At 40.0% G+C, this 223,392-nt stretch overlaps 6 protein-coding genes and 1 long non-coding RNA gene across 14 annotated transcripts; 4 read left to right on the top strand and 3 right to left on the bottom strand.

Annotated features, from left to right (window-relative positions):
* Positions 1 to 17,769: 17,769 nt before the first annotated feature.
* Positions 17,770 to 23,478, top strand: AGR2 (anterior gradient 2, protein disulphide isomerase family member). Its single transcript, XM_032991602.2, has 8 exons — positions 17,770 to 17,849; positions 19,513 to 19,650; positions 19,906 to 19,969; positions 20,054 to 20,106; positions 21,042 to 21,115; positions 21,491 to 21,554; positions 22,460 to 22,543; positions 23,153 to 23,478. Exons 2-8 carry the CDS (start codon positions 19,521 to 19,523, stop codon positions 23,200 to 23,202), a joined length of 519 nt encoding a protein of 172 aa, XP_032847493.1. The 5' UTR covers positions 17,770 to 17,849; positions 19,513 to 19,520; the 3' UTR covers positions 23,203 to 23,478.
* A 5,033-nt stretch (positions 23,479 to 28,511) lies between these two features.
* TSPAN13 (tetraspanin 13) lies at positions 28,512 to 45,597 on the bottom strand. Its single transcript, XM_042801805.1, has 6 exons — positions 45,191 to 45,597; positions 32,968 to 33,135; positions 31,595 to 31,675; positions 30,591 to 30,704; positions 30,149 to 30,259; positions 28,512 to 28,974 (listed from the first exon to the last, which is right to left on the bottom strand). The coding sequence occupies exons 1-6, from the start codon at positions 45,251 to 45,253 to the stop codon at positions 28,900 to 28,902; spliced, it is 612 nt and encodes a 203-aa protein (XP_042657739.1). The 5' UTR covers positions 45,254 to 45,597; the 3' UTR covers positions 28,512 to 28,899.
* On the top strand, positions 45,309 to 66,242 carry LOC116961272. 3 transcript variants are annotated; one of them, XR_004406922.2, is made up of 4 exons: positions 45,309 to 45,405; positions 55,041 to 55,078; positions 56,444 to 56,777; positions 64,038 to 66,242. It is a non-coding gene; the product is annotated as an uncharacterized LOC116961272 (long non-coding RNA). The 3 variants fall into 3 exon arrangements; XR_004406921.2 differs by having other exon boundaries at positions 55,041 to 55,074; XR_006166206.1 differs by lacking the exon at positions 64,038 to 66,242 and adding an exon at positions 58,053 to 60,557 and having other exon boundaries at positions 55,041 to 55,074.
* BZW2 (basic leucine zipper and W2 domains 2) lies at positions 65,932 to 126,036 on the bottom strand. 5 transcript variants are annotated; one of them, XM_042801800.1, is made up of 13 exons: positions 125,453 to 125,576; positions 115,772 to 115,827; positions 104,978 to 105,042; positions 98,196 to 98,372; positions 96,898 to 97,001; positions 94,092 to 94,157; positions 86,152 to 86,287; positions 82,544 to 82,653; positions 80,512 to 80,682; positions 79,878 to 80,024; positions 75,487 to 75,625; positions 68,069 to 68,191; positions 65,932 to 66,388 (listed from the first exon to the last, which is right to left on the bottom strand). In XM_042801800.1, the coding sequence occupies exons 1-13, from the start codon at positions 125,546 to 125,548 to the stop codon at positions 66,360 to 66,362; spliced, it is 1,419 nt and encodes a 472-aa protein (XP_042657734.1). In that variant the 5' UTR covers positions 125,549 to 125,576; the 3' UTR covers positions 65,932 to 66,359. The 5 variants fall into 5 exon arrangements, with proteins under 5 accessions (XP_042657734.1, XP_032847697.1, XP_032847694.2 ...); XM_032991806.2 differs by lacking the exons at positions 115,772 to 115,827; positions 125,453 to 125,576 and adding an exon at positions 125,948 to 126,036; XM_032991803.2 differs by lacking the exon at positions 115,772 to 115,827 and having other exon boundaries at positions 125,453 to 125,582.
* ANKMY2 (ankyrin repeat and MYND domain containing 2) lies at positions 125,932 to 150,109 on the top strand. 2 transcript variants are annotated; one of them, XM_042801803.1, is made up of 11 exons: positions 126,021 to 126,039; positions 129,458 to 129,522; positions 133,469 to 133,715; positions 137,655 to 137,793; positions 139,662 to 139,760; positions 141,850 to 142,010; positions 143,158 to 143,372; positions 144,473 to 144,608; positions 146,406 to 146,534; positions 146,966 to 147,107; positions 149,264 to 150,109. In XM_042801803.1, exons 4-11 carry the CDS (start codon positions 137,661 to 137,663, stop codon positions 149,485 to 149,487), a joined length of 1,239 nt encoding a protein of 412 aa, XP_042657737.1. In that variant the 5' UTR covers positions 126,021 to 126,039; positions 129,458 to 129,522; positions 133,469 to 133,715; positions 137,655 to 137,660; the 3' UTR covers positions 149,488 to 150,109. The 2 variants fall into 2 exon arrangements, with proteins under 2 accessions (XP_042657736.1, XP_042657737.1); XM_042801802.1 differs by lacking the exon at positions 133,469 to 133,715 and having other exon boundaries at positions 125,932 to 126,039.
* Positions 150,110 to 154,774: 4,665 nt separating this feature from the next.
* Positions 154,775 to 174,058, bottom strand: LRRC72 (leucine rich repeat containing 72). Its single transcript, XM_042801804.1, is given in 11 exon segments — positions 154,775 to 154,940; positions 156,514 to 156,541; positions 157,811 to 157,975; positions 159,984 to 160,073; positions 164,236 to 164,293; positions 164,295 to 164,326; positions 164,329 to 164,346; positions 165,821 to 165,902; positions 168,748 to 168,817; positions 172,268 to 172,341; positions 173,979 to 174,058. Coding segments are annotated over 11 exon segments (813 nt in total). The 5' UTR covers positions 174,009 to 174,058.
* A 32,510-nt stretch (positions 174,059 to 206,568) lies between these two features.
* SOSTDC1 (sclerostin domain containing 1) lies at positions 206,569 to 210,636 on the top strand. The gene is made up of 2 exons (XM_032991618.2): positions 206,569 to 207,032; positions 209,293 to 210,636. The coding sequence occupies exons 1-2, from the start codon at positions 206,828 to 206,830 to the stop codon at positions 209,706 to 209,708; spliced, it is 621 nt and encodes a 206-aa protein (XP_032847509.1). The 5' UTR covers positions 206,569 to 206,827; the 3' UTR covers positions 209,709 to 210,636.
* The last annotated feature ends 12,756 nt before the right edge of the window (positions 210,637 to 223,392 follow it).

Below are 223,392 nucleotides of genomic sequence, written 5' to 3' on the forward strand. Positions count from 1 at the left end.
CATAAAGTGCTTGGATTAGGACAGATGTATTGAATTCCCTATTTGTACCTGAAGGTTAGTATATACAAGTATATGAGGACCTATTCATGTGATTTGCCCAGACATCAAGTGCTTAAATGCAATTTAAGTACATACTTGTAATATGTTGTCTGTAATGGGTGGTAGTATTTTTAATTACTAATTTTATGGCCTATAAGAAGGATATAAATTTATTACATGAAAGATTAAACACATTGTAAGTGTGTTTCTTCTTAAATTGTGAGGGTGGTTATAATCTCTTATAAAAATCTTGATATAGAAAGGCTGCATCCCTCCTAGTATATGTTAGATTTAATCACTACTTTATGCACCTCCTAGGCAAAAAAAAAAAAAAAAACATATCTCTAATTATCCACCTAGTTACCAAGGCAATTACTATGCAATGATTACAGAAAATTTTCAAACTCATCTCCTATATAAGCTAGGCTTTGTGCAACCAGCATAGAACAGCAGATATAAATTAGCTTCATAGTAAAAGGACAGTTTACACAGTTAAAGTCATAATGTTCAACAAGAGTAGATGCTGAATTAAAGTACAGATTTCTTTTGTCATCTTAGGTACAAATTGATATAAATACGTGGTTATTTATGTGAGTAACTTATATAAGCGTAGCCACACCACACATTAAGCTTGAAAAATGTATTCTTTCTACAGCTGCTTTTTTTACTTTTTTAATTTTGACAAAACCAGGTGGACCTAAAATTCATCTTTATATTTCAACGCTTTCTTTGGGTAAGACATCAAAAGAGACTATAGGTGGACATGATAATTTAGCAACACATGCTACTAAATCATTATTTAATGGACTGCAAAACACTGTATACTAAGGAACATGAGAGTGTTATATCTGTTCATTTGTTTTTTAAAAAGAGCAAATTGATCTCAATTCCCCTGGTCATTGTTATCTTGCCTGCACAAAATTTGTATCCTCCCTTGATTTAAGAGCAGAAACAAGAAATAGAGCAATGTCAAATGTAAGACTGAATCTGGAAGACAATAGAGGAAAGAAAGCATAAGGTATTCACTAGAAAATTCCTCTGTATAGCTTAAATTATGTTTTCCTCACGTTGAGCCAGAATCAAGACAAGAACTAAAACCCTGAGCCTGTCATTCTCTAGGAAAGAAGAAAGAGTCAGCTGTTAGTGACTGCCAGGGGGAGAAAGGGTCATCACACTGGCAGATACTAAAAAAAAAAAAAAAAAAAAAAAAAAAAAAATATTGTAACATATAGTCTTGTCCTATTCAACAAAAGATGGAATGACAGGGGAAAAAAAATATCACAGGTTGTAAAGGACAATAGAGCAAAACATGTCTTTACAAGCTGTTTTTCTCCATGTAGTCTATACCCATGAAGTGAAATAAAATAAATTCTTTGCACCAAAGATGTTGGTCTGAGTTATTTTAAGCAGCCATTTTCCAGCACAGATTTGCCAGGGAAGGAGCTCAGGAATCTGGCCACCCCATTAACAGCAAATACACATTGCACACTCTCTCATATCACCAGACCAAGCAGCTTCCTCACACAGGCAGGTTGTGTCTACGTCTTCGTCTTTCCCAGGACAAAGAAGAAAAAGGATTATAGGCATGACCAAAGAAAGGCCACTTAGGTTAGCTGAGCTTGTGAATGAGTCAAAGAATGTAAGAGTGGCAGCTTAGATGGCAAGGGTTATAAGGAAATACTTCTCCAGCTGATTTCTTTCCAAAGTGACTAGAATATTATTTTATCATTGGGGCAGATAATCTAAGTATTATTCATAAATCAAAGGAATATTCATGGTCAGAGGAAAAATACTACAACTAACATTTATTTTTAGGTAAAATGGTAAGCATCATAGAGGGGCTTTTTTCTACTAAAGCATCACTTGGTCTTATTCTATATTAAAAGTTAGCTGCAGAAATAAAATAACCCAGAAGTGAGCAGGTATCTGCAACAGTAAAATTTTGGTCCTTGCATAGAGTTTTGATTGTTGCTCAACGCTTCCTTGTCATTGTCTGGTTTATTATACCACTGATGCTGTTTATCTTCATTTACCTCGAGTTCCTTCTTTCTGAAACACCAGTGAAAACAGAAGGGAGCCAAACCCTTCACAATGCAGCTATTCACTGTAGATTCCGCTAAACAGCCGCTCAAGGTTACTCATGTGAAGGGTGGTTGCAATTGTTCCTAAAGGGTTTGTGGGAGGCTTAGCAGGAGATAACAGCATCCTTTCCTACGCTGCAGGAAGTTCGCATAATAAACATAGGTATCACCGCCCTGATTCTTTGCTCCCTCCCCCAGTGCGGAGCTGCATCCAGCGAGGAAACCGCCAGGAAGGCCTCTCCGTGACCATCACGCCCTCCCTTTTCGGCGCAGAAAGCACCGGGCAGCTTTCTTCCCTTTGCGCTGCATGACGACTCCTGCGTTTCGCCAAGGATCCCACGCACGACAAGCAAACGAGTCCGAGCTCCTACCGGCCTTCCCCTTGTCTCCTGCCATCCGCCCAGCGAGGCAACGGCAGCGCGGCAGGGCCGGGAGCTCCGCGGCCCCCGCCAGCCTGCGCAGCCACGCCGCTCCCCCTGCGGAGGCACGGACACACGCAGAAGCGTGATTTCCAGAACACATCCACCCTCCCAGGCTGGTTTGCACAAAGCAGCCCGTGTCCCTAAATTCTCTTCCACAGATACAATAACCCCACTGAATGCGCCGCAGGGCCTCACCCTGAGCAATGAACTTACTGTGACCAGCCTAGGGATCAAAGGTCTCATCGAGCATTTACAATGCCAAAAAAAAAAAAAAAAAAAGTAGGCGAACAATATCACAAGAATGATCGAGCATTAAAGAACCATTCCCTACCATTTTATTTGTTAGGATGTGCCGTTTCCTGTGCTCCCTCAAACCCAGAATATTACAGGGAGAAAAAAAAGGCAGCATATTAATCTGCAATAATCAGGCAAGAAAGAAACAAATAGGGTCAGGATGTCAGCTATTCCCCCCCACAGGTATATTTAGGGACTTTGTTAAACAGGCTACCGTGTGAAAAACCTCCCTTGTATTTCCCCCCAGCACAGCAGCTTAGTGCAGTTGTTTGTTCTCTCATTTTTGGGCTCCTCAAGCAACACCGAAGCACTCCTCAGCCTGGGCTGGCAGAGCTGATCCCTGCCCTCTCCCCCTTCAGAGAGGCAGTGATCTCACTTAGCACCAACCACGCCACGGACATCCCACCAGGCACAGCAACAGAAGGCCTGACCATCCACCGAAGACAGCACGGCCTTTGTCAATGGGCAGATTCATTCAGCTTGACAGTCCCCCTTCCCAGGCATGATTTACTGGTTTGGAAGATTCACCACAGGGGACCAGGCACTGGCTCTGCTTTGGCATTTCTCCTCCAAGGTAGTGCCACTGCCGGCAGTGTTGTTAGTGCTAAATGTTTGCTGTTGATCATGAGGAAGAGACCCCCAGGTGGATAGTCCTGATGTCACTCTTCACAAAACAAGCAAAGTCCATGAGGCTTTTCAGTTTTGCAACATCAAGCAATGGTCTTAATGGATATCAAAGGTTTGAAATGGCTGTGAAAGAAGCTTGTTTCCTGTTCCCAAATACCAACTGAAAAAAGAGGCCTACTGTGTCACTGCTTCAGCAAGACCCCTTGTCCTTTCTGGAGTCTGCATGTGTATACTCTTACACAGACAGACATTAAAAAAAAAAAATGTAGGTTTGACAGACACATAAATTTGAAATTGGTAGATCAGATTTAAATGCAAATATCCATATATCATTAATTAGAAACAAGATAGATAACAGGAATGAAAGCAAACAAGATTTCAGATATGTCTGAGATTTAGGACAGATTATTTAAGTCTGATGAACCTATAAAAAATTGCTTAATACCAGAGGAATTTCTTTGAAACTTAAATCAGCAGCAGCTTGAAAAGTAGAAACCTTCATAGAAAATATAGCATGGGTATATTGTATCCCTGAAACTGTTCTTGAAAACTTCAAGGCAATAAGGAATAAGGAGGCGGTCATTCACAATCCAACACATTCTCTCCTTCAGTAAAAGAGTTTTGAAAGGGACTTGCACAGTAGGAATTCTCAACAGATTTGCTATTGCTTAGTGAAACATGCTGCAAGTAGAACATTTACAGCAGACATATCTGACCAATGTCATATCCTGATTAAACATATATAGATTGGAAGGAGATCAGTCATTAAAGCAAGTATAAATACAAGCCAAAATACAGCTTACATGGAGAAACTATATCCAACTAGCTCTGCAAGTGAGCTAAAAGCAGGAATTAAGAGGAAGGTAGTTCCAGGACACTTCTCTGCCAGCACATCCGGTTCAGGATGCCTGAACACACACATGCTCCATCACATCCGTGATTTATACTTCCACATTCTGTGCCACAGGGAGAGTGTTTCAAAGGTTATTAAATCTTGACATCTCCATAATTGGGAAAGATGAAAAATGAAGGAATTAATCAAAAAGTTGATTTGGGTAACAAAAAAGTTGCCTTGCCACATTATTTCAAATTCAAGAGTTATAATCACACATACTTGCATCACCAAGGTCATTCAGGGAGTGGGCTGAGATCTCACTCTAGGCTGGTGCCTCAGTTCAAAGCCAGTCCCCAGAAACTGGACAGGAAGCAGAACATAAATAAGCATTTACACATGACACACTGGCATACATCAGATAGCTTAACCTTAAGACCATGTCTGACAGAAGTGAAACTCTTCATATAGTCCTGGTGAAGAAAGGGGTATTCAGCAATACAGCAAAGCTCACCCAAAAAGAAAGGGGGGGTTCTCCAGTCACAGAGAAAGGGACAGTATAGGAATGAAGGCATCTAAGCAGTTAACTGATCACCCATAAATATGAACCCCATGCACTCCATCTGTCAAAGAGATAGTACTATCACTGATATCTCCTAAATAACTGTAGTGTTGCAGAGGTCAATTTTATTCCTCTGGTGATTAAAATATCTCACAGTAACATATCACATAAGCTAAAATTTTTCACTCAAAAGCAGAAGCTTTTCCAAACTTTTGTGTAGCTGTGCTGCGTCCTGCTGATTCCTTCACTGCTCTGTGCATTTACATTGCTCTGCTCTGGTAGCTCTGGCATAGGTGACACCACCAACCTTGCAAGCACTCAGTGCTCTCACGTCTCCATTTAGATTACTTTCTGTTATTATAATAGTACAAGTTTCATAACTGAATTGATGTATACGAATCATTTTATATGTTAACAATTGTTGGTTATTTGCTTTCCTTATTGGAGGCATAAAGGGTAGAGGTCCTTTAAAGAAAAAAACGGACCCGAGTTGCAGATGTCACATTGAGATGACCTGCAAGAACTCTAGAATGACCCAGGTTCATATCCAAAACAAACTCCTCCAGAAGGGTAAAAGCTGTTATCATTATGCAGTGCTAAATATCTAACCCATGTTTAACAAAGTGTTTCTTATCAATGAGAACACTTTGTGTGTTCTTGAGTAACGAGTCCCAAGTAAATTCAGTAATAGTAGGCACCAGACACAAAATTGGCCTGCAGACCAGTGTTGAATCCAAAATTGCTCAAACTTCAGTGACATTTTGTCCTGGAGTTGCAGGTTGAACAAATCACAATCTCAACATTTTGAATCTTTTGCTCTAATATTTTCAGCAGCTTCACTGCACTTGAAGGAATACTTCAATTCTCTGTATTACTCGGCAAGGCAAAAATTCCACTATCCCATTTTCTACCAAGAGTGAAAGACTTCTGTGAAGAACTACTTGTTTTATCTGTCATGCCACGTTTTTCCCCACCACCTTCTTATGACATAACTTATTTCATCTACCCAATCTCCCACCAGACTGTCAACCTGGTTGAATAATTTCTAAATCATCAACTTTGTAACTAATTCATGTTTTCACTTCTTCACATTGCCAGTTCTTACTGGATCTGCAGGAGTTAGAGGCAGCACAGGCAATTCTCTGCAACACAATTTCATTTGGTGAAGTGAAACTAAAATAATTACTTTTCTAAGCAATTTTTATTTCTTTTGTGTGAAAAATTTTGAAAAAACCTTGTTATTAATTCCCAAACTTTCGGGGGGGGGTGGGGGGGGTGGGGAATGTTGCTGTGGTTTTTTTGTTTGTCTGTTTTTCCTAAATGACAATTTAACACAGCAAAAAATCACTTTCTTTGATCAAGCACTCAAATACTAGGCACAAAACCATTAACATTTCCCAAAACACTTCAGTGATACCAATGTACAGCTGTTAGGCTTCAGACTGGAGATCTACAGTGGGAAGTAGTGGAAAGCTTCACTAGTATTTTTTTCACAAGTGGTTTTTTCAAAGGTGTTTGGTTGTCAGAAAATAACTCCCTAGATCTCCATTCTGCCCTTTCAAAAATGTTGCCTAAGTCATAGTTCTGACTCCTCTGCAAAAGTTTGAATGAAATTAAAAACAAATGAATGAAAGTGCCCCCAGTCAGACTCCAGTGTTATTGTGAAGTTGTACATGGTGCATAAGTTATGAATAGGCCATGGGGCTGAGAGTATCTTCACTGAAACAGAGAACCAGTGCTATTATTACAGCCTCCAAACATGCATTTATGTTCCTAGATATCAACACTGGCACCTGCAGCTAATGGGGAAAGAAATGGTGCTGGGTCTCTCATCAATATCTTTAACATTGACTTAACATGAACTAGAAAGTAATGCAACCTTAAAAATGAAGAATCATATAACAAAAAAAAAATGTAGGGTGGAGCATTTATTTGCATTTAGTTTTACATCCAATTCACTTCCTGCTAGTAAAATTGCAGTAACATTCTTTGTACATCTTAGCTGCAAGCTATTGTTTGACCAGCACAATAAATCCAGCATTAACTTTTAGCCATCTCAGATTTGCTGATTGAGAACTGCATTCTTGTATTAGGATGCCCTCTCCAGTATGTTCAGAATGCAATACCATCCTGCATAAAACACACAAAGAGAAAGGAAAAGGATATCCTCCTTCATGGACAGAAAAAAGTCTTTGACATTTATGTGCCACAACATTTAAGTCTCATTACAGTGATAAGCCACAGGTACGCTCCGTCTCCCCCTTTCAAACCGCCCCCCCCCCCCCCCCCCCCCCCCCACTTCCCTAATAAAACTAAAGGCAGCAAGTGGAATATTTTGATTATTAATTAAACAAAGCCACTCCCAAATTGCTATGGTGCCACAGAGCTGAGAGCCAACACCCAGGGCTGCTGCTATTAGAGATTCCTGTTCACCAGCTCTGCGACTCAGCCTGGGTGAGACTTGTTCACCAGGCAGAGTTCAGTGAAACAAAGAAAAGAAAATTGGAGAGCAGGATTGTCATGCAACTGGCTAGAACACTTCACATAATTCAGCTCCTGCCACGGTGTATCTTCTACTTGAACCAAAGCATTTTGTCATGCAAGATTTCTATATAAACTAGTTTGCAAGGAGAGCTGATAATTTATTACACCAGCTGATTCAGTCAGAAAAAGCAAGGGGCATTCAGTTTGAGATTCACTTGACAAGGGCTGATCTGTAAAACTTGAGATGTTTTCAGGCTCAAGTCCCCTAACAGACCACCACAATAGCATTCCTTTACAAAAAATTATCTTTTGACAAGTGGTCAAGAACAGTTTGGTTTTAACCTAAAAATTTTTAGAAGTTGCATTAAGATAGATTTAAGAGGGAGTTGTATAGAGAAGTTGGAAGCTTAAGTCTCACTGCTTAGTATGTATCAGATCACTGAATTTGTTTGCTCACCAAACAGGCAACAGGAAAGAAACATGGCAACGTGGTGTGCTCTTATGAGGACAAGGCTCTCACTTTCCTGGAGGGGTCCTTGCTAATAGAATTAAGTGCTGCAGAGCAAAATGAGTCATTCTCCTTTACACGAGTAACATTAGTGACAGGAAGAAAACCTCATGATCATGCAGTAAAAAATAATACCTCTGAAATAATTTTTCTTTTCAATTTAAATTATCTGTAAACACAAAGCACCAGTTTCATTTTCCCCACACTTTCGTGAATTTGACACTTCTTCCCTTAAATGAACATCTTTAATATTTTAACATTAACATTTTTAAGTATCTTTCGTCTTCCAAGGCACATGTAGTTATCTGGCAAAGATTTGTTAAATTAAGCTCTTTTTTTCCTCATTTCCCAAATCAGAAGGAAATAAAAAGCCTGTAATTCAAACCTGAGCTCTGCTAGACAAATGCACATGTAGCAAAAGGTCCATTGATTTCACTGGAGCACGTCACAATGTGCATAGTACAGCACATTGTCACAGCACTGGCTCTAGCAGTCCAAGCTCACACAGAGATTCAAACACTATGGTGGCTCCCAGAAATTCTTACTGCCCGCATTTAAATAGTTAAAAGGTAGAGCTACTTGCATTAGGAGTTTTATATTCCTATATTTCCTGTATTTAACAGAACAAATGGGGTGGTTTTATTTCAAAACCAATCTGACTGCCTCAGAAAGATAGTTGGAAAATTCCTATTATTATGGTGCGCTGATGCTTAAGTTTCAATGACATAGCAGTGTCAATCACTAAAAGGATGGTCCCATAGTTCAAGATGCAGCTTGCTACTGCTTACATCAATTCTTAGGCTTGAATGATGACTCTACTTTAACCAGCTATAAGAATGTTATTTATTTTTGGGGCTGAACCAGGACAGCAAGAGTAGAAAGTGGGACTGGTTCTATATGATCCTTACACAAGAGACAAAGTCAAGCAAACTAGATGGTGATATATTGCACACAACAACCAGGAAGTTTGAAAGGAAATACAGGTGTGATAATCTTATTGGTCACTAGAAAGAAGAAACCTGAGTATAACCAACACCCCTCATAAAACAACCAAGGCATCCTTAGTTGGACCCACTGTCTGATAGACAGTCATTTTCTTCTAAAATAGGAGAGAAGAGAAAGATTTTATAGAAGACCGTGCCAAAAGTCCTCATTCCTAACCACAGAGAACGGCTTCACAGCTACACAAGACTGACACTTGCAACTTCCAAGCATCCACATGAAGCTCATCTAAAACTGAAAATAATTTTTAGCTTTTAAATAACATCCCTGCCTATTTATCTCAGGACTTTAAAATAGAAAGTGTAGGGAGCTAGAACAGATGGTAGAGCCTGCCAGCTGTTTGCAGATTATTATTTGATCATCATAAGAGACAAGTGAAAGTAATCTCTATTATATAAATTTTTAATGAAAATAATAATAATACTTATGGGTTTCTATGCCTATGGCCTGTTGTCACAGGGCACCCACATAATTGTGCAATACTGAAGAGTATAATGTAGACTATTTGCTTCTCTCCAGGTAACTGACATAATTTACCTGGCTCTGCTATTCATTCCCTTCAGTTTGTTTAGCTTTTTTGCTTGTTAGGAAAGTATTTGACATTTAAAACTTACAGTCAGTGGAAGAAGCAGCACTGTGCATCAAGTTAGCAGCCTGGATCTCAGCACTGACAACCAATACACCAAAGTAGCAGACACCAGCACTCCATGCTGACCAAACATGGATGGACATTCCCCTCCTTCCCCCTTTGCAGCTGATTTATATCTGCCCCCATGCCAGAAAGCAGATGGGTGCTACTAATTGGCCTCAGGTTATTTCTGCCCAGCATCACCTGCAGAACGCAGCAGGCTGCTGGAAGTCAGCGCCTCTCTGCCAGCTGCCTGTTTGCTCGGCAGCTCCAGCAGCTGCACAGTGGGAAATAGGAGCATGGGAACTGAAGCCCCAGCCTGCTGGCATTTGTAGTGGCTCAATGCATTCAGCTCTGAAAACTTGGCTAATCAAAGTAGGATAGCGACAGGTCTTTCAACAGAAAACAAGAAATGACACCTTATTTCATGTTTTCTTCTCAGATATGTTAAAAGCGTAAGTGGCTCCCAACAGACCATTCACAATTGCAACTCTAGTATGTGCAATTTTACATATATATAACACATCATGAAGTTTTAGGTTTTCTGCTTTGAGATCACACTCCCATATCCATCTTTCTCACTCAATTTTATTGGCACATGGATCACCTGTGACTTGTCTATGTAGGAATTCCCTGCCTCCCAGGGAATCTCCAAGTGATACAGCTGGATACCAGGAACAGCTGGATGTGAAAAGACCACATTGCCTAAACTCACTTCTATTTCAGCCATTCTCAGCTGCTGGAATGACCTTGTGGGGAGGGAGGGGAAATGAGAGCTGGCTGCTCCGACCCAGCTTCTGAGTCTGTGCTTAGCACAGCTGAAACATCTCTCAGCCCTTGGACCATTATAAATGAAGTATTTCACAAGATTTGGGACAGCGTTGATTATGCCAGCTACAAAAAAAAAAAAAAAAAAAAAGTAGTTTTAAAGGAGCATTGTGCATTTGAATGCCAAGATAGAGCCACGTTATCATTATGCCACCAGCTGGAACTGGCCCAGCAGGAGAGGGAACACCCATCCTCCTATCAGCTCCTTGTGACTGATACTGCTTGTTTAGTGTCACCACCTGCGGGAGTGTGCTTACCATTTCCAGGCCATAACGTTTAAACAAGACTTTAAGTACACGTTGCCTTAAGTCACTCTAATTGACTCAAACAGCCAGCTAGCTATTCTGAAAGGGATATTACAACTATATTTGTACAGTGTCGGAGTTATATACACCACCCACAAGATGGTGAAACATGAGTACCTCATGGGTAAAAGTTAATAACCATTCATTACTGTTTCAGCAAAAAATATCCTAATTTGTGATGACAGTATGGCATGTTTCCATTAATTTAGCTTTTATGTGGCAACAGGTCAGCTATAGTTGAGAGTGGGATATGTCTAAGTTCAATTATAAGTTCATCTTTGTACTATTTAAACTTTCTTTCATCTATGCTACATATGTAGAATCACAAAACAACAGTATTGTTGGATTTGGAAGGCATCTCTGGATATTGTCTAGTCCAAAACTACTGCTCAAAGCAGGGTCACCAACAGCAGGCCATATCAAACGGAGTTTCGAATATGTCCAAGGATGCAGACTCTACAACTTCTCTGGGCAGTCTGTTACAGTCTTCAATCATCCTCACATTGCAAAAAAAAAAAAAAAAAAATCTTACAGTTGAATGGAATTTCCTGAATTTCAATTTGGGCCTATTGCCTTTCATCCTGTCACTTGATGTCACAGAGAAGATTCAGGCTCTGTCTTCTTTACTTCCCTCTCACTGGCTATTTGTACACATTGATGAGTTCCCTCTGAGCCATCTCTTCTCTAGGTTGCACCGTTCCCACTCTCTCAGTCTCCCCTTGAATGGCAGATGTTCCATCCCTTCACCATCTTTAAAGCCCTTTGCTGGACTTGCTCCAGTATGTCCATGTCTCTCCTGTACTGGGGATCTCAAAACTCGACCCAGCACTCCAGATGTGGCCTCACCTTCTTTGCCCGGCCAGAGACACTTTGCCTACTGCAGCCCTAGGGGGCTAGTGGTCGCCTTTGCCAGGGCATGCTATGGGTTGATGTCCGACTTGCTATCCACCAGAAACCCTAGGTCATTTTCTGCAAACCTGCTTTCCAGCTGGTTGAAGCCCAGCATGTACTGGTCCTTCTGCAGGTGCAGAACTTTGCATCGCCCTTTGTTGAAGTTCATGAAGTTCCTGTCGGCTCTCTCCTCCAACCTATCAAGGTCCCCCTGCATGGTATCATAACCATCTGGTCTACCAACCACTCCTCCCAGCTTTTTATCACCTGCAGATTTGCTGAGGGTGCACTCTTTCCATCCATTATTGAACATGTTAAACAATATTGGTCCCTGTATTGACCCCTGGGGTACATCACTAGTAACTGGCCTCCAGCTTGTAGGTCACCAACCACAACCCTTTGAGCCTGGAAGTTGAGTCAGTTTTCAGTCCCTCTTACTCTCCTCTTACTTTGTCCATACTTCATCAGTTTTTTCTGTGGGGATGCTATTGTAGATCCATCTTCTCTCATCCAAGTTCATTGCATTGTGATATGTTCCCCACCGAGAAAATAGCTCAGTTTGAGCAGCCACCATCCTTGATCCTGCTCCTCTGCCAGACTTCTGCACAAACACACTCTTTAGCAAGAAACTCAGGGTAGTGTACTGGTAAAGTGTGGCGAGAGATTATTAGCAGTAAAATCTTTTTTTTCAAATAAATATAGGGAAAGACTCTCACTCTTGTGAGATGGGCTATTTTTGCAGTAATTAGGGTTTAGGCAGAGGGGCATTGAAAATTCAGCAAAACTTTATACTCACACAAACAAAGAATGCAAAAAGAGGAAGAATTCAGTCCTAGAACTATTTCAGGATTTGCAGCTCTACAGAGATTTTTAAAGGTGACCTTGGTTAAGTCCTTTTAAAGGTATACATCCCTAATGTTTCTGTTATATCTGCAAATAAGAGATTGTTTTAGGAGCCAGAATATCAGCATAGCATAGAATATAGGCAACATAAGAGTAAAAAGACTGAGGAAAATGTGAAGTTTGAGGCATTCTACAATAGAATATCTTTATTCAATGGGAAGACAAACCAGTGGTCTATAAGTCACTAAGCCACTGTGTCAGAAAAGGAACTGTATTATGTCAATCTTTGCAGACAAGAATTGTAGTGAGAAGCCTTCAGAAGCACCTTCAGAGATCTGCATTAGGAACTACCTCATAACATGAACTAGCCGGAGCAGGCTGTTGTGTTACTTCAAAATTCATTTTATAAACTGTTAAACAGCTGAAGGTCAGGAACCGGGTGAAGGTACTCTTTCCAACCCCATCCCTCAGCATGATCACTGAATAATGACATTGATTCAAACTTTGTTGCATCAACTCTTAGAAACCTGACAGCAGAGTTGTCTTTCCACCTCTCTGGATAACTTGTGACAGTGCTTCACTATCCTCCTCATGAGAAAGATTTTCCTGATGTTCCCTATGAACAACCCAAGCTCATGGTCCTCAAACTGATTGAATAGTTTGGATCCTTCATCTTTGTAGCACCATTCAAGTAGTTGCAGGCTGCTATTAGTCCCTTATCCTCCTCTTCGACACATTAGAAAAGCCCCGCCAATTTACTGAATTTCAGTAGAAGAGATCAGTTGTGACATTACACAGAAATTTAGAGTACTGCACTCAGGGTGGGGGGAGACACACACACACACACACGTACACAAAAGAAAGGAACAGGTAAGAAGGTAAAAGCAGAGGAGCTTATCACTGATCTAAAACTGGAGAGTCAGTTTTACAATTTTGTGACTGAGGCCCACATAAAAAAGAGATTATATTCAGGATCTGGGTAAATCCGACTTATAAAATGAGACTGCTAAATCCCAGATTATCCTTGATGAGGCAACTGGAATTGTCCGAGCAAAGACCCTCATCCAGTTCAGACTGAAGTAGAAGAAACAAAAATGGTACTGTGATGTGGACATGGTGGAAACATGGTAGAATATATAAGACATGGCAACTGTGAGACCTTCTGAAGGCAGCTGAACCTCAAAGCTGGAGTCCCTTAAAACTGGAATATCAGTTGCTCAGACGGGGTAGGAGTCACTGGTTTTAATCTTGGAGTGCAGCATCTTTTCTGGGTTTAAACACGGCTAATTATTTCAACTAATTAAAATGCATTTACTTAAACTTAAGTACAAGAATTTCAGGCACGAAGCCTTGCTAATCATAACCATCTTCCCCAGTTGAGAAGACTAGTTAAACAGTATTCTCTGCAGGCTGTGGTACACCCCAGCTTCCGCATCCCTCTCATCAAAAAATCCCTTTTCACTCATTCACTGCTTCCCTGAACAAAACATTCCAAAGTTAAATCTAAATGTTGTCAGGATCAGGCTTTCACTTATCAAATACAAGTTGAGCAATTAAGTCCTACATAAGCTGAAAACCTTGAGACTCCTTGGTGTAACAGATCATGATAGTTTTCTTACTATTGTGGAAAAGGGCATTAAACAACACAAGAGCAAGTATATTTACTATGGGTGTTCAAATAGCATACTGATTTTAAAACACATCATTCAGCAATATCTTCCAGACATCCCGGTACTTCACAGCTCAAAACAGAGCTTTGCCATATAGGAACTGGTCAGAACAGAGTCGCTGGTTACATGATAAATCCCCACCTTTATCTGAAGCTACGTAAAGGATGTTCCATGCTTGCACTCCAGCTTGCCAATTTATTTCAAGTGGGGGTGATTTGTATTATAAACATGCACATGAAAGTGGGAAAGAATGTCTTCAGAGATTTCAAAATCCTGATGGATTGGTCTTTCGTTCTGAAAGCAGTGTTTGAAGAGTCAGAATGTCATATTTTAAATCCTAACCATCTATTCTGCTATCCATTTTGAAAAATATTACCAAAAAGCTGTAGGTACTGCAGGTTCATTGAGTAATTCATTCAACAAGAGAGGAAAGTGTCAGGCTGACATATTTTGGAAAATCATCATCCTTCAAGACAAATCACCAGATTCTTAGCAGATATTTACCTGAACTCCAGTTACCAGCTTTAAGTGTTCAGCAGTAGAAGAAGTCTACTGAATTTTTGACTTTTCAGCTCTGTGTTGAAATGCAGCTTTGTACCAAATATAAAGTAGACAGGGGAACAGTTGAGCCATGGTCTTCCAACTCTCAGGAGAATGTCTCCACCACTCATAAGACACCAAGTCCTTCCTAGTCTCTCCTTTAGTAGTGCTCTCCATTTGCATGTATTAGCAAAAGTTTCCTGAGCCAGTGTGAGAAAAATCACTTTCTTGCCTAACAGACCAACAACTCGTCTAGGAAGCGGGTATCTTGGTCTGGTACCTGCTCCAGCACAAATCATTATTACACAGACAGAAATGGTCTTGACATGAGTGACTGGGAAAATCTATCATTCTGATATGTCCCCATCCAGAGAGCACCTACCTATACTCTTCAAGATAAGGATTTGAATTATTTCAGGGGAGGAGGGCAATAGGATGGGACCTGTATCTGCCATAGGTGTCAGAGGTGTCTCAGCTCCTAAATTTTAGGGTGAAAGGCTTTCCAGAAAAATTATCTGGCAAATTTCATCCAAGCAGCTTTCAGGTGATTAAAAATTACTATTCAGTTCATGTGGTTAAAGCATTGACAAAAGAAGCTTGACCAGTTCTCAAATGATTTTTTTCTACTTTCAATCACTTTGTCTCACAATACTCTACTGCTTTAACAGCCCCAGAACCTCACTGAGTCCCAGATACAGCTCTGTCTGCCTTTGACTCAGAGCATTTCTAGTGTGGTACTTCATCCATTACTTTTATTCCTCCAATGTAAAGTTTTGTTATTTATTCTGAGCAGCAGATCACAAGACTTTGAAGCATGTGTTTGTTATGAAATTAGGAGAAATGACTGAATTTCCCATGCTTCAGGAAATTCTAAAACTTATGTATTACAAAATACAAGCAAAAACAAAGTGCTTCAGAAAATGTCTTTAAAGCAGCCTTAACATCAGTCACAAAAAAACTGTGCTGATTTCTGTGTAACATAATAAACAAGGGTACCTTCAGACCACAGAAATTGAAAACAAAGGAATAGTCCAATGACTAGTTTTGTAAAGATGTTAAATATTAGCAGAGATGGGGTCTACCGGACCTTTATAGTAAAAGAAGAAAAATCTTCTGGGATAGTCCTATTTTGTTTCAAGATCTCTTGAGGCAATTCCTGCAGGATTCAGTCACTGAGGCAGAAAAATTAGCCCCTGATAATTGGCCAGATGCTAACTCAGTGGCTGGGTAGAGTCTCAGGACCTAAGCAGAGAGCTCTGGGAGCGGCTGAGCTCTCCACTCTCTTCCTTAACAAGGCAAAAGGATGGTTTAGAGACATGTTCGACTAGCTCCATCGAGATCACTGGCTTTGAGCTGACAGGCAAGTCCCTGTGAGTAACTGTATTTTAATTATTGAGTTTCTTACAGAGCAGCACAAAGCTATGTGAAAACAGGTTAAAATAAGCGTATCTCCTGAAAACAGGAGAAATCAAAGGTGCAGATTAAATAGAAACAGATCTAAGGCAGGAGAAAATGAGTGGATGAGGGGTTAGTTTTGAAAATGTGATTTTAGGCAAAACCCAATTTATAAAAATGTGTGTGAATGGGAGCCTACCTGCTCATTACCTCTTCGTATAACCAGAAAGCAAATATAATTTCTGCTACAGGCTTTAAAACTACCAAATGCTATTAGTGTGATCTGAGAAGATAGTCAACAGGAGTGTTTAGAATTAAAATTATTAATTTCCTGAGATGAGATCAAGATTTCAGAAACAGGTACCTGATTTTTGACCCGTACATCTGCATTGAAGCAGATTAAGGATGTAACCTAGTTGTCCAAAGTGAGCACTCACATGTCCAAATACAGATTTTGGAAACTTATTTTTGTATATGTTTTAAAAGAAAATTGGAGTGGATGTGATTTGAAGCTAACAAAATACATCTCTGAATCTTCCAGGAGAAGCACTGAAGGAGGAGCAGACACTGATAGGCAATCTCTTTCTCTCATTTATTTATCAGGCCATAGATGACATGAAACATACGGAAAGGGGAGATAAAATGACTGGCCTCCCTGGGAGGTTTGGTTTCATCCTTCTGATAATCAAGCATCTATGCAAAGCATGGTACTACTGTACATTTGTAAGGAACAGCAATATATTTTTTTTGCTTGAGTTCACCATCTTGTTCCCGCACCTCGTTTTCCCAATTACTATTTACAAAAGATTTAAAAAACCCCAAAACCCAAACAAAAAACAAACCGTGATCCAAAGCACTACATTCTCCAAATGAAGAATATAGCAGAGTATGTTCAGAAAAATTGGGTGCTGTTAGCAACCATCAGAGAGCACTGTGAATTTCAGAGAGGAGAATCCATATCTGATGCATTTCATCTACCCAACTGAGTCGTTAAGCGTTCACTGACCTTGAACGTGTGATTTTAATCTAACTGAACTATATGAGGCATGCACCAGGGGGAACATACTGTAGTTTCAACATATATTGTCGAGGACAGAATCACACTGACCTCTGAGGAAGAACCCTGGGCAGTCAGGTCAACACTAGGGCCGGCCTTCCAGCCACCTGAAAAGGTTTCATTTTCCCAAGTGTTATATTGTATTACAAATGTATCTGAAATCTAAAATGGTTGATTTTCATGTTGTAGTTAAAAATAATGGAAGTTGAATTAAATGTTTATTTAGACTTCCTCTTACCAACACATTTTATTGCTTTAGCTTCCAAGTACATTTTTGTGGAGATCTTTACAAACTTTGATTTAGGTTTTATTACAGTTTTCCTATGTGGTGTTATACATGCACATGTACACAGATATCTGTATCATGTGCATAGTCAATTATCTAATTAACATCTAAAATTCTGGGTCATCAATTTAATTTTTTCAGAGGACTAAAAGAACAGCAAGTCACATTGATTATCCGACCAATCAAAAAAAGACAAATCACCCTTCAGGCAAATCAGGAGTCTTGAGTTAAGCTTACCTGGACTTGGATCTTTGCCAACATTTTAAAATCACCTTTCAGAACATGCCCCAAAAGTCTGTAGAGGCATCTCTGAACTTCAGATACAGTGTCTGACAGGAAACTGTAACATTTTTTAATTATAAACTTAACCCTGAATGTTTTGGTGGAGGAAAAAAACTGGAAAGTTTAGCTCTTTGAAAATAGTATTCAAATACAAAGCTTGTGGGTGGAGTCGGGGTGTGTGAAGGTGCATAAATAGGCAGTAGGAACAGCAGCGTTCACACTGTAACCGGAATCACCTTCGCACCCTGGCAGGCATCTGGGAGAGGAAACAAGGTAAGGCACAGCACGCTTACTGCTTTAGAAGGTACCCCGGGGGAGCTGTAAGCCCGGGTTACCTGGGGCTGGGGCAGCTGATCAGTGGAAAGAAAAGACTGAAGCAAAGAAAACACAATTCAGCACAGCTTGCTATGAAGAAAAATTGTGTAGAAAAATGCTGGCTTTGCAGGTTAAAAGATGCAGGAGAGAAGGGAATTTCTGGAGGTGGAAAACTTAGCGAAAGTGCCCATAGCCTTCCAGAGGCAAATTTTTTAAAGGGCAGATGTAATGTTCCTCTGTCTTTGCTTTCTGCATTCTGCATCGGCAACAGCATAAAATTTGACTGCTCTTTGATTTCCTGGTTGTCCCACACCTTTTTTTCTTTCTTTTTTTTTTTTTTTTTTTTTTAAATAAGCATTACTTCCACTATACAGGTCTAGCCAAAACAACTCTTGAGGCAACCCTGAAAATCTACTGGGTTTAATTTAACATTATGCAATTTTCTTCCTTGACAAAGAGACTTTTCTTAGGTCAGAAATGTAGTCTGCTGCAAAAGTCATATTTCATACCCTTTGAAAGAGTATCTTTTTGGATGTTTGAGGTCTACTGGACATCCCAGTAGCAAAGTAGCACTGACGCAAATTCAGCTAATGCCTCCTCCTGCAATTCCTACCCAGAAAAATGCTTCTGTTTCCCTGGAGTCTCATTCTCATTGTCAGAATTTTAAAAGCTGTCAGCCTGTTGTATTATTTGCATTAAACTTTCGAATTTTCTGTGTTGCTTTTAGAATATCTTAGATTTTCTTACTGTACCCATTATGTTGGTGGTGTAGTTTCTAGGAGGAAATTTTATGACAAAACATAGGGTCATGTTGCTAAAGTGTTTTACCGCTTCAAAGCAGCATCCTAGCTGAAACACTGAGGAGCTTTCCCATCCAACATGTCTCAACCCCATCTCCATGCACCCAGAGTCTGGCTCAGGAAAAGCCTCTGCTTTGTGTTGCTTAAACCAACAAACTGCATTTCAGTTCTCACTGTTCCACACAGCAACTCCTCCCCACTCTTTTTATTATAGATTCTACTGGTTTTAAGGATTAGATGATACTTTTAAGGGGGAGGACAGGATTGGAAGTTTCAACAACAGCATTAAGCTGTGCCTATGTCAGTGGCTCACTGTAAAGACCAGCTTAACCTTCTGACTTCTCATCTGAGTTGCTCCTGCTGCAAAATGGAGGGAAATAAGTTAATTTTTCAGCACCCACTGCTGGGTTACTGTAACACTCAGGGATGGAAGTAGAACCATGGACTTATTAGGACTTGCAAGTACCTCTGGAATTGCCAAAACTCAGTTGTTTTACTAAGCAAATTCAATGTATGTAAAAAGAAGAGAAACTAACAAACACATGAGTGTCCATCTTAAAAGGACCACAGCCCAACAGCACAAACAGGGCAGTAGAAAGCAGCTGGGTCACCTGTGGCAGTTTTCTAAGCAATCCTCAGCCTTCCTTGACATTCCCCCAAGCCCAGCCCCCTGCCCGGAGCTGCTGGTTTCAGCCCGGACTCACCCTGCTGCATACTTGTGACTTGACCCGCTGCTCTACCCCTCCTTATCTGCTGTGTGCCTCCAAGCAAGCACCAGCCCAGGAGGCACGACAGCCTGAAGTTTCTTTCATCTCTTCCAGGAGCAGCCATGGAGAAGAGCTACTTGTCCATGTTCCTGCTGCTCGTTGCCATCTCCTGTGCTCTGGCAAAGGATGTGGGCAAGAAGGAGCCAAAGGAGACTACCGCTAAACCAAAACTACCTCAGACACTCTCCAGAGGTAAAAAACAAAAGACCCACCCCAAATCAAAGGAAAAAAGTGCAATCTGCTAAAGTTTTGACTCCTCTGCTGTGCTAATAAATTGATTTCCTTGCAACTCATGCTGCAAATACATTTTATAGCATTCCCTAGCACACCGCCCCCCTCTTTTATTCCTGATTGAAAGCCCTTCCCAGCAGCCGCGGGCGGGGGGCACGACGCGAGGCCCCCGGCCGCCAGCCCCACTTATAACGGGCCGCCTGTCCTTCCCCACAGGCTGGGGGGACCAGCTCATCTGGACACAGACGTACGAGGAAGCCCTGTTCCGCGCCAAGCACAGGTACGGCGCCCCGCTCCGCACCCCGTGCCCTGCTCCGTGCCCCCCAGCGCCTCCCCGGCCCTAACGAGGACTCTTCTTTTCCAGCAACAAACCCCTGATGATTATCCACCACTTGGATGACTGCCCACACAGCCAAGGTAATCCGTTCGCACTGGGGGGGGTGGAGGAGGGGGATGAAAAAAAAAAAAAAAATCATCTGGTTTTCAGTTTCTGGTTAAAAGCTGCTTAAAAAAAATCAGCCACCATTCTGCTTGCTAAGCCTTAGTGAAATGCTAACTTGTGCAAGCACGTGGTGCGTTCTTCAAGTCGCTGTCACATATAGGCATTTTCTGATGTGCAGAAATAAAATAAAAATAGTAATTCAGTATTACGTGGTATAGAACAGATGGAGAAGAGAGCACCAGGGAGCAGGTTTTGACCTGTGGCAAATCTGGTTTTGGTTCACATCACAGTAAGCCAAAACCAATAGCAAGACCAGGAGTAGTGAAAAACAGTAATTGATTGGAAAGGACATATTCAGCTCTCATTATCAGTGATGATTGAGACTGAATCTAGCCAGGGACTAAACCAAACTAGGCTGAAACTGAGCTCTTGTGGGATTTCTGCTAACTGGGATTGCTCTTTTCCAAGTGTTTCTGAATTTACCTGAGGGCCCTTCTTCCTGCAAGCCAGTCCACATGGCAAGTCCTTTGCACCCACCCATAGATCCAGCAACTTCAGAAGGATCTTTGTACACTCATTAAAATCCTTTCAGACATTTCAGGCTGAAGTCCTACACCTCCATACTGAATTTTCTGTGCCTTAAGAACTGAAGCCAGAAACTGCAATAGCAGGCCAGGAGGTTTAAAGAGTCAAATGCTCAAATTCAAGCTTGAGCAGATAAATTTGAGACCTGCACTATCTGAAAGAAGAAGGGACATTTTTTTACCATTATACTTACTCTTCACCACACTGCATATAAATGAGTTGATCATCTTCCAGAGGAATGAACTTAAAATATTAATTCGCTGCAATTGTGAACAGATAATTCTCAATTTGATTCTATTTTCATTCCCATTTATTTCCACCCTAGCACTCAAGAAGGTCTTTGCTGAACATAAAGATATACAGAAATTGGCTGAAAAATTCATTCTCCTGAACCTTGTGGTAAGTTTCCCGGTTACACTTCATTAAGTGGAAGTAGTAATGTTCTATTTTTAATTATGGCTTCTCTAGCTATTGGTCAGTTTAATAGCTAGGGTTGGCTAGGAAAATGGCCAGTGCTGAAGTATAATAGATTTAGTAGTAAGTATCTTTCATCTGTAGCTATCATAGTAGGAGGGAATTTAAAGTTTAATAGTAACATTAACTGTTATTAGCAATTTTCAATTTCAGCTGTTAAAAGATGCATCCTCGACAGTCAATTTCTTAAACTGCAAAATGTATTACTTAAGCTTTATTTCATAACGCAAAGTGCAATGAAGAAAAAAAATATATGTTGCATGCCCTCCTTGACTGGAAACCTTCTCTCTTTTCTTTAAGTATGAAACCACAGACAAGAATCTTTCACCTGACGGCCAGTACGTCCCTCGGATTTTGTTCATAGGTGAGTACCTCAAGCATCAAAGCTGATCTCAGATGAAAGCGCCTGCTGTGACATGAATCTCACATCCTTGGGCTTACTAAGAGGAATTTATTCCATGTGAAATATAAAATTTCTAGTTGGCTTTGTTGGATGCAATTTCAAAGCAACCCCAGCTGGGTCATTAGCACAGGTCCAGCATTTCTCCCTCACAGAATCCACGAATGATGTAGCTCCTTTCATCGCAAGGGCATGATGCCGCAGTCACTGCAATGGCTGGGGACTGGCTGAGCCTTGCTCATCCTCCTATCCCTAGAAACTCTGTAAAACTGCCCGGTTTCTGTCTGTAACACAATCTCAGACATCGCAGGACCAGCAGTGACCCCAGATGCTTCAGGGGCTGATTGTCAAAGCTCAGTACTCAGTTCTGTGCTCCCCCCTAGCCTGCACAAACCCCTCCACAGCATCTGTGCTTGGGACACATATTAGTGGCCATGTATCCAGGTTCTCCCTCTCCCAGAAGAGCTATGCCACCTCACATATTGCACACACATATCATTAATGTATACCTTGATAAAGCAACTGCTGTATTATCTCTTCCTTTATAATTTCTTTTTTTTTATAACATTTGTAGCCTGAAAGCAGCCCCAGCCCATAGAGTTAATTTAGGCACTATGCAGTGCCACAGGGTGGAAGGCTGATCAATGTTGATCAGAATTAAACTTATCCTCTTCTTAATAGACCTGCAAACACACCACTTAAAGTTGAAATGTCAGTGAGTGTGTAGAAGAACGATCTCTTGGTTGTTAGTGGAAGCAGACCTTTCTAGCAGAAACATTTAGGAAGCAAGGAGGAGTGCAGAAAAGAATCTTTCCTTCTGCTTGAAGATTAATCCTGTCCTCTGCAACTTCTCTCATCCTTTTTTCCAGATCCTTCTCTGACTGTGAGAGCAGATATTACTGGGAGATACTCAAACCGTCTCTATGCATACGAGCCCTCTGACATTTCACTGTGTAAGTAGTGTACTCTGAAATATTCTGCAAAATATTCTGAAAGCAGTCACGTTTTTCACATGACAAGGAGTAACACCAGGCATTACAGACTCTCACAGCCAGTACTTGCTGAAAGACAGTTAACTCGGATTAAAATTAAACAGAATGCTAGCCTTAAACTCAGTGAGGCGAAGAGAATGGTGGCAGAGCCCTGGAGCCTTAAGCATCCATCTGTTTTAAAAGAAATCATACGTCTGTAGGAACTTGCATAATTCCACAGCGTTCACTGTGAGCAAGGGTGGGAAGCCTTGCACACAAGCCCTGCCGGGCCGGGCCAGCCAACCTTCTGGGAGCAGGGAAGAGTCGTTTGCCACAGCTCTGCACAGCTCCCGTCGCTGCCCTGCCCATCTCTGCCGCTGCGTTTGCATCAACTGATGTGTGCTCTCACCCGCCAAAATCAAACAGGTGACGGTCACAAAATGCTCGGAAGAGCACAGTGCATCAGAACCCACATAGCAATAAGCACGTGAGCCAAAGCTTTAATAATGATGACATTTTCTCTGCAGTATTTTTAGCCCCCAAAAGAGGAAGTCACAACAAAAATAACATGTATGAATATTTAATTTCTAGTGTATTCAAATATGCAGAAGGCCATGAAGCTCCTGAAGACTGAACTGTAAAGGGATGAAGGAAGCCCTCTAATACTATGAAGTCTGATCTTCCATCTCTTCTCCACTCATTGAAACTGGTGAAGAGACTATTTAGTGATATTTAGTGATGTGTAGTGCTGGTTTATATACATAAACACTACAGTTTTACATTAGCACTTTTGTACTGGGCGGCATTTTTAAAAGCTGGAGGCTTTTAATTTAAGGCGTACAGAAGAATACTGTATGATCCAACTGTAAAAATGATTTTTTTAAAAGTAAATCCATTTCAAGTGTTTACATACAAAATGTTGATGTGTTTTGTATTTTTTTTTCCTTATTATCATCTACCGTTATTAGAAAGAATAAAATCACTGTGCTACTTGGGGTCACAGCTTTGCAATTTTACATCTCAGCACGGTGGAAGGAAAAGGGCTGTTGCGGGTTGACCCCAGCCAGCAGCTGAGCCCCGCACAGCCACTCGCTCACTCCCCCCAGGTGGGGTGGGGGAAGAGAATCAGGTTGAAAGTGAGAAAACCCATGGGTTGAGATAAAGACAGTTTAACAGGTAAAGCCAAAGCCAGGCACACAAGCAAAGCAATCCAAGGGATTCATTCCCCACTGCCCCCGGGCAGGCGGGGGCTCAGCCCTCCCCAGGGCAGCCGGGCTCCACCACACGTAACGGTGACTTGGGGAGACAAACGCCATCGCTCCGAACGTGCCCCCCTCCCTTCCTCTTCCCCAGCTTTATATGCTGAGCAGGACGACACCTGGTGTGGGGTATCCCTGGGGTCACTCGGGGTCAGCTGTCCCGGCTGTGTCCCCTCCCAACTCCTTGTGCCCCCCCAGCCTCCTCGCGGGTGGGGGGGGGGTGAGGAGCAGAAGAGGCCCTGACTCGGTGTGAGCACTGCTCAGCCACAGCTAAAACATCCCTGGGTTGCCAATGCTGTTTCCAGCACAAATCCAAAACAGAGCCCCATATTAGCTACTACGAAGAAAATTAACCCTACCCAGACAAACCCAGTACTGGAAAGCAGCTTTTTGTCTCCAGTTTCAGCAGCTAGCCAAGCTCTGCCTTGCTCAGCCTGCTTTATCTTCCATGTATTTTCCTGTAGTACCAACCTCTGTCAAGCTCTTATTATCAGCCCTTTCTTTACAGTTAGATAATGAGTGCAAACCCTTTACAGAAGGGTACTTGAGACAAGAGGATGGGATTGTTTATATGTATGGGAGTTTTTTGTTTCTTTTTTTTTAAACCCGCTGCATTCTGAAGCTATCTGAGGATCACCTTGTCTACGGAAAGATTATTTTTTTTAAAAGACAAAAACTGTTTCCCTTAAGAGATTGCTGCTTACATCAGAATTCAGTAAAGCCTTGAGATGATTAACAGAAGTGATATTGTATAGAGTATATGGTTAGTTTAATGATTGTGTTACAGCTTGTGATTGCTTATTTACAAGCTGAAAGGGAAAAGAGAAGTCAGCACTGAAAGAAACCCTGCAGCTGAACACCATGGGAGTAAACACCACCTTAAGACATAGACCAAAAGACTTTCCAACCTCAAATATGTAAGCGCTCAGCAGCAGCACCAGTGAGCACCACTGTGCCCAGGACTCTACTGCCATTACCTTCTCAGGTTTTGGGAAATGTCAGCTATTATTACCACCAGTATTACCATTACCACCACTGCCAGTCATGATGACAACCATGAGAGAGAAATACACCTCAGAAGGTAGGCCAAGCAAGAGAAGCAAGGGTTTCAACACAAGATTTCTCAACAAAATGAGAAACAAGGCACCTGCTAATCTGTCTTGGGCAAGCTATGTGAACCCAATCAACCATAAAATCTCAAGCGGTACCTGGAAACAGCTCGACATGCAGTTTAGTACTCCTTCAGTTCAGTCAAGATGTTCCTTTCCATTGCAGCATCCTCTAACTGTGATGAAGCAATTCTTTGCTGCAGAAAGGTCTTTCCCTCCTTCCTTCCCAAGCAGAAGGGGAAGGATGTGATGGAGGCACAAATATTCTCTAGAAGCAGCTATCACCCACAAAAAGCAAAGAAGGTGCTTACATCACGGAGCAGAAGGAGGGTGGAGCAACTGGTTATCAGAATCAACTTTATCTACTCGACCAAAAGTACGCTTGCTAGAGCTGTGTATCTGACATAAAACAAAAGCTGCCCCTGCCACCCCATTTTAAAAGTCTGGTTTTATAATTCTTAAGCAGATGTACTGATGCTATGGATAATACCTAGCAAATGGATATAAGGCATATTCTGCAAGAGTCTAGTAGTCTATGTGCTGTAAATGCAAATACACAAGTTAGTTTCTCGATACTTACAGGCTGAATTAATTTTTAAAATAAATTAATTTATTGCACTCAAGGCTATGCTTTTGACCTTATACAAATTTTCAAGAATCTGAATACGTAAATGATCAACTCAATTCTGCTCTTTTCATCCCATCCTCTAAATACAGATTATCTAGGTTTACAGAGGCATCAAGCCAAGCTGAGGTACCTAAAAAAAAAAAAAAAAAATCTTTTTCCGTGTCTTTGGAAACCTCAGAAATAATTTCTGAAGTATACATGCTCAGCAACTTGAAGCGCACAGGATGAATTCCAGAACCACATTAGCATTCAGGCAATCTTTAAATAATTAGGGCAAAAAATAATAAGGCAAGCTAATAACACCAGCAGAGTCCTACTTCCTCATAAGCTATAGGTTTTAAGGCACATTTTTACAGGTATCAATTCAAGTTGTGCTTTTTCTTTTTGTAAAACGTATTTTTATGTGAAAGGAATCAGATGCTGTCCAGTGGTATCAGTGTTAGTTAAAATCTGGATACACTTTTTTTACACAGATGGAGAATAATTATATTCTATTATTTTATAGTCTGTTATATTTATGTGATAAAAATGTGTAGGTGTCTCAAAGTCAAGACAGGTTTCTACATTTTCCAGAATAATAAACTTCAAGAAAACACTTCAACATAACTAAGGTCAAAAGACATCTAATCTAAGCATTAAGAATGCTCCAAGTTAAACAGCATTATTTTGATACTCTGCTGCTGTAAATATCTTCTAGAAAATTCTAGTTACAGTTAAGTCTAATTCTCAAGCAGTCAGATAAAAAATAAAATGCCTCTCTAGAAACCAAATAAAAATCCCCAATCTTTATATGGTCAAAACTGCTTTCTCAAGAGGAAAGACAAAGCAATGAACAAAGACAACTTCAAAGACAAAGCTCACCAAATATAGGTACACTTTTAAAAAAATGCTCTATTTCAACACATCAGAACAGTACATTACTTATACAGACACTCTCCTGAGGGAGGCTACTCTCTTCCCCCAAGACCAAAGTCAGATTCAATGTGTTTTATTGTCCCCCCTTAAGAATTAGGTTCTGAAAGAACATCCACACCTCTGATGTGAATTTCAAGGTTTGTGTTGGGTTCTTTTTTTTTTTTTTAAATCACAATCTTAAAGAGACAAAGTATTATTATGATAGGAAAAACTTTAATCAAACTATATGATCTACTGATCTGTCTTTGACTACTAAAAAAAATTCACATTATGAAACATAAAAGTTTCTGAAGTCGTAACATTTTCAGTATTTTCTCAGTGATGCATATTTACACTCCAATATCACCTACCATATTTATGAAGCCAGAGCCACCCAAAACTAAGCACTAAAAGCAATTAGGGAAAAAAGTCAAAATTGAAGCAGTAATGTGGTAACATTTCAAGCTTCTTACACCCTCTCCATCAGACTGTTCCTTTAATTTATGACAGTGATGTACAAAATATGGAGCCTGCCTAGACTAGGAAAATTAACTATTGCTAAAAACAGCCACGAGATGATCACCATCCTCTTGACACATATTGAGAATGGCTAGTTAGTTGCTTAAGACAGCGTATGGGGAGAAAAAAGCTGCGTACATTTACATTATACTTAAGTGGTAGTCTGCAGGCCCTTTAGGTCCTCCAGTACACGAGTGGGCTCCTACACTGAATGTACAAGCACGGGCTTGAAACCGACACACCGCTACTGCTCATCACAGAACGCAGAAACTCCCAGGCCAAACGCCAGGAGATGGCGCTGACAGCAGATGCTGAAGAACCAGCTACACCTGAAGAGAAGCTGACCTTGGCAAGTTCTTGACATGCCTCCGCATTCAGGTTCAACTCTTCCCATTTAAAACCTCAAGACAATTCAATTCCTTCCTGAGGAGCACTGGGTACAAGAAAGTCTGCCAGTGTTCTGATGGGCATGTATTTCAACTTCTTCTTGTCTCCTCTGCGGGAGTAAGGAGGCATCTCCCCAGTAAAGGGAGACTGCACGAGAACCCACTTCTGTCTGCACTCACCGTCCTCCTTTCCACCTCGCTCAGCTGCTGTATTCCTTGGCAGACAGCCTTAATACTCCTCCCCTCTTCTTCCTGCAGAGCCATCTTTCAGGCTACAGCAGCTGCCTACAACACGAGAAGCAGCAACTGAATGAAGAAAAGGTGCAGCGCAAGTCTGCAATTCAGTGTCATCAGACACAAATGGAACATTATGCACCTCAGGTGTTCAGATGTCCGATGTTCCAGCTCATGCATCACTTCTGTTCCCAGCTGGAAGAGGGGCCATGCTCTCCTTCAGCCTTCCTTCATGGGTAAGGTACTGTTCTAACTTTTAATTATTTTATATAGGAAAAAAAAACAACCAAAAAAACCCCATAAATCAAACTACTGGAAGCCATCACTTCTTTTTTTTTTTTACTTTTTTCTCTTTTTTTTTTTTTTTTTACACATCATTCAATCTCTCATGAAATCAAGACCATTAGCTCTATGGCAGAGGAATATACACTGCTGAGTTATTACAACAATAATTTTACGCCATCTGAAAAATTAGCTGTACGACAACTTTCCAGACATCACATTTCTTACATTAAAGATGACAGACCACTGTTGAGTCTGATGTTGTGCAAATACCAAACTTCATTCACTTGTCAAAGAAAAAGAAGTTTCAAGTTAATCAGCTGCAGATTACATTCTCCTGGTTTTCTTCATTCATTGTTCCCATAGTGAAGATATCCATCAAAAAAGCAAAGAATTATTTTTATTCTCAACAAAATTCTAAAGCTACCAGAAAGCCAAAACAAACAGGGAAGGGGAGGGGTGAAGACTACAGTAGTCATTAACATACACTTATGTGCACTACAGAAAATAACATCTTTAGCTTCTACTTTTACCTTAACAGGAAAGTGGGAGACCATCATTAAGACAAAAACATTGACTAGAGTTCATCCTAAAGTCTAATCAAACCATACAGTCCAACCATCCACCATTTATTTTTAACATTTTAATGAGAAATCATGTGATTTTTGTAATCAATTAATACAGCAGAAAATACTTTCGTATTTTTTTGAAGAAGTCAGTAGTGCTGTAAAACTCACTGTAGAGAGTTCACCACATCAATTACCAAAGTCTTAACAGAGTTATTTAACCAGCTCAGAGCATTGGTCTGACTCTGTCCAGCTACCAAATGCACCAGTCTACTTCAAGATAGAGATTCTTAGAATAAAAATAGTGGGAAATTAAATATGAAAACGACAAATTTCTTATGGACATTAAAGTTTTCTTTTGGTACATGTAGAATCCCTATTACGGAGAAATACCGAACTATGGAGAATCGGTATTTTGAAGTAGAGGGTATAGAGAGAAGATTCAGTCATTTATGAACTTATCAAAGAAATGCACTAGGATTTGCACGGGGATCCTTTTGGTTCCTATATCTATATGTCAGCCAGACTCCCAGAATCTGAAAAGAAAAACCAAAGACATTATTAAGCAGAGGGTCTCCACCCCATCTTCCATCAGTTTTACAAAATTTGTTTTAAACAAAATCACGACAATGAATTTCCAGTACACAAGTTCAGCATACTTTACTACTGCTAAAATTGCACGGCCACACACCATCTTTCTCAATTAGAAAAAAGCAAGGCACCTTCTCAAAAAGAATTCATACCTAGCAACAGAGAGAAGAACAAACAAGAAAAGCCAAAATTGTGTCCCCAGTGCAATGCAATATATTTCTCACAGGCATGTCTATCTTTAAATTATTCTTCCACCTTTCCAAATGACAAATATTCATAAGCCTATTTTTAGTGTAACGATAAACAAATCCTCCCAACTGTTTCCATTTACAGTTACTACTTAACTATAAGATTATTTTTCCCTTACATTTTCAAATCCTGTCATTCCCCCCCCTCAGCAGCTTCACAATTTTAGTAGAGAAATTGATGGAAAATGTCAGAGTGATTCTGTTTAAGTTGCTGTATCTCTCTTGCTGCTGTAATATCTACAAGCCTTTTGAAAACTGCACTAATTAGCCCAACAAGCGTTTTCACATGCTCTACTGTAGGGTTATGAAAAACCTGCTCTGAGGATTTTTATTCAATGATCAATAAAGCAAGTATCTGTGCCATCTGGATACTAAAGCAGAGAGTTAAAGACCTTTTTAACCTGATGTATAAAATACAGTTCACTCATCACAAAACTACACCTTTGCATTACAGGAGGCACCAAAACCAAAACAGCCCAAAGACTGTGTGTGTGCACAGGTGGGGGGAGACGGGAAGAACAGGGGAACAAGGTAAAGCAATGGCAGTCTTTTTATTACTGCTGGAGAATGGTAAACCTGAAGAGCTAGCTTTCCACAAAACTGAAACTTTACAGCACCACATTTTCATGTGGTATCTAGTTGTGGTTTGTAGTCTAAACAGCATAAAGTTGCAAGAACTCCCAGTGTTGAATAAAGACAAGCCCTCCTTTTGGCAGACTTAAGCTAGCTGATAGCCTGGAAAAAAATGACGTAATTAATTATTTGATTCCTGATATAGTACTGAGAGTTCCTGTAAAATTAATTGTTTCATAAAACAAAGCCTTACAAGTGGGGAAAAAGCACTCTATTTTCTAACCTCCTCCTTACTTACCTCTGTGAAACTGAAGAAGAGTCCTATGCCTCCAACAAATCTCAGCACCATTCCAGAATATTCTTCTATTATTGGTGCACATGGTTGACACTGGCGGCTTCTAAAACAATCCTGTAGAAGATACAGAGAATTGCACTCCATTTTCTGATGACACTTAATTGATTGAAAGCATCGAGTTAGGTCTAGAAAAGACTGACACCCATGGACAAAACTAGCAGTTTTACGACTCCAAAAAAGCAAGTATATAAATGACAATGGAGCACAACCTTTGCAGGGTGCTGTATGATTATGTTTCCAATAAGTTAACTAAAGAGCTTAGTACCATTGTAATGACTATCTTACGCATTTCTTAAACCTCTGCTTTCTGCAACTGTGAAAACAATTGTACACATTTGAACATATGCAATGAAGTTCTAAAGTTTTTCATGCTTCAAGAACTTACAGAGGAGCAGGTTTCATTTGGGTCAAAAACTCTGAATCCACAACAATTCAGATTTCTCTCAATATCTGTTCTCGCGCTGTTAGTGTTATTCCATCCCACCTCTAGAAGTTGACTCTAGAAGGCATAAGCAAATACATATTATATTAATTGAACTGGTTTGCATTTCATTGGAAACCAATATACTAGGCCAAGTTGATAACTCTCTAAAACCTTCAGATCCTGAAGTCTAACAGGATGATAAAAAATTATTTGAATTTTCAGTGTGTGTAGCAGCACCTACCAGCAACACAGTAATGGTTATAACTCATTTGCTTCCTTTCTTTTTCCTAAACCCAGTAAGAGCACTGGTAGTGGGACATGCAACTAATCTAACCGGGACTGATCAGACTTTAAACAAACAGCATGCTTACATGTAGGATGTTGATTAGTTACTCTACCCTTGCCTGCTTCTTATGCGGTAAGAATTAGTCTCCAACCCCATGAAGTTGGGTTTACTTTCACACTTAATGGTCACCTCTGTTCCTAATGTAGTCAAAACCTTTTCAGTTACACAAGAACAATTCAGTGGCTTTATCATCTTTACATTATGATTACTGTAGATTTCATCAGCTTATCTGGAATTGCTGAACCCATGATATAATAAAGGTATCATGCAGCTACACTTGTGACCATAAACCTACACAGGAAGCTTAAAATACAAAACAATTTTTAAAATAAAATTAAAAAAAAAAAAGACAGCTGAAAGTAATTTTAGAACCTAGATGTATTTTTATTGCTACCACAGTCAAACGGTGCCTAAGGTCTAGTCCTCATTTAAAAGCATAATGCTGATTTTCTTAAAATATGCGCTCCTCATTTCGTGGAAGACTATATATATATATAGCTCTCTGTGTGCATGTATATATATATATATGTTTATAAAATATATATGCATGTGTGTATGTACATATATATTTATAGTATTATGCTACAGATTAACTGAAAAGTCACAAAACTTTTCTTACCTGCTGTTCCTTGTTTAGTGCCAAACAGGCACAGGAGACAGAAAACTGGACAATAAAGACTAGCAAAAGAATAATCATGTACTGGAAATAGTAGTTAAGGATACATTCTAAATCAATTTTGCTTTTCTAACACATATGCTTAATGGTATTCCTGACTTCATTGGATAACAATATAACTATAGAAGTAAATTCTTACTGAATGTGGAAAAGATGACCCAAATAATGTTCCCTGAACTCAATCACCATAAATTATCTCTTTTTGGCTACTACCATATGTATCTGAGTTTTCTGAGTCGGGTATTTCTTGCCTAGCAAGACAACATGAACAGAGGTTAATAAAAGGAGCTGAGAGAGAAAAATCTACAGCCAATTCTTCCAGCTTTAGGATCTCATGTTGTCATTCCAAGATACTTAAATAAAGCAGTACAGAAAATACTTTTCTGGGTATTGCACATTCAATTTTTTTTTCTTCAATGGCATAGTATCATAATCAATTACAAAATATAACTTTAGCCTAGATTTTTAAAAAAGTGAGGGCTACTTTTGGAACACAGCCTCTCACACTTTTGGCCTAATGCATCGGAAAACAGTATGAAACAAAAAGAACAAACTTTGATACTAAAGATCACATTTTGAAAGTTGGCCACTGTCTTCACAATTTGGCTCCTGTGTTCAGAGCCAGGTACTTATCTCATGCAATTAAACACTTTGTAAAGTGGAGGTCACTACTTATTCATAGACCACAAGCAAAAAAACCCCAAAATTTTATCTGATCAATCTCTTTTCTCACCCAAACAGATTGACTTTGATATGCAAGGCGGCACTGCACACCGCTTACACAGCATCAGTAAGCATAAAGACCTACCCACTTAGAAGACCTACGCTCACTTCTAGTCTGGGTTTGCTATTAAAAACTAGGTATGAAAAGAAAATGCTTCTTAACAGCCTGTGTTGCCCACAGTGCAGTCCCCTGCCAGCTACAACCAGCCCACTATCTGGAAGCACCACCTTTCTCTACTGTTAAACATTAATAGTTCACGTACTCTAGCTCAGTGTAGGGTTGAGCACACAGTAAAGAGGCACCTGTGACACAGGGATCCATCATAAAAAGCTCTCAAAGAATTAAAATATTTTAATTTTTAAAAAGAGGAGACATAAATACTTCTGTGTTCAGATCACAAGGGGAAAAAAAAAGGAAGCTGGGATAAAGTTAAAGGGGAAAGAAGTTTAATTTAGACTGCACTTGACCAAAATAAGCCTGTGAATTTCTGTTCTGTTTCTGAAGCACCTTCCACACCAGTCTCAGCTGACAGAGCAGGTTGTTTACATGTCTTGAACCAAGCTGCAATCCATGTAATGCATCAGAAGGATACAAAGAATAACAATACTTGATGATGCTTCACCGCACCGATCAATCCGACTAAGGCAATAAGGAAGAGGAAGATTCCTACTGCAATTGCCACTCCAACAACTCTGAAACTAGAGATGAGGCCGAAGCCGATTCCCCATGCCGCAATTCCAATCAGCAGCAGGCTTACCAGCTGGAGGGATGAGAAAACAAAAAGTTAGTCTGCATATTAAAAGAGGTTCAACCTCTACACAGCTACATTCTTTACATAAAAGTTGTTATTAGAATGGTACAATTTTTCTTTCCAGTGAAAAGAGAAGCAGCACAACCCTGAACAAACCAGTCCTCCACTGCATTGTAGAGGTAGCTTCAGTTCCAGATGCTTTAAGGCACACACATTCTTCAACACTGTTAATGTGGAGCTGCTACAATTTAATCTACCTACAAGGCAAGCTACCTTGCATTGTCTGTGACTGGCTAGAGACACTACACTGAAGTGTGTATTATAACAGAACTGATCAATAAACTAAAAATCATAGGCTTTAATTCACAGAATGGAAGAACATGTGAAACGTTCTCTGAACATGTAAAACACTGCACTCTGCCAAAACCCACTGTAATCAGGAATACAGTTGTATTAATTCAGAAAGCTTCTACACAGTTGATGATATAATGCAACAGTTAATAAGGCCACAAAAAAATATTTTTCAGATCTATATCTCAAGGACTTCATGTAGTAAAACAATAAAGGTGCCCTGTCTCCGCTACGTATTTCTTCAAGAAAATAGCTCTACTATGAAGTCAATCCTATTTCTATACCCAAAACACTCTTACGCTGTTTCCTTCCTTTTAAAGACGGTATTCAGGGAAGGCAGGCAGAATCTGTCCCAGTTAGTTTACTGGGATTCATTGTTTATATGGACAGGAAGCTCCAGCCTTTCCTGTTTCCACATCAAAAACACAGAACAAAAACCAAAAAAGAATTCCAACAAGAAAAGCTGTAGAGAAATCTGTAATGAGGTACAGCAGGAGGGAAGCAGCAGAGAAAGCCAACCCAGATGTCCAATACCCAGATGCCTAACCCCCTCATTTGTTAGACCTAAGTGTAACATATCAGCCATTACATTCCCTGTTAAATAACACCAACGTGCAAGTTCTAACTTTCCAAACCCCTGACCTCACCAAAAAATACCCGGAAGTTGTATCATCATTAAAACAAACATACAAACAACAAAATGAATCCATAAACCCTTGGTCTGGTCCAACTACTTGGCTATATTTGATAATACTGAGCCAGCACTTAACACTTGCTCACCAGTATCCATTCAAGCAAGACATATCTCATGACTTTTTACTGCTTATTCAGAGGGGTGGAAAAAAGAAGAGGAAATTTCCACCTTACCATTTCAGTATACTTACCCTGAAGAAGGGCATTTTTGTTGGTTTTAATACCAAATATGGCTGTATATTTTTTCAACTTAAGTACCTTTTAGAAGACTGACCTATGTAATGCTGCTTTTGAAACATGGAAATCTAAGAAATCATCAAGAAAGCCAGTAAAACAAGTAGTGATGTTCATCAAGATCAAAACACACTGGATGTTTTTTTTCATGCGTTCACACAGGAGCACATCTCAAAAAACATTTTTACCAAAAAGCCAGTAATCCACACGAGAAATTTAAAAGAGTCTGCAAGAAGAAAAGGAGGATATTTGTCATACCTACACCTCTCTCTTACCACATGAAGAGACAAAAGAATGATATAAAATTCAAAAGAATTGTTCAATACCAGTAAAGTTTTAGGATTAATTCACATTTGTCTTTGTTTCTCCTAAACAAAAAACCTTAATCACATGTTTGTCTAAAACCAAAACACAGGGCCAATATGTCCAGATTCTAAATTACAGAGAGGGGGGAAGAAAAAAAAAATAATAAAAATAAAAATAAAATTCCTTGGCTCTGCCACAGACAGATTTCCTGAAGTCAAGCTGCACAAGGCTATAAACTTCCTGATGTTATTACATTAAAAATTAGCCTTGCTAGTCAGACTGATAAGTGCCAAGACCAACCTGTTCTGATCTATGCCCGTTCACTTTAATTCATTGTCTCATACCACTGGTAAGATTTATTTTTCCACAAAAGTGTCAGAAGTGAACAACAAAAGAAATCCCATTACCCAATTTCCAATCAGAAAGCGCTGGCTGACATCCGATGCTCTGCATCAACTTCTAAGCACCAAACTCACACTGTCACTAGATAGCTCTTCAAAGTGTTATGTTATTAAAAAAAAAAAAAATTCAAAGGCAATGTCAAATTTCAATTTATTTCACAAATAAAAGCAGAAGAAACTTTGCTCCTAATAATTTTCACCAATGCTTCTTTATTCTGCCTAAGCTATGACCGCAAATCTTTATTTTCACCAATCTGCCTCCAGATTAATAAAATGTGTACTTGTTCAGTTCTTTGCTCATTTCATAAGAAGTCTAAAACAATTAGGTTAAATGAGTTTTATTTTTAAAGTATCAAAATCAGAAGAAGAGACCTAAACAAAATCTGTGCCTAAACCAGCTACTGGATCACCACAGTGCATGAGCTGCAGAGTGTTGGTTACTTCTTGCTGCGGTTACTCATCTCAGCTTCCATTATTCTGACATGTCCATGAAATTACTGTGTATGACACTAAAAGTTATTACCATGACCCCCTGGCCCAAAAAGCTTTTCTGGAAGAACAGCCACATACTGAATCTAGAACTGCTACGGTTTTCAAGTGGAAAAAAAAAGCCTCCCTGGCTTTTAAACCCATTATTGAACTCCAGATGTTCTGGAATTAGGTGACCGGTTTTGAAAAATAAAATAACATAAAATAGTTTAGATTCTTTTGATCACATTCTAGTTTTAGAGACATCAGTCTCATTTTCAAGCTTTACCTCCATAATACCAAGGCTATATTTTCTCTTTTTCCACATGACAAAGCTGTCCATTGTCTAATTCCTTAAAACATCTGGAAATTCAGTATGATCACAGATTCACGCTACTGGGCTCTGGTTGGAAAGCTACGTGAAAACACTGTATCCAGTCAGGCAGACACATGATTTGCACCAAAATACCTATCGGCTACTCCAATAGTGGCCTCTTAAAATCATGGAAAACTGACTTCGTGCTTCAAAACCCAAATGGAGACTCTAGGTTTACAAGCCATTCCAAAGCCAGATTTAGCATTAAGTTCCTGACTTCTCTGCATGTTGACTGAAAGATGAAATTATGGTTATTCCGTCATTTCCACGTTTGGATTGGACTATCTGAATGTTGAATAATAAAACTATAGATATAGTTTTATAGTGCCATAATGTGAAACACTAAAGTAAATGCACACTATCACAAACAGGAAAAACAGCCTAAGCTGTTTTGGGAAGAGGTTTTACAAGTCTGTAAAAACAACACAAGGCTCATATCGTTAGGCACTGTTTAGCTGCTAGAAATGACTGCTCAACAGTGCTTATTCCAGTGTTTTGAAACAAAAGATTTAGATGTAATTTTCTAAATGTGAAGTTGCTAAAACTTTGTAGTAAAATGGACTTGAAACACAATTACTTAGTGACCCTAACTACTTTTAAATCAGTAACATATACATTCTAAACATACAAGCTTTATTTACTTATAAAAGGTCACCTATTTCTGTTAAATAAAGGAAAAGGGACTCTCTACAGAGCTTCTGAATGTCACATTTTATTTTACTGAAACCACATTTCACAGCACCAGAACTCCCCCAAAGAAAACAGCATCATCCTTGGAAGACTGAAGTACATGTGAAACTCCATTTTACCTGTATGAGCCTACTTACATAAAGCTAGCCTTGATTACTAACACTTGAAGTATTTGCTTGATAAATCTACCAGAAATACAGTATGTCCAGCATGTCGTGATTAGGACTGATCCTGTTTCCTGCAATATTCTCATCAGTAAGCTAAAAAACGTGGGTTGGAGAAATGGCCTGTTAGATTGAATGACAACAGGTTGGACTGCTGAGCTTAAAGGGTAGTAAGCGATGGCTCAGCAGGCAGCTGGTAGCAGGTAAGGAGCAGCACAAAGGCTGATACTGGGGCCAGTATTGTATGGTATCTTCACCAGTAACCTGGGTGATAAGACAGAATAAATTCTCAGAAAATTTGTGGACGATACTAAACAAGAGTGATTGACTCTCTAAACTTGAGGAATAAGCCAACAGGAACCTCATGAAGTGCAAAATTCTGCTCCTGGGGTACTTCAGTGAAGCCTGAGAACAGACTGGTTGAACAACAGCCTTACTGAGCTAGATCTGGAGATCAAACTGGTTGCCAAGTTGAATATGAGCCAAGAGTCTGCTCTCACTGCAAACAGGGAAAACCAAGAATAATGCAACCAAAGGCAACTCAGTGCTAATGAGACTGCAGCTCAAACACTGCACCCTATTTCAAGCCCTGCAGGTCAAAAGGAGTTTGAGAACCTGGATAGGGTCACCAAAATGTCCTGGAGCCTTAAGGATGATGTTTGAGAAGCAGGTGATGGAACTGGCTTTGTTTAGTCTGACAACGGGACACCTTAGGGATAATCCAATAGCAACTGAAGATGAAGGCACATTACAAAAACAATGGAGGCAAGCTTCTCAGCATCACAAGCAATGGCTTGGGAGGTTCAGACAGGACATTAGAAAAAACATCTGCAAGGTGGTTTGATACCATACTCAGAGCGGTGATAACCTTTGTTCTCAGAGGTTTTCAAGACTCAGTAGACAACGCCACAGCTGGCAAACAAATGTTATTTATAATCCTGGTCTCAGCAGGTGCCTGGGCAGATGAGCCCCAGAAGTCCCTTGCAACCAACACTCCCACACACCACAGCCAGCTCTTCCACCATGGAAACTATGCCACTCTCCACACCAAAAATCAAAGTTTTAACAGGCAGGTAAGAGACAGATTTAGCACTGACCGAGGACTCTTCTGTACCACCTAGCTCATTAAACAACTCCTAAACCCCATGTCAACAGAACACCTCCTTGCAAGCAGTAGGAAGCTCTCTGAATAAAAGAACAACGAGTGATTCTTCAGAAGTACCTACACAGCTTCAAAAATGCAAGTATGACTCTTGTTCTCAGAAGTGATTTAAAAGGTCCCGTTCACTTAAGGCATGTTTACATAGAAAGACAACAGGCATTAAGAGCAAAAGAATTTATTACAATCTCAAGCTGGAACAATTTGTATCACAGAAAGATGCTACAATCACAGACTGTGCACAAACCAGAAAAGCAACACATAACCATGGGGGGGGGGGGGGGGGGGGGGGGGAGGAGGCTGACAGCTAGTATTTTAAATTTAATATCCTCATTTACTATATACCATCTTCTCCATCGATACAAACCCTAACAACTGTTTTTTTTTAAAAGCACACGGGCTTAGCATAATCCAATATATAAACTCATCAATTTAAAATCAAGTAAATAATTTACTGGAACAAACCTACACATAGCACAAATCCCGAGTGAAGGTCGCTAGTTTTTAGTATGAGAGCAAGTACTTTTCCTAAGTTGTCAAAAAAAAAACAAAAAAACAAAAAAACACACACACACACACACACACAAAAACCCCAGGCATATTTCCAATAGACAAAATGTTATTCCAGTGTCAGTGTCTATACAGGAAATATTTTAGGGGGTGTAAGTTCTAAGATCAGTGGAATGGATCAGACTCCACTTTCAGTGACTTCCATTATGTTTTTTTATACATATATGTATACACACATACACTTGAACTTCAGAGATGATTCCAAAATAACAATTTCTAGAAAAAGAAGAATTTCTTTGTCACAGAGGTAAAGTCATCGCAAATTCGATTGTCTTGTTCTCCAGTTAAGTTATTAACATGATTAAAGCATTAGCCTTCACAGTACTTGTGAGGGTTCTCTTTCCCCTTACTGCTGCATAAATTACTACTACTCCAGAAGACAAAACAAAACAAAAAATTCCTAATTTGCTCTATTCTTTAAATCCAAGCTCTCCTGTACACATAGTTGCTAATTTACCTCACTCCCGTACTGGAAAAAATGTATTTCTCCTTACACTTACCCCTTGTGTACTTAACAACCTTGCAGTCTATATTACAAAAAGAAACCAAGATACCAACAAGTTATTTCTCTAGAAAACGCCACTGAGAAACAATTCAAATGCCAAAACCAGTTCCTCCTTCCTTCAACTGCAAACTACAAGCAAATCTTCTGTTTTGACTAACTACCAACTTTTCAGTATTTCAACTAGCTCAAACTGCTCACTAGGAAGGAAGTCATATGCAGAAGTTTGTGTTCCCACTGCTTTCTTGTAGCCTCAGCTCAAAAACAAGTTAGTAAAAACCGCATTTCAGAACTTAAATTTCAAGAAATACAGCCGCACCATTCCCAGGTGAAGAGATTATATAGCATTTACACTGATATCAGCAAAAGAAATATTTACACAATAGCTGTCAGGCTGGATATGGAACAGGAACTAAAACCAGAGAGATTACACACATGATGAAACACATCCTCCTTAACCTCTCTCTCCACACGTAAATTCATATTCCACTTCTTTTAAGGGAGCTTCAAAGTTTAAAGCTCAAATGTTATATATTTTGAAGGTAGAGATTTGCACCACCCTGCCCTTCAACTTGGCCAACCATTTTCACACAGCCACAGAGAATCTAGAAGACAATTCTTCTGGTTCACTGCACTTCATCCAAAATCACCATGTTAAAACAACGGGCAGTATAGTGGTGCATCTTTAGCAAGTGAAAGGTAAGCTAAACTGATTTCTATCGCAGCTGTAAGGCAGCTATCCTGCAAGCAACCTTATCGCCTTACAGTAATTTTTCAGCTTTGCTGAAAGCAAAGTAAAGATTGAGCAGTAAGAAAAGCTCTGGGTACCTCCAAAGGATTTCTAACAGAAAGCAAAACCTTCCACCTTTAGGTGACTTATTTAAATGAAAAGTGACCAGTAGTCTGGTTACTGAACAGCCTTGAGACATATGATGTGGAACAAGCAATTTATGTGAAAGGCAGCATTCCTGTCTCTGATCATGTAAGCCAGCTCTTTCAGTTTCAGCCCTAGTTCTGACTTCTTCATGTTATTGGCCAATAATTAGGATTTAATTGTTTTCCACCATGTAACAAGCTTCTTTCATGTTAAAATGGCAGTCAGATTTAACTCTTGTTTTATACTCCCTGCTCTTTGGAAATGCAGCTTTTCTGCTGTGTAGCAAGAACAAATAAACTTCTGAAATATTAGCTTCCTTGTCTATTATTTTTTAAGAAGCTGCGAAACATTTTCAGGAAGCCCAGTGATCCCACAAATCCTTCTTCCACACATGTATCTCCCTCTACACAAAAACAACAGTCGAAAGAACAGAACTAATGATTTAAGCCGCAAGGCTACTACAAGGCATTCAATAGTCTTCTTGGCAATTGTGCTGGTTTTAAAGTGTCCATCCGCACCACTAGTATGGCTGAAAACATGAGTGGTATTAAAACATACCATGGTCCATCTAGCCTCCTTCTTCTGTGACCTGTTCTTCTCCAGTTCCTCCACTAAACACAGCCTGCCTTCCTAGCTCTAAATGTCACTATGCGCTCTGTGCAAAACCAGTGAAAACCAAAACCCGCTCATATCTGGTCTACAGACTCAGCATATGTCTCAATTCTGACCTGTTACCACAAACCGCTGTCACTTTGGCTATAAACTGACACACGGTATAGCTGAGGGCATTCCCAAGCACTGATGAAAGTCTTAAAATATGTATCTATATTTTTGCTGTAGTCGCTCTTCTGTGTTCTACCAGTGTGAGCACTGAAACCTTCCCAAAAAGCCAAAGAAAACAAACAAACAAAACAAAAAAAAACAAAAACAAAAACAAAGAAAAAAAAAAAACAACAAAAAAACCCAAAACAAAACAGCAAGACTAAATTGACATGACCAACATCAACCTTCCCTACCACATACCTGGGAGCTTCTGTACCACTGTTTTATTTACACATCAAGACTAGGTAGCACAGCTTACACTGCCACCTTCAAAATGTCCTTGAGAACGACACAAATAGCTCCAAGGCTACCCGTCCCATCTGCTGAGCATCCAGTTAGGATGAAGAGCTAGCCCAGCCCAGCACAGGCTGGTGCTGGGGCAAACTCTTGACACTGCATTCCTTAATGGTGACCATAGACCATCAGACACAGGAAACAGCAGGCTATTTACCAGTCTCTTCTTGAAGATGAAAATAAGCTTATACAAACCAAAATGGAATTGAAGTCAGAGATCACAGTGGTAACAGGTCAGAATACAGGAAAAGCAATTTTGATAAAGAGGTCAGAAATGCAGTAATTAAACTTTCAATAAATACTGCACTCAGAGAGCAACAGGCAGTGATAGAAAAAAAAAAAAAAAAACAAAAACCAAAAACCAAAACACTCTCTCAAATGCAATGCTTTGGAAAGTGATGCAAAAACCAGGACGGTCTAGAAAGCAAGTTCAAAGAGAAAAGTATTATAAAAAGTAAATGATTTTGACATAAGTACTTTCTAGTGTTAAGAGGAAACATGAATGCTCTTGTGGAATGAACCCTGTCCTACTAAAAAATGCACACTTCTAATGGTAAAGGTACCACATGTTTTACTTTAAATCAAATGGCTGCTCTAGGTGTAAGAAAAACTGAAAGTCTGCTTATCAAAACAAAGGCGAGATGTTTACATACTGACAACAAACAGTTCTTGTTTGCTGCTGCTGCAATCATTAAGTAGCTTTTCGCATCACAAATCAACACACACGATCCAAATGAATTGACTGTAATTTTTTTTTTTTTTTTCAATTTAATTATTTAATCTTACTGCCCAGGTACCACTTCAATCTTTCATCACTAGATAGGATTTAGGAACTTCCCTTTCCTTTCTGAGAATCTGATTTGAAACAAAGTATCAACTGTTCACACTTTAACACAATTACTCAAGACTTCCTTGGAATGAACACTGTCCACCTAAGGAAATCCTGTCTGGTTAAAGTGAGCAATTATTGGTGGAGCCAGCATGTAGAGTTCTCATACATGGAAAATTAGAAGTCTTGAGTTACATACACGTCCCTGATTTTGGCTGAAGTCTGCGGACAGGCATTTTAAACCATTTGTGTGTGTTTACCATTGGATGGGAAATGTAAATATGACTGAATAAAACCAAAATTGGTCAGATACCCAAAAACAGTATTTAAAGGTCCTTGTATGCAGACAGTTCTTCCACGTAAAACTTTATCCCAGCAATATACATCATTATATACACAGAGACAACAAATCAATTATTTTTCTCTTCCAGTACCCATAAGGAACCATACTGAAGTCAGCAAGACTCAGCACAGACGCCAGAATTACTCATATAAAATAAATTTAAAAATAGAATCAGGGCCTAAGGACACCAACTTCAGCCAGAGAAGAACCAAAAGTGATCAGCAAAGTATCATCTGAAAATGATGTGAAGCGAGCAATCAGGTTAGTGGGTTTCTGGTTTCTTGCCTTAAGCTAGTAACTGATTTATTACTGCCAGGACATGTATTTTTCTCGGTGTACTACCGAAAAAAGTGAAACAAGACAGCATTCAAAACAAAACAAAACCAAACAAAACAAAACCAAAACAAACAAGCAACCACCCCCCCAAAATCAAGCTTCAATATCCTATTCTAGCAGCGTTTTAAAGAAAATCGGAACGTAAAGTGTAACCACCAATATAGAGTTCTGAGAGTTAATCCATTCCAAGCAGGTGATAGACACATCAATGCTAGCTAGAAAACATTCAAGTGTTACCCATTTGACCTGCTATCCCTTCTTACCCCCACTACTCCCTTCCAAACAATTATTATTGTGAATTAATGTTGTTTAATACAATGATGACAAGTTATTGCTCTGGTTGTCTTCTGTATTTTTTTCCATCTGGGAAAAATGTAAGCCCATCATTTATTGTGCTGTTGCAAACCAAGTCTTGTAGTGTCAGGCTTTTGTCTAACCAAGGAACAGAGATGCCCACACATTTTGCTAGATCAACTCCACCAGGCCAACTAAACAATTTAAATGTTATTTCTGCAACTCAGAATTTAAAAGCATTAGTCTTGTAACTTGTCTATAATTAATAAGCAACACAAGCAATAACAGTCAGATATTCCAGTTACTGTAATTCAAAGTTGTCATTCCTTCCCTTCAGCATATGTTCTGAACAGAACATATGTCCTGCACAGGTCAGATGAAAGAATATCAAGTGACACCCACAAAGTAAATTCTACTCAAGGAGACATCAGAGCAAGATTAAGGTCACAGGTGCATTGTACAGGTAACAGGAACAGAACTACAGAGGTCCCAAATATCAACCTTTCCTTGCTGAGGACAGAGACGTGTAAAAGACCTACCAGACCCCTTACACCTGGTTAATATATGGCTGTAGGAACCAGTGACAGTGTCTTCAGAAAAAACACCTGCTGTTCACATGACACCAAAATAAGATGTGTGCATGCATTATGTTAGAAAGATCCAGAGTTCTCTCACTCTTCTGTCACTCAAGAAACAGTAACAAGAACAACTAATAACAAAAATAAATCCTGCATCAACCTCCGGTTTACTGAAAAGAGAAATCAGGATGGGACAAATTACCTGTAACCCATCCACTGGTATGGGGCAACCCCACAAAAAGTTGACCAAGATGATCTTTTGAGGTCACTTCCAACCTGGGCTATTCTATGATTCTAACTTACCTGCATCATGACAGTTTACATACACTAAACTTACCTCCAACTACAGATGCCAAAAGAGGGGATGCCTACCTGCTCCCCTCTACTCTGGCTGGGGGTAGCATGGGCAACCCATAACATCACAGGGACTGCGGGTGACTTTCACAGAGGGTAGGCTGGGCTCCCTAAACATACTCCAGAGACTTTTTCAAGGACATACTGCACTCCACAAGCTCCTCCAAAGATGCATGTGCCTCTCCTTTATTAAGATTTTTGTTCCACTCTATTCTGAGGGAATGAGGGTCACCTCATACACCAAATAACGTAATAACAAAAAACTCTGGCTTCAGCACAGACACTTCTACATCCATTCATGCTCCCTCCTGGTGATTACCATCAGGTCCAGTAACCACCAGCTACGAGAACTGTTTGTTCTGATGAACAACATTAGACCTGTCTGTTCTCCTATCTTTGCCCTCAGTCGAGATCAGGCAGTGCTGTCAGAAAAGCACCGATACAACTGCCTGCAAGCACTGGCTGACCCCAATTTCAGTCCGCCAAAAGCCATCCCCAAGCATGGCTGTTAACATGAAACATTAGGAGACATATTACCTCTCCAGAAGTGCTGTGAGAGGAAGCCATTACACGTAGTCCTGTTTCTTGCTATTTCTGTGTCACTTAAAAATAGATATTGAGGAGAAAAACCCACAGCTATACCACAGTTGGAGATTTGATTGCTCTCTGTTGGAAACAGGTCCTCCAACTTGCCCAAACAAAAGCAGGCACCTGCCTGGAGCTCCCCAGCAAGTCAGCTATTTTACTTGAGCACACTACTTTTTTTTTTCCCCCCTCACACACGTTCCCTACTACCCCGAAGTTGCCAGACTCGAGTCGCTGGTCCATCCCGAGGGAGAGCTGGGAAGCCGGGTCACCGGGGGGCTGGGGGCCTCTCCAGCACCACACACACACACACACACACACACACACCCGATGTGCTGTAGTCTGTAGGGGTCTCACAGGGCCCAACACACCGAGATGACACTTGTAAAGAACATAAACCCTCGTTCACGCCTGGCTTGGTGCAGCGACCTTTCCGGACTGGGAAATAACGCACCGGCGGGCCGGGCTTCTCCTAGCCGCCCCCCCCGCCCGCCGAGGGGCTGCAGGCGACGAGCCACCCCCCCCCCCCCCCCCCCCCCCCGCCCGCTCCCGCACCGCCCTGGATTTTGATCCCGAGGAGGCCACGTCCCTGCGGTGACAAAGCCCGGCCTGAGCGGTGCCACCTTCCCCACCCACCCGGAGGCCGCGACTGAGCGGCGGCTCGGAGCCCCCCTCAGCCCCCGGCGAGCGGAGCGAAAGCCGCCTCAGGCCGGTGCGAGCCCCCCCACCACCCACCCACCCACCCACCCACCCACACACACACACACACCCCCGCCCCCCCCACCGGGGCAGCCCGCCGCCCCGCCCTCCGCCTCGCCTCAGCGCGGCGGCCACGCACCGTATAGAGCAGGTTGAGGGCGCAGAGGCAGTTCCTGGAGCAGGCGAAGCCCCCGCACACCATCGTGCCGCCGCGGAGCCGCCGCGCAGCACAAGCCGCGCAGCACAAGCCCGCCCAGCCAGCGAGAGAGCGAGCGGGCGGGCGGGCGGGCGGGCGCGGCCGCAGCAGGTGAGCGGCGCCCGGCGCCCGCTGATTGGCCGCTCCCGGGCGCAAAGGTAAAAATATGCAAATGAGAAGGCGCGCGGGGGGCTGGGAGGTCACCCCGTTATCCGCGGGCACCGCCGGCCCGGCCTCCCGGGCAGTTTTGGGTCGGCGGTGGCCCCGGTTCCCTCCCGCGTTCTCTCCCTCTGTTGTTACGAAGGCGCCGGGGTCTCCTTCCTCCCCGCCGCGGGGCTGAGGCGCTGGGGGGAGGGGACCTCGCTGGGGCCCGAGCTGAGGGTGGCCGGAGGCGGTTTGGCGTTTCCTCGGCCATTTTGTTGATTAGGGACCGGGGGGCTCCTCGCGGCGGTTTCTACGGAGGGTGCAGGACTGTAATTGAGGGCCCTGTGTAATCGAAAGGAGGCATCTACGGATTTACTCTTCCAGGGCATTGAAGTGTTTGGACTATTGTGAGAGCTCTACCAGATATTCATCCGCATAGTTATCTCTTTAATTTTTATTAACAGTTATGTTTCCACTGTGCCTCTTGCCAGATATTTACATCTGTATATTTTCCTTAGTTTGAGGGTTAAATATTTTTAGTTGCAGGTAGTCAAAATCCTCCATCTCTTACCAATTTCCTACTAGTCAGTACCAAGTTTTTGTTACTGGTTTAAATGGTTTGAACAGTGTCTCAGTTCACTAATACCTTCCAAACTCCTGTCTCCACGGTTGCCATGGGCTGGACTCTGCTATATGATACTTTATAATAAATACAACAAATGTAACACTTGCTAGCCACTTCATCGTGTATATGTGTTGCAGGATTAGCATTCATTTTTTTTTTTTTTTTTTTTTTTTTTTTGCTGGTCTTCACAGACAAGAAGACATATGTTACTCCCTTGGGATGTCTGTGAGGGTACACAGCGCAGCAGTTTTAATCAGGGTTTGGTGCCAGAGAAGAAGTTGTGGTGGTCAGTTCTGAGTAAGCAGAGGAAGCTGCATCTACTTTCTGATGAATTCACAACAATTCTTAATAGGAACTTGTCATCAAAACAATTTAAGAAGGGAAATTCCAAAAGCATTTTGTTTTATGTAATTTGGCTGGCCTCTGTCTGCTAAGGGAAGCCACAGCCGGCTAATAATCCTTGCCAGCAGTGAGACAGAAAGAGGCTGAACAGCAGCAGGCTTTGTCTTTCCTGGTCTGTCACTCAGATCTTATTTTCCATGCTTTTTGATATTTTGCCAGACTTATGCAATTAAATATAATGCACACTTTTTTTCTCATGCAAGGACAAAGGCTCATTGCTTTTTTACTGATTTATATCTACCTCTCAGCTGCTAGCCAGGCAACAAATTAAAGTTCTCCAATATGTGTGACCACAAATTAAATCTGAACGCTCAACAGCTGCTGAAGCTTTCTGTTTGTTTCTAAACTTGACAGACAGACTATCCCTGCCGCTGGAGTTTTGTGAAGTGACAGGATGAGTGAAAAATCTGTTGTGTTTTTTTTTTCCCCTTGCTAATTAAACTGATGCTGCTGTGGCTAACTTGGCCTTCTGGGAATGCAGATTTACAGACTGGAGCCTTTACTGGGCCATGCTTCTGATCTTTTGGGCCCAAGTCTGTCAGAGCGTAAGCCCGATATAAAGTCGCTTGCTTCAGTGCAATTTTATCAACTGCTCTTAATTTTGTTGTAAAGAGTTGTTTCAGAAATTGTTTGATGCCCGCTTGGTAGGAAAGAGTATCTTGAATGTCTGCCCTTTCCGGAACACAAGAAGTCATCAGCATATCAAATGTTTTTTCTTGGATTTTGTTTCAAGTGCTCACATCTAAAGTTACTGGGACATTGTTCCTTTGGTTATAGTGCTGAATTATTCAATGTTATCATCCACTGCCCTTCTTCTTAGAAGATCTCTTTCACTATTAATTATTAAAAGTTGTACCTCCGCTTTCTTAATTGATGCTGGTGTTTCTAATTTGGGGACCCACCTCCTACAGCCCTTTGTGGGTGGAAAGTACCTATTACATGTTCACTTCTTCAGGTGCAGGTAGGCATCTAGCCACATCTAATGCAACTTGGTTTGTATTCACCTCTGACCATAAACTCTGGGACACAGTTCAGCTGATACAAATAATCAAAGGCTTCAATTAAATAAATGGAGCTATGATGAACGTAGCTGGGGTCTAGCTCTTCCCTCCCCTCTCCCCCTTCAGTTCTGTTCACAAGTTATAGTACAAACTTGGAATAATGTGGTTTGGATTTAGAATAATACTTTTGCTGTTACAGCATTTGGCTGTGCTGACTGCTATAATTTCTGGTAGTGGTCAGGTCTGTGCTCCTATTCCACATCAGGCTGCCCAACATAGATTGTATTCTGGCTAGAACTAAATTGGCTTAATTCTTTAAAATGGATAATTATAAACTTAGTTACAAAAAGGCTCTCTTGCAGTTGGAGGGAAATCTTTCCTTCTCTGTAGAGAGAGAATAGATACTGTTTATTTGATTTTTTTTTTTTTTTTTTTTTTTTTTAAGATTATTTAAATAGCTGTTCCAAGTAAGGATCCTAAGTATTTGTCTCCTCACCCTTTGTCTCTATAGGGACAAATTCTGCACTCCCATCTGTTACACGAATCTAGAGCTGCCAGACATAACCAAGAGCTGAATATGCCTTTTCCTTTTCTTCCCGCACTTTGATGCTTTTTCTCTGCTTCCTTGCACCGTCGTTGTTTTCCTGCCCTTCTTTGGTGTCTTTCAGTGGCACTGCTGGCAACAGGAGGACCTGTGAACAGTGTGAATTAGTCATTCTTTCCTGGGAAACTGTGATGGGGGGAGAGAACACTGGGCACTTGTAATGCTGCTGACCTGCACTTACAGACGGTACAAAAGTATGCAAGGAAATGTTCCTGCAAGGAGAGAGGGGCATGAAAACTCAGAGTTACCAGGGCTTGATGCCGGCACGCTTCTTACTAGTCCAAAGAGCTTCAAATGGAGCTGCTTGGGTAGTTTTCATTTCAATGTGAAGCTGAGATCACCTGTGTCATTTTCACGTTTCTTGCATGGGGCCTTCTGCTGAAACACTCTGACTCCAAACTCAGCTTGTCAGCAAATCTCTTCTGTTTCTGTAGGCTGCGATCCCACCTTGTTGATGCTGGTTTATAGTAGTTATTATGTGGCTGATGTGCCACAAATTTGAAATGTGAAGGCTCAAGTATATACAAAGTTCTATTAAAGTATATGCTATTGTCTAAAAATTAAGACAGTGTGACCTTCTTTCTTTCTACTATTATAGGGTGTCTAAAACATTGTAAGTGAAACATTGTTTGCAGAAATTGATTTTTATCGCTTTGTTTTTCCCAGGTTTACAATGAGCTGTCGACAGCACTTGGAGCAGTTCATTTCACTCTTTGTCGTGTGAAGTTATTTTTCTTTCCTTGCTGTTTGTCTAAAGTCTCTCATGCACATCAGAATTGGGAAGGGGAAGAACAGGGTTAAAAAGAGCCAGGTATTTCCAGGAGTGGGAATGCCACTTGCAATCTCTGTACTTTGTAATTCTTAAAGTTAGACTTTGGTTTGACTTACTCTTCTTAAATGTATAAGCAAAATATTTGTGATAGTAGGAAAAATAAACATAATGATCTGCGTTATGGTCAACAAAGTCTGTGAAGTAAAATGCTGTTCATGATCAACTGTGTCTCTCCATGGAAAGCGGAGGTTCCAGTGTCCAGCCATTTCTTGTGTCACTGAAAAGAGAAACCTGAGTCATCTTGGTCACCTGAACTGCCTCAGATATTGAGTCATGTCAGTTATTCACCTTTGTTATCAGCAACGCAACAGGTAGAATATATGGAGTCAATAAAACATATATTTCAAATGTTATCTGCAGTAACAATCAAGATTTTTTAAGAGCCAATTCAGTGGAAATGTCCTGTGGACATACTGCAGTTATTTACTGACTCATTGCGTCATGAACTGGCTGTGCTGTGGTGTTTGCATGCAGTCATGAATTTCTCTCTCACTTCCTGGAACAAAAATCAGTTCCCGGGCAGTGCTACCGTGCTCCTGCCATTCCACCCCCAACCTTACAGATGGCCTTTCGGGCACCAGGCACTGAGGAGCAGCCTGGGTAGGCAGAGCTGGTGCAAGGGTCTTCGCTGGCTTACAGCTAGACACACAAGGTGTTGTGGTGGTGGTGGTGGTTCATGTTGATGATCATCATGAGCCACACACAACGGAGGGACAATTTTGGCATACAGAATAAACTTGCCTGGGTTGTTCGGGCTGGAGGTTCTTCTCTGCAGGGGAGAAAAAAATGTACAAAACTGTTTGGCATTTTTATTTATTTTTGAGTGAAGTGGAGCATTGTAGACTGTGAAAGGGAAATTAGGACAGGAAAATAGGCCATTTAGATACAGTGGCTAGAGCAACCCACAACTAGGTCAGAAATTAGCTCTTCCAGCAGCAGAAAGAGATAGCAAATACTCAGTTTAGTAAATCTGACAAGTGGTTACAAAGGAGGACTGATGAAATAACAGTTCGTTCATCTTTGCTCTTGGAAAGACAGATGCCGAATGTATTTCTTAGAGAAACTTTCTGACCAAAATCAAAATGGCATACAGTTCTGGGAAAGCTAAATTGCTGTTAGAAAACTACCTACAAGAGAAACTCTGTTCAAGCAAAAGCAGCTACAGGCAAGCGTGAAGCCATTGTTCTGAATGGAGCTGCTGGATGTCCAGACTCGCTTTTAAGCCGTTCTTTATAATTCCCGCCGGATCCACCATGCAGTGGGTGAAAATAACATTGGAGTGCAACAATAGCATGTCTACTTGTTAATTCAGTTGATGCCCGTGTCTTTTGAATTGTTCCATGAGTAGAGCTTGCCAGACAAAAGCTAGACTTGGTGAAGTTTGTCCCTCTAATGTTTATAGACAGGTGGGGGAGGGGGGAAACAAACAGCAAAGAATTAAAATAGCACCAGGACACTGACTTTAAAAGGAAAGTATATTTTACTGTTCAGCCTTGTAAAAATAGTAAAAGAGGCAAATACTCATTTTATAGGTTCAGAAGCTAGTTCTTGGGATTTTCTAAAAATCTTATCTTGGTTGTAAGAATTGCCTTTCAGAACATTTAAAATCCATTTTGATTTAAGCTGATAGAGTGTTAGGATAAGGAGAGCTTGTTGCATCTAGTGTATTAAAGGAACAACCGGAGGCTGAAAATAGCAGGAAAATTATATTTTGAATAGTAGCACATGAAGGGCTTGTCCCAAAGCCCAGTCCTTCTGTTCAAGACTAGGATTTGGGGATGTCCTGGAATTGGGCTGCATTTAGTTAAGTCTGGAACAGAAAAAGGCAGAATCCTAGATACAGGCAACAAAGTGCTCTCATGCTTCCTGCAGCCAAATCCAAACTCATTTGTGCTGTTAAGTGTAAGCCATGCACATGTCTCTCTGGAGAGGTGGGTAACTGCTGGGAAGGTAGCCCCTCGGAGACAGTGTTTATCATACCCTGTTCTCATGGGAAGTGTATCAGTGCAGTGCGATGGCACCAGATCCACGGTCACATCTGTTCTTCAGGTCTGAAATATACCCAGAAAACTTCAACAGTAAATATAAGTTAAGACAGTAACTGTAATTAACAGGACATGTTAATGCCTGTGGACTAACAGTGGGAGAATAAATAGTTTTCAGATCAACTGCAGTTTTATTGGTCTTATGTCTGCTGCAGGTTCTCATTACTACTGTATCCCAAAGATTTAATCTTTATGAAGTTCAGTTGGAAACCGTCACCACTTGGTTTTGGTTTGAAGGGAAAATGGATACCATCTGCTGAACACCCTACCAGGTGATTCCCTGGGAGAGTTCCAAGAAATCCTGAAGTAATCAGGCATCATATGCTAAAAAGCAGAAATCCGAAGTGTTTACAAGTACATAGCAGAACAGTAGAGGATGGTCTGAGCAAGACCTTGTACTGTGAGAGCGGAAGGGTGGGGAGAAAAGCTGTGCATCACAGAGGAAGTTCCAGCACCAAGGTTCTGATGTAAGCTGCTTAGCTAACCGCTCATCACCAGGTCTGTCTGCTGACTGTGTCACTGGGCATATGAGGTGTGTGACAAGCTGTGTCGTGCCTGTCACAGAGCCGTGGAGAGCAGAGGTTGGAAGGGACCCCAGGAGGTCATCTGATCCAACCTTCTGATCCAACCAAGCTCAAAGTAGGGCTAACTCCTGAGCCAAAGCAGTTTGCTCGGGGAGACGTTCGGTCAAGTTTTGGACATCTCTGAGGATGGAGAGCCACAAGCTGTCAAGCAGCTCATTCCAGCGCTTGAGTACTCTCCCTATGAAAACTTTTCTGTTACCAGAGCTAACCTCCTTGCAACTCGTGGCCGTTGCCTTGTTCTTTTGCTGTGTCCCTCTGAGAAGAGTTTGGCTCTGTCTTCGCTCTGACTCCTTTTAGAGAGTGGAAGATTGCAGTCAGATCTGCCCCCAGCCTTCTTTTATCTAGGTTAAACAAACACAGTTCCATTGTTATTCCTACGTCATGTGTTTAGGAGCCAGAGCAGTCCTTTTTTCCCTGTGATGTCATGAGCTTCTATTTTTCCTTTGACTTCCTGCTAAAGTGGGATAGAGCACTTGTGAGAAAATGGAGACATTTGGTCTAAACCAGCAATCCTCAGGTGAAAGAAATTCACAGGAAGAAGAGAAAGACAGAATGCTGAATTTTGGTTATCTGTTGTTTCTTTCTGTAAGGCACGGTCAGTATGCTCACCCTGCTCCTTCAGCACAGCTTACCTCTAGTAAAGTGAGCTGCTCTGGTCCTGGGACGATGTGAGAATCTTTCAGAAATGGACAACTTACTTGTGAGCAAAACCTTGAAAACATAAGCAGTAAATTGCTCAAAATTCAGAAGGTAAATTTAAAGAACACAGTTTCTTTCCTAATATCAAATCTTAAACCAGTGTCATAGCTAATTTAGACACCTGACATACATTTTGAAGTAGTTGGTGCAGTAACAATGCTATATGCCTCTAGTAATTCATCTTTCTTTAAACTATCTCATTATTAGAACATCCTACCTTCTTTTCTTGCAAAGAGAAGACCTACAGCCATGAGCTGCTAGTAATGTGAATGCGGTACTTCTGAGCATGCATGAGGAGCATATAGAAAACCTATGACTCTTTCCTCTAGTTAGGAAAACAACCTTCCCCTGCCAGCCAGTTCTGCTGCATCACCACCGTCATCTGTGCACAAGCTGGAGACAAGCTGGAAAGCAGTTTCATCATTTGGTCTTTTCCCTTGAAAGCACTAAAAGAGTACCAGGCCCCTGCATAAAAATGTAAAGCAACATGAGTGCTCAGGAGTATGTGCATCAATGAGCACAGCTCTTTATTTTCCAGTAGTCTTCTTGCAAGCAAATGACACTAAGGGTGGAATAGGCACCTAGTAACTATGAAATAGAAGAAACAAACTTTGTTTGTTACTTGGAGTGTCAGGTGATACTTGACAGTGAAACCCTAAAGTCTCATGCTTATTCCAAATTTACTGCTTTGCTCTTGAGCTATACATCCAGCTGCAGTACAGGAGCAGACCCAGCACTGTGAAAATCAGCCTGTTTGTCTTGGTGTGGAGTGCATTTCTGACTTTATGCAGGCTAAGCAATATATAGGCTTATGCTATGCATTTAAACTTGGCTTCATACTGTATCCCACAGGTTAGCTGCTCGTAGAGTCTGCTGTCAGTGCTTTCTGCTGTCAGTGCCCAGACATCTGCACTGGGGACGTTACACAGGCTGACAGTCAGATACTGATATGTGCAATAAGTAATTAATCCCTTAAGCACGCAGGAAGTTTCTGTCAGTTGAATTTGCTTGGTACAATTTCCCTAAAAGAAAGATAAAAGGTGATGGGGCATGGCCTATCTTTCACCAAAGTTTCTCCTCGGAGTCCCAAGACTTGCCTGTTTTTGTTGTCTTGCCAGCCTGCATTCCCAGTGTAGGGTTTGCTCTTTCAAAGCTGTGTTTTTTCATTTTTCTAGTGGGTCCTGGTCGAGACAGCCATCAGTCAAAAATGGTCTGATATGAATCGGCCAGGTATTAACTTTGGTTTGTTAATTTCTTCTCTGTGGCCTCTTTTTTTTGTGCAGTTTACACAGTCAAAGAGAAGAGTGTTCTGATGGTGTGCTAATACAGTTTCCGTTTAATTAGGTACTTTCAAATGTGTCAAGAAACCTTATGCAAGAGAGCAAGAGAAGCAAACAGTAAGGGATGAAGGAAGGACACAGCAGGGTTTATGCTGTTCTATTTTAATTTTTTTTAAGAAAATGAAAGAGTGAAGAATCCCAAAATGAGAGAAAATTTGCAGGGACTGTGCTTTACAGAAAGCACACTGAATTCCAAGCAAATGTAATGGTAAATCTAAACTTAATTCTGCAGAGAATTTTAAATGATGATGGATTTTCAAGTTAAAAATAATCAGTTTCCCAGGATGAGCTGGAAAGTGGTTTTGACACCATCTTGTGTTTTATTTCCACCTTCTGTGTGTGAGTGAGAGATGTCAGCTCTGGAAGCTGCCAGCCTGTCACCACAGGAGTGGCTTTTCTTCTAGAAATGTATTGCAACTTGATGGCACAGTTTCCCTAGAACAGCCCAAGTCGTGGCAGCTCGCAGTGTATTTGCTGCTGCTTGCCTTGTTGGTGCCACCGAGAGAGACACAGCAGCTGACAAAACAATAACTGGGATGCTGCTGAAAAACAAGGCTGATTCAGCAAGAACAAACCATTTTAGATATGAACCTGTTTTTTAAAGGATCCAGCCTTAAATGAATATGATGTACTCAAAATAACGTGCTCTCAAAGGCTGCTTTTCCCCAGGAAATATTTCTTCATGTGGTTTAGGTAGAGCAAGCAATCAGTTGTATTGGGAGCAGACAGGTCTGGAGCACAGGCCACCTGTGAGTGCACTGCGGAGCTTCTTTGCAGCCGTGCAGGGGGATTGCTGGCGTGAGTGACAATAGATGTTGTGAGTGCCGACAGCTATTGTAAGTGGCATTACAGTAGAAGCAGGCCAGCAAAAGTCAGGTAGACTTTATGGCCCTTTCCTTGTCAACAGCAGGCCAGCGTTTGTTTCCAGTCTCAATTCTGGCTATTGGTGTTAAGAAGATTTGCTCCAAGGTGACCAGCCGGAGTGGACTTCAAGTCTCTTTGTTGTGCTTCTCATTGCTATGTCTGTGTTGGGGCTGAGACTCCACCACTTCATCCCCGTAAGTCTCCGCTGTCAGAATTCATGCAGTATTTCCAGATAACTTGATGTCTACCCCGGGTGTCATCTCCCTCTCTGAGCCAAAGGACAGGAAGGTCACTGGTCTGCGAGAACAAAGCAGAAGATCCCTCAAAAGAACAGGATTTACTCCACATACTGGGTAAAACCTTAACTGCAGAGGCTGCTACAACAGTTTTATTTTTAAATTGTATGTTTGTTTTATTTGGCATTCCTGTGTCAAAGGCATGTGTCCTGCACTAACCAAATGATGTAGGCACCTCTGCATTTGGGGAGTAGAGCACATCTGATTTTTTTTTTTTTTTGCCAATAGTTGTGTTTTTTTCACAGTGCTTTATCAGATCTGTTTAATATTATTTTACTGAGCTGTGTGATTTCTGTTTTGTTTTTTTTTTGTTTGTTTGTTTGCCTCTGAAGAATAATATATTTCTGTACGTTACAGGCACAGCACAGCAGTGAAAGAGGACTGGTGAGAGGTAGGTCAGTAACATACTTTCTCCAAATACCTTCTTCAAAACTGGAAGGAGTTTCTGGTTCTGATGCCTCCATCTTGGGGCAATATCTAGATTTCCAACATTTCCATTTTATGGGGTGGAGTCAGAACCCTTGGGAATTCCAGAATATCTATGTGTTCCTGATATTTTAAGTGAATTCTTGTGAGAACAGTCAGCATGGATTTCATCATGGAAACAAAATTCCAGCTTAAATGTCATCTACAGCCTGGTTCAGACCCTCCCGCTGTTGCAGGACTTTAACTGGCAGGTTGTTGCTCTGCTGTCACTCTCATTTATGTTTGTAGAAGGCTGTGCTTCTGTGCTTTTCCGCTAGCTTACTTTTAGGTTTCCATCTATATTATTAAAGTTGTCCCTAGTGGACTCTTCCCTTGATACGGGAAGAAGTTGTCCTTTTTCTTCCTCCCTGAGGATTGGTATTCCCAAGAAGACCACACTTTTCCTCTGTGCCTTTTTCATGTTAAAAAGCCAGGGTTGCTTTGCAACATCAGCACCACCATGTGTTCCTCTTCAGTCAGTGGTCCATATATCTGCTTACAACTTTCAGACCTCTCCCAGACCCTGTGGAAACTTTTTGGAGTTTAGGGTCATGAGAACCAGTTGCTTTAGGACTTCTTTAGTAGATACATATCTTTTATTTACCCATGCTGATTCTTCTTGTCTGCATTTGATTCTTGCATTTCATCTATCCTGCTCAAGTTTAGTAATGTATAAGGGTGAGTTTGCACACAGGCAGAACATAAACAAGTGGCTATTTGCTTTTCTAGTCCTTGAAAGGAGGATTGTGTTATTCAAGTTTAAATAAATCATCCAGATGTGTGCATGTATCATTTGAGCTGCATTTTGCCCTGAGAATTCTTCAGTTAAAGGAGCCCCATCAGCTGCTGTTTCAGAAAGGTCTCTAAAAAAAAACAACTCATTTCAGTTTCTGTAACAGCTACTAAGTTATAACATAAATATAATGATATAGATGCTACATAAATCACTAAACTATAACCAGTTGTTACAAAAATATTAAAACTCACTCACACAAACAAAACTAAGAAAACATGTAAAAGAAACTGTGAATGTGATTATGCACAAAATGCAGTTGAAAGCTAAAAAAAGAAAGGAAAAAGATTGAGATGAAGCAACCTCTGCTCATTGGTAACGGGACCCGGGTGTGACTGCAGGAGGAGCAGCACATGAGAGAGCAGTACATACATGCAGCTTGGTGCAGAAGTGCCAGCACATGACCTTGGTTTATGCAGTTACTCTGAATTGTCTTTCTGTCCTGTTTTTTGTGTCCTGCCCTTCTTGTGGGACTGGCACTTCTCTCCCTCTGTCTTTGCAGCGTTTCCAGGTGCTGGTGTTTCCCCTGACAAGCTACTGGCCTATTTGGGCTCTCTGGAGACTGCATCCCTACGAATCTGGTTGCTGTGATTATTTTAGCACCCGCCGCAGATCTCCCTGGGGGACAGAGGAGTTGTGCCAGCAGATGTGGCTCGTGCGCTCTGCTCGCGCTGGGCCCGGCAGGCAGGCTGGGTGCAGGCTGGAGGGGCTCCAAGGGGGGTGCGAAGCCATGGCGCTTGGTCCCTGCCCCAGCCCCCCGGGGAAGGGGGGATCCACCCAGGAAGTTTTGCTGAGGGTGACTCGGAAACCTGGGCCAACGTGTGAGGGAGAGGAAGGTGAGATACCACGGTAAATAAGAGGTGGTCTGCCTGGGAACAGAAGGCATTGCCGTGTTGGATTTATTGCATTATGTGTGTTTTGTGAGGGGAGAGAGAATTCAGGGTGTTCTCAGCTGTGATTTCATCACAGGATGAAATACCCTTCGATTAGAATTCGGCCTTAATGGTTTCTTGTGGAACAGTTTTACAGGTTGAGAGGTTTCTGGATTCACTAATGTCTTAAGCTCAAAAAAACCCGCAGGAGATAGATAGGAAGTCTCTGATAGCAAGCAGAAATAGAACATTATTTCTATTAACCCCAGAATCCCACTGTCGTGATAAAACCACAGAAAAATGTTTTTATTTCCAAGAGGTGGGAAAAGTGTCATCTTCCAGGTCTGCCCATACCCTGCTTCCATCTCTTGACACGAGAAATTTCTGGCTGTGGAAGCATAGTCCTATCTCCAGGCTGTTTCAGATGTCTTTGCATTGGTGTTACCCCAAGGGTCTGGATCATAGGGACAGACTTGATGCAGGGATGGGTACCCAGCCACATGGTAAATACCTTTTTTTCCCAGCTAGCGTAGTGCTGCCTGTGACCCTTGAGCAAAGGTGGAAAAGTGTGAATCTCCTGTATTTGAACTTCTTTAAGTCATCAGCACAGTGAAAAGGAGAGATTCTGTGACATCTTTTAACCTTTTCTTCCACTGACAGGTCCTACTTATTCCACAAACTATAAATTATCTGCCTACCCACTTCCCTTTAGAATATCCTTCAGTATCACAGATACCATCTGTTTTCTCTTGGATGGTCTTATTGATACAAATCTAATTAAATTTTAGAGTAGTTGTTCTCAGTTGGTTTTTATTTTTTCAAGGCTGCTGCTTATATTTTGGACCTGAAGGACTGAGGTACTTGAAAGCTTATTGATTTTTCCCAGCTAGACTAGTGGGTCTAATACTACAGGTCTGCCTACAAGCCTTATTTTGGTCATATCCTCGGATACATCAACAATGCTGTTTTGTTATTTCTTCTGGTGTAATTTATGGCTGTCAGTGTTACGCAAATATCCCAGCAATAACTAGTAATGATGTGGAGAGGGTTATGTTGGCATGTCAGCAATGTTCCTGAAGTTCATCAGGGAAAAATAAACAGAAAAATCTCAGGCATCTGATGTACTAGAAGAGACTGCAACGCAAATGCATCTTACTATTATGAAGTTGCCATGATACAGTCATTTGTTCATTCTGAGCTAAATATTTCCTCTTTTATTTCTGTGTGTTCCTAATTCAGAGAAATTTGGTGTTCAGGAGTGCGTTTCTCCCTGCTAGTGGAGTTCCAGAGCAGTTTGCAGTTTCCCTGCAGTCCCGTAGGGTGAAGGGTGCTGGACAAACACTCAGGTCCTGTAACACCATCAGTAGATGTGCTAATGATGCGTGTGGGATGCAGTGGCAGTTGTTAATGCTGGACTGTTAAATGAGACACTTGGACTGAGGTCTTTGAGCTTCTGGCAGCCAAGCGCCATGGGAGTGACAGATCCAAAGTACCAAACTGTTACCTGTCAGGCTGCACCCGTGTCGTACTGACAGTTCCAGCACTGGCCTCTTTCCTTGTGCTGACTGGGAGGAGATGGTGGCTCTTGGCAGACACAGTCCAGCAACACCTCTCCAGTGGGCAGGGGACACACCCTGCACGTCTGCAAAACGCAGCCATCCGTGTGGTCCTGCTCGGGGATGGCTGAGACTGACGAGTGCATTTCTCTTGCATCCCTCATGGGAGAGGCAGCGGGAAAGCAAGCACATACTCTTCACTCCCCTTTTTGTCTGGATGACCTCAGATGGGTCGTGCTCACCAGCATGGTGAGGTGAGACTCCACCCAGCTCAGCTCCCACCGAAGCTCCTGAGCTCCCTTGTAAGCTCAGAACATCTTTCTCATTGGGTTATGACGTAGCTAAACTGAAAAGGAGAAACCCAAAAAGGGCCAAGCACCTGAAACTCCCACTAGTGCTTGGGGTGACACGAGCTACCAGGCCTCTGTGGGAAGAAACCGTGGCCACCACTGTGCTGGTAATCATACTCCTGCCAGGAAAAAATAGCAATGGATCAGGTCATCTGGGACACGAGCGCAGCAGCTCTGTGCCAAGGGCCAAATGTAGGTTATGTGCACAGCCTGGGCGTGCTCTCCTGCCCGAGTGCCGTCTTCTGCAGGTGTTGGCATAACTCCCCCTCTCTGGATTTGTTTCTATTTACATGAAGCTCTGAAGGGCCCATGGGGCTGGTAAGGAGCAGGAATTAACTTTTCCTTAAATGTCATAGCAAAACCCTGGTGGTGAAGTGGAACAAGTCAACCCTGAAGATTTGCTTTTTACCCATCCAAAATCAAAAGATGTGGCGCTTTTTTTTTTTTTTTTTTTTTTTTTTTAAATATATACTTACATAATTTGTCCTCATTTTGGTTCTTAATAGCTAGCACAGCTCAGCTGGCTAGCTGGCTGCAATTAGGCCGTGTAATATTACTTGTGTCTCTTTTTGAGAAATGACTGGTTTGTCTTAGCCCACAAGCCTTATTTTAGATAATGAAAAGCCCCATTTTTAAGTGCAAATGTGATTTTAAAGCTAGTTATTCTTGTCCATGAACATGACGAGACCTTAAAGCAGAATCTTTGAGGTGCCGAAGGAGACCCGTTAAAATTACCAGGCATTTATCAGAGCCTCAGTAAGGACGTGTTTGAGCACGACAGGTTTTGTTCTTCTCCACATGCTGTTCAGACAAACCCAGCCAGGCTGAACCACCACGTGCCCTACACCCACCACTGCTCAAGGGCTGAACCCGCCAGTTCTGAAAGCTCCCATTTTGAGGAAGGTGTTCAAAACAGAAACCAGGGTTGAGCAGCCACCGCACCTTTGCAACACTGAAAGTAAGGGCTTGGGCCACGTTTTCTCGCTCTCTTTGCTCGTCTTGGAGTGCTGGTCTGTCATTGCTTAAGTGCAGAAGCTGTCCTGAAAGAAAACTCTGCCGCTCAAATACAAGACCCTAAGAAGCTTGCTGCTAATGCAGCACCACAGAAGTTTGTCAGTGCCCTGCCCCAGGCACCACCTCTGGGGAGCTGGAGCCCCACGATGAGCTGCACCAGGGACCCGAAACCTGACCCGGCTGCCTGCGGGGGGAGGAAGCGCCTCCAGCCCTCTCCGGTCCGTCAGTCCCACTCAGGCCAGTGCACGGGTGCTTCAACAAAGTTCTGCATCTTGAACTGTGAATTATGGCTGCATTGTGAGTAAACATGGAATGACTCGCCCACCCACCCACCCACCTACCCATTTGTTTAGACCCTGTTTAACACTACCTCATGCCTCTAAGTGGACTGTGCGGGGCTTTTAAAAATTTGAGAAGATGGCTCCTTTTCACTTGAAGCCTTCATTTGCATGCCAAGTGAAGATTTGAGAAGCAAAAGGGGTTTTTGTTTTCAGAAAAAAAAAATCGTAACTGCACGGGACTTAAGAAGAAACAAAACCTAGCTTTTGTGGAAATTATGAAAAACATGGAAGCTGGCTAATATGAACCCGGGGGGAGTGGAAAAAGCTGAACCGAGCTATTACCGAGCAGTGTGTGGCTTAAAGATGCTGTAGTGAGCTCTGGTGTGGGTAGTACTGAGAGCTTATGTTCTAACACTGTTTAGTGTAGTTTATGCTTTTCACATTATACCGCTTCCCTGCATTTATACTTAAGCTTGTGTCCTGGGTTGAGTGAGTGGTGGAGTTTTTTGGTGGCAGGGGAGGGGGCTATTGGGGCAGCCCCCTGTGAGAAGCTTCTTGAAGCTCCCCCAGCTCCAAGTCATCTCCACTTCTGTTTGGGAAATTGAGCCAATTGGCTGCGCCTCTGCGATAACGTATTTAAGAAGGGACGTGGTGACGGGCAGTGGGACTTGTGAGAAGGAGCTGCTGCAGCTGCCTGAACACCAAGGTCAGTGGAGGGACGGAGGAAGAAAGGAGGGGGGAGGTGTGCCGGAGCAGAGACCCCCCTGTATCCTGTGGGGAGACGGCAAGGCGGCCCCCCTCTGCCACCCATGATCTACGGTGGAGCAGACGTAGATTTATGGCCTGTGGCTCCTGCTCACCTGATCAAGGTGCTATGCCCAAAGAAGGCCGGGGTCTTGTGGGAAAAGGCAGCCCTGCTGCTGTAATTCAGCGCTGGGAGGATTGCAGCATGTGGGGGAGTCCCACGCCGGAGCAGCTCGGGAAGGGCTGCAGCTGTGGGAGGGAATCCAGTTGGAGGAAGTTAGTGACCCACGATGGAGCAGTGTGGGGAACGCTGCGGCCCGTGGGAGGAATTAAAGTCGGAGAAAGTTTGTGGAGGACTGTCTCCTGTGAGAGGGGGACCACGATGGAGCAGGGGGTAACAAGTTTTGGACACTCCCCTCGCCGAACATGAAGGAAGTGGCAGCGCTGACTGCACCCCCCATTCCCTGCCCCTGCGCCACTGGGGGAGGAGGTAGAGATATCGGGAGCAGAGCTGAGCCCGGGAAGAAGGGAGGGGTGGGGGGAGGTGTTCTCAAGATGTGGCAATGCTTCTGACTGTCCTACTCTGTTATGTGTTGTTAGTGTCTGTAATAAATGTATGTTCTTTTTTCTTCCCCTAACGAGTCTGCCTTTTGCTCGTGATCATAAAAGGGGGATTTTTTTCCCCATCCCAGTCCTATCTCGAACCCCAAGCCTGGCTCTCTGTCCCTTCTCATTGCCGGAGGGGAAGGGAAAGAGCGCTGCTGCATTGTGGTTGGCTGCCAACCAGGCCCAAACCACGGCAGCTTGCTAACCACTTCTGGCCGGCTCCCATGAGCTGGAAAGTGGTGATGCAAGTTGCTCACTTGTTTCTGTGTCCAGCCCTCCATTATATACCAAGCAACAGGCACGAAGTGTTTGATACTTCAAAGTCCTACCCAGGAGCTTGGCTAGCTAAGTCAGAAGAGAACCCACTACCTCATACCTCTTAATGAAGCATAGGGGCCATTCTAGAAGGTGTTTCCCAAGCCCCAAAAAGATGTGATGAGTGTAGATGCTTCTCCTGCACTTATGTGCACCCATACAGCACAGTTTGCTCTGGGCCATACTAGGGTTTCAAGGCATTCCTGCGTTACAAAGAAAGATGTTAATAAATAGCACGTCCTGAATTATGCCTGAGATAAGAATTGATATTTTAAGACATTTTTAATAGCCTTTGAATGTTTTAATTTGGAAAGCCGCAGAGGTAAAATAATGCAGAGCTTAGAGGGATTAAAAGGAATCTAAAAACAGTTTTAACAGCCAGATGATCAATTGTGTGTGTTTTCTTAAACTAGTTGCCCAGCCATTTCTTACAGCACAGGAAGGGAGAGGGCTGAATCACCTGTTTGTCTGGTTGTCACTTCAGTTACTAGTAGAGAGTAGGGTAAATTCCAAGCAGCAAGTGATTGCATCCAGGCTAAAAGCGTTATGTATAAACAATGCTTCAAAATCCCAGTGTTCTGAATTTTCTGAACAACTTTATGAGCAAAGCCAATAACACTCTCAACAAAACTAAGATCCATTCTAAATGTTTTGACATTACAAAGTACTTCATTCACTTAGAAATACCTTCTTTCATGGACTGAAACTGAGTTGTAGTCAAAATATTCTGTGTCTAATTATCTTCCCTTTAGTATTTCACACATATCTTGTACTAGGTGTAATGACTTTCTCATGTGTGTACATTTTAAATAATTTTCTTAAAAAATAATGTTTTATAAAACTATTTGTATATTATTTAAATATATTTTAATATTTAAATATATTGCATGAATAATGCAGTATTCTAAATATGTATGTTTGCCAATACATTTATAAATAGTATTTATATTGAATATGTTATATTAAGCATTTTGATAATTCTTTGAATTATAAATAAAATATAAAGAATGTTCAAAAATAGCTTTTCATTTTTAAATCTGTTTTGACAATGGACAGGGTCTTAATCAGAAAGAAGTCATTACTACAGCTCAGGATTCTTTGTGGAACAAACATATGCATCAGTTCACCACTATCTCCTATGTTCTGAAATTTTTAAATACTAAAAGAGTAACTGGCCATTAATTTAATATATGTAGCCTGTGGATGAACTCAGTTGCAAGACATGTGGTGAGTTTGTTAGAAAACGACTTAAATCCGTAAGATTTAAGTATAGGGCCTGACACAGTCAGACAAGCCTGCAATGCAATTAGGTAGTTGAAGGAGTAAGAAATGGGAACTGTAGCAACCCATTTCAGATTTCTAACCAGGGCTTTCACCAAGGAGACTGTAAAAACTCAACTCACTCACTGTTGCATCCCAAGAAAGATGTGGTCCCTCTCCTGGAGAGCACCTGCATGCTAGAGGAATGTTTTGCAGCGGTATAAATGGTGCTCTCAGGTAAAACCTCAGCACGAGCTCAGAAGGGAGAGGCCGGAAGGGAGGAATCACCTTCTGATTTAATCCCATTTTCATAGTGCATTCTGTTGCAATTTATTGTTGAGTAGGAGATACGTACAGTTCTGACATCTAGATTGCACTGAAGTTTTAAAACGAAATGCAATATATTATGTCAAGCACATTTTCTATTACGTATATTTTTATAAGACAACTGATTCCATATTTGAAGAATATATTTAGCATTAACTGTAACTTTCATTTCTGTGGCAGAGAAACACTAATTCAAGGGTTGTGTTAAAAAAATGCTTTGGATTGGGGACATTTTTAACTGAAAGGCAGACTCTGTGGAGGCTTCCAGGGAAGGGTATTTTGCCTGAAGAGTCACATCAAAAGCCCTGCCCAGCTTCTAAACTACGGGTTTCTTGAAAAGTCTAATCATTACATGTGTTTGTACCAAAATTCAGTCTGATGCAAACCGGGTCTATTTGTGTTCGTGCCCCTGCCCAGTTCAGTTATCGGCACGTATGTGAAATGCCGGATGAAAATACATACGTGCATGAAAAGTCCCCATCTGAACTTCATCTCAAAGATTAAATGGGGAAAATTCCTGAAAACTAGATTCAGAAACCTACATTCGGTGCCTAAGCAAAATAAGAAACCATTTTGCAGGGGGAGGGCAAGCTCCCAGGTGCTAAACGTGAGACGTGATATGAACATGGAAGGGGTTGGGTTTGGGGAGTTGCGCGACTGAAAATTGCAGACAACTACCGTCAGTCCAGAGTGCAACTCCTCGCGCCGCTCTGTATCACAGGTCTCAGCTTGGCCAGCAGCCCTGTCCTAAAAACACTCGTTTCTCTCCAGCACAACATCTATAAATGGAGCCCGAGACAACTGCGTCATAGAGCCTCTCAAGCTGGAAGGGACCCGTAAGGATCATCAAGTCCATCTTGACGGGTGCCTGGCTTGTAGGTACCTGAACTCCAGGGAAGCAGATCCCACCGAGCGCGAGGCCGAGCTCTGCTTCTGTGCTCTGAGGACACGGAGGCAGCAGGCAGGCGGGACTCGCGGCCTCCTGCCGCAGCGTGCCTCCAGCCGACGGCCCGGCCAGCCCCACCGCAGGCGCCTTCTTCTAGATCGGCACCTTGGAAACCAGCCTGGGTTTTAGATTATACAGAAAAGTAGTTCTACGTACCTTCGAAAGCAGCGATTTTGAATGTGGAATGTTTTTAGCAGTAGCGACTCCGCGTCAATGACAACTCAGTACTACCACTTCACCGCGGTGAGGAGATGGCCCCAGGTCAGTAGTGCCTGGCAAATTTATTTTCTGCAGTAACAGAGACTGAAATGGAAATCATGCATCTGATGCCTCAATTCCGCTTCATAGTATCACTATCTTACTGTCTCCTCTAAGTTGCTGGAAATATCCACGTGACATGTTTACCCTTCCAAAGATCAATACCTGTTACAAAAATAAACGCTGTTCTAGATGGAAAGCTGGCATTCAACAGCACTTCTTTTCCAGTAAAACTAGATACATATTGAGACAAGACATTTACAACTATGTGATGTGGTTTCCATCGAAAAATCTGTACTCTGTTAGCTTACTGGTTTCTAATGACAAAATACACCACTTCATTAATTATGCTCTTTCATGCTCTTCCCCCCGTAAGAATCCAAGCCTGTCTCTTCTAAACCTTACTAATCCAATCACTCATCTTTCGTGTGGATTTCACTCTGTGTTTGAAGGGAAGGATGCAGAGTGTTTTAAGTAACATAAAGAGAAGATGCGCTGAAGCAGTGCAATGTATCAGCAAGGTGACTCGCTGCCCTGGTCATTCTGGGCCACCAGTATGGTCAGAGGCAGGGACAGCACAGAGGGAAGCGGGGCAGGAGAAGACTACTTCCGAAGTAACCGGGCTCCTAAGAAATAAAACAGCAGCAACTGTTACCTGATCAACTGCTGTGTGAAAAAAGAAGTGGCAGTACGGAGCTGGTGCTGCACTGGACCTTTGCTGTTGAGTTCACATCCACGAGGCACAACACAGGATTCCAGGAACTCCGATCCCGAGCGCTGGCTGAGTATTCCCACAACACCAGACCTCTGGCTCTGGGATTGAGTTTTGAGACTTGCACGCGTGTACAAACCTCCACGTTGCCTCTGTTCATGCAACATCCTAACCAGGTCCCAGGCGCTGGAATTGTAAGTGGCATCACATCAAGGCACAAGGGGAATATTAAAGAAAGTGGGAAGGGTCTTGAAAAGTTAATATATTCATTTATGTATTTCAGTCAAGTATTTAATTGTGATATCACGCTGATGTAAATTTCAGATTTCACACCTAATGACTTTCAGTCGTGCATGTTTTGTAGCTAATGCTTCTCAAATAGGATTATTTTTTGGCAAAATTTAGCCATTACCAATAACTGAGTGTAGTCTGAACTGAGAACAGCATGTTATTCTACTTATCAACTGCACCAACTGTGTACCTGCAAAACTGGGACTCTGCAGATATGTTCCTGCACATTTTCTTTGCATTAATAAATCAAGATTTGCTATGGAATGTGGTTAATCTGTCCAAAATTATACGGAAACATAGAATAAAGATTAGACAGTGATCCCAATTAACGATGGATGCTGATTTTGTGATTAAATAGGAAAACAGTCTCTTGACATTCTTGTGTAATTTTCACTTGAAGGATCATAAAAACTTTGGCAAACCAAATTTAGAAAACACATACACTAACACCACACAGCTAAGATATAAAAGCCATTTATTCAAAAAAATGTGGTGGTGTCAAATCACATACACAAGCCAATATTGAGCTACAAACACAGACCAAACAGTTCTATAAACAGAAATTGGAGTGTTCATATACCATAGTACCTGAAAAAGACCGTTAATAAAAAGGAGTCCATAAGTATTTCATTTCACTTTTTCTATATGGCTCCTTGCTGAATGTCTTTGCCTAAGTTAGTGTACAATGAGCCAGAGGTAGAGTCCCAAGTAAAGCATCTAATGCCTCAGGGCTCCATTAAAAACCTTTATTCTTCTAAACAAAAGGAAAGCCTAGCCTATAGTTTTCTGTATGACACTGAAGTAAAGCCTCTTTGCTTGAACAGTACGGCATTCCCAAGCGCATTTGGCATTAACCTAGATTGAGACTGGGCTTTATTGGACCGTCTCAGTTCTCCTCCCCTTCAGACTCCGACTCTAGAAGAGAAGAAAGTAAAACGCTTCATGTAGGTCACACAAGGACAGTGATGTGAGTAATTCTATAAAAATAATAAAATACCCTTCTAAAATTCAAATGGAAATTTTCATCACACCTAGTACTTCCTAGGAAAGGTTGGCAGATTAAACAGAGTAAGCCAGAAAGAAACACACAGCTTCACAAGACGGAGATCCACTCTCTACTCCATCCACGGCGGAGCTCCTAATTTACAGATCTGTCACCAGAACTTCAACTAGATCACTACGACTTATTCTGGTCCTCATCTGCAGAGCTATGCAATGCCTATCTCAGCTGAGTTTAATAAAGGATCAGGATTATTTGCTTGCTCTTCTAATCTCCATGAGTCGGCTGTACTGCTACCATCCAGGAAGCACCCTTTAAACTATTTGCTCTGCAAATACCAATCATCATCATCATCATCATCATCCAGCCTATCTAGAAAGGCATATGTGGTGTTACCCTACAGCATGTATGAAATCTGTACAAACAAAATTTTTTACGATATGTATAGCAGAAGATAAAAGTAATTTCGAAGTGGAAACAGGACATGTAGAAGTAATTCAGAAATAGGAACATACATGGCATTTTCGTCACCTAAAGCTACTTTACATCATATTGTATTTCTGTCTGTGTTCACCTGACAGGAAAGGGCTTGCTGCCAGCAAATACTACACATTAGATCAGATTTCTCTGAGCAAACACGGCCTGCATGTTCTTACAGCAACATTTTGTCTCCATTTGTACTGGACTTTCTAATTAAGGACATCTAACAAAGGGGAGATGCAGGAAAAAGCTAAAAATAAAGAGCAACATAAAGGCATACAAGCAGAAGATTAAAAGGTGAAAAAACGCTTAATTAGACCAAGATTGCTAGTCCAAAGTCTCAAGTGTGAAAGGAGCCACCATTTTTATACTGCTACCTGCACATGTGAATTGCTGCAAAGTCTTATCTGCTCCTTGGCATTACTACATACTCCCTCCAAATTTATAAAATCAGTTACATTAAATAGATGCAAATAAATGCTAATAATTATATTTCTATCTATTACACGTGGATTTATCTTTCCAGCTGATTCGGAATTCTTTTTCAAGGCAAAAAAGGTAACTTATTTATTCAGTGCAACCAAAGTAATTTCCTATGCAGAACATGAGTGAAAAAAAAAAAAAAACAGGGACTAAAGAAACTAGTTCCCCTTCCCAATAACTGTTTTAAAGCAGTAAATACAGACTACATATCTTAGGCTGATCATTCAGCTAAAAGCAATTTCAACCTGCAGCGGCACAGGCAGGCTTGTGCTAGGTTCATGTCACCCGTACAGATGATAATAGCAGAAAAGGCACCGAGACAGAGGCTGTGCGTGCTAACACCAAGGTACTCCACACTGCCGTCAGTGCAGTGTTCCTCCCTGCAGAAGCTAGAAGATTTCATCTACACACGAGTGGCACCTGATGACTTAAGGCCTTCATAAGGGCATCACAAACATTAAAAAGCAGCAAGTGTTGTTAGGCTTGGGCATGGCTGGAAACAATTTTGAGCCGTCATGCCTGCTGTTTTCTGTACTCAATCTGTATACTTCATATGCCTGGTACAACTAAAATTGGAAAAAACAAACTTGATTTGAGAAGAGACTACCATAGTTCTCTAAAAGAACCCATACCTTCTTCAGCGTTTTGCAGCCACTCCACAAATTTCTTCATCTGGTCAAGAAAAACACTTTTGCCTTTAGCAACATGCGCTTCTTTATACCACTTGAGGATTGCTTCTTCACTCAGAACATCAGCTGAAATACAGATCAGTGCTTGTAAAAAATCAATGTATTTTTTAGAGGTTAGAAGATTGTGAACATGAGAGAATAAAGATTTTTTTTTTTTTTTTAAAGGCAGCATAAAATAAGTTAATATGACCGCAGTGGAACAAGCTTTTCATGAACTATATTAGGCTACAACTACAGAATATCTGACGCATATAAGGGATTCCAGATGCAATAAAATGTGTAATGCATTACGCTAAAAAAAAAAAAAAAAAAAAAAAAAGTATCAAAGATTGTGCTTCTGGAAAGGAGAGTTCTCTATTCATCTGCTTGAAATATACCACTTAAGATAGCCGGATTAAAAATTCAGTCTGCGCATCTTAGAAGTTGGCTAACAAGAACCTTGTGAAGTGCAGCAAGGACAAGTGTAAGGTCTTGCACCCGGGAAAACATAATCCAAGAGCGTGGCACAGACTGGGATCTACCTGGCTGGGGAGGAGCTCTGTGGAAGGGACCTGGGGGTCCTGGTGGACAAGCAGCTCAATATGAGCGAACAGTGAGCTGCTGCAGCAAAGCAACCAACGGGATGCTGGGTTGCATCAACGAGGGCATCACCAGCAGAGAGAAAGAAGACGTTCTCCCACTCTACTCAGCTCTTGTCAGGCCACACCTGGAATACTGTGTTCAGTTTGGGTCCCCCCCCCTATGCAAAAAAGATGTGGGCAGGATAGAGAGGGTCCAGAAGAGGGTCACAAAGGTGCCCAAAGGACTGGGAAGCCTGTCGTATGAGGAAAGGCTGAGAGAATCAGGTTTGTTCAGCCTTGAGAAGAGAAGGCCTAGAGGAGACCATATCACCATGTTCCAGGATTTAAAGGGTGACTAGAAAGAAGACAGAGACTCCCTTTTTACAAGGAGTCTTTACAATGAAAAGACAGGGGGGTAATGGGTAAAAGTTACTCCTGGGGAGATTCTGGACACAAAAGGAGTATTTTTCACAATGAGAACAATCAGGCATTGGAATAATCTCCCCAGGGAAGTGGTGGATTCCCCAGCACTGGGCACTTTTAAGGTTCTGGACAGAGTGCTGGGCCATCTTGTCTAGACGGTGCTTTTGCCAAGGTGGGACCAGATGATCCTTGAGGTCCCTTCCAGCCTCGTATTCTATGATTCTGTTACCAAAATAAGCAATACCGTGCTTTTTCTTGCTGTCGGATCACAGAACTGTGCACGGTTCTAGAAATCTGAAGTGACAGGCACCTCCTGACTGAACAGTTAAAAGACAGCCAGTAAGGATTTTTTGCAATTATTTTCCCTGAAGGCTTTATATTGGTTTTATCTAATAGGTTTTAAGGTCACTATTCAGACCACCCATTTTAAGGGACTGGCTCAAGATGGACAGCACAGCTAACGTTTTTATGTCAAGCATTAAGAACAAAATAGCTGTCAGTGAGGGAATGTGAAGTTGAGTACGATTCAGAATAAAGAAATTCTAATAAACAGGAAGGACACTTATTGTTTCCAACAGATGCAAATTTAGGTCTAGCAACAGACCTCTAGCCCCAGGAACAAAGCTCCTGTGATCCAGCCAAGCTAAATATCTTAATAATTGATGGCTGTGGAGGCAAAATCTGGGATCCACAATGGCATTTTGGCAGTTACTTAATGCAAGAGGCAAGAACACACAGACAAAAAAACCCAACAATCCCCCCCACCGTATTTGTTCTATAAAAAGACTAAAGACAGCTTTCTACATCTCATTAAAATTTCCATTCTTTTTGTCTTTGAACAAATACCCTCCCTCGCTCTACAAAATCAACACATGTGAGTTCTTCACTGCTTCTTTGAGCTCCTTGCCGCCGTCCTACCCGTGGGGTATTTGCTTGCTGAAGCACCGACCCTGACCATCACCTTCTGCTTCAGCCTAAAGGTTAGAGCAGATGTGGCAGGGAAGAGAAGGTGGTAAACTGAAATAAATTACACCAAAACCCCAAAGCATGTGATCAAATGAGACAGAGTAGACACATTTCACATATGCTGTTGAATAATAAACAGATGGAAGCAACCAGGGGTATGTTTGAACTTACTCAAAACTATCCCAAGACTTCCAACAGTAACTGAATATGAAGTCTTCCTGAATATTTGGAATTAGTGAGTGTACATGACTGGACGTTGCCTTGTCTCTCAGATGCTTTTCCAACATAAAACCTCTTCTGAGGTTTGATGCAAGTGACAATATGCTGAAAACATGGGGAAAAGAGGACTGTGCTGGTGCTGGGCTTTTTTCAGTTCACAGAGTTGTGCTTAGTGAACCCTGTAAGTGGCACATAAAGCCCTATCTTCCTGTAATCACCACAATCCTCCTGTAACCCACCACAATGAACTTTTTCTCCAATTCAAAAGAAACACTGGAGCTAAGGAAGAGGTTGCAAACACGTTGCATTAAATACTTGCCAGTAGTCTTTAGCAGCAGCTCAAAGGCACTACAGCATTTAACAAATAAGGATTTCTATTTAGCAGATGTGAAAATATTTCACATGGACTCTCATGAAACTGTAGTTTAGTTCCTCCATGTGAAAAGCTTATGTTCACCAGAGTCCTGAAGTTCACACAACTACATATGCAGAATTACTCAGGGTGTGACATATATTATGATCCTTAGTGACAGGCAAAGAAAATCAGAGGAGATAATAAATACAAAAATAAATAGAGCAACACGCTCCCCAGGCTCAAGCTACCTCTTTGGCATTGTGGACATTTTAAAAAACACAAGTTGCTGTGTAGAAGCAGCTGCAGAAGCCTTTTGGTGCATTACAGTCCATATAACAAGACCATATAAGGAAACGCCTCCAGGTAAGCACACATCTCAGTCCAAGAATAACAGGATTTAAGTTTTTTTTTTTTTTTTTTTGATTTGCAGACTGTAAGATGAATGGGTTTGTTGCCAAAGAAGAAGGGGGAACTTCTCCTTCCTTCCCCAAACCCCCAATCCTGATAATAGCATCATGCAATCTCACTGTGTGCCTCAAAGATTAGAACATTCTTAAGTGGATGAAAAATATGCCAGTATGTAACTCCATAGCAATAAGCCTCCTACGCTAACAGAGGAGAACAAAATTGCATTCAGCTACAGAAAGGACAACTGCAACTCCTTTCAATTCTGAGCAATATATATTTGTAATACATCCATGCCTCCAGTGCTCATAAGGGATGATACACTCCTGTCAGCACAGTGAGGCTCAATTAAACAATCATGCAGGACAGGGTGTAGTTAATCACACCTCTAGGTTGCTTTGAAGCAATGGGAACACTGAGGGGGACGGGAGGAGGAAGAGAATGATTCATTGTGTATATATTTAGTTATTCCTCATTAAAGTTGATTATAGATAGATTTTAACGGCTGAAGCTGAACACTGTGGTTTGTGGGTGTGTGCACATCATTTTGACTGCAGTCCCAGGTGATGTCAGCCCAAGAGCTGGTTTTCCTGCAGGTGCAGCCAACTGCCACTCAGACCACCCAGGGCCAGAGCCTCCAGGGACGTCCCTCATGAAAGGGAGAAGCTGCAGAGCAGAGAGACTGAAGAGCCCAGCGTCTTTACTGCAGGGTTAACCAGAAAGTTACTTGAAGTTCAGGTCTCAGCTTTGTACTAAATCACCCAGTTCGAATCCATTTCTGCTTTCAACTCAAACAGCATAGCCATCGGCAGCAAAGGGAAAAGCACACCCTGTCAGCTGCCACCACCGTCAATAAATCCGCAAAATTCGACTCTACTGCAGCTAACTCAGTTGGGAGGACAGAGCCTTCAGGCAAGGCCTCTTTCAATGCAAGGAATGTCACCCACAGCACAGTTATGGTCTTTATGGTACTTTTTTTTTTTTTTTTTTTTTTCCCCCTGGGAAAATTTTGCATCCAGTACCGAAAGAAAGTACTTCAATAATGAAGATATTTAAAGACAATTGTGCTCCATCAAAAACCAAACCCCGTGTATCAAGTGGAACTTGAAGATTTCATTCTTGTAAGCAGAGGATTTCTGCAGCATTTGGGAAGACAGCCTGCATCGTTTGGTTACAACATCTCTGTACTGCAGAAGTGTATCTCTGAGGTCTAATTATGCTGCCGGAAACCAGAGCACTACTTCACATGTACTTGTCATTGATTTTTCTTTCGGTATTTTGTAAATGTTGTCTTGAATTCTAATGCAAAAATACTCAGAGGTTTGTGCCTGCTAAGAGTGTTTGCTGTTGAAATGGTGAAATTCTGATCCTCATTAAAAGAACAGTTATTAATTTTAGTAGTGTCAAGATTTCATATTTGAAATTTCCAGTTTGGACACAAACTAAAAGAAAGGAGATTCTGCAAGTGAATATGATATATAGCCTGTAATCCAATAACAACAGTGCTTATTCTACCCATAGTTAAGGGACACACTGCAACATGGAACGGATTAAAAAACAACACACATTTTACAGTGCAAGCATAACTAGCAAGGAGGCTGGCAAACTTATTAGGTGTCACTTAGGAGAATTCAGTAATTCTTATTCCGCAACTGGCTTTTAGATTATTTGTCAAAATGCAGCTGGCAGATTTACAATTGTACTGGCTTTAAGTGATAACCAGAGAAGCAACGTCATAGCCAGGGATCCGTATAGAACCAGACAGCTTATTTTTCTCTATACTGTACCGGGAACACAAATTATAATAATAATAATGTCAGTAAGTTTAACTGACTACAAAACTCTTTTGCAGATTATACCCACAAGATGGTAAGAAGCTACCACCATGTAAGGGAAAAGAGGGCTTGGGCATTCACTGGGGGAGAAGTGGATATTTCCCCTTGTTTCGAGACAGAATAAAAAACCCTACCAACAACCCAGGCTTTCAAGACCTTCTAGGTGCTAATGAGCCCCACTGTTCCTGTTAATATGTTTGGGTATTTCCAGGTAATTCCCGGGAAAGTAGTCCAAGGGCTATTTTATGATGGAAATATGAGCAGGATTTAAATGCAAGACGTGGGACATGCTGATGAGACTAGTCATGCAGCTAAATTTGTCAAAGCATGAGTGGCATTTGGTGCCTATCATCACTGATGACTATCTTCATGCCCAGGAAGCACTCCCCCATAATGAGTGATAAGCAATAAACTGTCCGCGTTCGTGCTGGGAGTTAGCTGCATTTCTGTCTGCACATCCACAGATACTTCAGATGCATTTATTTATGTCACCAGAAAAAGTTCATTAGCTACCCTGAAACCTCTCCAGATTCTGTGTAGGTTATACCTGAAGGACAACAGAAAGGGGAAGACAGGCGCCTGCTCTTCCCTCCTCACCAACATAGCCAGTAATAGTTTTTGAGGGCTGTTTTCCTTGACAGTTAGGAAACAGAAGGTATGCTGTCATCAGCAACTTATCTACAATAAAGTGTATGTTTCTAAAGACTTGATGGCTTGTTTCTAGTGGATAGGTATGAATTGGGGAGAAGGAGATGGTGAGATCTACCAGCACTGAAATGAAGCAGAGGCAGGCAGCATGGTTCTGGACAAGCCAAAGCTATGAGCCGTTCAAGCTCGATAAGATCATCTGAGATAAACGGGAACTGGAGGACTAGTTCTCCCAGAATCTTCCCTGGTTAATGTAGTAGCACGTCCTCACCTAATAGATACTGCTGAACTCCAAACCTGCCTTAAACAGATGGAGCAGATGACTCCCATATTATGTCCAGCCTGAGAAGGGCCCTACAGCTAGTGGCTGTAAAGCCAGGCGAGCAGTTCCGAGCCGGCAGCAGCAGGTCTGCCAAAGAGGGCAGATCCAGGTTCAGCCTAAACGGGGCCGGGAAGGGCTGGCAGCTGTGCTGCTGCATGACTGCATCAGATGGCAGAGGCAGGTGCTCTGGCACGCCTGCCCGAGATATTCCAGGCAGGAATACGGGCATGGCGAGTGTCGCACATACTGGAGACACTGAACCCGCAGCTTCCACTGACAGGCCATACAATAGCTCCACACACTCTTCTAGACATCATGCGAATCCAAAACAATATTGTGGCATCCGTAGTGCTGAGGCTAAAGTCTTCTCACCCTCCCTAACAAGCCTGCCTGAGTACATCTCCAGAGCCAGAACAAGAGCATGCGGGGTGAGCAGAGTGGATGGGAACTGGGTTCTTCGAGCATGTTAAGTTTATTGTACAATTTAGTGATTTTTTTTTTTTTTTTTTTTTAATACTTTGGAATGTCAGGGTGTTCTTGCAGGCCAATGCAGTAATGAATTTACAAAAATTTTGAAGGGAATTCTACGCAAGACTATTCCTGGTTTAACCACCTCTTAGGGTCTGAGTGCACAGCAGTAACGGTGCTCATTCACCATGTCCAAAGTGAATTTTATTTTCAAAAAAAAAAACAAAAAAATCAATCAAGTACTTGCTGCGGGTTGCAGTTTCATGTTTGTCCTCAGTCATTAACAGTGTTTACAAATGGTAGAATTTGATGACGGAGGGACAAGGTGTATTGCTTTTTCATTTGACCATTGAGGCTGCACTATATTGACACAAGGATGGAAATAAATCCACACGATTGAAGCCATGAAATTATTTTAGCAGTCTGAACTTGTTTGCCTTGAACACGTACCGGGACACAACAGGGTGAACAAAGATCAATATTGGGTTTCTACTCCTACTGATTTTTCCTCAACTATTTATAGAAGAATGTCAGAACAAACTGTTTGGCAGCTACCCATCACACACAGTGCAAGACCATTAGTCTCTATGACAACCCAATCAGAACAAACTTGTGAAGAAGTCAACTTCACAATAAAAATTAAATCCCTCAAACTATGGCACCTGCAAGAAACTGGAAGGGAAATAAAAGGGAAAGAGGAATAAGGAAAGCTCCTTCTGGCAGGGAGAGGGTTAAAAAAAAAAGAAAAAAACAAACCACAAAAACCCCAAACCGTGCAATCTTCCTGCCAAGGGTATCTGCACTTTCAAGGCTTCTTGAAACCAAGCTCTAATCTACTTTTTAAATCTGTCAGGACTTTTTAGAAATGTCTTCCTAGAAGGGGTTCTATACAAGGACTAAACTGCACTTGAACAGTGTGGACAGTGCCTGCATCCTGCTCATTCTTCCTGACCACGGGATAAACACAAGAGCAAAAGAAGGGCTTGTTTCAGCTTTTCCTGCTCCTTCGGACTGTCAAAGCATAAGGCATCTGAGTTCAACTCCAACACAACCTTCTCATATACAAACCCCAGAGAATATCTGTTTCCTATTACATCATAAGTGACTGGTTGGCATAGGAAATCCACACCCGGTAGCCAACAGTGCATAGAGACCTTTACCTTTATAAAAGAGTACCACTATCTTCTGAAAGGCTTTCATGAAGTGGATGTTGTCATAACAGTACTCCTGCACCTTCTGGAGCAGGATCAGCTCTGACTGGCCTTGAGTGCTGAACACAGCAAGCAGGGGGGCGTATTGCTGAAAGGAAGAGAGGATGAAAACCAAAATGCATGTCAGTATACTCAAAATAAACAAATGGAATTTTTAAACGTACGCATCGTGAATTTCATCCCTGAAAACCTGTTTCACTGAAACCTGGTATTTACTTGCCAGCTGCATTTACTTAAGCGCATACAGTGCATATACATAAATGTCCATGAGCTTTTGTAGGGTGTGCTGCATGCTGTGAGCTAAAATTCAGTACCACTTAGAGATACTGAATTTTGTAAAATCAATTTCTGAAGTCCACACCTTGGAGTGCTGCTGTTTGTACATTTTGCAAGGTAGCATGCTGCTGACTCAGATGTGATGCTTTACTGATGTTTATAATGTAAGACATCCAAAGATGAAGTGCATGAAAATACAAATCTCTGGGTTCACTGAGGTTTCAGAAGTCCCAGAAAACTGAGTTAAATTAAATTATTCCAGGTTAAGTGTGACCAACTGTCATTATTTTTTCTCACTATCAGCATCAGAGTATCACAACCACCTTTGCTTTGGTAAACAGCAACTTTTGAAAGCACAGTATTAAGTGCTAACGTTATTCTGACAGGACAGTAGTAGCACATTTAATTGTCTTTTCCCAGAGTTTCTTAATATAATAAAAGATAAAGCAAAAACTTTTGTGCTATGCAATTTTTTTCCTCTTATTTCAGATCTTAAAATTGAAAATTACATTAAAGGACTACATCCTGTTCATTCTTTCCTTACAAACTACAGTGTTTCAATCTATATCTCTCCAATTTCCTTTCCTCTTAGCCTGTTATGAGCCCAGCTAAGACTGCATTCTTAAATTTAAGGTAATAGTAAGAGCATTTTTCAGAGCTGAAGACAAATTAGCCTTGATCTTCAGAGCCCCCAGCCAAATATATATTAAGTTTACTATTTAAATTGTTCTTGCACTGAGCAGCACAGCCTTTCTTCATCATTTCCAGTAACGCTCTCAGCTTGGCATTTTCAGCTGGATTTGCAATGGCCTGATATCGCAGAGTTCTGGTCTGTGCAGTCAGGGCTGCCGATGGCCACGGTCAGGTAACAAACCACCCATCACCAGCAGCACTGATGGACATGTTCAATAGTACATACACTTCAGGAATTCTCTACAAGAGAACATGATCTGGGGGAAAAACTATTAAGATGCATGAAAATCAACTGAAATTTGAAAGGTTCGTCCAAAGTGTCTTTTGCAAAATAATTATTAGCTATTAATTTAAGGAAAGAGAGAGTAAGAAGTCACACAGCAGTTGTAACAAGAGCAGCTAAGCAGGCAGACAGTATTATTACTATTGGAAGAAATTCCCTTGCAAAGTAACTACCAGAAAAAACTAGATGTAGGTAGCACCAGAGTTGAGTTTTCCACCTTCTGGTGCATCTTTAGAAACAATGTTACTGTTTCTGTAAAAGCTGCAAAACTTGTGCAGGCTTTGGGTAGCAAGACTCCCTCTTTTCCTGCTTTTGTCCAGTGAAGCATCCAGCCGGTATCCAGGCAAGCTGCAGGGAGGCAGTGCAATGTACATTGCAGATCATTTATTTAATAGCCTCAGCAGAACCCACTCCCATCCCCAGGTCTGCAAAGTGCTGCTGTCTGTAAGTGTCAAGCAATTCATAATAAAAATCCTATCTTTTCAGTTTAGAAGTAAGATACCTTCACTTTGCCATATTTGACTGACTCCCTTCGTGTTCCTCTCACTCCTTAACTGGTACAGATTTACAATTATAAGTTTCACAAGTGTCTAACTGACTAAGGAACCGTAAAATTACCTTCCTCACATTGCTGGCTGAGTTAAGCAGCATTATTTTCCATTTGCCTCAGGTTAGGTAGCAGCGGGTCAGCGGTGGCAGTGTCATGAAGCTCACACCACAGCCTTGCCTGCAGTGGAAGATTCTCCCCACCCATGGGGAATGTCTCTTCTCTGCACTGGAGGTGGCCCTGGGGCTAAGCCCCAGTGTCATAGTGAGGTTACTGGGACGATGAAGAGCTTATCCTGTAAGATTCAGGGTTTATAACAGCTTGCCCTGTCTCCTCCTGAGTTCAGCTCCTGCTAGTCCTGCCATGCAGATGGCACACGTGGCATTTACTGGTCCATGGCTGCCCACCACCTCCTTTAGGAAGCCACCCATCCAGTACAGCTTGTTAAGAACTGTAAACTAGGTCAATGTTCTGTTCCTTGACACATCTCTTCGGAGGTCCCTTGTATACAGATTATTAAAAGAAATCTAATAAATTCAAGAGACTGGTACCCAAACGTCAAAGCTTTGGGAACTGTGCTTTGTGAAAGTTATCTGTCAGGTACAGCCATACAAGAATAAATACTACCACCGCACGTGTCCAATGTCAAGCATGTATTTATACATATCCTGACTCATGCCACCAGGGCGAAACAACTCCGTGTTGACACACAGGAGGGCACAGGAACTAGGCTGGGTGTCACGCTAACAGTGCTAACCTGATTTCTGGAGTTGGCTCACACATTGGGTCAGCTGAGAGCCCAAAGAGAGAAGGCCAAGATCTGTTTCCCCCTATCATAGAGGAAAATGTGGAACAAATGCTGTTCATTTCTGAACACTGAAATGTAAGGAAGCAGCTAGCAAAGTCTGAATTTCTATTCCTACTGCTTCTGTTAAAATCTTACCTGTAAGTGCAAATAATAAATACCCCACACAAATTTGTCTTCTGTTTTTAGACAGTGGGTGCAGCTAGAAAGATGCCTTACCTAATTTAGTGGGGTTACATACTCCGCTGATGGCTTGGGTCAGTGAGATGCACGGGAGCTGATGGCTTGGGTCAGTGAGATGCATAGGACTAAGCATCCAGCAAACAATATTTGTACAAAGCCAGCTATGTTTCTCTTTTCCCAATGCTCAAATATTCCAAAAACTGTTTGTTAATTGGCCCTGCAGTACTAGACAATAAATCTCAATGGATACTGTTACAACTCAAAGAGATATGATCAATTTTTACAACAAGAGAACAAGAAAAACAATGTCTCTCCTTCTGGAAACTATCTAATTTTTCTACTGCTATTTGGGTCACCTGAGAAGACTTCAAGGCATTCAATTTTATCAAAGACTAATGAGATCCCAAGTAACTACGTTTTTAGGACAACTGACTGGGAAACCAAATTCAGACGGAAGGACAGCAGTAGTAGGAGCTAAAGCAACATGGGAACTCCAAGTATAGATAGGCATCCAATATGAAGAAGAAAGGAATTCAGATCAAGCTTAAGATCTATTTTACCATAATGAATAAAGTTGAGATTGCTTCTGTCCTAGGACAAATCTTTGCAGCCCTGGCTGTAAAGGAGCATTCTCTTGCTCATGGTTTACCAGCTTAGAAGCACCAATTCTGCCAAAAAGCCTCTCTGCCTCTGTTCTCCTTTCAAGTGTCTTGCACTGCACAATTCCTTCAGACTTAGATGAGGAATACCAACCATAGCAATGACTCTGATGTCTCTGCATTGGTTTTGGGTTTTGTTTTGGGTTTTGTTTTGGGTTCTCCCCCCTGCCCCCCACTCCAAGGTCATAGTTTTTGTACTGACACACAACTGTGATACTGCAGTCTGTCATCACTTAGCAAACTACAGCCTGTCTTTCTATGAATTCAGTTCTCTCATCCACAACAACAGTGCCTGGATCAGAGAATAACTACACTATGCAGTGCACATGCTCTCCGGCCAGCTCCTGGCTATCAGCTGACAAGCCACCGAGTACCCAGCTCCCACAGTCAACATCAGCAACAATCATTTCACAGATTTGGAGCTCAGCAGTCCTGGATCTAACCAGCTCTGTGCAAAGCCAGCACAGGTGCTGCCTCACCACGCTCCGAAAACTTCCTTGCTTCTGGCAAAGACATTGCAAAGGCAGTTCCTGCAGGCTTACTAGTCAGGTCTGAGCAGAGCCGAGTCTCAACATTTGTTTAGCATTGTCCCCAAGGCAAGGAGCCTCTCAGGATCCAGCACACTGAGAAAGCACAACGCAACGGCGCTCAGGTTACGACCACCTCAGTTTGCCCTGGCTCTCTGCACTGTACGCCTCAAGGTATTCAATAATCTGAACTACTTCAGCTTTGCATTCATTTGACTAAAGGAGAGGGACTATACAGTGCTCGGTGTGCTAAGTATCAGCCCTCAAAACTCCAAATCTTCTGAATTTAAACAGGTAAAACTCGACAGCTGTAGAACATATTCTGTTAATTCACAGCAGCCCTTCCCCTCTTCACCCATGCACACACCTTTAGATGTTTGAGGGCTTGCTCTGCAACCAGCTCTTCTTTCTTATTCCATTCCACAGCATTCATGACACAGGTCCACAGGAGACCGATCACTGCTGGCTCTGGCAGCTCATTTCTTTTCATTTCCTCTTTTACATAAAGCACTACCTGGAGCAGGAAATAAACTGCTGTCTTAAGCAACATTTCCAATCAACCCAAAACAACGCCGACTTACCAGATACTTGCAGTCATTTACAAATAACACCATGGTATAGAAGTAATAAGAAACAAAATTAGAAAATAATAATAAAAAGGAAGCATTTAGCATGTTTTTTTTTAGCAACATTACTATTACTTGACTACAAGTGTTGTCCCTCCCCTCCAACCTAACAGTTACTGCAGTTAAATGAAATACATTCTCATCAGGTATAACTGAACAAAAAACCCAAACCCTGTAGTCAGCTGCACTTGCAAATCCAGAGGATGCTTTCTTGCTTTAGCCTTAGGCACAGAGTGAGCTGATGAATAAATTAAAATAATTTAAAGAAAAACAGAGGAAATCTATCAGGTACTCATATCTGTTCCTCTGTACCTATTGTTGATTTAAGTCTTTCACTATTATTATATAACCAGAAGTTGTGAAAAAACACTCTACCTCTTTAATTGGGCATTCCTGAGAGAGACGTTCTTGTAGCTCTTTTTGAAGTTCTTTACGAGTCCCCAGTGACTGCTGAACTCTAAGGAAATCTGAGAGCTCTTTTAGACCTGCTTCAGTAAAATACTTGGCAAAATGGTCCACATTCTGCCGGTTGGCCGGAAATAGTTCCTAAAAAGACAGAAATGCTCACTGTTAAATAAGCAACTATGACTCTTGACAAAATGGAAGGAACATTTTTTAAGGATGAACAGCGGGAATCACCTGGTACTGCACTTAAAGTCAGTGCTTGTATTAACACCGGAAAAGTCAACACTTCATTCACAGTCTTTGTTTTCTTATAGTGAAGGGAAAAATGATGGTCAATTACACAAAAAGCCTAACACCCTCTCCACATGAAGTGCATTTACTTATGAATAGCTGTGAGCTTAAGATGTCGCTCAAAACATTCCTCAGAGAAACTACACCTTTGTCAGATTCCAAAAATCTTGCTGGAAAAGTACAAAGGAATAGATGGTAAAGCCACTGTACACAAAACACATTTACCATGCCCTCCCATTGCGTTCACACATTTACCTCTTAAGAAAAATACACTTAGCAATACATACATGGCCCAGGCACCCTGGACAGACATCACTACTCTGCTGAGCAATGATTACCACAGTTACCATTTAACAAAAATCACTATATCCACTATATACTGTTAACATTAACTCCTGTAGGCAATTCTAATTCAAAGACACTGTCAATCTATCATATATGAAAGTCCAGATACTTAGAATAGCTAAAATTATTCTTAAAAACTGCTATAGCAAATGCCCCATCTTGGCAAAGATTCAACAGCATTTGCTTACCACTCAATGCTTGGTGTCTAGCAATGATTTGTGGGACGGATAGCACCTTTTTTTACAAAGAAACTAGAGACCCTCAATCTGTTTACTCACTGAAAATGAGATTAAGAAGAAACTATCATGAAGGCATCTATGCTAGGCAACATCATCTGATACTTTATAGTTCTTTAATACAGCAGTATAATGAAAGTGAACAGCTGAAAGCTTAAGTCAGTCAAGTTTGAAATAGAAATAAGATGCAGTTTGCCTTTTTCCTCTCTCTAATAAAAAGTGTAATTAGCCCATTTCCCAGCTTTATGGCAAATTATTTATGACTTGGACTCTTAAAGTCAAATACAAATTGAAGAGATGAAGGGGTGTGGGAGGCTGCTTCACTTCTGATTTTTGCCTAATCATAAATTATTGAGGTAGAAACAGGAAATACTACTGAAATTCTCCAGGCAGCGCTACACGGGATGTAGCATATTTGATTGGATTATTGCAGCAGCAATCTTTTTGAGGATTAAAAAAACCCTATTGATCTTCAGAAAGGCACTGAAATAGAAAGGCACACGTCATTGCTTCATATTCATATATACTCTAAATACCTCAGGCCGTTGGTACAAACCCAGAACACAGGTCTTGAGTCCAAAGGCTGAAAGCCTTCCTGCATTGCTCCTACTAGGTCTGCTGTCATCACTGCAGGACCATTTATGCTACCCAGATGGCTACTGCTGTAGAAAATTAGCTTACTGTGCTTTCACTATGCTATCTAAACACTGTCACTTTGGAAACTTATATTCTATTCATAACCCTTTATACTTTATTTATTATTTACAAAAGTAAAACATATTTCAAAAAAATAAAAATCCTCACACACAGTTGCTGGTGGTGTGTGTTTTGTTAGCAGTGGTTAGAAGAAAAAAAAAAATGTTAATTCCCAAGTCCCATATATACAGTCTTTCAGAAGGCATTAACTACAGGACAAATAAAGACAGAATGTAAAAACATGTGATATTTAATATTCATGAACCTGTATCAATGCTACAGCCATAACAATATTGCTGTGATTCAAAATATTTTTAAAATGCTAAGAGAGTCTGAGGGGGCGTTAACATGCTTACAGCAAACTACCATCTGCATTTTATTTCCCTCTCTTTCCCAAGGAGAGGTAAGGAATATTGAAAATATATTGTACTTACTAGCAATCTCTTATCAAGGTTAGCTTTTCTTAAAGCAGAGGTAACAGAATTGGCATCTTTCTCTGCCATCCATGCTTTAAAAAGCTTTACAGCGAAAGAGGCTGCAATCCCTGTTTGAGAAAAAACACAAAGCACACTTCAGCAATTTTCAACATGAATTAGAGATGGCTATAGGAATTACAAGGTTACAAAGTGGTTACAAGAATATGGAATGAAAATACATTTATGTCAATGGGACCAAACACGTAGAGCTGAAATGCTCATTTATTTTCTTTAATGCAGTATTAGTTTTCTGAAGTGTGCTAGACTGTTTGAAAATCTTTTCATTCTATATTGCCCATCTCCATCCATTTGTTCAAAGATTTTCTTCACAATTATTTTTCCTACCTCCCCAATTTACAGACGAAGTCCAATGCAAAAGGAAAAATTATGCATTAAATCAGTTAGGATATGAAGGCACAAAATGACAAAGAATACTCAGGAATAAGAATTGAAAAAAATATATCTTCAAAGGGCTTTTTAGCAAGTCCTGGAATAGGGTTAAATAACAGAAACTTCAAGGTAACTGACTGTACCTCATCTTCCTAGGAGGCATACAGTAGCTGGTAGGACCAGGCACAGCTACTGTTTTAAGCAAAAAAATTCCTTCCTCAAGGCACAACTTATTATCTTGTGAATTAAATCAAACAAACTCTACCTCTGCTAGCTGTAGCTTTCCCAGGGGAGCTAAGAAACCATTAGCCCCACGCCTCCCACTTCCCTCTGGCACAAGTTCCTAGAGCAGCACCACCACGGCTCTGCTGCGGCTTCCCGGCTGCGATCGGCAAGTGCAGGGAGCTGAGGGAAGCTGAAAGGTCCCAGAGATGGAGCCCCAGATCATGGTCGAGGAAGGTCCCCTGTAGGCCAGTGATGCTTCTCTGTGCTACATTCATATCAACACCTGCAGTGCTATTGAGGGTGGTGATAATGATAACGGTATACTATGCTACAGCTGGTCGATACAATTGTCTGTTTCACCTCCAAACAGCCCTGAAGTTCTTAGAGCCAGATGGGACCTACTGGTAGGAAGCAGTTTCGTCCTTCTTAGCCGCTGTACAGATAGATATCCATTCTTTTAATTTCTAGGATACATTGACTAAATGAGTCATCAAACAAGAACAGAAGATATTATTCCCAGAGCAGCGTAAACTTCATTAACATTCATTACAGATCTTGACTGTTATGACAGTTTTGGCAATCTTATTTCAAGAGCTTAGTCATAAGGCATGATCCTTAGAGAAGCACTATATGGAACCACAGATGCACAATGTCACACCAAGAAAGTTCTACAAATACTACTTTGGACTTGTTTTACGTGTTGTACAGCAGGTTCCAGGTGACATGGGCACAATGCAGTGATCGGAAGGGAAGTACTGCAGCCTGACTAGTCCAGACTAACAAAGTCTGGTCAACCAACAGGGGACCGAGGCGTAACTTCCACCTGTAATTTCTGAACCTGCAAACATAAACCAGCATATTCAACATGCGCTTATGTGTTCAATACCAAAATTGAATGGAATGGTCTCTGTCACCAAGCACCGTCCCCAATACCCATGTCCTAAACCTTTTCTCAAGTTTTAGCTTAAAACAAGTTTTATGCCAGTACCATTACTAAAGGGAGGTTGTTCTAGGGCCTCACTACCCACATGCTTACTATTTTTCAAAACTACTTCTAATTTACAGCCCAAATTTATCATTGGCCAGTTCCTATACTCCATGTGCTGCCACTGTCTCTTCTTTTAAATAGCTCTTCTCCTTTTCTGTTTGTTTTTTTTTTTTTTTTTTTTTTTTCCCTATTTGCAGAAAGTCACTTCAGCCATTAATTTTATTCACTAACCCTGTTAGCTGTTCTTTGCATACGCACTGGTTTCTCAGGATGGGTGACAAAGAAGGGTACACTTAACCCTGATGATGTTCCACCACTGCCTAGACTTTTCTATGTCACTGATAGAAAAGTGTCAGCCACTCCCAAAAGACTTTTTTTTTTCCATCTTTACATCTCAGTAAGAGCAGTGACAACACTGAAAAAGGATAATCCTAAAATTAGTTTGGTATTTGCCCTCAAACCTGACAGATTTCCTGTCCACACAATCTACCCTTATCCCTGTTTCTGCCAACTCTTTGCCAATGTTACAGTTCCCAGGATGGTCAACAACTCACCCAGCTCGCCTCATTGTTTCCTCATGTATTTTAACCTCACCTGCCTGCAGCACTGTTTTTTGTAAATCAAAGGAAGTATCAAGTTTATCCTTACATGATCTACCTGTTTTAAGCCTTGCTCTTTTTCCTTTTTTTTTAATTTATCTTCACAGCTTTAATTATTCTTCCATAAAAGATCTATTCCAGAACACTGACTGAATAATATTTTCCTCAACTGCTGACACAAGTACATTTTTAGTATACATAAACCAAGAAACAGAAGTGTATGTAAGCTCCTGACAAAAGTTTAGGGCTCCTAGAAACATAAGTTCATAATACAAATTGAATTTGTTCTGGAATTTGTACATAACAATTGTATTCCTAAAATGTTAAATTTAAAATACAGCAAATTATTTCAGTTTTAAAAATTTGAGTTTTCAGATGCCTCTTGTCTTCCCATAACTAGGAACAGACTTGATTTAAAAACATTGCAGGCAATCACCCTAAGACATGGATTAGTGCTTTTGTTTGAATTTTCTTCTAGTTTAATTTCGATTCCGAAAGCTGTGGGTGATGACAGAGCAAAGCTGCAGCTGTGGCTTTTCTTTCTGCAGCATTTAGAAAACAAATGTAATGGTTAGCATGCTGCAAATGAGAACACGAAGTAAGAATTTTTTATTTTTTTTTAAATTAAAGTTAAAATACATTTTAGCTAATATACAGCTCTTAATAAAACCAGAGAGATTTCATGAAAACTGTTCAACACTGACTGCATTTGCAATTGTTTCAGGTAATCAGTAATTGGCAGAGAAACACTTTGTTGAGCAAGCATTTCCAAAATCAGGACTCCAACGTAGATGGCTATAAATAGCTAACTAAATTAAAACCCTCAAAAAAAAAAGAAAAAAGTCATCTCAAGAAGGCAGTATACCCTGAGACTGAAAGAACAGCTACTCATTAGATAGTAAATGCAAGTCCATGCGAAAGTGTATCAATCACTGATCACAAAGAAGGCAAAATATAGGGTTGAATTTTTTTTTTTCTTCTGCAATATACAATTGGCCTGCATGTGCACTCTGCCTCACTTCACATTCAGGTACACAACATCTTGGCAACACTTGAAATAATGCTAGTAGACATAACTCAGGAAAAGATGTTATACTTCACACTTTTATAGTGTCAAGTAATAGATATGTTCTACAATTTTGCACATACATGCATAACTTCCAAAAAACATACATCTTTTGGGGCTTGCTTTTGCTTTTTGTTGCCTTTTTCCTATGTTTGACTTCCCTCTTATTAGATTTTACCAAGTATGTTGGCCAATTTCTGTTGTACAGTTACAGGCTTACAACATATAAAATATGTTGCAGTAAAATACATTCCTTATTAAAGCTAATGTAAAGAAAAAAGATCATATAGGAAATTACCTTCTTTGACTATATTGTCAGTGAAGAGACTTGTTAAAATTGTAGCAGGAAGAGTCCCGTTGGCTAACAGGATGCCAGAAAGCATTGCCAGCTTTGTCTGTTCTGTCTCAGTAAAGGCTTTAAGAAACAGCAGAAGCTGTGGGTCAGACATGAGAAAAAAAAAAAAAAAATTGAGCCACAGACAATGAAAACAGGTAGAGACAAATAACAGCAGACGGTTTAATTTCTTATTTCTCAAAAGTCCCACCTTAATTAATAGCAATCACATCAAAATCAGTTCTGAAGCACTGCAGTGCCATTACTGATTATTTATAATTTTACTTTCTGTAAGGACGCATGCATGTGGAATACAGCCTTACTTGGGGAGGCAAGGCCCGTCTTCAAATATGCATATATATGTTTGTAAAAAAAAAAAAAATGCTTTTTAAAGGCTTGAGACCCACAGAAATTCAGGATCACAGACTTGCCGATTTCAACAGGCTGACAGGAACCTGCCCAGTCACATCTTCAGACTTTGGACTAAGCCCCATGCAGTTGCAGTTCATTTTCTAGCTAACAAAAACTATTACTCATGCAAACAATAAAAGGATGAGAAAGTTTCCTGTTTTCCTTTTGGAGAAGGGAACACAGCACAATTACAACAAATTTTCTATTGACTAAAATAAGAAATATATTTCAAGTTCAGACATTCTTGATAAAGCTGACAGAGGACAAATAGAAATAAAAGCTGCCTTAAAACCTCACCATTCCCACTACTAATCACAAGTAGCAACAAACAGCTTGAGAAAAAACTACAATTCTCACCATCTTAAGTGATAGAATACCTAAACTTTTATTTTTTACCTCATATATACTTCAATATATTATATTATTTACCTCATAAAAATCTAAAAATGGAATTAAGTCTATTTTAAATATCTTAATTTCATATGTTGAAATTAATGACTTGAAAACATATGGATGAAGTACATTACACCTCTTTTCCTTTATGTCAGGAAAAAAAAAATGCAAAATGAGATTCCATCAATAGCATTACCACTAACAATAACGTTTTCTTAACATGTTATTAGCAATGACAATATTGGTGATGGGGAAAAGGAGGCTAGATAGCAAACGGCAGCTTCACTCCATCGGAAGCTAGCTTATTAATTTACTGTCAACACAAAACAAAAAAATACTGCAGACATCCATTTCTGGAGCTAAAAAGGAATTCTCATTTCCTTCTTCAGCTACCAACATTTTATTCAGCTACCTTCTGCTGTCATGACACCCTTTTTCTTCTCCAAATGAGCAATCATAGTTCCACCCCCCCTGCCCTGGGCAGGGCCCCCTTCCCCCAGCCCAGGGGGCTCCCAGCCCCGTCCAACCTGGCCTTGAGCCCTTCCAGGGAGGGGGCAGCCACAGCTGCTCTGGGCACCCTGGGCCAGTGCCTAGCAGCAAAGAATTTCTTCCACCTAATCTAAATCTGCCCTCTTTCAGTTTAAAACCATTACCCCTCATCCTATCCCTACACTCCCTGATGAAGAGTCCCTCCCCACCTTTCCTGTACCCCCTTTAAGCACTGGCAGGCTGCTATAAGGTCTCCCCGGAGCCTTCTCTTCTCCAGGCTGAACAACCCCAACTCTCTCAGCCTGGCCTCATAGGGGAGGTGCTCCAGCCCCCCCAGCATCTTCATGACCTCCTCTGGACTCCCTCGAGCAGGTCCATGAATTTCTGTTGTTGGGGCCCCAGAGCTGGACCCAGCACTGCAGGTGGGGTCTCACAAGAGCAGAGCAGAGGGGCAGAATCCCCCCCCTCAGCCTGCTGGCCACACTGCTCTTGATGCAGCCCAGAACACGGGTGGCTTTCTGGGCTGTGAGTGCACATTGCTGGCTCACAGTCAGTTTTCCATCCACTAACACGCCCAAGTCCTTCACTACAGGGCAGCTCTCATCACCCAGCCTGTATTTGTGCTTGGGATTGCCCCGACCCAGGGGCAGGACCCTGCACTTGGTCTTGTTGAACTCCATGAGGTTCACACAGTCCCACCTCTCCAGCCTGTCCAGGCCCCTCTGGATGCATCCCTGCCCTCCAGCACGGCGACCGCACCGCACAGCTCGGGGTCACCAGCAAACTTGCTGAGGGTGCACTCAGTGCCACTGTCCGTGTCCCCAGCAAAGATGTTAAACATCACCGGTCCCAACAGTGACCCCTGAGGAACGCCACTCATCACTGCTCTCCACTTGGACATCGAGCCATTGACTTCAACTCTTTGCATTGGACCATCCAGCTAATTACTTATCTACAAAGTGGTTCATCTGTCAAATCCATGTCTCTCCAATATAGAGACAAGGATGTCATCAGGAAGTATCAAATGCTTTGCACAAGTCCAGGTAGATGGCATCAGCTGCTATACCCTTATCCACCAATGCCGTAACCCCACCGTAGAAGGCCACCAAATCTGTCAGGCACAATTTGGCCTTAGTGAATCCATGTTGGCTGTCAACAATGACCTCCTTATTTTCCATGTGCCCTAGCATAGTTTCCAGGAGAATCTGCTCCATGATGTTGCCGGGCACAGAGGCGAGATTGACTTGCCTGTAGCACCCCAGGCCTTCCTTTTTTCCCTTTTTAAAAATGGGGGATATGTTTCCCCTTTTCCAGTCAGAGGGAACTTCACCGAACTGCCACCCACAACTTCTCAAATATGATGGATAGTGGCTGAGCCACTTCATCCACCAGTTCCCTCAGGACCCACAAATGCATCTCATCATGTCCCATGGATGTGATCAAAGCAGAACAGCTCGTTCTTATGGAATATTCCCACCCAGTTTCCAAATTAAGGGTATTTCTTAATTATCAAATCCTACCCATACAAAGGGACAGAATATCACATCTGTCCCTGTTTCTTTCCATGGACGGTTAGAGCTCTTCTCCAAGATACCTAAGCATCTTATTATTAACTGTAAAGCTTTCTGAATGTAGCATTATTTTTAAAATCTGGATAACTAATGAAGTTATTAAAACTCATGCAGTGTTTTAAGAATAGCTCTGCTCTGTATCAGCGAACGGAACTGAAGAAAACCTCATTCATAGGGTAGTTCTTATACAATAACATCAGGTTTAAATTACAACTTATACAGGCCTGAATTATTTAACCACAGACAAATAATTTGGGTTTTTTCAGCCTAATGATTCCAACATGCGATTTTAGCTTAAAAGAAAAATTACAAAACTGTAAAATCTCAAGGTGTATTTTCATTTCAACAAGCTGTGAAATAACCAAAAAATGTAAGAAAATTTGGGATGCAGATGAATGGAATTATTATTTCTAAATATATGGATGAGAAACAAACAGTGTGCTGTATTTCCAAATGCAGCAATTAACTGGTATATATAACGGTGCAGGTAAAAGAACTCTAGAGCCACATTTAATAGGAAGACTGAAAACATTTTTACAGAATTTCAGTATAAGCCTAGTGTAAAATGGAGGCTTGGGGATTTAATGCTTTCCTTATATAGGCTTTATCAACAATGGCGTACCAAAATGAGATCTGCACAAGAAAATTTGGAGTTAGGCCTCTTGTTCTTTACTGTAAGTACTGAGACTCAGACTTTAACAAAGAGGAAACAGTTTTAGACTTCTGTGTAGCCTACTTAACTCTTTTTCCTTCGGCTCCCATATAAGCAACAGATGAGGCTTTTGATTAGAAAGTGTTAACACCAACTACTTTAAAATGACAGACCAGGTTTTGACATACTCTGAGCTGTAACCTCCATTGAGTTTTGTCAGTAATGAGTAGGTTATGAACAGTTATACCCATTCATGTCTGATTTGAGTCATGAAAGCAACAACAGCAGGAAATCCAGCTGCAAAGCCAGAGTTATGCAATCCAAGTCGCAGAAAGATTGTAAGAAAAGGACACTAAAATATTTATCAACTCTAGTTTTGAGAAATCAGTATTTGTTCAAATGTTCTGGAAGGTCTGAAATCACATATCTATGAAGTTCACAGCATCATCCTCTTCCCTCTCCTTTGAAAAATGCTTCTTTGAAGTCTTTTAGCATGAATCTGAATTATGATGTTCTTGAACTGTACCCCACTGCAGTATGTTTTGAGCAGGAACCTCATCTTCTACACGTTTCTCACTAAAGTATCACTGGTGCTACTAGCGTAGTTTTTGTTTTAATAATATTTTTGAAAAGCAGATCAAATAAATTTATACATATCATTTTCTGCTGTTTAAGGGTATTGTTCTATACTTTCAAGCAATTGTAAACTAGTCTAATTTAGGGGGAGACTGGGTGAAAGGAAGATTCAAAATCTTTAATAATCCCACTTAAGAACCACCAAAAAGAACAAAGTGTTCAGTTCAAAGCTGCTGTTTCAGATTTTTACTGCTGATTACTTTAAGAGCTCCTCTTTCACCATCACGATTACGAACCTCAGCAGGGAAGTCACAAAATGTCCAAGTCACTTCAAAATAGTACTAAACCACCCACAGAAAGTTCTCCAAGCTGATGCTTCCCTGCTGTTAACCAAGCACTGGCATTACTGCTTTTGTTACACATACAGACTGATTCCAGGCATAAAATGTGCAGTTCTGGCTCACAATTTTGTATCTCTATCATAGCTGTAAGAACTCCCACCTATTTATGTGGGAGTTCAGAATGCCTAATAAGCACAAGACCAGACCTAATATGCTGTTCCATGCTATTTTTGTCTTTAAAGAAAAAGTCTTTTAGGCACAAATTCAGGGCATAAAAGATACGCACAAGACATGCACGCAACATTAAAAAGCATATAAGAAGGACATAAGAAAAACAAGTGCTTCAGCTCTCCTCTTGTGATCTGGAAACCTTAATAGTGAAAATTAAGGAATTTTATCCACCCAGGGAGTGTGGTGTCTTTTTATCTTCTTTACCTGAAGTGACCTGTTGCTTTAGCATCTGACAGTTTGTCATATCTGTAGACAGCACTGAATTGTCAGCAATGGAGAAGGCAGCTAACATAATGTAACCACTGACTGATTCTTGCCTTTCATTTAGCTGACCTAAAACATCTCTATTTACTCTCCTTCATCTCAGAATGTTAGTCTCCTCTTATTGTATAATTCCCAGCTTGATTTAGGGTTCTTCCATTAGGAACATAGGAACATGAACAAAGGACCTCATAACATCTCCCAGTACTTCAGATGTCCTCATACGACTCAGTAACATTTACTACTGTTAAGACGACCAAACATGCACATATTTGTATTTTATCCCAATTTTGATAATAAGAAAACCTATCTAGAATGCTACCTAAACATGCAAACACTAATACTGCATTCTTCATCCACTGACCTGAACAGAAATACATATGTAAGACAGGTGAACACAAATTTGGAACTGAGAATTTTACTGAAAATTATTGTGAAAATGTTGTCATGGGTCTATGCCAATGCACTGGGCAGTGCTCATATGAATTTAAGCTGCGTTTATCGAAGAACAGCAGCTGAGCAATGCACTTAAACAACTTTGTCTTCTGTTGAAATTACTTGCACAAAATAATCTAGACAAGCAAACCATACATCTAAATTTTTACATCACTAGAAGAAAGAATAACTGCAATTTTGGTGGGAGAGGGTTAAGAAATAAAACATTTGAAAGCTAGAAACAGACAAAAAAGGGAAAGATGTGGGAAATAATAATGTCCTAATGACAAAATTGTGAACTAGAAGACATAAAGCAAATACTTGTACAAATACTGCTATTTAAGACAATCTCCCTTGAAAGAGAAGGCCCACTAATACCATCTGCTCCTTTAGAGTGAAACTGCTGGTATTGCCTTGGTTTTTTTAGCATGACTTTTTCTGTGAGAAGAGCTAATTTTCCCCAAGTGCTCTAGCTGCCTAATGAATCTGCCAAAAAACATCATGTTCGTTGCTAAGACAGTGACCCATGAAACAACATCAAGGAGTCACTCTCTTGCTTTTCTAACCACCAACTGCAATAGTCATTTAACTACTAAATCTTGCAGAAACACTTTCTAGAAATACTAATGTATCTCTCTTCTGACCCTCTATGAGCAGCTACTCTCATAGAAGTTACTGCACATAGGGGTTAAAGCATTAAACAGTTAAAAACCCAGCAGCCTCATCAGCAAGAAGACAAGTCACTTGGTGGGTTCACACAAGCAGGGGGAGGGAGAAGGTAAGCAAAAGGCATCTACAAATAATCCTCAAGAGTTTTAAGGCAATGACAGTGCAGGTGTAATATACAGGCCCAAACACCTTCACAAACACCTTCCCATATTCTAATTCTCAGATAAATTGCATTAACCAAGGAAGAGAGTATATCCGGTACCCACACCGAAAGGCCAGGTCCCCAGGAGTCACACCAAGATTTGCATCAGCACTGAGGGTGGTAATGGAAGGGCAGATGGAAAAAATTTCCCTTCAGCCTAGGACCACTATGCACACCTAATCTCGTGATTTGTCATACAAAATGTAATCTGACACTAAAAAGTATACAAAAAGCATGTACATGAAACTGAGATTTGCAGTGTGAAAGGTGTGAAACAAGCCCACTCTGCACCTGCACTGCCATGGCTAGGATGCTTCCAACAGCTTTAAATGAGTAGCATGACTCCAGTCACACTGTACCTCAAATTACTGCTTTATCTCAAGCCAGTGTATGCCTAAACTTCACATCAGAAGCACTTGTTCCTCAACTGAAGAGTTAAATTATTATATATTAATCATAGCCTCACCTTGTCAGTAAGTGTGCAAAGTGAATTCTTAGAAACTTAGAGGATTCAAAACCAAGCAAGTTACAGAAGAGAGAGGAGGCGGCTTGAATTGACATAGCATTTACTTAATATGCTGAACACTCTCTGAAATTTGAATGCTATGAGTCAGCGCTTCTCATGTCAATGATTACAGTAATTAACAGCAAGAACATTAGATTTGTGTGGGGGTAGAGGTAAATTTAGGTCTTTAGAATGATGTATTGAGCAATCAGCATCAGTTAATAGGCATGCTGGCCACAAGTGCAAAAATAATTTCCTATACGAGCAAAAATGTATAAATCAGAGCCAGATTTATTCAGCCACAAGAGGTGGTGGTGAGGGATCACGCTCCAGACTTACCCTCACTTGACCCTTGCAGCAGTCTTTCTAATGTTTAAATAATATGGAAACACACTTTTACTTTTAACAAACATGGTGTTTTAGTCACAGGACAGGTTTTGCCATTATCATCATGGCTGTTAACTTACAGCACAGCACAATGTTTATTATACAGTCAGGCCATTAGAAAAATATATTTACATCTGTTACTCGGAACTCAAAATAGACAAAATAAATCTGTATTTTGTTTTTCAAAAATTTCTAGCCAGGTTTCTCCAGTCTCCTTAGAATTCAGCATCACAAAACAATACAGTATCCACAGATATCCACTACAGTCTAATAAGCAAATCCTGAGCACTCTGCCAGTGGTGGTGACTTTCTCTTGCATGGATCTATGGTCTCAAACAGAAAAACTTGTGGTTAGCATTCATTTCACAATGCAGTAGTTTAATACTCATACATCAAGTGACATTCTGCACAGCAGATTTGCATTTATCCTATGGAAAAATCAGAGAGCGCTGTTATATTACCAGGATACTAACACCATCTCTCATTAAGAACTGTCCCCCAAAGCGTATCGAAGTTCTGCACAAAAAAAGCCTGGAATAAGAAGGTGAGTTTGGTCAAAGCAACCAAAGGAAGCATTAATTCAGAATTACAACAAGAGCTGCCAGCAGTATTGCCACAGAGCTAAATTTGTAGACTAAAGCTGCCACCTGTAGATTCCATCCTCTTTTCCAGTACAGCTAAGTAAAATACATAACAGCACCATATTTGTACATATACAATTATATTAGACATAGGGTAAAAAAAATATTACTGCTGAAGATGAGACTGCCACCAACATTACCTTTTTGATTTCATCTTCAAATGCTTTCTCCAGGTATTTGTATCTCCTGATGAGTTTATTGAAGACCTAAAGATAAACACAGGTTAACTTAAAAAGTGTAACAATTGCAGCCATCAGTTGCAAAAAAGGCAAAGAAATAAGGACGGCCACTACTGAATCCATAAAGACTATCTTAGACTAATCCATGATAAGACACATTTTTTCTTTTTATTATCTCCACAGCAGGAAAGAAAAAGTAGGAAGCACCTCTGACTTCTCACACACTATTATTCCACTGCAGTTTCTCTTCAGACATTGTTTCCAGGAAATAAGCAGCCAGCAGATTATTTCTGCAGTTATCTGCTGTGCTGTTTGTCTCATGGCAAACCATGAAACACCCTTCTCTATTAGTTTGTTCACAAGTGGAAAAACACAAGTTTTGCAACTCTTGCTTCACAGAGCAATGTTTGAATGAGAGAATTTACTGCAGTTTGAGAGTCTTGGTTTTTGTATTTCTCAAAATTTTATTTCTACTCTATTTTTCATCCCATCCATAGATCAAAGGCAGGGGAAAGGAGGGGGAGAAGGAGGTTAACTCTGCACCTTTGCCCTGGTAACACAGCTCTCTGGGGCAACTGTGAGGTGTGCCAAGGGAATGAGGCAGTCAGGGCACCTTCAGTAGATGCAGCATCTTCGTCAAATTCGATAACGTAAATGCTTACAACAAAACACACTACTGCCAGAGAAAGAGGAAGAACATTTGACCAAGCTTTTACAACAAGTATGTTCTTGGAAACACTTTTTCTTCAGTTTTCACCATTTGTTTCCCATCATGAGACTACAGATTATGAAAGCAGAAGCAGCACAGGTGCAGGGTGCGTTCAGATGGAAGAAGGGAGAGATAAGAAATCAACAAATCACTGGTCTCTCTACTGTACAAAGGGCAAAAAACATGACTCACTGTCACAGGTAAAAAGGTTTATATGGGAAACAAATTACATTATTGTCAGGTTGGATGGTGGTGAGGGGGGGGGGAAGAAATTAATTTTGGAAGGTTTCAATTCACTTTTCAGAGAACGCAAAATACATCCAAACATCCTAAATGGTAGTATTTTGGCTCAAAACAAGTGAAAAATCAAGTTGTGGCCATGCTGAGAGGCAGACACACAGAATTCTAATAAAATAAGGTGTAAAATAAGGTGTAAGATGAAAATGTAAGCTAGCATCTTGTTCATACATCCAAATAAAATTTTGTATATTTTTATAAGTCCTTGTAAATGATAGAAGTACACTTCATAAGCAAATAATATGCTACAATATCAACTTAAGTTTTTTTTTCTTGAAGACTTCTCACTCTTTGAATTGTTTCCATAACTAAAACCACCAAGAATAGCCACACTACTGGTTCATTTAGGAGTTAAGAGTAAGAAATGACGTAGAACCTAAGGAATCTCTAAACACTATTTTAGCCTAACACCACTCTTCCATAATACAGTAAGAGCTCTCTTTCCCATTATGCATGAAAAAATCCGGTGAGGTATATAAAAGGAAACATCTCTTCAGGCATTAACTACAAAATGTTGACTTATTTTGGTGGCTTTTGGTTTGAAATGCAGAGGATACATTGAAAATTCTACTGCTTCACATCCTGAAGCCTTCCTTTCCATGTTCCAACATGCAACCGTTTACTTTAAACTTCTCCTTGGAGGATGGACTAGTACTGCTAATTTTTATTAACAAGCCATTAAAATATTAAAATTCAAGAAGACAGAATCAATGCTTTTACCAATAACATATATTTTCCTGAAGCAGAATACCCTATTTTTAAGAGATGATAAAGCTGATACACAAGATATATTGACTCCCTTTCCAGAAACAGGTATATTTCATTTCTTCAGATTATTAAAGATGTGTTTTAAAAGGAGCTTTCTGCTATTTAGCAAACATTTGTTACCAATGCAGGTTCTGAACCCAGCACCCTTTAAATCAACCATGTACCTTTTCAGCAACTGACTACCCTCAACACTTCAGCAGGGACACTGGCTTTTATGCTTTCACTTACTGTCTCCAGCATACCAATAATAACTAGCTATTTAAAAAGATAAATATGTTACCTAATTAACAATAGGCTTTTGACATATGGGAGTTTAAATGGTATTGCATTTTTATGCAATCCTACTTGTATCCATAATTGCATGGTGGCTTTGAACTTTCAATAGAATTCTTACTGAATTTTCTCATATAATTACTATCTTCCATTAAGGAGTTACACAATGTTAGCTTCTCTTCAATAATGCTCTAGGCTTAATTTATTTTTTCTGTTAATTTCACATAGGCCTATTTGTGCAAGCCTTATCCCTGTAAAAAAGAAATTATGTATCACAGATGTAGGAGAAATGAAAGCTCTTGAAATACATGCCCAGTCCCTAACGAGTTATACAACTGAAGGTTGGAGGCGTGAGCTTTATATTTTCTGTCATTCATATACTTCATGTGTTTCTAAAAATATGTTCATAGAAATCTTCAAGGCTGCATACAGAGAAGGTCAACAAAAATAATAAGGATGATGTCTAAAAACATGCTGAACCAACAACAGATTGAAATAAGCAAGACTGCTTTCTGTAGAAGAAAGCATTGCCAGCTGTGGTCAGATTATCTTAGACATCCTATTTTCTTACCTAAAATGTATAGGTTAGGGCAGATTACTGGTTAACTAGATTTTCAATTGCCCTGTAACTAGCAGCAGCCTAGACAGTCTGAAGATGTTCCACTGTAATACCTTTTGATACATAAATGGAAAACTGTAACCAACCACGCCTTTACTGACCTGAGCATAATTTCGGATGGCATCATGATCTTCATCTGCAAAAAATACACAGTGGTTGGTCATCTTGGTCTTGTCATTGTCATCTATGCGTGTGCCTCCAGGAGCTAAAATAAAGAAAAAAAACAAACAAAACAAAAACAAACAAACAAAAAAAAAGGGCAAGAAACAATTTTTTACTTTAGAAAATGTTCTGTGAGATTTGATAAGTCTAATAAGTCTTATGCTAGTATCACCGAAGCAAAAGGCAAGCCCACAAGGTAGCAGGGGAGAAGCAGAATCAGAGAGAAACCGAGCATTGCGAGGCCGTGGTGGCACCTGACAGAAGGGACAGCTGGCTGGTATGCTGCACCTTAGATCACACAGACCTACCAGGACCAGGAGATTCAGTTCACACTAAGGAATCTCAACTGTTTTTGAGAGCAGTGAGTGTGATCAAATAAGTGTGGGTTGGAGCATAATCCTTGTGCGTATTTTAACTACTACTTTAAACACCACACTAATGTAAATCCTTTCCAAAGAGAAGAGTATTAGCACTCTATTACTAATTTGAGGACTTGGAACATCCTCCTAACCCTTCTAATGCTTACCAGGCCCACAGAAACATTCCACACACTGCTGCAAAAGTTTTCTCCTGGCTTATTTTGTTGCGAGCTTTTTTTCCCAGGTATTTCCACTGGCTTTTGTTTCCTGTGTTATCTCAAGTCTTACAAACATATCTTGACCTCTTACATATCAAAGATCAGAAAGCAGGAATCAAACCAGCATGACCATTAAAAAAAGCCAATTTACTCAAAATACAGAGGAAAGTGCAAGTCATGGTTTTGCCCAAGCTGCCACTGATATGTGGCAGAAATGCTCCATGCACACGACAAAGCACTCCTCACTATCATTCACTTCCCCTCCTAGCTAGCCTTTGTTGCAACATCTACAAAACAAGCTTTGCAACAGCTAATAACCTGGACTGCTGTATTACACCTTTTTATGCTAACAAATTCCTCTGTTTCCCCTGGTTGGTATCGGTGTCTTTCTTTGCTGTTGAATTTATATGCTGTTTCAGTTCAGACTGAAGGCTTCTCAGAGCAGTATCGTTTTTCGTGGTATTTGCAGAATGCCTCATAATCAAGTCCCTAGGTATTACTGCACTACAAACAATAAACAATGCTATGACACGAGATGCAAGAAGTATCTACATAAGTGAAAATGTAATACAGTTGAAAACTTCCATTTCGTAAAGGAAGACAGCATCTTAAAAGAAGCAAGGCTCATCAAAATTCTGTATCAGGTACACTGCAGGTTACCTAGCATGCTGCCAGCTACCAAAATGTCAAAGAGTGTGTCAGCATAGCGGCGATAATCAAGCCGTGAGCCTGTTGCATCCAGAAACTTGGCTATAGCCTCCAGGTCACTCCCAGCTTCATTGAGGCCTTGGACAATCGTATCCCTGAAGACTGTGGGTTCAAATTTCTCCTTTTCATCTGGAATAGAGATAAAGAAGGAAAAGGAGAGTCAGTCAGATTTTAAACTTTCTGTTACTATCCCATATTAGTTAGCAATTGAGATGACCATGTCACCTAAACCGATTTTTCTCATTCTGGTCAACACACCAAAAGTTTGTTTGTTTGCCTTTTACTGACTACGGAAATTTTGCAGTATTTATCCTCACTTCCCTCTCCTCCTTATCCCTCAACACCAAAACACAAACAAACATATGGGAATAAATAAATAAAGGGGAAGAAAAGCAACTACTGAAATTGTTTTCAAATTTCATACTTTTACTTCTCTTGTTGAAGCTATTATCGAGTATCTGTACCATTATGCATTGCTAAATCTGTTAGCAGAGTAAAGGAAATGTCAGTTACATGTACATAATCTCACTGTGGGAACACTCCATTTTTAATTTCCTGATATTATTCTTTAAATAACTGTGGTCACATATCTGAAATGTTTTAAAAAATATGTCTTCAGGAAAAGAGGAGATCAAGGTATCAACAAAAGTAGGTTTTGCATAAACATTTAGGACCAGGCAACACAGTGTAACCAAGAATTTATCTGTCACATTCACAGACCTAAGCAGCACTTGGAAACAGAGAAATGCAGCACTCACATTGCATTTCCTACTGCTGTCCCTGGCTGAAGTCAATTAAGGTACCGTCCAACCCCCAGACACCACCCCTATGTCAAGGCCATCAGCCACAACAGATGTAACTTCAACCTCCAGATAAATCTAGGTAGATTTACCCATACCTCCTGCTGCTTTTTACTGAAGGCTTTTAACAGTTTACCACGGACACTTGAAGCTTCATAAGAAAACAAGTCCTGGTTTTATATAAGAGCACATACAAAATGCTTGCTACCATCAAAGTAACTCTGAACTTCATAAACAACTGTGAGCTGTTCTGTGGCACTCAAAAACCAATCATCTGCTGACAGAAATGTTGATACAAGTTCTTAAAAAAAATGCACATACTATATCCAGAGGATAATCCCAGAAATTTTTAGTTACTAAAATGAATGAGGACTGGTAAAATACCTGTCTAAGCATATGCTAATGCAGTCTGAAACATTCCAGCTGCAACTCTTGCAGACCTTTTGGGAGAAAAGATTCTGGACTTTGCACATCCCCTGGCTGAAGGTTTCCCTTCCCTCCACTCACAGTGCAGCGTTTTATCCCAGTCATTACTCAAAAGACCTGGGTTTCCCATAGCCTTTCTTCCCCCAAACTCTTTCCTCCTGCCATAATGGTCTTATGGCAATTAAATAACTATTTTACATACAACGCCTACTTTTATTAGCTTTATAATTTCTAATATAGGAAAGTTTCTCTCTCTTCTTTTTCCCCTGCATTACCTGGGGTGCACTCATTCTACGATCCTCAGTGCATCACTTGCACATTCTCTCCCTCTTCCAATGCATCCCCTTCCCCATAACAACTGTATATGGAAGTCACAAAGCAGTCCCTTGCACTCAGTGTCCCAGGCCACTGCAAAGCTCAGGGGACTAGCCAACTAGTCCTTCCAAGGAGTCTGGCAGCAAACAGCCAACAGTAGCTCCAGGGCTGTCTGTCAAGCACTCAGAAGCACTGGAAGAATGAAGCATCACCTTGTTTTCCAGAAATCCCCTGCTACAACTAGTTTTTAGTGGCTTGTTGACTCTATTACCCATCTCCGTGTGGCTTGCTGCCCCATCCCCTAGATCTGATCTCCTCAGACCAAATCTGAGGATTACTTAACTCCACAGATACTTACACATATGCTCATGAAACCACCTGCTCCCAGCCTCAGCTCATCCTGAAGCGATGCACACAACCATACTCCCAACCTAGCTTCTCCTCTACCATGCTCTTGCCATCCAATGAACTATTCAATATGCCCCTTCTCTGGGCTGCAAGTGAATTCTCAGGCTTTTACTTCACCTTAGACCTTGGAGGTATTTAGACTCTCAGCTGTGTTCCCTTGACTTTCAGCTGTGATGAAGATCTGGAGTCTGCCTTTCAGTAACAATCTCTCCTATCTGCAGGGCATGCCTGTGGTGGACAAACCAGAGAGGGTCCAATGGGGAAACTGAAGAATGTGCCTTTGCTCTGGGGAAATGCCTACTAAGAACCACACTACTACTGAAATCCCATCTGAGCTAACAGATCAGTTACCAAATACTCAGTTGCAGCTCTCTTTCAACTTGAAGTACTAAACCAACCTAAAATGAGCAAGAAACCAACCAACCCGCAAACAAACAATCCTTTTACTGAAGTAAGTCTAAGTACTTCAGTATGTGTACTTCAGGCAGTTTTATTTGCACACAAGAAACCCAGCTCCACCCATGAACAAGTATCTGAGTATAATTATTCCTTTTTGAGTTACCAAATAAGTATGTGTTATTTACAGGGTAGAAAAAAAAAGGCTTGATGACTCATTAATCAGTAAGAAGAGTTCTGTCTTAAGAGAAGAGTTAAAAAATAATCCTATTTTACTTTTTCAAATGCATTTTGTTTAAAAATTTAAGATCTTCACATCTAAACTGAAAGTTGTTATATGCTTGGTATCATGGGTACACAGTGCTCAGTACAAACACAAACATCATGATTAATATTTCTTAGCTATTTTAAAGAGATTCTTCTCCTGCCTCTGAAGTCCTCCTCTCATCTGGAGTACCCTACTATTTTCTTGTCTATCACAACCTAAAAATTTACACAGGAAGAAGAGGTGAACTCATTGCATGAAAAATTATTTCCCTATCAAGCTAATGTACTGAAGAGGAATATGAAGAGGAATATGCTGATGTAGTACCACAGGGTGAGTAAGAAGCCATCATCAAGAAGTGGTGACAGCACGTTGAGCTGTCAAGTACACAATTACTAAACGAGCACAGTTTCAATCATGGGCTGGCAGAGGCAGGTGTAGCTTGCAGATGTGATGCACACAATATCCAATGCAAGAGTGCTATACACAGCTTTCCATTTCATCATGTTCCCAGATCCTTATTTCCTTTCTTTTGCTTCCAAGAAAATCACAAAGTACATTTATACTCCCCTCTCCTTAAGAATTAATCTTAACTCCTCAACAGAAGGCCCACAACTGTATTTCTGTGGAAGAAAAATGAGATGCCCTGTTTGGCTCCTCTTCTGACTTCGTGTCAACATAAAGGTGTTAATACTCACTTTTTACTAGATAATTTTCTTCCTGAAATAAAGTAATATGCAAAATTTGCTTAGCTTCTTTTTACGCTGCTGTTTACCTTTTTGCACCATTTTTTTAGCAGATACTAAGTCTACATTACATACACCATGGGAACAAACTTGCATCTCAGGTATTACCTGTCAGCTTTAAACAATATGCACTGCTTGTTCCTGTTAATGCTTCAGGAAGCTTTTTGTCCTGTAGGTACTTGCAAATTGTCTGGATACATAAATTTTCCTTACTACCTACTAGCATTTTTGCTACTCTTATTTCTTCCTCTTCTGTTTCAGAACACACAAAGATATCTCTTTGCATATATGCAGTCTATACAATCCACATCCCACATATCTGCACCATAAGCACAACTTCTGGCCAGATGCCAACTACTGCTGACCCTCACCAAAAAAAGCAGTATTCAAAAGGTACAGAGATTATAGCAAGAACTAATCAAATTATTTTCTTTGCTCAGATTGCTAAAAACTTGATATGGAACTGTAAGATGCCTCCTCCCCTTGGAAGGTTCTTCCCTTTACAACACCATTTTTCTTTCTTCAAATCTTTTCAAAGTGATTTTAATGCCTGCCACTATACATGCTGGAGGCAAGGTTTGTACTTTTTATTAGGTCAACTAATATAGCTGGAAGGAGTGGTATTTACAACCTTCTCCTTCATAGTCCTCTCTCAAAAATCTTTTAGACACTAAGCACACTTTCAAACTTCAAAGAAAAAACAAATTGTCTTCTTCCTTTTTGCTCTCTGAAAGCTCAGAAATTGTTCACGTTTCAGACATTAGTTACAGCTAGCTGACCAGGGGTAAGAGTTCATATAGACAATTATTTTTATTAGATGTCTGACTGCAGTGTCACACCTTGCTGTCCCCTCAGATAGCAGTGCTCCTGGGAGCTGCAGAATGGGAAAAAAGGAGTATCAAGGGACACAAATCAACCGGTAAGAACAAGCAGTCATCTCTCAGCCAGCTTACTTCCCCCAGCATTTGTGTGTTTCAGACTCTGCTACCTGCCTGCCTGCCTGCCTGTTACACACAACAGAATAGTCTCCAACGACTGAAATGCCATGGTCAAACCACAGCCACTGCACTCTGTTTTACCTGGCTGAAGTTTCATGTCTCCCTGATATACTGAAAATCAGCATAAAAAAACCTAATAGTATCTTCTAGTTTAAATCCAAGACATAATAGTCTGTGACACAGCTGTGATACAAAAAGTATATACAAACAGAAAGGAATAAACATACTAGGAAGCCATTTCTCTTCCGCAAGCCCTTTGCCTCTAGAAAGACAACAGATAACTACAATTTTCTAAGGAGGATCCTCAAATATTAAGGCAACCCGGATCACACCATATCTGAAGAAGAGATGTTTTGTTTTAAGCACATAAAGAAATGTTTGCATGTTAAAATTGATATATTCAAGCCATTTAATATCCCCAATCCCCTTTAAGTAATCTGTCAAAAACCCAAAACCCACCACACAAATCTTCCAGACCCCCCCCAAGTCTTTTCCTTCATCCACATAGTCAACAAGTTATCTAGTGCCACTTACAATCACCGTAACAGAAATTCAAGACGTAGCCACAGAATTACAAATAAAATACCTTTCTTTATGTTAATTATTACTCATATTAAATAGAAGTCAATGACCAAATCCGTACTAGGACCCATTATGCCAAATACAGTGCAAAACATGGACTGAAAAGAAAGTCATTATGAGAGACAGAACACTTTCTAAGACAATTTTATCCAACAGCATATGTACCATAACTGACTGACCTCGACTGAATAATACATTGAATCAATCCAGCAATATGCACATTTGATTGCTTTTATTGGTAGATTTGACAGAGGTATTTCTTTAGGGATTGTTAACTCCAGTCCTCTAGCTATGTCTATGCTGTTGCTAGTTAATGCAGTGTACAGCTCCTGCATAATACTCTGGACCATGCTGATAGAAAGTTAATCACTAATTACTGGAGCAGAGACATTTAATTAAAAACAATATAGGTTTGGGTTTTTTTAATTAATTATACCTACAAATGTTGCATGTGCATCATAAAAGAACATTTTCCATTTAAGAGACCGCATCAGTCAAACTGAGGAAGTGATGCATGCAAGGGAGGAAAGACACGAGGAAAGCTGGCACTGGTTTTTAATGTAACCAAACCCAAACTATTTTGCAGTTCTCATCCAAGCTTCGTGATCATCCTAGATCTGAAGACACTCAGCTCTTCTGACTCGTGATAAAATTTACAATTTTCTGAGAAATGTTAAAAACTCTTTTTGTTTCTTTCATCCACACAGAGAAAATGCTCTTTCTTACATTTTCTCTCATAAGATGGTAAGACTAGGCGTTAGCTTTTGATCATAAACAGGAAAGTCAAAATGTAAAAAGTCTGTTACATGACAGACAGGAACCTGACCTCTGTGTGCTATAATAATCTGCAATTGCAATGGCAAAAAATCGAAACCTTTTCACAAACCAGATTTTTATTTTTTTTCTGGAGAAAAAAAACAAACCCACATATTTTTGCCCTCTGCCTCAAAGTGTTGGACATCCATCTCAGACACCTAAACCATGACAAATGAACTCAGTATAATATGAGCAAGTGTGTTAGGATGACACTCACTGTACAGCATACCTGGATGATCAGTACAACTAGCACCACTTAGCTTTCTCTAAAAAATGATGCAATATTCTACATAAGGAAAGAGATTATTGGTCATGTTTACAGAAAACCAGAATCACAATGAATAAAATGGGACTTACCCAATGGTAATTGTTTTATTTTAACAATAAAAAAAACAACCTACGCTAACAGAGCAGAAATAAATATTGCTGAAAAAGGAATTTTCTCACCTCTATTGTTACAGAAAGTAGGGCCAATGAGATGATCTCACCATCTCATGGAAAAGTGAGAAAATTCCTTTTTAGATGTGAAAGGTTCACTTATAGAGATGGCATTGATTTGAGTCAAAGAAAAACAAAAATCAAAACCAGAATTTAGATAATTTTCTTTACACAGCCTTTAAATAAAAGCTCATACTTTGCTTTCTTAGTTAAAAAGGACATTTTAAGGAGCACCTGAAAAAAGCATCAAATAAGTTTTGTTCAGCATATGTAAATATACTATAAACTCAGTTAGAATCTATTTTTTTTTAAACTGAGGCTTCTACAAGACTTAATAGCTAATAAACCCCAATTTTACAGAAAGTCCTAAAATACATAGTGAGAATAATAAAATTCGTAGAGCTTAAAAATAACATCTGCACTCTTAAAATGGCTGAAGAGGAGAAAAAACTTAACCCTGCTGCACTGTCAGCTATTCCACCTACCCTGTTTCTAGTCACTTTAACAAAGAGGAAAATAAAGTAAAAAATGTAATGTAACCTACCCCTCTTCCTAGTTTTGAACCGCTGGCCTGTTAGCACCGGCTTCTGATTCTTATTCATAAAATTTCTGGAGAAAAGAAAAGAAAAATGTGGTTTTACTATGGCATTTACAGATAACAGTTTAACCTAAAGGCAAAATAAACATTCAGTGTAGTAAAATTCCAACACATGAAATGGAAAGAAATTTCTTGACGTATACTCAAAGAATAATTCACAGTATCTGAAAGATAAAGAGCACTGCAATCCAAGAACAACTTCGATGAGATGTGCTTCTCCCAAAACCTGGCTCTTAGCATCCCTATGAAAAACCCCGAAGGTTCAAACCCGAGCAGGAAGGTGACGGAGCCTCTGCCCTTCCTGCCGGGGCAGGGGTACAGCGGCGCTGCCCACGCAGCTCACGGGAAGGCTCGGGGGCACAGAAGCCACTTGGGCACAGGACTGGGAACCATCCTGGTGTGGCCTGGCACAGCACAGGTCACCAGGCAGACAGACTCCCAGGGCTACACGCCATCCTGCTGAAGACATGACTGTGGTCTAACCACAAAGACAATGTTTTAACCATCAAATCCCGTTCAAATATTTCTTCCAAGCATCACTATATCTTAATAACTTTTAGTTCCTAAAAACACGTAGGTGTTGTAAAACTAGTAAAAGATAACCAAATCCCTCCCTCCATCAATTTGATGTATAAATACATAGTTAAGGACCTACATGGCACACCACGTAATAACAACAGTAAAAAATATTGGGCTTATATTACTTCAGACCTTAACAGCAAATCTCAACATGCAATGTTAAAAAATTTCAGAAGTGATCATATATTAATGTCATTTTATCTAAAGAAAACAAAACTATTTTCCAACTTCAGATATAATTAGTTTAACTACGCAAGATGCAACTTGTGCCATGAGCAGCTAAACTGACAGCTGAATGCAACCAGCAGCAAATACAAGGAAGCTTGGCAGCATGTGGCAATCATCACGGGTCACCCCCCTGTCCTCCCAACAGCAAGTGCCAGCACTGAGACTTAGAGGCCACCTACTTCACACCTTGCAGGTCATTAGGTCACAGTTACATATGATTTGCTCATCCAGAATTAAGCCCTACCATAAAAGAAGCTTCAGCCTTTGGGTATGTTCTTCTAATTACTTTAGTTTTACAAAAATTTGTATTGTTTGTATTTCTCCACTGTGGACTCTGCAGGTCTTGTTTGAAAGTACACACATCTGCCGACATTTCTTCCTACCATGACCAAAAAGAAACTCAAGTTCTGTGGCTAGAAAGATCCCATCACTCACACGTTACTATCCGAGTAATGCTCCCTCAACCTCTGAAAGTTCATTTAACAACTCTGTTAACAATGCTCCAGCCATACAGTATGTTCCCATTCACCAGACAACCTCTTCCAGTGGCAGCATCACTAGCTGGCCACTTCTGCAGTGTTTCAAATGTTTAACTTGCCAAACCACTGCTTTCTAGTATAGGTCTACCACTTATCTGCTGACAAAAACTGCCCACATGCACTGGAAATAGCCAGTGTAGTTCAGAGTCAAGACTGGGTTTGCTTCCTGAAAGCCATAAAAAATACAAGATGCAACAGGCAGCTAAACTGAGAGGTTCACTTTCATCACTGAGATTTAAAGCTATGATTTTAGCAGACCAAGGAGCTTTTCAGAACAACTGAAAAACTAAATAGCCTTCTGGAAAAGTGATTTTCCCATCTGCAAGGAGAGTTAAAAATGGCAAACCATGATATCACGGGATCGTTTAAAGCACTATAGGATCCAAGTCTCCTTTCACAGCAGAGCTCAAGGCTCTTCCCCCACTTAGCTGTGTCTGTGGCAGAGGAACAGGAGGTGCTTTACAAGTTAATTAGGCAGATAATCTAGCAGTCAACAGCGATAACCAACAGCCCAGCCTCTAGCCAGTGGCCAGCTAGAACTGACTTATTTATCTGGTTTGTCTTTCTGACTTTCATTTTTTTCTAAGAGACTGGTCTACAATATATAATAGTTGCTCAGGTATTTCTGATTGTTTTTATGCTTAGCCCCTATAACTTACACATTGTTCTGGGTCTAGAAATGTTCATTTCAATAGATTGCAGGAGCCCATGATGTTTGGAAAGAAACTGTCAAGCAAGCCACACAGCAGGTAAGAATTAATCTTCTTGTCACAGCTCTTCCAGAGCACAAACATGCCGTCGGGCTGGGATCGACACTGCCCACTTCCTTAACAAACATACAGAAGCCTTGGAGGCAATGAATGAATGACACCTGACTTTCAACCCAGCCATACTGGTATGGTTTCCCAGTTGCTATAGAAGATATAAATGCATATGCTAAGTTTCTAGCACTAGACTTCGTCTTTCCTTTGATGCAGTATCTTTTTAAACTGTGAGAAGAGTTCCATGAACCTGGAGTTTGACTATCAAATTTTAAAACTGTTCCCTGTGAATATAAAATATGCCCTTTAAGACAGCTGGGAAGAAGATTAAAAAAAAAGCAGTTAAAGTAAGACTTACCATTTGTGGCAGGTTTAATGACTAGAAGATCAGTGCAACAGAAGAGACTGTTGAAGAGTTAATTACTACCAACACAGGATCTGCTGCCTTCTATATTTAGCTTTAAATGCACTGTTCTCTAATCTGCTGGAGTGCGGGTCAGGCTTTATAAGGCATTCCCTCAAGCACTGGCCCAGGGAGAACACAGGCACTTTCATCAAGAAACTGCAACATGAGCAAAACCAACCCAGGGATCTATACCACAGCCCAGGATGTATCTATACTACAAATGACATCAGCTACTGCAGATGAGATTTTGAAGTGCTGTTGCCACCACAACAGGTGCCTGGTTGACAGCTTAAAATTTACAAAAGTGAATGCGATGCAAAAATGGGTGATTTTTTTTAAAATCAAGAACACCCCAACAACAGCACAAAAGCGATGGCTGAAGGTTGTAAGCTCAGGGTGGCAGCACATAAACTTGCACAGTATATTTGATTGCATCACAGTGCAGCCTGCCTCTCAGGTGTCATGTAGCTATAAAGCCTTGAAATCATAAAAGATCTTGAATTATTACACGTATTCTCCATTTTGAAAGGTACAAGATCTGGGTAGGTCAAAGCCAAAGGCAAATTTTGAAATGCCAGCTAGAGAAGTCATAATGGTTTCAGAGGAGTAAGAAATCTTCATTATAGGTACAGGTAGGAAGGAAATAGTCTCAAAAAGACAATCCAAACCACCAGTCAAACCTATATCTTGTAGCCCGACATCCTCCAGGATTCATACGAACTGTCAGCAGGAAAGAGAAGAAATGTGGAAACAATAGCTCCTTAGCACACTCCTTTCACAGACGCCACTCTTCTATAGAAGGTGGGAGAGGCTCAGCAATAGATGCTTTACTCTTGATTCTCCCTTTAGGATCCAGAAAACCTCTTGTAGGAAACTCATGTGTTCAAACTCCATGTCCAAATACTTTTTATTTTATAAGCAGTTAAGTCAGAAGCTGGGCTGACTCAAGCAGGAAACATCAAGAGAGCAGTACAGAACCAGGCACCACACTCCAGAATGGGCTCATTTTCCATACAAACCTCAAAATGTCTAAGCCTGCTGATAACTAACTTACAGCTATAAAATTCATCAGAAAAATTTAAAAATGCATGACGTAAAACAGTTTCTCAAGTTCCACTCCCACTCTTGTTAACAGGTTTCTATAAAACAGATTCATGCTTAAAAAATACATAAGTTGTTGAGTTGGTACATTCCCTGAAACTGCTTGAAGTCCACAAGTTCAGCTTTCTCTACAGATGCTTCTCATTTACATGCTAAAGACCCTGGACAATTAAAACAAATACGAAGCACATCTACACTTGTAGGTATCTAGACATACATGATATAGAAGTTTCTATAATCAACCAATCCTTCTCACACAATTAATAAAAATTGTAACAGATTTAATTAATAAAACCAGCATTAATAAAATTAATTTATGGCACCAGGAATAGATGAAATAAAAAGTTACCTCAGAGCCTCAGCAATTTTGAACTTGCTTAACAAGTTAGAAAAATGCAGTCTTTTAGCCATACCACAGGGAAATTCTTACAATTATTAACTCCTAAATTATTTAAAGCCTTGATAAGGCTGAAGTTTTTGCCAAGGTACAATACTGGAAACATTTGTTCTTGGAAACTTACTGCTCAAACTGAAAAAAAAAAAAAACAAACTGAAAACCTTTATTCAAACCCATTCTATTTTTTTAAGCATCATTTTACACTTCTTTTAACTGAAGTCTCAGAATCATCTGAGATTCTTCAAACATTAACATGCTCATGATGAATTCAAGAACAGTTGCTTCACAGCAGAGAAACTTCAGTGCCCTAGTTACAAAGAAAGGGAAATCAATGCCAGACAACATAAAAAAAAAAAGAACAACCGTTTAATAAAACTCCCTACCAAGATGTTATGGCTCTATGTATGTTGGGCACTGGAAGAACGGTGAGGGAGCCCGCGGGGCAGGCGGCGACCCTTTGGGCAGCCCCCCGGGGTGCTGCTGCTGCGGGGACTCGCACCGACGGTGTTGGATTGCCAGGGTGCTGGAGGGAGCTGCCAGAGCACCACCGACACAGCACCACCACCACCAGCTTTCACAGGAACAGATGCTTGGCAGGAATCATTTCCATCTCCTTCCCTTGCTCAGACATCATGCAAGACAGGAGCACTCATCACAGAGGCAAACAAAATAAAAGCATAGATAAGGACAGTTTCTCGGAAGGAAAAACCCCAGCCCACATACCAAGGTCAATCTTTTTTCCCCCTAATAAGTGGAATATCCAGGACACTAAAAGGCTTTATTGGATCTTTTTCATTCAGCAACGTTACGAGGCATTTTCATCCTCTCACTGTTATAGTTTCAGGCTTAGGATGGAAACCTAAAGAGGGTTCTCCTCTTCTTTCAGCAGCAAGCCAAGGAGTTATGTTAAAAGCAAATTACTGAACTTGAGCAGCATGGAGGAAAGGCTGCCCTTGCACTTGTGCTGGAGAGGCAATATGTCAGCACGCAGCCAGCAGCTGTCTCCGCTCCCTGGGAAGGCAGCAGGCAGCTAGATTACGAGCTAACAAAATCTGTAGGTGGAAAACTCATAAATCATTACCAGTACAGAGGAACAGAGCGATGTAAGGGGACGACAGGACAGAGCGGATGCAATGCAGCCACTGGTTCTCGCCAAATCCTCGTCAGGCTTCCCACTTTCCACCCAGACACTGAGTCCCTGTGGGGACTCTCACAGCTCCTCCTTTTCCACAGGCACTTCCCAACACCCGAGTGCGGCAAGAGACAAGCGACCGCAATGCACAGCGGTCACGCAGCCTGCACAGCTGCTGCAGCATTCACTGCCGCCACAGCCGTGAAGTGTTTTCTGCTTTAACGTTGTTTTTGCACCCTCGTAAGGCTACAAAATCCACCTGGGCTGCTGACATTTCCCAGGTTCGGTCAGGGTGAAGGAAAAGCGCTGTATTTACACATTCCAGGCAATACGATGGCTAGCCTGCAACATGAAGAGCGGCGGTAACGCTACCTACTGCCTGCTAAAACTCACCCTGATACTGTTGAAAAGGAAATAAGAAGCTCTATTTGCTGCTTCCCAAAGTCCCAAGTGCTGAGAACAGGACCAGAGCAGTGCTAAGAAGCTGCCCCTCCTCCCTCCTTCACCACACATCTGAGGAGCCAACACCAAGTCCCTATATTCAGTGAGACACACCAGGCTTTCTTTACACAGGCTGACTCCTGCTATTTCATCACCATTTTCCACTCTTGACCTCCATTCCTAAAACATCGGGTTTTTTTTGTTTTTTTTTGTTTTTTTTTTTTTTTAAAAAAAGTGACTAATAACCAGGAGGACTGTAACTCAACCATGGTACAAATCAGCGCTGGCAGAGGGAAGGTTTATCTTGCGATTTTGCCCACAGAGGCCACCACCAGAGTTACAATGTTTACGAAACCTTTACCCCAAAGGTCCCACTCACTACAAAGGGTAAAGCCAGAGCCAGGCTCTCACCATGTTAAAATCCCCTCACTGATTTTATTGCACAAACGACTGCAATGGCAACATGCAGGGACTAAGCAGTCACATAATGATGTGCAGGGGAAATACAGACAACATCATGGTTTAATATTTACATGAAAAAAGGATACTGCTAATCCACATGCTTATTGCTGAAAAATACATCTTCTGTTATGAATTAATTTTGCTTATGACATTACAGTACATGAAGCAACTAGATACCGACCTTTGATTTCATACTTGGAAGCATGCCCTAGTCACCAGTGGCTATCATGCATAGTATCTTAAGATAGTGTTATAGCACATTTTCAACGTGCACTGAGTGCCCTGTCTTCCCCCAAAGAGCCTTCCAGAAGTTCTTAAAGCACCTTTTTTTTTAATTTTTTTAATCACAGGACAGTGTTTTTCCACAGTAGAGTCCACACCAGTAAAAGTACTTATCCTTTATTAGTATGCCTAGTGGGAGAGAAAACAGAATGAAGCAAGTGGAACTGGTTTCATTCTGCAGCAAGTACAAACAAATAGCAAAAGAGAATGAAACTTAACACACATTAAAGAAAAAATTAAAAATTACACCCATGTGAGATTCTTCAGCCAAGAACTGTGCTGTAGTTATCCAGATGAGAAATAAGTAAGTCCCCAAAAAATGAGAAGACAAACTCACCAAAATTTGCACCATAAATCTCATCACCTAACTGCTAAACCAGGACACACAGGAAGATGTGTCTCGAAAAACAGACAAAAAACCCCACCGCCACCAATTAATGTACAATCACACACTGCATCAGAGATCCAGCTCACTGTGTATTTCAGGAGAGCAGGTGTTTCTTAGGTCACTAACCAAGAATTTCTACAGAAGCGGCTCAGCTGAATAACAAGGTAAAAAAAAAAAGACAGAAATCTGCCACAGCCGAAGCACTCCAGATGCACTTCACAAGGTCAAGAGAACTGTAAACTGAACCAGCAAGGCAATGGACTTCTCTGCTTCGTAATCAGCAACCATATGAAAAATGCACGCATCATGGCACAATCAGTGAAGGGAAAAAAAAAAAAAGAAAAAAGAAAAAAAGAAAAAATTCTTAATCATTGACAGGTGAAAATACAAGTCAAGAAAATTAAATCATACGCTTGGGTTGACTCACATGGAAAGTTATCTTTTGGTAACAAGGTTTCTTTCAGCAACTAAGAGGAGGAATTAGATATAATTCTTCAAGGACAAGGTATTAGTAGGAGCTTTTCTCAGACTGTTGAGAGATCTCAAACTGCTGTGCTCCTAACTGGAGTACCTTGAGGTAATGGAGACTGTGTATTGCTACAGACCAGTTCATACCCAATTAACATTCACTTTAAGGTGATGGCTAGTCATCCAACTCCAAGCTTGCACACCTTGCCAGCAGGAAAACCTCTTACAAAAAGAAGGGGATAAAAAGGATTGGCAGAGATCAGGGTCAGGTGAACTTAGAAAACAAGCAGACCGCGGTACTCTCTCTCTCAGCAATCACCATAAGAGATAACGTTGCTAGAGGAAAAATGGTGTAGCTGAAATTCTGCAAAAACATGATACAAAGGTACTGCTGCAATTTAGCTCAATCCTTCATTAATGTTTGGCAGAGAGAGTTGTACTATCCACTGTTCACAGCACACTTGGAAGAAACAATTAATGGAATTAACTTGATAGGGTCCCCCATAAGCAGGTCTCCAATAAACCGAAAAATGCAAATATTAGGAAGAAAATGTGTAAAAAAAATATTACCAGAGAGGCTTCATTTCTCGCATTGAAGTCCGCCAGACACAAGACAACACAAGAACAGCTCAGCAGTGAAGGCCAGTGCAGAAGGAACAGCTTTCTCATGTAGAGTACCACTCCTCTGCTCAAATCTAACCTGCTTCTCTTTTTTTAATGTATTAGCCCACTGAAAGTTTTTAGTGTTGACCCTACACGTACAAATCAAATACCACAACAGTAAAATCAGAAGATGCGCTGCTTCCGTTTTTCTTGCTATGGCAAAGCTCTGAGCAGCAGCAAGAGCACTGGAGATCACCAGTGTCTTCAGGATACAGCACTGCAGCATCTGAAAATCCACAAAATGTCTTCAAAATTACAAGGGCTAAGCTTAAAAATAAGAAAATAAATACAAAGCGTGCATTCTCCAGAAAGTAATACCTCCCAGTTGCTAACAGTTTATTATTTCATGAACTAAATACAGTAATCGGAGGAGGGATGTATTAATAGCCAGCACCTCCTACACACTTGCAAGCAGTGAAAGCCTTGGCTTTAATAAAATGACAACTGCTGTAAGCAGTAAAGCAAGTTTTAACTTAGAACTCCCTAATTATTTCTTCAAAGCATGTGCAAGGAAAAGGAATTCACCAAGCTAACACATGGCTTTTTACCTGCAGGTCAATGAATCAGCTTTCAGGTACTGGAATTTTGGTCTTTCTGGCTAAAAAGCGATGAAGGCACAACGCTTTGCACCATGTCAACTATTCCAAACATGCCAGCTTACACTGATTATGCTGTTAGCAGCATTCACTTGGACAGAAAAGGAGTCCATAACAGACTTGTATCACTCTGCACCCCCAAAACAGTCCCATGTTCCCTGTGGCTGCTTCCTCCTCCTCAGAGCAGGTTGAACATTCTGACAGAACACACTAGTTTTGGTGAACAAATTTCTGAAGCGTGGGATAAAAATAGTCAATGCTTGGATTGCTTCAATCTGCAAATAGTTATTTTGTAGGCAGTGATAGATACAACTCCTCTCAAACCAAGCCTAGATAATTCTATAGCAATAGATATTGATTCATATCCACAAGTTGGATGTTGAAAAAAAAAACAACACACCAAAACCTACCCCACAGTGTATGGCATGGGGTGCCTACACAATCAACTATTATCCTAGGTGAGTCAGAAAAATAGCTATTATAGACTGAACATGCAGAGAGGGGGCACACACTTGTTATTCTACCCACTGCTTGACAGCTCACACACCAGCACTCTCAGCTCAACTTCAGAAAGGCATTTCTTCACCTCTGTGTAGAAGCCTGAAAGCTCTTAGAGGAATTCATGGAAGAAGAGTCTATCAGGGGCTATTAAATACAAGAATCATACAATCTTCTAAGACAAAAATTGCTGTAAGTATGACAACAGCACAAAAGAAAGAAATGTAGCAATCCCATCTAGCTACATTTTTACACCACCACATCCTCCCCCCTCCCCACTTTTTTTTTTTTTTGTCCCTACTTAACTCTACCAGCTGCTTTCAGAAATGAGACTCTGGACCTAAGGCCAATTTCTCCTAGTAAGCCAAGTTTTGGTATGAGGTCAGGTAACCTATAGGCATCATATATCCCACGTAGCTCCTCCTCACTGCGTACTTCATGAAAGGCTGTCTATTAAATCCACAAATGGACAAGACAAACATTACTCACCCTAGTACTCCACTTGGCAGTACTAGGACAACAGCACTGAGAGCTGGGTGGCACTTCAGTAAGGCCAGGTGAGGAGGAGAAGTAAACAAAAAATGCAAGAGGTCTGACATGAGTCAGCATGTTGCATTACTAATTTTGCAGGAGGTCTTTATATTGCTTTATTTAAGATGAGGGAAAACATTCAACTAGTTGTCTTCAGTAATGCAAACAAAAAGCTTTGATCCAATCTGTATTGTGAATATTGTGATTCAACCCAGATATTTCTTCCCTGTGAGTGGGGATGTCCAGGGTCTTGACGGTAAGCATACTGTAGAGACTGGTAATAGGAATCACATTGGTATTGTAATTGAACTGTGTATTGCAATTGTTTTACTTTGTTACATGTAACTTCCATTTGTATTGTGTTTTCAGTATATTTTGTATTACTCTGCTAAATCAGAAATCCCATGTAACATCAACTACCTTCAGATAAGTAAATTAGGTATTAAACATTACACCCTCCGTGTGTGGAATATCTAAAAGAAGCTGGTCAGAGACTACTAGACTCATATGCACACATCAGAGCAAGCTGGAAGATCAGTCTCAGTTTGGTAACTGAAAAGCTCAAATGCTAAGCAATCACGTATAGCAAAGTTTCCTCTATTTAGATATACCACGCATAGAAACAGTCAAGAAAGTGCTCAAAACACCACATGTTCTCTCAATTTCAACAGTTCAGCTTCCCTTTCCTTAATCATCTTTCATGCTGTATCTGGACATAAAGATGTTAAATGTAACACTTATCTGAAAGTGCATACAACCAAGACTATGTCTTTGTTGGTAATCCAGATTCAGGAGACTTTGAAGTCCATCAAACTAACGCAAAGAATTCACAGTCTATCTATAAACACAGCATTGCAAGCAATGCCTATTATGAATGCTATGAATGCATCATGATAGTTTTGCTTCTCAAAAAGATGTATTTATAAGCAGTTTTGATCATAATTGCAATCAGATGAAAACTCAGTTCTCAAAAATACATTTATATACACAGGTGGCCAGAATCTTAGAATTAAGAAACATTGCCATGAAAGGAAGTCAAATAAAGTAGCAATATAAATCATCCAAGCTAGAAAAAATAGAGTAATTAGCCTGTTGCTTCACTAATTTGTATCTGTTTTCCAGTATTAATGTCATGTGCTAACAGCATAATCACATTGCAGAAAGCTAATAGAAGTTATTGAGTGAGAGACATCTGCTTCACCCAGATGTAGACCAGAGCAGGTATATAATATTTTACCCCACTCCATCACAGAGGCAGCAAATCCCACCTGCAGGCAGTACCGTTTACACTGTGGCAGTTGCTGAAGCGCTTCGTGCTCACACACTGGAAATGGAAGCACAGACAGCTGTCAGTCATCTCAGTTCAATGCAAAAAATGACAGTTTAATTGATGCCATTCATTGTGAGAACCACTACCTATTTCACTGTTGACCATTTTAAGGAGACAATCTGCTAAGCCAAAACCCATATCCATTTTTCTTGAGCAAAAGGCCAACTGTCAGTACCCAAAAATGGGGTGCATTTGACCTAACTTTAAAAATGAATGACAGCAGACACATAAATTCGACCCTGCAATTCTTGCCTCTTTTCACCATCAATGGAGAAACGTAAATATTTCCAGAAAATACCTTATCTAAAATATTCTGCTTACCCATCTTAGGGTGAGACCTTAAGGGAGTCTCTTGTGAACAGCTTCACAGATTCAGCTTTAGGCACTTTTTAGATATCTGAACTAGATCAAAGTTACTCCATCAGTTTCTACAACATAAATTCATATCTGCAGATTGGCAATATGTGTGAAAGTCTATAGCTCAGTGACACCTAAAAACATCTCAGGCAGAGCTAAGAGCTTAATTACACACCCAAAACTAACAGTAGGGCAATTACTAATGGTATATTATTCAGTTCTACAGTTAATTCAGTAGACCTGCTTGTTTATCTTTCTGAAATGATTCACAGAATTTCCGTTGTTGGCTGAGAAGTTTCAAAATCCAGCATACTACAAATACGCTGAGAGAATAGGCTCAGCATCAGACCACAACCACCCACCCACACCCAACCCAGTTTCTGAAGCCAAGCATTACTGCAGGAGTTACGGATTTCCAACTGGAATAGGTTTAATATCTTTTTAAATGGGCATAAAACATCACCATGCCAGCCAGCCTGGCTTCCTTCAACAGAAAAAGCATACATCCACTTTGAGGTTGTTTGGGCTGTATCAGTGTCAGCTTGGCACAATGATATTTGCCACTATTAATAGGGAAATCTATTTCCTTGTTTACAGCATCATGGTTTATGCACTGGAAAGACTAATATCAGCAACCTAATTCTACAGACAAACTAATAAATCTTCCATGGGATGTACATCTGTAGGTGTATGCATACATATGTACATACAAAAGACTAAGAATGCCAATAAAAGCTATGTTAGATTTCTACAGCTCACTTCCTACAAGGATGCAACATATAAAGAATTTTAAAGGTTTACTAACAAGACAGCTAAAGGACTTTTTTTTTTTTTTTTTAATTCTGGACTGAGAAAACACAATGAAAGGCTTGCCTGGTTTCTCTGAGGACTTTCAAAAGACATGCTAGTTAACCTAGAGCTCTTGAATGGGGATCTAGAAAAGGATCCTACAAAGTACATTAACTTTTAGTGAAAAAGGGGCATATGCCTTTTAATGCTACACCTCCTGTCCTTTTGAAAGAAACAGAAGCTCTTCAAACAGCCAAAAAACTGTTAACATCTATTGCATCTATCATACAAGGAGGAAAAAAAAAATAAAAATTTCAAATTTTAAGAAGTGAACTGATGCTAAATCCCAAAACGTAGATTTGTTGAGTCATGGATACAGCAAAACTCTCAATGAACTGACTGTTAAAACCCATGCAGACCAATGCATTTGCATCCCACCTCAAGTACTGCTCTGCCTAGTTTGATATGCTCTGTAGAGCTGAACAACTAGAAAACCTGGCATATGTTCTCTGCTAATGGAAGATAAAATGCAAAGGTAGCAGAAGTGCCAACCTAAATTTATTTTTTTTTAAAAATCTAAAAGAAGAGAAAGCAGATATTCAACATGACTCTCAATGAGGGGCTTTGCAATGGGTAGTATTTTTCCTCTATTCTTGACAATGTCGCAAAAACAAGAGTTGATACTTCAGGTTAAGAATATGTTGACATGAATCTTTATTAACCAGTTGTTGGGAACACTAATTAAGGTAGCTATTCAACAAACTAAAAACCTAGTTATTAACAGGAATTGAGTAATTTATACAGGGATTACATAAAAAAAAAAAAAAAAAAGAAGCAAAGATGTTGAAAAAGAATAAATGGGGAACATCTTGGTCTACACTAGGAAGACAGTGCACTTTTCCGCATCACCGACATATGGCTCTCCCCCAGCTTCAAAAGCTTTTTTTGCGTTGTCTCTTCATACCATAACACTGCTTTTGCAGTGCTGATGTTTACCAGGTCAGACTAAAAACGTCAATGACTGTTTAAACTGACAAGACAAAGGAAAATGAGGAAAGAATTAGGTCTTCCTACTCCCAGGAATCAAGAACAAGTCAGGGAGGGCACTAAGCTACTAAACTAATCCTAGCATCAAATGGGCTACCCATAAAATGCTTTGACTTCACACATTTGGCTTCAGGGAGCTGTGGACCACTGCTTACAGATGAAAGCTCAAGAATTGCACAACTTCCTCATAGGGGAGACCAGATAAACTGATGCCTTGATGATTTAGCAGTGTAGGTCACTAAACCAGACCACTATCATAATGAAGGATCTTGGAGGCACAACATCAGTGCAAATAAATTGACATGATGATGGCAAGGGCATAATGGGAAGAAGGCACTCTTCAGCATACAACAATAAACATTTTAACAGGAATAAACCAACTGAAAATACAAAGCCCTTCTCTTAGATTATTTGGAGAAGTAAATTATGAGTATGTTTTACTTTCTCCAATTCAAGGAGAAGTCTTCTAATAAAGTTCTGCAAAACAAGATATCCAAATTCAAAACCTGGCAAAAGACCTCGTCCAGGTACTTGAGCACAGGAGAAGCAGGCCAAACGGAGACTGATGCTCATGACAATGAATCCCAAGGGCAGAGCCAAGGATTCAGGCAGCCCTGGGGATATGCTGAATGGGGCTCCCTTTTGCCACAAAAGGTAGAAAAAAAAAAAATCATCTTGGACAGAATATGGGATTCAACCACACAACACCAGGCTTCCATAGCACTGGCTGATGGTTTGGGGATCCTCAGGCCTTGGCCACAGGAAACCATGCATTAAGATAAAACAGTTAAAACAGACCTAATACAGAAGAGACTTAACAGCACAGATTTCAGGAGCAAGCTCAGAGAGGTGCGGAGGCATGGGACAAAACCAGCAACAAGACTCAAACCAAATTCATATCCATAGTGGCGCATATAGAGAAGATTGTAGATTGAAAATAAACTCACCATCTCCTCTTCTTTCTAAAGGGTTGAGGTCTCCTTGAGTATTTCAAATAAATAGCATCCTTTATTTTTCTAATTTTCTATTGCTTGAGGCATGAAATGGTAGTGAAAATAAATGACAAACCCTGTGTCTGCTAATGCTCAGTAACACATTCCTAAGATTTCACCCTTGTGCCTTATCAGAAGCAAAATGACTAACATATAACTTGAATGCACTGAATGAATTTTCAATCTTAAAAACATTTCTAGAGAAGTAGAGGATTTATTTATGGAAACAAAACCTAAAATGAAAGGATCACTTAAGCTTGCAAATTACAAACGGTTGAACTGCTTCAACTTCTCTTTCATCATGAAAACACATTTAAGGAAAATACATGAAATAGTGGTTATTACAATGAAGTACTCCCCCAAAGCCATATGTAATTGTTCTGCCTGCGGTAGTTGAAGCAGTTGCAGAAGGGTGTAACTCATTGGGATTCAAGACATCACAGGAGATGCTTCTTTCCTGTGTCCCTGACCAACCTCTCTGTTCCAGACTGCATCTAGCATTTTCCCCATCTGACCCGCCTGTCCTCAATTCTAATTCTCACCAGAGGTAATCCATCCTTCTTACAGGCTGACTGCAAGCAATAATCTTTGTCCGCTACTGTGAGTCTGCAATAACTGTAAGCAATTTCTATATTAAACTTCTCCATCTAACCTAAAAATAACTCACATTTTGCAGAGCAAATCCTTATAGAGGACTCCAAAATATGCCTACGTATGAAGTACTCAATGAATTTTAGAATTCCTACAGAAAACTAGAGTTTATGTACTAGGAAAAAACACATTTCTAATTTCAAAAGCTCTTAGATGCATAGCAACTAACAGCTCTTACAGACAAAGTCCTTGTTATGGTAGGAATTACTACGGATTTACTTCCTGGAAACATTTTCCTGAATTCTGGGAATTTAAAAACCAAAATACTTAACTCGACAAAAGATTATTTGTTTTATATGGCACATGTGAGGAAGTTTTTTTACTACATTAAAACACACTTAGTGATAAAAGCATATCTAAGTATAGAATGGGAACAAGACTGAACAATAGGAAAAAAAAAGCTCTTACCATGTGTCTCAGCCATTACCCAGGTTTCAGCTTCTGTACTGACTCATGACCAGCTTACCTCTTAACTACTTTCCCTAGGAAGCATGCACCAAGCACCTCCTAGCCTTGCAATATGATCTGCACGAGCTGTCACTTGCACCTATCCGATCCCATCACAAAACTGTGATACAAGTCAGAAGGTTTACCAGCAATGTATTACAAATACATGATTTCTCTTTAGTGTGCTTGCACTGTAGAACCACACTTTACAGAAAATCAAAGCTGTTAAACCCTGAAACTCAGGCGTTTCATTCTCCTCTCAGCTTTATAGCACTGAGGAATCTTGATAAGCACTACAGTGTCATAAGTATGGCCACCACACCACTGTACCCATCCTCTTGGCTACACTCGCTCTTTATTTTGCTTTTTGTTTTTTAATAGCTTTTATTTTTAATTTTGCAGTCTCTTATAAGACCTACAGCTAGATTTAAGAAGTATGGTACAGCAAGTTCAAAAGGGTTTTCAGGCATAGCAGAATATTATTGCACTCCACAGACTTCTGTCTAGGGAGAAGCAATAGTTTTTTTCCATTTGTCAATTTTCCTTTCACATACCAGCATTACCTCTGAGTGATCATTAAGTATTTTAGTTATCATTGAACAAATAATTACTAGTTTAAATTAACAAGTAAGTACTGCTGCACTGGAGGGGAAGACTCATACTTAATCAACAATGGATCACATGGAAAATAAGCAGTATCAGAAATCAAATCCACAGTTTAATGGGCAACCACAGCAGTCCACTGGTGAAATGAACTGTACATGAGGTATCCGAAAGGGATTATTTTACCTGTAGGCTCAGGCATGGAGATAGATACAGGTGACAGCCTACTGCTCTATGTGCAACACAGAAAATGAACTGTTGAATTTGAACAGGAGTAACAAGGACAGAAAATAAGCTGAGAAGTAAAAGATGATGTCTCTTAAAGCAATCTGAACTTAATAGCACATACCCATTCAACACACAATCTTATTCCTCTGTCCTAAACAACCATCTTAAACCTGCAAGCCAGTACATATATCTATAGAGGACTGTAAGCAGAGTTTAAATAAACTTGCCTTGGGTTAAAAAATTACTCACAAATTACATACATTTAACCTAACTGCCTCCACCATTTTTCACCAGATAAAAGGTTTCATTGTCACCAACTGCTGCTGACACTCCCAGGGTCTTTATTTTTCCCAGTATTACACTCATGATTCCCAAGAGGTGGTGCAGGGCTTATATGTGCTGTGAAGTTTTTTAGTGTCCTTCTACACAGAGGTGTAGCTTTATGTAACTTTACATCTCTGAAGTTTTGAATTTATTTTAGCAACACTGTCTGAACAGCCATTGCAAATCAACTCTTACAGGAGCCATGCTAATGTATGATTGGGTTATTGCCACCACTTGCAAAGCTTAAGTGGGAAAGAACTTGGCCTTGCAAGGGTGCTCAGCCAGCCCTCTGACACATATTGCTCAGTCACTAAGTACATCTCAGTCCATCAGCAAAAAAAATGCTTGTATGCCATTTCTTCTATTATAACAAAATACCTACTACCTACTTGGAATTCATATGCATTAAAGAATTTGTTAAAAGCTTGGATTTATCTTTGTCAAAAAGAATCATAATGACTTGAGCACCCTGGCTATAGGAATACCTTATCATTCAAAGACATACCTAATTGTGTTCAAACATTTATCATACATGCCAGTCCCTAGCTGCCCTCAGTTATTCTTCTGCAGTCTTTTCATAATCTACCTTCTGGTACAAAACAAGACTTAGCAATGTTAACAGACTATATCATAGATCCAGTGGCTGTCCCAAGATCCAAAACCAAATGCAATCTAAAAAAAAAAACCAAACCAACCACTTAAAATAAAATAAAAATACTTAAAGAAGTCAAAGTTATACAATGCCAATCAACTGAGGGGGAAGAGTAACATAATTAGGATCTGTGGGATCTGAGAGAAAAAAAAAACAGGGGATATTTCTAGCAATAAAAAACCCTGAACTTGCATGAACTTGCACTGATCTAAATGATTAATCCTAACAGATACTCCTCACTTTGGCCAGGATTGGAGACAGCGGGACCAAAACCCAGAAAAGGTCTATCTGAAAGGCTCAGTTCCACGTGAAGATTTCCCATAGCCCAGGCCATGCAGAAGACAGAACCATTTCACAAAAACACACTTGAGAACCATGTGAAATGGCTTTTATATAGGAATGATTAAATAGACTTAAGACTTCAGCTTGACAAAAACACAGTGGCAAGAGATAATACAGGTCCGTCAAGGCATGACTGCACGTCGAGGGTGAAGAGGGAACAATTCTCCATGTTCTCCCAAAAGAGGAACTGGGGGTTGGGGTGGGGAATCAAATGAAACCATGAAGTATCCAGGTTCAAAAACAAATAAAGAAAGGTCCTTCTTCAAGCAGCTGTGGAAGTTATAACCACAGGATGCTGCAGATGCAGTTTCCCTAAACATAAAAAAGCCATCTCAGGTGACCCAAACCAAAGGGAAGTCCTTAGCTGTGACCAGCGGGATGGCAGCTAGGAGAGTAAGCCATAGGAATATCAGTAATTGTTTAACCTGTTATTTGATTTTTCCCCAGATAAAATGTAGTGGGTCAGACCAACCTTCTGATCATGCCCTGGCACAGAAAGGGGCTGTAGGATCTCTGACGCATGAGCATTTGCTGCATCTGTGACACTAGCAGAGCAGCAGAGTACATAGTCATAACTCAAGCAAGCCTCTAAGATACAAGAGAAGATTAGTCGTTTGACAGAAAACAGCTTGAAACCAGTGAAACCAGTTCAGCATCTCCTTTTCCTCTCTTCCATGTCCAAAGACTGAGTTTCATGGTGCACTCTCCAAGGCATAAGGTAGTCGCTTCTCCCCTAGCCTGACCCAGGAAAAGGCATTTATTGTATTACTAATACTCAGTTAAAGAAATCCATGTTATTTTCTTGCATGGACCTAGCTCTCCACAGCTGCACAACACATGAGGTGTTTAGGATCACAACAGCCATCATAAATTCCCAAGAGCAGAACTGCACACATTAAAACCAGCAAACCAGAGGGGAAAAAATGCTACCACTTGTGCTTGCTTCACAAATCAAAAGTATCAGATGTATAACCTGATGAGGAAATAAGGAATTCTTCCTATGATACTTAACAATTGAAATTTAAAGGATATTGAGTCGCACTGAGGTTAAAATGTCCTTTTCACTCTCTAACACTCACAACTTAAACTGTTAATTACCACACAGTAATAGCCACAACTTAAATATGTGTAACAACCAGATACAGTAGATGAAAGAAAATACATTCAGGGGAAAGACACAAAACTAAAGAACCTACATTTTCAGATTCCAGTTCCATGCCCTGACACAGACTCCCTACACCACCTTGGAAAAATCATTTGCTGCCTCTTGCTTCAAATTCTATACATAAAATGGAGGCAACGCCACTTCATTACCTCATCACAATCTTGCAACAATAAACCAAAGATTGTGAAATGTCCGTAAGTTCCCGGAGTGAAGGTCATACAGAAGCCTTCCATAGGTAAGAGCAACAAATGTTTTTAACTAGTGTTAAAGTATTTTATTATCCTTGCAAATGGAGCAGTCCTGCAGCTTTAAGTCACCAAGTGAGCTCCAATGAGGCTGCCAAGGAAAAACTGTGTTTGCCTGTTTATTCTGTGAACTAGTGTGCAGTGATAGTACTGACATTCTCACATTAAGAAAAAAGGAATGTAATATGCATACTTTTGTGCACTGAATGCCTGACAGGGTTTGTTTTTTTTTTTTAATACGAAAGGAAGCTTGTAGGGTCTTGTTATTTAATAGTACCACAGAGATTATCAACGTACTGTAACATCACAAAATTTGTTCACAGAGGATAGAGTTCCCACCCTGCAGTGAACCAACAAAAGACCACTTAAACTCCAATTCCAGCCTTCACGGTTGAGCCAGTGAAAGACTTCTGTTAGCACCACACAAGGATATCTTTCTGGACTGTAATATAAAAAGCACTTTTGTCTTGAGGGCATTTCCTTCAAGGAAAATTGCACAAAAAAAGTCAAGGGAATCTATTATAATCTGAAGTCCGAAGCAATCTCTCTTATTTACTACTTGTTGATTCGAGTAAAACTAGATGGTAGCACATTCTTCTATTTCCACGGTTTCTAAAATCAAGAAAGCACACACAATTTGGCTGTTTTGTTAAAATAAATTCATATCACACTTTACTTTTGTACCCAATAGGTATGAAGATACACTGAATTCAGAGAGTGAGTTCTTCTATGAACCAGGAAGCAAACAACAGGACTGCATCACTTCTGAAAGTCAGTCAAGCAATTAACAAATATGAAAACAGAGAAAATGATTAGCATTCAAGAGATTCCAATAAATAAGCAGACATGAGATGACCTGCAAGTATTAAGGAAATTAAAAAAAAAAAAAAAAAAATCAGCTTGGTCACAAAGCTATGCCTTCAAAAATTGGTTACAGGAAAAAATAGGTTCCTTAAAAGAAACTACAGGAAAACTACACGCTGAAGAGTAGAACAAAGGAGGGTAAAAAGTCAGCACCGAGTACGAGGTTTTCTGCTTTTCTCTCCTGTACAAAACACGCACAGAAATCAAAGATGTTAAACCTCAGCCTCTGTTCCTGACTGGGGACCTGCAGGATCATCCCTGTGCCTACCGAGCTTCAACTGGAGGAGTGGAAAGTTGGATCCGTAACAAAGATCATTTTTCCACCGACGGTTTAATTTTAGAAAGGCGCTAACAAAAGGCACCGCTCTAAATACCCCAAACGCGTTATTTCCCTTCCCAAATCATCAGAGTCTGATTCCTTCTGGAGAGGCGATGCCGTGACACAACCAGCGCTTTACTCCGCCGCTCCAGCCGAATAAACAGCCCTTCCTGCCTAGAAAAAGCCACCCCACAGCCCGATGCCATGAAGCGACAAGGAAGCAGCCGCTGCGGGAAGGCCGCGGGGCACGGGGCTGGCCGGGGGCAGGTGCCCGCCCCTCACCGCGGCGGGGGAGGCGAGGGCGCCCGGGCGGCGCAAACCCGCGCACGGCGGCGTTTCCAACCGCGGGCTCTTTGCCGCCGCGGCACACGCCCGACCCCGCCATGGCCGCCGCGCACAGGCCGCGCATCTCAGCCCGCCCCGAACGGCCCCGCCGCAGCCCGCGGACGCCGCCCGCCCGGACAAGCGCCGCCGCGGGGCTGGAGGCGCTTCTCCTGCCCGGCGGCGGCCGCGCTCGACCGCGGGGCGGGGCGGGGCGGACCGGCCCCGGCCCCGGCCCCGGCCCCGGCCGTGAGGGGCGCCCGCCCGCCGCACCTGTCGGGTGGTTGCGCGGTCCGGCGAGGGGAGGGCAGTCGCGGCAGCGGCGGCGGCGGCAGCAGCAGACAATGGAGGAGTGAAGGACAGACACATTGACACACGGGCGCCAGTGCGGCCGCCCCCTCAGCCCGGGCCGCCCCACTCCCGCCATCCCTTTGGGGGAGCACGGAGGAGGAGACGCAGGGTAGCCAGAAAAGGGGAGCAAAAAAAAAAAAATTAAAAAAAGAGAAAAACACGTTTCTCGTCTTCAAAATATGGGATGAAAGAGGAACAGCTTCCTTCTCTCCGGTTAGGAAGTCGGCGGAGGGGGCAGCTGGCCCCAAATCCCCCCCGGCTCGGCGGGAATGGTTTACCCCTGACAAGGCGGAGCGGTGGGAGGAAGCGGCCATGAGGAGCTGGGCGGGGCGGCGGGCTGGCCGCGGGGGGCCTGGGGGTGCAGCAGGGCCCGGGGTGTCGTCACGGCCGGGCTGAGCTCGCCTCGCCGCGCCTTACCGTCTGTGGGAGGCGGAGGGCCACGATGGCTCCCCCCAGGAGAGGTGACCTGAGCCCGGAGGAGAAGGACTTGCTGGGGGTGATCGCTACAGGTGAGCCCGGCCCTCGCCCCTCCGCGGCGGTGGGCGGTAGTGCCGCCGCCCCGGCGGGCCCGGCCGCGGTCCCGGCGCCTTCACCTCCCCGCCGCCGGCCGACGAGGCTGTGCAGCGCTCTGCCCTCCCCTGCCGCCGCTCCGCCGGGCCTCGCAGAGCCCGGGCGGGCCCCCGCCGCATCGGTTGTGCCCCGGGCGGGTTTGCTGCTTTGGCCCCCGCCGGCGTTAGTTACCGGCCGCGCCGCCGCCTCGAGCGGCTGGGCTCCGCGGGGCGCCTGCCCTCCCTCCCTCCGCCCCGGGCCCCCGCTCCCGGCCGCGGGCAGCGGCTCCTCCCCGGGCACGGCAGCCCGCTCCGCTCCCGCGCTGGCCGCGCCCCGTGGGGCAGGCGGGCCGCTTGCCGGGCGCGGAGGGGGTGCGCGTTCCTGTGCCGCTCCGGCTGGGCAGGCACAACGGGGAGGGTCTAACGCTGCCAAGGACAGCTTGCATCTTTCTTGTGTCTATTCATATCAGTAACGCGCATTAACATTTATTTAATGACTTTTATCAATGTGCCGTGCAAAAAAAAAAAAATGCTTCCTTTGGGATAGTCCAGTTATTTAACCTGTCATAGGTTTCCCTATGTGCTATTGCCAGACCAGGATGTCCTTGCACACAGGGTGTTCTTAAATTAACAGAACTTGAGCTTGTCTAAGGTATTGTGCACCTCTTATCCCGTACACTGTTTTATTTTATGTCTTTGTTGGAGACACGGACAGTGGCACTGAGTGCACCCTCAGCAAGTTTGCTGGTGACCCCGAGCTGTGCGGTGCGGTCGCCGTGCTGGAGGGCAGGGATGCATCCAGAGGGGCCTGGACAGGCTGGAGAGGTGGGACTGTGTGAACCTCATGGAGTTCAACAAGGCCAAGGGCAAGGTCCTGCCCCTGGGTCGGGGCAATCCCAAGCCCAGATACAGGCTGGGCCATGTGTTGGGGCAGCCCTGCAGAGGAGGAATTGGGGTTATTAGTGGCTGGAAAAGTGACTGTGAGCCAGCAATGTGTACTCGTGGTGTAGAAAGCCACCAGTGTCCTGGGCTGCATCAAGAGAAGTGTGGCCAGCAGGCTGAGGGGGGGGATTCTGCCCCTCTGCTCTGCTCTTGTGAGACCCTGCCTGGAGTACCGTGTCCAGCTCTGGGGCCCCCAACATAAAACAAACATGGATCTGCTCAGAGTCCAGAGGAGGTCATGAAGACGCTCAGGGGGCTGGAGCACCTCCTTGATGAGGCCAGGCTGAGAGAGTTGGGGTTGTTCAGCCTGGGGAAGAGAAGGCTCCGGGGAGACCTTATAGCGGCCTTCTAGTACTTAAAGGGCGTACAGGGAAGGTGGGGAGGGACTCTTCATCAGGGAGTGTAGGGATAGGATGAGGGGTAATGGTTTTAAACTGAAAGAGGGCAGATTTAGATTAGATATAAGAAGGAAATTATTCACTGTGATGGTGGTGAGACACTGGCCCAGGGTGCCCAGAGCAGCTGTGGCTGCCCCCTCCCTGGAAGGGTTCAAGGCCAGGTTGGACGGGGCTTGGAGCAACCTGGGCTGGGGGAAGGGGGCCCTGCCCGGGGCGGGGGGATTGGAATTAGATGATCTTTAAGGTCTCTTCCAACCCAAACCACTCTATGATTCTATGAATTTTGCATTTTATGTAGGTGTTGCAGTTTCACCATGTTATACAGTTCATACACTTAGTGCTGTCACACTTGCTGTAACAGTTGGGTTTCATGGTCCAGTAACATGAAATTTGCAGCCCTGTCTAGTTATATTCCAAATGGTATTTTGAAAATTTTGAGTGATGTTTGTTAGTCAGAGGTAAACTAAAAATACCTGATGTGCTCCATGTGTTTCTATATGTAGTTTTGAGGCAATTTGAACCCATAAGAAATTTTATTTGTAGTTTGGCGACTTCACTCTCAATTATATTAAAATGTTCCTCTGTGTCAGAGACACAAGCATAGGGCAGTCAGCAATGAATTTATTGTGGATCGAAGTCAAGTTTGACTGACTCATGTTAATCAGAGTTTTGGGCCTTCATCTTGCAGACACTTCTATCTAACTTACGTGATGCTTATGATTAGGGTCATGGGATAATTCAGGTTGGAAGGGGCTTCAGGAGGACTCTAAGCTAACATCCTGCTCAAAACAGGTCATCTGTGAGGTCAGACAAGATTGTTCAGGGCTTTATCCTATCATGCCTTGAAAACCTTCAAGCATGGAGACCGCCCAGTGGCTCTGGGCAACTTGTTCTGCTGCTTTACTGGGCTCATAGTGAAAATGTTTTTCCTTTTACCCAGTCTGAAGCTTCTTTTTCTTTCAACTCCTGCCTGTTGTCTCTTGGCCTCCTACCATGCACTACTATCAACAGCCTGGCTCCATCTTTAAGCTCTAGTCAATTCTAGAAGTCTGACTTCCATCAGCTTAGTGTCTTGTTTGGAAATCCTTCAGTGTTTTGTCATACAGAACTATGAACTTGTAAATGCAACTTTTCTCTTTGCTTTACTTGCATTAAAATTTACTTTGAAGATCACCCCTTGAAGACTTGCTCTTTCTGATGTTTGTTCTTTTACTGGGATGTTCTTCTGAAAACTACTCCAGGTCCTGAGAAGCTTCTCACATGTTTAAAATATATATATATATACACACACGTATATTTGTATACATATTTGTATATACATATGTATATTTGGGGGAGTAGGTTTGTTGAGAGCTTCCTGTCAGTGTATTTTACTGGGTCTTTATCAAGTGTGTGAGATGACTCAGGTGACTGGCTTTTTTCCCTAAAATAATTAATCTTTTTTTTTTTTTTAAATGGGTAAATAAACTTGTTTAGTATAGCTAAACCACACCAAAAGCTTCATGAAAGGAAATTGTTTCTAGTATTTGTAATGTTTTTTTTGAGAGAAAATGAGTCAAAACTGAAGTTGCAAGAGCTGCTTTGTTGAAAATTTGCTGGAAGAGCACCTCCTTGTGATACAGTGAAGATAAACATGAAGACTGTCATTAAAATGAGGGCTGTAATGCTTATTTTTATTAAGCATATGTCTGCTGAAAGAGCTTAGCTTATGATTGAATCAGTGATCAGAAGCTTCTATTAATTTGCAGTAAACATAATTCCCTAAATTTAGACTCTTTGAATGTTCTGTTATTTCTGTTTGTTTGAACGCCTGGTGAAGCTGCACTGACATTACTGAATAGCCTTATCACTAAGCGTGATGATTTATTGGTAGTCAGTCTACAGTCTAAGTGGTTAATCTACAGAGATCAAAGATTTTGATTCTAATCATGAATGGAACGGATCTTTTTCCTCTTGATTCTCAATTTGTTCCCTTTCTTACCCCCCTTTCTCTTTGTGTCTTTTTTTTTTTTTTTTTTTTTTTTTTTTTTTAATTAAAGGAAACACTGAAGAGGCTGGAAGGCTACTGGGCAGCAAGAATGTCCGTGTCAATTGCTTGGATGAGGTACAGTGAAACTGTTTAAGCATTGTGCTGGGTTTAGCAAGGAAAATACTAGGTCTGAAGGCCTTCTTGTTGTTAAATAGCATTGCTATACAGACTTCTGGAAATTAGAGTTATTCTGAAGATAATTCCAGCCTGCAGCTGAATAATGAACCTTTGAAGAGCTCTTACTTTTTTTTTTTTTTTTTAAGAAAGTTTAAAGATTAATGTTACTTAAAGTACTACACTATATTTTCTGTCAAGTTCCAGCAAGAACTTTGATGTCTGTAAGGTAAGATGAACACTGCAGCAAGACACATGGAGGTGCTTCCTGATTTCTTGTCACCTCCACCAAACTGTAGTTCATCTGCTTAGATAGCAGCAGACAGTGTGGATAAAGAATACGTGTCCCCATCTCATGCTTGTATCTCATTGCCCAAAGCCTTATCTTTGCAGAACCTTAACAGTACCCAGTTAGTTCAGAAGTGGAAAACACACGTCTTGCAGAGGCAGGTGTGGTAGACATGTAGAAGATAAAATCCCAAAGTGCTACCTGAAGATGGGAGGAAGTTTGTGGAGAAAGGAAACTTGTGTGATGCTCACAGGCTTCTTCTTTTTCTTTTTCCAATGTTTTTTTAAAGTATCCAACATTAATAAGAAGTGTAACATGGAAGCAAAACTGTAATTGCCCACCATGCATGTTAGATCATTGTGTAATTTATCCACTTAAATGGCAATCTGTGTTTTTTCCCAACTTTATCATTTCATAGGATCACTGGTAAATTCAGGCTAGAAGAGACCTCAGAAGGTCTCTAGTTCAGCCTCCCAATCAAAGCAGCTTCAGCTCCAAGGTCAGATGAGGTTGCTCTGAGATTTATCCTGTCTGGCTTTGTAAATCTCCAAGGATGGATAATGCACAATATTTTGGGGCAACATGTTCCACTGCCTTATTGTGCTTATGGTCAAAATGTTTTTCTGTATGTCTGAACCTGTCTTTCAGCTTAGGCTCATTGTCTCTTGCCCTCCTCCCACTGTAACTGAAGAGTTTGGCTCTATCATCTCAGTCCTGTAGGCACTGGCAGGCTGCTGTAGGGTCCCACCAAAGCCATCTCTTCTCCAGAGTGAACAAGCCCGGTTCCTGCAGCCTCTCTTCACTGGACAAGTGCTAAAGTTTCCACCATGTCTTGGTGGTACTCTGCTGAACTTGCTGTAGTTTATCCATGTCTTTGTTGTACTGAAAGGCCAAAAACTGGACTGGTAGATGTGTTCTCATGAATGCTGAATGGAGGAAAATTATCACTTTATCTACTGGTTTTCTTTGTAGAATATTGTTAGTCTTTCTTCTACTGCCAGCAGATCCATTTTCTGATTGTTCTTAAATACAGTTAAATATTTAAACTTTAATTTCTAATGTATGAGTTTTGACAAGCTTCTGACAAACTAGTCAAACTGAGCTTTAATGTAAACTTTGGGAACCCAGGATACCATGTAAGTATGTTTGTAAGAGTGCTTTATTGTATGGACTTCAAAAGCTCTTCTTTTATTGTAATTGCTGAACTAGTGTTGAATGACTGCACCCTTGATGCAGTACTAGTGCAACATGCAGAATTGCTGTTGAAAGGTTATGGTTTATTAATAGAAACCATAACTGAGTTATGCCTCAGGCTATTGTTAAAGAAGAAATAGTTTTAACAATATGTGCCTAATGCTCACATCTGACTAAATATGTCCAAGGCACATGAGACTTAAAAAGTTCATGCAGTGCACTTCTTGCAATCTCCTTGTTATCCCCAGGAGCGGTGTGTAATGATGCATCTTGAGCAGAAAATCATTCAGATTTTTCTAGGATTCTTTAATCCATCAGTCATCTCACATTAACTTTTAGAACTTTTCGATTATAAACCACTTTCCCTCTAATGTGTTATTCTAATATCTATACATAAATAGAGTGTATGAAACCCAAGTAAACAGTTTCATCTGTTATTCAGTGTTGCCACAACTGGAGTCTGCTTTGAATGCATCAGGTCTTTGAATGCATTTTCTTCCTCTGCTGCCTTAGCTGTTTATCCTGAAATTCACATTATTACTTCTATTACTACTGTTACTTATTTTAGTAATGTTAAGAAATGAGGAAAAATCCCTGAAAATCAAATGCTTACATACTGAAATGGGAGCACAATTCAGTTGGGAGCTAAGAACTCATTTCCTTCCTTAAAGTCCTTTTTTACATGAGAGAATCCACAGAATGAGCACAGGTTTAACGTAATTCTCTCTTCTATTTGTGGTACAGCAAACATGCAGTCACAATTTAATGATTTCCACAGGCTGAAGAATCCACAGCATCCAGAAGCAGGCTGTTACATATTGCACTTCCTGATTTTAAAAAATAACCACATAATATGTCCCTTTAATTTTTGGTTTGACCATATATTCTAACTGCTCAGAACTTCTTTCTTCTAGGTTAAAGACTACTAACAGTTAGTAATGTTTTCTATATGTACCTTTAACAAGGAATGTCACACTTTAACGTCTTCCGAATGCATTGACTATTTAAAGTATCTTGCCTAAAGTTATGTTTCTTCAGCAACTGAGCTATGATCATGGCTCTTTTCTGAATTCTTTCCAGTTGTTTCAGCTTTTTCCTTCAAAAAAGTAGGCATGAGCTGGACATGGTATTTCAGCATTGCTTCTGCTGTTGTTCCACGTATATAAAAAATTGCTCCTCTAAGTATTTGCTTTTCCTGCCAGTGTGCCAAGACTCACTCACCTTTCACCTTCTCCTACCTGCAGTGCTCTGTTGGGAGCAGCAGGTCGCTTGAAAGTAGAGTAAGATCCCTTTATTCAAATTAGTTTTGCATATGCCCATCTTCCAGAAGGTTGTAGATACCCAGCAGATGGAGTCCTGTTTTTTCCCACCATCCTTTATGACCATTTTTTTGTTTGTTTCTTTGTGGATTTAGGGAGTCAAAGAAAGGAAAGGTATTTAGGCTTAATCACTGTCTTTATGAAAACAAACAGATGCATAGTTTTTCCACAAAACTTGTCCTTAACAGTTTGACTCTGGCAACTTTAAAACTTATGAGGCATTTAAGCTCAGGTGTCCCAAAATATCAGGACAAATAGGTGGGCAATGGAAATGGATGCAAAATAAACACAAATTATTTCATTTAAATGGACACTGCTTAGTCATTTTTTGGCCTATTTTAGATTCAGTGCTTGCTAATTTGGAAGCGTAGTATGGAAGAAAGTGTTCAGGAATTTTCTTTCCCCGGGGAGTACAGAGCTTCTAAATAGTGTTGTGGCTTCATGTTGGCAGTTTGCTGACTTTAACTCCATCCATTTTCAGGGTGTGGCCAAGATCTTTCAGATTATTAAGGAAGGGTAGTCTAGAGGAACCACATGGGGTTTTTAGCTGTGGAGGTTTCCTCCGGTCATGTTGGTAGTTAAGGTTGCAAAGGGGCACTGTAGTGCTACAACCCTGTATTTTCTGCAGATCAAGCAGAGGCTTGACCTGAAAAGGATTCAGTTTTACTGTATTTAAAATAATTTTAAGGTTGTTCATAATCTTATATACAGAACTATCATTTGGCATTAGCAGTTTTACTTTTTTCCTTTAGTTTGGTAATTCAGCTGTTCACTTCTGTAATAAAAAATATATTTTAGGAACAGTTCACTGCTATATGCTAATTACAGAACTGAATACTTTCTGGGAATTACAGCAGCAGCCTGCTTGTTAGTGTATGAGATATGTGTAGCTTTACTCATACTAATTATGTTCACTAAAGGGCTCTTCAGTTAACCTATTTTGCTATTCCAACGTGAACTTCCTATGCTAGCAGAAAATGCCCAGGTCCTTGGCCTTTATTGAAGAGAAAGTGTTCTGTCTGTTGATGTTTTTTACATAGTATTTCAAAATACACAAACCAGAGAAAATTCAACAGCTATTAAGAATTATCTGCTTTCAATGCAGGTCGCTGACTGATGTAGACTAACTTTTCATCACTGCAGATGGACAGAAAGATCATCAGAGGAAACTAATGTGTTACATATGTGAAACCAACAGCTTAGCAGGATGACTGTAAAGGAGGAAAACTATAGCTGTGATCAACACTGAACAGTATTTCATATATTAACTAGTTCATACTTAGCTATAGCTAAAATTATTTGTGCATGTATCTGTTGACTACCTTCCAAATCCTGCTTGCAGTAAGTTTAAGGTAGGTAAGAGCATTCTTATTCAAAAGTTTTAAGGGTGAATTCATTAAAAAAAAATTAAAGTCAGGTATTTCTAGACTAGCAGCATTCAGTACCTCTTCTATTAAAAGTCAGAGATATCTTTACAATCCAATTCCAAATACCTATCTGAACCAGTCTTAATGAGTTGGTCTAATTTCAGTAGTACTCTTCCTTTTTATTTAGGAGAGTTGATTTTGAAGACATGCCTCAACTAATATTTCTGTGTGCCTTGTGGCACCTGCTCTTTTTGCATCATTTATTTCCTTTTTTTATTAACTTCCCAAATATTGTCCTGAAGGAAAACCAAACCTCCAGTCAATGTGTTTAGTTTTAAATTCTCTGAATGAATATGACTAGTATAGATGCCTGAATCTAAAAAATAAAATAAGGCACTCTTTCCATGTTAATGTGGGGCTAGGTTCTTCATTGCAAAATGAGCTGGAAAAGGGAGAGGTGGGTGCTTTAACACTGTCAGCATACCAGTGTCTACAGCAGCTTTTCAGCAAGGGTATTTTACAGCCCTTTCCCTTCCCCACTCTGTTTGGGTAGCTAGTACTCACACATGCAGTGTCGTCATGTACCCCAATACCTGCTGCAGGAGCCACTCCAGTCAATCCAGCCTCTGTGTGCCACGTCTTGGCCAAGTTTCCACGGTTGAGAAGAAGGGTGAAATAAGCCTGAAAAGTATAAAACACTAGGAATGTTGGGACCATTTGTATTCTTCTTCTCTTGAGGAACACAAGTCTATGTGGCTACTTCAGCAGTGAATCATCAGCATATTAGCCACAAAACAATGGCTTTTAAAAATATGTATGTATCCTGTCTGTGTTCTTACACAGTCAGCATGAGTGTTTAAATGCTGACAACATAGTCAGTTTTTCTGACAAATATGCACAGGTCACTGGGATGTGAGATGGTCTGTGTATTTTTGTTTGTTTGTTTGTCCCAACTGTTGTTCCACGGCCACCCCACGCTCCCCCAATTTCTCTGGTCAATGAATGCTGAAAAACAATGTTGTTGAAAACTTCCTCCATAGTTCCTAGAAGACAGAAGTTTGCTTTTCCAGTTTATTATCTTTATAAGTTTGTTTTTATTCTTCCTGTGGACGCACACCCCTCCCAGCTGCTGAGGAGAGGTAGGCTGACCTGCGTGCATCTTCCCCTACTTCTGTTGGGGGAGTCCAACCCCTCCCTGGTTCTGGTACTCACCTATCCCTCCTGCCTCCCCACGCATCCTTTTCTTCCCTTGTTAGCTGATTCAGCCCACTGACCCCATAGTATTTTCATTTGTTTAAGTTAGCTCCCCCACCATGGCAGCATTAGGTCAAGTTAGCTCTTGGAACCCCGTCCCTCAGTCTGCTTCTGGTGTCTTTGCAACATCAGGAACTGGGAAGGATGGTGTGCCCTGGGGCACAGCCCTGTTACGCCAGGGAGTCCTTGTTGGTTGATGGGCTGAAGAACCTGGTCGAGAGGTGCCAGGCAGTTTCTAGAAGCACTGCAAACTCTACTCCCCTTGTACCGTCAGACATACAGGGAATACTTACAGCCCCACAGAAGGTGGGAGATGTTAATTTTGTTCCCTGTAACCTATGTAACGTCCCTGCAAAGTAAACAAGAAACTGGGAAAGACTCATTTTTGTCCTAGGGAATGAGGTTAAAGGACTGGATTTTTGGTCAGAAGAATGTTACACAGTAGCTGCTAGAAACTGGATTCTTCATCCTATATTCCATACTGGAACAGTAAATAATTAGTTTTGTCTGTATGCGTAATAAACTGCTAGTTTAGTCTTTTAAGTATGCTGTATTGACAATCCAAATGTCATCTGTCAGAAAGCAGACTATTGCTGGACCTGTATTAGATATTCAGCCTGAGAAGAATGCAGTCATTTCAGTTTCTGCATAGGGACATAATACAGGACACCAAGCCTTTCCAGATAAACCTGTGTCTAGCCTGTCCCTTTTTTGTTTGCTAGGAATGTGAAAGGCTCGTATTAGTGTGACTTTAAATCCAATTTTCTAATGACTGTCCGCATATTTTCTGCTTGACGTGTTTTTTTGATCCACACCACAGTCTGACAGTTTCAAAATTTAATCAAAGGCTTTTAAATAAAGTTTCCCAGGACGAGGGGATGACCAAGAAAAAAAATCCAGAAGCCCTTCCCTTTGTCCTGTAATCTTCAGACAGATTTTTTTTTAACTGAAACAACTGGCATTCAAGATATAATCAAACTTCTAAAGCCATTGTTTTCTTAAAGTTCCTTCTCTAGTCAAAAACCTTACCGTGTTAGTATTCCCTTACAGCAGTACTTTCCTGTGCTGCCAAATGAGGCAAATCTATTCTATGACTCCAGACTGGGATTGGTGCATAAAAATTGCCGTCAACCATAACGTAACATATTTTATATATTGGGATAGAAAGCCTTTACTTAACCTTTATAGGACCACAAACGAAACCTAGCAAAAACAGTCACAAATTTGTTTCATGTTTGTGAAGTGATCTCTTCAGGTATTTTGTTTCTTTAATGGCATTTTATATTGCAGTTTACCGAAATATTTCGGATTACTAAAATATAATGGATAAAGTAATATTATTTGATTGTTTTCAGTTAGGGTGGGGAATAATGAAAATGTAATACTTAAAGATCGTTATTATAATTTTAACTTTCCCAATTTCCCTCACCTTTAGGAATCCTTGAAAATTATACTGATAAATTTAACTCAAATGGGTTTCATTCTATCATAAATTGAAACAAGGAATATATTAAAGTCCAAACTGACAATTACATTATTTTAGAGTATCGCATTACCATGTATTTACACAGATGCAGTAATGGTGTATATGAGTGTATTCAGGCACACAGCTTTAACCTGCCAAAAAAAGGAAGAAAATGCCCTTTTTATTTCCTTCAGGAACAAACTCCCTTGTGTTCAGTGTTGGAGAACGTTCCTGGGCAATTACTATGTCTTGGCTGCTAACGTGAGTCCTGACTTGATGTTAAGTGAAAATAAACAGCATATTGGAAAAAGCATATCAAATTCTAAGAACAGAATATCATGCCATTTTCTCAAACAGAAATGTGCTTCTCCTTGCCCTTTGAGAGGGAGAGAGCCTGCACTAACAGTTCACCCAAGTTTGGAAAATTTCCCTAGGGTTTGCCCAGTTTGCATTTATAATTACACCAGTGCAACTCTAATAAAAACTCAGTGCCTCTCTTGCTGAAGCGAATCCTTTTGTACTGGTGCAGTTTATCAAGAGGCAAGGTTTGAGACTGTATGGTTGTTAAAGTCTAGTTAGAGCTGTGTATCTTTACAAGGGCTTTCAGAGCTCTGGCTGATGGAAGATCACGGACACAAGACCAAAAGGGTGGGTAAGTGGGACGGAGGAGGGTAGGACAATTGGCAGTAATCATGACTGAAAATGAGCAAGATGGGTTTCAGAAATTGCAACTCGTTGCAGTGGCAGAAACAACAAGAGCCTATTCTTAATTTTTTTTTGTTGCTTATCATATAATGCAGAGAAGAAAAGAAACAACTTCAAAACCTAACAGGTTTTCTAAAACAAGCTTTTGCTTCTAGCAGAAGCATTAGTTGTCCTTAACACTAATGTCTTATACAAAAGGCCAGTGACAAATTGGCAGTGAACTGTTTTTGTTTATTCAACACTGGTCTGTTTTCAAACATACAGCACAGCATAATCAGAAAGGTGACATGGAAATAGAAAATATACTGCATGTTAGTTACCATATTTTTTAATGAAGATTTTGTGAGCTTTTTTATTGTTGCTAATTTAAATCTTACATGAGGCTTTGGTGCTTATACTGAATATGTATGTACAAGTAAAACTTATCAATGGTATGAAGATCAAGAGATATAACCAATTCTTTTTTTTGTATGCTACTTTATTCCTCTTTCTTCGGTTAGCATGGCATGACCCCTCTAATGCATGCAGCATACAAAGGGAAAGTAGACATGTGCAGGTTGCTCTTGCGACACGGAGCTGATGTGAACTGCAACGAACATGAACATGGATATACTGCCTTGATGTTTGCTGGACTTTCAGGTAACTTCTTAATAAACTTAGATCACTGATTTTTGCAACATTGATGGGTAAAATTTGCCATAAATTAATAATTTAAAGGAAGTTGTTGACATGTTTTTATTATTCAGGTTTAGTGTTATTTATGTGAACCGTGTGAATATGTCAAGACCAGTAGTATCATCAGGACAGTGGAGTAGGAGAGCTACTGTTCAGGCTTGGGATCTTTTTTCATATAAAAATCAATTTTGTTCAGCGTTTTGAGGTGCATAGTCTAGCTCTGCTTTGTCCTGTTTGTTACAAATCTCAAAATTCACCCTCCTGTGACCGTTTTCTTGTACAAGGGGACACGTTCTGTTTAATTATGCTACATTGAAAGAGATGCTCCACCAAACTGCCTTTTTTAGGGTACAGATCAGTAGCTTTTATTAATATTTGAGGCTTGTCAGTATTTTTCAAATTTTGCCTTTCTCCTACATTATTTTTACAATTATCTTGTGGGCTTTAAAAAATGTATTTAATAACTTTTAAAAACATGTTTCTCACGTAAATTTTCCCTCTCTTTCTTACATTTTTTTTTTTTTTTTCATGGGAGTGCTTATAGCTGTTTATATCTTCTCCTGTCTCAGGTGGTAGTTTGCAGCTTTCCTCTTGCTATTCTTTTTCCCTGATGAAAGGAACAATTATTTCCCTGAGTCAGAAAAAGACACTACATAAGCAACATTGTTCCTTCTGGGAAAAAGATGAGATTTGGGAATATTAGGTTATTTTAAGTATCTTCTTTACTAGGCCACTTGCATCTTCCCAAAAAGGAGATTCTAGGGAAGTAAGAATTCTTAGCAGGTAGAGTTTAAACTCTGCTTTCTTTCATCATAAGTATAAAAAAAGTAAGGCATATGTGTGTACATGAACCTTAACTGGATTATCAGATTGCTTTACTGATAAAACCTGGGTAAAAAGATTTGGGCAATTGCAGTGTTCTGTGGCATTGAGCAATATCAAAGCTGCAGCAGATCGATGGGGACAAACTCTTGGATGTTGTTAAGTGACAGCAGCTTTATGGAAAAAGCTGGATTTTTACCATTTTCTCACAGCTGTGTTTGAATGCTTCCGGATGTGGACTTTAAGGTCTGTTATCTGTGAGGGAAAAAGGTACATGAGTACTACTGACTTCATGCCTTTGTTTTTAAGTCAGAAACGTTCATTTCCATCCACCACCCCCTTCTTCTTTTATATTCACTTTTTTGTACTCAGCATATGCACGATAACTGATAAAGTAAGAATACCTTTGCAAACAGAGCTAGTGTAAGTGGTGACAAGTGTCCCTATTAGTCTCTGAAGGGCACCAATTAAGTCATCTAATCTTCCCATCAAATTTTAGCTTCATTTTACTTGGTATTTAGCCCAGTCTGAACACCCAGTTCCTGCTGTGGAGAAAGGAACAGTCTGTTCTATTCTCTGTGCTCCTGCTCCATAATAGTACTGGATTTGTTTTTCTTCTTGGAATAGCAAATGTTGTAGTTGAACTGTCAAACTAGATTAGTAGAATTTGCTTCTATACTGCTGTCCAGAGGGACCAAGCTCTAGTGTACTGACGTGCAAAGGACTCCCATAAGCTCCACGGGGAGCTGAATGTACATTACAGAGAGCAGAGTTATACTCTGCCTGAATTTAGTTTTCAGTTTGATTTGACCCTCTGGAACCATAGATAAGGAGGCAGCACCATGCCTTTCTCTTAATCTATTCTTAAAATAACGACATTAAGAACATTCATTTCCCTCAGTGTTGTTCCTGGTCTTTAAGAAACTCACTTCTTCTTTTTCTACAAGCATAAAGAATTGCAAGTTCTGGTTTGCTCTCTCTCATTCCCCATATCTTTCCCCCAAATTCAGGAAACAAAGAAATCACCTGGATGATGTTGGAGGCTGGAGCAGAGACTGATGTTGTCAACTCTGTGGGAAGGACAGCAGCTCAGATGGCTGCTTTTGTGGGTAAGGTGAACGTCTAGTGTAATTTCTAACGAAGTAAAGTGTTAGATTCTGAGGCTTTCTATTGGAGAACCATTATTTAACGACCTGCTCTGAACTGATGCAGTTGTTCAGCTTTTTTTCAACACCTCATCCTACAACAGTCAGTTTGTGTTCCATTCCCATGCTTTGTTTCATAAAAACACAAATGATCTTATCTGTCAGAATAGATGCTGCTGTTCTCCAAGTGTGTAAGTTTTTATGATGTCATCACTTTTCACATAGGAAAAGGAGGGTGGTTACACCTGAGGTGTCTGAAGTGCAGGTAGGTGTTTCTGTAGTACCAAGTGTGGAACTGGAGCTTCCCTCATGGGAAGGAATGAACTCCCACCTGAGCTTTGCCATGAGCATGCTGTGTGCTAGGGGTTCAGTCACCTCCTGCCCTTCTCCCTCTGCACTTGGGAGAGGGAGAAGTCTCAGAACCTGTTCTGAGGTAGGTCGGTACTTAGTGAACTGAACTTGACTAGAACAAGATGAAAAAATTGTCATTCCGGTGTGCTGTGTGCTCCTGGGCAAAACATGGAACGAGGCTTTTTTCTGTTGTTTTGTTTCTTCTTTTTGCTGTTTTTTTCCTAAACCTTTTTTACTTCTTTACCCATCTTGACAGTGCTGGCAGATTCCTGGATTAACATTCCCACATATACCACTTTTTCTCTGTTTCTGGCGAGGGCATGTGATAAAATAATGCCATAAAAAGTGGAGCCATTTTAATAACAGTTATTGCTGTCCAGATGACCGTCCCAACAACCAAATATGAGGACCTGTATTTTCACTTCAACACAACTTTCCGGTATTGTTTAAATGTCTGAGAATTGTCTTGCAAGTCCATTAGGTGTTCTGGATTCAAGAGCCTACCTTGCCATTTAGATTTACTTCCTTGAATAGTGAGTTAGTGCGGTTTCAATTTCAATCATATGTCATTCTGCGTTTTTAAGGAGGAAAAGATCAATATTGCTCACTTGAGATTCAAGCGGCAAAACTTTCAAGTATTCACTTAATGTGTCAGAGAAGTCCACTCCAATTAATTATACTTTGGATTTGGAGAGTCTTTTTCAACGTGATGCTGAATTGAGTTATTAGTGAATAATGAATGTTATCTCCAACACAATTTTGGTGGATTCTTGTTTAAATTCTCATCTTGTCACTAAGATAGAATAAATATTTTCAGGCATACTGAGATATGCTACTCTGTAAAAGTTTGAACATTGGAATCCATTCCTGTTCTTTTTTATTCCCTGTCCAATCAACATTAATTCATCTGTCTGTGTGTGGGAAGTGAGGATACTTCTTACCCTGTCATTTGTCTTACACTGTGCTCTATTAGCTTAGAACAGTCTCTTCTAAAACAGTGGAGAGTTTTAAGTGCTGGAATTTGGTTGACTCTGTCTTCTTCCACTGATTAATAGAATTAGTGCCAAGATAAATCAATCAATTTAAAGAATGTGGTCCTGAACTAGAGAAGCTAAATTTTACTTTCCATGTAGCCAAATAATCCGTCATGTTGTCAGATGTAGAAGACAAGAAGGGGGTGTAACTTCTCTCACCTTGTTACTTTCATCAGAGTCCTTTTCTTTTTTTGTAAATGTTAAGCATGTTCTGTTCTTATAAATTCTCTCACTTTAGGTTAATACACTACTGTGTTTCAGGTCTGAAAACTTAAAAGCCTCTATGCAAATGTCATGAATTTTTGAAAATACAAAGTGCAGAGAACTTCTCTTGAAAAATTTTAACACCGGTATGAGATTACTAGTATAACTTCGGGGGGAAATACCTGTTCTCATAGTTTTGGCTTAACAAGGAAAGAGGACGCAGGAAGGGGACAGAGTTCTCTAAGTGAAATTTCATTAAGTCATTCCCTGCTGGGAGTCAGTAAGTTACACTTGCTGAACATAAAAGTTACACGCAAAAGAATGGCAGGTGTTGCCTGTTACCAGTGCAAAGCATATCATGCTCTTTTGTGGGTAATTGTTTATATTCGATTTGCATTTAGGTCTTTTTTTTTTTTTTGTTATTATTTCATTTAATTTGTGATATTTTTCTTGTGTGCCTTTAGGTCAACATGACTGCGTGACCATCATCAACAACTTCTTTCCACGTGAAAGGCTGGACTACTATACTAAAGCACAAGGCTTAGATAAAGAACCAAAACTGCCAGTGAAATTAGCTGGGCCTCTACACAAAATTATTACTACTACTAACATGCATCCTGTTAAGGTGAAGTAATACGTAAATTGTGTGTGTTTTCTTGGTGTATGTTTCTTTACGTCAGAAAGCATTCAGGTCTTCTGAGAGTCTAACTGAGATCAAAAGCTTTATACACTAATTCAGCTGCTTCTGAAAATGAGAAATGATCAGGCTCAACATTTAAGCATGATTAAAAAATTAAGCTCTTCCAGTATTTATGCACACCGGAATCTTGAACTAGCACCCTTTAAGTGGAGAAATTCTCTTTTCTTTTTTTTTTTTTTAACATCAGTAACCGTAAATAGCTTTCTTTTTTGGCTTTCTTTTTTCCATAGCCCCACTTGAAGTGGAAACATAAACCAATTTCCTGTCTTAACAAAATCTCGTTGTTCTCTCAGTGCTTGTCTTAGCATGTATCTTCCTACCTTCATCACTGGTTCCCCATAGTAACATCTACTGCTGCTGCTGTTTCTGAAAGTGTGTGCAAGAGACGTTTATTTTTACTTCCCAGTATATTTGCTGAAAATAATGTATTTTATGGTTTGCTCCTTCGGTGTAGTTCAGAGAAATTAATACACATAAATTCAACGACAAGTTCCCTGGGTTTGCCGTTCAAAGTCAGGAATTTGTCAACAGTTGCCAACCAGGTATCGGCAGTACATGCCGACAGTACTGCACCAGTGGCAGCTAATTTAGTTAGTAGAGTACATGGTTTTCTCTTAAAATGGTTAGTTCAGTGCTTTATTAGCCTGAAGTACTCCAAGGTTATGTGAGGCTGATGTGTTCTTTGAAACCGCTTAAATCATACAAGTCCAGTTTATTTTAGGTGTTCGGAAGGAAAGAGATTTTAGGACAGTCTATGGGAGTTTATGTAACTCTTCCTTTTGAAATGGTTTTGATTCTTCAGGTTCTTATTCTGAGAAAAATCCTTATTATTTTTAATACCTGTGTTTATTTTAAATGTCTTGTATGGGAAGTGTGAATTACAGTATTCTAAATAATAATAATACCAAATAATGACTGAAAAAATAAGAGGAAGACTGTCTAAGATGGAAGTAGAGGAATTCTAGAAACACCACTGAAGTTTAGCTGCAATGAGCTTTAATGCTAATACACAACTTTAAAAATACTAGTTCCTAATTGGATGACATTTCATTTTCTTCGATCCTTCTCGTAGATTGTGTTGCTGGTAAAAGAGAACCCTCTGTTGGCCGAAGTAGAAGCACTGCAGAAATGCTATAGGGTTCTGGATCTAATTTGTGAGAAATGTATGAAGCAGAAAGACATGAATGAAGTACTTGCTATGAAAATGCACTACATCAGTTGCGTCTTCCAGAAATGTATTACATTTTTAAAAGAGCGAGAGGATAAACTAGATGGATTTATCAAAAGGTACGTGTTCCTGCAGAGAGGTCTGAAGGCCAGATACCAGAGAGGCAACTGTAATAATGGCTTGGATTGTCTCAGATAAAGGCTAAATTTTGAAATAATCCCAGCTGCAGTCACTTCAGGGTGGCACTGACTTTTTTTTCTGTCTGAAGTGGCATTGTCCCTTCCTGGGGTACAGAAGAAACATTCCTGGCGTTTCAGCTCCCTGCTGGAACTGGTTAGAGCTTGGCAATCACACATATGCTGTGAAACAGCAGAGAGCACCATGTGGTAGAGAAAAAGGGGAGTGATAGGCTTGAAAAAAATAATTTCTCAGTGTCCGATATGGATCATCTGGGAACATTTCTCTTGCCATTTTGCTCTCCAGCAGTCATGCAGGGTGAGGTTTTTTTCCAGAAACAATTAAGCAGCTGAGAACTGCAAATCCCCCTGGCTCTGGATGAGACTTGGACTCCTAAATCACTTAGACAGATCTTCAGAACTCACTCAGAGTTACCAAACCAGCTGCCTGATCTTAAATATCAAAGTAAGTGGCCTGGCTTTCAGAAGGATCGCATTCCTCATAGACCTCCGTGGATATCTGTGTGGTACTGAAAATAAATTAGGAAGTCAGCTTTCACATACTGAAATCAAATAGTTCAGTAGTTCATCAGTGATCCAGATAAAAAAGTGGTAGCCAACCAGATAAATATAAAGGCATCAGGACTGTAACACATTATTGAGCGTAAGTAAAGCAGAATTTATATTTTGAAGTATTGTGCATTCTTCAGTGTTTATTTTTACAATGCTCATTTTTAAACACAACACAGCATTTTGCTACTTTAGTCAGATGGAGGTACTAGTCTACCTGTACATGATTATTTTCGACTGTGTGGTTGAATTAGTAAGCAGTGGTTTCAAAGCATACATTTAGTTATTTTATATTATATGATTGTGCATTAGAATAAAAATAATTTCATTTGCATCTTAAACACTTTTACATATGAAGTTGCCAAATTATTTAGAATTATAATTCTTCTCTGTAATTTGAAAGAGGACAGAGTACAGCATGCTGTGTATTTACCATGTGATTTCTTATTTCACTTCATTTTTTAAAAATTTAGTCTCTTGAAAGGGAGAGATAAAGATGGTTTCCCTGTATATCAAGAGAAGCTAATTCGAGAAAGTATCCGAAAGTTTCCTTACTGTGAAGCTACATTGCTCCAGCAGCTCGTGAGAAGTATTGCTCCTGTTGAAATAGTAAGTTTTTCCTATCGAGAAAATACACCAAGCAACCTGCATAGTAAATTCAGTTCAACCTAAGCCATCTTTCTGTTTCTCAGCTTCTGCAATGTATTATATGAAGCGCAGGTTTTTCATGCCCTGAACTCTGGCAAACTGGAATTTTATTTGACATATTACAGGAAAATGATCTAAAATACTTCAACTAGTAGACTTTTCCTGTGCCCATAATGAATGCTTAAATACCTGAGCTCTTAAAGAAAGCTGAAACAATTTGTTTCTTGTCTCAGAGCTTTCTTTTCATACTCTGGGTTGTCTATTCAGTGTTCCTTTGCCAATTCCCTTTCACAAATTGTAGATTCAGACAGATGAAACTCATTTTGCGCTCTTTTTTTCACAACTTCTAAATTCAATTTATGATCAAATCATTTCCTAGACTTAATGCATTCTTTATGTCTAGTGTACATGAAAAGTTGGTAATATATGGTGTTAGAAAAAGAAAAAGCATTCTGTGAAGCTCCTTTTATCACAGGGAGAGGCAAGATGATGGAATGTAGAGCAAAATGTGTAGCTAAATTAGGAAATCAAAATTACAAGTAAAAAAATCTAACTTGAGTTTTCCTCATATGCCTTTGCTAACACTCTTCATTATAGTGCTGTCAATTACTTTCCAATAAATCTTACACAAGACTTACTACTCTTTTTAAAAATGATCTTTCTGGTCTCTGAGAGCTAGATGTTATATGCTCTAACACTGGGGAAGTGGAACAATTTTGTGACGTGTTTTGATTATGCTGAGTGAATTAAAAATAGCCTCCATCTTAAGTGGCTCCAAGTCTACTAAAATGTCCTGAGGCTTTGATGCAATCCCTACTGTGTGTCTAAGCCAGAAAAATAAACACAGTGTGAAAACATAAGCCATCACAATGCATTAAGACCTGCTTTAGAGTCAACATTTTCCTTCCTGTCCCTTTTTTCTTAGAAGGGTTCACAGTCTTTTCTGCCTCTAAAGAAATACAGTTGGTGACGTGGGATTTTTGTCCATTACGCAGAACTGGAAAGGAGGCGATGCTATAAATTTTTATTTCTCTGGGAGCCTTTGATCTTTGACATGCATAATTACTTGGATTCAGCCTGGGCGTCTCAGCACTGTCGTAGTAGTTACGATGGTGCATAGTCCAGGGTAGTCTAACGGTTTGAGGATTTACGTAGAGCTGGAGCCATTTGGCATTTTCTTCCTCTAACGTTGACATCATTGCCCAGAAGAATAGTCTTAATTTATGGTTACCAGTAACATATACTAAATCTTACTGCATGGAAAAGATACTGCAAATAGTATCTAAATAATAATATGCAAATAATTGTTTTGAAGATTTTGAGTTCTGACCATTTGGTCTGTAGCATCTGAGTACGGTGAGCACAACAGTGTATCAGTGACAAGCAAAGTATCCTTCTGTGTGCCAGCACAGAGACTAATCCGCAAAAACCTGTGTGTAAAGAACACTGAGTTCATTAATGGTATTAGTAATAATTTACAGAGTTAAAAAATGGTAATCTTTATCCTCCCTTCTGCAGAAGCTAAGGACTAAGTTAACGTTATATACAAAAATTGACCTGCCCGTATGAACGTTATGTCGTGCATGTTAGTTGAAGTTGTGTGATTCTGGTTTATGTTCTCGCTGCTACAGCATCTTCAGTGAGACTGCAGCTGGCTGCTTGGAAGCCTGTATTGCTGTTTTGTTTTTCTCCCGCACGTCCCTCTTCGTGATAGTGTTGGTTTTTAATCTCATTGCTACCTCTTGTCTTACTTTGCAGGGTTCTGATCCTACAGCTCTTTCTGTACTTACACAAGCCATTACTGGTCAAGTGGGTTTTGTGGATGCTGAATTCTGTACAACTTGTGGGGGAAAGGGAGCAGACAAAAGATGTTCAGTATGTAAAATGGTAAGAATTCATAAATAGTTCTAACAAATCACAAAAAACAGTGCCACTGAGGTGCTGAGGATTTTGAATGCTTCACTATTTACTGTGCAGCCTTAGGAGGAATGGTGTGTATGCCTGCACTGAAAATGTGCAAGCCATCTGCTCCTGGGAGAGATGTCTGAAATTCACAAGTAGGAGTACTTGGATTTCCAAGTGCGTAAGTTTAAGAATGAAGAAAAAGCAAAATTCCTGTATGTTCAGAGTTAACAAAACAAACTATTCTTTACAGATATTTGTATAGGTTAGAATCACTCCCTATGACCTTACAAATTGCTTAAAAATACCACTAAGTACTATACATAAAGAGATTTAACTTGGTACACTAAGAAGTGCAAGAATATTGCATATTTTTTAGTAGATGAAGATGCATTGATAGCTCTGGTGACTTTCAGGTGATGTACTGCGACCAGAACTGCCAGAAAATACACTGGTTTACCCACAAAAAAGTCTGCAAGACCCTGAAGGAGATCCATGAGAAACAAGAACTAGAAGCTGCCAAAGAAAAAAGGAAACAAGAAAAAAAGCAAAAGAAAGGTCAGGACCTATAGTTTGCTTGCTGAAACTAATGCTTCAGTAACTGCACCACAAGGAACAACAGTAACAGGTCATAGAATCTGTAACAGCTGAGGTTGAAAAAAACCTCTTTGTTGTAACGTAACAGGATACCAGCATTTGTTGGAATTTCTAGTCTTCCAATTTACAAATGCTGTGTACTTTCTAAAATGTGTTTTTTAATGCTAGGCTTACACAGGTTTTTACAACGAAAACATTCTGAATTACACTGCACTGTTTCAAAATCCAAATCTTTAATCAAAGTCATGCAGAAGTTTCATGCTACTCTTCTGTTGAAGGTGTTAGGACAAGCTGGATAGTAAGCAAGCAGCCCACTCCTTCCAGCTGCAAAGGTTAATGTAGATATTAACTCTCCTATAAAACTTCCTTCTTCATAATCACAGTATCAGGTTAATTATGTTGTGTACTTCGAATGGGAACAAAAGAAAGCGTTAGTCTTTGAACTGTTAATGGTGTTTTTCTCCCTTCAGTAAGTAAATAATTAATACATAACAGAAAAAAACACTGTACCACACCTCTTTCCCTTGACTTACTCTGATACAATGTTCCTGTAAGTGGGATAATAGAAGAATTAGGGGTGAAAGCACTTTTTCTCTTTTACAACTTAGATTCCTCTTCCCTTTTAAGAATGGTAGAACTGCACTGGACCAATCACACTTGTCTTATAATGGTAGTATTCTTCACTTCAACTGGACTCTAAAAACTATAGAAGGATATAAATTACTAATAAATTAGTAATTATTGAAGTTTTCAACAGCCTCCCGTGAAGATCCTGTTACAACAGAAGTTGCTGTTGCATGGGATCAAAATGACTGTGGAAGTTGGAGGCAGGCATACTGGAAATCCCTGAATACGTAGGATAGCGGTACAGCACGGCGTCACGAGCTGTGAGCAGTGGGATGCCTCACGCCGGTGACAAACGCACACGTTTGCAGGTTCACATTAACTGAACAAGTGGCCGGGTGCTGCCCTCTTCAGAGGTGGAGGGCTCTTCTCCCTCCCGCCCGAAAAAGCGCAGCTAACGTTTTTTGATATGTTACTGCTGCACTATCTGCACGTTAGTCTCCATTAACTTCTCCAGGTACGTGGCCAGCACACTACAGACCGTGTCAGGTTATGCATTGCTAGCAAAGCAGTGAATTCATCCTAGCTTCCAGTCACCTTGTGAATGGTGGTGTCCCAAAGTTCCTCGTATCAACAGCAGTTTTCATTTCAAAAAAAGAATAATACCCCTTACAAACTCTACCCATCAAGGGGGGGGGGGGGGAATAAAAAAAAAAAATAAAAAAAAAAAAATCCCACAGCTGCAACCACAAGCAAAAGCAAGAGTTTAAGAGCTTCCACTGTACAAGGGTGAGTGTTAAGGAAGTCTGTGCTTCTGTGCTCAGGGCAGTTGGCTCCCCAGCTAAATGAGACCTTGGCAGGGCTTTGGCAGTGTTGTGGCTGGCTGTGACAGTGGTTTTAGCTGGCTATCAGTCATAACTTAGCAGAATCAGGGCAAAAAGTTATTTAACACTTTTTTTTTTCCAAAAGCATTGCTTGAAATAAAGGTGCAATAGCTGGTTCCATTCCATGCAGTCAGGTTATAAATTTTAGGATGACTCACTTCAATGAAAGTTCATTGTTGTCAACTGTTCATTAGCAAATAATTTCTTCAGTCTGTTATATGCAAAAATACTTCCTATGTAATCACTTACATGCCTCTTTTTTTTTAAAAAAAAAAAAAAAAAAAGAGAAAAACAAAGCCCACCTGTACTCTGTGTCTAACCAGCCTGCAGCCATTCTTTGAAAAGCTAACTGTGACAGTAGTGTCAATAAAGTGTGTTGGAATTGAAAGTTAAAATAACTGTAGTGTCGTACTCTGCTCCTCTATATATTAAGAAGAATTATGGCAAAATGGAAGATGGTGAGAGCTTTGTGTAGGGTTAGTTTCAGAGTAATCTTACACCAGTTTAGGCAGAACTGTAGTGTTTTAGGTGGGTTTTGATGAAGCTTGGTTAAAATAAGCACTTTTGTAATTGATGAAAAGTTTTCTAGTGTTTATTCTTCAGTAAGAAAAATGTTTGCTTGCAGATGAGTTCAGTGTTTACTGATGATGCAACTTCTCTTTTGTTTAGATGAAGTGCAACTAGTAGAGGGTAGTTCTACAGGTGAAGAACAGTCAGATCCTGGTCCAGATGCTACCAAAGAAGTGGGTCCAAATCATGCTGCTGACCGAACGCAAGAACCTGAATTTGCCAAAGAGACGGAGGCACTAGCCCTGCACCCCAAAGGTCCACTGGAAAGTGAGCCTGGTGTAGCTGACGTTGCTCGTCAAAAAATTCAAGATTCTGAGGAGTAAGAGGAGAGTAGGAAAGACTAAGAGTTTTGGCTACATCCCTGTACCTCGAGGATCCTAAAGAATTTTTTTATGCTGACCATGTCTGAGTTCTTACGGCATGGCTTATGCAAGACTCCCTTTGAAAGACAGCGTGACACTGTTCATCATGAGGTGAAACATTGGCTGATTTTGCCTATAAATACTTCAGGTTCTGTCGTAGATTGTCAAAATAGGTATTTACTATCTGATAAAAACTAGAGTGGAGTAGACCCATCTGTATGTATACCAACAGTAAGCGTAGTAAAAATCTACGAGTATCTGTGGTTAATCAGCCACTTAGTGAAAAATAAAAAGCATTTAATTTGGATTATTCATGTTTTCAGAACCTAAAATTTAATTGTAATTTATTTTTTTTCTGCAAGTACACAGAACTGTAGTTAAAGACAGTGGGAAGCCAACTGTTAAATTGCTTTTTTACACCACTATATGAAGCTTTGAAAGAATTCAGTAGCAGTTAAGTTTCTGAAGATACTCATCTGAATTCTCAACTTTTCATGACATTACTGTAAATATTTTTGACTAGGGAGTGCACAACAATAGTGTCTATTTTGTGGCAATTTTATTAAATGATACTGCTGTTTCAGATGTCTCATGCTGACTGTGAAATGTGTGTTTCAACAGAAATATTTCACTCTGGCTTTGATCAAAAATATTCAAGTTTATCAAAGTCCAACGAAGGGAAGACCAGAATGACGTAAAATATTTTGACTGACAAAAATAATGGTTTCCAAATCTGAGCTTTCAGGCAAAGATGCCCTAGAGTACACTGGGATGTTGCTTATGAATTATTTTATACAGATGAAAAATGCTTAATGTTATTCATGCTGAACCTGGTCACAGTGGATTAGATGGGAAAATTCGAGCGTGCATTGACACAACTGGGATTTCACTTAGGCTTTCAACTAAATACCATATATAGAAAACAGCTTCCCTTAACTGTGCTGGTTTTGCTCAGATTTACAACTGTGTTGAGGTTCTCTAATTGTTAGATGAATAACTGGTGGTTTTGAACATGGCAACATCCTTCGACTTCAAGGAATAAGGACCATCCTCAAAACAGAGGAAAAATGCTATTAATTTTTTACTAGTTAATATATTGAAAGCTTTTGTCTCATCGTCTGGATACTGTGAGAGTGAGGGTACATAAACGCGCCTGCGCGGGGAATGTGCCTGGGTTTTAGTTTGAAGGATTAGTGAATTGTGAGGAATAAAGGGAGGTTTTGTAAAAGGAGGGAGCTGTGTGGCAGTTCTGTCTACTGCATCTGTTAATGCCTGTTGGGCCGTACGGTGACGTTCCCGTTTGACGTGCACGGGCCTCCCGCGGCTCGGGTGTGCGTGTTTAATTTCCTGGCAGTTGGCAAGCAAGAGATGCGTGCCTGGAGCCGACGTGTGGAGTCGCCAGCCACTCCCGGAGCTGGGAACGCCGAGGTGCCGCTGCCGCCCTGTCCTGCACGGAGCGCTGGGGGCTCACGGGGATCGGTTGCTCTTTAAGGTTTCTCGGGAAATGCCAACCCTTTAGGGCAAATGATTCGGGAATTTTCAGAGCGTGGTAAAATCCACAGCACACATCCTGCTTTCCTTCTGCCAGCCAAAGCTTTTTCTCGGTAAAGAAGTAAAGCTTAAGTCATAGGAGAAAGTACAAACATTGGAAATAGGTGTGAAGTGTGGGACCGTGGGCACAGATTATGCAGTTGTATTTGTGCTCATTCGAACTTGAAAAGGCAGAGGCTGCCGTGCCTCCCTCTCTTTGCAGAGAGTCTTGGAGGAGAGGAATTGGAAACCAAGTTAGGGACCTGGTGTGCACTGATGCTCCCAAGCTACCTCTGCCTTCCTCCGCTCGAGCTGGCAACGGGTCTGCTGTTGTAAGAGCATAAACTATGTCTTGCATAAACTTGGGGTAATGACTTGCATGATCATGAATTGGAGGAAACACTCGTGACCTGCTGTTTGTAAGTGACTTAAAGTAGAATGAAAATTCATACACAATTGACTGATTCCTTCAGCGTCAAGGCAGCTGTGGAGCACAAAGCCAGCAGACACGCTCTTGCACCTTCAAGGGTGTGCGACGCAAAAGGCTTTTCTGCCCTCCACTAGGAAAAATGGAATTCTCATTTCTTCTTCAGCTGTTTTGCTAAATACAAGAACACAGCAGCCATGAATCTGTCTAGCCTGCTTCACCACAGGTCTTGCTCCTTAGTTCACTTTCAGGCTAAGTGGTTTTTAGTATCGACTATCTCTTCACCCTGGGAAATCTGATTGGATTAATATAGAAAAGCTTCTGAAACTATCTGAGCAGATCTTCTAGGGAACTAAATGTTGTCTGTTCAAGTCGTACTAGATTTTTGATGAAGGTAGATTGTCAAGATTTGTCTTCCTCTAACTAAAGGGAATTCTCAGCAAAATTTGAAATTATCATTGTAATTTGAGTATTTCTTCCCATGTAAATAGCTAACATTATTCCTTTCCCACTTATGGCTCTAAAATGGACTCAGGCCTTTTGACAAAGCTCAGATGGGCGTGTAGATGGAAAGCGCCGCCTCTTAAGTGCGGTGGCCACGTTGGCAGTTGGTGATTCCCCCGACTCGTGGCTCGTCAGACAGCATCCAACATTTGCAAACTACAGATGTGTACAGGCAGCAAACAATTTCATGAAGAGCTTCTGGATGCCATGGTAGTTTTTTAGTGTTTAATCTGTGTATTCCTGGGACACCAGTGTGCAAGAGTGGGAGGGCCAAAAAATCTAAGAAGTTTTGATGGACTTTTCTCCATCAAAGATTATATATGTAAAATTAACTCATCTTCTCTGAGCCCATTTATATGCTCAAAAAGATTACAAGAAGCCACGTTAAAATTCTTAAACAGTTACTCCTGCAAAATGTGTATTGTATTTTAAAAATATATCTTGGGGGAAAAATGTTAAATTAGTTGTTAAAAAAGATTCTGTAATAAAATTCTTTATGTTGAAACATTGCACTGCAGCATTCTCTGAGCAGAAAGCTGAAACAATTCTTCACTTTAATTTTTCCTTAGTCAGAAGAAGACAGGTGCAAAAAAATACTCCATGCCAGAAATACTGGGCCTTTAATTTGATCCAAAAATTTGAAATCAGTTAAATTTGCTCGGAAATTGCATTGTTTACTAGCTTAGTCTATCTCCAAGTGGAATACATTCTGCTTTCAGAGAAAATCTTAAACTCAGCCTTTTCCATGTCTACTATGACAAAGTCTGCAGATTCTGGGGTTCTGAAATTGCTGCTATGAAATGATTACATCATAGATCCCGTCTGTGAGCAGAGCCAGCTGTCAGAGTTCAGAAGACTCAAGATGAGCTAGGGATTACACCGACTAAATCCTTACGGAGAGTTACTGCGAGAGGACCTCTTTAAGAAAACATATTAGCCGAGGCTTAGTTTGGTCTAGCTTTTCTGTAGGCTGATTCAATTTGAGACATTAAGTATTCTTGAAACCTGATCGAAACCAAGGTGATGATCTACCTTTTAAACCGCAAAGATGAGGCTAATTTAAGGGCATTTACAAAATGCATGGAGCTTTGAGCAAGAAAAATAGGGAAGTTGAAATCAAAAAGGAAAGAATCCAACATCAATACATCAAAGAGGCAAAAGGAATTAGGAGAGTTAGCAAAAATAAAGTCCCGTATGTGGGATGGAGTAATCCCAAGCAGCGGTGCGGAGTGGGGTCTGTCTGGGTGTGCTGGAAGGGGCCTGGGGCTCCCGGCGGGCAGGAACCTCACCCCGAGCCAGCAGGAGGGCCTGGCAGCACTGAAGGTAAATGGGGCCGGGCACCAGGGAAGGCCATAGCACAGCCCACAGATCAAAGGTGTGATGAGGCCACGTCACTTGGCAGGTGCTGGGCCACATCTGGGATGCTGTGTCTCAGTCCTCAGTTCAAAGGAGACATGAAAAAATGAGGTGTCCAGCAAGACAGCCACCATAATCAGCAGGTTGGAGGAATTCAGTTTGTTCAGCCCAGAGAAAAGGAGACTCGGGGAGATCTAATCACAGTCTTTACAATACCTGGAGGTAGTTACAGACAAGATGGGGGATGCACAGTGATAGGACAATGGCCAACAGGCACAAGGTACCGCAGGTGAAATTCCATCTGACCATAAGGAAAATGCTCTCGAGTGCAACTAAGCACTGAAACAGATTGCCAAGATGTGGTGGTACCTCCCTCGCTGGAAACATTTGACTCACCTTGACAGGGCAGTGGGTAACCTAATCTCAGACCTGCTTCCAACAGGAAGGTTGGACTAAGCTCCAGAGGTCCCTGCCAACGTCGGCTGTCCTGTGACTCCGTGCTACTAACTTAGGAGAGAAAGAAGGAACTCGGAAGACAAGCCACAGGCTACAGAAGGGCTTTCAGACGTCAGACAGCATTGACGCTAAGCCTTTGGCGGAATGGAGGAAGAGAGATGTGAGGAAATGTGTTCTTTTCCATCTACAAGCACATCTCCCACTAGCTTCCGTAGTGGGAACGGGCTTTAGAAACCAAAGGTGTCGGGCGTAGCGCGACAGCACTGTGTGACCCCTCTGGTTAGAAAAGCGTGCGCTAAAACCGGGCGGGGGGCCTGGGGCAGCGCACTGTGCACGGCACGCGCGCCTCTCCAGAAGGACCAGGGGGCAGAGGCCCGCCTGCACCCTGGGAGAGCAGCAGCAGCCGCAGGCCAGAGCTAGGCATCAGCACGCTGAAGAGCTCCTGGTTCCACCGGACTGAGACTGGATGAGTACAGCCCGAAAACTAAGAGGTTTCAGCGCATTCGTGCAGCACACAAGTTCGCAAATGGAAACTTTAATCCCTCTCAGAAATGAGAAAAGCTTAACGGTTGCTTTCTCACATCTTTATTTTGATGGAGGAAGGCAAATTACTGCTAGTGAACACAGTAAGTCTAATTCTCCAGTAGAAACTATAAAGAATGGAATTATTTATCCTTAACGTCTTAAAAATTAACTTGCAGTTTAGCTTTAAGAATCTCTGATAACAGAAGTATGGTGAGAATTGCATTTCAAGCAACTTTTATTGTAATATTGCCATTATTTATCTTAATTTCTTCACTCCATATTACATCTCTGATGACAGAAGGAATGTTACACTAATGCTTCTTTCGCTGGAAGTTCATTTAGTTAAATGCATGTTTCAGTGTACTTGTTTTATAGAGACATTAACTTACTTAAGGGTCTTATCTCCACACTAGAGAGAGGAATCGTTGTTTTTCTTAAGGAAGAGAGCGCTCATCTAAATTAAACTGTCAGCTTCTCATGGGGTTCTTCTGCTTTGTTTTCAAGCCGTCTTTCTTGACAGGTGGCTACTCTGTTCCAGTCAACGGAGGAAAATTCCATTAGAGATCTCGTCATCACCCGCAGTAAAACGGCATCTTCGGGGCTCTCGAGTGGCACTCTGCAAAAAGGGCAAAGCAAATGTGCGTGATCTGAATGTTTCCAAACTACTTTGGAGCTAATTTACTACATGTACTCTGTGTAGGATGTTGGAAGTCATGGTGACACTAACAGTGAGGAATTGAAAATTTTACATTTTTGGAAGGTTTCCTTCTTTTACCAAATTTAAGCAAGCAAAACAAAGTGAGAAAAGGTCAGAATCACAGGATTCTAAGGGAAAAAAAAATCATGGTATGAATTATTTAAAATACATATATAGTGGACTTAAAAATGTTATTTTGTTTTCACTGCTTTTTTTTTCCACAAAAATTATAATTGTTGTATACTTTTAATGTTCCAATTCAATGGAAATAATAAAGCTAAATTGATTATTTCATAGCGATATGCTACCTATTAATGCAAATGCACATTTATTTCACCACGGATCTTTTAACTAGCCATTCTGCAAATATCCGTCCTCCAAGCTCTGAGTCTAGAACAGTGTGAGCTTGTGTTGTTCACGCATCCTGCCACAGCTGCAGTCGGAGAGAGAAGTGGCAGATGCACAACATCAGTGCGGAACTGAGAAGGGCTTCACGTTAGCCCAAACCCTTTTAACTGGGATAGATACAATATTAAAACCTGATCTTGTAAGAATTTACTTCTTAAAGACATACCTGCAGTAACGCCCAACGGATATAAACCACTGGACTGTCTCCATCGAGTATAACACACTTGGTCACGAAAAAGCACCCTGCAGTGCCTGAGCACCTACGTAGGTAAGATGGAGAGGAGGCTGTGCAGCCACTCTATCAGTGAGGACAGCTAACTCCCCTGAAAGCAGGTAAGTATTAACTTTTGAACATAAATCAGCTTGATTGTAAAGAGTGAATGAATAGCTATATAAAATCAAATCGTTAAATGGTATCATCATATGTAGGCTTTTATTATTTCCTTTAATAAAATTTTAAAATATTTTCACATGTTAAGCTAGAAAGTAAAAACAAGCTTGATATCTGGTTTGTAAATTTACAAAGGTGGCATCTAAAATGTCATCACATTAAAATGCAACCTTTAGGTTGCCTCAATCCAGACACAGAGGTAACAGAGATAAGTTTTACGTTTATTTCTACGATTATGAAACCAAACAGAATAAAAATAACATCAAGTAAAGACTAAAAAAGTTTCATTCGACAAGTCATAATATTTTCCAGAGAGCATGTATTTTTGAACAGCCAGTCAGAAGAAAGTTTTCTAGGCCATAATATAGACCAGCTATGCTGATGCTGTAATACTTAAAGCATGCTTTTCCTAGTGATCAGTATTTGATCTTATAAATAAATAGCATTTTTATATACCCATTTCCAAATGTGGAATACCTTTCAATGTTAAATTTCAGACAGCAGTGGATAAGTTGTCTCATCAGAATAGTGTAGAGTTGCAATTATGCTAAATACAAAGCCCAGAAATTTTTTCAAAAGCTCGTTTTCACTGGACGTTTTCTCTGGTTAGGGTATTTTTTAGGCACAAGAATAGGAAATTAAGCAAACGCTTCAGAGATGCAAAATGAAAAAAAAATTTAAAAAAAAATTTACTTATTTGTGTGATTTCCAAATTTACAACCTATAAGAAAAAGTTCAAATTAAGACATTAATGGCGGTGCAGCATGTTGCTTCGTTGATGATTACCGTCCTGATCCTAAATTACTTGTTCAAATGAACTGAAAACCAGCAGATGATTTGAAATGTTCATCATATTTTATTAAAGTACTGTGGAAACAAGTTGGGGTTTTTCTTTAGTTTATGTAGTTCTTGTATTTTATTTCCCATAGACATACATTTCTATGCATTTTTTTTTTCTTTCACAAAAAAAATGATGCCACTACCTATATGTGTGAATGATTGCATGGTAGAGATAAAGACAATTGTATGCCTAGTTTGATAATCATCAACAAAACAAATAAATTATTAAATATGATTAAACTATCCTTTTTTTCCTAATCTTTTCCTTTTATCCTTTTTTTTTTTAACCTTTATTGTCAAATACACTGCTTTAAGGTTTACTACTGTGACGCATACATTAAAAAAAAAAAAAAAAGAAGCAGGTAATTTATTACTGTTCCAAACTTCATCTACACTACTGTTTACAATGCTACCGTGTCAGTCATCTATGCACAATATTGTTTTTCTTATCTTTAAAACACCAAAAAAGCAGATGAGATTGTGTGGGATTTCAGGGTTTGTTCTGGATTGTCATATGGTACAAGTCACAAGGCTCCAGGCGGTATTCACCTGCCTTCTCGTGCTGGAATCATGGTCTTCCAGATCTGAATGTTTTAAGAACTCTAAAAATTACTTTATATGCTCTTGTAAGACATCATTAAAATATTCTCAACTTGGAAAGCATGGAATGGAATCTGCTGACAAAACTAGGTGAGATATGTAAAATTTAAAGCACTATTTAGAAGAAAATACTTTCTTCAAGAGGTTATTTTACAAGCGCACTAGAGGGCATCAAAACTCTATGATGCTGATCACTGCCTGAGACTCAGCCTAGAAGTGTATTGAGATATTTTTAATTAAATAAAACGAAAACTAAACTATCACAAGACACATATTGGAAAAAAATGAAATTTTGTTTGTTCAGCTTTCCTTAAAGACAATTCAGTCACTGCAGGGAGTGACTAGAACTTGCTTGCCACAATACTTAGTAGAAGGATTCATTTGTTGCCTGTTGCTGCTACTAGTACTTACTTTATGAAGCAATTTGGTTGGGCTTCTGATGCATTTGTACTTTCTTACTGAAACAAGTAACTTATCAGATGAATGAAAAGAACTTTCTCGAATCAAATCACCTAAAAATACATGCTCTTCCTTACAGTTTTATAAATACCTGAGGGCATCATCAGTCTTCTGGCTGGTTGAGTGCATCTGCCAGGCCCCGCTGCAGTCTCCAGGAGTGTATTTACTCTCTTTCCAAAAGCAATTGACTCCACAACACGAGACCTTTTGTGGTTATAAAGATGAAGTGCCGACTCCCTTTCTCTTTGTGTAACTGCTGTTAAAAGGGATATAAAAATTTTATTTTTTCTACCAACTTAAAAGGCTGGTATTATCTATCTGCATGCAGAAGGTGATTCACGTTTTTGTGCAAAGTTCTGTAACAGCAGCAGTGTAAATCTGCATAATTTCACAATGATTCAAAATGGGAACATGGAGTGATACTTCCTAAGGCTTTAGGGTAAAGTCCTGTCCAATAATTTTTTTTTTTTTCTTTTGGCTGCAGTAGGATCATACGTTTTAAACCAAGAAACTAGAAAGCAAGACTCTTCATACCACTTAAATGAGATCTACCGTGTAAGTCAGTACGGATTTGGAAGTTTCTCTGTGAATAGCAAAAGCAAGTCTTGGTTCAATTCCCATTGCTCAGATACAGAGAAAACCGTAGGAGTGCAATCAAATGAAAAGCCTCAAAATTTCCTGTTTTGTGCTTTCATTAAAAAATAATTTTAAACAATGAGTTTGAGTCCGTTAAGCTAAACAGGGGCTGTTAACTTCAATGATACGAACTGCACGCTGTCTAGTACTTCAGCTGTGGAACAGAAGTGAGCTAAAGGTTTGGAACAAGTAACTCTAGCAGCAGCATTTTGAATTCAGGGAAGTTTTAAAGTCTTGGTGGCTAGGGGACCAATTAGGAAGGAAATGCCTGGAGGTAGCAGAAGTGTGAGCACGTCTTGCGTAAAGGAGACACCCCGGACTACGCTGTGGTAATGTTCCACAGATGGTGAAGAACCTTTGTTATGTTAGAGAAATAGTTCACTAAATAGCAAGTCCAGGGTACAGCTTGATACAAATCAGTGCCTTAATCCAGGACTGATTACGGTATAACTGTATTTAGGAGATTAAGTCCAGGGAGTTTTACAGAAGTGCTTCTGGAGCTGTAAATGCAACACGTATTTTCCAGCACATTAAGCTTCAGTCATCACTCCCTAGTCAAAAATGATCATCGGTAAAACTGTCTGACAGACATGCTAAGCACACGTATAACCCAAGACCAAGAGACTGGAGGTACCGGTGCCAAACGGATGTGTAAGCAAGCGGCCACGTGCTCAGGTCCAGCAGCTCCTCCTCAACCCCTGGCACGGCCTGCAGCCCACCGCCGGCTTTTCTTTGGGACAGAGCCGCAGTCTGCCAGCACCTGCAGGTGTCCTGGGGCTGCCTTGCTCAAGTCCTGCCGCCTGATTCTCCTAGGCACCGGGAGCAGGTTTTCAAGATGACGTTGTTTGTCCTTGCTGCATTTTATAAGGTAGTTCTGGGGTAGGAATCAACACCTTCATCCGTGCGCTCCAGTAATTTTCAGCCCTCCTGCCGATCACACAGCTCTCCAAACACCAGAGACAAAAATCATCAAAGTTGATTTTCTGGGTCCACTGTGGCATCTTTATGAATTGGCTGATATATCATCTGGCTGTCCTTAAAACAATTTTGTGTCTGTTTTTTTGGAGTGTTGGTTTGTGGTTTTTTTTTTTTTGGTTTTCTTTTTTTTTTTTTTTTTTCCCGGTAGAATTCATAGTAGACAAGCTGTGAAAGACCTCTTGATGATTTATTAAGATTTACATTTCAAAGCTTGGTCAGCATGTAGTTCATCAAAAAATGCGCATATACATCTTTAAACTGTGCAGAAATATGTAGATAGCTGAGGATATATTATCCATACCTAAGTAAACACACTTACCCATGTGAATAGACCAGTTTGAATGCACGAGTGTAGGTACATGTTTCTAAACACAGGCTTTTAGCTCTTACCCACTACAAGATAAACATACACAGTTTAAAAGGCAAAAAGACAGAAATCAAAAGCATTTGGCAAAGTAAACTGTTTATGCCATGCAAACTCTATTTGCTTAGGAAATCTTGCACAAAATGGGTTTCTGTTCATTAGATCTTTTGCTGTATCAACAAATGTGTGTAAAAGAACAGGCAAGATTAATTCACCTATTTTTCCAAACTAATAAAAATCAAAAGCAATTGTCAATGCTTTGTGAGAAGAGGAAAGCAACCCTTACGCTTCCTGTCAAGGAGCTGTACTGAAGGAAGGAGGTATATCACATAAAGCCGGTGGTCGGGGTCTTCTGCCAGAGGGTTATGGAATAGGTCTGCAAAATGTATACAGAAAAAAACAAACAACATAACAAAAAAACAAGCCCAGCAAAAGAAAAACAACTTAGCAAGGCAGCAAAATTAAAGATCACTAGTAGCCAAAGATTTTGCTCAAATATTATCAAACTCAAATTGTTCTTATGCTGGGTGAACAAAGCACAGTCTCTTTACACATGCAAAATTACTCAACTGAGCACAGACTGCAGGAATTGGCTTATTGCAGAGTATCCAAAATACCACAGGCAAGAACTGAGTAAAGGTGCCATCACGCGCTCCAAACCTTTGAAGTTTTTCTTCTATTTTTTATGATACACAGACAAAACCACTAAGTGTTTGCCTTTGATTTCCCTATGTATTGTTAGGTGATGCCTATTTTAAATAATAGTAGATTTTTAGGTGTGACAGCTTAAAGGTAAGACACAAAATTTGTAGGGGGAGAGAGTTATTAAAACCAGATGAGCTCTAGGACACCTAGAGCTTTATCACAGCTGATATAAAGCTTTTATCCCATATATTGTATTCATAGATAAAATGTAAATACCCAGTCTTCTGATATTCTGACAGATTTAGACTTCGAAAACTCAAGAAACTTAAAGAGTAAAATGTTTAAAAGGACCCAAGTTCCTGAGAACCTGGATCCCACTGACTTTCATTGAGACTTGTGGTACTAAGCTCCAAAAGCCCATTAGCAATTTGACTAAAATATTTACATTCAGGTTTGCTAAATAACAGAATGTTACCTGAATAACAGAACCTTTGCAACACAGAGATGGGGATCAGTCCCGTGCTGCTGCTTTGCCAGATGTGAAACATCTGCCTAGCTGACATGCCAGATCAGTTTGTTTCATGAGAGTGATAACTGAGGTTAATTAAAATATAAACTGGCTCATTCCCAGATCAGCTAACAAACAAACAAGTGTTGTTGGGTGAGGTTTTTTTCTAAATGAAAAACATAGTAATGCCATTTTTCTCCTTAGACAAGTGCTCTTCTTCTGAGACAGTAGAAATAATCATGAGGCTGCTACCTTGAGATCAGAGAATAGAAAAAAAAAACATCTTAGAGTAATAATTTTGGCAACTTCTATCAAAGTCTACACTGGTCTGTTTTTCTCTTTTTGAGGAGAGGCTGTGGCTAATATTCACTCTAGGGTAAAAAATCCTGTTACATATAATTTTAGCAGTAAGGGAGGGAAAGATTGTATCACAGAAGCAAAGAAGAGATACTAGAAGAGGAAAAAAGTCTGGAAATATTCCACATAGATTTGCAAACTACAAGATGCCTTTTCATGTTCTTCAGGACAAGTATGACTGCCAAAGAGGGCTCAGTGCTTGATGCAATTCAGCAGTTATTTTAAGGGCACAGTAAGGCTGCAATGGGCATTTGGTATCTCCAGCACAGAAAGCATCTGTTCATGTATCCAGAGCAGAACTTAAAATATTTTAATTCTTTAACAGATTTTTTAAAATCACTCTACTTAAAAGTAGTAAGAGACCCACAAGGTGGCAGCAGAAGAAAGTTCCATTTTTCATTAACAAAATAGTATATAGCTATTTTTTCTAGAAAGAGTTAATAAGAAAGAATATTAGGTGTGTATCTGCTAAGTCTGTTCTTGAGTCAGTATGTGATAGCATTCCAGAGAGAAAACTGTTTCAGAAAGATCTCTAAAAGCAGGTACGTTTGGTGGTGGAATGGAATGAAGACTCAAGAGAGATTTTTCCAAGGCACAAACCAGGGTCAATACTAAGTAGTTCTGAATCTGGATGCTACTTGGAGCACGTCCCTCCTCATCAGCACTGATCTGTAGGTTTATTTTAGAGTATATGAATTTTTCTACTGCTCATTCTTACAATAAATGCAACCATTGTATGGATCAAGATGGTCTTACTTTGCAAAACATCTGGGACCAATTCTTGCCTCTGCTATCTACTTTCTTGTCAAGGTCGAGCAATTTTACTTCTACAAATTAAGGATAATGCTTTCTTCCTCCACAGTTTTGTCTGTTTTCTCTATTTGGAGTGCAGGAAAACAGTGTGCCTATCCCACGTGGGGCAGAAAGGAACTACTGTGGTAGAAACATAGCAATGAACAAAAAGAATTTTCTGAGGTCTAGCAGCAAGATGTTATCAGCTGCCGATAATAAATCAGTTGAGGCAATTTACAGAGTACATAACAAAAATCTTGGAATCTGAGAGGGAGATGTGACCACAAAGTGAGCCCATAAAGAAACCCTCCATATCTCCTCAGAGGCTGCAGTTGTGAGCAACCCATCCAGTAAATCTTTAGAAGCTGAGTGTCTTCTCTAAACGCCTGATGAACAATGCTGTTATGCTACAAATCCAGTGCAGGGCAGTGGCTAAAAATCACAAGAGAGCCTTAAGGAAGAGAAATGAAACGTTTTGGCAGCTGGATGCTACTTCTGAAATGAACAATAACAGTGTATTAGACTACCCTGTTTTAATAGTTCTCATGTCCCCAAGAGCTACAAAATAACAACATGCTTCACCCATTTCACATTTCTTAATATTGCAAGGGGGGGTATAAATGATATAGTAATATGATACGTAGGATATTACCTTTAAAATTGACTTCGGTCATTTACTGCTGTAATTTACTTCAAATATGACAGTACATTTTATTAAACCAATAGAGTCCTGTTAATTTGAGAACTCATTATTATGAAGTCTCTTTGAAACAACCACAGTGACAATTTTTTCATGACTGCAAAGGTCAAAAATGACTGACTGTGAAGTTATGGTTACTATGTTTCTTCCACTGATTAGCATTCACGCTCATATCTTTGAAGTAAAGAACAAACTTTTTATCAGGGTACACTGGTATGTTCTACATATTGTTTGATAGGTTTCTTACACACTTGCTTTCCTACTGTGGTGGCCAGTTCAATACACACCCAGTTCTCACCATGCCTCTGTGACTGCTATTTAGAATAACTCAGCAGCACTTTAACTATCTGCTGTTTGTCTTTATTTCCCACAGACAGTTGCAACAAGTAAAACAAACTCTCCACGCTTGCTGAAGCTCCTTATTAATTTGTAGAGCTCTAACATTAAATTCAGGTGACTGCACCATTAATACATAGGATGTCTGTCCAGACTGGCTGATCACTTCAAACAACTGCATTCTTAAATTAACTATTTTTTCAATCTTGCCTATAATGAAAAAAAATCACAATAATTTGGCTGGCAGGTTGTCTTCCTAAACACTTGATTTGTTTGTTTAATTTTGGCCCAGTGTCAAGTTCAATTAAAGGTGTACTTTTCAAGCCGTATTTTCCTTTCCTGCAATCAGACATTCAGTTTTCTGAACACATAAGAAGGCACGGCTCGATGACATTCACCTCCATTAACTGTGTCACTAAGATGTGAAACTTCTTTCCTGTTTCCTCAGAGTACTGAGGGTTTGGCATAACCTGTGATGACATTCTTTTAGGAACCATGGAAAAGGCTGCTTACATTTTCACTTTCAATAGGTTAATAGCATGTAATCCTACTTTCCCTGGAGGGTACTTCTTACACTGTAAGTTAGTGGCGCCAACACTGTTTGTATAAATTAATTTCAAATTTCAGAGCCTATGCTACTTTCATTTCCAGCCAGTATATCAGAAAGCATGCTACTTAACAGGTATTGTGATAGTTAATATCTAAACTATATTTATCCTTAGACTCCAGAAACCCACAGTCTGCCAAAGAGATGCAGGAAGTAAGTTCTATGAGCAACAGAATTAATGAGCCAGGAATTAGGCTTCTATAACCTATCACTTACACTCTCAACAGCAATAACACCCACTTCTCAACTCCCTTCACCTCAGTGGTAGTCTCACTGTGCTCCCACGTTCCCTTACAGAAACGCAGCAGTAAACTGCTCTGACTGCATCGAAGCTACTCATTCAGGAGACTGGCTAGCCAGCAGCCAAAAAGTGTTAACTTTTGAACTCATTTGGCAGTTTTCTCTTAGTTGAGGTACTCTCTGTGGAATTTTCATGTCTTGGAGATCTCTTTCTTCTGTCAAATTTGGTTGAAATTGATAAATCAGCTTCAAAAGCTATTGGTAAATTATGCGGAAACAGACAAGAAATATCCTGTTAAGAAACACTAAAAAACTACTGCTTGCTGTTCTGCACAATAAAAATAAGGTATTACTTAGGGTCTGCAAGCTTGTAATTCCTTTCAATTCCTTCACTGTTTTGCCAAGTTTTTTTTAACTGGTTGTTGTAAAGCAACAGAATCTGTAATGCACGTGTTTCAGAGCACCTGAAATAAAATGAAAAATAATTAATTATTCTCACCATACTTTACTGCCTTGATTAAATAATTATTTTGTTATGATGCACACTGATTTTGATATTCTGGTTATCCACCTATGCCTGCCTTTTGGTAACACCTTGCATGAGATTAGTAAAAAAAAATTATCAGAGATTTGAATATTGATTTCATCTTTCTAGTCACATCCTTTGAACATATGCCTAACTTTTTTCATTCCAGTTCCTTACACTTCTCCCCATCACCCTTGCCTCAACAAATCAACATCAACTGCATCCTCTCTTCTTCCTCTCTTTCTTCCTCCTATATCCTAATAAGCTTTGATTAATTCATCTTCACTTCCTTTTACCCTGACCTAGTATTACCTTTGCCTCACAAACAATAGTATATCCTTAATACTACCTTTGCCTCACAAGCAGTAAGTGGCGAATTCCATAGAAAAGAGTTCATTTTCAAATAACTATTGACGCATTAAAAAGTTATTGCAAAATATTGTTGTGGCTGACCCAGACTATTTGTTCACACCCTCGCACCACATCAGGCTTAGACATCTCATTTTCCAAGTTCTATACAGTATTTCTCATCCCTATTTCTCTACCAATGATGCTTGTCCTTCTGTTTACCCATATTTTGTTATCTTCTCCATCGTCTCTTGTACTCATGTTTCTTTCCTCCAAACATTCATTTTTCTCAAAATCTCACAGAAATTAATCATTTCTCGTCCCAACACTTTATAGGGACAAAAACCAGTAAAATATTAACATTTAAAATGTCTAAAATATACACAAATTTATTATGCTTTGGCCTCTTCATCCACAAATTCACTAGTCTGGTACACCCACTTTAATCTACAAGAACAAGATAAACTGAAATAGAAATGTGAAACAGCTGCAATTTTACAATAAAACAATTTTGTAGTAACCTTGCAAAATAATTCTGACTATAAATGTAACTATATAATGAAGAAACTGCAGAACCTTAGTGACTACCTTACAAGTAGGACAACTTATTGATTTATTACCCTTTTATTTTCACGTTAAGTCTGTCAGCACCGCTATCAGTTTTTCATCATAAAAATACTAATGGCTCTCAAAAGGTACTTCTATCAACTTACAGAGTACCTGGTCAGCAAGAGGACTACAAATTACCTTGTAAAAAGAGCTTTGCATGTTATTTTTCAATATAAAATATGGTTAGGTAAGATCAAAAATATTTCACAAAATTGCCTGACATTAAAGTGAACAAAATTTCATCCCTTAGACCATAACAAGCATATCACATTATTGCCACTCAAGTATGCTGAAACAATTAAATCTCTAATAATTAACATGTATTGTTATACATACATAGGAGCTTTCAACCATTAAGTTACTTCCTGTCATCCACTTTTATAAATTTGAATGCCAACACACAGAAAATAAAATATAGGCTTCCACTCAACAATCTAAAAAGGGCAGATTGGTACCTGATATATCTGTCAGGTCATTATTGTTGAGGTAGAGTTCAGTCAAGCAATAGTTTTTGATCAAGAAAGTTAAATCTTGGATCTGAAATTAGAGTTAGAAAAACTGTTATATTCCAGTCTAAAATTAACTTTGGAGAAGTATAAACACAGCCTCTTGAAAACTGTCTAACTTTAGGTAGTTTCTTATATTTCTGCTTAAGACTCTTGGTTTAAGGACTCTCTTGACAGCTGAGCCTTCGTTACACATACTAACTACACATCAAATATACATAGTCCAGCCTTCCCTTTTTTTTTTTTTTTTTTAAACTACAAATGTAGTAACAGATTTCATTGAACTACTGGTCTTCATATTTTCTTTTCTATTCACATTTGAAATCTTTTTTATTGTAAGAACATTCTTGTAGGATGTAATAACTCCACGCTGATTTAAGAATACTCCTGAAATATAATCTTGGAATAAGCTCAGCATCTAGTTCTAAAATTATTTTTTCATCAGCAGCTCCAAAGAGCACATATTTATTCTAAATTTCCAAAAATTACATTTACTCAAATTTACAGAATCAATCACAATTTCAGAAAAAAAATGTATGTAAGGGTATACTCCCGACAAAGAGTCACTTTCAGTCTCTATGAAATCTCATCCTCTTGCTCGGAGGATCTCAGTTCTAATGCAAGGTAAAGTATATGCAATGGGATACCAAGCTGACCATTATAATGAGAACTGGGAGTACTAATGGTGCCTAAGTATTTATCCTACAGTTTAAATACAAGAACAAACAGAATTTTATTCCTGACACTACTTTGATTTCCGTGATGCAAAGTCATTTCTTAGAAGAGGAAATTATTCCAGTCCTTGGAAGGTGCTACTGATTTGAAAACAAATGTGCTTTGCTCTGTGCACTAACAGTATCTGAAAGTTGGAAGGGAGAGAATAAGAGAGAGGTTCTCCCATTCCTAAAGTTCCCTGAAATCCTCTGAGAAAAAAACACTTTAAAGTTCAAAATAATACCATTCTCTGAGTCTTGCTTCACCTCAGAAAAATCTGGTTCAGTGAAAACAGCAATATTCTACAAATAAAAAAATGCTATTCTTCACAGTGATTATTGTGCCTTGTATAGCATAAAGCCCACACATACCTATTGTATCTAGTGGTGTTCCTTTCTGTTTGTTTGGGATTTTTTAGGATCATCTGAAATTTTTTTTTTTTTTTGTGATAAAATTACTGTGATGCATTTTTAAGGAAAGAAAAGAAGATCTCAGAACTTCTGAGTTCAGAAAAATATGCTCCCCCTATTAGAACATTTAGCTGTGAATTCTCCTAAGAAAAGCCACTGAGTGGCTTCTCCCCACAAGTTATATAGAACAACAGAAGAATGATCTTTGTTACTGCTTAGGTAGAAACATGAGATCTGTGCAAAAAACAGATTTATCTTTTATGGTCAACAAGATCAGTTCTGTTTAGTCATCAGGCCATTTCTTCTTATTTTTTAGTGTCCTTCAGAAATACAAGGGAGAGCCTTATTACACCTGGGATTTTAGTTGCAATCTTGTAATGTATCCATATTTTTGCTTTTTTTGAAAATGGTTGAATAACCACAGGTCTTGCAATGAATTCAACATAAGATGTTATATAATTGATGTTAGCCTGGGGCAGCAGATATACATACACTCCTAAGTGACATGGAATGTAAATTTATTTTTTTCTGCTGCTCACAGAGCTACTTATTTACCTGAGCAAGAAATTCTGGTGTTTTAAGAATGTGAGCCCATTGTGGAAGTCATGTAAACTACTGTAAAATAAGATATTTAAAAGCAGGTTAAAAATTAATATTTTTTATCACTTTTCTTGCTCTTTAATTACCAGTGGCTAACGGTAAAGGTTTGGATTCAATTCAACCATTTAATAATGGTTGGCTATGTATTTGGAGATTTCTACATCAGATAATTCTATTGTCAAGTAGATGATTTTGTGTAAGACACAATGTGCTTAGACTTGGCTGAAATCTGTAGTGTCCGGAGATTTTGACAGCATTGTCTTAAAACCCCTGCAGGATATAAATACTATAATCTAGATTTTCAAAGATGGAGAAAGTAAGGCACGTGGTTTGTGTAACTGATTTAGGACCATACATTGCCCTGGAAACAAGAGAAATTATTGTGGCCCAACGTCATACTCTAATCACTTGCCTGGAAATATCTCTTAAATCAAACAAGTCCAGGTGACACAAGGGCCTGCGTAAGAGCAGAAGGTACCCCACCAACCCTAGCTCTGCAGAGCAACCTCCTATGCACAGGGAGAAGCACATCTGAAAGAATGATATGGCACTCTGGTGTGCATGAGGGCAGGAAGGAGTCTCACCTCAACCACCAGCCTGCCGGGAAATACACAGCACATGTCTGCAAGGGCATGAAAAAAGAGCTAAACTTTTCCTGCAGTCCACTCCTTTCCTGAAAAACTAGGAAGACCCAAAGTTCTGATAAGAAAACCTGACAGCCATTCCACCCCTCAGTCTGTTCCGAGAGCTGCCCGCTCTGGTGGGCAGGAGATACTTGCCATGAGCTACGCTGGAAACTCCAATCCCACATCTCAGTTATCAGTATGCTATCAGGCAATTTTGGCAATAACTTAGTTGTAAATATACTCAATTTTATTTTTTATTGCTAAGGTATCAGCACAAAATCTTAGCTTCTTAAATAAACAAAATTTATAAATGTGATGTGAATCTAAAGGAAAAATGTATCAGCTCATACTCTGTGATGTAAAACAAGATACTGTTTCTTCAAAACTGTCACATTTGAATCAGTGAAATTTGTCTGGAAATTAATTAGATTAACAATTATGAAATACTTTATGTTACAAAAATTACAAAATAATAAGCAGGGAGTATAGATGCATTGTTCTGCTCTTTAAAGGAATACCTTATTACCTTATTGTTGTTAATCCACAAGTACCTTAGCCTATGAAGCTGTGATAGACCTGGGATACTTCTTAGTCCTCTGGTGGAATAAAAAGAAAAAAAGAGTAACAAATTTCTTAACATTAATGGTGCTTAATCACTTTATAAACAATTTTTTAATAAATAATATTGTACAAGTGCTACAAAGCCACACTTCTGTAGAAATCATAGCAGAGAAAGATGCAAAGAATAAGATGGCAGAGACAGTGTAAGCATTCTACACACCTGAAAGCATAACAAAGCAACAGGTGGTAAAGAAATGGGAACAAACTAAGTGATAAATTATTTTTTTTTCCATAACAGCATTTACTTATTTTCCCAGGGACTGTGAGTCCCATGTACTTTGCAGTTTGTAGAAATTCTGCTCAGAACACCAGAGACGTTTGGCATCCTGAGGAAACAAACCTAAAAGGAAAATTGTTTTGAAGATGCAGTGTGGATTGTTCAGTCACGGTGCAAGAGAAGCAGCAGAAGACAGGCACCAGGCACATCAATGTACATTTCTTACTATTTTTCGTATTAGTGTATATTGTGAAATTTTTTGCCTTTTTTTTTTCTCCTCTCCTGCCCTCATTTAAACTTAGTATTTACTCATACTCACTAGCAGTCTTGTTTTAAATCAAACTGCACAGCCACTGAGGCTGGAACTATCTCCTCTTGTGCTCGTAGGGTTTTTTGTTTAATTGTGTATCTAGCACTTTGAGCTCACTAGTGTACTATAAATAACAAATTACCTACTAGCCAGAGAATATTAGTGAGCTGCCAAGTAACTTACACTAATTGCTCCTCCTTGTTTTTCATTGCTTTAAATAAATGTTCTTGATTTCCACTGGAATAATTATGGATGACCTTTACATGGCAAATTTTAATTGACATAATAAAAGTTTCATCATAGATTTTAACATATTGCAAGATTAGGGACAGTGTTTCAGAAGGAACTAACAGGATTGATAAAAATTAACCTTCCATCGTCAGCCTAAAATGATCTGCTTGTTTTCCAACTGTGAAGCCCAGTCTCTAGTTTCCCATGTGACTGGTTTTTTTCAACAAACCCTCCAGATACAAAGGGGGAGCAGACACTTCTGATCTTGCATTTAAAAAAAAAAAAAAAAATAACCTGTCAAGAGCAAACCCTTCAAAGTTGAGGTGCTGTACTTTAATTCTCCTGTATTTCTGAAAACCAGACTATCCCATGCTGCTACTTTGTTAAACTGTTTATCTGGCTTCCTCAAATAATCGGTAAAAATGAACCATGCAAATATGTCTTTATGTGTCTAGTGTCACAAGTAACCAGAAAATACATTACTGCAGGTAGTAAGCACAAGCAGATGAGTGTTGACAGGACATACAGAGATCTTACAGAGCTACCATCTAATTCTTCTGTATAATTCTACTTGTACATCCCTGAACTACTTTTCAGGTATCAAGGCCAAAATTTCCCTCATATTCTTTGTCACTGCCATTCTATACCTAGTTTACAGGTTTACATTTTAATTGGCTTTACGCCCTCTCTAGTAACAGCCTCGTCTTGACTATCTCTGTTGTGGGTTTGTTTGGGTTTTTGTTTTGTTTTCGTTATTTTTTTTTTAATTGGTATTAAGGCATTTCATTTGCCCCAGGTAGAGATTAATTCCTCCAACATTTTAAAAGAGCCTGTCCTTTTCTGTATGCCTTCCAGACTTTGCATGTCTCTTACAAACTGATCTTTTTTGGCCTGCAGCACTCTTTTCCTACCTACTGCTAAGTTAATCAGTTTTCCTAGGATGACAGCTTTCAGTGCCCAGAAGTACATATTTCCATGTCCCTTTAATAGTAGTGGCTTAAAACTATAAACTCATTCCCTCTTATTTGACTGACTTTAATTTTTATTTTTTCATTTTCTTTTTTTCAGCCAGCAGAAAATTATGTCAAACCAACAGTTAAGGAGACATGATCTGATACTGAGATTGGGTGAGGTTCATATAAATTGGTATAGAATAAAACGAATTCACTTCTGTCCAAACATCAAAGAAACCAGCTTGCATCACCTTTCTCAAAATAGTTTAATGGGAAGACAGATCACTTCTACATCTGCCATGTGAAGATTTATTTTTATTCCACACCAAAAAATATTTCAGAGCCAGTAAGGACACACATTTAAGTATTTAAAATCAGAAAATGTGCCTATTAAGACTGTATACACAGTCTTAATTCTTTTACACATACACATAATAATTTTCTTGTATTGTTTAGAAAACATATATGTACCTTGTAATTTTTTTATTATTTAAATGTTTCTCTTAGATTTTATCTCTGTTTTCATCTTTCTAAAAGACATATTTTAATTATTTTAACAGTAACTATATGTTTAACATTTTCTTTTCACAAAGCATCAAACACTTTCTTGGTGTAAATCAAGGAGATATGCCAAGGAATATAAAGATACTAGTGGGCACACTTGATTTCCAAGACCACATGATCTCCACTAAAAACTGACCAGACATCACTGAAGCCCCTTAACACTTTTTTTTTTTTTTTGTATTCATAGGACCTAGAGACCTTGAAAACCTTGTCCCTGAATTATGAAACTACATTAGTTCTTTATACATGCATCAACCGTACAAACGGTAGATGCAGTTGTGAGGCTGCAGACAGGTATGCAACACTTGGAATTATGCCCTGGCCAGAAATTCAAAGTATGTTTTCCAAAAACTTTGAAGTATGCCCTGTCACGTACCCATCTTTCTATGGTAGCTTCTCAGCATGTTCATCCTACAACATACACCTCTATCAACCTAGATCACCCACAGGTTCATGAAAGCTTTGCCTTCCTTCACTTAGCACGGTTTCTCCTCCTCATCTGCCCTACATCTTAAGCTGTTTCATAAAGCTCTTAGAGGAGATCAGTTCTCTGATCAGTACTGCCAGACCCAAACAAGTCCTCTTGTACTTGTACTCCATGTTGCCCTGCCCTCCCCTGAATTCTTAACAGTAGAGGTGCAGGTAATTTCAAAGGTGCTACCAATGAGTTTTACTGTTGCAATAACAGATTTCTTCAGGGAGGTCAGAAATTTGGCAGTTTGTAGACTGGGCAGGTCCTATGTTTTTTTCTTTTGCCTTCGTGATACTCTTTCCACCCAGCCTTACAAGCCAGTTAGAACAAGCAGAAATCAGCCCATTAAGCCTCACTCCTCTGCTCCCTGTGGTAGAGGTTCATGCACAACTCTGTGAACTTACAGACCCTCGAGCAATTCTAGATTGCTGGAGAAGGATTGTGCACCTAGGGCTGAGGCAGTTAACTCTAAGTATACTCTGCTGTGTATGTGTCAGTATATCTTTACCATTTCTTCCTTCACAACATGTATGGACTAGGTATAAATATGATTTACTGACATTTCACATATAAGTGATGTTCAGAGAGTACCTAAAACAGAAAGCACTATGAAAGGTTACCATTTACCGTGTACTCTACCTCTAGTAAAAGACAAACTCAGAAACATATTTTACTTACTGTCCAGCCAGATACAAAACTAAGACATCCACATTCTTCTTAAAGCCACAGATCTTCAGCTGTTTTTCTACTGCCTGACAGTATACAGCACATTTGTCAGCATAATATACCGCATAATTATAAATTCATTACATAACACATACATATTCAGTGTCTAAATTAATATGCACACCAAAATAAATATATGCATCACAGCACTTTGCAAACCATAACATAGTCTGAGAGGAAGAGATATTAAATTAGCAGTCTCTACTTTAAATTGATAAAGTATTCCAACAATTATGTCACACACATTTTATTTTCCTGTGGAGATTCATAGTTTGTAGACATGAAGTGAAAAAGTAATGTATGTTGACTGGAGAATGGGCTTCTCAGTCAGGTCAGCCAACCCAGTACAGGTGATTAACAAGAAAACTGCTTACCTTGCAATACAGTTGCAACTTTATTTTACGCAATTTTACTTTCTGCACACAACATTCTAAAATTATGCATCTAGAAAACTCTGCTTGTACATTTAATGTTGAAAAATACACAATTTTGATTTTCAGAGTATACTACTGATGTGCTAGAATTTGTAAAAGCAACAAATCCTAGTAACATAAGGATTATGGATCTCAGTTACTAGTAGTTGATAAAAAGTAAAACTTGTATCAGAAAAAAAAAAAAAAAAAAAGGGTTTACTACAGGAGTCATTATGACCAACATCATTAAGATAGCTGTTGCTTAAAACACAAAAACTGTTGCAACTTCACAAACACAAAACGGCTTGGAAGCGCCGATGGGCATGCCTACAGCAGCCTGTACTGGCTGCACAATCACTCCAGCCCGTCCCGGGCCCGCTGAACATACACAAAATAACTGGGGGTGCACTTGCAAACGTGCTGGACCTGTGGCACCTTCCGAACCGAGCACGCTCGGCGCTGGCCGGCCGTGCAGCCCACACGCTTGTCGCTTGTGCCGCACCGCTGGTGTTGGGACAGCGGCCATTCGCCCGGGAACCCGAGCCGGTCAGCAGCCTGACTGCAGCGGTCAGGCAGGGGAAAAAAAACTGGGACAAATGGCCTGGTTTTCTTTCAACGCAGGCAAAATCTGCAGATGGAAGAAGAAGCGCCATCTGGAGAAGAGGAGCTGTGCTCTCAACCCCACGCGCGTTGATGTCCGTCCCCGGGGCTGTGGAAGGTGCAGGGCTGCCAGACCCACCAACGGGGAATGCACACCTACTCCAGAGAACAGAAATCTCAAGGGATTGCGATCGACGGCCAAGTAGATCGCGCCCCAAGATCTCTACTCCTCAACCTCCATCACACGAGCTCTCACCCTCACCCCGCCCCGGCAGCCCCTTTCCCTGTCACTCCCGGCTCCCCGCCACAACGCCCCGCGGCCGCTGCCGCGGAGCTCAGGTGCGCGCCTGCACTCGGCCAAATCTGCCCCGGGAGGAGCCGGCTGTGGCGCAGGGGTTGGGGCCGGCCCCTTCAGAGGAGCCGAGCCGCCGGCTGCCGCCCCGGGGCGGGCGGGAGGCAGCCCGCCTGGCCAGGGCGAGCGGGGGAGGCTCGCTCCTTCCGCCGCACGCCTTCACTTGGTATGCGGCACCGGGCCGGCCCCGGCCCGGCGGAGCGAGGGGGCGAAGCCGGCGCCGCCCGCCTGAGGGGACGAGGGGCCGCGCCGGGGGCGGCCGCCGTTGGGGGCGGGAGGAGGCCGCCCCCCGGCTCACCTGCCCGCCGGCGCTGGCGGCCGCCGCCATTTTGGAGTCCCGTTCCTAGGCAGCCACGGGGCAGGGGCCGGAGCTGCGGGGGTGGCAGAGGGTGGTCTGGCGCGGCGAGGACAGCACCGGCCCGGCGCTCCCTTAGGAACGGCGGCACGGCTCTAACACCGGCCCGGGAGCCGGAGCCGCTGCTGGGCAGCCCGAACCTGGGCGTTAATTAAGACAGGGCTTCGTGTCGGGTCGGGGGAAGGAGGGTGGCGGCGAGCGGGGGGCGTCCCCCGGAGAGCGCGGGCAGCCGGGGCTCGGGGGGACCCCGGGATGGCGACGGCTGAGGGAGAGGGGGAGAGACCCGCTTCACCTCTGTGCGGTCTCCCGGGTCGTATTTGCTCACAATCCTGAAAGTTGTACTGCCTTTGCCATTTTTTTGTTTGTGTGTTTGTTAGTTTTGGTGTTTGGTTTTGTTGGTTTTGTTGTTTAAACTACATTCCTGCGTAGGCTTGGGATTTTTTTTTTAAAAGCACAAATACTATGTGCATGTATGTATATATGTCTCTTATAAAGAAAACACTCGTGAGTTTCAATTTACAACTAATCTACACCATATATATTACTTGCAACTTGCAAATAACCTTGGTGCTTGAGAAAACATCTCCCAGGCCCGCTCCTGGAACCGGCCCGCTGCTGCGACAGCACACTTGATAGAGTGTGGTTGTAAAGGAACACAAAATGTTTATGACATCCATGTGCAAGCAACTGTTGCCATGTTGCTATTTTTATAACCATTTTACTGCACAGCATAAGCTGAAAAATAGAAAAAGCCATTTCCAGTGTGTGTGTGTGTGTGTGTACACGTGCATACTTATGTGCATGTGGGACAGCAGAAAATGTTTGATCAAGCTACAACAAAAATATGTCTGAAAACTTGGAGCTTTATTTAAAAATTAATTTACACAAAGTATTCAAGTTAGCAGATATTGTAAATTATGTGCAACTGATACACAAAGAGCAAGAGTTGTGTGTGCAAATATATGAATAAGCTGTCCCTCATGGAATTAATTATGTGCGTGCCTTTGCTTGTTCAGACCACTGAAACTAGATGTAGTCTGTATGATGGAGGAATGGGACTACAGTACAAGTATTATATTGCAAATACCTAATTTTCATGGAAAAATTGTGTGGGTGGCTTCCATTTCAGCTAGGTAGCTTTAAACAAACCTTAAATAAGAAGACTAAACATCTTAAAAGTATAAAACTGACAACAGAGATGTCTTTAATCACATATTTTAGCTTCTAAAAATATCTCTAGGGTATTAAAAAAAAAAGAGGAAATGTACTGAAGAACAAGAAACTGGTACATAAATCCATATTTTTTTTCATTTTACATTGGAGTTCTGTGTTTTCAACCAACAAGGTAAAGCTACCACTTTGGGATAGTGAAAGGTGACATGATTATTAAAGAAAATTTAATAATAATTAAAGAAACTTAATAATAAAATTGTCTTATCAACTAGTCCAATTAACGTGATATGAAAAGCAAATTCAGTAATGTAAAATGTATATAGAGAGGGAACATCTAGAAGATACTGTGTTGCGTTCCAACACAGAGGTGTGACATACATGGGTTGAGGTTTGTTTTGATAGGCGTTGTTTTTCTGAGGGGCTTCTCTCTATTAATAACTGGTATCTACCAACTTAGTCTGGATGCCTAAATGGACGCTGTTTGAAATTCAGGAAAGTTAATCTCTTTTTCATTCTGCAAGTTGACACTTAAAATCCCCACTAAATTTAAAGGAACTTGGGCATACTTTTTGTATTCAGACTGAACTATCACCATATTTTACACTGACTAGGTGTTGTGCTTTTCCAAAATATGTAACCCATCGCTTACTTAGTCCTATTTCTGGATTGCTGTGCATAAAATGAATAAATGATCACTTGTCCTTTGGATATTCTGAATAATGGTTTGCTTGCTATACATGTTTTTCCAAAAAGTTCTCACTATACTTCTGTACTAAAAATACTTAATTTGCTTATACATGGATACACAGTTGCAACAAGACAATGGGATCTTACGTGATAACAGAACATAAAAATAGGGGAAAACACACCTCTTCTGTTTTTACTGACAAAGATGGTAGGACAGAACAGGAGATGATTAATTTTGCAAACCGTCAGGACTGAAGATGCCTAGGGGAGTTCATGTGACCCACAGAGCAATACCTTTTATTCCCTAAGGGACGCTCCTAGTGCACTGGAGTATGTCCATGCTTCAACCGCACACCGTGGGTAGAGGGGATTGTCATTGTGTCACTTTAGAGACCACATTATAGAAAAAAATAGATTTCCTTTGGATAATAAAGTTCAGATTAAACCTGGTTAAAAACATAACCTGTCTCTGTCCATGTTGCTGAGCCCCTGTACATGGGCTTGGATGCTCTCTAGTCCAGTCTCCCATATTCTCCATCCTCTCTGGGGAAAATAGGTGGGAAGAGTTTTATCATTCTAGCAAGTGACACTTGGACAATAATGAGGTGATGGGCTAAATCGATCCACCATTTATTTTTTTTTGACTTCCCAGTGAAGGGCTTTACTGGAAAATTGACAGCGCAATGGCTCTTTGTAACTTAACCTGTTGTTCAATATCTGTGAAAGATGCAACATTCTAAAAACCAGTGTTTAATATGTGTTATTTTTAATCACCAAAGTTTATAATCTTCGAAATTTAGTTGTTCTTTGCCTACGATATTAGAACGATGTTCTTTATTTTTCAGGGTTTATATTTGATATCAGTTTATCATTTCTAAAAATTACAGTTTTGAAGGTCTCCATTGGTCTATGTAGTATACTGGCAAGATTATTGTTTCATGCAATGTCCCAAATATTTTAAGGAAAATCTATTTTCATTTTCATACAGATAATTTAAACTACTTGCATATTAGTCTCACATCTGTAGTCTTATTGACCCCTGATTTAATGTTGAGTGTGTTTCAGTGCATTTCCCTGACAAGGCCTGCATTTTTACAGCATATTTATTTAGTGTAAAAAGAAAAATATTTAACAATGAAAAATAAAATAGTAAGATTGCACTCACCATTTTTTAAAAGAAATGGATACAATATACACCATTACAGTATGGTGCTGGCACAGTTTTTTCCTTTTCTGTCTTCTATAATTAAATACTTACCATCAGAGGTACTGTGGTGCGTGGCTTTTTCACAAAAGGTAATTTTTAAAACCATCTTCATTTTATAGAATCAACTAATTTAGGCTGGAAGGGATCTCTAAGGGGTCATCTAGTCCAACCCCCCCCAAAAAGCAGATCCTACTACAAAATTATCTTCCGTCTCACATGTTTGTACAGTTCTGCATACTTACAGAGCACCCATCAAAAAATAAGGGAATTATCTGTGACAAATTTTTAATTGCCTGTGTTTTACTAATGCTACATAAAAATGAGTACAATTAACTTGCTTTTGAGGTTGCAAATACATTTTGCTAGGAAAGGTGTGAAGTAAATGCAAAATGTTGTAGATAAATATGTATTTCCTTTTTTCTTCTTGTTACCGGAAATATTTTATCAGTGTTTATCAGGTGAAACCCAGAAGCCTGAGGAAAGATCGGTAGGATATCCCGCCTGCATTCCAGCTATTGCTCCCGAGGAGCGCAGGTCTCCCGTAGGTCCAGCAGCTGCAAGCCCTGTGCAGCTGTTTCAAATACTCCGCGCTGCCTAAAGCGTTCAGGCATTTGAATCACTTCTCTCGCTCATTCTATTAATCTTCCTGATGGCACTGACGACATCCCGGTGACCCTGTCAAGTTCAGGAGCAGAATTTTGGGAGAATGTTGGGGGTTTTTTCAATACATAATACAAGATTGACCCTGTATTTAAGCATTCAGACAATTTTCAATCTGCGGCTAGTGATTAACTTGAATAGTTAGACGACTGCCTGGGAAACAAGCGATTTGAATTCTTTAGTTTTTCAGGTATTATGTGTAATACAAATTAATATATGTCACACAATGGGAAGTGGAGGCAAAGAGGGCAGAATAGCCTACGTGAAGCCTGTGGCAAAATTGTCCCAGGAGGCTGCACTGCATGGATGAACTAGCTCCTTCAAATCCAGCTTCAGTCTGACTTGACATCTGAATACTACCCTGGAAAATAAAGAACACCACCACCACAAATGTGACAGGCCTGTTGGAGATTTCCAGCAGATACATAAATGCTCAGTCTTATTCTTCTATTGGCACAATTACAATGCATCATTTGTTTCAATATAACCAACTTTGTTCTCTGGCTCTTCTGTGTGCTAGAGTGTTCCTACAGTTCAGCTTCCAAGTCTGATTGACAGTCAGAAAAGAAATTCTTGTCTGCTGCAGCTCTTTTATGGGTATGTAAACGACATTATGTCAAATGGTCTTATTCCTCTAGTCTCAGAAATGTACATCCTGATGTTTCAAAATGTTGTATGTGCACTTCCACAATGGTTTGTAGCTATCCTAACATATTTAAAAAAATTTCCATTGCTATGTTCACATATGCTTTCCAGAACATGATAACTGGAATTTTTGGTCCTCTATAATGTATGAGCTTGGAATGCCTGAGGCTTCATGGGAAGATATTTTAAGAGAAGCTATTATAAGAGTGTCGCTGTTAGTCATGTAAATAAAACTTCTGTATTCAGTACTTAAAATCAAGTTACTAACATTATTGGTATTTTTCATAAAAACATAGTATACATCTTTAATACTTTTAATACATCTTCCTAACAAAATCAAACACCTTAAAGGCCTTTAAGCAGTAACTGTTTCTAAAAGGATAATGTCTGCAGAGTTCTCTACATGTAGAAGTCAATGCTGTTCTAACTGATGTCTGGTGGCAGTGTGCCTATTAATTCAGAGAATTCTTTGTCACTGGAGTGGTTTCATAACTTGCAGATATTGAAAAAAAGCCCTTAATTTTTAATTTTCAAGTAATTTTTTAATCATGATGACGGCCAAAGTAATTTTTAAATGTAAACTTCTGGTATTCTCTCTTCTTAATATGTTGGCAGTGAGGCTATGTTTACCTGGTGCGAGACTGTGCCATGCAGAGGTGCACAGAAGCAGTTCTAAATTAATTACCTTGGGTGTTGAAAGGTCTGACTGAATCTGCTGCTGGCCCCTAAACACTGTGAAACTGTGGGGGTTCAGGGAATGTGTTCAGAGAGCATAGGCATTCCCAGTAATAACAGCAACATAAAGTGTAATAACTTAATTGCTCAGTTAATGTCATGAAGATAGAACATGGCAAATACATGTCCTGTGGTGAATTGATACTGTGATATGAAATGCATGCAAATGCTTTTATGCAAATACAAAATAAAACTAAAGTTTGAAGAAGAGTTTGTGTTTATACACGTAAGAACTTGTGTGTACATTGAGTCAAGAGCAAAAGAGTGCAATCATAACACCAGAGCTCTTAAAATTATTATCTCAATCACAGAAAAAGTCTTAGTTTATATAATACTAATCATGCATCTTAATCTAAATATGGGATAAATTATGTTTCCTGGCTAACTGGCACTGAAATTGTTTCTTCATGGCTTCCACCCTGGGAAAAACCCTGACTCATCTGTCTCACTAATTTGATATTTTGGGATTCTGTAACTTCTGTTTAGTCTGTCAAAGTTCTTCTGACCTAAGGTGTGTGAATGAATTACTTATACACTACATCACTACTACTGTTCTTATTCTCTAATTATTACCATATACTCAGTACTGTACCTAAGCTAAAGGTACTAAAACGTAACTAAAACTAGTAAAAGAGGTAGGATCGAATGATATCTGGACACTGTAGCAGTGTATCACAGGCAAGTAATGGATTCATTCTCAGTTGTCTCTTGAATCTGTGTACGTGGCAAAAGCCACCATTACAATACTGACCTGCACAGAAAACAGGATCTAGGCCTGGGACAGGCCTTCTAGGTCAAGTACACTATTTTCCTCTTATGTTCATATAATCACATTCATAAATTTGTTATGTTATTGCCAATGAGCAGCAGAATGAAAATAGCATAATTATGTTTCACAACTGTATCTGATTCTGTTTCTTCTTTCTTGCCGTCATGTTTGAGAAAAAGGGAGCAGGTAACATTGAATGATGCAGGGCTGGAGAAGATGCTTGAATAGCACCTTCATCAACTGCAAGATTCTCTCAAACTATGTAGTTGTGATTGTCTTTAGAGGTTTTTCTACAGCTGGTAGGCACGGTGATTTCACCGTCATGTAGTAACAGTTTAATAAATTTAGACTAAAGTTTTCTTACCCCCGTGTTCTCATTTTGCACAGTATTATCTTGTAATGATGCAGAGGCATGGTATGTAATATGTATTGGCATTTTTTAGGCCCATGACTAACAAAGATACATGTTCATGTTCACAAAACTGTACTGGGGAGAAAAATACTTGAGAGTATATTTGTAAAAGTGGTAGGGGACTTGAACAAGTAAGTCATTCTAGCAGAGCACAATTTGAATCCAATATGGATTCTTTGGAACTGCCAAACACAGAGGAATTACTCAAACTACATGAATTACACAGAGCTTTTAGACTACTTTGACTTCTAGGTACACTGCTACCTTTGAGAATTTGGCTTTTATGCCTGTCAGGCAGAGTTTGTGATTTCTTTTTAAAAAGACCTGTACAGTTATAAAATCACACATGGGTAAAGCCCACTTCCACTTCTACAGAAATACCTATTTTTTAAAAAGTAATAGATGTGTTCTGTAAAGTGTACCAGCAGAAGTTAAAAGGAATTGTCATCTTAGAGAGTTGTTCTACCTTCATATAGTTTGGTGTATAAACACTGCGTTAATCCATAATACAGCTTTCTCCTTTTCTAAATATATTTGATAATTGTGCCAATACCACAGTAAGCTAATTTTTGTCAAGGTCTGGGGTTTTTTTATTAGCAAAGGGTGGTACCTCATGATTGTACAATCTCTAACCACCAGCTGAAGTATTTTCAATCCATTTACTGTATTTATATTTTCCCAGGCTCCCACTAGTTTGATTCCTTCTTAGACAAATGTTTCCAGTAGCTGCAGCTGTCAGAGCTACCTAATTGTTTGCCTTGAGGAAACAGAAGATTTGCTGCTAGTTAAAGGTTATTGATACAAGGAAGGTCCCTGTTTTGTGTGTCTGCTTATTGATGAGTAGGAATAACTTTCCATTAAAAGGTGTAGATCGGATGTGATAAAAAAAAAATCTAGTCACACACATACATACATAACATTGGCTTTTCTTATTTTAGCTCATTCAAGGCGATAAGATTTTCACCTAAAAAATACTAATCAAATATACTGTTTTTTTAAAGCCAAGCATTTTTAGGAAGTTCTAGTGATCCAGGAAATTTAGATAACTTCAGAATAGAAAGGAGAATTGTAAGAGCTGAATTTCTGAATTTAAAAGATACTACTTTCTAACATAAATGCTTACATAAATGTTTAAAATATGCTGTTCAACAAGGATGTAGTTCAGAATTTTGAAATACTTGTGCAAAATGGAGTGGATGCCTTCTGGGTGTTTCTGTTTCCTTACTATCTTTTAGTAGTGATGTAAGTTTGATCTTGCTTATTGTAATTCTGTTTTCCAGGACCATCACCATTTTGTCAGACAGTTCAGAATGCAAGCTGTGATTTATTTGCCTTCAAATCATTCTATCTCAAAATTCCTTTCCCTGGTTACAACAAAAAAATCATAGATTAAATTTAAGGTGGAATGATGTAATATTCAGTATTGGTTCAGTTTAACTGTGTAAAATATATAAAAACTACTTTGATTAAACTAATCCACATAATCCAGAAGAAGTTAGCGTATCTAGAAGGATAACCTTAATCCTATATTTCCCCAAATTTTTTAAATCTAAGTAAAGAACATATATTCCATGAAATTCATGCCAAACTATCTATCATTATATTTAAACAGTTTTGGTTCTGAATTTGATGCACTTTAGTTTTTCAGATTTTCAGAAAGTAGCAAACATCCATCCTTTGAAAATCTCCCAGTTCTTGTTATTTTCTAATTCATTTGTTATGTCCAGGAATTTAGTTTTTACACACTGTTCCAGACACCTCTATCTAAACTGTGAATATGCCCAAATGAGAAGAAATAGCCATATTTCTAAGCTAAAAGTGTGAACACATCTTCAACAGATTGCATTAGTTCTTCAACCTTAGTAACTGACATCCCCAAGGCAAAAATACAGTAGCTTGGGATAAAATTGGGGATCTCAAAAAATTCTCCAGTATTGCAGTTTTTGTTTGGTGCTCTGGGACAAAGTGCCGTTCTACTGAGTTTTTAAAAAATCCTGAAAATTCATGTTTAGCAATCTGATTGACTAAGAAAACTGATTTATGCTAGGCCTTTTGGAAGGTGACATTAGACACTTGCTTGTAACTTCGGACATCTGAATAGATTTTAAATCTAGTCCTTAGCTTCGGCTTGAAAGACAACAAAAAATGTACACATTTTCTGAAACTATACTTTATACATGTAAATGCCTTGATTGAAATATTACCATAGAATCACAGAATCATAAAATTGTTTAGGTTGGAAAAGACCTTTAAGATCATCAAGGCCAACCGTTAACCTAGCGCTGCCAAGTCCACCACTGAACCATGTCCCTAAGTGCCACAGCTACCCGTCTTTTCAATACCTCCAGGGTTGGTGAGTCAAACACTTCCCTGGGCAGCCTGTTCCAGTGCTTGACAATGCTTTCGGTGAAGAAATTTTTCCTAATATCCAACCTAAACCTCCCCTGGTGCAGCTTGAGGCCATTCCCTCTTGTCCTATTACTTGTTACTTGGGAGAAAAGACTGACACTCACCTCGCTACAACCTCCTTTCAGGTTGCTGTAGAGAGCAATAAGGTCTCCCCTGAGCCTCCTTTTCTCCAGGCTAAACAATACCAGTTCCTTCAGCCGCTCCTCATAAGACTCGTGCTCCAGACCCTTCACCAGCTTTGTTGTCCCTCTCTCGGCACGTACCAGCACCTCAGTGTCTGTCTTGTAGTGAGGGGCCCAAAACTGAACACAGTATTCGAGGTGAATTCTGTAGGGCCAGGAATACAAGTACTGCCTATTCTGCACTGGGATAGTTTTGGACAAGATTTCCTACGTGTGCCAGTGCATTGTTCGGAATTTACTGGAGTTGGATGTATATCTGCAAGCTTTTTATACAGTATCATCTTAACTCTCAGAATGGTCTAAAACATATACTATTAGAATATTAATAAGTGCCAGTAAATCTTATGTTTTTAATGCTAATGCTAGGTCACTAGTAAGCAGTGCTGAATATTTAACTCCAGGGTTGATGGGATTCTAGTTAAATGCTGGTTTTTCCCAACTAATCACTAGCAAGGAAAGCCCACCACGAATAACAACAAGCTAAACTGCCATCCACTGCAACTGGCTTTCTGGTTGTGTGGGTTTTTTTGTTTTTTGTTTTTTTTTTTTTTCCCCTCCTCTCTATTACTGTGCTAACCACATACATAAACAGCTTTGGCATACAATGTGTATGCTAAAATTAGACAGCACATCCTGAATAATTTTCTCTGATCTTCTACCGTACTGCCTAAAAGAACCAAAGAAGTCCCAATTAATGTTTTAGAAATAGCTTCAACAAAGGTAGGAAGCAGTTTTGCAGAATTCTCACAGAACTTCAAAAATTATATAAATGAGTATTTTGGACTGGTATCTGAGACATCACACAGTAAAATTCCAAAATGGTGCTCTGTAACCTCAAAGCATCCTCAGTCATCTCAGCAAGGCAGTCAGACCTCACAGCCCTCGCAGAACACCCAGCCACACAAGTACACCCAGAACACAAGCAACACAAGTGCCTTTGTAGCCCTCCTGACGACAACATGGCGTGACACCTCTATCTTCAGTGCTTTGATTGCCTTCAAGACTTCTCTGTTGGTCTTTAAAGTTCTTAACTGTGCAGCTTCTCATTATACTCCAACTCTCAGTAGATGCATTTGCATCAGCTATCCAGTATCACTAATGTTGTATAGCCCATGCCATTTTGTGTCACAAGGACAAAGGAGAAACAGTAGACAAGAAGAAAGAAAAAATGTAAGCTGTGAAATTATAGAGACATAAAAGTAAAATCAAAAAACCAGAAATAAGTGCCCCTGTTTTAGCAATCCCATTATGAAACATAACTGTGCGAAAATTAGGGGAAAGCAATGCCTCGCTTTAGTGGCATTCTTCACACAGAAAAGACTATCTCCTTTCTATCTGACACTCACAGCAGAAGACCTTTATCTAGATTTAAAAGGGAGACATATGAGTTATAAAACTTAGTATGGCTGTACCTGACTCCGGAAAACCCTCTCACTTAAAGAAATTCAGAATTATGAGTCAGCTTGCCATGCTCAATGCCCTGGAAAAAATAAGTGCCTGGAAGGGAATTAATTGGAATCAGTTTGCAGAGCAGATTGTAAACTAAGCTAGCCAATAGAAAATGCAATTTTCAGCTGTCACTTCCACGGGAGTTAGGTGTCCAAAGCAGCCCAGTGACCTTTTCCCCTGCCAGTAGAGAATGAAGAGAACGTTCAGAGGTAATTTCTGGGCAGGGATACTGTACTCCAAGGGACTCCCGTTGTCCCAGAGACTGTCCACCATCAGCACAACATGCCAGTTGTTTCAGTCTTTCTGTGTGCACTTTCTTCTGAGAAGGGCTTCTATGCCCCAAATCACTCCTCTGCCAGATTTGTGGCAGGATTTTCAATCTAAGCCTTCCATGAGCAAAATGTAACTGCTGGTCCACTGGATATACTGCAATGGAGAGGCTATTCCACTTGCCTTTTATCTTTTTTTTTACTTTCCTCAAGTTTTGTTGACAACAAAAATGTCCCTTAAAAAAAGACGAGTGTGGCTGGTGCTGTCTTGGCCTAGGAAAGCCTGTTTGCCTTCAGTGCAGGCGAAGGCTTGTTAAACTGTTCCCTTAGAGAAAGATCAATCCCTTTAGGTCTCAAAATTGTTCTAGGATATCTAGATACCTTAGAGCTTTTTTGTAAGCCCAGCAACCAAAATTAATCTCATTGGTTTGTATGAAGAGATACTTTCATCAACAAATCCGGAAGCTTTATACCAAGGAAATTATTTTTATCCATGGTTTACTCACGGAATTCTAAAAGCACAGAATGGCAGTAGTAGAATTAAAATTAAGAACTACTGACTCTCAAATCTATGCCTAAATAGCATGACTCCCTGCAATTAGAAAGAAAAAAAAAAAAAAAAAAAAGAGTGGATTTAAAGATATTTTAATAAAATAGTTCTAAAAACATTTAAAATATTTAAATATATGCAGTGAAGTTTGAGACTGAGAAGAATTTTTTTAAGTGCCTGAAAACTGGTATGTTAAATGATCCTACATTTTTGCTTGACTGGGAGACTCGCAGAATACAATGATTGTTTCCATGTTCAATCAGAAATTTTAAAATAACTTCTTATTCCAAATTTTGGCTGAAAAGAGGGATGTTTTTCAGAGAGAGAACACACTCTCCCTCAGCCCGTGCTTTATCAAAGTGAATCTGGTCACTCTTCTTGAAAGATGTCTCCATATTTAATACTAACTTTTGAGGCAAACAATTTTTAAATGGCAACTTTTTTTTATTCTCTCAGCCTTACAAACTTAAGAACTTCCTTTATATCTCCTTTTGAGAGGGCAGATAGTTTACTATAAGAACATACAAGAAAAACTGGAAGTTGAATTGAATCCAAGCCCATACTGTGAGAATGTATTTTCATATTTATATGACAAAGACACAACTTACACAAATAAGCAATTTTAATTGAAAAATGCTGACAAAATCCTAACTATGTGGACTGTGCAATCTGTTTTTTATTTTGGACATAAAAGAGTCTTAATTTTATAGAAAAGACTCGATGGGACTATGTATTATTCAAAGGTCTCAATTGTCAATATAAATATTATGATCTTGTTCAACACTAAGGAGATTGTATTCATTTTGGCAATATTCAAAATGCAGTCAACCATAGATTATGAATGCCTTTAGTCACTGTGCAATGGTGCATAAAGCCAATCAATTATCCTTTTTGGCCAGACTTATCTGGCACTGAGACTGGAAACCTGTTCTATTGTGAATTGTATGCACCTCAAAAATACATACAAGCTATTTTTTCGTTTCTGTTTGCTTAATTAGTATACATGACATTCCTAGTTGTACTGGGCATGGGAATCTTTACCATCCAATTTTCACATATGTGTCCTACTTTTATGAAATTTATCTGGGAATTAAATAAACCCAGTTTATCCCTCTTTAGAACCCTGTTGTATGTATCTTCTTGTCTCAGTCTCATGTGGTACCTCACCACATTATTAATCAACATGGTCAGCATGGAACTCATCATCGTGTGGCATACCATGAAATTTTTGCAGCATTTTGAACTCCACATTAAAGTAAGGGACTAAATGTGTTTGCAGTACAGTTCCTTGAATAATTACTCAAATTATTCCACCAGTACAGGTCAGTTTGGATCTTTGCCACCCCTGCTATTTGTAATCCTGATCAGAAATAGACAATTATGACTAACTGTGCATCCTGTCAATCTGCTCATATGAAACTCAGCAGTATCAAGGAATTTCCTTGAATTCTATACATTGGCCTCTCACAGAGGAACAAAGAAGCCAGATAAAGAGGTTGTATTCTCTGAGCTTCCTGCAGATCACTCTGCTTTACTCAAAATGTCAAAACCCCTCTTCTTGGCTAAATAAGCCATTTGTTTAAGACTTGATTCCAATCAGTAATCCAGTTCACCATTACATTAAAAATGGCACATCCTATTTTATCACAACTGTAAGGCACTGAAGTTTTCTCCACATTCCTTAGTATATGTTGCATTTAGAGGATGCTCTCTTCAATCCTACTATTACTGTCTTGACAGTTTAGTCATTGTTATTCATGAGGACTTCTTGATGCTTATCTGCAAGTTGTTCAAAGAAGATCACATATCGATGACCTTGAAATGAGAATGAATGAGGCCTTTGTGTTCTAAGAATCAGTAACAGTCAGCACAATGCTTGTATTTTTCTTCTGGGAGAAAAGAAGGTAGCTACCTGAGGCCATAAGCTTTTGTACTTCTACATAATACTTGTTACTAATGCAAAATTAAACTTCTAACATATGAGGTAGAAAAAGCACCCCTCGAATGAAAGCAAAGGAAAGTTTTCAAAAGCAGTGTTCAGCCTAAGTTGCTAGAGCAGGAGAAATACTGAGTGTCAGTGAAGGCAGTGAATATATATGATTCAGAGTCTTTGAGGAAAACTTTAAAGACATTCCAGAAGAGCCTAACATAATTAAAAGAGCTGTAGACAGATAAATGCATTAAAGGAATAACCAAATAGCACATTAGAGGCAAGTGTAAGTATTACTGAAGCACAGCCTGCTATAGCAAAAATAAGGTACTCCTCAACATTTTACATTTGAAGTTAATGAATAGCATTATGTATAAAATAGTAGGTTGAAATTAAAAAGGAGGAAAATCAAACTGTATTCTCCAGAATAAATTTTTTTGAACACTTAGGAATAAGAAATAAGGAAAAATAACCTGTCTTACTAGAAAAACAACTATTAGATTGATAATATGGAAATCTTCGATTTTCCTTTCACCAGTTGGATCCCAGAATCTTGAGATTTGAGAAGTTCTCAAAAATGTCTTGGCATTCTGTGTAACAACATGCAGCTCTAAGGGCAAGTTAAATAAATAAGGGATTGAGCAGCTGCCTTATAAGGAGAGACTAAAAAGGTTGAGAATCCTCAGCAGTGAAAGGAGGCGGCCAGGGAGAAAAGTGAAGAAGGGTTACAAAGTCATTAAAATAGTGGATAAGGTGAAGGCAGAACTTCTGTTCACTCTATCCTGTAATACGAGAACTTGATAAAAATAATAGAACATCAGCTTGAAACAGATAAAACAAAGCATTCCTTTAAACAGAAGGTAGTGCTCTTCTGGCACTTGTTATTACATAAGATTGTAGAGGCAAACTGTGCCAACAGGTTCAAAAAGGGATTAGACAAATAGATGGACAACATCGCCATAGGGCAGGGATGTACCCCTGGCATCCCTAACACAACAACGTATTGTGGAAAGTGAAAGAGGAATGGACCTCTGGAAACAGCTGGGCTTGTTATTCTCTGTGAGTAGCCTCTCCTATTGCCACTGCTGGAGACAGAAAACTGGGCTGGATAGACCACCAGTCTGAGCCAGTAAAGCCTTTCTTACGTTCTTAAAATAAAATTAAGAACTCTACTTAAATGCAAGCATCAATCTGATAGGCATTCATAATCATAAACATTAATGTAAAGCTTAAATAGTTACATTTGTTGTTAAAATAACTTAAGAAATCAGTGTTACTTATCTTGGCCTCATAAAAGTTGAAATTGGGTGTGCCTAGTAAAAACAATTTCAGTAAATTATGTCCTCTCTTTACAGGAATACTTCTGCTTTCTGAATTACAAGAATTTGTGGTAACTTTGTTTTAAATACACAGCTTGTATATTTTAAGATTCTATATTTTATCATATAAGGTGAAAGTACTACATGGTTGTATGTGCTTACAAATTTATAGCTAGGCTTAACCTAGAAACCAGCATACAGCAATGTATTATAGCTCATTTGAAATATACTGGTGTTGATAATATTTCCCAACACACTATTTTTACATATAAGATGTAGAAAAGTCCAGGCTACAAAACTCATTTTGTTGGCATGAAAAGGGGATGATTGTGCGAGGTTTTGTTGAGGATAAGCTCGCAAAAGATGTATAAACTTTCAGCACATCAGCTATAATTATACACAGATGCAATTCTCTATTCTCTGTCTCCATTCTTTTTTAATTTTTTAAAAAACACCCTATTTCTCTATTTGCTTGCTTCATGAGAAATATAAAAGTAGCAGACAAAATGCTTTTTTCAAACAAATGTATAACGTACATATCAGTAATATTGTCTTCAGTAGAATACACTGCCGTGTTCCTCAGGGGTCGGTGTTGGGACCGGCGCTGTTTAACATCTTTGCTGGGGACACGGACAGTGGCACTGAGTGCACCCTCAGCAAGTTTGCTGGTGACCCCGAGCTGTGCGGTGCGGTCGCCGTGCTGGAGGGCAGGGATGCATCCAGAGGGGCCTGGACAGGCTGGAGAGGTGGGGCTGTGTGAACCTCATGGAGTTCAACAAGGCCAAGGGCAAGGTCCTGCCCCTGGGTCGGGGCAATCCCAAGCACAGATACAGGCTGGGCCATGTGTTGGGGGCAGCCCTGGGGAGAAGGACTTGGGGGTATTAGTGGATGGAAAAATGACTATGAGCCAGCAATGTGCACTTGCAGCCCAGAAAGCCACCCGTGTCCTGGGCTGCATGAAAAAAAACCATGACCAGCAGGCTGAGGGAGGTGATTCTCCCCTGCTACTCCACTCTTGTGAGACCCCACCTGGAGTATTGTGTCCAGCCCTGGGGCCCCCTATATCGGAAGGCCATAGACCTGCTGGAGTGAGACCAGAGGAGGTCCACAAAGGTGCTCAGGGGGCTGGAGCACCTTCCCTATGAGGACAGGCTGAGAGTTGGGGTTGTTCAGCCTGGAGAAGAGAAAGCTCCGGGGAGACCTTATAGCGGCCTGCCAGTACTTAAAGGGGGTACAGGGAAGGTGGGGAGAAAAAAGCATGTTTTGAAAGCATTTTTTTCTTTTTTTTTTTTTTTCAAAAAAAAAGCATGTTTTGAAAATTAATTATTCTGGACTCTGTTTTACTAAGGAGAAAAGTTTTGATCCAGGACTTTATACTTAGCTACTGAATTACAGAGGTTAGATCCAATCTTCGAGCATACAGGAGCCTGGCCCATCTGTGTTTCCATTTTGAAGTTCACTTTGCTGAATGGACTAAAGTTTCCAGTCAGATTCACAAAGCCCATCGAGGTAGTCTCTGCTCTGTGGGTAGGTTCAGGTGAGCCACATGAATGATGTCTGCATTAGTAAGTATTGCGGGCTAGTAGGAAAGATTTGTGGCCTGAAAGAGTTCGTGCTGAGAGCTTAACATCCCCACCACACATTTCAGAGAGGTTTACTTAGGGGTATTTCTAGCCTGGTCCTGTGGCTGGAGAGCATTAGGTGTGCTTTTGGAGCATACAAAATCATAGAATCATAGAATGCTTTGGGTTGGAATATTATCTAATTAAAGATCATCTAGTTCCAACCCCCATGGTGTGGGCAGGGAACCCCTCTTCTAGTTCGATTTAATCCAAAAGCAACCTAGTTCCTATGCTTTGAGATTGCTTTGTGATGTGAATAAAAGCATGATAAATACTCTAGAAGCACATGCTAAAATGCTAATGGTGAAGGGTAGCCACAGGTATCATCAACATTCAAAATCAGTTACATTTCAGTACTTTAAGCACAAAGATCGTTCATGGTCTAAGTTACTTAGAGACCATGCTTGTGAAGGATTTTTATCAGAACAGTACTTCTAACTTCCCTTTAGTATGAGACTAGATAAGGCTAGAGAAACCATAAGCTAGCTGAACAAGTATGAACTTCGTAGAACAAAAAAAAAAAAAAAAAAAAAAAAAAAAAGAGAATTTGTTTGCAAATATAAATATTTGCTTTAACTACATTTATCCACCAGATGGTGTCCCACAACATATGCTTTAGGAGCTGCCTGAAAGAATGAGAAATGGTTCTACATCTATTTCACAGACACCAGCACTGGCTTTTTGAAACTCACAAATATTTTTCAATATTTGAATGCTCAAGGACACATTTAAAATTTTATTAAAATGCTATATCTGGAAAAATAATGGTGCTCTTTATTGCTGCATTACATTTTGCCTGTTTTGTCTTCCAGTAAGCCATGGAGGCAGGAAGCTCTCAAGTGTCCTTGTTTTATTAACAGTGTAGAAAAACTGGATAGTTTAGAGAATATTGACACTAAACTAATCAATTCAAGCTGGTTTAGAAAATGTCAGACTTATATAAATAGAAAATATTCAACAGTCTGCGCAATGACAAAATTTTGAAAAAGGGAGGCCACTAAAAAGTGGAAAATAGATCCTTTTGATTAATGACTTAGTAGCAGAAGAATGTTGCCCATATCCATCTGTGTCCCAGACAAAGTGAAAGAGATGGTTTATCTCCTGCCAGGACAAAAGCCAGCACAAAAGGAAGATCTTACAATGGACAATTCTGGTGAATCTTCATGTATGGTACCCCATGGAGTCTGTAGTAACAATAGGGAAAGAAAATGTGACAGAATATGTAAAGAAAATGTGACAGACTGAAAAAAAAAAAAACCTCACAGAAAGCCAAAAGATGAGAATTTAAGTTTTTTACTGAATAGGGCTACAGGTATGTTTTTGAGTGGAATCTGGTTCTGTGTTTACAAAAGTATACAATATTACTTTAAATTCTTTACTAGCAGAGTAGTAAGACGAGAAAACAAATAGAAAATACATATAGAATCTATGGTCCCTTTAGTGTGTCATTCATTATGCATCTGTTGACTAAGTGGAAAGAGCTCATGGCAATAGGCTATATTACTATGTACAAAATGCTTCATAACTTCTTGATATTTAAGCCAACACTTCCAATACTTCTTCAAAATCAGGAGTCGAAAGCAGGTTCTTAAAGAAATGGTCCGATTCTCAGTTGTACCAAGTGCCCAACCATATCTGCTAAGTCAGTAAGAACTACAGTGTTCAATATTTTGATAGAACTTAGAGATGTCTGCAGACTTTTCCCCTCATCTTTGCCACTGCTCTCACTAGTATATTCTCTCCTGCTGCTTCCTCTTTCCTCTGCACTATGAGAACTGTTGCAAACAGGCAATTTCTGTGTTGGGCAAGTGGGTACATAATCACGGGTAAAGAAATGTTGTCCCCGTACCATCCCACACTCACAGCTGTGACTGATTCAGTTAACTTTGAAGAGTGCCAGTGTTTCTGTTCCTAGGGTCCTTTACAGCATCTGCTTTGGATGAGGAGGAAGGTTCTGGAGCTACCACAGTTCAGGAGGTGGCTTCACTGCTCCACGGCCTCCCTCTGCTGCTGCCCTGGGCATATCAGTCCTTCTCCCAGCAGACATTCCCTCAGCACAGCTCTGTGCCTTGGCCCCATCCATCTTTTAGCCACTTCCCAAGCAGCATGATTCATGGGGAGTGACCTCCTATGTGGAGAACTGGTCCGGAATGACAAACAAGTTACACAAACAGCAAAAAAACCCAAGAACTCAGGCTTCTTTTGGCTTTAAGTAATAGATTTATATGAAATGGTTAAAGTAGAGCTTGTAATTTGATTTAAAAGTGATTAATAACGATGTGCAGTTATTTGGAACCTTTTTTAATAGTATACTCCATCTTTTTATTCACTATATTCTGTCTCCAATTTCCTAATTAGTTTCCATTCTTTGTATTTAATCCTTGTTTATTAGTAAAAGTTGGGGTTTTTTTTTACTCCTCAGTGACTTCTACAGCACTTATGAAACATGAGGAGCAACTATACGTACCCTTAAGTGGTTTAAAATGTCAGCATTCACTGCCTTTATTCCTTGGTATGCACCTGGACTGTAGCTCTCCGCTGGTATGTGGGGCATCAGTATAATTGCTAAGGCCTTCTGCAGATTCAGGAGTTTGCCCTGATGAAATACAGAAGATACACCTCTAGGGGATGGAAATTTTGGTCTGAAACCACAATACTTGCCTGAACACGTAACCTTGCCCCCAGTTCACATCAGATGACACCAACCTTCATCCCACAAGTTCTAGGAACACATTAGTTACATGTCCATGAAAAAAACAACCTCCTGATTTGTGTCTAGCTTTAGAATCAAAGACAATGTCTATATTACTTCTTCATAAACCAATACATTTCAATGAAATCAGTCTAATGATTCTGGAATTTCTACTGTAAGATGTTTCTAGAGAGAATGCATAATCGGACTGTGCAGAGGTATAAATGGCCAGTATCCAAAGAAAAATCATCAGCCTGAAACAAGCACAGTTCTTGTTATATGATCTTTATATGTCAAAAAAAAAACAGAGGGAAGATGGGTCCACATCAACTAATTAATTTTCCAGAAGTATCTAGTTGCATGATGAAGCAAAGTTTGTAAAAGGTGAAGGCCCATATAACTGTTTTTATTAAGGTATTCTTCACTTTGATACTACTAAGAATTTGACAGCACTGTTCTTAAATTAGATTTTTGTCATGAATGCCTTGATGTTTGGTACTCTGTGTATACTAGGCCCCATACCATATTCTTAGAGACAAAAATAACTCCTCTGTGTTCAAGCTGAGTAGCTTGGTAGCTGTCTGAGAAACTGAACAGTGATAAATGAGAGAGAAATAAAAGAAGACTTAGAGATTACTGAAACCTAGTGTGCCTGTACCTCTACAAGAGAAAGTACCGGGTAGTATTATAGATGAGAAATCCTTCTGTAGCTGAAGAATGAAAGCCCAAACCTTCAGACTACAGATAAGACATACATTCGTAATAACAAGGGTGAATGTCCAAATTAGTAGAAGAGTTGGATTCTGCATCTGCTGAAGTCTTCCTTCTCATTTCAGTGCCTTTCTGAAACGCATTCTTTAGTCAAATAGAGGTTATGAAGTTCAGTACAAAAGTACCTGGATGTATTGTATATAATCATCTAGCAATTTCCCCTGGCTTTCCAATAATAAGAAAGCTTTGGGAAATTCAGTAAAATTGGACCTATGCTCTGTTTACTCTTCCATTTAAAAGAGAGTAACACATAATATTTAAATACTTTTCATGTGTGCATCAAATATTTTGCCATAACAGTAGCCTTTAGAATGAGTAATTTGCATAATTTTTTGTGGCTTCCATAGTCTCAGATTCTTAGCGCCTTGCTTTAGTGGCTGTCTTTTTCAGACAAATGCAAGAACTGATAGAAACTAAGCCATCCTCATGAACTAACTAAAGTGGACAGCTGATTTTCTTTGGCTCTTTTAAAGACTTCAGCCAAAATCAGTTTTCTTTATGTTTCTCCTGCAAACACAATGTCAGAAACAAAAAGTTGCATTCCAAACCCTTAAAAAGAAATAGAGTATTTTCCTTATGTTTTTCTAAACAGTTATCCTCAAAACAAAGAAATACTATATAAAAGACTTCTCAGCCTGTGGCACAGAGCAACACACAGCTTGGCCAGCAGTCCGTGTGTGGAAATGAAAAAAATATTTTTAATGAACAATAGGTCCCAAGAAACAACATAAATTCTTATCATTACTTTCTTTTAAAATTAAAATGGCCCAATTTTAAGAGAATTCTTCCAAAAACTCATACAAAAAAAAATGGAAAATATGTATAGTTTACAATTAGAAAGGGAAAAAGAAAATTTACATTTTAAAATGTTTTATATACATGTTTATTATCTGTACCATATGACTGTGCTTTGTCCATAAGTGTTGTATTGATAATTTACTTAAAATGCTTGGATAAGGACTGGCCCTTTGGCAGGAGTGAGGTAGCATGGACTACATAAAACAGGTATCAGTATAATCTGTTTCTTCTGGTGAAACACATTTTTATTTTGTTGAGACTTTTGTCTCAATGTACAAAAATGCAGTTTCAATTTATTTAATATTTCTAATGCTGCATACTAAGTCCATTATTTTTCCAGTCTTGTCTAACAACATTTCAGTGAATGGTGCAGCTACTCTTCAGCAAACTAGATTCTGCTTCACTTATCCACAATTTCAGTTGAACTCTGCAAGACAACTTCTAAAGGAGTAGACATTTGAGTTCTAACTTGTATCAAGCATTTTGGGTTCCTTCAACATGCTTGGTGCCAAAACATAATGCTGTATGACAGCTTTGTAAGCTAACAAAATGAGCACTCACTATATCTTCCATTTTATTTCCACTGTAATGAAAAAGCTCATGATCTTAACATATCCATTCACCTATTACTATTACTTGCATTAGTTGCTTGCATGCGTTTGGTTTTTTTTTTTTTCTATATTACTGCTATGTTTAATATTTTCTATTTTTAACAGAGCATACCAGTCTGGCAAACAATTGCTAGTAACATTCAGCTCATCACCCTCTTGTAGGAAAGTGCTTTTGCTTGTCTGCAGCCTCGTTAAGGCTTTGTACCCGACAGCTGTCTCATCTGTATGCAAAACATAGGGAGCTGGAACTAATATCCAGATATATCTGGCAAGGAAAGCATAACACTCCAAGCATTACTTTTAAGACACCCTGGCTAGTACTATTCCAGTCCCAACCAAATCATTCCACTGTTTCTACCTTCCCAGGTACTTACTGGACTGGTGAAGTTTACAATCAACTGAGTGTTTTGAAAAATCCAGGGTCCTGGACATTTCATGTAAATAAAAAATGTATTATTCTTTCAATACTGATAGAATTTTAGTCTAGTGTTTTTGGACAAAATTTCTGTGGTCCAAGGTATGTGTTGTGCCTCCATGTCTGGTTGTTGCTCCCCATACAATTTAGTCACATTTAGGTGATTTTAAATTAATGCTGTCTGCAGTCTGTTGGGAATTTTCAGGATGAAAAGCACTTCATAAATGTAAAATATCGTATTATTACAGCTGCCTCAAAGTGAGAAGTTGTGTTTAGCAGAACATTCGGAAAGAAAATTTACAGATATTTATTAGAAGCTTAATTTTGTTTCCAAACCACATTCACTAGAGATTCAAACTGTTTATCTTGAATTGTACCTGCCAAATGTTGATGAGATTAAATTCCCCCCTCTCAGTTTAAAAGAGCGGGATTGACCACAGTCATACTGCAGACTTTAAAGGAACCTGCAATAGTAGGTTTTCTCCACATTCCAACCCATCTGCCTTAGGGTACTAAACCCTACTTTCATCTTTGTGAGGTTCAGTATTTCCAAATCCAAGCCATAGGGCCATGTCTAGACTACAAACTGAAAAGTGGGTTTGACTGCACACATGCTCACACTAAGCCACATGTCCCACAAATTTTCCATCTATACTTCTGTACATAGACCACTTAGTTTTAAATAATCAACACTGTTATAAAGAAAAACAACTTCCCAGTACTAGCTGATGAGCCATTACTATGATTGATTTTGCCTGGGTGCAGGCCAGGAAGACTGCCTGAACAAAAGCTTGGCCCACACAAAGCCATCGAGTATAATCAGCGTTTCTGAGTATAGCAAGAGTTTTTCCACCTCCTGGCACTCATGCTAAAATAACGCCTTGGTATTAGTTTAAGGGTTTGTGGTGTGAATCATGGCAGAGTTAGATCTTGAGAATATTCTGAGATCCACACATGCTTGATGGTACAGATGCAAATCCTAGACATAAAAAACATTGTAATGGCCCCAAAATCACGAGATTAGATTAATGAGATATTTTGAAGTACACCGCCAACTTTTGATGCTGGAGCCCAAACCAATTAGGGTTCAGGATACAGCCTGAACTTTTACCATGCAAAGATTATGCATGCCACAAAGCTGAAGGCTAGATTTGGAGAGCAAACGCAGTGTTCCTGCTCCTCAGATGTTTTGCTGAAGGTAATAAGACAAACAATGAGCGACTTCAATCCTCCGCAACATCCCTAGCCAAAAAGGACCTTAATAACCAAGAGCAATCCTGAAGTATGATTACATTAAGCAGCTCTGTATTCCTGGGACTGTCTTCCTTCCTTTAATCTTTGTGTGGGGGATAATTAAGATATTTTGAAGTCCTTTCAGGTATTGTAGTTTCACAAAGCGGTGTTTAGTCTTATGTGGTGATGTGGTATTAAGTCACTGCTACCTTATCTATTGTATCAAAATAAAGAGCAGTTAGTGATACAAAGAGGACTCGAATGGGAATGGAGGATTCCCAAGCCTCCTTTTCAAGGACAATCCCAGATTTCTTACAGTGGCATTACTGCATGTGGCATGAGGTTAAAATTGGAATCTCAGTGCTGAATGTCCATAGGTAGTAATGCATATAGGAGGGGAAGGGGGCTTCTAGAGAATGACGCATTCACTCATGACCTCGAAGAAGACCGAACTTCTCTCAGGATGAACGAGAAAAAGTCCTCCCTCAGATGTTTGGAATGAGTACTTGGGAAGGACTGCCACCACATTATAAGCACAAGTGTGCTGACATTATTAATAAACATTAAGTAATGGAAAAAACTGAAAAACGTAAACTAGTTTTAACAAGCTGGATAAATACAATATTTTATAACCATGCTATTCATAAATATGATGAGTTCTTTTTAACATGGAAATGTGAATCTAATAATGCTAATTAAATCAAAGCTAATAAAAAGACCACGTTGGTTGCTGCATATAGACAGTTATAGTTCATATTGGCCTTTTAGACCTAACTGGTGAAATACCATTTTCCTGTGTTGGTGGTGACATGCCATTGCTTTATTTATGTCTTGGACTAGGAGATCTCATATGCCACCTACTGGACAGATGTTTTAAGTTATTTTAATGTGCACGCTATGAACACAGATTATCGGAACACTGCCAGCTAGTCTCTTGGTGATTGTTTTACTGCATGGAGGCTCTAAACCTTCTTCAAGAACCTCCTTCAAGACAGTTGTAGGATTTCTATGGACTTCAACAAAGTTTGAATTAGACCCTTAAAGAAAGTTAATGCTTGAGCAAACCCATGCATAGTTCTTTCTTCTGATAATTTATAAAACAAATGATCTACCTTAAACAGTTTATTCTTGACAGTAAGTATATTTTAGAATGTAAAATATAATTACTTCACGGCCGTATATACCTCTGTCCTCAATAGCTATCATATCCCTTCATTTCTGTTTGTACTTCTTGACTAAAAGAATAGTAATAAAATAACCACTTTCCTCACTTCACTTAAGAACAGAGAAAGTCATTAAAGTCTTATTGAGTAAATTAGTTCCAGTGGTTCAGTTTTAGAGCTTTTTTAACAGACCTTATAATGATGCTGAGTGTTGACAAGAATTATGTATTGGGTTGCCCAGAACAAAATATTTTATTCTGAATAAGATATCCTTCTTTTATGTTCTCCATACTATTTTTTAGAAGGAGCACAAAATATCTATTCTATACACAATTTATAACATGCTACATGTGTAAAAGTTGTGGTACAGTTCAAGTAAAAAGCAGATGTAAAACTGGATATAGGCTAGAGTGGGCACAACCTAAAAGTTTGTGTAGGCATTTGGGATATAACAACATTTGCTGACATTCTCTATAAAACAGAAATGATGCTATAACTTCTTGTACAGATAGACATAATTTTTAAGTAAATTTCCTTTAGGTAATTTCTTTAAAGGAAAAAAACCTTCACAGATATGGTTCTTTACTATTGTAAGGAGCTCTACAGCAACAGGTACTTCCATCTGTCATAGAAACTACTAAAATTCTTTTCCACTCATTTTTTACATAAATGGGTGTGAAATGCATTGCCACCTACTAGTTAACAGAATTTCCTCAGAAGACCTATTTTGTAAAATTTGTCCCCAGACTGCCTCCTGGACCTGCCTGATCTACTGGCTCTTTCTGACGTTGTGCAACTATGCAGCTTTAATCAGTATCTCAAAAGCTTTTCCTCTTTTGAAGCTTTAAATGTGGAAAAAAATCTCTGTAGAGATACCCTCCTAATTCTCTGCCTCCTCTGTTGGATGCTAAAGGTGCTTCTTGCACAGAGGAACCAGGTGGATGGACGTGGAGATGCCAGGCAGTCATGGTCACACCTCATGCTCCAGGAGCTTGCCAGAGCTTGCCATGGAGAAGGTAAAGGAGAGAGTCAGCATGGGACACTAATTCCATTTGGCTACACAACAGGTGGATGAAAATGAGCATCTGTGATGCAAAACTCGGAAAGGAAGCTGGAAGGCAAGATTTCATGATGCTACCCTCCCAAGAGGTAGCAAAGATAGCAAGTAAAGAGAAAACCAAAAATTATGCAAAACGCCATATCTTACTGGCTGTTTATACAAAGGTGGCTTGCTACATCCAACCTTAAAAAGGAAACATCCATCTCCTGGACTTACAGGAGGTCAAGCCGGTTACCATCAGGGAAGAGTCATGCCAGGGATTTTCACCTGCAGGATCTTCTATCTACAGTAAAAATTATTATGTTGTTCTAATCAGGCAGGCATGAACGTGTGAGATGAGAGCTACATTTTAGATTAAAATTACCAGAAGGGTGGACACTATTCTGCTTTTCCTCAAAGTTTATTGGAAATATTCCTCCTGAAAAACAAATTCAGATGTTGACAGTCATGAAAGCTTTATTTGTATAACGTTTCCATGTTAGGATACATTTTAGAAAAGCAACCCTGTGAAAAGCTTTGAAGAATTGCAGAAAGACCAAGTGAACAAACAGAATGTTCTGACATTTCCTTTCTTGAATACTGTTTATATGTCATCTAAACCAGTTTGTAATTCCAAATAGCCCTAAGACTGAAGTCCCAAAATAAATGTCTCTCACAGCAACCATGTTTTGCATTGGAAAAAGAATGTCTTCATTCCCTGAAGATTACAGACATAAATAGTGACAAAATTTTGAATATGGGGTAACATATGTTCGTTACGGAGCCTGTTCAGTTTCTGGACATTGATGTCAGGTGCAATAGTGACAAGAACTACTGTTATGGTCAGTTATGAACAGTATGGGCAAAGTTTCATCTTTGGAGAAGTAGTCATTTAAAATTAATCATTGGTGATTATCTCTGCTGACAGCAGCCTCGGTGTTGTTTTGTGACCATATTTAACTACATTTTAATTCTAAATGCTAATCTGTTGTGTTCATATAGATATATAGAGCATTACCTGAAGACTGAAATCCCACTGCACTTCAGGCTAGAGGATGATTTTGCTTAAAACATTGTGATTAAGCAAGTACAGCTAATATTTTTTTATTACCATAAAGGTATACAGAGAGACTTCCAAGCTTAGATAAGATAAGATAAATAATCCTTTAAAATCTAATGTCATGCTTAAGGCAGGGATTATCCTGCTGCTGTTGAACTGCCATTATTAAAAGTCAAGATTAATCAAAGAAAAAAACCTAAAATAGTAACATCTGGTTAGATTTTTTTTTCTCTCTGAAATTTCTTCTCAAAGTAGTCTCAGACTATGAGGATTTTTTTTCTGACTTGGATTGAAGAAAAGATTTTGAAATCTTGACACCTAGTGCTGCAAAGAATTTCCATTCTTTGTTCTTCCCTGAAGTGTTCTGATATTAAATTTTACATACAACCTGGAGAATGGGTGGAATGTATTGAACATTCATTCCCACCTCTCAACTTTACAGCAAGAGCATTTTTCACACTCTTAGCCAAACTGAGCATGTATGTGTTTCTATACATTATATTTGTGTACGTGAGTCAACAGCAACAACAAAATGTTCCAACTGTAAAAATGCCTAAAAACTGTTAAGCACTTAGCCCTAGGATTTTAGAAACTTGGCTCTTGGTGTGCATTTTGCCACTTTATTAGTTAAGGCTTTACTGTAGTCATACTAAGTTTTACTAAGATTTAGTTTAGTAAAAATGTATCTTTATTGTTTTAAAAGAGAACCTAGATCCAGTGAGGAGATCTTCAATTGTCAGGGATCTATCAGTTCTTTCTGTTACATTTGCTTTTACATGTGAATTCAAGGTAATTGCTGGAAAGAAAATCTGGAACAGGCTGTAGTGTCTGCGTGAGCAGGTGATACTTAGTTCTGTGTCTTAATTTCATTCAGCCTGACTCATTCATTGATTGCATGAAACAGTTTGGGACTTAAAAGAGAACTAGGTGACTGAAACTAACTTCAGGTAGGAAGGGAATATCAGTAGCTAAGAGTAAAAAACAATGCATGAAGATACCTTACAGATCCGTTGAGAGAGAGACAGGTCTCCATTTCAATGAAGGTGTTATCCCAGTGTTTAAATCCCAGTGTTTAAAACTGTGTTTGGGGAGGTAATGTGGAAACATTTGCTGGATTACAGCAGATCCTACATGTGCAAATAAGAGATTTTCAGTACTCTGCAAATGTGCCATAATATGGGATGGATTAATTTTAATAAAATAAACTGTACACACTTTGTTCAGTTATATTCTGGTTCGTGGGTTAGAAGTGAAACCCTGATACTGAGTGCGTGGTAAGTCTGTGAGTTTGTTGTGCAGGATGGGCCATTTCTGTCTCTTGGCAGGGAAAGGATTACCCAGTATTACAATTATTAAAATTCTAATTTGGGGCCAGGTTTTGCCCTTAGGTACTTCCTTAATTTCAGTAGGGAGTTGTGCATGTTTATCTGATTGAAGAATTTGGACACTAACATTCTTGGTGAAGGTAACCTTTTTCTTTAACAAGAATATGCACTAGCCAAATCTAAAATCTGAACATAGCAGGGACAGGTTTCTTACCAGGAGACAGATGTCAGTAACTGTTCTGTTTTGATAAGGTAAAGCGATTTCCTTGTAAGGGAGTGGGAGATGGAGCAGAAGGAAGGAAAGAGGGATCTTCTTCCAGATACCTTGTAGGCTTGTTTTTAAATTATTACTTTGGATCTAACAACAGGTTTGGCAAGTGTTTGCCTAGGAAATCCTGATGCTATGCCAGATTTTCTTAGCTGGTTTGTTGTAGAGTGTGCATTTTTTAAATACACTGTAATCATTTCAGACCACATAATTAGAAACACAAAGCAGTTTACTGAAACATAGTGATATATTAAGAGTTCAGTTAATTATATGTAAAGAAACAAGTCAGACTTCAAAACCTTTGCTAAGTTTCTATTTTATTTGCAACTAGGGCATGTTGATGGGACTTTGCCTGCTGAACATTGAGTAGGAGTTTCAGAATTTTAACCTGAGGGTAAAATTTTCAAAAGCATTTAAGCGACTGGCTCACTGAAAATCAATAGGACTTTCACTCCTGAGGGCAACATTTTAGAAAGTATGTAGATACCGAAGTCCGGTTGACTTCAGTGTCTATGTATATTAAAAAATCCTGCTTTCTTGCCCTAAATCTCTTTAAAATAGAAGTGTTATATTTCAGTGTCACATAAGAGTTTCTGAAAATATCACCCCAAATAATCAAGCTGTTATTCTCATATTTTTTCATTTGTAAAACCCTGTTGTGCTTTTCTTCCTTCTTTAACATATGCAGAAATCATAAAACATGTTTTGGACTATAATAAGCCACCTCATCTTCAACCTGGTCTTAAAATCTTACTGCAAATGCTCAAGAAGAGATGGCAATTAGTGCAGACAGCTCTTCACTCTACTGTAAATTTTTCTAGAATTTCAAAATAAACTTAAATATTTCCCCCTTTTCAGTCTATTTAATGTCTTTTTGATAAGAGTGATAAATTGCCTCCTTTGAAGCCACAGCCTGACCTAAATTATTCTGTCTACATTATGTATAAGACCAAGTAGAAAAAAATAAAATTGTAATATGAAATCTTAGGGAGATGAAGAAGACATAAATCAGAACTAATTAGTCATTCTTATTAATGAGAATATATGTTATGTTTTCCATTGAACCTCTCAAATGTAATTTACTGAGAAAATTAAAAAGTACCACTTAGTATAGAAAAACCTCAGTATTCAAAAAATCTTCGGTTTGAGAATTTGCAGGGGGAGGGGGTATCTTGGTTCTCTAACATGTTTTCTGTATGAGTTTTAAAACTATGCTAACTTGTTGCACAACAGCTTACAAGTTCTCAACAGTTGCATTTATTACAATTTTACCTCACTTTCAGACAAGTTCTCTTATCATGCTCCAAATCACATTTTATGCTGCTTTGAAGTACATTACTAATATGCTTATTGCTTAACAGAAAATAGCCTGACAGTCATTTCTGTTTTAAGGTGCAAAGTAATAAATGTCAGTTTCTTTTTTTCAGTCATTTATCTGAGCCTGTATTTATTCTCAAAGTATCTGCCTTTGGAAACAAGTCAGAAAGGCAATGCTCTAATGGTCTTCTCTTTGGGACTAACAGTAAAAATATAAAACCACATTCTGAACCTTTCTTTCCATGCAGCCTCCATTCTAATTCTGGCCTTTTCCTATCATTATTAAAACTGGGCAGGCCCAAGTTTTATGAAAAATTGGGAATTCCTTCTTATTTTGTGCATGTTCTGTGATCATGTGGTTTGCAAAGACAAGGCTCTCTGGCAGTCATTTGTACTTGTCAGCGTATACCCTTCTATTCCCTGTGGCTGTTTTGTGCTGCTAGACAGGTGTGTGCACTCTGCACAAAACTTTGCCCTTTGGACATCATTATAGTGTCTAAGAAACATGGAGGATGGGATCCTGACAGACTTATAAATGACCATGAAGAAGGGAATTCTCTTTTGGGATCTTTACAGAACATATGCCCTGTATTATTCTGCATCCATTAAAAGAAGTGTGTTTTTTTTCCATCACAGAAAATGGAGAAAGCAAGATCTAAAGTGTGGATAACTCTGGATACCGTTCTCTCTGAAGAGTGATGGATGGCTTCACCACTATGTTTAGGTTCCTTCAGAAGCACGGCTGTCAAGATACAAGAAGCAGTTAAGTTGAAAAAAGCGCGCAGTTAAATATAGCACTTTATCCCTTGGTACACATACAAACATTTAAATTGATCTGGTTAACCAGTTTCTTCCCTGCACCTTCACCACAGGCACCTTTCAATGATCTGACTGAACAGTGGCCTTTACACCGTGCCAAGCAGGAGAATGGAGCACTCGTGGATCCTTAGGAGCAGTGAAATCCAGTCTCCTGTGCCCTTCGTGCTGAGCATTCAACCTCTCCAGACACTCAGGTATAGTCAGTATGCCCTGGCTGATCTTAAGCGTCATAATGGAAGATAAAGGAGAGAGAATTTATTGCCTAGGACTCAAAGCATATAGGGTTTTATAGATCAATAAGAACATCCTGAGTTATGCCCACAGGCAAAAAGGAAGCCAGTACAGACTTCAAAGACCTTGTGTAATATATTCCTTATGGCCAATATTACAGATTAAGCACAGAGCAATGTTCTACACAAGCCGTTGGGTCTGACTAGAATAACGACAGACTTTTGGAGGCTACAAAGGTAACTTACAGCCTTCACCTTTGAGAACTTATCACAATCATCTATCTAATGATAGCAAAAAATAGTTTAAGTTTAGGAACCCGTTGTGAGCTAAGCACCAAGAAACACATTTTGATTGTGAAGTTCACTCAGGAAGAATAACCAAATTTGAGTGACCAGCACCCCCTTCCTCTCATGCAACTTCTAATCTCTCTCAGGAAGACTTGGAAAAACAGAAGGACTGCAAGCTCTAGGTTTGATGAAAGAAAGTATGAATCAAATTAACTGACAAACTCCTCAGATGCCTGCTTACCTTTCAAAGCAGGGAGACTGACAGTACTGACCAAGGAACTGAAATAATGAAATTTTCATACCGTGTCTGTAACAAGTGGAAAATACAAATGAAATTAAAATAATGTCTACTCTGTGTCTAGGGCACATAAAAATTAAGTAATCTGTATTATCATTCCTGTGGCAGATTCAGGGCCAAACTTTTCCTTTACAAAGGCTGTAGGAGGCTTCTCTTGAGGTCCTCCTTCTCTAAGTGACAAGACCAAGAGAAGTATGTGACAAACTTAATGGTTTCATATAACCCAAATTTGAAAGGATGATTTTTAGCTTTCATTGAAAGCTGAAAAGGTTGAGGCTTAGCAAGCTCCTTGCAGACTGAGTCCTATAGCTCCAAGGTCCCATTCATTTTTCCTGTGAGAAGATTATATGCCTTATTTCAAAGAAAACAGCTCTCAAGGAAACTTCTGACTTTCCCAAGTCTTGTCTAATGTGGGAAAACCTTTCTACTCGGAAGAGGTCCCCTGACTGGTATCCACATGTACTGTGGATAACTGGAAAATGGGTTCCATGCTTTTAATTATATTGGCTCAGTTTAGCACAGAGACTATCCTGCAGGGAAGGTGAGATGTGTGAAGGTCTGTATGATCTGTGTATATAAGAAAAAATGAAGTAGGACTTGAACACCGACAAAGTAGACCTTTAGTTAGCTGCTCTTGAAGAAAAATACAGCTCAAATATTAATGGTCTGTAATGTACATCTTGTTTTGATAATTTGCTTAAGGAAACTTTTTTTTTTTTTTTTTTAATAGGTAATGTAAAATGCCTATCTTTGCTTTTGTGGTTAAATAAGACATTCCATCAGAGTGGAACTTGGAGCTTTGTCAGGGGTTAGCAGTGATCCCACTCCTCCATACATTACTCTGCTGGAAGATCTCACTCTGCCTTGCAACATTCTTGTTATTCCAGAACTGGGTTGGGCTAGTCATAATAGATGCAGGCAATCAACTCAACTTCCCCACACACAGCTCTGCCAGTAAAACTCACCTCACCTTGCAACACTCCTGTTTTTCCTGTGTCTTTTAAGCAAAGGGTATCAATTTGGCACTTACTGTGTATCTGTCCTTACTCCTGCAGAAATTCAGGGTAAATTTCCTAGTGATGCAAGAGGAAAGTGTTGCTGATACAGACAAATGTCTGCTTGTGACTAGGATGAAACAAAGTTGTCTTCTCTGAATGACTGAGATTTTGACCCTGACAGTAGAGGTAACTGACCTGTGTTCCACTTCTGCTTTCATTACAGCAAATAAAATCCACGATGACTATAGATATCAATTCAATTACGAAGACTGTGAGATTAGAGTCTAACCTTTACATAATGTGGCCTCCTGCATGGTTGTGCTTTTTCCCGAGAAAAAGGTTTCCTTTCAGTGAGAACACTACAGCTCTCGGTGTTATTCACCGTTGTTTTATTTATAATGAAAATCTATAGAGCATTCACCATGAAGCAGACAAGCATTGGCCAATCGACAGCATCTCAGTTTACACTAGCGTTTGTATTTGAGCCATGCAATTTTATGTAAAATCAAATAAGTGTGTGACACGGTAAAATTGTATGCCAAAACAAGGGTTATTCTTTCCTCTTTGTTTTCTTTATCACATGAAATAATACATTAAAAATATAAGAATGCTCTAGGCAATGTACAAAACTAAAAAAGGCTAGTTTGGTGAATGAGCATAGTGAGAGGCTATGAATATGGATATGTTTGTAGTAAGGAGCCTAGAGGAGTTATACTTTCTATGCGTGGTGAAACAGAAATACATAACTTGTAACTCTGCACACCAGGGAGAGAATATTCCCCTAAAACATGTAGTTTCTTTAGCAGTGCTCCTTGTTGATCAAAGCTGCATGATTTAAAGCACCTAGAGGGAGCTTTAAATTATTCACTATATATATTTTTTAAGAGATTTTGGTATATTGCAGACAGCATTTGCGTAACTAGCACTTTTCTGTAAGTTCTATACATTTTTACATCTTTACAGAGCTGGCAAGTTTTCTGAAAGTCACATTTGAGAAGAGGGGATGTAACTTCGCATAACAGGAGCAAGAGAGACTCATTCTGACACCGGGCTAGTCCCATCACACAGAAATGCCAGGCATGCAGGGCATACGGAGCGGCAGGGCAGAGCCGGCAGGCTCTAGGTCTCAGCCCGAATGCTGCTGTGTGGTGCCTAAGAGTTTTCTGATACCCTCAAAAGCCCCAAATAGGAATCCTGCAATTAGTGCATCTAACTCCTCCTTTACTGCAGTCTTCTCTCCTATTGGTAAAAGGTCTTCGCAGGCTCATGTAGGGATCCCACCCCTTTTGTGGGTTTTCATTCTGAAGCTATCCACAACTTTACACCTGAATGAATGCCAAGCCTCTCTGAATATATAAAGGAAACCTTCAGGAGCAATTTCAGAGTTACCCAGAAGAAGCAGAAGAAAAAGATTTCATCCAGCTCTGTCAGACAGAGACTGAACCAACCATGCTTCTCCCTGCCATTCACTTCTACGGCTTTCTCCTAGCTTGCATCTTCACGAAAAGCTACTTGGCTTTCAAGAACGATGCCACAGAGATACTTTACTCGCACGTCGTTAAACCTCCTGCGGCGAGCCCGAGCAGCAACAGCACGTTGAATCAAGCCAGGAACGGAGGCAGGCACTACACCAGCGCTGGATCCGACCGTAACAGTGAGTATCCTACCGGCGGCGCTTCCACCGCGCCCCGCAGCCCTCGGCCCTCCGGCGGCGGGGTCCGGGGGGGGGGGGGGGGGCAGCAGCTCCCACCACCACCACCACCCCCTCCCCCGGCCCCGGGAGCGGGACCCCCGGCCGCAGCCGCAGAGCGCTGGGCCCCCCCACCCCCTCCCCACCCCCAACCCCCGCGGGGGGGACCCGGCGGCCGGGGGGGAGCGGGGAAGGGGAGACGCGGCGGCGGCGGGAGCTGCCTCGGCGGGCGGCCCCCGAGCCAGGCTCCCTCCCCCGTGCGAGTCCGGCAGGACCGGCTCTCTCGGGCAGGTTACTTCCTGGGGGAGGTTCACCCAGGAACGCCGGGTTCCGTGGGTTATCCGCCAGGGAAGCAAGATAAAGGAAAGGGAGGGAGAGGCATTTCCAAAAGCGCTCGCTTTCTTCCCTCGCCCTCCCACTGCGGGCAGGGGAGGTGTCTGGGCTACTTTTCAAATGCAATAAAAAACTCTGAATTCTGTTCCCGCTGTTTAGTTTTACTTCCTGCTGTAGCACTTACTTGCTTAACACCTCCAGCAAAAGTAAACAAATCAGCTCATAATTTACCTATGATCTCTGCTCCGACTTGCCTTTTTATATCTAGTCTTTTTCCTGCCGAGTTTAATGTATATGTGTCAGATACATGGCGATCTGGAAACCTTCTGCTGACTTTATCTGTTACCTCCCCTGCCCGCCTCCTTAAAATGAAAGAAATCCAAGTAGAGCAGACACACACACACCCCAACCCACCCACAACAATCCGATAAAAAGCGTCATCCCTGGAAAGCGAAGGCAAAAAGTGACACCGATACCTTTCAGCTAAGCCAGGTGCGTCAACTTCTATGAATGCTAAGGGTTTAAGTGCACAGGAAACATCTCATCATTATGAGATTACTGGAGCAGCCCAGTAGGTATTCACTGTCAGTGAGCTGTCACTGGAGAAAAGCTGAGCCGGGGAAAGACATAAAAACAGAAGGAGAGACAAACTCAAATCTGTGACCAGCTGCTTCCAGGTACATTCCTGAGTGCAGCTGCAGGAAGGCAAGCCCGAATCCTTCCCGCAAGGCAAGGCAGGACAGCCCTGTGACCAGCCCCCCGCATCAGCCTGCAGATTTACAGTCCCTCTGACTGCCCATCCCGAGACACAGGGGACAGGGTGAAGTAATCCTAACTCACTGTCTCTGTTCAGAACTTGCTTCCAAAAATCCAAGCAGAAACAGAAGCAGCCTGTAGCTGTGATATGTAGATGTACCTTCAAAGCCTTTTATGATTCACTCTAAAATGTTTCTAGTAATTACTTCTATTTTAAAGGCGTTAGTTAATTGCATTGTGTGTAGAATCTGCGCCGTAATTGTCCTTCAGAAAGAGAGAGAGCACAGCCAGTAAAGATTGCTTATTAAAATTAAGCGCACTGTGGGCGTTTATTTCAAAGTGTAATTACTGAAATAAACAGTTGTGTTTATTGCAGGGTGCAGAGCTGTACATACAGACGGGTACAAACACGCCTGTATGAGAAGCTCTGCGTGTTGATTCTATGTCAGATGCCTGAGAGAATTTGCAGGATCCTCTATGTTACGCATAACATAAAGACTACTGCGGATACAAAGATGGTGTTACCCTGAGGGCAAAACGACCACTCTGAAATTGTTACTGCTAGTCATTCAAACTTTATATGCAGAACACCATTCCCTGGTAACTTCAGCTGTTACCACTTCTGCGATATCTGTGTTCAGAGCAGCACTGCTCACGGGAGCCTCAGTCCACTGTAACCGTGGAACGAGGAGAAACGCCCTATTCATTTAAAAGCATATAAACAGTTTCCAAAGCACTATTTCCCCCCTTGCTAATGATCCAACGTAATTGTTGTAAACATCACAGAGCAGATTCCCGAGACTGAGAACAAGCAGGAAACATTTATTCCCTTGGGGCATTTTTTCTCTTCTAAAAGGTATGTCCCTGAGAAGAAGGATAGAGAATAAAATTGCCTCTTCTACCACAACTGCTGAAGTGCATATCATTATGATTTCTTTATGCTGTGGTAATACCCAAAGATACCATCAGTGCTCGAGGCCCTTGTGTTGGGGGACGTAGCAATAAAGAGATGTCCTGTAAAGATTACAGCCTACTTTAACTTCTGCAAAGCATAGCTTGTTAATGTGAAAAATGACTGGTTAAGGAAATCTCTCCGTTCTGAATCTCAGTGTTTATTATTCTGTGCATTCTGCAGATCGTGTTCAAGTCGGCTGTCGGGAACTGAGATCCACCAAGTACATTTCAGATGGCCAGTGCACCAGCATCAATCCACTGAAGGAGCTGGTGTGTGCTGGGGAATGCCTCCCTTTGCCACTGCTCCCCAACTGGATTGGAGGAGGTTATGGAACCAAGTACTGGAGCAGGCGGAGCTCCCAAGAGTGGAGATGTGTCAACGACAAAACTCGCACCCAGAGGATCCAGCTTCAGTGCCAGGATGGAAGTATAAGAACCTACAAAATAACTGTGGTCACGGCCTGCAAGTGCAAGCGGTACACCAGGCAGCACAATGAGTCCAGCCACAACTTTGAGGGAACCTCTCAAGCAAAACCTATCCAGCATCACAAAGAGAGGAAAAGAGCCAGTAAATCCAGCAAACATAGCACAAGTTAGAAGTCAGACATTCTCTCCTCTCTCATCTCCCTCTCCTCGTGCCAAAACTGAACTCACCTGTAACCACTTGCTTTACTGTCCTGACTGCTTAAAGACAAGTCTGCCATTGCTGTGTTCTCAGTCATCACTACGTGCTTATTGCTTTGACCAAAATCAAAAGGGGCATTCTCAGCACATGGACCCTTTGGGTGATTTTTCAAATGTTCGCGATGGGGAATAACACAAGCCTTCCAAACCCACACTATAAACTTTTACATTTTCTCCAGCCATGGAGGCAAAGAAAATTTGCCATGAATATTCACTGAAGTCTATTTTGTAAAAAGATGCTTTGTTGTGTGTTTTCATGAGAACAGTTATCATGTCTATTGCCTTCTATATCATGTTTTATGAACTTCTGACAACAGCTTAAAAAACCAACACTTAGTACCTGCTTTCAGATTCAATCTAAAAAAAAATGCCTTGCATGCTGACCTTTCTCTTATCGCAATATACCAAAAATTAAAATATGCATGGCAGCAATCAAAAAGTAAAGCTGAACAAACTATTTATTTGTTGTTGTAATTATTTAATGAGCTTTTATGTGTGTTATTTCCCTCCAAAATGTTCTTATGTTTATAGCTTTTCTCATGTATCGAAGTATTTTCCTATGATTTGTGGCTGGATTAGAACATACGTTTTGTAGATAATGTAAAATAGACATTTTAGCATTCTTGGTATATATATTTTCAGTTTGAACCTTCATAGACATAGGTGTTATTTTGAAGTAGCAACATAATTTTTTTTTTTAATTCTCCACTTTGTATTATTTTTGTTTAAAAGTGTGCAATCAAAAGACAGATATGATGACTTCCTTTCAAATTCATTGTGGTTTTTTTGGTTTTTTGTTTTTTTTTTTTTTTTTTACAAAAATAAACACTGCTAAAAAACTGTATTGTCTGTCTCCATGTATGAAAATGTACACATTTTAATCAGTCACAACATTTAATCTCCAAAAGTGGGAGAACATTATTTGGTTAAGAAAATCAATCCATGATATTTAACATTAAAACAACCTTTCTGTGGAGTCTTTTTGGATGTAAAAATCCTATGTGGCCATTTACCAGATGGTGCTTATTCATGGTCCAAGCCAGGTTTTTATTTAACAATTCTCAAATTGTACATTGCAGAAGTAGTGTATGCTTGGAAAGTTTTACAAGCTATTAAGACACCACCATTTTTTTTTCTTTTTCATTAGTGATGATCAAGTCAAAGACTAATCGTAAAAATAACATGCAGTTTCATCTCTCCCATAGAGCCAGTAGTCCTTCACATTATCCACAGATCCTTATAGAACGTATCAGGAAATATATATTAAGCAATGTACCATTCAATACATAGTCCATGAATCACCTATTCTTAATCTTTCAAACTATATTGAAATACTATGGTCAAGATTTCATCATGAGATTCTGCTGTTCTTAAATCATTAACTTTTACAACCCATTTGTACCCAAAGAAAAGATTACACAAGAAAAGAGCGATGAAAAGTCTTGCCTGATAAGGACTCACACAGGCTGTCTCTGACCTCTTTATCTCATTCCATTTTGCATTTAATTTCAAAAGATTCATCATTAAGTTCATGGCAAAGATCTTCCTTGGTCACCAATGTAGAATCGTTTGAAAATCACTGCTACTGCTTGACTTACTGAATCCTAAATTTTACTGACAAAATTTAATAGTTTTTCCTCAAAGCTACTTTCAAGAATTCTCTTTAAAATCTTCTATATGTAAGAAAGAGATATATGTTTTGGCTTGTTTGGTTGGTTTTGTTGTTGCTGTTGTTTTTAATTTTAAGTGATCTACAAGGTGCTACAGTTAAAAACCATTGCATTAATGACCTACTTGTTTCAAATTTGGTTCTGTGATCATGAAAATATCAGAACGATAAGATCACAGACCATTTATACTTCAATTGTCTGATATTGAAGGTGCTTCTTTTAAGCATAAGAGGATAGATGAGGAATAAAGGAGTTAGCAGGGAGAGAGGTGACATGACATTGCTCCTAGGCATACCAGTCCAGTGGACCTACAGATATCCTAGTGTTTTATTTTAACAGACACTACAGTCTCTTCAATCCATTTTATGAGGGAAAGATTATTCCCAAATGCCAATTATCTATCCATTTTTAAGTTGTTCTCCAGCTACTTCTTCAGGATGATAATGCACAAAAGACTGAGATAATGGATCAAAATTTAATCCAAATTATTTTCAAAACCAATAGTCATTAGACGAGTAAAGTTGCCCTGCCTATTCTTTGACTCCCAGAAATAAGAATGGTGAAAAGCCCCACACATCCTGCTCCTGACTCTTCTACAGTCAGTGAAGTTTGACTGTAGGAACAATATCCACATTTAATACAAGTTTGCATTTAGCAATATAGAGAATAATTCCTACGTTGTCTTTTCACACAGAACTACCTGAAGGGAAATAGTTTGACATTCTTCCATCAATATGACTTCATGAAATTTTGCTGGGCATGCAATAGAAAGACCAGCCATCTCTAAGGCTGGCATGTTTGAGGGAACATGAAAGAATCCAATAGGAGCTTTGTCCACCAGCATCAACTTAAATTTGAAGTGCCACCCAAGTTAGCTATGGTCTCTTCTGTAGCCATGACTTTGTCCTTTTGTGGGGGAGATCTGCAGGAAATCAGTGTTAGAAATAGGTTAATCTTGAATTTTCTTAAGGAGTAATGTTACTCTTTGTGACTCATCTCCTAGCTCGAATGCTTCAATCTGGCCAATGTAATCTGCCTTCTGTTTCATCCTTTTACATGTGAACTCACAGAGGTCTATCCAAGGATCCAGACAAAAGGCATTATACGAGTACATCTGTGGTGGGTTGACCTTGTCTGGACACCAGATGCCCACCAAAGCCACTCTATCACTCTTCCTCCTCAACTGGACAGAGGAGAGATAATATAAGGAAAGGCTTGTGGGTGGAGATAAGGACAGGGAGAGATCATTCACCAATTACTGTCACAGACAAGACAGCCTCAAACTGGGGAAAATTAATTTATTTTATTACCGATCAAATCAGATTAGGATAATGAGAAATAAAACCAAATCCTAAAAACACCTTTCCCCTACCCCTCCCTTCTTCCCAGGCTCAACTTCACTCCCAATTTCTCTACCTCCTTCCCCCAGTGGCACAGGGGGACAGGGAATGGCGGTCGGGGTCGGTTCATCGCACGTTGTTTCTGATGCTTTTTCCTCCCCACGGGGAGGGCTCCTCCTCACACTATTCCCCTGCTCCAGCGTGGGTCCCTCCCACAGGAGACAGTCCTCCATGAACTTCTCCAATGTGAGTCCTTCCTGCAGGCTACAATTCTTCACAAACTGCTCATGCGTGGGTCCCTCCCATGGGGTGCATCCTTCAGGCACAGACCGCTCCAGTGTGCGTCCCCCACGGGGCCGCAGGCCCTGCCACCAAACCTGCTCCAGCGTGGGCTTCCCATGGGGTCCCAGCCTCCTTCAGGCACGTCCACCTGCTCAGGTGTGGGGTCCTCCCCAGGCTGCAGGTGGGGGTCTGCTCCCCCATGGACCCCCCCGGGCTGCAGGGGCACAGCCTGCCTCTCCACGGTCTTCCCCACGGGCTGCAGGGGAATCTCTGCCCTGGCACCTGCAGCTCCTCCTCCCCCTCCTTCCTCACTGACCTTGGTGGCTGCAGGGTTGTTGCTCTCACATACTCGAATTTCTCTCTTAAGATGCTGTTGTGCAGCAGCTTTTCCCTCCTCCTTAAATATGTTATCCCAGAGGTGCTACCACGACCAGTTGGCCTTGGCCAGTGGTGGGTCCAGCTTGGACCCGGCTGGCACTGGCTCTATCGGACACAGGGGAAGCTCCGAGCAGCTTCTCACAGAAGCCCCCCCCGGAGCCCCCCTGCTACCAAAACCTTGCCATGCAAACCCAAAACAACATCCATTTAGTTTATTCTATATGGAGAGTCTCCAACATGTAGAGTTGCAGTGGGTAGGATATGGGCCATTGCTCTTTTATCTACAGTGGAGAATCTTGACAAAGTTTCTCAAAGATTCAATGTAAAAAATAGTACTGCTTAAACTGAAATAATTTAAAATATGATACATCTTCTTATGTTTGTTTCAGAGTTAAAAAGGAAAGACAAACATGCTAGAATTTTCTTAGTTTTCACCTGAAATATTAAGCCACATAGACACAGAACCATGCAAATGTTTTGAAAAAGTACAGTGTAGAGGCAGATCACATACATTTTTACACAAATTAGACCACTAAGAGCACTAGATCAAACAGTCTAGATTTATTACACTAAGAATATACAGAAATTGACTTTCTCAACAATATCCTACTATATGGACAGATCACTAAGTCCAGGTGCTTCTTAAAAAATATTTCAAATATCTTAAGAAGAACCTAATAATTTTATAAATTCTCATCCTTGCTCCTTTAGAAAACAAAAAGTGAATAAATTAGAAATAATCTGTTAATCTGCCATCATTATTTCATTACTTTTGAGTTGATGAAAACTGCCCCCAGCTAAGGGGGAAATTGCTTTATAATGAATGGAAATCAATTTTCCTTAGACATCGCTAGAAACAAATTTAGCCAGATGCTGATTGTTTTGATAGCATGGTAGCACTCAGAGACACACTTTGTAGAGGCAGTGGTACATAGTATGTGTCATTAAGACATTAACAACTGTGAAAGTCAGAAGGGTCTGACACTTGCAGTCTGATTTATTTATTCAGTTTTTTAGTAATAGTAACAAATCTGTTGCACTCCACTTTCCAGCAGCCTTGGAATCAAAACCACCCAATCCAAGTTTAGTCATTTGTTTGGAAATAAAGCAGACATTTGAATAACACCCTTCAAAATACCTAACAGACTTCTGCTAGTAAATCACTGTAGTCCTCCTAACCTTGACCTCTATATCCTTCCTGAAGAAGTACAGCATTAATCAAGAAAGGACTGTTCAGTACATTCCACTGTGAGAGTCTTGTTGCTACAGTATTAACCTGGAGGTGTTCAGTGGAAAATTATAAGGAATCTTTAGTGTTGGAAGGTATCCTGTTCTCATGATGCATTTCCTTTCCCGTAGGCCAGGCAAGGGGCTTTGATTTTAAGTTCATTGACATACATATAAACATCGCTCCAGGCTAAAACTGAAAATTCTCTAGAGATTTATGAGATAAGCAGACATTCTGTCACTGGATTTGTTAATTTTGCCTGAACATCGCCCCCACAACAAAAAGCCTGCCCATGCATCTTTCTGAAAGACATCCAGCCTTTCAGCTCACTCACTGTGTGAGTTATGCGGACTGACACCAGGAAAGTGTGATTTACAAGTGATATTGCCTACCACTGAGTTAATATTCAAACACGACCTTCCTCAGTACTTCCATGACAAGAAAATACTCTTCATTCTTAATTAATGCTCATCAAACTACATGTCATAAAAATAAGTAGTCTCTACTCATTGCTGACCAAAGTATCTGCAAACATGGACTGTAACTCCATTTTGGCAGTTTGTGTTTTTTTAGCTCACTTTGGTTTGACAACATATTATAGTGACTGAGGTAGTGTTACATTATCTAGCTGGAGTTCAGGCCTTCTTAAAGCCTCTATACAACCACAAAGAAATACAGAGGATGTCTTAATATAAATGAAAATCAGGACCACTGACTTTAACGGGCTGTTTGTGGTATACGGTACTTCATGAATGTAAAGGAAAATAAAGGAATATACACTTAGCTGTTCTCAACTATGCTTACTAGAGCACACTTGCTTTTTGATACAGAAATATGTTAAATCTCCTTTTAGAATGACTGGATACATAGTTTTTAAAATTTGTCTACTGAGATGAAAAGTCATGCTCTGACTTTATTTAGGAGTTCCACATTTGATCTGTTTTGTTAGCCCCAGTGAGAAGTGACTTAGTGAGGAAATTGCAAAGAAACTTAGTAAAAGCATAACCCAGTCTGTGAAGTCTGATGCTTTGGTGGGCTAAAGAAGAGCTAACCAGGCACATTCATTAAAGTTCTTTTATATGAAACAGTGGAGAGTTGAGTGAGAGGGCCTAAGAAAAAAAGTACTTGTCTAGCCCTACCACAAGAACAGCCACTGAGAAATGGAGGGACTATGTAGAGATTTAAAACAGACTCTGTAGCACAAAGACTTTGTTTTAATTGCAGCTGAAGCAAGTTTAAACATCTGTTGCTTGTTAGATTATTATTTTATTTATTTACTTATTTATTTATTCATTTATTTTTGGGATGGGTTGAAGAAAGCTTTTTTAGATCCCCTATGGCCATTAAGCTGGGATGGAGAACAGAGGTCTGAGTGTTTCTAAAATGTAAAGCTGAAAAAACTTTGGTTTTAGCAAAGATCACTTGCCTCTTTTTTTTTTTTTTTTTTTTTTTTTTTCCCCATTGAAAAAGCCTGCTGAAATTTTTGCTTTTGTACATCTTTATTGCAGTTTTTAGGATGGTAGTCAGAACAGCTTATAGCAGCAGGTTGTATTGTTGCACTGCACTGTTTGCTTTCAGATATTGAAATGTCTGAATCTGGGTGTGTCTAGAAGAGGAGAAAGAAGAGAAAATAGCTCCAAAAAAATGGAACAAAATGACATGTGGAGGACAGCATGTGCTGCACGTCCTTCATTTTCTTCTGGTCATCACAACTTTTCATGAGACTTCAAAAGACTTGTTCTGTCTGCAAGCCAAACATTAGCCAATGCACATGCTACCCTTGGGATTTAATAGACTGCCAAGTCTAAACTCACATGGTAGATAACAATTTCTGACTGTCTCTGTGTCTTCTCTTCCCATGCAAAGGGAAGAAGGAACAGCACTGTGTGTCTGTACCATCCACACATTCCATAAGGAACAAGGGCAAGTCGGGGAGACTTCAGAACCTGACATCTTCACAGAAATTCATGTTTCATTGCATTGGTACTATCTTCTAGTGGGTGACCACAACTGCCTCTTTCTGAGGAGAAAGAATACTGCCTAAAACGAAAAGGTTCACACACAGGTTTCTTAGAAAGCCATCAGTTTACCACACACCTGGACTTCCTTGAAGAATTTGGCTCAAAATCCTGCTTACAACCTACATAAAATCTATCAGTAGATTCCCTCTCAGTGTTACTCTATAAAATTACAGTAATCTGATTTTGTGAACAAGACCATTAAGAATACAGGTAGTGACTTATCCATAAAACCTCTTTTAGGTGCTCTGCAACTATTGTCCCTGTATTTTCTTTCAAATTTTTTGTAATCAGTCATGAATCTTGACCCTTCTGCCAGAAGAAAATGTTTGCAATGTCCTTTGCCAAGAATAAACTAAATATTAAGATGGATTTCCATTTAATTAAATACTTTTTTGCATACATCTTCCATAAAAGCCCTCATTAGACAGACCATTCAAGCCACTGTCTGAATCTTAAGAATGCAGTATTTTGTGGTACACTTTATCTACTCAAATACCACAGCCCCTTGCAAATCTGCTGGCTACTGCCCTCCACTTTGAAACTTCTGGCTCTGGCAAAATCTAAATCCTCTTTCCCGTGGTGTTGCAATGACCAACCTCTTTTCTTTCCAGTAGTTAGATTACTTGTTGCACAACTCTGTTCCAACACACACACAAAAAAAACCAAAAAAAAAAAACAAAAAACCAAAACCCAACAAACGAAAAGGGTGCATTACTTAATCAATTTTCTGAAGTGTTCAGTACTGAAGAAAACGATGTATGTTGAAACACAAGTGTACTGGCACAGGTGAGTGTCAGGAGAAATTTTTAAAGTAAAATGAGTTGCAATGAATTATTCAGAAAAACATAACAGGATATTTTTCATTAAGTAGTTGGTTTGCATCCATCTAGATTAGTATGTTGGAAAACGGTTAACCTTTGATGGTTACTCAGTGGTATATGTTAAACAGGATGAGTGTCTATATAATTGCTGGATGACAGGTAGTCACATTGCTGCAATTGGGAAAAATCTGTAACCTTGATCTTTCTGAAAACTGAGCAGGATCAAAGGACTGACCCTTTCCAATCTGACATTTTCATACTGGAACTGGACAAGCCAGTAAAGGACAGGACTACTGTTTTTAGGGACCATCATCTTGCAGGTTTTGCTCATTATAAAGCAACTAACTGTTCAGAAAGAGAAAAAAAAAAGAATCACAAACCTTTCCATGACACAGGCAGCATTTTAAGGCACTTCCTTTACAAACTGTCAAAAAGGTTAGAATGTAACTCTAAAAATTCAAAAGAAGAGGAAAAAAAAATGAACTTGTTCCACATCACAGTTTTGTCTAATGTGTGCCATACAAATCCACCACAAAGGCAAAGTCCAGTTTTTGTGTTGGATAGTATCTTCTCTTACCTGCTGCAATTTCAGTCCCTGATGGTTTAGCTAGGACCAGTCCTCATTTGTTAAGTAAAAACTTAACACGGATAGAATCCCTCCTATATGAACTCTGGAAAATCAAGTTCATCTATGTTTTTCAGACATGGGACTAATGAATAACATTCCTGGCATTCTATGGGTAAGGACCATTATTAACATGACAAGAGACACAAAAGCAGTACTTCCAGTGTAGTAATAAATAGTAAAGCTTGTACTCCTATTCATAACAAACCTGCAGATTTTCATTGGTATTATTTGACTCTCTTCATCACTTTAATTTTGGCGAATTGTTTCACATTCCTTCACAAACATTTCAAGGAGATAACACAGAACATGGTAAAGCAATAAAACATGTCATGATAATATGCACACACCAAAATTAAAACAAAGATTCAGAGCAGTGAAAATCCCAACTCTATTCCAAATCTAACTTCAGCTCTTAAGTATTCTCTAATGTTCCACTACATTATTCTGTATCACTGGCATCTGCAGCTTAATACCACATTTAACCAATTCATAGAATGTATCTGCTTTGAAGCATTTTGGGAAAAGGAAACTACCATTAGTCTTTCCTCAGAGGTAACTGTTTCTCCCATCACAGTTAGATATCTGTCTAAAAGAATAAATTAAACATTTATTTTTTTACTGAGATGATAGAGCAAATAAGCCCACCCAAACTTGGCATTACTTAAGATCTGACCAACGTATCTAGAATTTAGGAAGAGCCTCCCGGAGCCAAGTGTTTAAGACTAGTCAACCATTCCTAATGAAAAATTACATGAGGCTTCCACCTTGTCACCTACTTGCCAAAGCACTCCCTAAAGCAGTAGAAGACTTTCCTCAAGTCTTTAACCTTTCTGAATTTCACAAAAACTCCTGCAGTCAGGGACTCTCATGAATTACTGGATTAGATACCATGGGGTAATTCTCTTATCTTTAAATTCTTTTACTTTGTTAATTCTCTTATCTTTAAATTCTTTTACTTTGTGTACACAAAATACTTATTAGCTCTTGGACTAACCTTCCATACACTAGAGAAACAGCCTAAAGGATTATTGAGTAGAAAACAGATAAACACTTCAGGTTGAATATAACTTTTTAAAGTTTCACCCTAAAATGTATGTCAGACATCAAATTAAATGTTAAATTTTTTCTCTAGCACTTGCAAAGAACATAAACAAGATGCTTCCTCTGTGTATAAAGTATTCACAGACTCTTGAAGCAATTTATCTACCAGAACTACGTAAAACAATGCCAAAGGTGTGCAATAAACCACACATGATACAACAGGTGAAACTCAACATACGTTTTTCAACACTTACCTACAATGATGTGCAAGTTCAGAGACCACATTTCCTTTACAATTGTAGCATTCATATTCTCTATTTACGCTTCAACTACTAAGCTAAAAATTGTGGAACACTTCTATCTCAGCGACCTAAATTTACAGCTCATTACACCATTTTGTCAAAAATCAAAACCATGTATCAGAAATATTTTGCAGAACTGTATATGAAGGCAATAGCACAGAGGGTCTGATCTATAGGTGATTCTATACATGCTGTATATTAGGCATGTAAGCACTCTTTGATATTTGATAGTCAACTATTTACATAAAGTTATGCATGTGCATAACTCCCTTGCTGAATACACGCTGTTTTGATCTCAGTTCCACATAGCAATGGGAGCAAATCAATAGCACAACACTTTATGTAAATATTCCACACATCTATAGCATCTTTCATCAAAGAATCTCAAAGCAAGAAATAACTCTTTGCAATCATATGTGTAAAAATACAAACATAAAAATATGTTAATATGAAATGAGGTAAGATTTCCCCAAAGGTGGGAAATTATGATGTGAAAGGAGAAGAGTTTTGCCTTTTTCAGCATTCCACTATCTATTATACAGCCTCAAGCTATATGTTCCCTATGACATGATACTGACTTGGGAACCGCTGTCACCACAGCGCAAATACTCCAAGGCAGCTGCTGTGCAACAACGATTAAAACAGCGAAGATGTAAGTCAGCCCAAAAGGACAACGTGGAGGGTTGATTAGGTCTCAGTTGCAGGCGACAAGTAAACGATTGTGAAGTAAGCTCTTCACACAAAGAAAACTGTCACACGAATATTTTTTGTAGCGATCGATATAATATAACTGAAACAAAATATCTGGAAACAAAATGCCTACCCAGACTATAGTTTCTCATTTTTTTTTTTTTTTTCATATATAGATGTAGAAATGATGATGAACCCTCAGACTTTGAGGTCTCATGTAAACTGCTACAAATAGCAACAGACATGCAAATTAAACCTGAAATAATGTCTTTTGGGGATGTTCTAATCTCTTCACATGTGCAGAGGACCTGTGTTTGTCTCTGTAACCAGTGACTTCAACAATTAGACAGCTATTGGTGACTTAAAGAAAGCCAAGACTGCTATCTTCCTTGAACAGAAAATCTCTCTAAAGAGAACTGACATTCCACTTGCTTACTTACAGATCTGGATGTTGATTTTATGGCTTGCCACCACTGAAGTAATAACTTATATATCTGGATAAAATTAGTGCAATACAATCCTGCAAACACAAGGTTCTCGCTAAAAGCCTGCATCACGGCTCAGAATGCTGAAGATACCATGACAGCTACAAGAATGGTTCTCAGACTTTAAATATTTTTAGCTTTATGTTGTCTTTTACAGATCTTGCACCTCCATAGTAGGAAGTATTGTAATTTTTTGTAACTTTGCTTTTACAAGTCACTTTCGTTTAGAAAATGTTCCTTGATTGCATGCATTTCCCTTTAAAACACACAATAATGAACTTTGTTGCTGGTCAAGAAAAGGTAATTTCGTATTATTTTGCCTGCAATAAAAACAAAATGCTTCAAGAGCTTAGAAATAACTTTGAAAAAGTGACAGACAATTTTTCAGCTAATTTATATCACATCTTCAGAAGATCCAATTGCAATTTTAAATTAAGAAATTTTACTCCTTTGCGTATTTTTCACAAAAAACTTTCATTATGATTGTATCACTGCAAAAACTTAATATTCTCTGGGAACACTATTATGACTTCCAGTCATAGATACAGATGATTTTTTTTTTTCCCAGTAGTTAAATTTTCAGGTGAATTTCACTTCTGTAATTTGATTCCAATTTGCACATATCTTCTCTCTTCAATAACAAAGAAAAAAACCCCACTTTTCTTTTCAAACATGATTGGCATATTTACTACATAATTGCAAACTACTGCTGTGGTTTCAGATGTTATACCCCTGCACAGAAATGATGGATTAGCCTGCTCTTTACTTGCTTTGAAGCAAAAATGTTGCCTCTGTCCCTCTTTATCCAATTAAAAACGTGTAAAATTGTTCTCCAGCTATGTGTGAATTTACTTTTTACCCCACTTCAAATGTTTATATATGAATATTCACATATATGCACAGTAACCAAATTATTTAATTCAATAAGAAATGCAAAATGGAATGGAACTGAAGCAAATTATGTATCCACAAAATGCCACTGTGTTTCACTTCATGTTACTATCAAATGAATATTAAAAGGATGTAAAGCTGAAAATCCTAATTTTCTTAACTCATGCTAAGACACAGCATAAATCACCAATGATGTTAAATATGCTCTTCCTTCCACAACATTTTCTAAGAAAACAGAAAATAAAAGGAGAAACAGTAGTAACAAGCTCAATCTAATCAAGACCCCAAGAATCTATACTGAAGGTCTTCCTGAAGAACTAACAGGTGCTGTCAACACAAGACAAACTTCAAAGTGCTGTTTGGCTGGATCATCAAGTCTCCCCATAAATATACAACGAATTTGATGTCACTGAAGCCTGCATCCATCAAAGTTATTATCGAATACAATTTCTTATGGACAGATCAAGCCTCACCCACCTAGTATATTAAGGAAAATGGGCTTCATAACAAGAGTGGAATCAACTTTGGCATGTGATCCTCTTTCCTCAATCACTCTTGCCTTTTTATCTTTTACAGAAGAAATTAATATGCACAAAAAAAATGAAGTGGGAAACACTGGCTGGACAAGAGAGAAGGTACTAGGCACAACAGACTGCTGGAGTAGGGGAGGAAGTGCAAAACCATAATGTCAAGAAGGAAGGGAAAAAGATCTGAAGATTGTGTTTGTTTTTGGGAATGTCCTACTTACCTATGTCCTCACAACCATTGTACAGTGGGAGGAGCTGTGGGAACTAAAAAGATCTTATTTCACTCCTTATAATATTGAAAACAAGAAAAAAGTCTGGAAAATCAGCTACAGTTGACTAGATTAGTCAGCTACTGGATTGACTAGATTCTTTATGAATGGAAGTATGAAGACCTGAGTCAGGAATTCTGAATGTTTATTACACTAAAAAAAAAAAAAAAAAAAATGGAAAAAGTGGGAAAGTTGCAGAAAAACCTGTCAGTAATGTGTTTGTATAGAACTGCTTCAAGAAAAAGTCAGAGCAATGTAACCTGTGTGATCCAAGATGACTGTGGATGCTGGAGGTGCCTACCTTAAGAAGAAAAATTCATTTTGGGCATCTAATGACAAAGAAGTGATGCTAAGTGGACTGCAGTCTGCACAGAGGAGAAGAGTCATGGCAAACTTTTAAGTCCTGAAAAGGAATAACAGACAAAAATATATGTCATCAGTCAGGAATTAGGTGTAGAGAAATACTTTCCAAGAAAAGAAAATATAAGACTCACTGGAAAGAAATAGGTAAACACATTTTCTGAGCTAATATATTTTCTTAAAAAAAAAAAAAAAAAAAAAAAAAATCCTGCACAATAAACAGTTCTGAAGACAATGAGACCAACACTTGTCGGGAAGAAGGCAGTTCAACTTCTAGCTAATGCTTTCACCAGTGAAAAGGGTCTCCATTCCAGAAGTTTTTCAGCAATCTGTATAACTCACATTCTTTCCTCTTTTTTACATGGCCGTTTCCTTCAATGCCCATGATAATACATTTATTCCTTGCAAAAGCTTTTGAAGACATCATTATCTAGAAGGCATATCTGTATGTTTTAATTTAAAATGTTTTCTTTTGTTTGTCATCAGTCCCTCTCAAGTTTCACTGTATGGTACCAGCTGATGTGATTTCTGTTCATTGCCTTAACTGTCAAGGCATCTCTGCATTTAAAGTGCCTATGTTCTCCATTGTACTGTCCAATTTCCCAGCACTTCCCTGTTATTGCAGGTATCAAGGACATCTGCAAACTCTGCCTTTGCTGGCAGG

This window comes from Tyto alba, unplaced genomic scaffold (genome assembly GCF_018691265.1).
Source record: "Tyto alba isolate M040663 unplaced genomic scaffold, T.alba_DEE_v4.0 Super-Scaffold_38, whole genome shotgun sequence".
In the NCBI taxonomy this organism is placed as follows: domain Eukaryota; kingdom Metazoa; phylum Chordata; class Aves; order Strigiformes; family Tytonidae; genus Tyto; species Tyto alba.

Bases quoted from the DNA above. Each gene is read 5' to 3' on its own strand.
- ANKMY2 (XM_042801802.1), top strand. From the start codon at position 125,973: ATGGCTCCCCCCAGGAGAGGTGACCTGAGCCCGGAGGAGAAGGACTTG. The intron at 129,523-137,654 runs GTACAGTGAAAC...TTCTTCGGTTAG, and splicing joins GTGTCAATTGCTTGGATGAG to CATGGCATGACCCCTCTAAT. The intron at 147,108-149,263 runs GTCAGGACCTAT...TCTTTTGTTTAG, and splicing joins AGAAAAAAAGCAAAAGAAAG to ATGAAGTGCAACTAGTAGAG.
- SOSTDC1 (XM_032991618.2), top strand. From the start codon at position 206,828: ATGCTTCTCCCTGCCATTCACTTCTACGGCTTTCTCCTAGCTTGCATC. The intron at 207,033-209,292 runs GTGAGTATCCTA...TGCATTCTGCAG, and splicing joins CGCTGGATCCGACCGTAACA to ATCGTGTTCAAGTCGGCTGT.
- TSPAN13 (XM_042801805.1), bottom strand. From the start codon at position 45,253: ATGGTGTGCGGGGGCTTCGCCTGCTCCAGGAACTGCCTCTGCGCCCTC. The intron at 31,676-32,967 runs GTATCCTTCTGA...TACTATTTCCAG, and splicing joins ATCAAGTATTGTTATTCTTT to TACATGATTATTCTTTTGCT. The intron at 28,975-30,148 runs GTAAGTAAGGAG...TTTTCTTTTCAG, and splicing joins TCTTCTTCAGTTTCACAGAG to ATTCTGGGAGTCTGGCTGAC.
- BZW2 (XM_042801800.1), bottom strand. From the start codon at position 125,548: ATGTGTCTGTCCTTCACTCCTCCATTGTCTGCTGCTGCCGCCGCCGCC. The intron at 98,373-104,977 runs GTAGGTTACATT...TCTCTATTCCAG, and splicing joins GTTCAAAACTAGGAAGAGGG to ATGAAAAGGAGAAATTTGAA. The intron at 80,025-80,511 runs GTAGAGTGTTTT...TTCCTGCTCCAG, and splicing joins AGGAATGCCCAATTAAAGAG to GTAGTGCTTTATGTAAAAGA.
- AGR2 (XM_032991602.2), top strand. From the start codon at position 19,521: ATGGAGAAGAGCTACTTGTCCATGTTCCTGCTGCTCGTTGCCATCTCC. The intron at 21,116-21,490 runs GTAAGTTTCCCG...CTTTTCTTTAAG, and splicing joins TCATTCTCCTGAACCTTGTG to TATGAAACCACAGACAAGAA. The intron at 21,555-22,459 runs GTGAGTACCTCA...CCTTTTTTCCAG, and splicing joins CCCTCGGATTTTGTTCATAG to ATCCTTCTCTGACTGTGAGA.